The following is a 288358-nucleotide window of genomic DNA, read 5'->3' on the forward strand; positions in this document are numbered from 1 at the left end:
ATTCCCCCTGATTTGGGGTTTGCCGTTCCCAGATAAAGGACTATCACATCAGTGTTGTTGAGGAACTGTTTTGTTGTCAACATGGAGTCGCAGGTGTCACAGTACACTGTGGGGGCCTCACCAGCCCAACGTTTAAGCAGAGAAGCGGTACTGTCGTTTGCCACTGCGTACGGTAGGCAAATGATGGGACCAAGTTCCCAAGTGTCAAGCCATTCCTTATGACATCCTTCACACGACATAGCTGTGTATGCTTCGCAAAGAGTGTTAATACCACATGGGTTTAACCAGCGTAAAATAGCTTCCAAGAATGCTGTCATATGGCTCTGCTGGGTAAAGACACGTTCAGAAATTTCCATCAGAACTTGGTAGATTTCTTCTGGGGAAAAATACGTCCCTGGATGGTACATAGCAGTATTCAAAAGGCTGGCAAATAAAGGAGTTTCTGACAAAGCTGCAAAAAACTCTTCAGGATACTCGGCCACAAATTTTCTGGTGATGGTCAGGTTCATAACGCTTTGGATCATGGCATTCATCCAACCATTTTGAAAGGAGTTTGAAAACTTGCAAATGTACATAGTTGGATCGACATTGCAATTTGTTTGACTTTCTTCTTCCTTGTAGCAACAATCTGCCTCATTCAGCACTTCAGAGTTGCTCATATTTGGTGAGCTGCCCATGTCCATATTTTCAGCTTCAAAAGAGGGAGTCAGTTCGTCCTCCGATATGTCTTGTTGTATTTGAGGGTCTGGATAGGTTAAAGATTTTAGGTCCCTCCTAAATGTTGATGTTGTGGGAAAAGTTGCTGTTTCTCCAGGGTTGCAGTTATCTTGATCTGGGGTAGCTTTGACCGCAACGCTATATTCATCCTCTCCATCTGTTTGTTTCTCGTAGATGTAGATAAACCCGTTACAGCATATATCTTTCACACAGTCTGTATCTGAAAATGTAACTTGTTCATCTTCCGCCCTAAATACCACTTGTCCACACATCAGGTATGTGTAAGCGTGGTACACCTGAGAAGTCAACAATTGGCGGCAAATGACTGAGGACAGATGGTACAACTGGGTTCCACTTTTTCCAGGGATCTCCAGGGTTGGACTAGGAATTACAGGATGTGGTAATTCCCCCTGACTGGTTGACCGTTCCAGATAAAGGACTATCACATCAGTGTTGTTGAGGAACTGTTTTGTTGTCAACACAGAGTCGCAGGTGTCACAGTACACTGTGGGGGCCTCACCAGCCCAACGTTTAAGCAGAGAAGCGGTACTGTCGTTTGCCACTGCGTACGGTAGGCAAATGATGGGACCAAGTTCCCAAGTGTCAAGCCATTCCTTATGACATCCTTCACACGACATAGCTGTGTATGCTTCGCAAAGAGTGTTAATACCACATGGGTTTAACCAGCGTAAAATAGCTTCCAAGAATGCTGTCATATGGCTCTGCTGGGTAAAGACACGTTCAGAAATTTCCATCAGAACTTGGTAGATTTCTTCTGGGGAAAAATACGTCCCTGGATGGTACATAGCAGTATTCAAAAGGCTGGCAAATAAAGGAGTTTCTGACAAAGCTGCAAAAAACTCTTCAGGATACTCGGCCACAAATTTTCTGGTGATGGTCAGGTTCATAACGCTTTGGATCATGGCATTCATCCAACCATTTTGAAAGGAGTTTGAAAACTTGCAAATGTACATAGTTGGATCGACATTGCAATTTGTTTTACTTTCTTCTTCCTTGTAGCAACAATCTGCCTCATTCAGCACTTCAGCGTTGCTCATATTTGGTGAGCTGCCCATGTCCATATTTTCAGCTTCAAAAGAGGGAGTCAGTTCGTCCTCCGATATGTCTTGTTGTATTTGAGGGTCTGGATAGGTTAAAGATTTTAGGTCCCTCCTAAATGTTGATGTTGTGGGAAAAGTTGCTGTTTCTCCAGGGTTGCAGTTATCTTGATCTGGGGTAGCTTTGACCGCAACGCTATATTCATCCTCTCCATCTGTTTGTTTCTCGTAGATGTAGATAAACCCGTTACAGCATATATCTTTCACACAGTCTGTATCTGAAAATGTAACTTGTTCATCTTCTGCCCTAAATACCACTTGTCCACACATCAGGTATGTGTAAGCGTGGTACACCTGAGAAGTCAACAATTGGCGGCAAATGACTGAGGACAGATGGTACAACTGGGTTCCACTTTTTCCAGGGATCTCCAGGGTTGGACTAGGAATTACAGGATGTGGTAATTCCCCCTGACTGGTTGACCGTTCCAGATAAAGGACTATCACATCAGTGTTGTTGAGGAACTGTTTTGTTGTCAACACAGAGTCGCAGGTGTCACAGTACACTGTGGGGGCCTCACCAGCCCAACGTTTAAGCAGAGAAGCGGTACTGTCGTTTGCCACTGCGTACGGTAGGCAAATGATGGGACCAAGTTCCCAAGTGTCAAGCCATTCCTTATGACATCCTTCACACGACATAGCTGTGTATGCTTCGCAAAGAGTGTTAATACCACATGGGTTTAACCAGCGTAAAATAGCTTCCAAGAATGCTGTCATATGGCTCTGCTGGGTAAAGACACGTTCAGAAATTTCCATCAGAACTTGGTAGATTTCTTCTGGGGAAAAATACGTCCCTGGATGGTACATAGCAGTATTCAAAAGGCTGGCAAATAAAGGAGTTTCTGACAAAGCTGCAAAAAACTCTTCAGGATACTCGGCCACAAATTTTCTGGTGATGGTCAGGTTCATAACGCTTTGGATCATGGCATTCATCCAACCATTTTGAAAGGAGTTTGAAAACTTGCAAATGTACATAGTTGGATCGACATTGCAATTTGTTTGACTTTCTTCTTCCTTGTAGCAACAATCTGCCTCATTCAGCACTTCAGAGTTGCTCATATTTGGTGAGCTGCCCATGTCCATATTTTCAGCTTCAAAAGAGGGAGTCAGTTCATCCGCCGATATGTCTTGTTGTATTTGAGGGTCTGGATAGGTTAAAGATTTTAGGTCCCTCCTAAATGTTGATGTTGTGGGAAAAGTTGCTGTTTCTCCAGGGTTGCAGTTATCTTGATCTGGGGTAGCTTTGACCGCAACGCTATATTCATCCTCTCCATCTGTTTGTTTCTCGTAGATGTAGATAAACCCGTTACAGCATATATCTTTCACACAGTCTGTATCTGAAAATGTAACTTGTTCATCTTCCGCCCTAAATACCACTTGTCCACACATCAGGTATGTGTAAGCGTGGTACACCTGAGAAGTCAACAATTGGCGGCAAATGACTGAGGACAGATGGTACAACTGGGTTCCACTTTTTCCAGGGATCTCCAGGGTTGGACTAGGAATTACAGGATGTGGTAATTCCCCCTGACTGGTTGACCGTTCCAGATAAAGGACTATCACATCAGTGTTGTTGAGGAACTGTTTTGTTGTCAACACAGAGTCGCAGGTGTCACAGTACACTGTGGGGGCCTCACCAGCCCAACGTTTAAGCAGAGAAGCGGTACTGTCGTTTGCCACTGCGTACGGTAGGCAAATGATGGGACCAAGTTCCCAAGTGTCAAGCCATTCCTTATGACATCCTTCACACGACATAGCTGTGTATGCTTCGCAAAGAGTGTTAATACCACATGGGTTTAACCAGCGTAAAATAGCTTCCAAGAATGCTGTCATATGGCTCTGCTGGGTAAAGACACGTTCAGAAATTTCCATCAGAACTTGGTAGATTTCTTCTGGGGAAAAATACGTCCCTGGATGGTACATAGCAGTATTCAAAAGGCTGGCAAATAAAGGAGTTTCTGACAAAGCTGCAAAAAACTCTTCAGGATACTCGGCCACAAATTTTCTGGTGATGGTCAGGTTCATAACGCTTTGGATCATGGCATTCATCCAACCATTTTGAAAGGAGTTTGAAAACTTGCAAATGTACATAGTTGGATCGACATTGCAATTTGTTTGACTTTCTTCTTCCTTGTAGCAACAATCTGCCTCATTCAGCACTTCAGAGTTGCTCATATTTGGTGAGCTGCCCATGTCCATATTTTCAGCTTCAAAAGAGGGAGTCAGTTCATCCTCCGATATGTCTTGTTGTATTTGAGGGTCTGGATAGGTTAAAGATTTTAGGTCCCTCCTAAATGTTGATGTTGTGGGAAAAGTTGCTGTTTCTCCAGGGTTGCAGTTATCTTGATCTGGGGTAGCTTTGACCGCAACGCTATATTCATCCTCTCCATCTGTTTGTTTCTCGTAGATGTAGATAAACCCGTTACAGCATATATCTTTCACACAGTCTGTATCTGAAAATGTAACTTGTTCATCTTCCGCCCTAAATACCACTTGTCCACACATCAGGTATGTGTAAGCGTGGTACACCTGAGAAGTCAACAATTGGCGGCAAATGACTGAGGACAGATGGTACAACTGGGTTCCACTTTTTCCAGGGATCTCCAGGGTTGGACTAGGAATTACAGGATGTGGTAATTCCCCCTGACTGGTTGACCGTTCCAGATAAAGGACTATCACATCAGTGTTGTTGAGGAACTGTTTTGTTGTCAACACAGAGTCGCAGGTGTCACAGTACACTGTGGGGGCCTCACCAGCCCAACGTTTAAGCAGAGAAGCGGTACTGTCGTTTGCCACTGCGTACGGTAGGCAAATGATGGGACCAAGTTCCCAAGTGTCAAGCCATTCCTTATGACATCCTTCACACGACATAGCTGTGTATGCTTCGCAAAGAGTGTTAATACCACATGGGTTTAACCAGCGTAAAATAGCTTCCAAGAATGCTGTCATATGGCTCTGCTGGGTAAAGACACGTTCAGAAATTTCCATCAGAACTTGGTAGATTTCTTCTGGGGAAAAATACGTCCCTGGATGGTACATAGCAGTATTCAAAAGGCTGGCAAATAAAGGAGTTTCTGACAAAGCTGCAAAAAACTCTTCAGGATACTCGGCCACAAATTTTCTGGTGATGGTCAGGTTCATAACGCTTTGGATCATGGCATTCATCCAACCATTTTGAAAGGAGTTTGAAAACTTGCAAATGTACATAGTTGGATCGACATTGCAATTTGTTTGACTTTCTTCTTCCTTGTAGCAACAATCTGCCTCATTCAGCACTTCAGCGTTGCTCATATTTGGTGAGCTGCCCATGTCCATATTTTCAGCTTCAAAAGAGGGAGTCAGTTCGTCCTCCGATATGTCTTGTTGTATTTGAGGGTCTGGATAGGTTAAAGATTTTAGGTCCCTCCTAAATGTTGATGTTGTGGGAAAAGTTGCTGTTTCTTCAGGGTTGCAGTTATCTTGATCTGGGGTAGCTTTGACCGCAACGCTATATTCATCCTCTCCATCTGTTTGTTTCTCGTAGATGTAGATAAACCCGTTACAGCATATATCTTTCACACAGTCTGTATCTGAAAATGTAACTTGTTCATCTTCTGCCCTAAATACCACTTGTCCACACATCAGGTATGTGTAAGCGTGGTACACCTGAGAAGTCAACAATTGGCAGCAAATGACTGAGGACAGATGGTACAACTGGGTTCCACTTTTTCCAGGGATCTCCAGGGTTGGACTAGGAATTACAGGATGTGTTAATTCCCCCTGACTGGTTGACCGTTCCAGATAAAGGACTATCACATCAATGTGGTTGAGGAACTGTTTTGTTGTCAACACAGAGTTGCAGGTGTCACAGTACACTGTGGGGGCCTCACCAGCCCAACGTTTAAGCAGAGAAGCGGTACTGTCGTTTGCCACTGCGTACGGTAGGCAAATGATGGGACCAAGTTCCCAAGTGTCAAGCCATTCCTTATGACATCCTTCACACGACATAGCTGTGTATGCTTCGCAAAGAGTGTTAATACCACATGGGTTTAACCAGCGTAAAATAGCTTCCAAGAATGCTGTCATATGGCTCTGCTGGGTAAAGACACGTTCAGAAATTTCCATCAGAACTTGGTAAATTTCTTCTGGCGAAAAATACGTCCCTGGATGGTACATAGCAGTATTTAAAAGGCTGGCAAATAAAGGAGTTTCTGAAAAAGCTCCAAAAAACTCTTCAGGATAATCTGCGGCAAATTTTCTGGTGATGGTAAGGTTCGTAACGCTTTGGATCATGGCATTCATCCAACTATTTTGAAAGGAGTTGGAATACTTACAAATGTACATAGTTGGATCGACATTGCAATTTGTTTGACTTACCTCTTCCTGGTAGCAACAATCTGCCTCCCTTAACACTTCAGAGTTGCTCATATTGACTGTACTTTCCATCCTAATTTCTTCAGCTTCAAAAGTCCTCCAATACTTACTGTGTATTTTCAGGCTTTTGATATGTTAAACCGTTCAGGTCGCCTCCAAGTCTCTTTATTGTGGGCAAATTTCCTTTCTTCAGGGTTATAGACAGGATATTTGAAATTATTGTAAAATTAAATGACAAAGTATTTCCTGTCTGCAACCAGCTGTTAGTTCTCTGCAAGGCTAAGAGTGAATGGAATAGAATTTTCTTTGAGCCTTGCATATCATAGATAGCCACTCCCAGATGATGTCATCTGTGTTCCAGAACACGCCCACATATGATTCTGTGGGCGGTTTCAAATGCTCTTCTTCTATGTCTTACCAAGAATTTCCACCTTACTTTTCATTAGATTTTACATACTAAATGTACACCTTATTACATGTAATATTCAATGTTGTTCTTTAAATTATTTCTACACTAGAACACATTATTAAGAAAGGCTATGAATAAAGTTTAGTCTCTGATTTCCCTTCCCCCTAATGTAGTATCTATTCATACCCAATCTTTCCTCTCATTATTATAGCTACTACCTCACAATAGACATTACCACTAAAGTACTTTTAGATATTGCTTTTATTATTGTCATGTAAATTATAGTTGATATTTGTTTTTGTTCAAATGTTTGATAGGTAAGCATTTTAACTGTTTATTCTTTGTACTTGAAAACCGAAAAATAGAGATTATATTTTACTATTGTAGTTACCCTTCACTGGCTTCCCCTTAAATCCATAATAGAATTTAAAATCGTCCTTCTAATGGATAAAGCCCTATGACCAAGCTCGATCTCAGTGATCTGATCGTTCTCCCAGTTTTCTAACAGAGCACTTTGTCCTCAATCTGCAGGTTTACTAGTGGTTTCTAGAATTTCTAAAAGTAGAATGGGACGAAGATCTTTTAGTTATTAGGCTGTTTTTGAAACCAACTACCAGTTAGAGTCCATGAGGCACACATCCTATCAGTTTTTAAGGCAAGGCTTAACACTTTTCTTTTTGATAAAGCTTATGGTGAGAGTGGCTCAAGTTATCTCTATAGTATTCTGCTATGTGCTTAAGCGCTGTTTATGTTTTACGTGTCCAGCAGGTCCGCACGGCCGCTCCATGACTCCATGTGCGGACAGAAATTCCCTACAGAGCACCTATTAAAATTTGTAACTATGTGGATAAATGTATTTTATATATATAATGTTGTATATATAATGTATAATGTTAATGTTTTTATCTGCCTGTACAGTGTCCTTGGGTGTTGTGATAAGGCGCTTTCAAATAAAAATGTATTATATATATATATATATATATATATATATATATATATATATATATATATATATATATATATATATATATTAGGGGTGGAACGGTTCACAAAATCCACGGTTCGGTTCGATTCACGGTTTCTGGTCATGGTTTTCGGTTGATTCATAACATGTTGATTGTTACACCAAAATTCCATAAAAAAATATGAAATTAATGAAAAAATCCCCCCAAAAATTAAAACCCTGGATCATTTCCGTATGTTTTGCTGCTTTGAATTTAATCATCTGGCGCATGCCCTCTAACCTGACAACAGCCAGATGCATGTCTCGCTGCACTGGCTGTTGTCAGGTTACATGCTCTCTACCATCTCCAAGGAACTCAGAGGGGAGCAGACGAAGCCACAGTGGGGGCTGCAGGCTTTGCTTTGAGCAGCCGGTCTGGAGCGCAGCGGGGGTTGCTGACGGAGTATGAGGGATTTCGGGGTTAGCATGACATGTTGCTGTTAGCATAAACAAAACGTGTTGCACAATGCTTGCACACTGTTGCACTTTTATCCACAACTTTCTTTCCGCTGTCATCGTAGGTCACTCTAAATGCAAAGTGGTCCCATACAGCAGACCTATAAAGTGCTGCTGGCGCGTCTTCCAACTCCAGTTCTTTCCCACTCGCCAGTCCGACACAATTCTCCACAACAACTGATTTTTTTCCCTGCTACACCCGGCTAAGCTGCTTCGCTTCTTCTTCTTCTTGTTTACTACTGGCGGTTGGCTTTGGTCGCAGTACCGTCACCTTCTGCTCTAGAGTGTAATCGCTTCCTCTATGAGAAAAAGGAGCAGCGCATGAACCGAACGAAACACACGCGAACCGAAACGAGACAGTCAAACCGAACGATTCTGACGGTTTTCATAAATCGTCCCATCCCTAATACATATATATATATATATAAATTTATATATATATATACCTATATATATATTTATATATATATATACTTATATATATATACATATACGTATATATATATATATATATATATATATATATATATATATATATATATATATATACTTATATATATATATACGTATACGTATATATATATATATATATATATATATATATATATATATGTATACGTATATGCTGATATGCTGATATTTTCATATGCTGATAACGCGATATCGATCTATTTTACTTTCAAAATCTCGTGAAATTTCATCGTTCTGTTACAAATTCTCGTAATATTTTGCAAATTCTTTGCAAATTTTGTTAGTAAAAGAGATCGATACCGAGTCAAATTATCAACATATAAAAATATGGCAAAATTTCATGAATTTTCGAGGGATTTCATAGCATAACGATGACATATAGCAATATTTCATTAGTAAAAGAGATTGATATGGTGCTTTTAAATGGCAATATATCAGCATGTGAAGATATTGTGATATTTTAATTAGGGATGCACGATATTGGGATTTTGGCCGATATCCGATATGCCGATATTTTAAAACTCATGTAGCCGATAACCGATATCGATACCGATGTTAAAGCTGGACAAAAATAAGTAGTCATTGAAAATAGCAGTTTTGTTATCCATTTCTGACACTTTGAAAAATAATAAACTCAAATATATTTTCATATGCTGATATCAAATTGATTTTTAAAAACGCGGTATCGATCTATTTTACTTTTAAAATCTCATGAAATTTCATCGTTCTGTTACAAACTCTCGTGATATTTTGCAAATTCTTGTAAGATTTTGTTAGTAAAATAGATCGATACCGCGTCAACATATCAACATATAAAAATATGGCAAAATTTCGTGAATTTTCTGGGGATTTCGTAGCATAACGATGACATATAGCAATATTTCATTAGTAAAAGAGATTGATATGGTGTTTTTAAATGGCAATATATCAGCATATGAAGATATTGTGATATTTTAATGTATCAATATTTTTTCCTCGTCTTTAGAAGTTTTTAAGTCTAAAAAAGAAGTTTTTGAGGAAGAAGAACAAGTAGTATTTTTATTATTTTTTTTAGACTTTAGAAACTCAGAAGCTGATCAAATATGCCCTGGCAGTGAGTGAATGGTGAATGGTGTGAAGGACTCCCAGTTCTCCCTCAAGGACTTTTATGGAGAAGAGATGGTTTTAAATATCTTGGTTTGTTTTTAGGCAACGAAAACACTGAAAAAAAGAACTGGGAAAACCTGGAACAAAGAATAGAAAGTAAACTTGAAAAGTGGAGATGGCTACACTCCCACATGTCATACAGGGGAAGGGTTTTAGTTTTAAATAACCTTGTTGCTTCACAGCTGTGGCACAACCTCTCCTGCCTGGATCCACCTTCCAATTTGTTGGCCAACATACAAGCCAAAATGGTCGACTTCTTTTGGAACGGGTTTCATTGGGTGCCACAGTCTGTATTGTTTTTACCCAGAGAAGAGGGGGGACAGGGCCTTGTTCACCTAGCCGGGAGAACGGCAGCTTTTAGATTACGTTTTGTTCAAAAATACCTGGCAGGGCCAATCGACTTAGTGTGGAGGGATGTGGCCAGCTGCGTTTTAAAACGCGTTAATAACCTGGGGCTGGATGCGGCTCTGTTTTTACCAGATTTAAGTCTTTTAAACTTAAGGGGGTTGCCAAAATTTTATCAGGGCGTTTTTAAATCATGTGCCCTGTTCAAACTAAAACCATCCCAAACGATTAACTCTCTGCACTGGCTTCTACAGGAGCCCTTGATCTGTGGGTCGAGGCTGGACGTGTGCGACCGTGCGGGACCAGGGCTGTCGGAGGCGCTGCGCCGATCCAAGATGACAACCTTGAAACAGCTGGTGGAGACCGCAGGACCGTCCCTCTCCAACATCGAGACCATGGGTTCTGTGATGGGGGTACGGTCCGCCAGGCTGGTGCGGCGCTTCCTGGATGTCTTGAGGGGAAAGCTGTCGGCCAAGGAGAGGAGCCTTCTCTCTGACTACTGCGAAGGACTGAGCCAACCAGACCCAACGGACTCCTTTCCTGGCTTGACCCTATACACCGAGCTCCCCAACCAAAGTGGACCTCTGCTCTCCAGCCTGGACCCACAGAAGATGGTTTTATTCAACATGGACCAAAAAACTGTTTATCGAGCCTGCTCAAAAATGATGACTCAAAGACACCTTGAGAACCGCGCAGTCTGCTTATGGATGGATAAAATTGCTGGCAGAGCACCCCAGTGGAGGACTTTATATAAGCCTCCAATTAAAAAAAGAACTGGTGATCTCCAATGGAGGATTCTACATGGCGCCATCGCCACAAACTCGTTTTTATCCGTCATCTATTGGGGTATTTTAAACGAGTGTCCCTTCTGCAGTCTGTCTGAAAATGTTTTTCATGTTTTTATGGACTGCGTCAGACTAAAGACAATTTTTAGCCTTTTAGCAAATGTTTTTAGTCTTTTTAGCTCCGTTTTTACAACTTCTCTATTTATTGGAGGAGTGTGTCAAAACAAGGGCAACAAGACAAAGGCCAGACTTTTGAACTTTTTAATCAGTGAAGCTAAACTGGCTATTTATTTGTCCCGTAGAGACAGACTGCAGGAGAGACCTCACCTTGACGCCGTGGCTCTGTGGAGGTGCAACCTTAAAGCCAGGATCAGGTTGGAGTTTCACTTCCATAGAGCCACACACAGAACACTTGTTTTACTATAATAGTGATTTTAACTGACACTTGTTTTACGTCAATTGTATATATGTTTGAATTGTGTAAATAAAGTGCTGTTAAAAGTCAAATATCGGGTTAAATATCGGTGGGGTGGCCGATGTCCGATATTCATTTTTAAGGCCGATACAGGCCGATACCGATAGGGGGCCGATTATATCGTGCATCCCTAATTTTAATGTATCAATATTTTTTCCCTCGTCTTTAAGTTTTTAAGTCTGTAAGAAAATAAGTTTTTGAGGAAGAAGAAGAAGTATTATTATTTTTTTTAGACTTTAGAAACTCAGAAGCTGATCAAATATCGGGTTAAATATTGGTGGTTTGGCCGATGTCCGATATTCAGTTTTATGGCCGATACAGGCCGATACCGATAGGGGGCCGATTATATCGTGCATCCCTAATATATACGTATACATTAGGGGTGGAACGGTTCACAAAATCAACGGTTCGGTTCGGTTCACGGTTTCTTGGTCACGGTTGTTGGTTCGGTTCGGTTCCGTATATGTTTATTTTTACACCAAATTTTTTTTTTATATATAAAAATTATAAAAATTTATAAAAAATATACAAATTAATGAAATTAATGAAAAAAAAAAATTTATGAAATTAATGAAAAAATAGAAATTTATGAAATTAATGAAAAAATCCCCAAAAAATTAATGAATTGTAATTATTTTTAATGATCCGCGGAAACCATGGATCATTTCCGCATGTTTTGCTGCTTTGAGCCACAATGAGGCTGTAGGCTTTGCTTTGTACAGGCGGTCTGGAGCGCAGGGGGGTGCAGCGGAGCGCTGACTGAGTATGTGGGATTTCGGGGTTAGCATGACATGTTGGTCGTGTTGCTGTTAGCATAAACAAAACGTGTTGCACAATGCTTTCATACTGCTGCACTTTTGTCCACAACTTTCTTTCCGCCGTCATCGTAGGTCACTCTAAATGCAAAGTGCTCCCATACAGCAGACCTATAAAGTGCTGCTGGCGCGTCTTTTTTCTGCTACACCCGGCTACGCTGCTTCGCTTCTTTTTCTTGCTTACTACTGGTGGTTGGCTTTGGTCGCAGTACCGCCACCTTCTGCTCTGGAGTGTACACGCTTCGCCTATGAGAAAAAGGAGCAGTGCATGAACCGAACGCAACACACGTGAACCGAACCTAGACAGTCGAACCGAACGGTTTTATATATATATATATATATATATATATATATATATATATATATATATATATATATATATATATATAGAATGACAAATATCCAAGTTCAGGATCAGGCTGTTATTTCTGCACTAGGCCACAGTCGTTGTCGTCTCTGATGAGGCTGCGGTGTGGTATGTAAATTTCACAATGTGATTGGTAGTGAACCTGGCGATGCAATCGTGTGTCATCAGTGTGAACAGCAAGGGTCTCAGGACTCTGCTGTGAGGGGATCCTTTGCTTAGGCTAATGACATTAGAGGTGTTCTGTCTCACTCAATTTTGAAGCCCATATAAATCCCCTATGCAAGACGCCTTTCTACACCCTCCGAAACATTTCCGATCTCAGTCCCTTTCTCTCCTTCCCAGATGAAGAAAAGCAGGTTCATGCCTGCAGAGGCTTCAGTATATTCAAAACTCTGTAGCTATGATCCTGAGTGCGGTAACATGAGCACATTACCCCCATTATTCATTCATTACACTGCCTCTCCATCTTCACCAGGATTGAGTACAAGGTTTCCCTCCTCACATATCAATGCAGCCATGGACATGCCCTCCCATACCTAAAAGATCTTATCAACCCACTTATTACCACCTGCTCCCTTCGCTCCTCTCATTCAAGCCTCTTCCACATACCCAGAACCAGACTCTGGACAATGGAAAATAGGGCATTTTGTGCTGCTGTCCCACATCTGTTGAATACCCTCCTTGAGGGCACCCCTTTTAAAAAAGGCCTTAAAACATTTCTTTTAAGCAAAGCTTTTGGTCCCCTTTAAATGTTTTTCTCTCTTCTACAAATAGCTTTTTCATGCTTTTCTTTTTTACCTGATTACTTTGAGATCTTTTGATGGAAAGTGCAGTATAAATTAAAAGTATTATTATTATTATTATCTAGGGTGAGATGGCGTTCTGGAACTCTGACTGAACACATAGGGAAATAAAAGTAAGAACCCCGGCAGAAAAAGCACCAGAACTGGGTTGAGGCACGCAGCCTCTGGAGATGAGGAATCACAGCAGGATATTGGAGGAGGACAGCGGCTGATAAAAAAAATCCTCCCAGGTAAAGAGCATCAAGGAATGACGAATTATTAATTAAAGTATTATCAATTAAATTAAAATTATCAATTATTATAAAAAATCTGTATTAACTTCCTATTTTAATGAATTCTTGACACATTTCAAAAATCACTTCATCAGTTATTAATCTATTTTATTAAAGCACTTCTGGACCTCAATAATTACCTAAGATTATCGTATTTAACATAGAAAAATAAACTTGCAGCACACAAACCAAAAAATAAATGCTATATCTTTTGTAGTCCCATGTGATTCATGTCGTCATTATTAAACACCATTATGCCAAAACTCTTCTAAACTTACTTTAAGGTTTTTGTTGTTTTTTTTTCAAAATAACAACCACACAAAAGAAACTACTTTAAAATGGAATTATAACATTTCTGATATAACTTTGGGAGCTTAGCTGCCGCAGGATACTGTAAATAGCTCAATTTGATGACTGGGTTTACTCTTCAAGCCAAGAAAAAGAAGCTCTTGGGAAATAATTTAAGTTCTTTCCAAACTCAGATTATGTTTTTTTTCTGTCTTGGTTTGATTACTTATAGAGTTTAGTGTTCCATTAGGCAGGAGCTCCCGTGCGTTGCTGAGCGCCGTGGACTCCTGACAGGTTGTGTCACTCCTACGCGCGGCAAGCCGCTCAACCAGGCAGTGCAGATGGTGCGTCGCATGCTGTGTCTGCCAGGAGATTTTCTTTCTTTCCCTTTCAGATACTGTAAAATGTCCCAGTCTCTTCTTTACGCTGGAGCGCTCACTTCTCGGGTCTTCAAGAAAAAAGGGAAAATCCTCTTAAACTGTGTGTTACATTTTATATTTTTCAATTACACACAGGGAAGGGGAGGAAAGAGTGACGTTGTGTGGAGATTAACATTACGGCCAAAAATCACTGCAGAACCCAACAGCTGATATGCCTAAGCTGAGAGAAAATGTGCTGTTAACGTATTTACATCCAACTTCCAGAGCAGTTCTGATGATACTCTGTGAAACGATCGACCCATCAGCGCTCCAACATTTAGTAGAGAGACGCAAAGAAAGTCCAGAATCCAATTCATGATGAGTCCACAACAGTGTGAAAACGTTTTAGTCCATATGGAACAAACATTTGCTTGATACAAAAAGCCTATAAGTAGATGTTTTAAAAGCAGATTGATTATTTATAGAAATGCTTGTGTTCTTTGTGAGATAAAGATTTCAGTTTATTAGTTTTACTGCCAGAGAAATAGGAAGCTTGGCTCAGGATAAGACAACAAGCCAGTCTTAGCCTGCAGTCGAAACTCGATCACTTTATGGTCTGAGCTACTTGCTTTTCCTAAAGGAAAACATCTTTTTCCTTTTCTTTTTTTTACCGGGGCGTCACTTGAAAAAGCGGGGGTTTAAACACCCCTCCTTAATTTATCTTTTAATCAAAATATAATACATTTAACAATGACACCTTATCTGGTTCCATTCTTGTTGTTGGAGCTAAAGCATTTTAGAAGAAATCTCAGCAAAACACAAAACAGCTGTTACTCTGATAGATGGCTAACATTTATCTAACTATTTTATTAAATTTTTACTGTTGTTGACTTGAAATTATATAGACCAGTACTTAAGCTTTACAGTAGAGACTGACACGGGAGTGGATTTTCACTCCTTTCCCGTCCCACTCCCACAGAAAAAAATTGTGTCCCGTCCCGATCCCGGGCCAGAGTAGAAATCTAAATCCTGTCCCGTCCCACTCCTGGTGAAATTACTCCCACTCCCATCCCGCTCCCATTCAGAATGACTCCCGCACCACTCCCATGCTCTGTTCGAAAACCTAGGACCCGTCCTTAGAAGGCCAGATTCGAAGTACGATTACGTCATAGTGCGGCGCCGAGGTCTGGTCGGATTCCAAGACTCCTCGTTATGCGGCCTTAAAATGCGTCCTTCTTTTAGCTTGATTTGAAGGACGGGTGTCGATGTATCCTTGCTTTACCCAGGATTCATTGCGAGACCAAGCAAGCCGTGATCAGAGGAAAGATTACTTGGCGCCGACCAGTGGTGAAAATTGGAAGTTCAGTTTAATATAATCCAGTCTGTGAATAGTTCCGTCTGAAATGAATGAAAATAGTGGTTTTAATGGTTATTGAGTCAGATATGTGGCAGTAATGTTTGATTTATCTAAAGGTTTTTATCTGTTACTGTGTAAATGGGTTTGGCTGTAATTTAAGGACAGATTCTAATATATCTGCTGGGTGGGGACTACAGTATAAATCTGATAGGATTCTTATCTTTTTATTGCTGTTTTGCACAATAGGCTTAACTAAGATTTTTTTCTTGTTTAATATTAGAGATTTTGCAGATATGTTTTTAATACATACATCGTTTAGATTTACTTATATCTTTCTACCCCTTTTATAGAATAGAAAATCCCTTTATTGTCCCACAATGGGCAAATTTACAGCAGCAGAAAGATTATTGAAAATGGTCACACAAATGTGGACCTTAGAAAAATGTATAAGAATCACATAATAGGGAAGAGTAAAAAAAAAAATAATACAATTCTGTGAGTGATGGATATTTGAAAATAGCAGCAACATCAGAGATGTGCAGAATGACAGCAGCAGGTTATTTAACTGACTAAGGTTTCTATGATTACATTTGATTTGATTTTTTCCTGCTTCCGGTGGTTGGAACCTTTATTCCACTCTGGATTCTCATCAGTCTTTGTTCACTTTACAATAAAAAAGAAATAAATAAACAAACAGTTTTGGAAACTTCGGTTTTCATTATTTTCCTGCTTTGTGTGTCAACTTTCGCGGTTGCTAAGCAACAGACTTTACGGCGATAAAACCCGCTGAAGGGTAGACCTGGTCGAATTCACAGCCAAAACTCTTCCGTTCTCCTTATTTTCAAGGACTTCAAAGGATCCAGTCTAGGTAGACCGCGTCCTTGGAGGATGCAGCCCAGGTTTTGGAACAGAGCCCCATTCTTGTTGTTTTTGAGCGCGGGTGAAAAACTCAGAGCGGAATCACTGTTGGTTTTTGGGTCGTGTAGTTTTTTGACTCGCATTATAGTGTAGGCTTAAAGGAAAAAAAATACAAAATGGCGGCGCCGCGCCAGTACTGGATTTTTTTCTTTCTATTTTATTTAATTTTTTAGCATCGATCCTAGTTTTTTTTTAGTTATTATCGGTTTGCTCCCGCTCCCGTCTGCTCCCGTTAGTGTTTAATCCTGTACCGTCCCAATCACGTGATCGTTACTAATACTGACTCCCATCCCACGGGAATCCCACGGGAATCCCGTGATCCGTGGGATTCCCGAAAAAATGTCAGTCTCTACTTTACAGGCTATACTTCATACCGAATAAAGGCATATGTTATTCTTTTTGTTATATAGGAAACAATTGAATGTTGAACAAACATGTTAGATAATATTATTAATTTGCTTTAGTTAAGACAGACCAAATTAAGCAGCTGTTGTAATGAAAACACAGATCATCTCAGACCATTGATTCTTTTCTATTAAAAAACCGTTCATGACCATATTTTCTAGCATTCTTTGTCTGTCTGTTCTAGTATTGATTCCTTTATCCTTTCTTAACATACAATCATCATCATGTTTTCATCTCTGTACATTGCATTTCAGAAAGTTTGTAGAGGTTCCATAATCAAAGAGCGAGAGAGTCAGTGGCATCAACCAAAGGCCAAGGAAAAGTCAGACCTTTTAGATGTTTGGAGACATTTTCCCCTAACAAGCTGCTGGCTCTCCTTTCCTTCTTAAAATCATTCAGACTCCATGAACTGTACACATTTTATCCATTACAAACACAAGCTTCAAATTTCATATCTTGTTTGGACTTTTAGCAGCAAACCAACACAAAAAAGGCTAAAAACTGTTTATTTAACCCCTTTTATTTTGATACCTTAATCTAAGTGGTTTGTTGCATATAAATTGTCTTTTTGGAGGCCTTAACATCCTCAAAAACTCACGAAACTTTACAGAAAATTGTTCCCTTGATTAAAATTTACAGGAATTAAAAAAGGATTTGACCAAACAGCTCTATAGTGCTCCCCTGAAATCAGATGCATATAACTATGAGTAGCAAGGATTTGAAATTTGGTACACAGGTAGATGTACTGAAATCATGAGAAAAGACTCTTGGAGGAAGTCAGACACTTGTATCAAAGGTTCATTTTTAGCCGTTTTTTGTTTTTGTACATGCCAATATTTAAATAGATTGCTTCCAGAGAAACTGAGCCATCGGCTTTAAACTTGGTCAGAATGCAGTTAGGCATGTGAGACTAAAAGTGATCAACATTGTGAGTTTTGGAGTTTGGTGAAGGGGAATAACAAGGTCTCAAAGTTTGCATACTTGCAACTGTTAAGTGTTGATCCCCTTCGATTTCCCGACAATACTGTAAAGCAAAATGTTAATATTATAAAAGTCCCACCACTCAGAACTGGAAATCAATATTTTCCCTCGAAAGAGTCCCTCTCTGCCATACTTGACCTCATCAACTTCAAAGTTTGTCAGCATACAGATTGGAGCTAAACAAAGAGTAAGTTTAACACTGATCAGAAGCACTCAATCACAGCTACAATAGTCATTTAGTTCATAGAATGATTCTGCATTAGAAAGATCCAGTCAAAGTCCAGAACTGAATACACCTGAAAGGCCGTAGCAAAATAAAAAAATGTATTTATACTGCACTCTCTACCCAATCAATCTGTGCCTCTGGTCGTCTCTGGATATGGCAATCAACAGTAATACCTTAAACCGTCGAAAAAGCTGTTTGCTTTTTAGAAAACAAAGTGAAAATAATATTTTGAGATTCTTTTGCAAACTATATTCTTTATAACTGTTTATTTTTTTCTTTAATGACACAATGATGCTCTAATTTATGTTGTTCTATCACAGGAAACACCAATTAAATACATTCAAACCACCAGTGGTGGTTATGTGACAAAATGTGAAAAAGTTCAAAGGGTAAAAATCCTAACAAATAAATACCCCCCCAACACCCCCCCCCCCTTCCACTCAGAAAGAAACACACAAAATGTCCAAAGATTAAGACAAATTCTGTAAGTATAAATCTGAATGTCCATAAAAATCAAAATGAAGATAAATGAATAAAGATGCATTATTCAATAAACAGAATTTAATCAAACACTGGTGTTTTAGGGAGAGATCTCCTGTGGTTGAAATCATCTTTTTGTCTCCAAGCTGGTTACAGAAGTCAAAGCAGGAAGTGGATGTCTTTACACGCATGTTAAATCCAGGTTACATTGCACAGTCTGAGTGACGGCTCTTCTGCCAGAGTCCGCACTTGCTATGAGCTTACATGTTCTGATTTTGCCGCCACAGCCGTGTGTCACATCAAAAAGTCGCCTCCCATTCCACAACCAGAATGGAACAAAGATGGGTTACAAAAGCACAGTGTGTTAATGGACATAATAAAGCCAGTAGATCAGGTTGAAGAGGGAAAAGGCTGAGGGGAATATGATCCGGGACCACCTATCGATGGCGTTCACATCGGTGAGGTCCGGGATTTTGATTTTGAGATGTGACGATCGTCTCCTCAGGCGGGTTCTCTTAAGGTGTGCATTCCTGTCCAGGCTGAGTCGGCACGATTCATTTGGCGCGCTCGGCTTCCTGTACTGGACCCCAGAGTTGTCGAACGTCATGGAGGTGGAGTTGTGTGTCTCGCTCAGGGTGGTGGTGATCTCATTAACCCCCACCTCGTTGTGGATCTCCAAGGTTGTCAGCAAAATGTTCCCATGGGAATCGACCTGGGAGGAAACAGACGGCAGCAGAGTTACAAACAGTCACAAAACAGATCAAGGTTGGACTGGATCCATCCCTTACTAATGTCATGGTGACTGCAGCTTTCCACACAGAAATAGATAAAACACAGAAAGCTTGGATGCAAACAGACACAAGCGCAGGTATAAAAACCCACAAATCCATTATTTAAACCGTGTTTAACTGACCTTTTTTCCATTTAAACCACTATAACTTACTCACTCACAATACAAACCTGTTTCATTGTGTTTGATAATAACTTCATACATCAGTACACATGTGGACTAATTTGGTACCCCTGGTAAAAATCTGTTTATCCAGCAAAGAAAACTTATAGTTTTAACAGAATATTGACTTATAAATTTAAGTTTTGAATGTACAGTTTTTCCTATTGGTCAGGTTCTAGTAACTGATTATTAATCCACAACATTCTGTTATCCACGGGGTATAAATATGTGGTGACACAGACACCTAATTTGTTTCCAGCCACTAGACACTAGCCTGAATGACGACCACTACTTATCCTGCAATATTGCACAGTGAGCAGGAAGGAAAGGAAGGAAGCAAACAAAAAAAAGAAAGAAAAAGAAACTCATCAGCTCACTATTGTAAAACTGCAGCAAACTGCAGCACCTTGAGGCCCACAAAGAGTCTCCATAAAAACCATTTATAGAGGCCATGCCAGGCTATTGTAAGGCAATAATGCCAGGAAGATAAAACACAGATTTATAATAATTAAAGAAGGGCGGCAGCTAACAACTATTTTATTAATAAATGAATCTAATCCCTTCTCAATTAATATATTAATCTTACAAGATATATCCCTAATAAATTAGCGTACTTAAAGAAAAAAAGTTGTTTGAAATTAATAAAACAAACATTTATTGTACATTTGAAAATCTTTATAAATGCTTGAACATGAAATAAGTGAATGCTAAGAGCATATTTAAAGACACAGTTTTTTTTTTTATGTTAATTGTAAAGTTAATCATTTGTTGAACAGTTTGGGCTTAGTTACTGCTCGGAAGGGGTTGTTCTTTCAGCAAATTGCACATTTTAGAGTATGAACACTCCAGTTAAAGATTAAACCATTACTAACTTAGTTAGCAATCATTTCAATAATCAATTTATCATGATTAACCTGATAAATTAACCATTACTGGTGGGATAGTAACTTCTAAAGACCTTTCACACAACCTAATTTTAATTCTGTAGAAACGGCAAACTAATGATGCTAACCTTTTGTTTTATGTCATTGGCTTGAATGGAGAAATTGTTTAAAGCCCATAAATAATGGATTCAGACAGTAACACACTTCACACTTCCTCTTTATAATATTGAACACTTTTAGAGAAAAAATATATAGGCATCTATTATGTCTTAGAACTGAGACTTAAAAGCCACAAACAATGAATTTAAGCATAAATGGTAATTTATCATAGAATAACATCAAACAGATAACAGAATAGCTCACGCTGATTAAAACTAATGACCATACTTTCTTGTTGTGACCAATTTGCACATTATATGAATGTTCTGTTTGCTTGGCTGCTCTCTGGAGTAACCAGATAAAACAAGTTCCAGTTTAACGGCCTGGTTGTTTTAAATAATTGTGCTGGCTCAAGTGACAAGAGGACGTTTTTTATAGAGGCAGCCAGGCAGGGAACAATGTGCACTGAGAGATGGCTGAAAGCCACACAGTACCAACAGGAAAATAAATGAGCACAACATCTTCATTTCCAAATAAAGGCAAACTCATTTTTTATAAAGCCCTTGCTTATAAGTAAACACGTATATTAGCTCACCAATGCTGTCTTAATTAAAGGTAAAGTGGACAATCTGCTTTAGGCTTCGGATTCCAGGGGGATCCTCTTACTTATTAGTGTGCTCTTCCTATAGACTTCTAGTTTTTGTGTATCCAGTTAGATTTAGCTTCAGCTAGCTCCAGCTCTTGCTGTACTTGAAAACGTCAGAAAAAGCAGCCTTACACGTTTATGAGAAATAGAGGAAAGCCTTAAGGCTGATTTATACTCAGAAGCCAGGTTATCTCCTTGTGTGTCGCAGTGAATGCAAATGTGCCCCCGCCCCTTCTGCAGACACTCCGCTGTACCTCTCAAAAATTGTAGGTGATCGCAGACAGTGCTGCAGACAGGAGGCATCTGATTGGTCAAATCTACATCCGCTCTACACTATGCGTATTTCCTGTTTGGTACCTTACTGGTTTCTTTTGTTTGTATGACCGCCATTAAGGAACACAACTTGTGAAAATGGACCAGCTAGAAGAGCGAGGTGCGCGAGAACGCAGGGACACTTTTTTTCACCTGGATCCCTGCTCTTTGTTGCCCTCATCTCCCTTCGTTGTCGCACAAACTTTCCCCAGCTTCCTCACCGCCTCGGCCATACCTACAGTAGACCCACAGCTAGTTCGTGATTATCCCTCTTGCGTTGTGGCGTGGAATAACAGAGCACAGACCATGCTTCAAAATTGGGCATAAATCAGAAATATCTGCGACAAGCTCACTGCGACACACTGCTGCGGGAGGATAACCAGCCCTTTAGAAGAAAGAAATATGGACCAGAGTGTATCTAGTAGATCCCTTCAAGATGACATCGGGCAGGTAGGATGGTCTTGCACATGTGCAGTGATGCAAAAAATGACTTGGGGGTTTCTTCCTACATTTTCAGAAATAAATCATCCACTGTACCTATATTACAAAGAAGTAAAAAAAAACTAAACACTGAAAAAAGTCTGAAGATATTTCGCTTCTATCCAGGAGGTTTTTAAATTCAAAATGTCTGGATAAGCGATGAGTTTCGAGCTTTATAGAGTAGCCTAACAAAAGCCTTGTTATGGCTTAGAAAACATAAAAATAAATCATAAGAACAGGTCCACCCCTTAGTAATGTGGAGTCATTGAGATTTTTGTCAGCCTGCAATACCCGATACTGGCCTATGCCTCTGAAAAGGGGGAGTCGTTAGGGTCATTATTGGCCTGGCTGACCAGAGGAGATGTTTTAGTTCCTTGCATAGCGATGAGGATTAAGATCAATCAACTCTATTGCTGCGTACCAGGTTTTAAGAGCTGAAACCACCCCCTTTGTTTAAGGTTGGGTTTTCTCTCTAAATGGCTTCCTTCACACTGCTTTCAAACGTCTTCAAACTTGGAAAACAAAGTCCAGTGGGTTTTTTAAAAACTTTTTTGGACTGACTATGACCGGGATGACTGAGAGTCTTCCCCAGCACACTGTACCTATACTTTCATTTTTCTTTGCTGTTTTTTTTTTATCTCTAATTACACTTCTAGATTAAACACAAAATCTAGTTCTGAAAAGAGCATTAAATTCATTTGTGTTTATCATGTTTAATGTTAGTATATTGATGTGAATAATAAATTATCAAATTTTTGTTGTCAGTTTTTGTTAAAATCTGAACAATTAAAATGTAAAATTAGTTAGAACGTACCACTTGAGAGTAACACTGCTGCAGCCCTCTCTTTTAGAGGGCCTTCATCAGAGTCCGCCCCTGGTTCACTTACACTATAAAATGATACTTTATAGCACTTAACGTTACAAATCATCTCACTTTTCTCTACACCTAATTAACCACTGGAGCTGCAGGTTTTGTGGCAGGAGCTGATTACCTTGGGGGGAAAAAACTAATTTATTTACTATTCATTTATTTTGCAAGCAACCATGGTGTAAGATGGATAATGTCCTTCAAAGTGTCCATTCTTTTCTAATAACTGACACCTCGTCCCTTACATTAATTCATGCTGAATTTTAAATATAAACAACTACTAGTAAAATTGAATGGACACCACAGATGATATGGAGGGATTTGCTTGTGTTGAAGTCATTGTTTAGGACCTTAGAGGCACTCACTGATAACAAAGAACACATTCTACTAATGGTAAGGCAGTGTGGAGAGGAGTATACCTTATGGGAACAATGTGGCTGTTAGGAGCTGCTGTGATTATACTGCATCTCTAAATTAAGTAATGAGGTCAACTTTGCTCTGCAGCTGCAAAGTTTCATTAGTGCCAGATGTTACACAGCTGGCAGGGGCAGATACTCACCTGACGTGAATGACGGCGACTCTGTACCTGATTGGACTGATTAAGAGACGACGAGGTCTTGCAGTTAACTCCTTCCAGGATGGACTGGGGAGAAAAAGACAAATAAAGGGTGTTCTTTTAGCATTTTAACAAAAAATTAGTCAAAATCAAACAACTGATAACAATTATTTCGAAGAGGACACCCATTAGTAGATTCCTACTGGTGTTACTGAAGCCAAAGTCATTTTTATTGATATTTCTTTATCAAATAATGCACTACAGACAGAAAGGAACAGATTAAAACAAATTTGGCAAAACATTTTACAATTAACTACTTTAAAACATCTTAAAAATAAAATATATATATTTAGTTTTGAATTTAATATTGAATCTCTTCAGTCAAAACAGAATTAAAAATATGCATAGAGCACCAAATATACTGTATATCAAGGCTTAAAAAATATTTGGCCGTAAAAACCTAAGAACCACTGTGACTTTAGCCAACCATGAAATGGAAAGTGTTGGACTACCAGTGTCCCTGTGTACAGTAGAAAAGATTTAACACTGGTTTAATACTAGAAGGTGCTAATGAAGTTTATGTTCCAAAATGCCAGCAGTAAGTCGGACTGGTTTCCGGTGAGGGTTGGACTCCGCCAAGGTTGCCCTTTTTCACAGATTCTGTTCTTAACTTTTATGGACAGAATTTCTAGGTGCGGCCAAGGTGTTGAGGGGATCCGTTTTGGTGGCCTTAGTATTGCATCTCTGTTATTCGCAGATGATGTGGTTCTATTGGCTTCATCAGGGCGTGATCTAAAGCTCTCACTGAAGCAGTTCGCAGCCGAGTGTTATGCGGCTGGGATGAGGATCAGTGCCTCCAAATCCGAGACCAAGGTCTTGAGCTGGAAAAGGGTGGAGTGCCTTCTCCGGGTTGGGGAGGATGTAGTGCCCTTAGTGGAGGAGTTTAAGTATCTTGGGGTCTTGTTCACGAATGAGGGGAAGATGGTGCGGGAGATTGATAGGCGGACTGGAGTGGCATCTGCTTTGAGGCGTGCGCTGTACCGATCTGTTGTGGTAAAGAGAGAGCTATGCCAAAAAGCAAAGCTCTCTCTTTACCTGTCGATCTACTTTCCTACTCTCATCTATGGTCATGAGGTTTGGGTCATAACCGAAAGAACGAGATTCTGGATACAAGCGGCTGAAATGAGTTTTCTCCGTAGTGTGTCTGGACTCTCCCTTAGAGACAGGGTGAGGAGCGCAGTCATCCGGGGAGGACTTAGAGTAGAGCCGCTGCTCCTCCACGTCGAGCGGAGCCAGCTGAGGAGGCTCGGACATCTGGTTAGGATGTCTTCTGGCCGTCCCCCTGGTGAGGTGTTCCAGGCACGTTCCTCTGGGAGGAGAACCAGGGAGAGACCCAGCAGCAAAGTAGTGTAATCCACTACATCAAGCCCCCCAAAATAATATGTATTATTTTATTACCATAAACTAACCATAGATTAATACAAGCCTTCTTTGCCATCCCTGACCTTATGTACTCAAAACATAAAATAACTGCCTACATTTCATACAAATAAATATAAATAAATAAAAATAGAAAAAATGATCAAATGTCCTCTATGACATAAGCGAGGCCACCCCTATGACTTTGTACCCCTTTAAAACCTATGTGCAGCTCTTTCCGAACTTTCTTCTGTCTGAAATGGGGAAACGTACATCTTGGTCTGAAACCATGTCACATGTTCTCCTTCCTCTGAACAAGCCTAGATTGCTCCCACAATAGACTACGGTCAGATCAAGCTAACCATATTGTCTTCATTGCAATCCCACCTGCCCTGGAGCCAATGGGAAAAGCTGTCTGTTTTTTTCCACCCTGGTCGACCATTGCAATCTCCTTCAATCAGTCCTTGCCCAGTCGCTGCCGAGTCACTGTTGTGTAACCGCCAAAGGTTGATGGTTTTGGGTTGAAAGAGTTTTGCACTGAATGTGTTTTGCTTTCTCCGGCACTGATTGCTTTGTCTTTTATCTTATCTTTTGTCTGAAGAGTTGGTGTTATATACTCCACGGAGCTGGCACCTAGTCTAAATTTATTGGTGGAGAAGACAAACTAGATTTTAACAGCTGGTCCCGCTGTCCAATCTGACACGTAAGCAGATTCCAGTTAGAACCATTAAACTAATGATTGTTATTTGGTTTGATCCTTGATTCTGGTGACATATTAATTAACTGTAAGTTCCAGTTCTAGTAACTAATATATTCATAATCTGCTGGTCAGATTGCACAAAAACATTGAGCTGCCATAAATCTCTAGTGTTGGTACTGTATTAGATTTTCCTGTTTCTTCTGCTCTTCTTTCCCAGAAATGTATAAAAGGATACTCTAAAGCCTCTTTCCCACTGAAATTACTGGTTTAACGCTGGTTTTTCAAACACGGAATGACCGGCTTAACAATCAGCATTCAGCTCTTTCCGATTGGCTAAAAAAGTTGGGCCTGACCCCCAGCTGGCAGCTGCATGGCCTCTGTCCCCCTACTGCTGTGTGTCTGGTGACGCCATCCGGTTAGCATTGATTATGTCCCCAGTGTGATAAAAATCTGCAAAGTAAACAATGGAGACAAACATGGAAGGAATCCAGGGTGTAGCAAGTTTTCTTTATTATTTTGTTTTTTTGTCCCTCTGAATCTCTCTCACCAGTGCTGAGCCATGTTTATTGGATACAAGCACAGTTGTTTTGGCTTTTTATATCAGACAGGACTGGCGCAGTGTGTTGACGTCTGTACGCTGTGCTTAATGGTGTCATGTGAATTAACGGGTCAACCCAGGTATGATTTTCCAACTGAAAGCCTATCGGAGCTGTTTAAATGCGATTTTTAACCCGATTTTAACCCTCGTCGCTGTCTTAGTCATTTGACCCGGGTCGACACGGGTCAGTGAGGAATTTCCACTGTTACTAAAAGTCGATTGTTCTCTGGGTTTAAACAGGTTTTTCGGACAGAGGGAAAAGGGTATAAATATACCAATAAGAGTGGTATCCACACAGAAGTATTCCAGAAGTTATGTTATTAAATAGGTAAGTAAAATATAGTTATAAAGCACTTTTAACAGATAAAAATCACAATGTGCTTTTCATGAAATAATTATAGGGTTGGAAACGGTAACAATTTTGCAATACAGTATGTCCAGACAGCTGATAGTGAGGGTGAGATAACAGTCCGGGTGTATGTAAAGCATCCATGTATAATTTTGACCGTGAATATTAAAGAAACATCCACAGTGTGGATAATGATAAAACCATATTTAAAAACCTGAAAGAAGGTCATGGCCATAGCCATAACCTTTGTATGTAACTTCTTACCTCAGACCAGAACTGTATGATTTACTTTGCATTTACTATAACACTATTTTTACAGTCTCTGTTGTCACACTGACTCTAGATGATACTGCAGTAAAGATTAAGTGAAAGCCTCAGATAACCTTATTGCCTGAATGCTGACTTGAAAAGATGGAGACTATCTGGCCCTAGTCAGCAGCAGTAAACACCAATCAACAGTGACGACAAAGTTTGAATCAGCAGCTTAAACAATCTGCTACAAAAGCACTGCCACCAGAAAAAACAAACACAGCACAGACTGAAAACCAACCTAAGCATATTCATATTTTTTGTACTATTTGTCTTTTTACATAGTATATAAATAATTGAATGTGACATCTAATAAAACTATAGCTGCTTTAACTTTATCAGCATTGACGATTCTGTTCAAAACAGAACAAAGTACATTCAAATTTCTTGTCGCTATATCAGAGTCCATATTTAGTACAAACATCTATCCATCCTTTTTCTGTCATCCCAAACTATCTGTCTATGGGCGAGAGGTGGGTTACACACTGGACAGGTTGCCAGTCCATCACAGGGCAACACAGAGACAAACAGGACAAACAACCATTGATGCACACACTCACACCTACAGAGAATTTAGAGAAGCCAATTAACCAGCCATGTTTTTGGACTGTGGGAGGAAGCAGGAGTACCTGGAGAGAACCCACACATGCTCAGGGAGAACATGCAAACTCCATGCAGCTAGGACTCGAAACTGGAACCTTTTTGCTGCAGGGAAGCAGTGCTCCCCACTACTCAACAATGACACAAATAGCACAGTGCTGCTATTTTATAGTTTAAGATCAACTTATTGCTTTGTCTACATTATTCCTTCCCTGAGTCTTGCAGCGAAGACTGAAACCAGAGATCAGGCAGATTGGGCGAGGGCCTTCTCCATCCACAGGGCTGCCCTCTCATGCAGGCTAGAGATCACAGACATACCTAAAGATTCCTGACAATTGGAAACCTCTCATCCTCCTCAGGACGGACATGAATAGCGGTAGCAGATTTGACAGGAATAGGGAACGTTGTTTCTAGCAGAAGTATTTTTATGGATGTTCTTTCAATACGTATGATGTGTTTTTACAGTGTTTTTAAAAACCCAACTGAACTAGTAACTAGTAACTCTAATAACTATCGCATGTTGGTGTCCTTGAACCAGATGCTAATAGGTTTTAAATGTTATTTTATAGTTATGTAAAACTTTATTTAAAAAAGGGTTTGATAACGCGTTACAATTTGTGTTTTTTATGTGCTTATTGCTAAATTATGACCAAATTGTCCTTTAAAACTACGGGTCACGCTGTGTCTGTCAACCATTAGCGTCTTTATTTACATTACAGCTCTTTCATTGATTTTCATTGCCCACAACATACTAGGGGATTCATATTTTATGCTGCTAGCATTCTCATGTTTAATTTTAGCTACTATTAATGGTACTATTATGAGGGCATACGTGCCTGGATGGATGGATGGATGGATGGATGGATGGATGGATGGATGGATGGATGGATGGATGGATGGATGGATGGATGGATGGATGGATGGATGGTTGGATGGATGGATGGATAGATGGATGTTTTGAGTATCTGTGCCTTACTTTGTTTTGTTTTTTAAATCAAGTCTTCTGTTTTTATTTTCATTAGAGACATGAATACGGTACCCTAACTGCTTTACTTAGAAATCTGAAACATTATTATTATATAAAATTTTAAACATGACCGGAATTTATCTTGAAAAGAATTGTTTATTAGAAATCTGCATTTGAACAAGAGAAGAAAAACTTGTCCTGGTCTGCACTCATTTTGGGTATTTGCCAAGTTTTAAAGTTTTTTTTGGAGTATGCTTTTCTAAAGAAAGAAACATTCATATCTTTTATTCCTCTAGAGGGGTGAGAAAGTTATTTGTACCTTTGTAAACTTATTTAATGCTAAACAATTCTATTTAAGGCTGAATGTACACATTTCATTGTATTCCTGTAGAAGACACCTGCGATGGACTGGCGACCTGTCCAGTGCGTACCCCGTCTCTCGCCCGTAGACAGCTGGAGATAGGCACCAGCACCCCTCTCGACCTCAATTGGGATTAATCATGTCAGAAAATGGATGGATGGATAGAAGACACTTTTAGTTTTCTCACCCTGACAGCACAGTTGTGAATGCATGTCAATCTATATGATAGTTTTCATGTTATTCTGAGTTCTTATGGAATGTACTTTTTGATTTCCATGTCCTTCTGTGGCTAATGCAGATTTTCAACAAATTCTACCTCCATTTGTTTTTACCTGTGTAAAGTAAGGGGGCCAACAAAAGCATTTAGCCTTGCCTCTATTAAAGTACTATCCTTTTAATATCATTGTAAAAAAAAATTCTGCTTTTACTTACGTACTTTTGTAAACAGTGACTTTTCCTTTTTCCAAAGTAATTTCCTGTTAGGGTACCATTAATTTGAATAATCGTGTTTTTTATTTCTACCTCTCTGGAACATTTCCATTTGTACCTGCTGCTTATTCATAATAACATTTAACTTTAGTTTCACTGGCTTTGTTAAACTTTTTAATCCAAACTGAATTCTTATTGTTGATAAATTCTATTTTTTTTAAATGAGAGTTTTTGTAAACTTATTCCGTTAAATGTGGAAAGTTTGCTGTATGAAAATGGTCACACTCAAATTCACTGCTAAATCTGTAGTCTGAAACAAAATATTGTTTGATTAAATATTTGAAAACATAAATGCATTTAGGTGCACATTAGCAAAGTTGATTTATTTCGTAAGCTGATGGACTACGCTTCTCACCTTGGGTTGGTCGAATGTATTGCGTTCATTATTTGCCTTCAGCGCTTTCATAGCCAGTTTCTTCTGCATCTGCGGACCACGTCCAAAGAAGATGTAGTTGACAAAGGCATACTCCAGCAGAGCCAGGAAAACAAACACGAAGCAGCCCATCAGGTACATGTCGATGGCCTTCACATAAGGGATCTTGGGGAGGGTTTCTCTAAGATGGGTGTTGATGGTTGTCATGGTCAGCACAGTGGTGATCCCTAGAAGAAATCAAAATAACGGTTTAAAGACGATTCGATTAGCAACATGTGATGTTACTGGTCACTGCACCTCCTTCTCTATCTGATACGCACTCAACTTAACAGGCTCAGCTCTGCTTCAAATATACAGAAATGTGAGAGAACCCTAAACGCAGCACATGACTGACATAAAGTTTTCAACTGTAACAAAACCAGTAAAACAGAGAAGAAACATTTTTGTTTTTTGCACCAACATATATTTCTTTTCAACCATAGCTTACACAAAGTGTTTGGTGTTTAGAGCAAGAAGACATTGATTTCTAAACTCAACTACTAAAGTGGATGGTGGTCTAATAGATGACATGTGATGTAAATTGCAGTAGGGGTACGAATAGGCTTCACTGGTCTTTCCCTCAGAGACTCGATGAAGGCCCTATTTTTATGCTATAGAACCTTGTTTTAACACTAAGGCGGGCTTCAGATGTTGGTGTTCTTCTCGCTTTATTTATGTACCAACTGTCTCGGGCTGTAGCCATAGCACTAGCTAGTAAACCTCAGAGAAATAGGCGCAATCCAACATCCGTGGGTCAAACAGCCAAAAATGGAGCATGCCAAAAAGAGTAAACATGGACAATACTAAGAAAATTTCCTTTATAAATCACAGTTATACCTCAAAGTTTGGGTCCAAGGCACCACATGTTCACCCCTCTTTACTCTCACATTCAACCATAAATGGTCCATGCACATCAATGTTATTTAATGGTTACCATGCAAAAAAAAAAAAAAAAAGAGCACTTTACCTGGAGTGCTAGTGTGTGAGGTGAAGTTAGATAAATATGTCTTGTTGCTGCAGTAAATTAAATAAAGTATTTGACTGAACATCCGGGCAGTATTAAGGTTTAAGCTGTAATACCTAAGCTTTATTGATATATTCACAGAAATATTTTATGAAAGGCGGCTTCATGCTTTCATGAAAATTAATTGTTGATTTTGGTTAACTCAAGTTCGAGCTGCTAAGAGCCAATAGGAACCACAGAGATGTTAACAGCTGCAATTAATAAAAAAAACTTTATGTAATTTCTTTGGGTTGAGGTGTATGAATAAATTGTAAATCCTTTCCCTATAAATAAAAATGGCTTCCTTCACCTCTCTGTCAAATAATCTGTCCCCTCTGTCCAACATCAAAATATTTTAGTCTTCAAAGGTAAGTCCTTAGTGCTTAAAGGAATAGTACACCCAAAACATGATTAGCCTTCATTTTCTACTCACCCCCATGCTGAACAACACTCTGGAGTACTTTTTTGATATCTCAAATGCATCTGGAGATCTGGGAGGCTTCTTGCTGTCTGCTGACATTCAAATAATGGAGGTCTATGGTGCCCGAGACAGAAAGGTCCATAAAAGTCCAGCGCATTCAGCTCGGCAAAGAACTCATGCTCTTCCTCAACACTGAAGTCCTCAGACATTTTTCTTTCGTTGTTTCTTTCTTTGCACAGGTAAACAGCACATTTCTTCTTCTACGCTTGCATTATTGTCAGAGCAGATGCTGAATGCGCACTTTCATCTGGTTTGGTCTGCCGGCTTCCGTAGCCTCGTGATCACGCATGTGCGCGCTTTCAGGAAATCCTATACACTACTGTTTATGCTCTAAAAACATTCTAAATGACTTCGTTTCGAGTAAATTCTGGATGCTACCCACTCAGGACACTTGGAATACATTGGACGAGCAGTATGGAGGAATATTGACACGTTTTTTGTGGACTTTTATGGACCTTTCTGTCTCGGGCACCATAGACCTCCATTATTTGAATGTCAGCAGACAACAAGAAGCCTCCCAGATCTCCAGATGCATTTGAGATATAAAAAAAGTACTCCAGAGTTTTGTTCAGCATGGGGGTGAGTAGAAAATGAAGGCTAATCATGTTTTGGGTGTACTATTCCTTTAAGATGAAAGTGTACTGCTGAATCATGCCCAGGGTTACTGGCTCTCCTATGCTGTGCCATGCACAGGAAGGACATCCATTCGCTATATAAATAAACTGAACGGAATTGATGTACGCCAACAGAATTGACAGAATCCTGAGTGAAACTCTGGTTTCCTTCCAATCTAGGCCTGTTTTTTGGTGCCATGACCTGAAGCTGGGAACTTACACACACTTCTTTCTTAATTTGGATCTTTAATAAAATGCGTGCATCATGAAGCCTCATCCATTTTCGTCGGTAACAGACATTTAACTATTTATACTGATAATTCATAAATATATTTAAAATCAAATATGTACCATGGATTGTTTATTTATATTTAATTGTGTGGGTTTTTGAGAACGGCACACCCAGTGGCCCTTTCCTTTTGTCTGCATCGGAGTTATGTGCACTGAACTCCTCCTGTTTAACACTTGTGATAGGCAGGAATGGTGATGAGCAGGGATGGTGTGGGTGCAACGGGTCAGAGCAATGCTCTATGGCGGAGGTCTTCAACAGGGGCTCCGCAACCCCTAGGGGGTCCACAGAGGTACTGCATGGGGGTTGCGAAATTTTTGGTTGATTACACTTTTTTTTATATTCCCCCCTGCAATTTTTTCCACTAATTGAAATGTCTTTAAATCCACATTAACATGAATTCAACAGACTGTAGTAAAGAGATAAATGGAGGCAGAAGATGTCTTTCAGTCATCAATGCACACATTCAGAGACACACAGGAGCTCCTTCAAGCTGGACACTGTTTCATTCACAACACCTGTCCCATCAACCAGGAATCAGAAATACTTTAATAATCCCAGGGTGAAATTACTTTCATTACATTACTCCATATGTAATAGAGTGACTATAGGACCAGTTTGATTAAACACAATTTCAAACAATATATATAATTAGGGGTCCCTGCTCCATCTCACCATCAGTTTGGGAGTCATTGGTCTGGAAAACATTGACCCCTGTTCTATGGAGTTTGATTAGCCATAAATAAGTCATCACCTTGAGTCAGAAACGTTTCATATCTCTGAAAATTCATTCCCTCCAAATTCCCCCATTTTAAAGTTGCCTGCATAGTTAAATCATCCATCACAGACAGGCTGTATTTAAATGTTTAAAGCAATTTATGTGAACTCCTCACACTTTGTAACATTTATGTATTTATCTTTAGTAAAACTAACGCTGCTGATTACTGAAGAGAGAAATGTGATAATAAGGAAACACTTAAAAATTAATTATATATGTTTTAATAGGGCTTTCTGTGGCAGGGAATTAACGATGTATTCTGTATTCAGTTCTCCTCCTTGCTGTATCTCCAGTATCCAATTCTCTCCCAAAAAACATGTATCAGCCACAGATCGTTAGTATGATACAACAAAGACGATGATAAATGCCTTTTGTGGGTTTTGTGCAACTAGGAGAAGACCATTTATCCCAAAGGTTGTCTGTATTGTATATTTCTGAATTCATTTGTAAGATATGGAAAAAATGTCTAACATCCAGCTATCATATGTAGATAATCTACAACAAATTCAAACTTTAAATGTACTTTTTTTAACTCATGAAGTATCATCTTTTTTCCAACCTGGAAAAAAAAAGTTTCCAAATACATCTTTAAAACCCAAACGTTATGTGGCAATAATCCCAACAATGAGAGGATGTAAGCATCTGATGAGAGAAGTATATGAAGCATGAGAGCCACCCTGTGAGATCCCACCAGCAGAAAAAGGAGCAGCAGTAAATCACCATCTAGAAGATACAATTGAAGAACATGAACAAGAGTTTGCTGTTACATATATATATCCAAGTCAGATCTTTCAAACCTATAGCTGCTCGCCTCACCTCCTGAAATACTCAACACTGTTTCATCTCTTTGTATGTGCAGCTGAGATTTAATGATCGCTTGCCATAATGTGCTCTTTCTAACGCGGGGAGCACTTAGAGTGTAGCGAAGCCTGAATGAGTTTCAATTCAATTCAATTCAATTCAGTTTATTTATATAGCGCCAAATTCACAACACATGTCATCTCAAGGCACTTTACAGTTCAACCAGATCAAATTGATACAAAGTTTTCTATCTAAGGAAAACCAGTTGATTGCATTGACTCATTGACTCAAATACAATCCCCCACACTAAGCATGCTTGTAGCGACAGTGGAGAGGAAAAACTCCCTTTTAACAGGAAGAAACCTCCAGCAGAACCAGGCTCAGTGTGAGCGGCCATCTGCCGAGGCCGACTGGGGTTCAAGGAGACAGAAGCAGAGATACAAAAAGCAGCTGTAAAAGGCGGCCCCGTCCAGGAAACACACAGCCAGGCAGACGAGCTCCAAGGCAGCTCCCATGCCAGAGGACGAAGAAAGCACATCCACTCAGTCACGGTCAGAGAAACAGGACCACACTGGAAAACAGGCCGATCTCCAACATCTATAAACAAGGGTGTTGATAGAAGCAGCACAGCTGATGTTTCTTTCCAGGATGACGTCACAGCCAAACAGGAACAGACGAGGCAAAGCTACTCTGAGGAAAAGCAGAGAGAGCAGAAGGTTAGAGATTGAACTAACAGATTCTGCAGAATAGGAGAACAGAGAGAGAATGAAGCAGAATGATGAAATGGGGGTCCCTATGTCCTCCAGAAGTCTAAGCCTATAGCAGCATAACTATAGAGATAGCTCAGGATGTTTCCATTAAGGAAATTAAGTTACGTAGAAGCAGTGTTGTGTTTTTCACCAAGGACAACTGACACTGATTCTAAAATGTTACTTTAAAAGGAAACAGTGAGCTGTAATCTTGACTCTATGACTGGAGGAGTCCAAGCTTTCAGCAAATTTCCACCCACAGTCTGGAACAACCACACGTCATAAAGACTCTGTAAGGAGTTCCCTATCTGCTGGATCCATTCGCTTCAGTCCCATCAGCCAGTGGATAAACATGAGTATGTTATCACACAACGAGAGTGCATCTTTATCCTGCTTGATGGGAACAACTTCTGCCATATTTTTCTATTGAAATGCAGGAAGCATCGAATAAAGTTTTATAGTATAGTTGAACTCGTTAACATTTTTTCCCATTTTATCTACAAATTGATCCAGATTTTGTAGAAAGTAACTGTTTATACTAGTTTGATTTCACAACAAATGTTTGATTGATGAAAAAGCACAATAAAAAAATAAAACTTCCTGTTTGAGCTGATAAAATATTTTGGGTTATTTAATCCTGAAAAGCTGTTAAATATAGGGACAAAAATACAAGTCAGTTAAGAAAACCAAGGTAGTTTTAAGATTTAACTTGATCTTACGTTATTAAAATATAAGACCGTACGTTAGTGTCCACTTCACTTTGGAAGGAATTTTATTCCTTTATTGTTGCAAGAAAATAAGTTTTGTAAATGAAAAAAAAAATCCTTTGAGTTAAAAAGAAACTTTTCTACAGTTTTAGATTTAATTAAAAAAAATTTTTTGATATAGGTTTTCATTTTTTATTTTAATTTTTTCCCTCAAGTTTATTTTTCAATTTTTTTATATAATTTTATGGATCAAATGTTCTATTCTATATGCAGAGATGTGTTTGTATTGGTCTGCATGAACATTAGCAACATTTCTATGCTCGATATGTGTGTCAGGCAGTTACGATTCTAGACCAAATTTACCAGGGGGGCAGGATGGGTCCATTGTTTTTTTAATGGGGGTCATCGAATGCAAGAATGAAACAAAGAACAGGGCAATGCTTTATCGTTTGAAATTCTAAGTGAACTAAAAAACCTTAGATAAAGATGATGAAAAGCATGATAACTTAATTGTCCTCATTGTTAAAATAAAAAAAAACAAAAAAAAAACAAGACTGATCAGAGTAACATCATCTATGGTTTTAGTGCTCGCACATATCCCTGTTTATCTTCTAATTTTCTTTTAGCATTATGTCTTTTTTGCATTTGCACAGTTTTTTCTTTGATTGATTTTTTTATTTTTTGATTGAAACAACTTTTTGGGAATTGAATGATTAAGACACAAATGTCCTACCCATGTATGGCCCAAACACAAAATAGATCCCTTCAACCAAAGAGAACATTTTCAACAATAAACAAAAGTGTTCAAATACAATTTTTTGAGTCTCAAATATTTTATTTGCATTTAAAAACTATTTTCTATGATTGAAAACGTTTATCTTTTCATTGAAGTTACTTTTTTAATTGATTCTGTTGTTTGTTTGTTTGAAGCAACTTCTTTTTTGATTGAATAATAAGGACACAAATGTCCTACCCATTATATAGTCCAATCAAAAAACAATGTTACTTCAATTAAAAAAGTTGCTTTAAACAAAAATGACTGGACTTCTATCAAATAAAACATTTTCAATCAAAAGAAAAGCAGTGTTTTTTTGAGTCTCAAATATATTTTTGCATTCAAATATTTTTTTTCTTTGATTGAAAACTTTTTTTTCATTGAAGTGAAGATTTTTTTAATTGAAAATATATTTTTTGATTAAAGCAACCTTTTTTGATTGAATAATAAAGAAACAAATCTACCTTCACATCTTTTCTGCAGGGGTCAAAACAGGGCCAGTTCTAGACAAGAACCAACAGGGGCCAGCGCCCCTATGGAGCTGCTCCTTGCTTCTGTTTACCCTTGTCTAAAACTGGTCCTGGTGTCGGGAGTTTTTATTGGGCTTGAAGTAAAGAGAATGTGATCTACAAGACACACTTTGAAATAAATACAATTTGTAAGACAAAATCTAACAAGAAATTTGAAGAAAAAAAAATGACAAAATGTTTAAAAACATAAAACTGTTTTTTTTTTAAAATAAAGAATACAATTTTAAAATATTTTTGAAAAAATATATTAAAAAGAAAAAATCAAGTTCTGTCTATGTTGTTTGCAAACTTGTTCTCTTCTTACAACAATAAAGGAAGAAACACACTCCATACTGTACAGTCATATAATAGGCACTATTGCTTTTCATTGGTGTAGCCAATGCATTCCCTATAAAATACTGTTTGTAGTTTCACCTTGAAAAATGTGTAAAAGTCTGAGATGTATAAATGTATCTGAAGCACTGTAGATCTTCAAAGTATAGTGATTTCAGTTTCTGAATACCGGTATCTTTATCAGTTTATTTCTTTCTATAAAAAAAACAAAAAAAAACAAATCAACACTTAGAGCTCAAGAAATATACCTAAAGCAACTCTGGCAGCTGAGGCGTCATAATTGATCCAGAAGGACACCCAGGACAGGATGGTGATCAGGGTGGAGGGCATGTACGTCTGTAGGATGAAGTATCCGATGTTTCGCTTCAGCTTGAAGCTCAGTGACAGCCGAGGGTAGGCACCTGCATGACAGCACAGAAAAGGAATCACGTATTTACTGGTATTTACCTGAGGTGACAGTTTGTTTTTGTTGGAAACAGTGGTATCAAAGTTATAACTAGATTTAAAGAAAATCTCTCAGTCTGTCTACCTGTTTATGATGCATTAATAATGCACAGATAAGTATAACTTCAGAGCTTTCTCTTTCATTTTAACAGGTGAAAAATGTGTGTCTTGTATCTTTCCATTGTAGGATTCATGTGTAGTGAATTTATAACACACATGGGTGTCAATTTATGGATAATCTCTTGTAAGTAATCCAACATTTTGTACATTATTCTAATATACTAAGAAGCATCTGTAACATTGAAGTGCTAAAAAGCCTTTTAAAACATGTAGAGTTATGAATGATAACAGTGTACTGAATTTACCTCTTAAAACCCACCGGGTTTTAAGTTCAAAGCCCCACAGCTCTGGAACTGTTATAGCTAGAGGTCTGAAATTATCTGCATTTGTTGTTTACATGATGTAGAACAAATATAATACAATAAAACCTGCTTTTTTTTCAAGAATGTCTTTATTACTGCTGTTAAACATAAACCTATAATTTCCCGAAATAAAAAAAACAACTTTGAGTCATGTTTGAACTGATGCAGTCTGTGTTCTAGTCACCCAATTTTTCCTAATTTATATATTAGGAAACTAGAGGGTGTTAGCTTTTAAATAATGTATTGCACATGTCATTTGGGCTTACAGTTCTTAAGGTATTTGCTTTTCCATTTGGGTATGCAAAATAGGCAAGGATTACCCAAAATGAGGTGGATGTTAAGAGGCTAATAAAATGTGTCTTTAGGAACTCTGAGTGATTATTTGATTGTTCTCTTTTGAGATTTGGTCTTATTAAGCACTAAACTTATTCTTACTTATTATAATAAAAACAGATAAATACTGGTATAGTACAGGGAGTGTGCTACAATAATATACTATACAAGAATGAGAAGTTATTTTTACGTTCTGCCTCTATGCTGGCTATAAGGTATAAAGCAACATGCAGAGACACAATAGAAAGACCTTGTGAACAATTCTGCCCAACATGGACGCCCCAGCCATGACTTCCTCCCACCCACCTGTGGAGAAGACCACGTTCCTGGAGACAAGCTTGTAGTCGACTATGGAGAACTGAGGGAGCTCGATCCGTGTCACTCCGGTCACAGCCGTGTCTCCTCCTTTCCAGTAGAACTCTATATCATCTGTGGTGTAACCGTCTGTGAGAAAAACAAAGCAGAAGGCCTGATCATACTCAGCAGATATGGGAAGAACAAAACAAATCTACTTCTAAACCATCTGACCCTGAAATTCCCTGATATCATGAAATGTAAATGATTATTGATAGAGTGCAGGCAGAGGGACTCAGGCTCATTTGATCCATAGCTGTCAGTTCTCTTAATGGCAGCTCAGACAGCCAAACATGTCAATGTGACCAGTGAGGACAGACTAACCGCTAACATGCTCTGCTTACAGCTTAAAAACAGTCTGCATGGACAAAGTCAGTTTAACAGGAGAGGCTGCAGCCTGTAATCTCCCCAAGATAAGACAGGTTCATAAATCCAGAGCAATTCAGCTGCCTGTGCAGTTTCTGTCCTCTTGAGACGATGAGTGTAAGAACTTATTTATTAGAGTCCCTGCGCTGTTCATAATTTTAAGTGATGAGAAAGTAAGGCCATCTGCTGTATTCCTTTACTAAGCAAAAGGGCCTGAAACGTACAACTTTCAATTTCCAGAGTGCAGTTCTGTTCATCCAGCGGGTATCTCCTCAGGTCCATCATGCAGGCAGCGGTAGTCGTGATTCTAAATCAAAACACAAAAGCAGGAATGTTATTCTGAAAAAAAACACATAGTATCTATCTATCTATCTATCTATCTATCTATCTATCTATCTATCTATCTATCTATCTATCTATCTATCTATCTATCTATCTATCTATCTATCTATCTATCTATCTATCTATCTATCTATCTATCTATCTATCTATCTATCTATCTATCTATCTATCTATCTATCTATCTATCTATCTATCTATCTATCTATCTATCTATCTATCTATCTATCTATCTATCTATCTATCTATCTATCTATCTTATAGCTGTAGATACTGTGGTTAATTGTAGATAGTATCTAATATAAAATAGTTACCGGTGTACATATATACATTCTTTAAACCTAAAAAAGTAGAATGATACATTATCAATTATACTGAATCAGTTTTCTTTCAAGGGAATACTTTTCTGGGTATTTTTTAGATTTTAAGACATTATCTGTAATTAAAGATACGGTACACAGTGCTCCACCATCAACAATTACAATGAAATGTCTGTGTTACAATTAACCTCATGCTAAGTTTTCCCTTGTAATATTTGTAGAAATATCACATTGAACTCAACTTAAATTGTGTAAATTTAGAGATAAAAAAAAGTATAATAAAAGTGCTTTGCAGAGAGGAACCTATGTTATGAAGTTTAGGTCATTAAAGGACACAAATTATACTTTTAATAACAAGTATGAACTTTAACTTCAGGGATTATCATGACATTTCCCTGCACATATGGAAAGAATACAAATTCTACTCTACCTTTCATAGATGTTCAAACCCTTTGAACATTACATTACATTACAAACACAACCTTTAACTTAACTGAGTTTTTCGTGATGCTGTGTAACAAACCAACACAAACTAGTGCATAATTTTGAAGTGGAATGATGTTGTTTCAATTATTTTTGCAATTGCTGATGAAGGTTCGCAGTCATCCAGGTCATAGTCATTCCGTAAAAATTCAAAAAATATCCACTGGACTTGGTTTTCAAGATTTGAAAACCAAGTCCAGTGGATATTTTTTGAATTTTTACGGAAAAAATATTTTTGCAATTGAAAGTCTGAATAAATTCATGGGTATTTCATTCAGTCCCCTTTACTCTGTTACCTGTAAATAAACATCTCAGTTGGCAGGAAGAGTCTTTATGTGTCAGGATCCCAGTTTTTGTGTTCGTCTGTTTGTCTTGTCTTTTGTGTTTCTCCCTTCCACCACCAGGAGGCGCCTGGCTCCGGTTCGCCTCCTCACACACCTGCAAGCTGTTGCCTTGTCTCCGGACTGCTCTTAAGCTGCTGGTTGCCACTACTTCGACGCCAGAGTGTTTGCCAGTTTGGGGTACTCTAGCCAAGCCTTGTTTATGCTGAGTCTAATCTGAGTTTTTGCATTTCGAGTTTTTGTCCTCTAGCCAAGCAGAGATCACATTGAGTTTTACTGAGCGCTTATTTTCTACCTGAGTCTCAACTTTTTTTGTTCTTTGCCTTTCGGCAGGAAGCCTTCCTGCAAACTGGACCTTTTCGGACCGCCTTTTCCCAAGTGGGATCAACTAAGTCTTACACTGAGCGACGGATTCCAAACAGGAGGTTTGGATCCAGCCACCTTTGAGCACGCTGAGATCACTCTTTGAGTAAGGAAGTCATCTTCACCACGACCCGTTCAAGTACCACAGGAAAACTGAGTTGCAACCAGCGGCTGCATCATTCCACTCCGTCCGCGTTCTGGGTAAACCCTGTTCCGCCCTCCACTGAATCAAACATTCCCTGGAAGACCAACACACAGACTGGAGTCTACGTGTCTCTTCTTCTCTGGAAACATGAGTGGCATCAAATCCTCTCCTTCAAGATTAACAACTCCAGTTTCCCACAGAGCCTGAATCTAACAATCTCTCTTCCCCTCGTCTTCCAGGTTCCGGCTGAGCAGAGTTCGGAGGAACTCTGCACCGAACCCATATACTCTTCAATAAAACCCGTTGAACCTTTATACTGTGTCTCTCTGTTTGGCTTTGCTGCATGTGGGTCCAAGCCTTAGAAAAATGACATTATGTCTGTCCATCACATAAAATCCTAATGAACTTGGTGACTTACAATCTTAGATCTAGCCAAAACAAAAAGTATTTTTAATCTTAATAGATTTATTCATTTAGCTGATTCTGTTAGGTTATTAATCTTCTTTTGAAAAGATTTAACAATATGTGCAACAATATATATGTATATATATATACATATATATATATATATATATATTTTGGACATTATTCATGCAAAATACAACTTTAGTGCAACCGGCACCCATACTAGCCCTAAATACAGCAAATAAAGCAGAAGTATGTAGAATGCTGTTGGATATGGTATGCATCTACCCAGAAAACAGTACCATCATATAGTAAAAAAAAGTTATTATTTAAGCACAGCAGCAAACCTGCTGAAAAACAAAGGAATAAAACATAGGAAGTAGTATAAACCAAGGTTAAATAGTAAATAGTATAATAAAATGATAGGAAAAAAAACTGAGATATCTGGTACAATAAGAGCTTATTAGAAAGATAAAATTCGGATAAATTATTCATTTATTAAAAGCCCACCCTACAATATTATTGATCCAATCGAAAAAAAAGAGCTGTGACCTTTTTCTCTGCATATTAGACACAACATCCACCTTGATTTGTTCCTGTAAATCCTTCATACAGAGAGTAAGATTTAAACACTACAATAAAAGTTACAGAAAAGACATTAAATAGTCATGGTTCTATTAACCTAGATCTTATCTTGGATGAACACATCAGGTCTGATTTAGAGATAAAGGTTTCACCTGAGTCCGTAGAGGACGGTGCCGTCAGGGTGGAGCCGAATCATCCGGTTCTTAACAGTGACCCCGTGCACAAAGGATTTCTTATCATTCAGGAAGTAGGTATCTGGGACCCAGAGCTGGTCTGCTACTCTGTTGTCCAGCGTCAGGTTGAGAGGAATCCCCACATAAGCCAGCCTCTTATCCCTCCAGTACTGCTGGAAATACATGGTCAGCGTGTAGTCCTGTGGAAAATAAATTAGTCCAGTTATATATCTTTAGACAGAGAAGAGCAGAAAGGGATAAAAATACCAGAGTTCAGCTTCAGATGTGAGCTTTTCTGGAGGCCAGTGTGCTGACTGTTATCAGCTTGGAGCTGTGAAAGATTTTCAGTTTTTTTTTTCTAGGGAACAAAAGTTGTATTTATGGCAATAAGGAGCGGCTATACTCCCAGAAATGTTTCACAAACTCAAAATCACACAACAGATCCAATTTACTCCTGGGCTCACATTGATGGCAGGTCTCACACTGAAACTGATTACCAACTTTTTTTTTCTTTTTTTTTACATTGATAGATACGATTCATTATTCCCAGCCATACCTACAGAGGCATAAATCATTTATTCAGCTTTCATTTGCTGTTACCTCCATAAGTTGATCCATCAAACACAAGAGCTTTTTCTGGCTTTTAATGGAGCCCTTTACAAGCTCTCTTGGTTTTGTTCTGCTGACTAATGATCTCTTAAATAAATAAGCAGGTCTCAGGAAATAAATAAAAACATGGAGGTGCTGAAAATGCTTGCTGAAATGACACATTTATAGGATAAAGTGTTTGCAAAATGGCAAAAATCTTACCCTACAGCACAGCAGTATATCAGAACAACAGACACTGGTGTAAAAGTCAGGTTTCCTGATGGATGACTGACAAACTTAGTGCTTGTTTTGAACTAAATGAATTACACTCTGCAATATGAAAATGTAATATGATCCGGATATAGACCTATAAATAATTTAGCCTGTGCACGGCAAATGTCTCTTCCAGTGTGTTGAAAGCTTGTCTCTGTTTACCGAGATTGTGTGGGTCTCATTTGTTTTATTGGGCCTCATAGGAGGCATTTTCATTTGGAAGTGGATCTACTGTATTTTCTAGAAACCTGTTTCACATTGATGGGGCTATTTCATTACTTTTCTCCTCGTTTAGAGGTACTCTCGCCCTCTCGAGATTCTCACAGCTTTTGTATATGGATGCAGTCCTGCATATAGCTGAAATGTGGGTTGATGAATAAGCGTTGCACAACAGCTCTTATGTTAAAGCAAAGAAGTTCGACCAACACACTCCTTCCATGTCTGGGCTGCAGCTATTTTAGTCCATTTGAGATCCTCAGATCCCACTTCAGCAGCTCTCCTAAAATGCCTGGTACACTACCTTAGCTTCTCTTAAACAAAGCCTTAAATATATCTCCTAACTGGTATACTGTACTCCCTCTCAGGTCCCAGTGGAATATATCCCAGGCCTTAGTTAGTCACCACTTAAAAAACCTTTAAGTTGATGCGCAAGGCAAAGAAACTGTAATGTTCTACATCCACAGCACCTCATTTAGAAAAAGTAAGAAAAATATCCACATGCTTATAATGTGGGGCAGTATGATGGTCTATTTCTTTGTGTACTTCCCCTTTGGCCCATAGACTGTTAAAGATTGTATTCAGGTACCGTTTATTATCACCATCCAAAAATCAAATTCATTTAGAACAATTAAGTAGGTGTCTAATCACAGGTCATCCCACTGTGGAAGATGGTGGCAGGATCAACATGACGCTTTTTTAACCATAGTTTATTTAAAGGAAGGGGTTGGAGCTAAATAACAGGAAGAAAACTTGTTAAAAGGTGGAGAATGACCTGAGATTGGAGCATTCTGCAACAACAATAAATGCTGAACCGATAAATATCAGCACTTTATTAGTTACTGTACACCTTGCTATTACAGTTTTGAACCCCCTTTACTCTTCAGAACTGCCTCAATCCTTTGTGGAACAGATTCAGGAAGGTACTGGAAACATTTCACGGTCCATGGTCCATGACATGAGAGCATCACACAGATGCTGCAAATTTGTCAACTGCATATGCATGATGCAAATCTCCCATAATCCACATCCCACAGGTTCTCTATTGGACAGAGATCTGGTTGGACAATTGAGTTCAGTAAACTCAATCTCATGTCTAAGGCAGAGATGGGAAGTAACGAAGTACAAATACTTTATTACTGTACTCAAGTAGATTTTTCTGATATTTTTACTTTACTTTACTACTTATTTTTATGGCGACTTTTTACTTCTACTCCTTACATTTTTACACAAATATCTGTACTTTCTACTCCTTACATTTTAAAAAATTGGCTTGTTACTTTTGTTTTGAATAATTTCAATGGAGTTACTGTTATTATTTTTCACGTCATCAATACCAAATTCAATCTAATTGGATGGGAATCTACGTTGCATTTGACGCACCACTACAAGATGAATCGACAGATTCGGCGGTATTCATTCGCGGCAAATCATTGCAGCTTGGTGGCGGTGGCGTTAGCATAGTAGCATGGACGACGAGATGATTGAAAATGAACACAAAGGAGATCTAGTCCTATTGGCAGACATCCATTTAAAATGTAGGCAACGGCATGAAAAAAGTGGTTTCTACTTTTACTTCTATACTTTAAGTAAATTTACAAGCCTGTACTTTGTTACTTTTACTTGAGTAAAGAAGTTTAATCAGTACTTCCACTTTTACCAGAGTATTTTTTAACACAAGTATCTGTACTTTTACTCAAGTACGGAAAGTGAGTACTTTTGCCATCTCTGGTCTAAGGAACCAGTAGGCGAGGCAAAAAGATATGGTACATTATCCTGCTGGAAGTAGCCATGAGTAGATTGGTACACTGTAGGGATGCACGATATAATCGCCCCCTATCGGTATCGGCCTGTATCGGCCTTAAAACTAAATATCGGACATCGGCCACCCCACCGATATGTAACCCGATATTTGATCAGCTTCTGAATTTCTAAAGTCTAAAAAAAAATAAAAATACTACTTCTTCTTCTTCCTCAAAAAATTCTTTTTTACAGACTTAAAAACTTCTAAAGACAAGGGAAAAAATATTGATACATTAAAATATCACAATATCTTCATATGCTGATATATTGCCATTTAAAAACACCATATCAATCTCTTTTACTAATGAAATATTGCTATATGTCATCGTTATGCTACGAAATCCCCCGAAAATTCACGAAATTTTGCCATATTTTTATATGTTGATATATTGACGAGGTATCGATCTATTTTACTAACAAAATTTCACAAGAATTAGCAAAATATCACGAGAGTTTGTAACAGAACGATGAAATTTCACGAGATTTTGAAAGTAAAATAGATCGATACCGCGTTTTTAAAAATCAATTTGATATCAGCATATGAAAATATATTTGAGTATATTATTTTTCAAAGTGTCGGAAATGGATAACAAAACTGCTATTTTAAATGACTACTTATTTTTGTCCAGCTTTAACATCAGTATCGATATCGGTTATCGGCTACATGAGTTTAAAAATATCAGCATATCGGATATCGGCCAAAATCCCAATATCGTGCATCCCTAGTACACTGTGGTCATAAAGGGATGTACAGGGTCAGTAACAATGCTTAGGTACAGTAGGCTGGGGCATTAATATAATCCTAAATTTGTACTAAGGGGCCCAAAGTATGCCAAGGAAACCACACCATTACACCACCACCATCCTGACCCGTAGATATAAGCCAGGATGCATCCATGCTTTCCTGTTGGTGACGCCAAATTTTGACCATACCACCGACATGTCACAGAGGAAATTAACACTCATCAGAACAGGCAAATTTTTTCTAATCTTCTATTGTCCAATATTGGTGAGCCTGTAGCATCATTTCTTAGCTGACAGGAGTGACACCAGGTGTTGTCTTCTGCTGCTGTAGCCCATCTGCCTCAAGGTTTAATGTGTTGTGGATTCAGCGATGCTCTTTTGCATATCTTTCTTTGCAGTTGCCTTTCTATCAGCTCCAACAAGTCTGGCCAATTTCCTCTGACCTCTGGCATAAACTGGCATTCTCTGAAAACCTAGAGATGGTTATGCATGAAAAACCCAGCAGAAAAACCGTTTCTAAAATATCCCGTCCAGCACCAACATACATGCAATGTCGCTGATTAGAAATTTGTGTAAACCAGCACTTGGATACTTGTACCTTATAAAGTGACTGGTGAGTGTGAGTAATAAAAAGATTTGGAAATATATCTTTACACCTAATTTGCAAAGAAACATGGAAAAATAACAAGTCTCTAGATTAGCAGAGACATAGTGTTTAAGACTGCCTCAACATTTTAAAAGCCTGTGTACACAAGTGTACACCACACCATTTAAGCTTTTACGTGTAATGCGCAAAAATGTTTACATGTTTACTACCACCTTACAATATGCTCCAGTCTGTGTTAGTTTATCACATTTATTAGAATACCAAGACCATTAAAAGTATGTTTTTTTGACAAACTACAGCTGAGTAAACATTAAGGGATTAAGTTTTACTAAACCCTGAACTCCTAAAACATTTGTAAACTTGCATGGGTCCACTGGAGCAGAAATGTGCAGCATATAACATAAACTACATTAATACTAGTAAACCTGTATCTGTTTGAGGGTGCTTCTATTTGTGTTTTAGTGCTTCTACTAGTATATGGAATTACATCCAGCAACCTGTAAGGATTGATCAGTTACAAAGGTTAGTGTTTTTTAAGGGAACACTGTGGATCACAGCGTTTAACAGTGGGAAACCAGACAATGCACAGCCACACAAGTAGGGCAGCTAAAGAGTTAAATTAGGTCTTGTAGTTGGGTCAAAAGAGGCAACAGCCCCACAGTTATTAATATTCTCAGTCACCAAAGATAGAACACCAGTAGCCTCATTTTACAATGTCTTTATTAAATTACCACGTATGATTCTTATTTCTAATAAAAGCATTAGAGCTTTTTAGATGCAAAACTCCAGTAATAAAGGCATCTTAGTTGGTAGAAAATCAGATTTCACTCTGTTATAATTTAATTTCTACTTCACACTCAAACCACATTTGAGAATGAGGACTGAATTTTATTTTATTAAGTGAAATGGGAAATACCCAAGGTAATAACTGTAAAAAACATAAACTAAATATATTATAAAAAATTCGGTGTAACCAGATTTTCAAGCGCCCAGATAGCTGCACCAGCTCTATGTGCAGAAACCGCCCTTGTTAACAGAGTGCCATGTAAATGAGAGAGCCATCCTGCGGATTTCTTCTCCTTCCTTTTTTAATCAATTTTAATGTGTTTAATCAGCAAGCAGATAGTTATTCCATCAAACCTAACATGAGAAAATAATATAACAAATTTAAATCATAAATAATCCCTCAAGATAAAAAAAACTATCCAAACTATTACAGAGTAATTCCTCCTTATTAAATAGGAAATTGATGGAAATAAATAATATTTTTGTGAGACTGTTTGGATTAGAACAGCAATTCCTGATTTCTCATCTCTCAGTTTAGAGCATACGGCGTGTTTTACTAGATGTCGTTGAAGACCACATTAGGGAGGACCCAAACTGATACTGATGTCAAAAATTGGTTCGATATCCTCTATTTGCCCTTATTTTAAATTAATCTACCCCATTAGATAATAATAAAAGGATGAGTTGTTCTCACAGCTGTAGTTGAATCTGGAATGCAACTTTTCTGCTAGTTTTTTAAGCACAAAAAGGAGAGGATAGATAAGGTTACATGTGATGACCAATTACAGTCAAAGATTCACATCAGACACAGGGGAAAAAAGCTAGTTTAAGGGGCCAGACACACCTGCAGGCTCTTTAGCATTTAACTACATCAACACAAGTGAGGCCTGACAATATTGGAAATTTGGTTACCATGTGTGTAAAATTGGACTTAAAAAACACCTTTTGTGAGATTCAATGTCTTCCATGAAAATAGTATTTTTTTTTGCCCTACACAAAAGAATGGGTAATAATTTTAGATACCTTGCAAAAGCATGTAATGTTCTACTGAACCAAACAATTTGATTTTTTTATTTATGAAATTGAATTTGTGTCCATTCCTTTGTTAAATATTTTTCAGTCACTCTTTTATGTTTTTTCAGGATAATATTTATGGTTGGTATAAAAATGGGAAATTGAAAGAAAAAAAAAGAAAAATGAAATTCAGCAAAATATATACTGTAAAAGCAGAATTTGGGAAAAAATAAAAAAGAACAGCCCTAGAAGGCATCCCAGCTAATCCAAGCCTGAAAGCCTCCAAAAACTAAAGAGAGTTCAGTCTGAAGACCCACAATAAAGAAACTAGCTAAAATAAAAGAGACTGAACTCTAAAGAACAAAAGCATTAATCCTAAACTAATCAACAAATGCCAGTAAAGAACAAAAGCATTAATCCTAAACTAATCAACAAATGCCAGTACTGTAAGAAAAATTATTATTTTAAATTCCAGCAAGATGTAAAACATGCCACATTCTTCAGCATCACCTGTATTGGGTAAGCAAACGTTCATAGGATTAAAAATGATGAAACATTTGATAAAAGTTGCTTCAGTTTAGCCTGCCTTGTTATACAGGCCACAGGGGAGACAAAAAAAAAACATTTTTTTTTTTTAATAAGCAACAGACAAAAGAGCCGGTGGGAGGGAGAGACTGTCATCTTCAGCTTGGAGAGTTCACAAACTAAGACTCAGACGTAGTTCCTGTGTGCCAGTCACACAACGTTTATGTCGACTTAACACCATCATATCTGCTGGGAGTACAAGAATAGCACTCAGTGTTCTCACCCTGTGGAAGCACTGTCTATCATCACTTAGATTCAATTTCTTTCTTTTACTCTATATACACACACAAGGTCCAAACTTTGACCTTTTAAAATGAATCTAGATTTTTGATCTGGGTTAAAGCTGGTTTAACCACCATTGAGTTAAAACCCCAGTTTAGCTTAGAAAATTGGCCAGAATGTAGTCCTGCAGTAGAGCGGTCATTGCAAGGTCTTATAGAGCAGATCAAAGAGCGCAGCATGCTCCACGTTACATGGAAGATCAAACAGGTTTTTTGGCATGTGAAAAGATCTATATATAAAGATGTCTATCATCATGGTTACAGTGTGAAGAAATGCTCTACCTTTAATCCAATAATCTGCAAAAGCCACTGGAATGAGCTGGTCATGCTCTCCACTTCAAGAGTGGAGGAAAAACTGCAGCAGCTCATGTGTTTATCATATTAATCAGTTATTGCAGTTTGATTGATAATATCTATTTATCATTGTAAATAAATAAAACAAATATTTGCTAGTGCTCTTTAGAAGATGGTTTTAAAGTAAATTGCAAAATACATAAAGTTGCATCTCTAGTAAACATATTCCTGTGTAATTACTCAATTTACAGACCCTTTCCAAACAATTAAACTGCATAAGTGGCCTGCATAAGATAACGGGAAAAAAACACAGATCTTAAGATAGGATTTTTTTTTTTTTTATAGAAATTTTTTAACTTTTAGGACAATATCGTCTGATAAAGAGTACATTTATATACATCTTTAAGCCAGACTGATTTGACATTTAAATATGACTTCCCTACGACTTTAAATTCCAAAAAAGGCAATTTAATTATTTTTCAAATGAGTAAAGGTAAATTTCCTGCTGCTTACAGGGTTTAGGTTTCTAAAAGATCACATCTTACTGATATGTAACACTGAATACAAGCATCACTCAAGATTTTGGTTATGAAGGACTACACCAAGGTTTCTGTTGAGTAATTCTAAGAGTTCTTCATACATATGAGTGGCTGGAGCCTGCAGCTTTTTACAGCAGTGAGGCTGATTTATTAACCCAGCCCCTCCATAAAAATCCTGAAGAACATCTGTAGTTTTTAAGGGTAACACTTCCTTCAGGCAGAACATTCCTTAATGTTAAAGCGTCAGGATGGATGGGAGTTTTTAGCACATGATGGATTTGTCTTTCAGCTGACTCATGCTGAGGCTGTGCGTAACAACACCTCTGGGAGAACCTGCTATACAGACAGTGGGGTTATCTGCATTGTTGGTAAGATCTGAAATTGTTATATTTTTCCCATGTATCTTCTGATTGTAGGAAGTAAATTAATATTGTAAATTTAGTAGGAAATACAGCAGATTAGAAGTTACTTTTTATAAACAGCCGAGTTTTTATACATAGTATAAATACATAGTGGAGATTGGCCGCATGTTAACATGCCAATGCCAAACATTTTGACATCAGACTGGACTTAATGCTTAGCATTAAAGGTATAGAGGGCGATCTTTAATTTCCGGGTGAATCATCAAAATAAATGGTCCTTCGTAATTGTCAATCATTCTGGTGATATGTTTACATAAGGCCTTCCAATGTGCTCGCCCCGTTTGCTATCTCTTTCTGCACATGCGCACTTTCAGGCGTGTATCTGTGGTGAGCTACGTCTTTAGACAGTCATTGAAGCTCACCTTTTAAAATGGCCGAGGTTCGTAAGACAACAATTGTCTATGAAGTAAATGAGAAGAAAAGAAAGGCCAAAGAAGAGGCAGATATATCCCAGAATGCTTTGCAAGGAGAGCTCTCCATAGGCTATTACTACCCAACAGCGGCAACTAATAACAAAGATGGTGCAGGCACTGAGAGGAGGAGGAGGAGTTACGTGACCAACGGAGCAAAAAGCAGTGATCATCTGTCCGAACGGTCAGTTAACTAAATTTTCTATAAAGGCACTATATAGTCCCTCCTGTATGTGGACACAGTAAGCTTGTATGTGCTATAAGAACACCATATTTTAAACAGGGCGTGCACGAGGAGAAATGGGCTCGTGCACGCTCTTGCACGCACATTTATTTTTTAAGTGGAGAGGGTGGGTCTTTTAAAAAAATCCTCAATATCTATACAGTAATATCTTTAGGTGCTACTGCATGCCTATTAATAAAAAAGACATCAGAAGATGTTTTAATGTGTTTTTAAACCATCATTCACTTTGCTTTAACAGAGAGCTTCATCTGTAGCATAACAAATATATCCAAACAAAACTGATCAGAACATCCTGAAATTAGTTTTCAACTTTAACAGAAAGGATTTAAACCCGCTATAGCATAATCAAAGTATAGACAAAGCTTTAGAGTAAAGCCATAGATGCAGTATGTGCATTGAAATTAGCATCAAGATTCTGAGGTAGTAGTCCTGTCAGTGTCCTGTGCATTTGATAACATATAGCCCATCAAGATAGTGGGGCTATTTTTAGCGGAGTGATGAATCAAACGTGTTGCTGTTTCTATAAGGCCTTGAGGGGAAATGGCTCCATCATCACCAGCATGGCTGCCTCATTTTTAACACATGCTTAAGTGCCACTAGGAGGGCTTATTTTCTAGATGAGTCCATTCCTCAGGCTGAAGGGGAAGATGCACTCGCTGGGTCCCCATCTGTACGCCTAGAGCCATTAACACAGACAGTCTGATCTGATCAGCACAGACGAGACCGGATCCTTTCTACACAGGATGGCCCGACAGACAGCTACAGCCGATATTCTGCTATTATACCATTAAGAGCTCACTTTATTTTTTACATGATAAAAGATGTTCACAGCAAATGAGTCAGTGATTGAAATAAATGTACATTTATGAGTCTTTTTTAAAATATGTCTACGATGTATAAGATGTACAGATGTTATTTATGCAGGATAATCAGTCATTTTGTGTAGGGATAACACTTAATATGGTGTGGAATGAAAGAAAATCAAAAAGCTGTTTCTTTTAATGCTCTAAGGAATTAAATAATACATTTTTCACCTAATTATTTACGAACTATCAATAAGAGTGAGCTGTAGTAGCATTTAGTGTCAGCATCCTACATCCGAGTGCACAGCCCCTTATACCAAGAAAACACAAATTCTGCACTTAAATTTCATTTGAATTAAGAGCTGAGAGCAAACCAAGCTTTTATTTAGAGAATCGTAGTCTTACATGTCATTCCAACTCAAATTACACTGTTGACTAAATTATTTTACAGGTATTAAAATATTTGTGTTAATTTAAAAAGATGTTTTTAGCAATTTTTTCCAACTGTTAAAGCTTTAGAAAGCTGAGTTTGACAAAGATGCGCACACAGATACACACATAAACCCAGCTTGGTCTTTACATATTAAAACCAAATTATACAGTTTGAAATCTTGCTGCTCTATAAACATGATTTAAACTCCTCATTATGGTTGTATGAACGACTGACAGGTTGTAAATTTGATTTGGAGAAGCTTGAAATAATAAAAGGGTTAGGTTTAATGAAAAGGATTCAAAGGTCTTACCATTTTCAACCCTTTCAATGAGATGCAGTTCAGAAGTAACACAACATTTATCCTCCTCAGCCTGCCACTGCTGGTCAGCTGGCTGATAAAAACAACTACAGTTAGCTGAGAAGAAAGACAAAGTTGGCTGCTTGGAAATATTAGCAGTCTTGAAAAGCATAAACGGCAGTGGTGTGGAAACTAAAGTGCATTTATGTGACATATTAACATTTGTTTTATTTCTTTACCTGGTTTTGGTTTAAATGAGGCACCATGTAGGGGAGTGGGAGGAATGATAGAGCTAACTGGTTTTACTGGACTCTTTCTAAGTCTGTGTGCATAGGGATCGTTCTCTGCAGTTAGTGTGGATTATTCTGCAATCGTATGAAGTGAACTTACCTCCATTACTGTAGCAAGCAAAGAGCACATTATGTAAATGGCAATTTGAAAAGAAAAAAAAAAATACTATTCAGAAATTTAAGTTTTAATCAAGATGGTTTTGCAGGTAACTTTACTGTTTTCTTAGATTTTTCTAAAGAAAAAGAATTCCAAATGATACAGTATTTTTGACTTTTTTTACTTAATTTTTCAGATTTTCTTCTTTTACAGAGTTTGTTTCAAATGTAACTTTTTCAAATTTCTCTTTTTCAGATGGAGTTGTACAAATTGCATTCTTTTCAAATTGCCCTCCACAGATCCCATTCTCTTCAACACTTATTCTTGACCAATAAAAATGTTGTTCCTAACATCCATACAGATCAGTAAAAATGTATTCTTGCTCCTCATTCTAGGGAAAGCCCGCCATTAGAAGTGGAGGAGAGTAATCTTTAACATGCAGCTGAAAAGAACAAAATTCATAAAACTCAATCTAAAAAAATTATCATAACTATAAAATCTGTAAAAATAAAGATTTTTTTGAAAAAATAAAATTTGAAAAAACTATACTATCAAAACATAAACAAATGTCTAAATGATAAAAAAAATCTGAGAAAACAGCAAAGTTACTCATTTTTTTTAATATTTCCATTTATTAATTATGTATAATCCTTATCTTTACATTGTTTATATTGGAAGGGTGTAATTTTACTGTTTTACTATTTTTTACTTATTTATTCTGTCTTATGATACCATATTTATTTTGCTCTATTGTACTTAAAATCTTATTTTCTCTCTTCTGTAAACGGTTGCACTGCAACTAAAGAATTTCCCGCAAGGGGTTTTTAAATTAACTCTGATTCTGGTTATGCTTATAACAATAACAGAACAAAATTTACTCTATAAAGATTTTGCAGGGTGTGGCAGGATATCCAGTTGGTACCTGAAATTTGTTGCTAAATTATTCATAAACTTGTTTTTCAAGCTTGTGATTTCAAGCATAAGCAGTATTTCTAACACCTAAGCTGGGTGTTTCTTATGTGTTGCAACAGAATCTATTCTTGAATTTATTAAACATAGTCTGGAAAGGAGAAATCATCAGTTTGGATGATGTCAGGGGTCAGAGAAAAACAGCTAACATGTTTAAAATGAAAGAAAGGCTGCAGTATAAAAAAAACAACAAAAAAACCAACCAAAACCTTATTACAACCGAGGTATGCAGAAAACCCATCTCTGCACACACACCACGCTGACCTTGAAGCAGATGGTCTACAGCAGCAGGTGCCACTCATGTCAGCCAGGGATGACACATTCATCTGTTCTAATGATTATAATGATAACATTTCTAATAGTTAAAGACACTGTTTTAAAAGAAAATCCCCATAAAACTATACATCGTAACCACATTAATATGGATAAAACAAGTACACAGACTCTCTCACATTCAGGTGTTAAATACAGCTGGATTTTGGACTTTTTATTTTTGTGTCAACTGCATATGGAAACAACACAAGTCATCATCTTCCTCCAGCACAATAACAGTTAAGGAAAGGTGCCATATCTTTTTATGGTGGACAAACATCTATTTTGTGGAAAACCTACAATAGAATATCAACAAATAGACAAAACCTGAGAAATAGAGCCTTAAGCACATATAGCAATACTAGTAATGTTTTAATGCTATATATCCTGCATAAAAACATTACTATATTACCAAGATAAACTTTCCAGCAATAATGCAAACTGTAATTTTCCTATTATTCGGCTGCTAAGAGTAGAGCACTGAGGCCATAGTTCCCACAGCCTGAGCAGAACTGGCGTGTAACAGACTGGAAAAGCTTGACTGCATCAACATTCAGATGAAGGCATCAGAATTTTATACTTTATACGACGAGTTTTTTCAGATGCGCCTCCAAACCTGTGGAATGAGCTCCCCCTCCTCTTTAGACAATCCTCTTCATTTTATTTTTAAAACTCGCCTTAAAACTTATAATTATTCTTTGGCTTTTAACACAGCATTATTCTCTCCCTGTGTTTGTAGTCTGTTTAATATTTATTTTATGTGGTTTTATTTGTTTAAATTCATTTATTTTATTCTATTTTTTTAATTTCTTAAAACTTCTGTGTTGTTTTTAAACAACTTTAACTTATCTACAGGTATGTGCAGGACTTTGAGGCGGCTGTGATTGTTTTAAAACGCTCTATAAATAAAGTTGAGTTTAGTTATATCAATGGTCGTGATGTTATGATGCATATTGATTGTTTTATTTACATTAGATAACTTTTAATTACGTTAGATAAATTACAGCCCTTCATGGCTACAAAGGGCTCGGCCTGCCATTTTGGACGCAGGGTATGTTTGGGCTGGCCTAATTCTCTCATAATGTAAAGATAGTTTTTTTTTAAATATATAATATTATTATATATTTTTTTATATTAAATAATTAATACATTTCCAAAATGAAAATATAATCAAAATATTTAAAAATTAATCAACCAGGATTTATTATATGCAACTTGGTCCATTTTTGTTTTAAACTGACTTGTTTTAACCAAAAATGCACCAGATGCACCAAAATCAGAAATGTTGCATGAACCAAGATTAGTTGTTTTATAGTTATTTTCTATCTGCTGAGCCATTTGAAAATCCAGTAAATATGCAGCATTAAATATTAAATACTGCTTCTGTTTAAAAGAAAAATATCGTTTCCTCTGCATTAATAGATTATTTTTGTATAGTTTCAGTTATGGTCTTTACAGTACTAGAACTGGCTCAAAACTTATTGTTTGATTAAATATTTTTCAAGCAAATCAGATGATATGATCACTAGTAGTGTTTTCACCAAATATTTTTTAGTTTAATTTTACTAGATTAATATGTTATAAATCTATTTTTGAAACCACATAATGTGTGCATTTCGATTTTAGATTTATTTATATATTTGACATCAAAAAAGCATTCCTGCAAATGCACCCGAATTAGCCATGAGGATGTTTTTCATCTGTTGTCCCTGGAGAGATCTTAATATTGTCTACCTAAAAACTCAACAGTAAGAATTTCCTAATGTGTTCTCTGGTATACTGCATGTCTAATATAACTAATCATAGGGGGGCCACACCCAGAAAATTTTTTGGACCCAGGGGCTACAGCATGCACATCTTGTCAAGACTACTGCCTGCAGGATAATGCACCATGAATTACAGCCTTCCTAAGAGCAAAAGGTGTTGCTCAATGTGGTACCAGTAACGTGTTTAGAGACTAGTGAGTAAATAAGAATAGAAAACAATATAAAATTAACATATTCTTATATAAGGTCACAATAAGTTTTGTCTAACAGATGGATGGATGGATGGATGGATGGATGGATGGATGGATGGATGGATGGATGGATGGATGGATGGATGGATGGATGGATAGATAGATAGATAGATAGATAGATAGATAGATAGATAGATAGATAGATAGATAGATAGATAGATAGATGGATGGATGGATGGATGGATGGATGGATGGATGGATGGATGGATGGATGGATAAATGGATTGGTGGGTGGATAGATAGATAGATTTTAAACAGAAACTTACCATATTGACCTCTGATACCAGGTCTATACTGGCCACATCGATACTCATGCCAACAGCAACCGGTGCACCTAAAATAAATTGATGCAAAATAAAACATTGGAAATAATTTCAAGATAATCAAAATAAGTGAATTAATAAATATCCAGAGTCCTACCTCCAAAGTCTGGCCGGAGACGAATATCATATCCTTTTAACAGTTTATCCACCGTCTCTTTGACAAATGACATATTACCCGGTTCGTTGACGCTGAAAAACAGAAGGCAAAGAGGAATAAAGTCCGGTTAGCGCCTGGTTGGCCCCCCTCACTGACACACTCACCTCTGGGCGCAGCACAGCACAGCCACAGCCAGCGGCAGCGCAACCAGCAGCCCTGTCCTCTGACTCCTCTGACTCCCCCACATCCCTCTCTCACTATGTCGGAGTAAAGTTCTTTTTTCTAAAGGAGCAAATGAAAGCTCCAGCTACTCAGGGAGGGAGCAGCAGCGGTAACCTGGATGGATGGAGGCGCCCCGCGCCGCAGCGCGCTGGCCGCTGCGCCCTCTCATCCTCCTCTGGGTGGAGGCTGCTTCCAGCTTCCAGCACTTTTAGGACAGAGTTTATCTATTGTTCACTGCTAACAATAAGCTCTAAGTCCGCTAATTAGCGTTGTTCTCTGTAAAAATAATACCAGGAGAGCCGGAAAGGGAATATCAGTCCTGCTAAGAAGACTTTCTGGAGTTGAGTAGATGATGTAGATCTATATTATCAGAACACGTGATTTCTGAACTACATCCGCAGTTTGTTTAAGGTGCGGACAACACAGATCATAATCAGGGGCGGAGCTAGGATTTAAAGGTTGTGGGGGCAGAAGTGGGTCCCCTGATTATGTAAATAATTTTTCAAGAAATAATTATATGCTTTTTTTATTATTATTTTTAGTTTCTGAAAACTTTATTTTTTCAAGTACATTCTGGGCAAAAGGGAATGAGATTTGTGCATGCAATTTGCAGTTTACATACAATGTAAAAAAGTTAAACAAGCAAAAAGTAATACAAATTCAGGCTTTATCTAATATTATATAATAAAATTATATTGTTTTTGTTAGGATATTTATCATTGATGATGTGTTGGTTTATTTCACCTTAATATTAGCTGCCTGTTGCGTGTTAGAACTGATGTTTTTGTTGGGATCCTCAGGCTTGCCCACCAGAGGGCGCCGAGGATCCTCTTCTGCTTTCTTTGTTTTTTCCCTTAGGGCTGAAGTCACTGTCAGGTTCTGGAGATTACCCTCTGCCTCCAGCAGAGTGCGCCGTGGGTCCTCCTGAGCTGAGCCTTCCACACACCTGTGGCGGATCTACTAATCAGGAGGACCACAGTATTTAAGCTGCCTTCAAACCTTGATTCCACGCCGCAGTGTTGATCTTAGTTGGTTAGCTTCCTGAACCTTCTGCTATTGACTGAGTCTTGGTTGTTCCTAGGTCGAGGCCAGATTCTAATATCTCTTTATCTCTGCCTCACAGGAATCCTGTCTCTTCGTGAAAGCTCTGGATGAGCTTAACCTCCTGTCCCTTCGTGAAGTTCTGGTAGAGCTGTCTCCCTGGCAACCTGTCTCTGGTCTGCAGCTCTGGGAGAGCTGCATCACAGGAAACCAGTCTCAAGCCTGAAGCTCTTGGAAAACCTAACCTGCTAAGCTGCCCTGGTGAGCCAACCCAAAGATTCCTACGTGGTTGAAACCTGACGACCCCTATGTGGAGTTTCCCTAGAGGTTCCCATGTGGATTTCCCGTGTCTTCCCTGTTGTTCTCTGAGTTGAGCTGGAAGCTCAGTAGCTTTGCTAAGCTAACAGCTAGAGGCTTAGCCCCTCATGATCTCTGTAAACCAACCATCTCCCTTTCCCTGCTCGGACCCCAGTGAACCAGCCCCCCGGACTGAATCAGTTCCAGTATTCATGTGTTTGTATTCAAAATAAACTCTTTGAACTTTTTACCCAGTTCTCCCGTGTGTGTTCTGCATCTTGGGCTTTACTCAGAGAAAACCCATCATGACAGATTTCCCCAATAGTTTATCTAATTAAGACAGTTCCTCTATCAGAATATACAGTTATAATCTTCATTTTGTATGTAGCAAAGATTTGGGAATGGAATGAGAGTGGCGTCCTTCAAAATGCCTCTTTAACTATCAATCAGGGCCACTGACTGAGAGGTGAGCCCAGAGGTGAGCAGCTTCCTTCTGTACACTCTGAGGAACTTCTCTACAATTTCTATCAGAATCTGTTGTCATGTCACATGGTTATGTAATACATATACATTATGAAGTGTTATTTAAAGAGATGTCCCGACTGATCTCTTTTCAGGAAAAACAACCAGAGAGATAGACTTCAAGGTGTAAACACAGAGAGACAAATCTTTAACACTTCATATCTTCCTCCCCACACCAGTCACATTTCCTGTACTATGCTTTTTTATTTCAAATATTTAATCCGAATCTCTTTATAAATATCTCTTCCTTTTGCTCATTCTTCAAGATGTCCTTTCTTCTGTTGTCTTTTTATAAACCGTACAAAAAACTAAATTAATATTACCTTTGTACCTTTATCTATACTAAGTTGAATTTCTACTTAAGGTGGTTTCATTTTAAGCTTTTAACCTAGCAAAAAACAAGCACATAAAAACAAATAAAAAAACAACAACCTAGAAGCAACTCGAGTGACCCATTGCCTGGGTTGGTAATGAGTTTGCAACATAGAAAAACAGCAGTTGACCTATTGGGACGCTGGCAAAAACCACTCTTGCATTTTTAGTTAAACTGGTCCCTTAAAGGGCCATAGTTAAGTTTTATGTCTGTACCAAAAAGACCAAAACCCAGTTGATTATGATAAAATTAGAGTATACACTCACCGGCCACTTTATTAGGTACCCCATGCTAGTAACGGGTTGGACCCCCTTTTGCCTTCAGAACTGCCTCAATTCTTGGTGGCATAGATTCATCAAGGTGCTGGAAGCATTCCTCAGGGAGTTTGGTCCATATTGACATGATGGCATCACACAGTTGCCGCAGATTTGTCGGCTGCACATCCATGATGCGAATCTCCCGTTCCACCACATCCCAAAGATGCTCTATTGGATTGAGATCTGGTGACTGTGGAGGCCATTTGAGTACAGTGAACTCATTGTCATGTTCAAGAAACCAGTCTGAGATGATTCCAGCTTTATGACATGGCGCATTATCCTGCTGAAAGTAGCCATCAGAAGTTGGGTACATTGTGGTCATAAAGGGATGGACATGGTCAGCAACAATACTCAGGTAGGCTGTGGCGTTGCAACGATGCTCAATTGGTACCAAGGGGCCCAAAGAGTGCCAAGAAAATATTCCCCACACCATGACACCACCACCACCAGCCTGAACCGTTGATACAAGGCAGGATGGATCCATGCTTTCATGTTGTAGACGCCAAATTCTGACCCTACCATCCGAATGTCGCAGCAGAAATCGAGACTCATCAGACCAGGCAACGTTTTTCTTTTATTGTCCAAATTCGATGAGCTTGTGCAAATTGTAGCCTCAGTTTCCTGTTCTTAGCTGAAAGGAGTGGCACCCGGTGTGGTCTTCTGCTGCTGTAGCCCATCTGCCTCAAAGTTCGACATACTTTGCGTTCAGAGATGCTCTTCTGCCCACCTTGGTTGTAACGGGTGGTTATTTGAGTCACTGTTGCCCTTCTATCAGCTCCAACCAGTCTGGCCATTCTCCTCTGACCTCTGGCATCAACAAGGCATTTCCGCCCACAGAACTGCCGCTCACTGGATGTTTTTTCTTTTTCGGACCATTCTCTGTAAACCCTAGAGATGGTTGTGCGTGAAAATCCCAGTAGATCAGCAGTTTCTGAAATACTCAGACCAGCCCTTCTGGCACCAACAATCATGCCACATTCAAAGTCACTCAAATCACCTTTCTTCCCCATACTGATGCTCGGTTTGAACTGCAGGAGATTGTCTTGACCATGTCTACATGCCTAAATGTACTGAGTTGCCGCCATGTGATTGGCTGCTTAGAAATTAAGTGTTAACGAGCAGTTGGACAGGTGTACCTAATAAAGTGGCCGGTGAGTGTATATTTCAAGCATCCTTCAATATAGTGTTTTGATTGTCCTTTTTGAGCCTAAATAGAATCCCAGCAGCCATTAAGTCCTGACCACCTGTACTGTAATGCTTCATTAAAAACCAACACTAACACAAGCAGCACTGGACCTGGACCTACTCAAATGTCTATCAGCTTTGCGGCAACATCAGAATGCCACCTGAGCTTTAACTTGAATTTCCACTTTTTTAATCAAACTGCTTCTTACACCTTTTAACATTTGATCTTGGACCCTTTTTTTTCTGCAACTACACTGGGAGTTCCACTCTTATTTACCCCCTTTACTACAGCTTGTTGACCAATTTAATGCATGTGCAATCTTGTTCACAAGATGCTGTTATGGTAAAATGGACACATAAATAACATATTTACTTGCAAACGGAACAAAAACAAAACTTAAAGATAAAAAAATGATAAATACCACGCCAGTAGGATGCCCTGATTTATCATAAAAACATTGTATGCAGTTTGTAGCACTGTTGCCTTGCACCAAGATGGTTCTGGGTTCGATTTTGGGCAGAGACTTTGTGCATGGAGTTTGCATGTTCTCCCTTTGAATGCTTAGGTTCTCTCCAGGTACTCTGGCTTCCTCTCACAGTCGGAAAACGTGACTGTTAGGTTTATTGCCATCTCTAAATTGTCTGTGAGTGTGTGTGTGCATGGCTGTATGTCTTTGTGTTTCTCTGTGTTGCCCTGCGACAGACTGACAACCAGGCCAGGGTGTACAAAGCCTCTCGCCCATAGACTGTCGGAGATAGGCATCGGCCCCACCGTGACAAACAACCAAAGGTAAGTAAAATTAACATGGTAATTATTAACATGGTTATCAGAATGAAAAACATAGAATCTGATGAAAAGTAAAAAAGGTATCTGTATTAAGAAGATACACATTTAGTTACTGCATTCGGGGGATTTGAACTGAATCTGGTTGATATTTAAGACATTTATTTATCTATGACCTTATAAACATGTATCAGTACACTGTAAAAACGAAAAAGTTAGTTCAACTCAAAATTTCAAGGCAACTGGCTGCACAGAATTTTTGAGTTGAAGGCATCAACTTAATTTTTTAAGTTTTGTAGAACTACACTTATTAAGTTGTGTCAACTAAGTTTTTCAAGTTCTGCCAACTAAGTTTTTTTAATTCAAGTTACTGGAACTTTCAAGTCTGTAAAAACTTATTATTTTAAGTTCAGATTATCTGTACAGCGTTATTTTAAAATCAGATTACCATCTCCTGTAAAAACGGACATTTTTGAGTTTAGTCCCCCCCCATTAAATCATCCACTGACAGTAAACCATCCATCCATTTTCTTACACACTTGTCCCAAGTGGGGCAGGGTACACCCTGGACAGGTCACCAGACACACAGGACTAACAACCATTCATGCACACACTCAACAATTTAGAGAAGCCAATCAACCTAACAGTCATGTTTTTGGACGAGGCCGGAGTACCCAGAGAGAACCCACACATGCTCTGGGAGAACATGCAAACTCCATGCAGAAAGACCCCAGGCCAGGAATCGAACCCAGAACCTTCTTGCTGCAAGGTAGCAGTGCTACCCACTGCGCCACCAAGCAGCCCTGACAGTAATCCAGTTAAATTTTGCATGTTTATTTGAACCACTTTGGCAAAAACAGGTTTACAATTTCACAATGTAAACAAGTAATCTTATGCTTAAAGCAAATCAGGTTTCAGCACATATTTTTTTTACTTTCCAACTCCTTTTAAAACCTTACAGATAATGCAATATTGCCAGAGATGACAGGAAACCAGTGCCTTAGTCTTCTCTTGGACGAGTCCTCAGGGAAAGTTACCGCCAGCAGAGTGACCAGATGGCTGAACCAAACTTTAGAAGGGAGCTCCTGGGAAAATCCATGGAAACCCTGTAGCAGCCGGTTGCCATGACAAATTTGAAATGAGCATGCGCAGATAAGTTGACCTCGCTCGGACTGGGCGTCAACTACAACTTCTAAGTAAACTCAACTTAATTTATTGAATAAGATGAACTTTTCATCAGAAACTTATGAAAGTGAGTTCAACTGGCTCACAAAAGACAGTTCAAGTTCCAACTGGCAATTTTATTGTCAGTGAATGCAAAAATCTTAGTAAGGTGAACAATTTTGAGTTGTCGTTTTTACAGTGTATATGTGCATAATACTTTTCCTGTTGTTTTTCTTTGTGGCCATGTGTAGAAGAAGTTTTAAAAAAAGTATCCCATTGCTTTTAAAAGTGGACTGACTCTGTCTCCCCTCTACCTTTATTCATTTGTAATGGCTTTGCTTGTAACTTGAAATGACATCAAAAATATAAAAAGCTAAAATTTCCTGGATCTAATAGAGTTCAACAGAAACCAGATTTTCAGCCTAGTGGTTCCAGTTTCTTATCAGGGTTTCCTGAGAATGTTTTCAAGCTTTATTGTTGGCCTGATAATGCATTTGTTGTAGAGAAAATGGTTTAACAACATTTGTAGGGAACTGGCAAAGTACTGGACCTTCAAAAAAAAAAAAAGTCTTATTGTAAAATAGATCAATGCCAGTTTTTCTTGACAATTTCAGCAAACATTTGGTGAAAGGCCTCTTATTGTTTTATTCATTTAACCAGCAGGGTTCCTGGGTGTTTTCTTACCTTGTATCGTAAATGGCGTAGAGCTTTTTATTCCCATCAACAGCATTCCTGCGAAAACACAAGAGCAAGCATTATTTTCTGCTCTTGCAGTGCTGAGTTTCATTGCCCTGACTTGTTCCATGTAGCTTTGTTTTAGTGCAAACTGTCAAAGATCACCATGGATTTCCTCGTGTGTTCAAATTCATGCACGCCTTCTGCAATCTCTGTGGTGTGATATTACGACATCCTTACAGTGGACTGGAAGGCATCAGATCCTCATTTTTAGGCAGAAAGCAAAGCAATGGATGGATGCACACAGGGTCTATGTGACATAGTTTTACATCCTGGAATCTACATGTAGACCACTGAAAATAAAAGCAGCAGTTTTCAGCAGGGTGTCCTACTTAGGGGATGCAGAAAACAGGAGTCAGTATTGTCTAGGTTTATAGTCATTAAATATTTCCTTTGCTATTTAAATGCTCGAAATAATTATCATTTTACAATTTAGAATATAAACAGGGTACGTTGTAATTAAAAAGCTTTAATACATTATCATTCTTTTTCATTGACTTACGTCAATAAGAAATAGTTGAAATAATAAAATGCAAATAGTAGTCCCAATGAAATGATAAATGAAATTATTCAAATCTGTTAATGTATTCTGCTTTTTTCTTTTTAGTTGAAATTTATATAATTTTAATGCTAACCTAATTACTAAAAGAAGACATTTCACATTGTTTTTTGCTCTCTGCAGCTGAATGAAGTTGTTTCTAGTTTATACATTGTCAAACAATTCATGAATCTGGAGACCCAATAAAATGTAATGAAAGGACGAATGTTTAAGGTGGGAAACACAGAGATGAAATTTATAAACATACTGCATCAGTAAATAATCTGCATTTACAGATAGCTGATTAAATTTAACTTAAAGACACGTTGTTTTAATAGTCCTCATTAGTATAGTGGAGAGTATCCCCCCCGTCACGCGGGAGACCAAGGTTCGACTCCCTGACGGGGAGCTTAATTACGGGGAATGGTGTTAGGGCATTGTGCTTGGAATCCTGAGGTCCAGAGTTTCAGCCCCACTCCCACAGACTGCAACTCTGGCTCCCTGGGCAAGACCCTTAATCCCACACTGCTCCCTGGGCCCCCCACAATGGCAGCCCACTGCTCCCGTTGGGGATGAGTTACTGCAGAGAGTTTCATTGTTGCTCTGTAGTTGTTACAGCGTAATGACAATAAAAGGCTTAAAAAAAATACATTTCCATATCTTCTTTAAAAAACATTGGTTTTATATTAATCAGTTTTAGTTGCTAGGCATCAATTTCTATCTGCTGTAAATAAATATAATTTTGAGAAAATAGCAGAAATAATCTGTCCTCTAAATTACAAAAACATTGAATTATACCTGACTATTATTAATTATTCCATGTTAAACACTGGACTGCAATGACTATAAAACCTCAATGTGCTCAAGATAAAAAATAAAATTTGTGTTCCATTAAAAAAAAAAAACTACAGGGTTTTGAAACAGCTTTGACGAAGTTCTTTAAGATCCATCAATACCAGACCAAAATTGAGGCTTCACATTCTGGTGCCCATCATTCCTGGCCCCAAAATCATATTTTGCTTCGGGCCCCACTGAGGTCCGATTGTTGCGATGTTAGCGGGAAGGGATTAACTCAATAGCTGCATTGTAGGTTTTTGAAAGCTGAAACCTGAGTCCACCACCTCTGTTTACGGTTGTTTTTTCTTTCTTAACACAGATGGCTTCCTTCACGCCCCTCTCAATCCACCTATTGTCTTTATCCAAAATGTGAACATTCTGGTTCTGAAAATAATGTCTTCCCTTCCCACTATCATCGCAGCCCCAGCCCTCAGCCAGGCCAACAATTCCCTTTAACGACCCCCCTTTCAGACACTAGGGCTGGTTATCCTCCCGTAGCAGTGTGTGGCAGTGAGATTGTTGCAGATATTTTTGATTAATGCTGAATTTTGATGCGTCGTCTGCAGTATGTTATTCCACAACGCAAGAGGGACAATCCGGAACTAGCTGTGGGTCTAGATACGACCGAGGCGGTGAGGAAGTGGAAAAATGCAAGGGGAAATTTTGTGCGACAACAGAGGAACATGAGGATGAAAAGGAGCTGGCATCCAGGTGGCAATAGGGTGCTAGTGTTCTCCCGCACCTCGATCTTCTAGCTGGTCCTTCTTCATGAGTCATTTTCCACAATGGCGGTCATACAAACAAAACAATCTGGTAAGGTACCAAACAGGAAATACTCATGGTGTAGCACGGATATAAATTTGACCAATCAGAGGCCTCCTGTCTGCGGCACTGTCTGCGCTCCCCTACAATTTTGGAGAGGTGCAGCAGAGTGTCTGCAGAAGGGACGGCCTGATTTCTGAGTATAAATCAGCCTTTAGACGGGTAGCGGGCATTGCAGGCTAACAAAAGAAGCCGAACGACCCCCATTCCAAAGGGGTGGACCCTTTCATCAGTTTATATTTGCATGTTTTCAAAACAGAAACAAGGTTCTGATAGGCTACTGTATAAGAGCCTCTATCTCAATGCTATTCCTTGTCATGGTTTTGGTTTTGTTCAGGTTTTATCTCTGAGTTTTTATTGGTCTTATTTCCATTTTGTGTTCTAGTTATTATCTAGTTATCTTGTGTCAGTCTCCTTTTTCCATAGCTGCCTTCTTGCCTCCTCTGTTCACACCTGCTCCCAATCTGCTAATTATTTTGGTCTTTGCTTCTCTCTCCCATATATTCTCCTCCTGTTCAGTCATTTCTTGGCCCCCTTGTTGTGAGTATTCCTAGTTTTCAGTATTTTTGGATTTTGTGGATTTATGTTTTTGTATTTTTTCTTCTGTTACCCTTTTTTGGTTAATTCAATCTTGCAAGAAACCACCTCAGCTCCAGTCACTGCGTTTGGGTCCTGTCAAACCTCCACCCCACCATGACATTCTTGACATTTTGAATTGAAAAAGCTTCCTAGATGGGAAGCGAAACGTATCAAAACTTGGAAACAAAGTCCATTGGACTGTTTTTAATTAACTTTTTTTGGAATGACTATGACCTGGATAACTGAGAATCTTCAAAAGCACAAACTACATAAAATGGAGCCTAGGCGGAAGTTCAACTAAAGAAACTCATTGCCAAATCAGCTTTAAACCACGCCTCCATGAAAGCCAATCGGCATCCAAAGTTCATCTTAAAAGGCCTCCGATATGCACTTGTCTGCTCCTGTGCGCCGGCAGCGGGTGCGCTGTAACTTCATTTAGATGACCCTGTTTCAACTCACCTCCAACCCCTCCTCCACCATCGTAGCTAAAGCTTCACCAGAGTTTCACTCCTCCCGGACTCTTACTGCGTTCCCTGTCTCATATTAATTGGTCTGGCAGAAGACCGCCATGTTGAGCCTGGTTCTGCCAGAGGTTTCTTCCCAACAGGGAGTTTTTCCTCTCCACTGTCGCTTCATGCTTGCTCATCATGGACAGGTACTCTCAACCTGTGTTATCCAACTGGACTTCCATCTTCCAGGTCCCTGAGTGAAGCTCTAGTATCAGCTCACGCAGTCCACTGGATCTACCCATAAAGCTCAGCAGACCGTCTGGCTAACCAGCAGTCTACAGACTGACCAACTTCATCTATCTCCACTCCACCACCAGTTTCAGGTCTGGGGGGGGAAACAGCCCTGTTCTTTACTCCTGTTCATGCTTATCTATCAAAATTTAGCTTTATGTTTCCTGAGGTCTGAGCGCCAAAGACAAAGTAATTGTATCAATAAATTTCTCCTAATTGTCTTTTCTCTTTGTGTGAGTTTTTCAGATTGAAACATTTATTAAAAGAAGGCACACAAAGATGAAGTTACAGGATGCTTGTATCAAAAATTTCAGAAAGACTCTAAATTTGCCTCTTTTCCTCACATTTTCTCTATATCCTCTCTCCATCCCCCCCCCCCCCCTCTCTCTCTCTCTGTCTCTCTCCCTCCCATATTACACATCCTCCTGCTGTTCTGCTCTCTCGCCCAGTTTTGCTCATTACGCAGTGGATCTTACTACGTCCTCTCCTGCTGAACACACACTAGGAATTCACCGTGCTGCACCTTGGAGACCAACTAAAAGAATGGTCAGTCAGCAGAGCTGTAGATGGGGAAGCCCTTAGTCGTTTTTTTTCCCTGCAAGATGCAGCTACAGACCTGGCTGACATTGAAACCAGTCTTCATTTTCAGATGGAGCGGATGAGCGCAGTCTGCGTGTGAGAGAGAAGTTTGATCCTCCGCCGTGGTGAGATCTGGCAAACTGCGGCACAGCAGCAGAGTGGGAGATGTAGTGGGCTGGTGGGCATGGGAGGAAAGGCTGCTGCATTGCTTAGAGATGAGAGCGGATGGGAGGGATCCACGCTATTAGTTGGGATGTCTGCAGCGCAGAGCTCTGAATGTGATGCAGGATTTAGATGTTCAGGGATGAGGGTGTTTGGTTGATTGAAATGATTAGTAGGAACCAACTTCATGAACGTCAGATGGGCAGAACAGATGCTCTGATATAGGCTTAAGGATTTTAGATGATAGATTATTTACTTTATTTTTTTAAATTGGCATGACTCATAAATATCTTAAGAATGTTTATGTGGATTCTGCAGAGGCGGGTTGTGTTTTTGGTCACTGGATATACCTGACCTGGAGATTTTATTGCATGTTTGCTTATTTTGTCCTTTCGTCCTGCACTGAGACAATGCTTAATTTAAAAAGTCTGTTTCCTCATTAAAAAAAACAACAAAACATTACTTTTTTTTGCATAAATTTACACAATACAATCTCAGCTAAGGGATTTTAATATAGAGATGATTCACTCCCTGCAACAGTGCTACAATAAATCCTCTATCTTGTTAGAAGGACTATTTGCCCAGGGTGGCATAAATTGGGGGCAATTAGTATGTAAGTTTAAAAAAAGACTTGTGAGTTTTAATATGCCTACAAATTTGGGCAAACACTGTGGAATAGGTGCTACTCTTGTGTGTGCAGTGTAGAAACAATCAGAGTTGTTGGATTAAGGGTCTTTTTCTCAGTTTTTAAGATGTCTGAAAAATGGAATATATAAGAACTGCTCTATCCTCATCTAAGTTATTATTCTTCCCCAACAGACTTTTAGAAATATAAAAATAGTGTTGTGCCAATGCTAATTTTTGGCTCCAATACCGATACCTGGCTGTGCAGTATTGGCCGATACCGATACCGTCTGTCTGAAATTTACGTGTGTGTGTATATGTGAAGAACTGCATCCTACTTGGATGTAAAATAATTTCCATCATGGCTTTGTCAAGCTGCTGCCTACCTTTGTGAAGAAGAAAAAAGACTAATAAGTGAATCCAGTAGAACTTTTTATTGCCTACCTGGAATGGGAGACAATAGTTGAATAAACCTTTGGCTCTAAAAATGGTATCGGTGCCCTATTTGTTGGTACTCACCGATACAGATACCACCATTTTAGGGCAGTATTGGGATACTGGTATCAGTATCGGTGCTACACTATATAAAACCCAGTTGTGTTTTTCCCTTTATTTGATGGAAACGGGCACAGATTTGTTTTTTTCTGTTTTTTAATAGATTTTTATTTTTTTAATTGCTTTTTCAGGGGAGTGGTCGTGCTATTGATCATATTTTGTATGAAAATAGGAGGAGGTTTGGTACCATTCATGCAGGAACTGCTATCTGTGTGTTTTAGGAATGGGCAATGGGATATGCTACACAATGAAACGTCTATGCCTTTTTCTCTTGCTTGTGAGCATCACCTGCCGGCTGAGGTGAGGAACTGAATGCTGGCATGTTTGCTTAATGCAGAGGCACGGTAACTGCTTAAAGAAAAAAGTTGTCTTTCATCCAGCTTTTCTCAGGAAGTAGCTGGAAGTCCTAGACAGACAGAATTAAACGACAACATCACCATCTTCACCCGCATCCTGGATGGACTGCTCGATGGTTATGACAACAGACTCCGGCCCGGTCTGGGAGGTAAGCCAAGTGGATAAATCTACCTTTAAAACACCAAAGCCTGAGTTATAGTGAAGTTGGGGAATTTAATTTGCTCTCTGTGGCAGAGCTGCACCAGGGTACTGCTTTTTGAGAAAAACACAGACGCTTATCTGATCAGACCCTCTCTTTATGGATTTTGATGTCGTTATAACATTAGCATTAACTGTTATGGCTTCACAAAAGTCTGTTATTGATATTACACTGAACAAAAAATGTGAAGGCAACACTTTTGGTTTTGCTCCCATTTTTTATGAGATGAGCTCAAAGATTTAAAACTTTTTCCACATAAACAATATCACCATTTCCCTTAAATATTATTAAAAAAAACAGACTAAATCTGTGACAGTGAACAGTTCTCCTTTGCTGAGATAATCCATCCCACCTCAAAGGTGTGCCATATGGAGATGCTGATTGGACACCATGATTAGTGCACAGTTGTGCCTTAGACTGTCCACAATAAAAGGCCACTCTGAAAAGTACAGTTTATCATCCTGGATCCTGGATACCTGGATCGCATTTATCAGGTTGTCAATTGTGGCCTGTGAAATGTGGGTCCACTCCACTTCAATGGCTGTGCCAAGTTCATCACCAAGTGGATATTGGCAGGAACTGGTCCACGCTGTTGTAAACGCCAATCCAGAGCATCCCAAACATGCTTAATGGGTAACATTTCCCGTGCGGTGAGTATGTCGGCCATGCAAGAAGTGGGACATTTTCATCTTACAAGAATTGTGTACAGATCCCTGCAACAAGGGGCTGTGCTTTATCCTGCTGCAACATGAGGTGATCTTCTTGGATGTGCGGCACAACAATCGGCCTCAGCATTGCGTCACGATATCTCTGTGCATTCAAAATTCCATCAATACAATGCACCTGTGTTCTTCGTCCATAATAGACGCTTGCCCATACCATAAGCCCACCGCCACCATGGGAGACTCGATCCGAAACATTGACATGAGAAAACCTCTCACCCACACCGACACTAAACATGCTGTCTGCCATCTGCCCTGAGCAGTGTAAACTGGGTTTAATCCATGAAAAGAACACCTCTCCAACGTGGCAGAGCCCAGCGAATGTGAGCATTTGCTCATTTAACTCGGTAACGATGACAAACTGGAGTCAGATCAAGACCCCGATGAGGGCGACGAGCATGCAGATGAGCTTCCCTGTGACGGTTTCTGACAGTTTATGCAGAAATTCTTTGGTTATGTGAACTGATTGTTTCAGCATCTGTCAAGGTGGCTGTTCTCAGATGGTCTTGGAGCCAATCACTGGCCACCCCTGTGGCCACCCCTACTATTTTTTCCTTGTAATACAGACGGTGGCAGCAGTAATACTCTGAAGGGGAATGTTCAAAAATTTTAAACATTTAAACTTTTCATTTATCAACAACTGCTTGACAACAGAAACACTGCAGTCAATTATGCACATCAATATACAAACATTAAAGATGCTAGATACAGAATTCATGCTCTTTTCAGAGCTAAATTTGGAATTATTTGGGGTAAAGATAAAATTACGTGCGTCTGCAAGTCATCTAGGAGTCTTCATTTAAATCATCGATAAATAATTACTTTAATAAGAACTTAAAAATTCATTAAATGTGGATACTAGTAGATTTAAAATAATTCATTTGCAGAATGATTATTGATAAAAATAGGTAATGACAATGTAAAATATGTTCGCCCAAGAGCTCAAACCTGAAAGAATTTTGTCCACTATACCTTTTATTTACACATTATAGATGTTAGCAAAGGCTGAAGGATAGTATAGTTTGTCTTTATTTAGAAAATATGAATGTTGTGCTCATTCCTGTTGGAACAGTGTACAGTAGATTGACCCTGAGGTTCTGGTGCCTTTCGGCCACCCCTCAATATACATTGGTTATTGACTAGGGTTGGGAATTGAAAAGATTTTCACGATTCCGATTCCCTTTTCGATTCTATGAAACGATTCGATTCTTTATTGATTCTTTTTTCGATTCCAATTTGGGGGGAAAAGGAGAACAAACAGTTTGTTCAGCATCAACTTTGTTTACTTAACTATTGCACAATCTTACAAAATCAACAAGATCAAGATGTCCACAGGAAATGTGAAACTGGAGTAACATCTGCTTTTAAATGAAAAATGAATACAAGAACAAACTTAATAACCAACAATGTCTAATAACAAATGATGGGATAATAACCTATTTTTAAATAACAAAAAATACTAATTATAAAACAGTAGTAGGGAAAATTAACAGTTCTTTACAGAAAGATGAGCATATCTGCTTTTCTGGTAGGATACGGGATCTTTCAGCGCGTATGGTGTCTCCAGCCGTGGAGAACACCCTCTCAGATAGGGTGGAGGAAGCCTGCACACAGAGGTAGTTTTCAGCCAGTCCAGATAGCAAGGGCAGCGTATCTTGCTTGTTCCACCACCACAGTGTGGCGCTATCCCTGCAGGGGATGGAGGGCAAGCTTTTATAGAGCTGGATTTCCTGATCTACCCTCTAGGCTAAGGAAAGACGGGGCTTTGATTCACAAAGTGACCGCAGCTCGTTGTCTTCCTCCTCGAATAGTTCTTCCAACTTGCGTAACTTGCGTAACTTACGTAACTTATGTAAAAAACGTGACGTAAGTCGTGCTCCCCAGAGCCGGCGCTCTAGGCTCTGGTGCTGCGGGAATCGAAAAAAGAATCGTTCAGCGAGCTGCCAAACGATGCCATGGAATCGGAAAATACGGAACCGGTTCTGAACAGGAACCGGTTTTCGATTCCCATCCCTATTATTGACTGGCCACCCCATTAGGATTTTCTGGCTACGCCTCTGATTGTGCATTGGCATTGTGCTGTGTTATTAAACTGTCCCTTTCAGAGTGGCGTTTTATTGTGGCCAGTCTAAGGCATACCTGTGCACTAATCATGGTATCCAATCAGCATCTTGATATGGAGGTGGGATGGATTATCTCAGCAAAGGAGAAGTGCTCACTATCACAGATTTAGACTGCTTTATGGACAATATTTGAGGGAAATGGTGATATTGTGTATGTGGAAAAAGTTTTAGATCTTTGATTTGATCTCATAAAAAATGGAAGCAAAACCAAAAGTGTTGTTTTTATATTTTTGTTGAGTGTAATTGATTAACAGTAGGGCTGCTGTGGTACTAATGATGGGTGACATAGAGATAAAAAGGGCCAATTTGACCTTGATAAGATCATTGAATTACATGTTAGAAGAATTAAAGATTCGATTATTCATAAAACTAAGAACAATTTTGGTCTAAAACAAACTATAAACAAAACACATGCACCTTTGTGAGCACAAAGCTAATCATAATTAATAGCCATAATATTTGAATCCCCTCATTTACTGTTAGATTTAAACCTTCAAAAGTCTGCTGAACTTGTGTGTGTATATATATATATATATATATATATATATATATATATATATATATATATATATATATATATATATATATATATAGATAGATAGATAGATAGATAGATAGATAGATGATATATATATATATAGATATATAATTTCAAGGTGTTCTACTGTTTAAACACAATGGACATAAAGTTTTGTTTTAATACAAATTATAAAGAATTACAAGTTTTCCAACGTCAAGAAACCTATAAAATTATTTGTTTAATGTGTCTTTAATTCAGAAGATTTTATTTTAATTATTCAATTACATTTTTATTTAGTACATCATAAAATTTATTTATTTCATGATGTACTAAATGATTTTATGTCACTGCTGAAGAACACAATATACAATACATTTTTACTTTCACACAATCATTGAAGTCAAAGAGGCGGAACTAGTTCGCCGCCATAGAAACCCTGACGTCTGATTGCCGGCATCTCATTAAGCAAGATAAGAAAACTTCGTCTTGGTTTTTATTTCTCTCTGTCAACATGTTTGCCAAAAAAAATTTGTAAATAAATTTTTCATCCTTTGATTCTGCTGAGGTATTTGGCAGCATGACAGACCCTAGAAAGCTCTCTCATTAGTTTATTAGACATATTTCAGACCAAACTGGGGATATATAGACAGGAGTTGCTCACCCAATGTGCTGTGAATAAATGACAACACACATTTTAAAGTTATTTAATTCTTTTCCAGTGATAATACTGACCTTAGAGCACAGCTGCCTGAATTTGGCCCTCTAGTGCTGCTGTTCTGCAGGTTTTTGAGGTTTCTCTGCTTCAGTATTGATAGCTGATTAAGATGCTTTTGCTGAACTGAAATCATCAGAATCAGCGGAGCTGAAGCAGGGAAACCTTTAAAACCTGCAGGACAGCGCTCCTCGAGGGCAGACTCTCTGCAGGCCTGATTTAGGTTTTATTTGTTTTCGGCTGCAGCGTCCTCTAAAGGACCCAGTAAACCTGGGCTGCTAAGATCCCAGTCATCATGTACCTCTGGTCCAGTATAAACAGCTAGCTGCTCATTTCAGCACCAGCTGCAGACAAACACAGACACTACCTGATGCTCCTTATGCTAAACTCAAGACGACTTTGATATCATCACATTGAGATGATAATAGCAAATTGAACCGCATTCCTTCTTAAAAGGTGGAATTTTAGTTTCACAAAGTTTCAGTTTTAAAATGTATCTCCTTCAAACAGTGTTGGCTTGTTTGTCATATTTTTTAAAGACTGAAATTCTGGTGATTGGGTAAGAAGATTCAATTTGTGTGGCGCAATGTTTGACGAGACATTTGGAAGATCAAACATACAGTAACAATGTCTAACTTTCTGTTGTCTAAATGCCAAAATTTGTTTCTCAAATCAGCATTTCAATCATTTCAATTGTCTTTCAATATTATATTGAAAGTAAGGAGTGGGTTTTCTTTCATTACTGTTGCAAGGATGTCACATGGAAATTTGAAAGCAATGCAATCCAATGCAATCCAGAAAGTACAATTTGAAAAACAAATAAAAGGTTTTTTTTGTCTTTGCTGTTTTCACAGATTTTATATTTCCATTTGAAAGTCTATTCTTCCAACAATAATGAAACAAAATTAACTCCATAGAAAATTAAACCAAAATGAATCATCAAGAGAACACTATTATTATTATTATTTTAAACTTACAGTCCCATTCTTAGAGCATTTTTTTCTGATGCATAAAAGGAAACAACTTTAAAAAATAATCCTTAAAATAGATATCCTTGTAGTGGGTGTTTGGCGGGATGTATAGAGAGCATTTTCCAAGGTAGATTCCTGAGGAACGCCACAACTTCCAACAGCTGGAGAGTGAAGTTGCTGCACTGTGAGATTAATTTACATACCCACAGTTTAATCAGCACAACTATACTGTCAAACTTAAGGGACACTGAACATAGCATTACATCAATCTAAGTTTTCTTTAAGAAGCCTTTATTTTAAAATGGAAAGTTGACTCAGCTCCTCAAACTTTCAGACAATGATAAGTTTCTAGTGGATTGCAATAATTGCATCAGAGCTTCATAGTAGAAGCAGTAAATAAAATGATAATTTGTGTTGTTACAATAAAGTTTCATAATTTTCTGTGTTTTCTAACAGAAAAGGTGACGGAGATCAAAACAAACATCTTTGTCACAAGCTTTGGTCCCGTCTCTGACACGGAAATGGTACGTTCTATTTAGGTTTCCACCATAATTACTGTTTGAGAGAATCACTGTTTGAGTGTTGATAAGTAAATCAGGTCTCATATCCACTAAATCACAAGTTAAATTACATTATTTTACACATGAATTTTTTACACAGTTTTCATACAACGGAAGTCTCTTTCTGTAGGAATACACCATCGACGTCTTCTTCCGTCAGAGCTGGAAAGATGAGAGGCTCTGCTTCAAAGGCCCGATGGAGATGCTAGCCCTGAATAACCTGCTGGCCAGCAATATCTGGACGCCCGACACCTTCTTCCTCAACGGGAAAAAGTCCATTGCACACAACATGACCACGCCCAACAAGCTGCTGCGGCTCAAAGACGACGGGACGCTCCTTTACACCATGAGGTGGGCTTTACGCTTTACAACAGTGATTCATTAGAGCTGAGGGAATCTTGTTGTGCAATCCAATTAGCAGCAGAGAGATGACTAAAACCTCCACCTGCTTCTTTGCTGCGTTGAGAGGTTTTTGGAGTACTGCTGCACCGATACGGCCCACACACTCGTTCTCACTGACCTGATAGTGCAACGATGCATCATCGTGTTTGTCCTCGTACTCTTAACAAGAGGTCAGGCAAACTTCACATTTGCTTTGACCCTATTCAAGCTCTGTTTGGAATTACCTTTTAACAACAGCTTTATCATTTGTACCTTTTAATCTTGGTCTTGAAACAGACACAGAATAGATTACAGTTTTTATAAGAGCATATCTTCCCCTTTAACCTTTCACTGTTTCTTACTTTATAGACACAAACATTGATGTATTTGTATTTAGTGTTAATATATCAGGGTTTCTGCAGGTCATTAAACATCACTAAAACTCATTAAATTATTATTCTTTATAATAAGGCCTTAATTGGCATTAAAATTCATTAAATGTGATTATTGTGGCATTTAAAACGCTTTATTTAAAATAAAATAAAATGTCTCTATCAACAATTTCGTCAGATACATTATATCAGATATAAATGGTTCCACGTATTTGCGCAGAACTGCTTCCTGTTGATCAGAAAGCTGTATATTCGGAAAATAAGCTCAAGGCGGAGAAAAAATATATATAACTATATATCTATCTATCTATCTATATTTTTTATATATATATGACTCATGGGTACTTATTGATGGCATTAAAATGATTTCTAAGAGCATTAAAAAGCATTAAATTAGATTTGCTCATCCCTGTATAAACCCTGCATATGAACACAAGATGCCACAGAATTGGAAATTAGATAGCAAGCAAATCATACTTTTCCAAATTCTTTCAAATAACCATCTGAAACTTTGATCGTAGGTTGTTTTCATCCTCTTTTACTTTGACACCAGCAAACAAGTTCAACAAATTGCCTTCAGGCGCTACCTGCTTAGTAAATAGAATCATCCTATAATTGATTATCAATATGGAGTTAAATATGTTCCATTATTTTTGTAAGTCTACAACAGATTTTGTAAGTGGAAGTTTATAGAGTAACTTTGCTGTTTTTTCGGATTTAATTTTCTCAAAATATATTTATAACAATTTAATTTTGGGAACTTTCATCTTTTTCCATTTTGTTTTTACATAATAAAAACTTTTTAATTTTTTTTGTTGAAATTCTCTTTACAGACAGGATTTTACAAATTGCATTCTTTTGAAATTGCTTTTCACAGATCACATTCTCTGCTCTTTTTTTCTGAATTGAAAAGCAACGCCGCATTTCCGTTGGTCTGTATTGATGTTCAAAACAATGATCAGAACAAGCGTTTGTGTTACGCTTAAAGGAAACAGAATGTGATCACTAAAACGCGGTCTGAAAAAGAGAGTAATTCAAAAGAGAAATCTGTAAAAAAAAAAACTAAAAAAAAAACTTTAGTTTGAGAGAATAAAATGTGAAAAAAATGAAATGATACATTTGTAAAGTTAAAAAAGTTCCTCTCAAACCTTTAAAGAAGGAGCATTTTTTCAAATATCCATTTACAATACGTGTTCTATGCCTTCATCAACAATTACTTTAATTATAAAAATGAAGGAATGATGCAAAAAGGTCCAGAAGGATGTTCTCAAAAGGTTTGTGTTTCCCTTGGACAGGATGAGACATAAAGAAGAACAAACGCATTACTTGATGTGAAAACTGCTGGTGGCAGCATCATGATGTGGGACTGCTTGTCCTCATTACTGACCTGGCAGCTGCTCAGAGCTGATGGGAAGATCATGACTCCAAGTATAGAACTTTTTTGAAAAAACCCTTTAATCAGCTGCAAAAGACTTGAAACTGGTGCTGATATTCGCCGTTCAGCAAGACATCTCCACACGTTCATTCAGCGGAAAGAATACTCATGTGTTCAAACGGCAGTCAAAGTCCAGACCCGGACCCTTCTGTGGCAAGTTGAGAATAAAGAGCAGCATTTTCTGTTTTTGATATGCAAATCTAGGAGATAAATCCAATTTTAATTACAAATACAAATGCAAGCCTCACTATTCAGATTTCTTAGACAAATTATGAAAAGGGGGGTATAAATATTTTCATGAACATATCTTCTTTTTTAAATATGAAGGTGTTATACGCAGAATGTCTGGATTTCATTCTGTTCTCTGATTATCTAAGATGCTTCCCGTGTCTTTTGAACATTACAAGTTCAAGTGGAGCCAAGTCTTCCACACTACAGGGTGTTGGGTCATTGTCTTTAATCGAATGCTAGCCTGGCTGCACGTCTAAAACAACGACTGACTCACTTCCTTTAAAATCCGCTTTTGTTTTTCAGTACGTTTGCAAAAGCTGCAACCAAGAACAAATGAGCTTGCAATGGTCCGTTAATGCGTCTGTGTTCCGGGAAGGAGGTTATTACCAGAACATTTTATGCATGCACTCTGCTCTCCTATGCTGTAACCGCTCTACCATGAACATTTCTCTCAAAGGGAACATATAGTTTGGTTTGACGCTGTGAAATGCCTCACTTTACAAGCTACGTGCCTGAGTAAATATACGGGAACGGCTTGTTGTATGATTGTGTTTCCAGTAGTGTGTTCTCTTTTTATTGGTCATGGTTGTTCAGGGACAGAAGAAATAATGAGAGCCACTCACAGTTGCCTCTTTTTTTGTTTCCTGTTTTGCCAATATAGCTCTGGCAATAGATGTCCCAGAGCTAGAACTGCAGCTTTGTTTTCACAAGCAGACCATCCTGACTGCTGCCATAAGGTTCCGCTTGGTACTTATATATAAAAAATTATATATGTATACAATGGTGAAGGGAAGCAAGGGGAGAAAGAAATAAAGGCAGGAAAGAGTGCATGAAAAGAGAGAAAATAAAACAAAACAGCAAAAATAAACACAGAAGATGAAAACAGTAACTCCTAGAAGTCTCCTTCCACACCTGTATGAGATTAGAGGAACAGATGTTTAATTTGCACCTTTACAGAGATATGATAATATTTTTATCCAATTTACTTTGTAAAAAAAACACATAGGAAATTGTGAGTGATATTACTTCAAGGTTTTTCTAACATTCAACTCCACCAGATTAGCAATAAAAGCATGTATGACTCATGCTGATATCAATATCAGACAATAACCATAGCTGCATTATACTGCAGTAGCTATTCAACATTTCCCCTCTTTCCTTGAAGGGTCCTTGGCTGGTCCCCTACAATTCCTTTTTAAACATCAATCTTTGTACTAAAATATTATTGAACAGGTGAGGTGTTCTGTGTTCAGCCAGGCCAATAATTCCCTCTAATGACCCCCTTTCAGAGACATAGACAGGTATCGGGCATTGCAGGCTAATAAAGAAGCCTAACGAACCAAACCGGTTCAATTTGCATGTTTTCTAAGCCAGAACAAAGCTTTGTTTTGTTATATTTAAACCAATGCTTGGTTTAAATATCCTTTAATGCCCTTTATAAAGTCTGTAAACATCTGTCTGTCCATCAGAGCGCAGGTCAACTGGTTTGTTCTGTTAAAACACCGATCACTGGTCACAGAGCTTTAAAAAGCCTGACATGCTCATTCCAATTTTGACTGACAGAGATTATGATTTTTATGTAACTTGTTATAAGATCATAAAACATACCTTCAATATTTCAATCTGATTTTACTGGTAAACATTGACCAGTGTTTGTGAAGCAATTACTGCTCTCAGAAATTAATACAAAGTTTAAAACATGTGATTTTCACATCTTTACAGAAGCAGATTAGATACCTTTCATTGTTCTTGATGCTTGATACTTCATCCATCCTTATTTTTGCTTCATATACTTCTCTCACTGCTTTTGTTGCACTCTTTTTGTGACATTTCTTACTGATGATCCAGTTTTGCATCTTTTAAACAGATCAATTCTCTTTCCAAGAGTCTGTTTCAATAATGATCGATCCACTGACTCACTCTAAGGAAAGACTCGCTGTCTAATCATTCCTTTTATCTAAATGTCATAAAAACAGAAGGAATAAGTTTCAGTTTCTTTAACACATCCAGCATTTGATGTTTAATGTTCATGCATTTTTTTCTCTGATTACTGGAATACACAGAGCATTATGAAGTGATTTGGATTTAAATATTTAAATAAGGAAACTATAGGAAAATGTTTACTATTTACTTATATTGTATAAAAAGACACATAACCTTTTAGTTCTTACTGCCTGACATTAAATCAGACTTATTTTCTTTTCTTCTTGTTTTGAATAAGTAGTGGTTTGTATTCAGGCTGGGTGGATTGTTGAGATTTTAAAATGTTGAATTTTTTTCACATATGTAAGAAAAGAGTTCAGTGGTTTGAAATCCCGGATAATGTCAGCTTTTTTTATTTATAGATCTTTGGGACACAGGAATATTTTAGTGGTAATATGAGGATTACTGGACAAAGAGAAAATGGACAGTATGCATTTTTAACAAAATCACAGCTGCATTTATTCAGGCACTCTTCCGTTTTTGTTGACTCAAATACCTTTAACTTCTTAGTGCTAAATTATTGGAGCACAAAATTGATTTTGAGAAATTAATTAAGCCTTTAACTGCATAGACCGATGTCTTCAATCATAAGAAAAATTGATTGAATAAAAGCTGGTAAGGAAGTTTTACTATCCACAGCTAAAAATCTGTAGCTTAAAAAGTCACTCCTCATGCATTAAAACATATATATATATACTTTAAAAGAAACATACAAAAGAAAACAGTTTTTTCATATTCACCAGGGAAGACTTTCTGAGGAAATTAAAACACAGGAACAAAAGTTTCTTATGACCTATTTTTACAGCTACTCGTGGGTTTCTGAATTAATTTTAAGGTAATTTTAAACCAATGTAGTTTCTGGCAGTAACAGATACCTATAGATATTTTAAATAAACATTTAGTTTAATTCATAGTTAATTAATTCATGGTTTATAACAGTTTGCATTATTTTGGCCTGCATTTGGGTTACAGCACATCAGAAGTCTGCAGCTATTCATGCAGCAGCCAGCAGAGGGCAGCATTATACAAGACTTTAGAGCTCATTAGCTTTCTGTTGCTTCTGCTTAAGCAGGTTTGCTATTTTTACAGAGGTGGCATAATTTTACACCCAAGGAAGCTCCACACTCTCAAAGTTGTTTCATTCTATTATTTCTAGTTGTATAAAAGTCCCACTGGTGGTAATTTGCTGCTACTTTATAGAAGAATAATGGTTATTTCTCTTTTACTTGTTTACTTGTTTTTTTGAAAGTAAAAAAATCACATTTGTCACATTGCTTTGCAGCATCTCACTCTGGGTGTTGGACTTTCTCTTTCAGGCTCACCATCTCCGCAGAATGTCCAATGCAACTGGAGGATTTCCCTATGGATGCCCACGCCTGCCCCCTAAAGTTTGGAAGCTGTGAGTTAACACACCTCCATACACATCTACACAACGAATAACTGCTTTAAATGGTAAGGAAAAAAAACAAAATCAGAGTTAAAACGTGAACAAAAAAGCAGCTGATTTGACATTGCCTCACTTTCAGGCTTTTTATCAGAGTGTTTGACAGCCCTCGTCCCTCAGGTTCTGAGCTATTGTGGTTGTGCAGGAGAGGACCATTTAGACACTGACACACTCCTCCTGATTAAGCCATTAATCATCATGTCAGAGCAACGCTCCATCTTCCTTTACTTTTCAGCCTCAGCCCCTCTAATAGTGCAAAGCTATTCATATTTTTGCATATCTAATCAGAGCTACGAGCCTCAATTCATGAATTTGAAATTGAAGGAAAATCTAAGGTGATTATTTTGTATTGATACAAATCTGAAAATGGTGGAGTGTATGTATGTAATTAGTCACCATCAGACAATTCTAAGAAAAACATCTTTTAGCTGCAATAACAGTACAGATCTTTTAAGAGTGCGATTCGACCAGTTTTACACATCTAGAAAACAGAATCCATGCACATTGATCTTAGTCATCATCAATCAGATTGGATTGAGCAACTTTGGAAATCTTTGCAGCTTTTCAGTCGAATTTAGCCCTAGACTTTGAACCCTTCTAAGCATGAATATGAGTTAATGTGATCTTTTTCATTATGTCTGAAATACATCACTAAGCCTAGATATAAAATTGTTACATTGGCTCCCCATATCTCAGAGAATTAGCTTTAAAATACATGTTGGTCAATCAATCATTGAATGGCTTAGCTCCAAAATACATTACAGACACCTCTCAGGCCTCTCAGGATCGCATCTACTCTGCAGAACCAGAACCAAAAAAGTAAAGAAGAGAAGTTTATTTCTAAGCTGTTTTAAATTCTAAACAATGATGTAATACATCAGACGAATTCACAGCGTGTGTGTAAGTAGCATAGCTTACAGGCATATTTACACCAGAGGCTTTGAAGTACGCTCCACTGAAACGGGTTTTTGAGCAGAGAACTATTCTGGAGCTGGCTCAGAGCTCGTCTGCCTGGCTGTGTGTTTCCTGGACGGGGCCGCCTTTTACAGCTGCTTTTTGTATCTCTGCTTCTGTCTCCTTGAAACACAGTTGTCCTCGGCAGATGGCCGCTCACACTGAGCCTGGTTCTGCTGGAGGTTTCTTCCTGCTAAATGGGAGTTTTTCTTCTCCACTGTCGCTACAAACATGCTTAGTGTGAGGGATTGTATTTGAGTCAATGAGTCGATGCAATCAGCTGGTTTTCCTTAGATAGAAAACTTTGAATCAATTTGACTGTATGATCTGGTTGAACTGTAAATTGTCTTGAGATGACATGAGTTGTGAATTGGTGTTATATAAATAAACTGAACTGAATTAAATTATAGTAATCTATGGGTAAGTTATGAAATAATTTTGATCACTGTAAAGTTTGTGTCTTGACTTTCTGGTTAGAAATTACATGTTTTAGTTTGTCACAACTATAAAGAACTTCTGTAGGAGCTTACAGGAATGAACAGCTTTAAAGGTATAGTGGAGGATGTTCTTTTTCTGGGTGGATCATCAAAATAAGTAGTCCTCCTAATTGTCAATCATTCTGGTGATATGTTTACAGAAGGCTGTCCTACGTGCCCGTTTTCACTTACTGGTAGTGAGTCTGACATAATATAAAAACTGCAAATCTTCTTTTAGAAAGTAAGCTTGTATGAGCGATGCAAACAGCAACTTTTAAGAAAAGCGTGCACAAGGAGAAATGGGCTTATGCACACTCTCACACGCGTTTAATAGACGTTCGCTCTCAGGGGCGGGTACAGGGTTGTGCATGTACATTTTATTTTTTTAAAGTGGAGAGAGAGGGTCTTTACAAATCCTCCACTAAACCTTTAAGTTTTGTATGTTATTTGTCGTAAGGGCACCAAGCAGAAGATGCACCTTGGCTTTCCCTCTGCTGGTTTCTTCCTTGATAAACAGAAGCTTTTATGAGCCTGAATGTAGAACTTACACCTAAAGTAGATGAAGCGCATTCTGTTATATCTATTAACCTGATTAGCAGGCAGGCAAACAGTGAAGCAATAGCTTAACCGCTGACTTTAAGAACAACACAAAACAAAAAGGGGAATAGCAACTTAAACACATGATAACAGGAGTACAGGTAGTAAGGGACAGGTGAGCTAATTTAATTACTGAAAGCTCTGACTGAGGAAAGGACGTTTAAATAGGGGTACACAGCGAAACACACAAGGTAAAACCAATCCCCACTGATAAAAAAGACAAAAATATAACAGATAGCAAATAGCAAGAGAAACCAGCTCAAAAACAAGTGTCAAAAAGGTAAACATACAAAAGTAAATCAAAACTTCCCCAAACCATCACACACAGAGTTTTCATGTGCACTGAAATGTTTATGTTTTATTTCCTGTGAACAGAGCACCTTCCTCTGCATGTTTGGTTTGTCTTTCTGTAAATGTAAACATCATATTTCTTTATTGGCGTGCTTCTGTGTAGTTCTTCCCTTAGCAGGGTGCAGCACTAATATTTGTCCTGTCCAATTATTCTCTTATCCAAGTTGTGGATCTATGAAGCTCCTCCAGAGTCCAGGGACAGTTATATGTATATTTATTCTTTTTTTTATGTTCAGGAATTGGAGTAATGCTTTAAACTCACATTTCTACCCCTGACTTTACTGCTGTGTTCCTTGTTTTGCTGGATCTAAGCTGGGATTAAATAAGACAAGAGTTGGATTCTAGTTTAGTTATTTCTGAAGGCAATTTATCAGACTGCTTTTTATTACATGATATCTGAGTAAATTGTCAATGTAAAAAAGAAAAAAATAGGTTCAAGTGATTTTGCTTGATTTTACTGGATTAAATAAAAAAACAATTCACGAAGAGACCTCCTCATGACCATTAAAAATTAGGTTAAACATGTGGTAGGAGAGCATTTAAAGCACTTTACCTCACTTTGATTCACAAGTCCAAAATAATCTGGGAAGTTCCTGCCCTAGACGCTTAAGATGATCATTTAAGGTGTTCCCTACCTCTGACGTATGGGCGGTGATTCCGGGCCGTAGGAACAGCATCACACCATATTTATCCTCTTCCACGCCTGCTTTGGTCACCTCCACCCACAGCTGACACCAGCAGCGGGGATAATCGGGACAGGAAACCGAAGCTCCTTTTCACACAGGGAATGCTCTGTAAGGCCCCCACCATCACGCCATCTTGTGCTTCTTAACTTTAATCACATAAAGATTTTCTTGGGGCCCTTTAGATTCAGACTACCTGAAATTACTAATAGTTTATCACGAATAATTCTTTCTACTTTATTCCAGTTCTCATCTGCATCTTTTATTTTGTTTCCTGCACATCTGAGAGGTTTATTCTTCTTTAGGATAAAAGAAAATAAAACTAGTAAAGGAGATGAGGGACTCGTTTGTTAGAGAAAGTACAAACTGGCTTTTTGAGTTTACTCAATCTGTGTAAGGGATTGGATTATGAATGGACTGAACTGCACTGTTTGTAATTGGATTTGAATTAAACCTGTTACTGTTTTTTGTATGTGGTCCTAAGAGGACTTTTACTGCAGGCTGGTGCTGCTGCATATATATTGTCATGTGGGGGAGGGGGTTTATATATATATATATATATTTATATTCAGCCTCATTCTGTCTGTTTTGGCTAAATAAAATCCAATTTAACAATTTTGGATGATATTAGTCTTTTTTTCTTGCAGCCAAAGCGTGCATGTTTTGGCTGACTCAACAGTGCTTTTACCAGCCATGCCTTAAGATCGAGTGAAGCCTATCCAAGGGTGCTCCCTACATTTGCTGTCCATCGTTGGTTAGTTTGATTTATTTATAAATTTATTTTGTTAAAATTTAGATCTATTTACTTTATTTATCATTTGGTCATTTTTATCATGGAAATGGAGGAAGAAAGAACACATTAAGCTAGAGGAATCAGCCAAAAAATATCGGCAGTATATATTGGATATCAGTTGGCGTCGACCTTAAAAAATCTGTATGAGTTGAACTTTCCTAAACAGATGAATTATGGGTTATTTGTTCTCAGTAATAATCAAGCTAATCTGCGAAACCTTGAAAGGTTTGCTAACAGCACTGTAAAGACCAAGGAACACATTGGGCAGGTCAGGGCGTCAGCTGAAGGAAAAGCTTATAAAATGTTGTAATGACTCCTAGCCTAGTAAACTAGTCCCACTCACCAGCGGCCAAAATCATTTTTGCCTGTGAGTGGTCTAGCCTCAATCAATGCCCCAGGCCCTAGAACTGGTGGGCCAATCACAATGCAGAGATGTGTTTTGAATTTCTGGATGCAAAGCAGGCGGGGTTTGGAGGGCAAGACGACAAAGCTGTGCAATGCTGGAGAAAGCACAACAAGGAAGATGGCAACAACTATTGAACAGTTCTCGTTTGACTCCGCTTTGGAATTAGTATAGGAAGGATTAGACCTGGGTTTTTTTGAAAAATTCCGTTGAGTAGGAAGAGGCTCTATGCTCTTTCATTTTTAAGAAGGACGTATTCACCGTTTTACCGACAGGCTGTTTGTTTACACTCCCCCACCAGCTTTCTGTCGCGCACATTCAGTTGCGCTCATTGGGCAGAGCATTGGCCAGTAGGCACAGACAGCAGTTTGAAAGACTACAGGTTTTTCTCATCAACAATCTTCCCATGCCGCATTCATCGGGGCCAGACTAAATTACACATTTAATTTCACATTTAGTCTGGTTTATCAGGCTAAATAACTCCTGCAAATCTCATAAAGCACTGTTCAGTCAATCAACTAAGCAAAAAGAGAATTGGCACAAGCCCGATGAGACATGGTTGTCAACCTAAATTGGCAGGTAGAGCGTTAACAGAGATCCAAATGAGAACCTAAGACATATCTTTTCTTTGCTAAAAAAAATAAATAAAAAATAGCAACACATTTGTTCCAAGCTGGCTGAGCTAAAACTCAAAGGACCTGTAGTCACAGAGCAAGGAGGTTGTGGATCAGCGGCCTGGGTGTCGCTGCATGTGGTTTACATGGTCTCTCTATGCACACCTGCCTTCTCTTGTAATATTACAGCTTCTTCCAATAGTCTAGAAAAATCTCTTGTAGCTGGTTAATATTCTCAGTCATTCAGGTCATACTCATTCCAAAAAATAGAAAGTTTAAAACAATCCACTGGACTTTGTTTCAAGTTTGAAGACGTTTCGCTTCCCATCCAGGAAGCTTTTTCAATTCAAAATTTCAGGACTAGCATTGAGTTTTAGGTTTTATACAGTAGCCCATCAAAACCTTGTTTTGTTTTTTTGAAAACATGCAAATTGAAACGAACGAAGGGCTCCACCCCCTTGGGATGGGGGTTGTTTGGCTTCTTTTGTTAGTCTGCAATGCCCCATACCCATCAACATTCTGAACCAGAATGTTCACATATTGGACAAAGAAAATAGGTTGTTTGAGACGGCCGTGAAGGAAGCCATCTATGTTAAGAAAGAAAAGCCAACCTTAAACAGAGAGGGTGGACTCAGGTTCAGCTTTCAAAAACCTACAATGCAGCAATTGAGTTAATGCCTTCCCACTATCATTGCAGAACCTGTACAGGAGAGCGGAGGACTCGCCTATTCAGCCAGGCCAACAATTCACTTTAACGACCCCCCCCCCCCCCCTTTCAGACACTTAGGGGGCATTGCAGACTAACAAAAGAAACCAAACGACCCCCATCCCAAGGGGGTGGACCCCTTCGTCCATTTCAGTGGGCTCATTTTGATGGGCTACTGTATAAAACCTCAAACTCAACACTATTCCTGATATTTTGAATTGAAAAAGCTTCCTGGATGGGAAGCAAAACGTCTTCAAACTTGAAACAAAGTCTAGTAAATTGTTTTTAATTTTCTTTTTTTGGAATCTCTTCTAGTTTGATCGGTGTCTCTAAATTGCCTTTAATTATGAGTGTGTGCATTGTTGTGTCTGTGTGATGGACTGTTAACTGTACAATGTGTGGAAAGGCAACAGTTCAAAAAACTTACCAGGCACTAGAGTTTGCTCCACAGCAATATTTACTACATTAGTGCTTTTGAAACTTTGACTAAGTGTGTGCATGAGTGTGATTCATTAAAATTGGGGATAAACGATTAACAGATTCTTGTTTTATTGATTCTAAAATGCCTTTTAACCCTGCTGCAAATGTATAAAATCTCGCCAGTCTGTGGTTGTCGGCTGTAAAATTTGCTTGGCAGTATATCCTGTTGCCTCAAACTGCATTAACCTCGGCTAATCCTTTGACCTAATGGACAACACTCACCCAGGAGCTCAAGGCTTTTCAAGGCAAAAGTAGACCTGTCCTTTGGTGCTGAGTTAATCACCTTCCATGGACTGAACTCTGCCTCTGTTAGTCTAATTCTCTCTGTGTCCATCAGATGACTTGGTGATCTATAAGGCCCAGTTTCTGCACATATAGTGAGGTTTTCTTTGCAGGCGTAACTTTCTGAAGGATTGCTGTGGACATGTCCCCACCAACAATTTCAATACTTAGACTTTGGCTCTCAACAATATGTGGGACAAATATCTAAATTAGATTTTGCTGCTTTTGAAGGAGGATTATCTATGATGTAGCTGAAAAGGAAAACATCCATCAATCCATCCACATTTCTCCGGATGGATTGAGGGATGGACGAAACCGAAATTGTGTCCAATGATATATTGCTGTTGGGATCGGAATCGGCTGTTATTCATCCTTTTTCTTTTTATTCATTGATGTCTAACTACTTGTAAATATAAATTTCACCGTATTTTGGTTCTGTTGTGTTCTCAACAATAGGAAAGCATTCAATAAATATATGTTTGAGCTAATTTTTGGAAAATACAAAACCCTATTGAAAGCGTCTGTGTCGAGTAAGTGTATGTCCATCAGCCCCCACCCTTAGACTGTTCCCACCAACTTTCGTCACAAAGTTACACCCTTGGTTTACTTCCTTTATCTCCGATCTTACTCTCCTGGTTATCTCTAAGCAATAAGCTAGTTAGTCTCTCTTAGGTGTCTTAAGATTTAAGACATAAAAAACACCAATGCCAAAATATATTGTAGTGTGAAATAAGGAGAATAGCTAAAATCAGGTGGGAAATACTGTTGGCATAACTCCACATGTCTACTATGTATATGAGATGAGAAGAAGGACATTTTCCAATTTTTCAAGACAGCATATATTAACAGTCAAACAGACATTCTTTACTGTTTCCGTAGCTTGAAACTGTGCTGCAATCAGGTCAATATACATAATTTGGTGCGTATTGATGATTTGTTAGAGCTAAAACCCAGCTATATAACTTGAGACGGTTGGATCTCCCGCTAAATTAGTCATGTGATCCACAGCGTTGCTTTATGGCAGTCTGATCTGCCTTAAACATGAGCGCTAGCAAAGCTACAAGTTGTTGTTAGGCAACAAACATAAAACCATTTCCTGATCAGACATGTTTTTTGGTTCTCTGATGTAGGAGTTCATCTAGAGAGGTGAAAGTGGCCTTGAGTTTACGAATAACTCCATGAATTCTCAATCCGGAAATTACATTTATAACAATTCTAGTGTCTAAAAGTTACACATTGTTGTTTTAAAATGTATGTCTAAGATTTATTTCATAAGCAGCATAGTAACAGTGAGAGCATGGGGTGAAAAAGACTCAGTTGTTATTGATCCAGGCTGATTACAAAGGAGCTTCTGCACCTGCCCTTTTATGCTGACGCCACGTTTCAAGTCATTTGTTTTCAATTTCAAGGCATAAAATAAGCAAGCAATTTAATTTGTAAAATGAGACTCACTTCCTTACACTGAGCATGCTCCAAATCTTTGTATGTTGATATCTTTCTGTCTCATGTTTACTGAGGTGTAATGTATCCAGAATTTAACAAAATCTGACTATGGTGTACAGAGATGTCCTAAATATGCCTCCCAACACAGACAGATCCAATGCTCTGTAGGTCTGTATTTATGTTATCTAGTAGCAGGATTTACTATTAGTCGCGTTTCAGTTGGCCACAAGACTATTTATCTATTTTTATTTCTTTAGATTGTATAGTTGAGAAGTTTGTTGGTGGTCCATAAGTGAACCACCGGTAGTGAGAAGAGGGAGCAACAGAGAGCGGCTGGCCGACACCAGAGCTCTAGAATCGGATCGACTGTCAGATATGTGCCGCTAACTCAGTGGAGCTTGAATATCCGGCTTCAAACTAACTTCCCTGCAGCAATTCACCACACATTTCTGAAGCAGACTTGAATTCACCAAGTTCTTTTATGTTGCACATCCCATACTGCTGAGTTCTTTCTATATTGTGGAATTTTGAAAGAACTTCCAGCGCCATTTTAGCCTCCCTATATTCTGCAGGCACCTGTTATGATAGCTCAGTGACAGCACTAAGGGCTATTTCATAACTCAGATATCAAAAACTTTAACATATTTTGATTAAAATTCCAAATGTGTGAAACTTTAAATGATGAATCAGGCAATGCCATTACAGATATCTCAAAAGGCATTTTGACTCTCCAAAATGTGATTGATTGATCTCTTGAATTGTTATTTTAAGTAGTCAAAATATAATTTCAGATATCTTAATGTATCATTTACAATACTTTAAGTTTAAAATGTAGTTTTTCAAAGTTAAATGGATGGTCAGAAAAGCTAATTTTATGATAAACGGCTGCCATAAGCCTGCAAGCCTGCGCTCAGGGCAGCAAATCAGGATTTTACACAATCCTCTCTACACATTTGCAGATCTCACACGACAGAAGAGTAGCAAAAATCATGTGTATAAAGAGAGCCAATCGAGAAACTGCTTGACTTCTAATGATTTGTTTGTATTTCTGGGTATTGAAGCAAAAATACATCAGACTTAAGTGACTCTGTGTGTTTACAGACTGATCTAAACATTTGTAGATCTTAGTACACATTTGCAAATTTTAACACACATTTGTAGATCTGAATACAGATTTGTGGATATTTTACACATTTGTAAATAAATTCCACAAAAGTTATTTTACACATTTGCAGATAGTCGTACAGACGGACAAATCTCACACATTTTCAAACCCCACTGAACATACACAAATCTAGATACAGACACACAACTCTCCACACACATTTGTAAATAATTTTGCAACAATATTGCTCCCATATGTATTTTGCTTCTATTAGAAATGTAAGACAGCTGCCCCTTTACAGTGGCTCTTTCTAACTTTGAACAAATGTTATACAGGAATGAAAAAAAGGAATCTAAATTAAATCAGCGCAGCATTGTTTTAATGTAATTATGTATAAATATAGATATTTTTGCATTTATGGATCATATAGTATATAAAAAACTGAGTCACTGAAATTATTCAGGCCTTTTATATCATTAGGCTGCAAACTGTAGGCTTTACTTTTTTCGGTTGGTTGCCTATTTTCATATACATTTTTAAAAAATTCCTATTCAGAAAGGAATTGTCAAACAGTCCAGTAGTTATAATATAGTTATAATATAATATAGAATTGTGCAATATGTTTGCTGTTATTAATATCAAACAGCAATTATTCATTTGCTAAAATAACTTTGTTTAAATGTATTTATTTTTAATCTTGAAATATACGTAGATGCATTTATAGAAAGTGATAGAATAGAGAGTGTCCACTTTTCCTTTACAAAGAAAACCTGTGTAGACTGCAGTGCGTTTTCTCTTCTCCCACGCCACACAAGCGTGCACATCCCTGGTTTCATTTCTAGTTGTCTGTAAACTTGTGCAAAAATCTCAAACTCCTTGGATTTGGTGTCAAAACTCATTCAGTTTTGAAAAAGGTTATGCAGTAGATGCTATTTTTTTTAGGATTTAAAAGATTTATCAGCAGTGACGATATCAACAAAAATCTTTGCTAAGAAAGTTAGATTGTTGGTTTTCGGGGTTCAGTAGCCATTTTGCACCAGTTGCACTCTAAGAATTCAAACTGTATGGAAGAAAAACAGTCTCATTGAAATCTGCCTTTTTTTGTCCAAAGAATTTTAAACACTGATTTTTTTTTACACATTGAATTCCTTACACTGAATTGTATCTGGTGAAAATTCAGCTGCAAAAAATTCAGCTGCAAAAAAATTTGCCTGCAAATGTGCTGTCCTTTTGGTGAACTCAAGCCAAAGCAATCTACACTTGATGCAGTTGAGCAGCACTAGCCAATTAAATTAGCTTATTTTGTCCAAAACAAATAAAAAGGAAATTTGCCACTGGCCGCTTCTTCTGGATCAAACCAAGAGCCTTGGCAGACAGGGGTGCTGCACTACCTGTGATCGGCTCAGTTATTTCACCCAGTCTGATTAGATTAAAACTCTAATGGCTTTCTATTAGTAGCTACCTGATGTTTTGTAATCATATCTATTTAACAAGAAAAACTCAGAACAAAGCTATGTCCAACTGTTGTGTCACTGCTCGACTACATCAAGTGTCGATTGCTTTGGCTTGAGTTCATCAAAAGGTCAACACATTTGCAGCTGAATTTTTTGCAGGCGAATTTTTCGCAGGGAAATTTTTTACCAGATATAAATTCAATGTAAGAAATTCAATGTAAAAAAATAAATAAATTGTGTAGTAAAAAAAAAAGGCTGATTCCAAAGAGGCTGTTTTTCTTCCATAGAACTGCAGCTTCTGCAGGTACGTTACATTATGATAGCAAACCTAAATTCATTTTTGCTATCTAAAAAAAATATATATATATAGATAAAATTGCATAAATGCCAACAGCTGCGATAAGGTTTCTTGCAGGAAATCAGCACTTAAATCCAGAGGACAGCATCGAGATTTATTTCAAAACGTGCCTAAAGCCACAGCGGATAGTTAATTGTTAAAAAGCTCTAAAATAATTCAACACCAAAGCAATGCATCCACAGCTGGTTATAAAGCTTAGTCCTGTGAGAAGGTTTGGACTCCTTATGATTTATAGCATTAGAGAGCAAGTAGTGAATATAGGATGGACTTTTATAGACTTTTATTTTGAAGTTTTATAAAATAAATTACACTTTTTCTTTCTTTACTGTTTTTGTTTAATTAGAGGTGATGTTTAACCCATTAAAACATTTTTAATAAATTCATTGACTAGATTTACATGTAGACATTTTCCAGTTATATAACTTTAAATATGTAGCCTAATAATTAAAGCCTCCCTGTCAGCAGTTGGCAGTTTTTTTTTTCCTGTTTTAAGGGTAACTTTGGTAAGTAATGCAATTGGACAAGGGATAGCCTTGAAACTTGTTTAAAGTTATTCACTTGAACTTACTTAAAGTTATTTTCCTTAAGAAGTATTCTAATAAATCTAAATAATGATTTGCACAGGAATATAACAACATTATTTATGCCAATGCTGGAATTTTCAGAGGAGTTATGAACATATACAATATATTGTGTCAGTACATGAAACTGAGAGTAAATACTCATGACAGTAGTGCATTTTAAGCTCTACATAATGGCTGAAGGATGGATCAGCACAACATTATCTGCTCAACACAGGATTAAACAGTACAACGCACCTGTAGTATTGGAAAATTGTGAGAAACATACCTCTTACATAATCATCATAGTCACGTAATACCATGTCTATCAAACTTTTTTTTTTTTATGTCAGAGATCCCTTCTAGACAACACGTAGATGTAAGTTAAAAATATATTGAGATTTTGGGGGTTTATTTGCTGCTGGATTTGTATTATGTCTATATTATAAGTAGGCGGTTTTGAAAAGGTCATTGATGATGGGTTTCAGGCTTAAATCAAGATTTATCCACCTCACAGTTTGAAGAAATGACCAACATATCCTGAAGTTCTGGTAACAGTCCACACAACGCAATGACACTGATAGGTATTTTTAAATCAAATAGGCCAAACTTACTCGCTAATTGTATTGCCTGCTTTGACAATCGGGACAACACTTAATGAAGGTTGTAGCATTCAGAAAAAAAAGATTTCTCTAGATAATCCAGTTTTAGGTCTTCTCCTTTACCTTCTTCTCATTAGATAAACCCACAGCTTTCTTTCAGGATTTAGTTTTTCTTACAACGTTGAACAGAGGAGAAGGTTGATATGTATCCCTTGAAACATTCATATAATGTTGCTTAAATGCCTATCCCTAGAGATGTTATGAGATGAGCCGTGGCTTCGAGGCGTGTGTCGAGTAGTGGATGGGGCGTTACCCCGAGGCTTGCTTCATTTGGGGGAGGAGCCAAAATCGATGGCGTCCGAAGCCTTGCTACCCCTCCATACCATGTGAACGCTTCGGGAAGGGGTTCAGTGGAACTTCAGCAGGCATTTAAACAGCCTCAGTATTCAGTCAAGATGTGAGAGTTTGTAGGAGAGTTGAATAGAGTTTGGATATATTCTAAGAATAGATTGTTTGGGAAAACATCCAATCTAGTTGGATAAAACTAGTTTGGTTAGATTAAACAATGTAATGATCAAAATCTGAGCAAGCCACCAGTTAGTGATGTAATCGGTTTTAGGTAGTATTAAGTAGTATCTGAAGAGCTATCACCTTGCTAGTCGTGTCAGCTGAAAGAGATGGACTTCCACTCTTAGGGTTCCTGGTTCAAGACTCATCTCAGACTTTTGAAAGTCACAATGAAATGCAACAAATATTTTGGCTAATGTGACTAATTTGTATTGGTTTGCCCTAATATAAATATAGATTGGGTAAAAACACTGCCAAATTAGATTGGTTGGTTTAACCAAAAGATTGGTTGAACACAACTTCAAACCCGACTAAAACCAAAAACTGTGGAAAAACTTATGTTTGAATAAAATGACTAACACCTTTCCCTTTGCTCATCATTGCCCAATTTGCAGAAGCACTTTCACTGTATGCTTCAGCTTATTTCACTAAAATGGCAGAAACAGTGCACCTTAAATGATTGTTCTCTTTATAAGACATTTTACACAAACGAACTTACAGATTTTGTTATACAGACAATTTCAAAGGAACTTAAATGAAAAAAAAACACAAACAAGAAAAACTATTGCAAACAAAATCACAAGATTATATTACTAACTGTAGTTCATCACTCCACCAGTAGGTGGTGACATTTTTACATGAAGCTTCATGAACTGTGGGGATCATTGAAGCAATTTAGCCATACGGTTCAAACGCCTCATGAGGCTTCATATCACCACCAATACCTATCCCACAAAAAATTTGATGTCCACCCATTCCTGGTGTTTAATTTAACACTTGCTTGTTTTTCTAAGTGTTTTTGATGCCTCAACAATAACAAGTTTAGAACTTTTGGGAGAGAAGCAGATTGGTTTTTTGGACCTAAGGTAAACCTAAGGTGTTTTCCAAAGTTTCTTTTAAACACTTGTTGAATGTCTCAGAGGTTGATAAACTAAGTTTTTTCTTTTGTTCTCTTTGACTCTGAACTCTCTATGCATATGGTTGGTTTCTTAGATGCCTATCCGGTCTCAGAGGTGGTCTACACCTGGACTCAGGGAGCAGCCAAGTCTGTGGTGGTGGCAGAGGAAGGCTCAAGACTCAACCAGTACCATCTGATTGGCCAGACAGCAGGAACAGAGGACATCTACACCAGTCGGGGTAAAGTTGACAGTCAACTTACTTCATCTAGTATAGGAGCCAGAGTATGTGAGCAGAACTCTGACGTGCTCACGATCAATCAATCAAAGTCAGTGGAATAGACTTTATTTCAATTCATGTTTGACTTAAATCCTAGGCCAATGCTTATTCTGCAGTCTGTGCCTATAATCTGTTATAGTCTATGTTTCAACTTTACCACAGAATCGCAGAGACGAGGATTGCATATTGTGTAATAAAAAATGGGATACAATATCATAAAAACATACACCAACTATACTTAACAATACAGAGTGGGTTTACATAAAGTGATTGTCGTGTTAAGAGCCTGTTTTTGAAAATGGGTCGCATACATGCATTATACACTATTATCTCAGTTGCAATGGGATGCGAAGTGACTTATTTTATTGTAGTTCAGTACCATAGATTAATACAGTAATTAAATAGGAAATGCGGGGCAACATGAATGGAACGAGGTGTTACGTTCACAGCTGAGAAATTTAACAGCCAGTTAAATAAGACTAGACATATGTATCGGTCACATCATTAAACACCGTGTGTCCCAGGGACCTGCCATAATTACATGTAGGAAAAATATCACAAAAATGCTTTCTACTAAAAATCTGAACGAGCATGGAGCGATTTCGCCGGAGCAGCAGGAAAATTACGGTGAGCGCAGGGCGGAGTTTGAGCGGAGTGTCCTGGTGCAACTTTGAGCGTCAGAGCGAATGAGTAAAGATCCTCCTGAGCGAAGAGGGGGAATTGTGCGGCGCTTCGTTCACATGCTCCGATAGGGGCCACAGCACATAGAAAGAAATTTGACATACATTCCTAAATTATACCAGCCAAGTAGGCTGGCAGTCTAATGTAAGAATATTTCCATGTTTTACCAGTGCCTGAAGATAAAAATACTGTTTACTTACAGTTACACCAATATTAAACTTTCAAATCCCTGATATCCTATTTATGTCAAATTGGTACCATATTTTATAAGTCAATTCCTAGATTTTGCTTATTTCAAATCAACACCTAGCAATATTTGGTAGAAGCAGTGCAATGGTGAAGGATGGCATTCTGCTCTCTGGAAAAGGCATGACAAGACTTGCCTTGATTGGATGCAAAGCCGAGAGATATCAAGGATATCAGAGACTCTCTTCAGAACTTGGGATTGGAGAAAATAAAAAGGCAAGAAATAGACATGCTTTGTTTCTTTAACGTTTAATCATTAAAATAACAATAAACATTAAATAAGTAAGAGGTTCTGAATTAGCAAAGAGAAAGTTGCAATCTATTTTATACTCATCTCTGTTGCTCAAATAAATGCATTTTACATAAAAATATGGTTTGAATGGAGCAAGAAGCATTCTTATAACAGAGAAATACTCCGCCAAAGCAAGCTTTCCTTACCCTCTAAGCTAACTTGATATTTGCAGGTGTCATTGTAAAAGGTGGGTAGTAACTACTTATATTCATGTAAGAGCATTGCTACTGGTTACTACTAAACAGTAGACATTGTTAAAGTAGTAATTAATAGATGTTGACTGAGGACCTTTATCCTTCCCTGACATACTAAATGATAGCACACAAAATTGTTGGTTCTTGATGTTTAATGAAAGAAAAAGTATCTGTTCTTTGTCTCGTCATCCATTTTTCTCATGCAGCCACATCCAAGAGGGTTTGCTACAGTCCCATGGATCTTACATTTCTGATTGATATCTGCAACTTTAGTCACAGGGACATCAAGCTGCTTGGAGATGGTCTTATAGCCTTTACCTTTGACATGTTGGTCTATAATTTTCTTTATATCTCCTGAGACAGCTCTTTCCTTTGCTTTCTCTGGTCCATGTTGAGTGTGGTACACACCATGGTACCAAATAGCACAGGGACTCCCTGTAGCCCTACATATAGGCCCATTGACTGATTGTTAGACTGTAGACACCTGTAATGCTAAATAGCAAACACCTTGTTTTAACATGTCCCTTTGGTCACATTATTGTTTGTCTTTTCTAGGGGTACCATTGTTTTTGTTAATTTTTGTTGCATAAGTAATGCCAGACTTTGAGTTGTACATTTTAATTGATTTTTTTATTACTACTTTTGTCAGATTTAAGTTATTGCTGTGACCATTGTGGGTTTTTCATCCATTAAAGAATGGGTAACAACTATTTTGTCCATCTGTGTAAGCATTACCTACTGGTAGGACTGTTTTTTTTTTATTTGGACTGCAAATCATTTGATTATCAAGTCATATTTATAAGTGTAATATACTTTATCCTATTTTTAGAGTTAATTATTTTTACTATTTTTATTTCCCCCCCTCTTTTAATAACATCTTAATTTAAGACATCATCTTATCACATGGACATAATTTCACTTGCTATTAATACTTTTCCATCAGATTTTGTGTTTTTTTTTATATTTTTACTGAACAAAAGGTTAATTTTTAAAAGTGTTTCATTTACAGAAACGTATTTCTTAAATGGTTGCAAAAGGCATGTATTTAAATACTCGGAAAATACCAGAATTTGCCCCGAACAATCTTTCTGATCACCTTGTTGTAAAGAGCATTAATCAGAAGTATTTATTACTCTTAGTTTAGTCATTTCTTAGGGAACTACCTTCAACATTTACTAAAGTAAAAAATGTTTTTTTTTTAAATGCTACCCTTACTTAAGTAATGTTATTGGCTGCTCTCCTCAACTCTGGTCACTGCATGAACAAATGTTATGTCAAAGACAATAAAAACAGGTAGCAGAAGGAAAAAAGGAAACCTGGCTTCAAAAAATAGTCAGACTTCCCTAAAACACCATCAAAGGAGACTTTTCAAACAAGAGCTAAGATATTACCCAATTTTAGCCATTACAATCCTCAAATAAAGATGCAACAGTCCTTTACACAAATGTTTTCTTTTATTTATTGATTTTGTTTGTCCAGCTCATTTCAAAAAGCTCATTTGAAATGATTCCCAGTTCACAGATAACGACATTCCAATTGGTAAATAAATGTTTTCATAACCCTTGGATCCAAAAGCAGCACTTTCTGTTTTTTCATAACCTCCAGACCAATCTACTGAGGAGATGTCAGTTTGCTGTGTGCCATATTTACGGCACCTGTGTGTTAAACTATTATTCATCAATTCAATTTAGCTAAATCTGTCATAATGTAATTTCTTTCCACTTGAATGGGTGAGCAATCAGCTGATTCATTTTCTACATAAAAAGCATTGCCTTTAATGGCAGATTTTTTAGAGAGGCACAGCAAATGTGTCTGTGACTCCTGGAGATGATTTTCAAAGGTTTTCTTCAGCAGGCGGCAGTTGGCCAGTCTTTGGGTGACAAACACTGCAAACATGTTCAGTGGAAAATAACTTTAATGTTCACTGACTCGCAAAAATACATTGCTGCAACACTTTGTTTTAAACAAAAGCTAGAGTATTTTATGTCAGGCATCCCCAACCTCGGTCCTCGAGGCCCCCTGTCCTGCAGGTTTTAGAGGTTTCTCTGCTTCAGCACAGCTGATTATAATGATTGCAGTAGACCAAAAGCCTGATAATCAGCTTTCAATTAAAATCAGCAATGCTGGAGCAAGGAAACCTCTAAAACATGCAGGACAGCGGGCCTCGAGGACCGAGGTTGGGGAGGCCATGTTTTATGTGATAGATGGACATAAAGTAGTGCATAATCATGAAGATCATCAGGTTTGATTATTCTTTTCTAGCTCATAAATATACTTTAATCAAACCAATTTCTTTGTTGCTCAGTCTGCATGTTAAAGGTGGTTCTCTCACTTTTCTTGCAGGCTCGAGCAGTGTTGACCTCCTTATATCTTCTCTATATAACTTCCTTATTCCCCCTTTAAAAAAGAAATCCACACAGCACCATGCTTGCACCACCATGTTTCCCTGTGTTTTTTTTTAGCATGATGTGTTCCACCAAAAGATTTTACAACAAGGCCAGAAAGTCTTATTTGATTTATACCTGATTAGATAATATTTAACTCTTCTTCCCCATGGCAGAGTAGAGCTCTTCTTGCCTCACTTCAATTTGATGTAGACAGCCATGTCTTAGTAGATTTTAGCTGTTCTTACTGTATCTGGTCATAGACGAAGTTGTTCAAAGTTTTCTCCCTGACCTGTCTGCTGTATTTCTACGTCTTTCTGATACTGCTTACTGACTAATGTTGTCTAACAAACCTTTAAGGTCTTCACAGAACATTAAAATAGAATCTTAAACCACATTTAATAGAATAAAATACCACAGAACTTTTTGAAATGTAAGTAGGTACATTTTTCTTTTAAATAAGTGCATTTTCTCTTGATTTATAGAGCAAAATAAGAGAATTTGCCAGTAGAATAAGATAATCAATATTTAGAATTAGGAAATATATAACTTGATAGTGTTATTTTAAGTGCATTATATATAATGTTCTTAATTTAATGGATAAAGACTCATTCCATTGGCAAATCAGCTTATTTACATTCTATAATTAAGGGCAAATACATGTATTTTAAGAATGTTTGACTTGCTTGTAGATCACTTTTTTGCAGTACAAGGGTAATTCCTGAAAGATATTGGTTACATTGGATCCGTTTATCAGACCAAAAATAGTTGAATACAGATGGACGACACCCATTTTTCTTTTTTACATTTCTGAAATATTTTTAAAACGCAACATATGTTATTACAAACTATATATTTTACTTTCAACTCATTATTATGAGCTTATTTGGTTAGTCTACTACATGAAATCCCAAATACTGTTTTAATTGGCAACGTAGGAAAATGTGAAAAACTTCAATTCTAATAAACATTTAAAAGTTTTACGGTATTACTGATTTAAAGAGTGTTTTATATCCATGCATGCAACAAACTAAAGAGGATGCGCCATGTTTGGAGAATGGAAAGCCCTATATGTCCCCAAGAGGCTACTGTACTGCTATTTCTTGGCAGGATGGCCTGATGTTATTGATGGGAATACATCTGGGTTTTTACCAGCATATTTTAAAGCGAAATGTTGAGATAAGACATTGGAATAAATCTTTTGAGAAAATAGGTCAAGCAGTAAGACAGTGAGCCTAAGCACACAATTTAATCTGCCAAAGAATGATTAAAGAATACAGTTTATATTCTTACATGGGCAAATCAAGACTTTGACCTTAATCTAATAGAAATTTCCCTTAAGGAGCTAAAGGATAGCATTTTATAGGAGAAAACCCATAAACATCACACAGTTTGGTAATAAATCACAAGCTCAAATCCTTCTAAGATGATTGTTTCTGGTAACGGATTTACTGAGGTGCTACAACTTCAATGAATTCACATCTTTTACATTTAGATACAGATTATACATACTATTAAGGTGCAGTTCAAGGTACATAGTCAAGTTTTATGCCAATATGAAAAATACCAAACCACAGTTGAAAAGAAGGCTATATACTCCAAGCTTCCATCCTTATAGTCTTTTGACTTTCAGAAAGGGTGGATCCTCCTTGATCTACCCTTTTTGAGCCTAAATAGAAAGCCAGTGCACTGACCCCAATGAGTTGACAGATCTATATGTGGCGCCATCTACCTGCAGAACTGCTGAACTACCAGAAGGCTAGATGGTGGCCATTGATGGAGTTACTAAATAACCTGAACTTGCTGACTGTCCTGTAAAACCTTGAGGAAAACAGCTCTGTGGATTGGGTTTAAAAGCATTGCTAACCCCACTAGCACTATTAGCACAGACACATGCTCAATTCAATTCAATTTCAGTTCAATTCAGTTTATTTATATACCGCCAATTCACAACAAATGTCATCTCAGAGAATTTTATTGACACAATTCAACCAGATGATACAGTCAGATTAGTTCAAAGTTTTCTATCTAAGGAAAACCAGCTGATTGCATCAAATCATTGACTCTTCGGTAATCCCTCACATAGATAATGCTTGCAGCGACAGTGGAAAGGAAAACTCCAGGAAGAAACCTCCAGAGGAAACCTAGCTAGGTGTGATCAGCCACCTGCTGATGTCAACTGGAGTTCAAAGAGATAAAAGCAGATTTCCCAGTGCAATTCCATTTTTATCTCTAATGGTGTTAAATACCAACTTGTACAACTACATTGTTAGTTCCACACTCACTTGCCTCCATTGCTTCGGCTTGTAATCCCAATCTCATGATGTTGTTATGATAAATATACACAGAAACATTCTAATTACCTATTAATTGAGCAAAAGCAAAGTTCAAAAGACATAAATAACAAGTACACCGTAAATTGTAAGAAAAATGCTGTATGCAAACAGAGTGAGCTAATGTACTATAAGTTAAACAATGTCAAATAATGTGACTATGTACCTTTAAGTTCCTGGCATCATTCTGGCAGGTTATTCAAGCAGTCTTCTTGGCAGAGAGGCAGAGTGAATTTAAACTGGTTTATTTCCTGGTCCTGTCTCCTTTTCAGCATAGACCAGTAAGGATGAGGTCAATAGAAAAGTTTCTGTTGAATGTGTCTAGGTTCGTGACACCTAGTAGCTGATTTGGGGGAAACTGAAGGGTTTTTTGGTAGTCCATCAGCAGCCCCACAATATAATACTTGCACTATGCTCTCAATCAGGCCTAAACTGCGAGATACTGGAAAACCAATTCCTGTCTACAGTAAAACCAGTTTTAAATCAATCTGAGAGGGTGTAGATTAAGGAAGACAAACCTGGTCAAACATGCCTGAGATTTACTGCTACTTTAAAGCGTTATGGTCAGACGATGAAACAGTTCAGCTTTTTGGCTATTATAACACTGAGAATGCTTGAAGAAGTCTAGATAGACTTTTGAACCTCACGCTAGGATTGTTTTACTGCCAGTGATTCTTGTCCATTGAATAAAGTGAATGATATTAAGAGGAAGGGCCATCCCCACCTTCCGAAATTTAGCTTAGAATTAATCACTGGGTGGTGGAAACCTGGAGACTGGAGAACTTTGATTCAAATAAAGTCTACAATTTCTGTCAGGAAGAGTGATCATTGTCAATGCAAGGCAAGTTAATTCATAAAGAATTTCAATGGCAAGACAATTCAAAGTAATCTGACTCCGCCAGATGGGTTTGCTCCGCATATCCATCTGGAAACCTTCCGTCGAAGTAATTTTGGGAAGGGGCGAAAATACTGGTTAGCTGATTGGCCTATGTTGGTGATAGACGGGCCGAATAAACCAATCAGATCAACGAAGCATATGACGTAACAGAGCGACGACGAAGAGGAGCCAATTGATAGATCAAACTCTTGCCGAAACCAGTCAGTAGAAGAGCAAAAACATCTTTTCCTCTGAGGAAAGCCTCCAGAGCAGTGTTTTGCTCTTCTTTCAGTGAAGAAATACTCTGTAATTCCGATAAAACTTGCTCAATAGCTACGCTAACACTAGTTTCATCGGCTGAAGCCGCCATGTTCCTTAGACTAAACTGTCGAGCTTCTCGTTGCTTCACACCTCAAACCACCTCAAAGCCAACGCTGATTGGACGTTCGTTTGGTGAACGGCTCCAAATTTTCTTTAACGGAAAGTAGCCAGACTGATCTGCGAGTGAAACTTTGAAAGCTCGCGAGATCAGGATCACCAGGCTAAATTCAAAGTGCTTTACAAGAGAAATATAAAGACAAAAGCTGCATTGCAGTAGCATAGAGGCGATTAAAAAAATAAGAGAATAAAAGCGAAATAATTACAACAGGATAATTATTTTAAGAATATAAGAAATAATTTATTTTAAAAAAGGCTTTGAAAAATACAACAATAGTTCAGTTATAGACATACTGTATCCCAGAAGCTTGTTGATGGTTGGAAAATGCATGTATTTAAAAAGATGAAAACTCAAATGTAAGTAGAGGATGTATTGATATATTTGAGGTCGAGGAGATGGGAGATAATCTTTTATGCATTTCAGATTTTGCCAACCTTTAGTTTTTTTTTTTATTGCTACAGTTGTTTTTTTATCATAAAAAAACAAAAAAGCTGCTCCTGTAAAATAATATTGAATAGCCCCCGATTAATAGTACTGGGGGGGAAAAAACGTTGAATTAAAAACAAGTTGATATCTTTTAAAACATTTTTGTATTTTATGTATTATTATTATTATTGCTATTATTTTAAGGATTTAGTTCCTGTAGTTGTTGGACATGCTCCTGTCTAACAGTGTTTTCAGTCCCTTTGAGGAAAAGATTTCGAGGACCTTCGGTCTGCTCTGTCCTGTGTTGCATCAGCAGCCATACAGCAGTTTAAGGTCATTATTTAGCTCTTTGTTATTATGTCCTACTCCATTAAAAATTTTGAGTTTCTGGTTTGGAAAAATATTAAGGAAAAACAAATCATGTTGGATATGGACAATAAATGATTGTCCAGGATTTGAGAGCGCCTCCCACTCACAGCCAGCTGTCTCTGGATTTGTCGGAAAGAGAGGTGGCAGACGCAGAGGGGGCTGAGGGGAGGGGATGGGTGGGGGGGGCAGAAATCACTTATCTGTGGTCTTAGCCATTGGGTATGTAGGGTTAATCCGTATGCAGGCCCATCAGTTGTGCTTTTACCAAGTGACGTCACAGCGCAGGGATTGGCTGCTGAGGAAGCAACAAGTCAGGCAGGGAAGGGGACGGCGGGGGGAGTTTGGATGGGACAGGGGGGTTAGACTGTATGGGGCAGCATCTGCTTAATTCTCTTACGTAAAGAATAATACTTTTCAGTTTTTGGTTGTAATAAAGGCGGGGGACTTCCTGTAGATGTAAACAGATATAGTTAGAAAGCTATATTCGGAATCCTGTAGAGGGGGGGGATGTTTACACCAAAGGATGTATAAAAAAAAAAAAAAAAGGATTTGTTTATGACCACACACAGCAAATCCGACACAAATCTGAGCATGCTCAGTTGAGAGGGAGACCCAGAAACAGAGGAAGTTCTGATGAGTGAGCGCTTGGCTCGCAGTTCTGCGTGTGAACATTTGCACAGACAGCAAAGGCCATCTAAAAATGGAAGGTAAGTCAGCCAGAGCCAGCATGATCTTAATTAGTGGAGCTAATCTGAGGTTCAAAACCGCTTTAAGGGGCCAAGAATAGCTTAGCAATGTGCTCAGTGGAAGTGACCCCTGATCTCACAGCTTTAGCCACACAGTAAATATGGATCCATGAACAGAGGTTGTTATAGGAGCACTTTGCATTTTCAATTGTTAATGCATTATAGTGATTCCAGATTTTTTTTTACACAGCTCAGCAGATGGTGTGGATATTCACTCACCAGTTGACCAGCATGGCTGCGTTGTTCTCCGCTATAAAGGGTAGTTCCCCACTGACGCTCCAAAAGCCAAACAGTAAAATCCACCAAAACCGCATTTTTGTTTTTAAACCTGGGAGATTTCATCCACTGTCAGTCCCAGAAGGTGGTCAGATCAGAGGAGAGACTCCCCCGCTGTGCCCCCACAGAGCAGGGCTGTAGGCCAACTGTCCACAGAGCAAAGGCAACACAGGTTCGCCTTTCACTGAAGACATGATGCCGCTTGTTGCATCGCCGGCACAATCCAAACTTTGCTCCTGCCCACTTCTTTCAGATCCCCTCTGCTTCAGGCATTTGTGCACCTGCTTGCAATCAGTGCCGAAGCCAGGTCCAATTCAGCATTCTCACTCAGGCGAGGCAAGGATAAACGTCCCCAATCAAGAGTGGCCTGGCCTGACAGAATGGGATGGACTGTTACACACACACACCCCTCCCCACACGCACACACTGTTTGCACATAGAAAGAGAGACAGAGAGGCAGTGAGCGAGATATACAGGATGCAGATTGTGACAAGGGATTAGTCAGACAGAAAAATCCGATTTTGACAGGAGAAAGCAGCAGTCATCTGTGGATTTTCTATAGTTTATCAGACTTCGCAGCCCAAAAGGATTTTAAAAACTAGAAAATCTTTCAAATGCAATCTTCGGTTGATTAACAGGATACAAAGATTTTCCCAACAACCTGCTTGATTTTTTCTCAAAGTTAATACCGGTTATTCAGTGGGGAACTCCGGTCGGTGTCAGAAAAAAAAAAAACCCATGCAGCAGGGTTGTCAAGATACAAATATTTCAAACTCAATATCGATCATAAATATTCAATACTTGATACAGTAGCATGGGAATAAAAATGCAAAATAATTACAGTTATAGAAATATATTTATTAACATGAAAAACTCACGTTTTTAGTTTCAACATGGAAAATGCTTTCTCAAGAGAATCAAAGATTATTTTAATTAAATAAGTTTACAAATACATGCAAAATCAATAACCCACATAAATCAAAGTTTCAAACTGTATTTTTAGGTTGTTTGAGGCATTATTGTTTTAGTATGAAAATAATCTATAAATCTAAAATTAACAATGATAAAGAAAGGAAACAACATAATACTTTTCCGACTATCAATTTGTTTGATAACCTATCAGTGCAATGCACATTTTACATTAAACTTCTCACGTCTTCACAACACTAAGGTGAAGTTAGAAATATGTTTTAAAAAACATGAAGAGACTTATAAACGTGTATTTAATAATTATGTGTTTATCAATTCAATTCAGTTTATTTATATAGCGCCATGTCATCTCAAGGTACTTTACAATTCACCAGATCGACTCATTGACTGGAAGGCAATCCCTCACACCAAGCATGCTTGTAGTGACAGTGGAGAGGAAAAATTCCCTTTTAACAGGAAGAAACCTCCAGCAGAACCAGGCTCAGTGTGAGCGGCCATCTGCCGAGGCCGACTGGGGTTCAAGGAGACAGAAGTAGAGATACAGAAGAAGCAGAGATGCAAAAGGTAAATGTCAACTTGCTCCACAGGCGGCCCCGTCCAGGAAACACACAGCCAGGCAGACTAGCTCCAGGCCAGATCTCTTGCCAGAGGATAAAAAGAGCACATCCAGCCAGTCACAGTCAGAGAAACAGGACTACACTGAAAAACAGGCAGATCTCGACCATCTATAAACAATGTTGTTGATGGCAGCAGCACAGATGATATTTCTCTCCAGGATCGAGTCACAGCCAAACAGGAACAAACCAGATTAAGCTACTATGAGCAAAAGCAGAGAGTGCTTAGCTTCTATTCTCTGGAAGGCAAAGCACAGTGCCTGGAGGACGGCTGGGAGGCCAGCGACAAAGAAGAGTCTGTGGAGGATGGTGTCTCAGCAGCAGGGATCCTCAGAGGAGGCAGTGCAGCTTCAGATCAACGAAAATGAGCTGTTGTAGACTCACCAAGAGGCACAACAGATGGTAAAAGAAGCTCATGGAGCAGCCTTGAAGGTTAGGAGTAACATTGAGGGTCCTTGAAGACGTGGAACGACCACGGAGGGGCTCAAAGAGCTTTATTTCAAGGAATAGTTCATCAGCTGGCTTAGGATTCCCTGGATGACACAGAGTGGGCTCAGGGGTCCCTGGAGGAAACACCCAGGGGATCTAACTCGGGAGAGGGATCTGACCCTGGAGAGGGATCTGACCCAGGAGAGGGATCTGACTCTGGAGAGGGATCTGACCCTGGAGAGGGATCTGACTCTGGAGAGGGATCTGACCCAGGAGAGGGATCTGACCCAGGAGAGGGATCTGACCCAGGAGAGGGATCTGACTCTGGAGAGGGATCTGACCCTGGAGAGGGATCTGACTCTGGAGAGGGATCTGACTCTGGAGAGGGATCTGATCCCAGGAGAGGGAACACTCTGGCGATCTGACATTGGAGAGGGATCTGACCCTGGAGAGGGATCTGACCCTGGAGAGGGATCTGACTCTGGAGAGGGATCTGACCCTGGAAAGGGATCTGACTCTGGAGAGGGATCTGACTCTGGAGAGGGATCTGACCCCAGGAGAGGGATCTGACTCTGGAGAGGGGTCTGATCCCAGGAGAGGGAACACTCTGGCGATCTGACTCTGGAGAGGGATCTGACCCTGGAGAGGGATCTGACTCTGGAGAGGGGTCTGATCCCAGGAGAGGGAACACTCTGGCGATCTGACTCTGGAGAGGGATCTGACCCTGGAGAGGGATCTGACTCTGGAGAGAGGGGTCTGATCCCAGGAGAGGGAACACTCTGGCGATCTGACTCTGGAGAGGGATCTGACCCTGGAGAGGGATGTGACTATGGAGAGGGATCTGACTCTGGAAAGGGATCTGACCCTGGAGAGGGATCTGACTCTGGAGAGGGATCTGACCCAGGAGAGGGATCTGACCCAGGATAGGGTTCTGACTCTGGAGAGGGATCTGACTCTGGAGAGGGATCTGACCCAGGAGAGGGATCCGACCCAGGAGAGGGATCTGACTCTGGAGAGGGATCTGACCCAGGAGAGGTATCTGACTCTGGAGAGGGGTCTGATCCCAGGAGAGGGAACACTCTGGCGATCTGACATTAAAGAGGGATCTGACCCAGGAGAGGGATCTGACTCTGGAGAGGGATCTGACCCTGGAGAGGGATCTGACTCTGGAGAGGGATCTGACCCAGGAGAGGGATCTGACCCAGGAGAGGGATCTGACCCAGGAGAGGGATCTGACTCTGGAGAGGGATCTGACCCTGGAGAGGGATCTGACTCTGGAGAGGGATCTGACTCTGGAGAGGGATCTGACTCTGGAGAGGGGTCTGATCCCAGGAGAGGGAACACTCTGGCGATCTGACATTGGAGAGGGATCTGACCCTGGAGAGGGATCTGACCCTGGCCTGGAGAGGGATCTGACTCTGGAGAGGGATCTGACCCTGGAAAGGGATCTGACTCTGGAGAGGGATCTGACCCCAGGAGAGGGAACACTCTGGCGATCTGACTCTGGAGAGGGATCCGACCCTGGAGAGGGATCTGACTCTGGAGAGGGATCTGACTCTGGAGAGGGATCTGACCCCAGGAGAGGGATCTGACTCTGGAGAGGGGTCTGATCCCAGGAGAGGGAACACTCTGGCGATCTGACTCTGGAGAGGGATCTGACCCTGGAGAGGGATCTGACTCTGGAGAGGGGTCTGATCCCAGGAGAGGGAACACTCTGGCGATCTGAATCTGGAGAGGGATCTGACCCTGGAGAGGGATCTGACTCTGGAGAGGGGTCTGATCCCAGGAGAGGGAACACTCTGGCGATCTGACTCTGGAGAGGGATCTGACCCTGGAGAGGGATGTGACTATGGAGAGGGATCTGACTCTGGAAAGGGATCTGGCCCTGGAGAGGGATCTGACTCTGGAGAGGGATCTGACCCAGGAGAGGGATCTGACCCAGGATAGGGTTCTGACTCTGGAGAGGGATCTGACTCTGGAGAGGGATCTGACCCCGGAGAGGGATCCGACCCAGGAGAGGGATCTGACTCTGGAGAGGGATCTGACCCAGGAGAGGGATCTGACTCTGGAGAGGGGTCTGATCCCAGGAGAGGGAACACTCTGGCGATCTGACATTAAAGAGGGATCTGACCCTGGAGAGGGATCTGACTCTGGAGAGGGATCTGACTCTGGAGAGGGATCTGACCCTGGAGAGGGATCTGACTCTGGAGAGGGATCTGACCCAGGAGAGGGATCTGACCCAGGAGAGGGTTCTGACTCTGGAGAGGGATCTGACTCTGGAGAGGGATCTGACCCAGGAGAGGGATCCGACCCAGGAGAGGGATCTGACTCTGGAGAGGGGTCTGATCCCAGGAGAGGGAACACTCTGGCGATCTGACTCTGGAGAGGGATCTGACTCTGGAGAGGGATCTGACCCTGGAGAGGGATGTGACTCTGGAGAGGGATCTGACTCTGGAGAGGGATCTGACCCTGGAGAGGGATCTGACTCTGGAGAGGGATCTGACCCAGGAGAGGGATCTGACCCAGGAGAGGGTTCTGACTCTGGAGAGGGATCTGACTCTGGAGAGGGATCTGACCCAGGAGAGGGATCCGACCCAGGAGAGGGATCTGACTCTGGAGAGGGATCTGACCCAGGAGAGGGATCTGACTCTGGAGAGGGGTCTGATCCCAGGAGAGGGAACACTCTGGCGATCTGACATTAAAGAGGGATCTGACCCTGGAGAGGTATCTGACTCTGGAGAGGGATCTGACTCTGGAGAGGGATCTGACCCTGGAGAGGGATCTGACTCTGGAGAGGGATCTGACTCTGGAGAGGGATCTGACCCAGGAGAGGGATCTGACCCAGGAGAGGGATCTGACTCTGGAGAGGGGTCTGATCCCAGAAGAGGGAACACTCTGGCGATCTGACATTAAAGAGGGATCTGACCCTGGAGAGGGATCTGACTCTGGAGAGGGGTCTGATCCCAGGAGAGGGAACACTCTGGCGATCTGACTCTGGAGAGGGATCTGACCCTGGAGAGGGATCTGACTCTGGAGAGGGGTCTGATCCCAGGAGAGGGAACACTCTGGCGATCTGACTCTGGAGAGGGATCTGACCCTGGAGAGGGATGTGACTCTGGAGAGGGATCTGACTCTGGAGAGGGATCTGACCCTGGAGAGGGATCTGACTCTGGAGAGGGATCTGACCCAGGAGAGGGATCTGACCCAGGAGAGGGTTCTGACTCTGGAGAGGGATCTGACTCTGGAGAGGGATCTGACCCAGGAGAGGGATCCGACCCAGGAGAGGGATCTGACTCTGGAGAGGGATCTGACCCAGGAGAGGGATCTGACCCAGGAGAGGGATCTGACTCTGGAGAGGGGTCTGATCCCAGGAGAGGGAACACTCTGGCGATCTGACATTAAAGAGGGATCTGACTCTGGAGAGGGATCTGACTCTGGAGAGGGATCTGACTCTGGAGAGGGATCTGACCCAGGAGAGGGATCTGACCCAGGAGAGGGATCTGACTCTGGAGAGGGGTCTGATCCCAGGAGAGGGAACACTCTGGCGATCTGACATTAAAGAGGGATCTGACCCTGGAGAGGGATCTGACTCTGGAGAGGGATCTGACTCTGGAGAGGGATCTGACCCTGGAGAGGGATCTGACTCTGGAGAGGGATCTGACTCTGGAGAGGGATCTGACCCAGGAGAGGGATCTGACCCAGGAGAGGGATCTGACTCTGGAGAGGGGTCTGATCCCAGGAGAGGGAACACTCTGACGATCTGACATTAAAGAGGGATCTGACCCTGGAGAGGGATCTGACTCTGGATAGGGGTCTGATCCCAGGAGAGGGTAGACTCTGGCGATCTGACTCTGGAGAGGGATCTGACCCTGGAGAGGGATCTGACTCTGGAGAGGGGTCTGATCCCAGGAGAGGGAACACTCTGGCGATCTGACTCTGGAGAGGGATCTGACCCTGGAGAGGGATGTGACTCTGGAGAGGGATCTGACTCTGGAGAGGGATCTGACCCTGGAGAGGGATATGACTCTGGAGAGGGATCTGACCCTGGAGAGGGATCTGACTCTGGAGAGGGATCTGACCCAGGAGAGGGATCCGACCCAGGAGAGGGATCTGACTCTGGAGAGGGATCTGACCCAGGAGAGGGATCTGACCCAGGAGAGGGATCTGACTCTGGAGAGGGGTCTGATCCCAGGAGAGGGAACACTCTGGCGATCTGACATTAAAGAGGGATCTGACCCTGGAGAGGGATCTGACTCTGGAGAGGGATCTGACTCTGGAGAGGGATCTGACCCTGGAGAGGGATCTTACCCTGGAGAGGGATCTGACTCTGGAGAGGGATCTGACTCTGGAGAGGGATCTGACCCAGGAGAGGGATCTGACTCTGGAGAGGGGTCTGATCCCAGGAGAGGCAACACTCTGGCGATCTGACATTGGAGAGGGATCTGACCCTGGAGAGGAAAAACTATGGGGATCTGACCCTGGAGAGGGGTCTGACTCTGGAGAGGGATCTGACCCAGGAGAGGGATCTGACTCTGGAGAGGGATCTGACCCAGGAGAGGGATCTGACTCTGGAGAGGGATCTGACCCAGGAGAGGGGTCTGACCCAGGAGAGGGATCTGACCCTGGAGAGGGATCTGACTCTGGAGAGGGAACACCCTGGAGAGGGATCTTACTCTGGAGAGGGTCTGACTCTGGAGAGGGAACACCCTGGAGAGGGATCTGACCCAGGAGAGGGATCTGACCCTGGAGAGGGATCTGACTCTGGAGAGGGATCTGACTCTGGAGAGGGAACACCCTGGAGAGGGATCTTACTCTGGAGAGGGAACACCCTGGAGAGGGAACACCCAGGAGAGGGGTCTGACCCAGGAGAGGGATCTGACCCTGGAGAGGGATCTGACTCTGGAGAGGGAACACCCTGGAGAGGGATCTGACTCTGGAGAGGGTCTGACTCTGGAGAGGGAACACCCTGGAGAGGGATCTGACCCAGGAGAGGGATCTGACCCAGGAGAGGGGTCTGACCCAGGAGAGGGATCTGACTCTGGAGAGGGATCTGACCCAGGAGAGGGATCTGACCCTGGAGAGGGATCTGACTGTGGAGAGGGATCTGACCCTGGAGAGGTATCTGACCCTGGTGAGGGAACACTCAGGAAATCTGACCCTAGTGAGAGGGAACACATATTTTAGTTTTCTTGTGCTTGGGGCAAGCTGTTGGTCCTGAAGATAATGACTGCCACCAAAGGGAAAACTAAATATATAAGAATTCAAATAAAACCAGAAAACAACACAACCTGGAAATGAAACCATGAAAACTCAAAAAGAAAGGTTTAACAGAACCAAAAATTAAGATACCATGACAACAGCTAAATTTATAAAATTTTACTGAGACTAAAATTCTGAGTTGCTCTTTCAGTGGCTTCATCTGGTCGAGAAACATGGTAAAACAGAAAAGGCTTGTTTTAAAGTTGTTGCTTATCATTTCATTGTTAGCTTTGCATTTCTAATTACAGGATGTTTTTTGATTTACTTAGCCGAGAATAGATTTTAATTGAAGTGTGCAAGCTTAGAAACTGTTTATTGTATTATTGCCATTTTAACTAACTATGAGAGCCTCAGAAAAATATCACTGCATTGGAAAATGTGATGTAATACAGTCCAGTGTTGTCCATTTAACAATGAGGTCATGCATTTTAAAGCAACGCTATGCAAAATGTGCTTTTAGGGGAGCTAGACTTTTGAATTACAGCTTTAGCCCCCTGAAGACCACAGGAACACTGTACTGTCACAAAATGATCAGATTCCATATTTATATAGCAGACCACTTTGGACCTGCAGATGAGAAGCTATGGAGTTGCTTATATATTTAAGGCCACATCCACTCCTCTAGATTAAATCCTGCATCTGAAAACCCAAAATATGCCTTATTGGGTATGAATAATCTATGCCTTTTTGGCAGTCAACAAATTTTAGCTTCCTCAGCTCTCGTTTTTAAGGCGAGCTCAGGTAAATCTACGCTCTTGATCACATGACTCATTCAGTGAAAGATCCTCCTGTCATTGTACAGAGGTACATTTTTGAGAAGGGCAACCCCCATGGGGCATAAATAATAACTAATCAAGTGCTGAATAAATTTACATGGTGATGCTTTATAAAAAATGCCTGAAGTAAGTTGTTTTAGAATAAAAAGACTGTGAGGACTGCTAAGATATTTTTGTTGTTGTTGCTTTTATAATTGTTGCAGTAATAATAACATATCTTGATGAAATTGAAGCTAATATTAACCATACCTAATGAGAATGAAGAAATTATATTAAAAAAAAAGAAAGCATAGGCAGCTAAAGAACATCAATTTGTAAAAAAAAAGAAAAAAAAATTATAATATTAATCTTAATCATGTTTAATTTCACTTGAAGTTACTAAAAGTGTTTTTAGCTGAGGAATGAAATCTGCCAATTTTTTCAAAATCCCTTTTTAATCTTGGAATCATTTGAATGAAAAAGCAGCTATAGTGACAAGAGGGCACACAGTGTGACGCAGTCTCACCACCACGGTTTTATTGTCTGTATGACCCAGAAAGAGAAAGTCTGATGAGCAGGCCAGATGAAGGGAGAGTGGTTTCATGTGATGGAAAAAACTATATATACTTATTTATACATATAAGATGCTTTAATTATATAATTTTTTTATAAAAATATTTTCCTTTCTTAATTATTTGATTCATATTTTTATTGTATTTGTAGTTAGTAATTAATACATAGAATTATTTAGTTGCATGGATTTAGGTTTATTTGAGTATTGGATATTTAAATCCTATATTAAATAAATACATAGCTATGAAATTGGTTTATTTTACTGTAAATTTATTTAATTAGTTGGACATTCTTATTTTTGTATTTTATTTAGTATTGGCTCTCCATTTATCTCATGGAATGCTGAAAAGCTTCCCCCGACCCAACAATGGAAATCTTTGCTCTTAAGTGTATTTTATTGTGCTTTATCTTGTCTAGACTGTTTAGTTTGTAATTGATAACAATAATACTAATGTTTTTAATTGGTGGAATTTCACTTTTTTTTTTGCAGATAAAAAGCTAATTTAATTGTTTCCAACTGCTCACAGTCTTTATGTGCAGTCTCAGTTCTTATGGTTTATATTCAGTTTATTGTTTTCCACCGACAGCATCAGCTTGCACATTGAAAACTGAAAATGGATCTTTCTGTTGTCTCTAGGTCAGTACACGGTGATGATGGCTCACTTTTACCTGAAAAGGAAGATAGGTTATTTCGTCATCCAGACCTACATGCCATGCTTCATGACTGTGATCCTGTCACAGGTTTCCTTTTGGCTGAACCGTGAGTCTGTCCCAGCAAGAACCGTCTTTGGTGAGTCTGGAAGATCCAGGTGCATCAAGCAATGAAAAGATTCGAGCATTTTAACCGAAGCAGAACCTGTAGGAATATTCTTACAGAGAGATGTTTAATCATGTGATTAGTTGCTGAATATTTCTCAGTTTTGTTTTGTTTTTCCTCCTGCATGCTGCTGCATGATCTGTTTATAATACTCTGCTACACGACCCGCTTTTTTCCATGACTTAATCTGCTGTAATAAAAACAGAATTGCAAGTCTGATGACAAAGATTGACCCAGTTTCTTCTCACTGCCAGGTGTGACCACAGTGCTCACCATGACCACTCTCAGCATCAGTGCTCGAAACTCCCTACCCAAAGTGGCGTATGCCACTGCCATGGACTGGTTCATTGCAGTGTGCTATGCCTTTGTCTTCTCAGCGCTCATTGAATTTGCCACAGTGAATTATTTCACCAAAAGGAGTTGGGCCTGGGATGGGAAAAAAGCAATGGAGGCTCAACATCCCAAGGTATGCAGCCTGTATGTCGCATTGATATGTGGAGATTCCTGAAGCTGTTGCATAGTTTATTGAGAAGTTGCTGAGCTATTGGAAATGAAGCAGCATCATCATTTATTAGACTAGCTAAGATTTATTATTGTGGATTTCAGTGTCTCTGCAAAATTGTTTAAGAAAACTAATTAAATTCAATTCAGTTTATTTCTATAGCACCAATTCATAACATGTTATCTCAAGGCACTTTACAGTTCACCAGATCATACAATCACATTTGATTGCATTGACTCATTGACCCGAAGGCAATCCTTCACACTAAGCATGCTTGTAGCGACAGTGGAGAGAAAGAAAAGAACCAGGCTTAGTGTGAGCGGCCATCTGCTGAGGCCGACTGGAGTTCAAGGAGACAGAAGCAGAGATACAAATGGCAACTGTAAAATGCGGCCCCATCCAGGAAACACACAGCCAGGCAGACGAGCTCCGAGCCAGCTCCCATGTCAGAGAATGAAGAGAGCACATCCAGCCAGTCACAGTCAGAGACACAGGACTACACTGGAAAACAGGCTGATCTTGATCATCGATAAATAAAGGTGTTGATGGAAGCAGGACAGCATATATTTCTCTCCAGGTTGGAATCACAGCCAAACAGGAACAGACAAGGCAAAGCTACTATGAGAAAAAGCAGAGAGAGCAGAATGTTAGAGATTGAACTAACAGATTCTGCAGAGTGGGAGAATAGAGATAGAATGAAGCAAATTGATGAAAAAGGGGTCCCTATGTCCTCCGGAAGTCTAAGCCTATAGCAGTAACTCAGCCCCTTTTAAGGGTTTAACTATTAGATTTCATTATACTTGGTCCTGCAAAGGTTTTTTATACCAGGTGAACCTCTCCAAAGTTGATAGCATTGCAGTCACAATCGTTCAATATCTTTGTTTTCTTTTGTAAAGAAATACAATGTTGTGCATAATCGTTATTGCAAAAAAAAAAGGAAACAACAGTTTACTGTAATTCTTTATTTTAGGTGACATCATTTTGTTTCCCTTTTATTACCTTAGATTGTGTAACCAGTATTTGTGTTATGAAATGATCAGCAGTTTTCATTTTTTAAAATCTGTTTTTGTTTCTTCCACTGCAGAAGAGAGACCCATTAGCTCTATCAAAGAAGCCCAACAACACCTGCTCAGCCGGTGTAAATTATACAACCAACCTCACCAAGGATGCATCCATCTCCACCATTTCAAACAGCACAACTATTCAGCTCAAACCGTCCGAAAGCAAGGCCCCAGACCCCAAAAAGACTTACAACAGCGTGAGCAAGATCGACAAGATGTCCAGGATTGTGTTCCCTGTGCTTTTTGGGACCTTCAACCTGGTGTACTGGGCTACGTATCTCAACAGGGAACAAATGATAAAAGAAGCCGAGTGAGTTCTAAGCTGGGGGCCGCAGACAAAACGAACTTAATGAAAAATGTTAATGCCAAGCACTTTGTCCTTGTATCATAGTTGTGTTCTTTTAAGATATTAACAAATTATTGCATGTGTGTTGCTTCTGGTAAGTGCTGCCATGTTTGCCTTGAGTTAGTCCATCTATGATTACAAACCTAAAATATTAACTTATTACTACTCACTCAGAATTTTTTTTCTATTTTAGCATTTGGCATTTTCTATACTCTCATTTAGTTTTTAGTTGGAAATGGAAGTGCTAGGCCAAATGCTATGCAAAGAAAAATTTGTACTGTATCATTGAAAATCGCCTTTTATCTTTTTAAGTCTGTAAATATTACACATGAGGTCCACGAATGTGAAATTGGACCAAATGTAACTTTGCTTTCTTGTTAAAAGCAGATAAATAGCCATGCTAATTGTGTTGCCTTCAGAGTACGATAACTCATTATGAATGCACTGAACTCTGCACTCCTGCAACACCATCTTTCTGAAGGTCATGTTCAGAAAGTTAACTTAGTGGACTCTATTTGTTCAATTTTGCTACTTTTCAATTGATGGTAGCTTGATATTTATTAAGTTTTGTTGAAATGAAAGATCAAAGAGGGAAGCATTTAAAGCTTAAGTTATGTTATTTAAAAAAAGAGGTTAAAAAAGTGTATATAAGTAAGTATGGGTGTAGTTTAAGACTCTGCTTAAAAGCACCACTATGCTGGTGAAGTTAGCTTATATTCTTGCAATGCTTCTAGATAAGCAGTGTTTTTTGCTAGTTTAGTGCTTAAATGAAAATGAGCCTGTAGTTTAAGCCTTATTAAAAAAAATGATTGTAGAATCATTTATTGTTTTCATAATATAATTTTTTTATTTTGAGCTTTTATAAAAGTTATCATTCTTGTTGATTAGCCTAGTGAAAGATTTCTGTTTAGGTGTGAAAATAAAAACGGCATCTAGGACTAGGCTTGGTTAACTGGGAGATTAAAAAAATCAATGACAAATCGATTTACGTTAACAATTTTCAAATAACTATCTATCAATAAAGATGCTACTATACTTTATTTAGCTTAGCTTAACGTTTCTTAGCCTAAAGACTGGGGAAAACAAATAGCCTGCTGTTACTTTCTAGTACTTGTTCATTTTGTTATGTTTTTTATTGAAGATTTTAGGTATCATTCTATTAATCTGTGTTAAATTTAAACATGTGTTCGTGTCTTAAAGGAAAATTCCGGTTTTTAACACTTTTTTGCCCATTTCCTGTAGTGTCCAGGATGAAATCGACAATTGGTCCTGTCTCTGCTTTTTGGCTCATGCAGAATCCCCCCCTGGCTGCTTCAGAATGGCTTCCATAGTGCATGTCCGATAATGTCCTTAAAACAACCTTAAACGTTCTTTTTTTTAAATATGCTACTCACCGGGTCGTCAGCGCTGTTCAATGACGTTCCAAAAAAAGTTTCGTGAAGAAAAACCGTTCCTGTCTTGTTTTATTTAGCATTTTGTAAATCCCAGAACTATTTTTTCCGATACATCACAACCGCTTATAAACTTCCGCTTCCCGTTCGAATCTGAAGCGTTGCACACTCCAGACCACTAGTTGGCGACGGTATCCTCTACCGTCAAACTCAAAGTCCAATATGTCCTCCTCAAGAATCCACCTTTCGTATTCCATTTTCAGAGTTTTTTAAAGTGTTTAACAGAGACGTTAGCACCTCGACGTCGGAGTACACAGAGTGAAGCGAAAAGACTACAACTAAGCGTAAACAGGCCCCATTTCCGTTTCCGGTGGCGGAGGGATATTGACTATTCCAACAGAACTCAATGGGATTTACAAAATGCTAAATAAAACACTACAGGAACGTTTTTTTCTTTACGAAACTTTTTTTGGAACGTCATTGAACAGCGCTGACGACCCGGTGAGTAGCATATTTAAAAAAAAGAACGTTTAAGGTTGTTTTAAGGACATTATCGGACATGCACTATGGAAGCCATTCTGAAGCAGCCAGGGGGGGATTCTGCATGAGCCAAATAGCAGAGACAGGACCAATTGTCAAAATTTTGGTGTCGATCATTCCATTTCATCCTGGACACTACAGAAAATGGGCTAAAAGTGTTAAAAACCGGAATTTTCCTTTAAGGGAAGGCTGTTGACAAAGCTAAAGAGAAGGTTACGTAACGTTTGTGAGGTCTGGTACTGATGCAGGTCATTGTGGCCTGGCTTGAAGGCTTGGCACATTTCAAAGGCCAGTTTAGTTCCTCCACAGCAGGCATGCCCAGAATCGGTCCTCAAGGGCCGCTGTCCTGTTGAGGTTGTCGTTCTTCAGCAAACCTGAATCTGATGATTGCAGTTCAGCAAAAGCCTGTTAATCAACCATCAGTGAAAATCAGCTGTTCTGGAGCAGGGAAAGCTCTCAAATCTGCCGGACAGCGGCCCTTAAGGACCGAGTTTGGGCATACCTGCTCTACAGAACAATCTATCATACAGTGCTTTTGGACCTTCCTTCTCGGACAGGTCGTTTGTCAAGTTGCAAACATGTTCCCACATGGTTGGCATTGTAATATTGCCAACATGTATCCCTTCGTTCCACCATTTAGAGCAGGGGTCACCAATCTTTTTAAGGCTGAGGGCTACTTCATGGCTACCGAGTAATAGGAAGGGCTACCAATACTGACCTATGAACTGGAGGGATCAGTGTTCACCTACAGTAAATTTCATCCATAAAAACTCATTTTTATTCTTATTTTATTCTTTTATTCATTTGATGAAATAGTTAACATGATGAAATAATGAATAAATGATTAAAAAGAAGAGCAACAGAATAAAAAAAATTAAACTTACCCCACTGAGTGAGTTCTTCTGTTTTCAGAAGACGAAGAGGGCACATCATGTGGTCATTGAGGGTCCCTTGGTGCCCGCAGGCACCACGTTGGTGACCCCTAAATTTAGAGTGTCTTTCACTGGAACTAAGGAGCCACTAAAAAACAACTTCACACTGTCATTTTACCCCCAGAAAACGTTACACCTTCCACAAAGACGCTTTGCAAGGATAGCTCACCTGGCAACCAGCAATCCCAGTGTTCTCATCAAACTGCTAGACAGAGAAGCATTAGTATTTTCAAGTCTCCACTGCTCTAGTGTTTATTAATGGCAAGCTTTACACCACTACAACCATCCTTTTGCTTTGCTCTTGGTGGTGTGGGCTATGGATGCAGCTAGCTAACCATGGAAATCCTTCCCATGAAACTGTCTACTTACTTCAGTCATAATGAGAACCATGGGATGTTTGGATGTCTGTAGCAATTGAAAGCTGACAACCTCTGCAGATCCAATCCAAGGCCCCCCGATCTGTGACTTTGCAGGGCATACATGTGTGGTTCAGTTGCTGTTGGTCCAATTCATTACTGTTGTTAGGAATTGCTTCCATTTAATTAATGATAAAGTGATAATGAATTATTATTATACTAAAGATAACTGCTTATATATACATCCTGTCATAGTGCATCATGGAATTTAGAGAGCTCCTGCGAGAGATTTATTCCTGCCAAAATGTTTGTGCAAGTTTACTACATGCCTAGTTATTGTTATACTTCATAGAAGTGGTTATAGAGCTGCTTATGTTGTATGATTTCAAAGGTAAATGGGATTTCTCAGTGTTTCTGGAAATGTACAATTTAAATCTAAATGCAATGAAAAAACCTAAGGGTTTGAGGTTTGGTTATTTTGTGTATTTTTAGATATTGGAAAGCATCCAAGCTTTTTTGTTTGTTTTTGAGAGTTTTTGTATTCTAAATTAAGCTCATTTATTCCATATCAGCTACAAAAATATGAGAGGCCATGATGTTTCTATTCCATCTACTTAAAAAAAGACTATGCTTATATAATGTACCTATATATGTTTTTTTTTCTTTAAGAAAGTGAAATCACTTTAATAGCATAATGGAATGTAACTGTCTTTTTACCAGAATATCAAAAGATACAAGCAACATTTTCATCTGAATTTGCTTTAACATCTGAATCATGTGTCTTAATGCCTGCTTTTGAACAGTTTTGTTAACTGTATTGTGTTATTACAATGTAGTCAAATATAAATTATGTACATGCTTTAAAAGCAAATACCTGAAGCAATAAATAATGCTCATGTGAACGACAATTTGTTCATTTCTCATATGTTAACATATAACCTGTATTTTAGCTTTTCATCTATTTGGCAGTTGACTATTTTGAAAAGTGCATTGCTTTAATTTATTTCATCTATTATTTTCAATAGTGTTGAAATGATGCAAATATCGAGGCCTGTGCATATGTAAAAAAAACATACTCTTTGTTCGATACCTGATTCTAATAAAGCTTCACTTGCACCATCTTTCTGCTTTTAGTGGTCAGTTATAATAACCTACTTAAATATGATTATGCAGTTCACATCATGTTTAAATGAAGGCTGCTAAACAATATTTCATTATTTTCTGATCATTCCATGCTATAAGAAAGTGTTATATACAATGCACACATTAAAACCAGATATATAAACTTTATAAGACCTAGTAGTCACCATAAATAAAACACACTAACAAAACAAAAACATTCTGCATTTTTGTCGCCAAAATGTGACACCTTGGTGTATAGAAGATAGATTCAACCCCAGCAAACTGAAAAGTGTTTGCAAAGCTGATACCAGGTGCAAATCTATTTGTGTTTGTTAAATGAGGTGAACAGCTGCCGCAATTTTTTTTGTACCCATTTTTTTCTTCATGTGAATGCCGTCCATATGCTTAAAGGGGTCATAGAATGATTCTATAGGGTATTTGGTGCTGGTACTTAAGGTGTCTGAAGAGGGTGTGTAACATTAGTTGGGCTGAAAATGGCATATTTGCTGTTCTATGAGCCCTAATGGAAGCCTGGTTAAAAGCCCTAGAATTAAACGACAGGTTTTCTTCCTTTTATGGTATGCTCATGAATATTTAGATGAACTGTGTGCTGATTGGTTGGTTTACAACGAGCGAAGCTGCTGAGCAAAGACGCATCATAGCAACAAGCACTCACTCACTGAAACATCAAGCATATCAAGATTGTTGATATGCTAGGGTGACCAGACGTCCTCTTTTTCCTGGACATGTCCTACTTTTCATACTGTACCTAAAAAAATGTCCGGGGGGAATTTCGATTTTGGTCGACTACAGTGAAGCACGTAGTCAAAACACACCAGGCATTCGAACTAAGCCGTCAGCTCTGGGGCTGGTCCTGGAGCCCCGGGGCAGGGAGGCAGCGGGGGACAGAGCGCTCAAACCCGACCCGGTGATGGTAGCCTGGAAAAAGGCTACCCGCTGCTTCCCCCTGCCTTCCTTACCGGTCCCAGCCCCCCGCCTCCGGCTGAGGACGGGCGGCTCATGGCTCTCTGCTGAGGTTCGGTCCAGTCAGCGGCCCAGCAGACGACACTCCCCCCATCCCCACCCCCTCCCTTGGGCCAGTGAACCATTGGGCTGGTCTGTATGTAAATTTGGTGGCGTAACAAAAATACAGGCCAGAACCAAACAAGTTTACGTCAACTATGTGCTTCGTTTGGATTCGCCCATTTTATGGTGGAAGTTTAGAATGTGAGATTTGCAGAGAAGGGAGGCATTGATTGGGTTTGAACTTCTCTGTATGTCCATTTCACCCACTGAACCATCATTATACATCTATGGCAATGTAAACTCGGTTTTGTATTCTATGACCCCTTTAAGATCAAACCGTGCTAATTTATGTTTATGAATTTAAAATGCAGTTGCACCCCTAAAGCTAAGACCTGAAAAAAAATTGCAAGTGCAGTTTTTGTACCTTTATTTAGCCCCTTTGCAAGTCAACTGCAAACTTGCATGCATTGATTTCTGAAGTTTTGACAGGGGCAGATCTAGGCGATTTTCTTGGCCAGTCTTTGGCCATCCCTAACCAGGTTATTCCGTTTTAATGTTGACATGATTCACCACCAGTGGAACAAGCAGTTCCCCTCTAAACCGCACACACCCATGTAAAAATATTCCATTTGTTTGTTTATTGTACTTTTAAAAGTTATGGTTTACAACAGATAAACACCAAACCCAATGTCTTAGAAAATTACAATATTAAGAGACATTTTTTTTAGGTATATCCAATGTCAAATAAATCACGCAATACAATATGATAGCTAACAAAATCATGATAAAGATTACTGACTTAATAAACATTTACATAATTACCGCCCCAATAATTCCATATAAGGCTGTGACACCCCAAGCTTCTTCAGACACAGAAATGGCTTCGAAGATGAAGAAGAGAGGCTATAAGAGTTCAAAGGTCAAAATTATGCTGCCTGAGAGCTGAGCAGAAGAATTAAGAAACAAACTGTGGGAAATAGATTACAAGAGCTGGAAATGGCCTGGTTGAACTGTTACAGAGGTAAATATAAAAAATAATTTGATATTAAAACAATCAACAAAAACAACAAATGAAAACAGCATCCATCGGATACCAGCATGCCAGCTGCAGGTGCACTGACCAATAGTATTCTTATCAGTGAATAAAAATGTAGTTTATAATTGCAGAGTTGCCAAACATCTAATGATTTAGGCACAAATGTTACCTGATATCAAGCCACTGAACCAGAATCAGTTTTGAATAATATCTGTGTGTGAGTGTGGACATTAAGATCTAAAGAGAAGCATCTTCTCGTGTTCAGACCCTGTAATTCAGTGAAACTGTGGATTCAGAGTAAAAAAAAAAGAAGCACGCCCAGGAGAAGGCCAGTGGCTGGAAGTTGGAGGGATTTCGCTGGGAGTCGTAGGGGAGTAGGCCGCCATTGGGCTGGCGAAGGGTCATTTTGAATTGCTACTACTGTATGTTTCAAAAGTCTGACATGCTTCCCCATAAGATTTGGACAATCGTCCGTTGAGACATCAGCCAGTCTGTCCCATTTCAGTCCCAGTGTGTCAAAGCATGCATGTACCTCCAAGTTATCATTCCTTTTATTGACTGCATCACTGCCACCTCTCCCGTTATCTTGAAGTCAGACTTTAAGTATAAATTAGTATTAATTATTTTTCCAGAGTTTTTACTAACTATATTGTTTTTCCACATACTCTTTAGTTATCTGTGGACTTTTTATAACTATAGGGCTATTTGTAGTTAAATTACTTTGTACCTCTGCTCTTCATAAGCATTTTTCAGTCCCTTTGACATCTAATTTTTTTTAACTCTAACCTAGATCTATCCACTCTTGCATTTCTTTTGCATTCAGAACAAACTCCTTCTGCTAGACACCAGATATATTTCCTCATGTTAGTAAAACTGACTGATGGTTGGTCCTCCAGGTTGAAATGTTTATATAAAAAATTATTTCATTCATTACTAAACTTTCAAAAGTTAATCTGACTTCTTTCGTTTCTTTTTGAATTATACAGTCTGCTTTAATGAGTGGCTTTTCAGACATGTTAGTCCAAATCTCATTTTACTGTTAAGACTGACATTCTGATACCAGTTTTAGCTAGCCTCTTCAGTAGGTGTTTTTGCTTGTAATCAAGGGTTGAAAGCACCTTTTGCCTTAAAACACCTTTTGATCTTCTTCAAATAGACAAATATCTTCCAGCATCTGGATATTGCAGCCAGCGGTTGGAGGTCAGCAATTATCATCCCAATTTTTAACTATTGTTGATTAATTTTTTCATGGATTTGAGGCATTCATTTCAAGTGCATCAATAGGTGGACCTAAATTAAGCCTATATTGCTATAAAGTGTTATTCTCAAGGCACAGAAACTCAGGTAAGCTTCTGAACATGAAGAAAGTTATATCAAATGCTTGTTGTTCTGGCATTTTGCAAAAAAAGAAAAAGTTGCTGGTCCTAAGCAAGTTAGACAAAATAAGTTTAGGCTCGTTCAGTATTAGACATTGGGGAAAAAAGGTGACGCATTCAATGTCATAGGAAATATTAGTACATGCAGTAATTTCATACTCTAAGGCCTTTAAGGATCAACATGACAAATCAGAAACACAATCCTGCTTGATCTAACAACAGTCTGCTCATTTGCCCTTAAATACACTAATACACAACTGGCGCATGCAGCCTCTGTATTTGTTTGACAGCTAAATCCAACTTGGGGGTCTCTGCTGCAGCAACATCTGGCACACATCTGCTTGTCAAGGATTTAGCTCCATTTAAGTTGCTTTTTCCATTCAGTGGAGTCAACATGAAATGAAGGTGCCTCTGATGGCACCAAATCACATCAATCACAGATCCTAGAATGGGAGGGGAAATGGGCTGTGTGTAAGGTAGGCATATTAGAAGACAGAGATGCAGTTTGATTAATGCTTGCAGCAAATTAGTGCAGCTGAATGTCGTAGCCAAGGACATTCGAACATAAACTGGATGTTTTTTCCCCGGATATAGATGCATCATTCATGGGCAATTTTAAAAGCCATCATGAATGGTTAAGTTGTTGATTGCGCAGAAGGCCAAATATATGACAAAGAGAGGAGGTAATAACTGCTTGGACATGTGTCAGTAGTAAGGTTGGTTATATGCATGGACAAAAAAAGACAGATCTTTCTTACTATATGTCCCATCCATGCTGTGCGCTTGGCAAGTGATCCTTGATCTGCTGTCAGCAGCTTAGTCTAGAACCAGCCTGTCAACCACAGTCAGCTTTCTGTATGATAGAGGATCAACAAAGTGATAAAAGTGGAAAGGGGAAAAAAACAACAAAAAACCTAAATATAGGTATACATAATTTTTCTATCAACAAAGTAGATATTGCTATAGGGATAATGTAAAATTTAATAATGGTGTAAAATAATGGAACAACTTCAGTTTTTAATTAAAGCAAACCAAACCATGAGGAAAAGGCTTATACTGGTTTTCCTAAAAAAGATATGGAAAGAAAGAAGGGCAGTGGACATTAACAGGGGATCTTAGTCATAGGAGATGGCTGTATAGATTTTTTTGCAAAGGTTGTGGTCTTTTGTGCTATGGGCAATAACTTTATGAATAAGCATAGTTACATTAAAAATTAGCAATAGTTACATTAAAAAAATATGTACCGGTATATATAAATATATAATCATATGTGGAAGCACTGTATATACTGTTCATGTCCCATGCACCTATTTCTTCACTTGGCACATTGTTCCTCTCCTTTGACTATTTGAGCTGATGTAACGAGTAAATTTCTCCACTGTGACATCAATAAAGTCAGTCAGTCTATCATTTATCCCAAACTACTGTCTATAGCAGGGGTCTTCAACGTTTTCCAGGCCAAGGACCCCCAAACTGATTGCGAGATGGAGCGGGGACCCCCTAATTATATATATTGTATGAAATTGTGTTCTATCAAACTGGTCCTATAGTCACTCTATTACATATGGAGTCAGGTAACGAAAATAATTTCTCCCTGGGATTATTAAAGTATTTCTGATTCTGATTCCTGGTTGATGGGACAGGTGTTGTGAATGAAACGGTGCCCAGGTTTGAAAGAGCTCCTGTGTGTCGCTGAATGTGTGCATTGATGACTGAAAGAAATCTTCTGCTTTCATTTATCTGTTTACTACAGTCTGTTGAATTCATGTTAATGTGGATTTAAAGACATTTTAATTAGTGCAAAAAATTGCAGGAGGGAATATAAAAAAAAGTAATCAACCAAGACTTTCGCGACCCCCATGCAGTACCTCCGCGGACCCCCTAGGGGTCGCGGACCCCCTGTTGAAGACCTCTGGTCTATAGGTTTGCTGCTATTAGTTTAGGCTGCAGGAGGACATTGGGGCTACTTTTCATTCCATTTCATTCTATCTCCATTCTTCCATTGTGCAGTATTTATTAGTTCGACCCACAACTTTATGTTATCTCTTCTGTTATGTTGTGATAGTAGATGAATCTGGTAGTTCCTGGTTGAATGTGACACTATCCTGAATTAAAATATAAGCTCTGCCTCTGCTATTAACACCTTTGTTTTGGTTGTTGGAGTTGAACTTATTTTTCAGTGTAGTCCTATTTCTTTTCCAGTGACCAACTGTATGTGCTCTCTTTCAACCTGTAACATGGGAACTGGCTCGGAGCTCTTCTTCCTGACTATGTCTTTCCTTTAGAGGGCCACCTGTAAAGCTAGTTAAAAGTTACCTTTTGAATATAGCTACTGTTTGTATGTCTGCTTCGATCTCCTTGAACTCCAGTCGGCCTCAGCAGAAGGCCGCTCACACTGAGCCTGGTTCTGCTACAGGCTTCTTGATGTTAAAAGAGAGTTTTCCTCTCCACTGTTGCTACATGCATGTTCGGTGGGATGTTTGGTGTGATTTTTTTTACTTGCCTGTTGCTACAGCTATGTCTTGCAAGTCAATGACCTGATGTATACAACTGGCTTTGCTTGATAGAAGCTTTTAACCAATCTGATAGTATTGTCTCAGTAAGTGCTTTAAGTTGACAGGCTTTTGAGTTGGTGCTTAAACACCACAGTGACAGATTTTTCATCCCAGTGTTTTTCTCACTGCTGCTTACCTTTATCAAGGCTGCACTTTAATCTAGAGAGCTGTACTAAACAAAATTTCTTTTTGTATACACTTGTGTACAAAATGACAAAATAAAATCTGTCTATAAATTAATTGAATTGTTAAGGACTATATGAAGGGGAAGATATAATCACTAAGTCATACAAGTAATGTTAAATATGATGGGAATTATATATCTACAAATCATTAGTTATACACCACATTTGTATTTCTGAATTGGAATTTTACTGGATTGTCTGAAATAAAGTTTTTTTATTTATTCATTTTTTCAGTGTGTTGCTTTTAGAGTGAGCCTGAAGTTGAAGCACTTCCCAATCACAACAGTACAGATACGCATGACATAGGAATTGACAACATTCCTATTGAGAAAATTAACCACAATACTTAACATGAGCAGAGCTGAAAACATTAGTCCAGTCAGCTTTCAGTTCGGTTGATAAATAGAGTCAGAGGTGGAGAATTCAATTTATTTAGATTGGATTTTAGGATAACGATAAAGATCATGGGAAAAGCAAGATGAAAGATTACATTTCTGAACAGACAAATAGCAGATATAATAGGAAGGGACGGTAAAATGAAAATCAATGGAAAAGATATGGAATTAGATCATTGAAAAAGACAAAAGTAGAACAGTTAATGATGCCTCGTATTACGTAGAAACACGATGTCTTAAGACAATTGCACAGTTGCGTCCACTTTGCCTAACTGTGAGCAAATTATCACAAAGTTTTGCAAGTTGTTTTATTTAAAAAAATATATCCCTGTCCTAGAATGTGATTAGTTCAAAAGACTGAAATATGAGTAAGTCAATTTTTCTAGAAATGAAAGTATTGTCCTTGTCTTGAGCAGGTAAGTAGGAGAATTAGCTAATGGATTAATTACTTGCCTTTAAAAAAAGAAAAAACAACCTGATTATCTAGTTTTAAGCGCAGAACTTGTAATGAACATATTTTGAGGGAAAAACATTTTACTGGCAGATAATCATATTACCTGCTTAAATAAAATGAAAGCCCATTATTTAGGACATTTCTACTTAGTTTTTGATCAGGTATTGCATCATACTGCATTATTGTGGCAATGCTATGTTCAAGGTTAAGTGCAGTGTTGGTTTTTCGGCAGAAAATGTCATTTAGGATTTTGTCTGAACAGAGCTTCTTTTTCCACATGCATGTGTCTCATTTAATAGTTTTCGTTGAATTTAAACCAAACCATGACCTCAAATAAATCTTTTTTTCTTCTTCTTTGTACCACTTTTACATAAGCTGATGAGTGCACAACTTGGCTGCTCTGTCAACAGACCCGCTCCTGAGTGATGCCAATGGCCTCTTTGCTGAATGCTCTCCTTGCAGGATCTTTTTTTTTTTAGTTGGAAGACATCACTTTGCTGGTTCTCAGCTGTATTATATGCTTTTAATATAATTATGAATTGATCAGTGTTCCATAAAATATCAAAGGCTTGTATTAATTGTTTTGCATAAGGCATCTTTAACCTTGTGTAAAGAATAATTGAAATGCCGAGTGTTTAGATGCACATGCTACGTAAGCTTAAAGGCAGCTAATATCACAAACTTATAACTTAATTAAGCTGATATTTATTCTGAGTGCGACCTATTAAATACATTTGTAAATTCACTCCTGGCCTATTGGGTTTTGTTTTATGTTTTGAATTATGCAAATTCTAGACAATAAGTGGGTGATCATGTGACTAAGTGGTAAAGTGAAAGGCTGGTTTCCTTCCATACTCTCCCATTCCTCTTATTGTACTTATTGTAGCTCATCTAACAGGGAGGTTAATTCCCAAAACAAACCCTATGTGCAAAGATCAGGTGTGAAATAGCAAAGTCGTATTATTGTTGTATTACATGCCCACCATGAATTATCTTATAAATCATACAAATAAGCATAAAAAAGTTACATTTATATTAGATTTTTATTATTTACAGTTACAAGAGCAAGTGTTTATATATTTTTTTGTAATTTAGGTGTGGGACAGAGTCCATGGTAAAAGAATAGATTGTTATGAATGTGCGGTTCTCTTTCTAACCACTAGAGGGTGACACTACTTAGGTAAAACAGAGTAGACATTCAGACGCTGTCAGAGTATTGCAGGGTCTGAATAAGCACAAGTTTGCAATGCAGCTGAGATGCTGGAGGTGATGTACCCCCTCTCTTCTCACTGAAATCATCTTAATGATCCACATATACTAATTGTAAGAGATTTTTTTATTATCATAGGAACTTACTTTACATACCATAACTGTTGCCTGACTGTTGCCACTTTTATTTAAGTAGTGGAAACAAAATCCTGCTGCATCATAAATAGACTGAGTTCAGATCAGGACAAATTTACAATATATTACAATTTTTCACTCAATCTGCACTTGGAATAGTGCAGATTGGAATAATAATGTGCAAATGTGTAGGACAGGAAACCCAGAATGTGCTATGTCAAAATGAAGCACAGCCATGTTAGAATCATGCTGTGAGGATGGTGTTTGTTTGGTAGGACAGGGAGGAATTTGATGGGAAAGGGAAGCTGTCAGAAACTTCAAAAGCTCTGAGACTACAGCTGTCATAACCCTGGCTGATGTGTTTGAATGTGAGCGTTGTTTTTCTCCTTGATGGAACTGTGCTGAGTGGCAATGCCGGCGGGACTCACAGCTGTTAGGAGATTTTCTTCCTGATCACCTTTGACTGGGTGCTGCAGGATGTAGGGGTTTGTCCTGTAACCAACCAAAAATCCCTGCTTTTAATTTTTGTGTCCTTAAGCCAGAAATGTTACCCACCTGTTCTGTTGTTGGTGGTTGAGAAGGCCTGGTGGTTAAAAAGGCCTGCTGACACAGATTGTATGTCTTGTTTCTGTCATTCTGCTTCAGGGCAGTTTAGGCAAATATGTTGCCACTATCAGCAACTGAACGTAGGCATTTTTCTCTCAAAATGGAAGACAGAGAAAATAATGTTGACAATTATGAAGGGGAAATTCTCCTAAGAGGTCACTAAGTGGCTGTTAATAAAGCAGTATTAATTTGGCCCTAGAACTACTGTTTCGTGGTCCTACCTCCAGGACAGAAACCAACCAGCAGTCTCCAGTGGTTAGTCTCGTGCCAGTCAGAAGTAGCCTTCCTCTGCTTTCAGTGTTTTTTCCCCCCCAGCGGAATCACCCGATTTTCCACCTTGCTCCTTTAACCCTCAACAGTTAGCCTCCATAGCTAGCCTTGCTCAGCTATAGTCTCTCACAGTCCTGGCGATGTTTCAAAGGCGTCCTTCTCCAATCTGCCACTGTGCTCCTCTGCTCTCCTGTTCAGCTGCCCTATCTCCCCACTCTGACACACTGTCTGTCCTCCAAGCTTCCACTGTGGTTCCTTAGCTCCAGAAGGAAGCTCCATGACCGGTCCGCCTTGTCCCGGCTGTGGTGCTCTGTTTCCCACTGTTCTCATAGTGATTCCCCACTGCTACTGTCTGAGCTCAGAATGCCATCTCTTCTTTGCCGTTGTCTGCACCCGTGGTTTGGGCACTCTGACCAAAACAAACATAGACCTAGAAAAGGAAAGAGATGCATATTAGAGAAGAAACACATTAAGATTGAAACCACTGACACTTAAAAGTGATGGTCCGATCACCTAAAATTCATCTGATTTCCATCTACAATTATGGGCTAGGGTAAGCAAAATTGTGTGCCATTTTGTTGATTAATTTTTATTTCTGTGCTTCATTTTCTGAGATCCACTCGTCTCATCTATACTGAAAACCGCTTTTTCAAACTGGCTTAAATGATTCCTCCATCATCCTTGGAATATGCTACAAGTCATTAACGTTCCTCCAAAAACAATTTATTCACCATCTCCCTCCCATTGCTACCGTTCTCTTTCCAGACTCCACCAAAGTGTGCCCTAGCTTTCAGTAGCACCTTTCAGTACTATTTATTTTCCATAAAGACATTTTTACCTAAAAATTTCTGATTCTGTGTATGCATGTAGGTAGAATATTATTGGAGAAAGAATTAAGGCTTCAGAAGGAAAAATATATGCGTACCTTTCAGGTGCATTACCACCACAATCTGGTAAGGAATCTAACAGCTTTGTCTTGGGTTATAAAGTTGTACTATTTATGTGAGACTCATACTTGTAAATAAGGAATTTATACTCATACTTTTTTACAAGGTTGCTACTTTGTAAACAGTTTATACATTCTAAGCTTTTATTCTAACAGATGAATCATTAGATGATACATTTATGCAGGGTGTTACAACAAGGAACAACTATAAAAAAATACATTTTTTATAGTTATATTTACACATTTAGACAACTATACATACGCTTTAAGGCCTTGTGATACTGTAGCTAGGTTGAGGCCACATCCAATTAAGAATCGAGGGTAAGACTAAAAACTGATCACAGCTTCTGGTTGTAATCTCATCAAATATAAAAAACTGAAATTTAGAAATGCTTTTGCAAACCAATGAGATCAGACTCAGACTTTTATTGTCATTTTGTATACCCAGAATGTATACAAAATGAAATTTGGTTTTGTACAGGTTACAGAACATTTCCATTCCATAAGGTGCAGCAGTGATTAAATGTTAACAGTGTGGGAGATAAAAACATGGTGCAAAAATGCATTAATATCGAAGTTCAGAGCATTATATATACACTCACCGGCCACTTTATTAGGTACCCCATGCTAGTAACGGGTTGGACCCCCTTGTGCCTTCAGAACTGCCTCAATTCTTGTTGGCATAGATTCAACAAGGTGCTGGAAGCATTCCTCAGGGAGTTTGGTCCATATTGACATGATGGCATCACACAGTTGCCACAGATTTGTCGGCTGCACATCCATGATGCGAATCTCCCGTTCCACCACATCCCAAAGATGCTCTATTGGATTGAGATCTGGTGACTGTGGAGGCCATCTGAGTACAGTGAACTCATTGTCATGTTCAAGAAACCAGTCTGAGATGATTCCAGCTTTATGACATGGCGCATTATCCTGCTGAAAGTAGCCATCAGAAGTTGGGTACATTTTGGTCATAAAGGGATGGACATGGTCAGCAACAATACTCAGGTAGGCTGTGGCGTTGCAACGATGCTCAATTGGTACCAAGGGGCCCAAAGAGTGCCAAGAAAATATTCCCCACACCATGACACCACCACCACCAGCCTGAACCGTTGATACAAGGCAGGATGGATCCATGCTTTCATGTTGTAGACGCTAAATTCTGACCCTACCATCCGAATGTCGCAGCAGAAATCGAGACTCATCAGACCAGGCAACGTTTTTCTAATCTCCTATTGTCCAATTTCGATGAGCTTGTGCAAATTGTAGCCTCAGTTTCCTGTTCTTAGCTTAAAGGAGTGGCACCCGGTGTGGTCTTCTGCTGCTGTAGCCCATCTGCCTCAAAGTTCGACGTACTGTGCGTTCAGAGATGCTCTTCTGCCCACCTTGGTTGTAACAGGTGGTTATTTGAGTCACTGTTGCCCTTCTATCAGCTCGAACCAGTCTGGCCATTCTCCTCTGACCTCTGGCATCAACAAGGCATTTCCACCCACAGAACTGCCGCTCACTGGATGTTTTTTCTTTTTGGGACCATTCTCTGTAAACCCTAGAGATGGTTGTGCATGAAAATCCCAGTAGATCAGCAGTTTCTGAAATACTCAGACCAGCCCTTCTGGCACCAACAATCATGCCACGTTCAAAGTCACTCAAATCACCTTTCTTCCCCATACTGATGCTCGGTTTGAACTGCAGGAGATTGTCTTGACCATGTCTACATGCCTAAATGTACTGAGTTGCCGCCATGTAATTGGCTGCTTAGAAATTAAGTGTTAACGAGCAGGTGGACAGGTGTACCTAATAAAGTGGCCAGTGAGTGTATATGTGGTGCAGATTTGATGTTTTCAGTGTGATGCAGAGTCTGTAACATAATTTAAATCTGAAAAACTCACACGGAAAGAAAGACAGAAGAATTTTAATGATACAATTACTTTAGTTTTTGGTGCTCAGACCTCAGCAGGAACCATTGAATTTTATTTAATAAGCATAAACAGGAGTAAATAATAGGGCTGTTTGTCCCCCAGGCCTGAAACTGGTGATGGAGTGGAGATGGATGATGGTGGTCAGTCTGTAGACTGATGGTTAGCGAGACGATATGCTGAGCTTTATGGGGAGATCCAGTGGACTGCGTGAGCTGATACTAGAGCTTCACTCAGGGACCTGAAAGTCCAGTTTGGATAACACAGGTGGAGAGAACCTGTCCATGATGAGCAAGCATGAAGCAACAGTGGAGAGAAAAACTCCCCATTGGGAAGAAACCTCTGGCAGAACCAAGCTGATCGTGGTGGTCTTCAGCTGGACAGGTTGAAATGAGACAAGGAACACAGAAAAGAGTCTGGGAGGAATGAAACTCTGATGAAGCTTTAGCTACGATGGTGGAGATGGGGATGGAGTTGCATCACAACAGGGTCAGCTAAATGAAGTCCGATATAGCGCGACCATTGCCTGCGCTTTGGGTAGCAGATGGAGTTGGGGATCGGAGACCTTTTAAGATTTACTCTAGATGCTTTTGTGTAGATGTGGTTCAAAGTTGATTAGCTAGTGTCAGAGGCAGAGGAAAGCGAGTAATCAGTTTATTCAGTTGAACTCTTGTCTAGGCTCCAATCTGAGTTTTTTCAACAGCTCAGCTGTGATTCAGATGAGATGTGATTTTTCTGTAAGTGATGTTCAAGAATGACTAAAAACTTGTTCTGCTTTAGGCCCGAAAAGTATACAAAGTTAGACTCTACAACTTTTTTGACAATTAGTTGTACTATTCTTTGTTTAGCAGAAAAAAGGTGAAAACTGGATGGAAACATATTTTTGTCAGAAACAAGCACAGTTAAGCAATGTGGGATTTTCCTTCCATTTCACAGTTATCGTTTTTGTAGATCTTTCACATAAATCCAATTAAAACATTTTTTAATCATTCGAAATGAATCAGCAACATTTTCCTGTTGCAGACATGAACATGGATATTGGAATGTTCTAACTTATTTAACATCTTAATTCTTCATATCTTTACTTAAACAACAAAAAACGTGTGGTTAATTATGCTCATGAAGATTCTTTAGGCCTAAAGATATGCTTTAGATATGCTTTAGGCCCGAAAAGTATACAAAGTTAGACTCTACAACTTTTTTGACAATTAGTTGTACTATTCTTTGTTTAGCAGAAAAAAGGGAACTGGATGGAAACATATTTTTGTCAGAAACAAGCACAGTTAAGCAATGTGGGATTTTCCTTCCATTTCACAGTTATCGTTTTTGTAGATCTTTCACATAAATCCAATTAAAACATTTTTTAATCATTCGAAATGAATCAGCAACATTTTCCTGTTGCAGACATGAACATGGATATTGGAATGTTCTAACTTATTTAACATCTTAATTCTTCATATCTTTACTTAAACAACAAAAAACGTGTGGTTAATTATGCTCATGAAGATTCTTTAGGCCTAAAGATATGCTTTAGATATGCTTTAGGCCCGAAAAGTATACAAAGTTAGACTCTACAACTTTTTTGACAATTAGTTGTACTATTCTTTGTTTAGCAGAAAAAAGGGAACTGGATGGAAACATATTTTTGTCAGAAACAAGCACAGTTAAGCAATGTGGGATTTTCCTTCCATTTCACAGTTATCATTTTTGTAGATCTTTCACATAAATCCAATTAAAACATTTTTTAATCATTCGAAATGAATCAGCAACATTTTCCTGTTGCAGACATGAACATGGATATTGGAATGTTCTAACTTATTTAACATCTTAATTCTTCATATCTTTACTTAAACAACAAAAAACGTGTGGTTAATTATGCTCATGAAGATTCTAACATTAAAGATGATAAATACAGAGCGCATGCTCTTTTCACAACTACATATTGTCTCATGGCATGAAGAGAAAATTATGTCTGTCCAAGTGACCTCTGAGTCTTCGCTGAAATTAGAGATAAATAACTACTTTAATAATAATAATAATCCATGCTGATGAAGGTTCTCAGTCATCCAGGTCATAGTCATTCCGTAAAAATTCAAAAATATCCACTGGACTTGGTTTTCAAGATTTGAAGACGTTTCGCCACCTCTCCAGGAAGCTTTCTCAATTCAAATGTCTGGATCCGCCGTGAGTTTGAATCTTATATGGACAAGGCCTTGTATTGCTTGGAAACATGCAATGGAAACCGATGAATGGGTCGTTTAGTTCCATCGTTGGCCTGTAATATCTGAACCTGTCTATGATTCTAGGGGTCGGTCGTTAAAGGGGGGGATTGCCATTAAGGGGGGGATTGTCTCCTGTAATACCTGAAACCTGTCTATGATTGTTAAGGGTTGGTCGTTAAGGAGGTATTGTTCACCGGCTGGAGCGGGTAGGTCCCTCGTTCCTCTGTGATGGGGTGGGAGGTTTAGTAATATATCTGGAAGGGATCATGTCTATGATTGAATTGTATGTTTTTGGAAGTTGGAATCTGAGTCCACCACCTTTGTTTAAAGTTGGTTTTTCTCTCTTAAAATAGATGGCTTCCCATAATAATCCATTTAATGTAGATATAAGTACATCATGTAAATACTAATTTTATGCAGAATGATTATTGATAAAAGTATGTTAGTAATGACAATAAATAAAATGTTCACACCAGAACTCAAATCTGAAAGAATTTTGTCCACTACACCTTTAATTTAGACAGCATGGATTTAAAAATATATGAGTCTATTTGTTAGTAAAGGCTGTAGGAAATTATAGTTAGTCTTTATTTAGAAAATATAGTTGTGGTTAATTTTCCTGCTGGAACAATGTAAATTGACCCTAAGGTTCTGGCACCTATCCCCTCAGTGAACAAAGGTTATTGCCTGGCCACCCTTTTTAAAATGTTCTGGCTACGCCTCTGAACAAAAAGTATTTTTCTTCAGGTGTTGCGACTTAATTACAGAGTTTTTTCTTTTTTTCTTTTTCTGATGATTAATTTTCGGCTCGCAGATAACGCAGCCTGGGATGCGCACCTGCGTAATGCGCGCAGCTGCCTCCGCTGTGGATGGATGGAGGGACACTGCAGTTCTTAACGGTCCAAAAAACAAAATCTACCAACTATAGGTCATTAGGAACCGACCCCAAAATAGAGATACAGATTATTTTCATTCGCACCGACTGACATATCAGCTGGATTAGAAACTATGAAGCACCCCTCCTGCTCCTCCTCCTCCTCAGCGCCTCCGTGACCGCGCTCAGATCCTGTTGTTCTCCGGGAAACATGACGCAGAGTTTCATGGCTTATCTGGGACTTCTGTCGCTCCTTTTTACCTGGTAAGCGACGCGCCTTAAACTTTTATACCAACCAGAAAAGAAAAATCCCTTCATCATATTTACTGGAATCTTCTTTCAAACTTTAGATCTAAGTTCCTCTAAAATGACATCATAGAAATGCCCATCGCGCAGCTTGGTGATGTGTTTGTCTCTTTTCAGCCTTTCTTGCTCCTTGACGATGCAGTATGAGGAAGACTACGAAGATGTGACTGTGAAGCAAATGCTTGCTCCTAAATCCCAAGAAACGGACGCCACGGAAATACTCAACAATTTACTAAAGGAGTATGATAAGAAACTGAGACCGGATATTGGAGGTGAGGCTCTCTTCTGTAAGATGTTTCTGCCAAAAAAAGGCGCATCTAAATAGATTAGAATATCCTCTGAAATTATTACAGTTCTGTTCTTGAATAACAGAAGCTCATATGTTATGAATCCAATAGAAAAAGGAATATTAAATCTTATAGTATTACCAAAATGCAGGAAATGCAAAGAACTTTAAGATATTAAAATTTTTAAATGTGTTTTATGTCCTAAAAATATTTTTTCATGACTAAAGCATGGATACCTGCCTAGCTCACAGTCATTGGCAGCATATCACTGGAAAGTTTAGTGAAAGGAAAAAGTACGGTTAAAAATTGTCCAAGCAACATGCAGATGTAAGGAGAATGTGTAGCAAGGCATTTAAGTGCTGTATGTGGGACATGGAAAATGCTCCTACTGTTCATTTTTTGGTCTAAAGATAAAAGAGAAAATTTAGTCCAGAAAATCAGTTAAAGATAGAAAGTTCAGAGGGTGATCATTTGTGGTATTACAATCAATGGCGCAACGACACAAGCAACATTATCTGGGTGGGCCCCATATGAAGTACAACATGTGATAAAGGTTCCGTATATGGCGACAGTTCGTATCCTGAACCTTCTAAGAAGATACAAATATGGATTACCCATAATTCCAAGTCATATTGTAAAAAATAAAATACTCAAATACATTGTTCTTTTAAGACCTTTATTGCGGTTTGAAACATATTATATGAGAGTATTTTTTACCAACCGTCTAATAAACTATACACAGTTAGTAATTAAAAGTACCACTGTCTACTTTGCTATTGGTGTCGTGTGTAAACGGCTCACCACATGTTAAAATCTGCCATGTGTTGCGGTATAAATATGGTCCTATGCGGTCAGTTACTTCAGTATCAGGTGGGTTTAAGAGGAAATTTTTGCACCATTACTTCTGCAAATAGACGTCCTAGTCTTCAATTGCGTAGGAGTCCACCAGGTGTCAGTGATGGGGCCCCTAAGAGGTCGTGGGCCCCTAAGCAACTGCTGTCTCTGCTTACCGATATTTACGCCATTGGTTACAATATATACTGTATCATCAGCTGAGGTTGGTTCACTTAAGCGTCTTGCTGCTTTAAGGAAGTGCCAATCTCTTTTTCCCAGCATGACTTGGCGCAAGCCATCCTGTTATCAGTGTCAGTACATGCTTTAATGCCCATGCTTTCCTTGACCAGCAAACCAAATCGTCTGACCTTAACCAAAGTTATATCAGGAGGAATATTAGAGACACTAAGACCAAGCTACTCACATGAGCTGAAAGTCACTATTAAAGCTACATATTTCATACACTGTAAACACCTCAGGATGCAGATCTTTCTCCATGCATCAAGGCAATGATGCTGCAAACTAGTATTGATTAGGGCTGGGCGATAATTCATTAACGATATATATCGATCGATAGACGTGTGGTGCAACAGAAAAAAAGAGAGTCGATAAAAGTTCGATAAAAAAGAAACACAGTTTTCCTTCCTTCTCATTGTAGCCTAGCATGTAGGTTTATGCTAGTCGCTACTTCCTCCCAACCAATCACAATCGCGGACCCAGGCATGCCGTCACCAAGCGTCTCAAGAAACCAACCCTCTCAAACCACAACACAGAGCACATGATGATGTCGCAGCAAGGAGAGGCGGAGGAAATTGTTCCAAAGAAGGGTTTTTGTAGTTCGGCAGTCTGGCAGTATTTCGGTCATGGCAAGTCGGACAAAAAACAAACCACAGTCATCTGTAAAATGTGTCGAGAACCAGTGAAAACGAAGTCTGATAACACAACCACAACCAATTCTTTTTTTTTTTGTTTTTTATCATCTCAGCCGCTCACGAAAAAAAAAAAAAAAAAAAAAAAAAAAAAAAAAAAAAAAAATATATATATATATATATATATATATATATATATATATATATATATATATATATATATATATATATATATATATATATATATATATATTCAGTTCTGGGCAGTTTCCCACATAGTTCTAACATTTGAGAGAAAAATGCTGAGGGGCCAGCAACTTCAAAGTAATAACTCAGGTTAGAAGAATGGGGGCGGCGGGGGGATTTATTTATTTGTTATATTTATTTTGGTCACTTTTCTGGTCACTTTAGTATATTCTTTGTCAGTATTTAATAACATAACTCAGGTCTCTTAAGTTATTTTTCTTCAAAACAATTCTGTTATGGTTAAAAAACTTGGTTAAATAAAGATTTAATTGGAAGTCTGTGTTTGTGTTCTTTATTAAAATTAAATCATTTAGCAATATTATAAAAAGTCCAGGCAGAGCTGCACATAAAATATGGTTTCAAATCTTTTCAATAATTATCGATATCGATCAATATGCATTTTTTTTTATCGATAAGATTTTTTTCTATATCGCCCAGCCCTAGTATTGATTGCATGTATTGTTGAGTGCATGGACTAGCTTTTTCAGAAAACCGACATTAACGTGTTTAAAGTTTAGTTCATCTAATTTCATAATTGGATTTGTGGAAAACTGAATTTTTGTTTTTCAACTGTTGCGGTTAATCAAACACTTTAAATATATCAAGAGAACTTACACTAGAGTGATTTAAATCACTTTTCTTCTTGCTGATGTTGTGATTTTAATTAAGCTGCTCTTGTAACTGTGAACATAAAGTTGCCATTGTTTGCTCTGCCATATGAAGACCTGACCTTGTCCAACCTGAGGAAATCTATTGGCTGTTTTGTCTTATAACAAATGTGTCTTTAGATGGTTTGTCTTTTTTTAATAGCTTGAACAGCTGCATGTTCTAAGAGTGACATACTCATACAAATGTTGAATTTCTGAACCATAATTTGTAGAACACTAGATCCAGATTGAATCATTGTCTTCAACAAAGAATCCACAGTCAAACATACACTTCAAATACTGCAAAATGCAATTAAGACTTGAAGAAAACAAAAGTATGCCAAGCAATCTGGCCCATTAGATTAGGTAGATTAGCTCAGTATGTGTTTTTATTGAAGACCTGCAGTTAGTGACCTAGAGGCTGTAGTCTATGTATCAGGCACGGGTTGGTTTGCGATTCTTAATATGTTTTTTAACCTTCACCAATGATACAAAGATTTCACTGTATTTACATACTTATTTTCAAGAAAGCTTTAAACAAAATAATAAATTTTTCATTGAAAGGGGCTACATTATGATATAACACTATTCTCTAATCATTCTCTAATCAAAATCATGCTAAAAGCAATATTTTGCTTGATTCATGCATCGCTGAGTAATCCTCATAAATTCTGCCTGCTGAGCAGCAGCTTGTTCCTGTGTTGGAAAAATAAGTAGCCAAGACAAGTATATGTAGAGCTTAAGTTACCCTACTCCTCATGGAAGCCCTCACCTTGACAGTGCCATCCCTCCCCAGGAAATAACACGCCTACTTTCGCTGTGAAGCGAGCGATGTTGTAGAGCAGAAAGTGAAAATCTTTGCTCAGAATGAACAAAGTGGCTGTTTTAGCAGTTAACCTGCACATTGACTGTATCTGTTCTTTCTTTAGCTAGTTTAATACATTTGGGAAATTATTTTTTTTTGACTAAAGAAGAACCTGATCCAACACGAGGCATGATGCTAAGCAGCTGCTCTAGAGTGTGTTTTACATTAATGTCTGGGGCGAATGTTTGTAAAGTTAAGCTGTCAAAAATTATGAGCAATATTTATGACTATTTAGTGTGTTTTAGGAGAAAAATAAGGGATTTATTTTTTCCATGTCATTTTTTCACTATGTCATTGATTCATTTATAAAAATCAAATTTTGTTAAATAAAAAATTTATTTTGGAGCTAAATATTTAGTTTTAAAATTAAATATTTAGTTTATTAAATAAATATTTAGCTTCAAACTAAATATTTACTTTTTAAATACACATTTAGCTCAAAACTAAATATTTTGTTTGTTAAATAAATATTTAACTCCAAACTACATATTCATTTGCAAACTAAATATTTAGTTTGTTATATAAATATTTAGCTTAAAACTAAATACTTAGTTTGAAAATTAAATTTTTACTTTTTAAATACATATTTAGCTCCAAACTAAATATTTAGTTTGGAGCTAAATATTTATTTAACAAAGTAAGATTTTTATAAATGACTGAATGACATAGTAAAAAAAAAAATTACTGTCAAAAAATAACTCCCTTATTTTTTTCCTAAAACGCACAAAATAACCATAAAGATTGCTCCTCATTTTTGAGTGCGTAACTTCACAAACGGCTCGTATAAAATAATAGAATTCGATATATATTTTTCTTGTTCTGTTACACATTGTTACACTGTCATTATAATTGGAAATTTGAAGGTTTATATCGTAAAACATATCCATCAAAGCTATAATTTCTCAGCGTTAAATATTTAAATGAAGCACACCCTTTTCTGAAAAAAACATTCTTTGTTTCATCGTTAAACTTTTGTCAGCTAGCTCAGGCAATGATGCTGTGAATTCCAGCTCTCTTATTGGTGAACATGTTCAGAAGAAGAGTTGTTAGAAACCAAATGTGTAACTTTGCCTGCAGGCTGAATTATCACGGTATTCACAAACACAGGAGAATCCATCTTGTACCTCTCCTGCTTCAACTGTTCGAGAACCCCAAACAGATCAGCCAATCATGTCGCAGTATTATGGTTTAAGGCGGGACATGTTGCTGTGATCATATCTGTAAAAATCTACAATTTAATTTTTAAAAGAGTAAAAGCAAGAACATAAGGCATAAGTTGTTGTTGTTTCTTATAGTTGTTTCTATTGCCTTTTTTACCCTGATTTGCTAAAACCAAACCTTGGTAGGCGGGGACTATGTGTTCACCCAATCAGCACGGAAGGTTCTGCTGAATGTCTCTCCTTCCCCTGAACAGATTTGATGGGAGCAACCTCACATAATAATCTGTGGAACTAAACCTTAGTGCTCTTATCCTTGGACCGAGAAACTAAACCAAGATCAGATAAGAGAAAACAGAGAAACTGTTGGAGGAATCTGAAACCATTTCTATACCAAACAGAGACTCTAAACAAATGTGCAAAAAACAATGGATCAGAAATATTGGGGTGGATGAAGATAGAGTAGAGCATTGGGACTGGAGTCGGATGTTTTTTGATACATGGATAACAGAATGCAGGGTCAGACGGAGGCTACTAAAGTGGTCGGAGTAAAGACGCTTGTAGTGCACATCAGGAACAGACTCCAGCATCAGAGCTATTAAACTGTAGGGGGTTGTTGACCTCTTGGCTGAAAAAATAATTTAGTCTAAATTTAGAGCTGGTAGATTTTGTTCTCACTTTTAGACCATTTTCTACAAGCAGGAGTGTAGCGGATGATAGTCAAACCAGTTTTATATTAAAAATCTGGTTAAGGAGAAACATTATATCTACCATTAACAAAACCCAAACTGAAAAAAATTAATGGTACCGCATTTGGCTTTTACTTAATCATATTTAGTTACTTTAATACAATTGATTTATGTCCCACCTTGCTAACATGAAACAATTGTGTTAAAGGAACGAAATCTGATGTCAACAACTGGACGTTATGGGCGATTTTCTCATCATGGAATATTTTTATTACGAATATGCTGGATTACTTTTAATCTGTGGACCCTTAATGACGAATGGAGTATAAATAATTGAACATTGTATTTATAAAATGAATTGTGGATGCCTTCAAACGTATGTAGTTGTGGCTGCTTTGTAGTGTTTACATTTTGACATGCTGCTTAATTTGTATTAATTGTGCCTTGGTGCTCGCTGTGTCCATGAAATGAACTTGGTGGTTGAATTGTGGAGAATCTAAGCTTTCCAATGATGTCTAACATGTCTATAGTGGAAAAATGAATGTTATGCTTACCCCTCTTAACATCCAACCGACTCAGTGGTTTTAAAGAGGTTAAATACCAAAATGTTTGCAAAATTTTTTTAGTGCAAGTTTGATGTATTTTCTAATAATCTTGTAATTTGAGCTCAGAGGGATTACCTACTTGAAATAATTTTTATTTTATTTTTTAGATTCTTAGAAAAAAGTCAGAAGAGGTGGGCCAAAACAACCTGCATGAAAATCAAAAAGTAACACCTTAGCCAATATAAACAACGCCTGGTACTAATGACTATGCCTGTTATTTATAACCATGTTTTTTATGTATTTAAAGCTCATTAACTGTTGCACATTTCAGGTGTCTTATTTATAATTTTATGTTTGATCTAGTTTTACTTGTTTAATTTTTGTTCATATTTATAAGGTGACATTAAGTGCCTTGATAGATGACTCTTAATTATTATTAATACCATTACGAGGAAAGCAGCTGATTGACAGGTTTCATCTTAAACATTGGAAATAAAAGTCACCTTATGGCTGTGCATTTCTTGCAGTGCATGAAGCCAGGAGTTGCTGATTTCTTCTTATTGGTGGAAACATATTTGCAAGGTTCTTTATTAAAGATATTCTAGGATAACTGAATCGATCCCCAGAAATTTTGTATCAATATTTGTAACATCATTCTAGAAAGTATTTAATTTTGTGCAAAGCAGGAATAAGCCTTGTTGGAGTTCAGACAATAAACATCAGGTTTATGTTTAGCATTTTGTTGTTTTCTTTACAGGGTATACATTTGATGGAAAGGTTGTACACAGCAAGGGTCTGGATTAGTTACAGTTACACTTTTACAGTAGCTGAGCTGTGCATGAACTGCCCCTTATAAGTTTATCAACATCTTTCCTGACTTGATAGATCCCTGATTTTTTTGAATTGCAGTTAATCTGTTTACCTTGGCACGGCAATAAACCTTTTATTAAAATTTTATTTAGGTTGTCCCAGGGTAATTCCCTAAAAAAATTAAATATTGAGTACAAATAGGACAAAAAAAAACTTCCTTAGGTTGTCAGAAGATGTTAGGGATCTTGTACAGTGCACATCTGAACATATGAACTCCTTTCTGATGCCCAAACCCAGAATCTTGTCAACTAGATCTATCATTGCTTCTTTACAATAGTTAGGGGTTCATCCTTTTGGGAAAACTCACCTGGGTTGCAATCTCCTGGGTATTTCTATACCTTTAAAAATAAATATGATATTTCAATTAAAAACATTACGGTCGATACAGTAAATAGCTAAGCCAAAGCAGTGCAAGACACAACACTGGTATATGTTCTCCTTGCTAGTTTGTGATTGTCCCTCTTGCATTCAATTCAGTTCAGTTTATTTCTATAGCCCCAATTCACAACACATGTCAATCAAAAATATCTGCGTCATACCTGCGAAAAGCTAACTCTAATACACTGCTGGGAGAGTATAAGCAAGTCCTCAAAATGCCGTCATAATTAGGGCTTCACACTGCAACATGAAGTGACCCAATTCCAATTTTTTGCCCATGTGCGACCTGAATCTGATCTTTTCCTAACAGTCTGAACAACACAGATGTGATTTTTTCCAATGCAACGCAGGTCACTTGGCTATGTGGTTCTGAATCCAATAAGAATCTGATCTTTTCAAATGCGATGGCCAGGTCGCATTCATCCGACCTGTACGCAATTAATAGCCGACATAGGTCACTATTCTGTATCTTGCTACAGAGAAGCAGCAAGAAAAAGCATCACAGACGATAATGCAGTGAGTAGTACTTGTGTTAAACCATCTTAAAGAGATAAAGTTTTTAAGGTTGGGAAAGATTGCTAGATGTGCTCCAGCGCTACCATCCATGTTTACTTCCCTTAAACACGCTTGCTTGTGATGTCATTGCGTCCTCTATTGCGCATGCGGAACAGTTGGGTTGTATGAATGCAGTTCACACAAGAGATCACATACAAGTCGCATATATTTGGAAATGTAAAGGGTAACGCAAAAAAAAATCTGATTTCACACAAAAAATCGGAGCATTAAGGCCTGCAGTGTGAATGTAGCCCAAGAAAGAAACAGAAACCCGAATTAGCTTAAAACAAGTATGAAGGTTTAAGTAAATAAAGACCAGTAAACCAATAAAGCTGTACCTCATTGGCAGCATAAACTCCAGAGGAATAAAGATTATTTATACAGCTTGTTCTCACACAAAACTTTGTTTTCTGGCAAAACTTCTGATAAAACAGACTCTAATTGCTCTCTAATCATGTCAGTCAATCTTTCCCATGGGAAACAACGTGACATGTGAAACAAAATATAGATTCCTTCTTACATTTTAATGTGCTTTTTCACCAAACCACGTGAAACTTAACAACATGAATTTACTAAGAGTTATTCACATATACTATTATGTATGAATTTTCACTTTCAACTAAATATTAAAATAATTCAATGAGTTGACCCACATGGCAGCTAAACTACTGATTTAAACTCCTCTATTTGTCTAGTCTGCTAACTGCTGATTTTTTCTTTTTAGATGATTGACGTTTTGAATCACTGAACTTAAAAAAAAAGAAAAAGAAAAGAAAGTTTAACAACACTGAGCTGAATAACCTGTAACTGATCTAGATGCAGGATGTTGCTGACGTGCAGATGACCTTTCACACTCAGCTGTGGAAATCTCTCTCAGGTCAGTCCTCAGAATAATGAATCCCTTCACGTTCCCTAAGTGTCATTTTTTCAGTGTCACTGTCTTTCTTGTGTCACTTTGACTCCAATAAGTAACCCCTATCCTAAGTCCTCAGACTTGGCAGAGCACAGCTGGTGTCTCCTTTGTGTTCACTCACGTCTGCTGCTTTCATCTGCCTCAGTGCTTCAAGTCCTCTGCTGTCTATCCTCACACAGAAACCTGCCTGAAGGCAAAGAGTTGGTTTTTCAGATTTGTATCTGGACTTTTACTACTCTCTCATGCCCTGTTCTATGGAGTTATTTGGAGTTTCTATTAAATTAATAAAACAAATTATCTGAAATATATTGGAGAGAAAAAAAAAACATTCACACTGATAGCAAAAACCGATGTTATTTGACACAGAAGAAAATGTTTGATTGAAAATATATTTTGTAATTTCATAAATAAATGATAAATTGACATTTGGAAAATGATTTCCAAGGGAAAAAAAGTATATTTTTAATTCAATTCAATTCAATTCAGTTTATTTATATAGCGCCAAATTCACAACACATGTCATCTCAAGGCACTTTACAGTTCAACCAGATCATACAGTCAAATTGATACAAAGTTTTCTATCTAAGGAAAACCAGTTGATTGCATTGACTCATTGACTCAAATACAATCCCCCACACTAAGCATGCTTGTAGCGACAGTGGAGAGGAAAAACTCCCTTTTAACAGGAAGAAACCTCCAGCAGAACCAGGCTCAGTGTGAGCGGCCATCTGCCGAGGCCGACTGGGGTTCAAGGAGACAGAAGCAGAGATACAAAAAGCAGCTGTAAAAGGCGGCCCCGTCCAGGAAACACACAGCCAGGCAGACGAGCTCCAAGGCAGCTCCCATGCCAGAGGACGAAGAGAGCACATCCACTCAGTCACGTTCAGAGAAACAGGACCACACTGGAAAACAGGCCGATCTCCAACATCTATTAACAAGGGTGTTGATAGAAGCAGCACAGCTGATGTTTTTTTCCAGGATGACGTCACAGCCAAACAGGAACAGACGAGGCAAAGCTACTCTGAGGAAAAGCAGAGAGAGCAGAAGGTTAGAGATTGAACTAACAGATTCTGTAGAATAGGAGAACAGAGAGAGAATGAAGCAGAATGATGAAATGGGGGTCCCTATGTCCTCCAAAAGTCTAAGCCTATAGCAGCATAACTATAGAGATAGCTCAGGATAACCTGAGCCACCCTAACTATAAGCTTTATCAAAAATGAAAGTTTTAAGCCTAGCCTTAAAAGTAGACAGGGTGTCTGCCTCACGGACTAAAACTGGTAGTTGGTTCCACAGGAGAGGAGCCTGATAACTAAAAGATCTGCCTCCCATTCTACTTTTAGAAATTCTAGGAACCACTAGTAAACCTGCAGATTGAGAGCGAAGTGCTCTGTTAGGAACATAAGGAACAATCAGATCTCTGATATAAGTTTTACTCACAAGTACTGTTATGCAATAAAAGTGAAAATGTTCTCCCAGCTGACCCTTTTCTCTAAAAATATAGGGCAAACTGATTTCATCATGCAAAAAAATTGTTTTTGCTGAGTGTTTTTCTGTGCTGTTGTAGGGGCATGGGGACACTTAAAGGACGACTCACCCCTTAATCACCTTTTTTTGCTGATAATTGCTACTCTATGCACTATTTGCACCACTCGCACTACTGTTTACATATTTAAATATTTAAATATTTATTTTTATATCTTAGGTTTTTATTTTTATTTTATGCTATGGTTCATTATATATTTTTTTATATTTTATTATGCATCGTGGGGTTGAGAGGACTGAAATTTCATCTGTGTTGTATGTTTACCATGTAGCACATTTGACAATAAAGTTGAGTTGATAAACTGCATAAATAGATGTCTTATAGTTCTATCTACATGTTCTTAGCATTTCTTTTGACCGTTTACTGCAAATCTGAAGAAATGCTTTTTTGTCCAAAACTATCCATTTGGTGTCCTCCTTGGTAAAAAGGGCTCCATCCAGGAAAGCCATGGTTTGCTTATAGGGACTTTAAAAAAGGATTTTCGTAAAATTTGGAAGAAAATCTATTTTTTTCATTTTAAAGCAAAAACGCAAGTTTGAGTCCAAATGATAAAATGAGTTACGTGTATCATGTGTATGGCTATTTGTCACATAATTCTACTAAATTGTCCAGGGTGTATCCTGTCTCTACCTCTTGCCTAATAATTGGTGGAACTCCTGTCGGAGAAAAAGGGTAAAGAAAATAAGTGGTGCTGTTTAAAGCCTGGGGAGGTTTTTTTTATAGCTGCACATACTAATGATATGCTGTTCAGCAAGTGTTATCCACTCATAAAGCTACTATATTTGTCTGGAAGAAAAAGACGTAGCCATTTCCCTGAGCTACTTTAGGGAGCGCCAGATTCTCTGATACATACACACAAAGTCAGTAACAATTTATGGGTCTCCAGTGCATCACAGATTTGTATTCCTTGCGGATTGCCAATTCAAAGTGGCCAAAATTAACTTGTGTGGGTGACTTCAAAGAACTAATGAGATACACAGCGTGGGCAATTAGCCTTTGTTTTTTAATTCCCCTGACCATAGGTCAAAGATAAGTAAATCACAGAGCCATTTGTTGTTATGTGGGCCTTTTGACGACAGCGGGGCAAGCTAAAGTCCTTTAAATTTGTCCTTTCTGCTTCGATGAATGTGACTTTAAATTCACAGTGAAACTATGAGGGTGTTTTGTCCATGTTGGTTGAACATAAATCTATTCTGCTCCGGGGGAAATATTATTAAATCCAACATTAACTGAACATGTTTAGGCTGTATCTTACCAGGTCTACTGTACCTGTAGTGGTAGATACATGTTGTATTTAAGTGTCCATGGAAGTTACTTTTGTGTTTTTAACCTACTTTTATGTTCAATTAAATGATTTAATTACAAAACAATAACTGAAATAAACTACTTGGCATGAAGATCAATATTAAACATCTAAAAATAGTAGAATCTTTTATTGAAGCAAAATATTTTTATGTTGAAGATTTGTGAAAATCTAAAATAGTTCATTCAAGTTTATTTTTCTTATACAGAAGACAACATATTTAGAGAGAAATTACAGCTCTTAGAAACATTCTTTTTTGATCAACTATGGAACAATTCCTATAAAGGTACTGTAACAGAAGCATTTTATTTTTTTATTTTACAGCTAAATTGTGTAATACTGTATTACAAGGATTTACTGACAGAAGTATAATTTATATCTTACACTTGTATGTTATTTATGATCATCTATGAACTGAATAACTCAATCCTTATGTCTGGGTTGCTTTACACATTGCAATAGGAGTATAGGAGCGGATTGTGTATTTATGGAGGTAAAGACTTTCGCATTATGGCAGCACAGATCTGATAAACTACTAACTGTAGAGATCACCATTAAGCATGAATATGACTGTGGCTAGTCAGGGCTATATAAAAATAATATCCTACACAGACTAATGAAATACTGTTTATAGAATTAATTATTTATGTAAACAAACCTCATCATCACTTGACAAGAAAGATAATGCAGACATTGTAGAGGCCATTTTTCTGGTTTGTTGCCATTAGTTTGTCCTCTTATTGTTGTGAGTATTCCTGTTTTTTAGCATTTATTAATTTTTGTGCATTTATGTTTTGGATTTTTGCTTCTGTTGAACTTTTGGTTAATTAAACCTTCGAGTAACAACCTTAAGCTTTTGTCTCTGCATTTGGGTCCTGCAAAACCTCCACCCCCATTGTGACACATATACACTACTAAAAGGCTTTCATACATACTACTGAAACATTTCTGAATAATATCTGCAACAATAGTCGCGGGAACATCAAGTTGCTTGGAGGTGCTCTTATAACCTTTACCTTAAAGGGGACATAGAATGCAAAACCGAGTTTACGTTATCATAAATGAATAGCAATAGTTCAGTCGGTGAAATGGACATACAATGTATGTTCAAACCCCATCGATACCTTCATCTAAATATTCATCAGCATACCATAAAAGAAAGAAAACCTCTCGTTTCATTCTGGGGTTCTTAACCAGGCTGGAATTAGGGCTCATAGAACAGCAAATATGCCATTTTCAGCCCAACCGATGTTACACACCCTATTTAGAGACCTTAAGGACCAGCACCAGGTACCCTAAAGCAGGCATCCCCAACCTCGGTCCTCGAGGCCCGCTGTCCTGTAGGTTTTAGAGGTTTCCTTGCTCCAGCACAGCTGATTTTAATTGAAAGCTGATTAACAGGCTTTTGGTCTACTGCAATCATTATAATCAGCTGTGCTAAAGCAGGGAATCCTCTAAAACCTGCAGGACAGGGGGCCTCGAGGACCGAGGTTTGGGATGCCTGCCCTAAAGAATCATTCTATGACCCCTTTAAACATGCTTGTATATAATTGTCTTTATAAAACACATTCTTAAATGTAATTGGCTGAGCCGCATTCCATCGCTGTTATAAAATACAGTGTAACCTATACATAGATCCGGTAAGACCGCAGCACAAAATATCCCTGCGCTAATGTCAACACACATAGCGCCACCAAGAGCATCCCCAGAAATTGCACCCGGGCAAAAACATCAAAACACCACTTTCCAAAGATGCTCTTTTCAACACAAAAATCTGTATCTGCTGAACACCAATTCAAGCATCAAATTCAAGCATCAAATTCATACTTTTCTTTGTTGAGCATCGACACTGTATTATAGTATAAAATTAGGAGATTAGATCTGTTCAGTTCAGTTTATTTATATAGTGCCAATTCATAACACATTACATATGAAGGCACTTTACAGAGATATTTCAACCAGATCATACAATGAAATTGGTTCAAAGTTTTCTGTCCAAGAAAAACCAGTTGATTGTATCACCTCACTGACTCGAAGGCAATTCCTCACACCAAACATGCTTATAGTGACAGTAAAGAGGAAAAACTCCCTTTTAACAGGAAGAAACCTCCAGCAGAACCAGACTCAGTGTGAACGGCCATCTGCCGAGGCCGACTGCGGTTCAAGGAGACAGAAGCAGACATGGAGAAAACAGCAGAGATACAAAGGGATTGTCAACCAGCTCCACAGGCATCCTGGAAACACCAGGGGACGAAGAGAGCACATCCAGCCAGTCACAGTCAAAGAAACAGGACTACACTGAAAAACAGCCTGAACTCAAACATCTACAGACAAATGTGTTGATGGAAGCAGCACAGCTGATATTTCTCTCCTGGACGGTGTCACAGCCAAACAGGAACAGACCAGATGAAGTGACTATGAGAAAAAGCAGAGAGAGCATAAAATTAGAGATTGAACTAACAGATTCTGCAGAGTGGGAGAATAGAGATAGAATGAAGCAGAATGATGAAAAGGGGGTCCCTATGTCCTCCAGAAATCTAAGCCTATAGCAGCATAACTATAGAGATAGCTCGAGATAACCTGAGCCATTGTTACTATAAGCGTTATCAAAAAGGAAAGTTTTAAGCCTAGTCTTAAAGTAGACAGGGTGTCTGCCTCACGGACTAAAACTGGTAGTTGGTTCCACAGGAGAGGAGCCTGATAACTAAAAGATCTGCCTCCCATTCTACTTTTAGAAATTCTAGGAACCACTAGTAAACCTGCAGATTGAGAGTGAAGTGCTCTGTTAGGAACATAAGGAACAATCATATCTTTGATATAAAATGGAGCTTGGCCATTTAAGGCTTTATATGTGAGAAGGATGATAAAGGATATATGTATCAAGTATGGTAGGATTGATCTTTCATAATTAACAGTGGATTTGCTACTATTTATTTGACTTAAATGTGGGGAAAAGTGTTTTGTAGAAGCGTCTTGTTTAGCTTTGTTTAGTGACTCTGTGTAAAATACGTAAACATCTTAACAGCTACTTTGAACAAAAAAAAATGAAATTTTACAATTACCAAGTGTAATTTTGGCTCTATAGTGTGTAATGCTGTGACTTGACCTGCTAAAATCTGAGAACATGGTAATAACACGACACTCAAATTCAAATTACATAGAGAAAGAAAACCATACAGAACAAGTCTGTGGTGTTTTTTGTTCAGTCTGTTACCTAGTAACTAAGCCAAGTTCTGTCAGCATCTGTCAGTAAAATAATAATGATTGATTGATTTTTCTGTTCTGCTCATTATGTAATTGTTCAGAAGCTTCTAGAGTGGGAAACAGACATGGTTTGTTATACTTGCGTTAAGATTGCTTAAAGTCTCAGCTTAATATGCATCGCTTCGAGCTACAACTTGGATAATTCTGAAAATAAACCTATTAGTGCATTCATTTATCCTACTCATTATTGAAGCTCTTATCGTTACATTTGCTTAGACCTTGTACTGAAGTAATAACTTATACATAAGTATTTTTTCTCTTTATGTAGTTAAAGAAATACAGTTTCAAATTGCTAAATATAAAACTACCTGAATATTAACTCTCCTTTGTTGGAGTCTTGTATTTATTTCCGTTAGGTCATTAAAGCTACAGTGTGTAATAATTACAGGGACATACAGTCAGAAATGTAATATATTATACATAACTATGTTATTTATCATCATCTACGAGCTCAGCCTCTTAACCTTAATATTTGCGTTGCCTTAGAATTCGTTATTTATAATTACATAGGAGCGGGTCTTGCAGCCATGGAGGCAGACATCTTTGCGCTACGGCAGCGCAGAGCCAACAAACTAGTGATTGCGAGATCGCCAAAATGTCACACAACGATGTAGAAAAAATAACGGGTATATTTATTATCTTAAGTCTACATGAAATCTATACCCTACACAGACTAAATACTATCTGTAAAATTATCTATGTAAACAAACCTCATCACTTGAGAAGGTAGGTGATGCGGACGTGTTGGAAGACATTTTGTCCCGTAACGCTCGCCGTGCTGTTGGGGGGGAGAAACGGTGGGGGGTAGATATTCGTGTTGCTGCAGTCTGCAGTCTGACCACTAGATGTCGCTAAAAGTTACACACTGTAGCTTTAAAGAGTCTTCCTTAAGTGGCTTTGATGTCTACTTACTGAGTAACAGATGATCAATCTTGATGCATTTCGCCTGAGGTTAGGGATCTGTTCAGCTTTTTGAATATTTCAGAGTCCCTTGGCATTCCATTTACTAGTGGGTTTGGACTGGGACAGCAGAAGCTGAAGTCTTCCTGCCATCAGTCATTGTGTTGCTGCTCCCATGGTCACCAAGAATAGGTTGCATCTCTCCCTCATGAAGCCATGTCATGCAAGCTTAGTATGTGATGAATGAGTTCACTGAAATGTGCAGGAATGGAGACATATTTGTACAATCGTGTAGAAAAGTTTTAAAAAGGAAAACCAAGAAGAGAATAGACTTCAGTGATATTTGTAAAAACAAAGACGGTTAATCGGCAAGTAAACCAGCTCCTTTAATACAAGGGGCGTTCAATAAGTAATGCCCCTGACCCACTTTCAGATATTTGATCGAGCTAATATTTTGCATGTCACGTTATTTAAATCTCTATAGATTAAGTAGCAAATTACAGCTCTGAACTGTTTGTGGTTTCTGACTTACAGGTGTTTGAACTTAGTAAAGTCTGAAATGGAGCCTGTTGAGTGTCGAGCAAGGATCCGGTTTTTCTATTGAAAAGGATTCACACCACGGAGAGTTTTGATGAAATTAAAGAAACTTATGGTGATGATACCCATTACATAACCTTGCAAAATGTTTTACAAGGTTATATTATGGGACATTATCACTATAAGTTACTTTCATTTAATCAAAAGTCTCCCGTTTTGTACGTCCTTTTAAATGCAAAAACTCAGACTTGACTCAGTTTTAACACCAGTAAATCAGAAACCACAATTAGTTGAGAGCTGTAATTTGCTATTTAATCAATAGAGATTTAAAATACTTCACATGCAAAATTTCAGTTTAATCAAACATCTGGAAGTGGGCCAGGGGCATTACTCATAAATACTCCATCATTTCCTGTAAAATTTAAATAGAAAGGTAAGAAAAAATGTAGAGTTCCCTTGCATATATATGTCATTTAAAACATCGAGCCATTAAAAATATATAATTAAGTAAATAAATAAATAAGCAAATAGATAAATAATCGACTTCACTCTAAGAGTTTTTTTTTCTTTCTTTTGTCACCAGAATTACTTTCAAATGCTTAACATCTGCTATGGTTGCTCTGCACCGGTACCTTGTGTTTCCACTGCTGCAGAAGGACGGTCCTTGGATACCAGTTAGAAATCAAACTATTCTGAGCACCAAAATGAGTTTGATTTTAGAACAACTCTCTGAAACAAATGGATCCACAAGGTCTTGCTCCCATAAAGAGCTAATGAACTCCTCTTTGGTTGCTTTTCTTCTTTAAGGAAAAGGCATTTAGAAAATGGCTTAAAAAAGCACATAAATATTAATAACATGTACATAACCTGAGCATGTTTGGCAGCTATTGTAAAGGTTCATTTACACTGGTAGAACCTTAACATGACCAATACCTATACTGTGTATTGTAGTGGCCCAGTGCCTAGTTTCTACTGCTGTACTTTAACCAAATTAATGTTGGTTTAACATGAATTAATTTCTTTTACCTTCTATTAATTTATTTAAGAATTTTTAAGAAGTTTAATTTTGGATATTTGGATGCAGCTTGGAAACAGAGCAGTAATTAAACCTTTTTTTAGTCCCTTCCTCTGATCAGATAAGGAATTTTATTTAAAGCTACAGTTCAGATGGAGCATTAGGGCATCTGTTCATCAGGATACTGTTATAGGTATTTGAATTCTAGTTCTATCCTTGATTAAGCAGCAGAACTGCTTTAGCAGAAGTAGCCCTTAGTCATTGGTATTTGTTTAAATATCCAATGTTCATTTTGATTTAAACACATCTGGCATCTGTGAATCTTCTTTATTCCATCCTTTTCCCCCGTCATTTATAGGATAATAAAGTCACACCCATTAACTTCCAGGTCCTTTTATTGAAAATCAAAGAGGAGTAATCTTCTTCACTGTGGAGCTGTTTCAGGGGAGAACTCAATGGCGATAGTTTGACCCACTCAGAACGACATAAAACTTGAAGGTAAAAGGGATTGATCAGTTTAACTATTCTATTCTAATCTAATCTATTCAAGTGTATCTGAATTAGATGCTTTTGTAAGGCTGGGAACCTTCCCCTGGTGGAAGCCATCACATAAATTTCTTTTGGGTTGGTTATAGATGTTGAATTGTTTCTGTCTCAGTCTCACCAGGTAAAGCTAGTCAAATAATGTTGTGTGACAAGGGTGTAATTAATTATACTTTGCTAAAAAAAGACCAGAATGCAGCTGTTTGGTCTCATGACCGTGTTTATCATTAATAGCGTCTGTGCCAAACAGAGATGTGCAGCTGAAGATTGTTTCCTCCTGGCTTATAGCTGTCCATTCATCAGAGAACCAGACTCTGGTATCAGGCTGAAGAGAGTTTAGGTAATGTGTCACTGTCAGCATCCAACACAATGATTCATTAATCTTACAGGAAGTTTGGTTCTGGGATCCATCTTCTCATCCCTAGATGCTTTCACCAACTGCTGGCTTGCAGCAGCAAGATAGAATACATATTACTGTGATATTTTTCCCAGGTTACAACATTGAGGAATCATAAGATAATACATTAGCTTACATGAATGTTAGAAAATTGTATAAAAAAATTATCTGCTTTCAGGTGTATGTTTTGCCTACCATCTCTAAGGGAAATGCCCTGCAGTGTTAGAGAGAGATGAAATTTTAAAAAATTTAATTTGATGATTACCTTACTTTGTCATTGTACTGTCCATCACAATAAAATGTGTCTTCTACATTTAACCTCTCCCTTAGGGAGCAATGATTATCTTACTATGCTTGGAGGATATTGCGAGATTAAGGTTCTCGCTAGGGAGCCCAGATTGACAGTCCTGATATTTCACCTCTTCTGTATAGACTTCTGTTACCTGCTGGAGACATATTGCGTCAGAATAATGACAAAAGTGAACCACGAGTATTTATTATGCGACACTGACGCATTTGGGTCATCTGTTTCCATTTACCACCAACATATACAATGCTAAACGGGCGTATTTTACACAACACACGCACATTGAACCGTCCCGTATAATTCAGTGACCACAAGCGTAGCTGAGCTGCGTGAAAATACACTGAATGGTTAGTGCTTCGCCAGTGCAGGTTTTTGTTGTTAAAATGATCCTTTATGCGACTTTTGTTTAAGAGTAATTAAAGGTTATTTTTTGACCATCCAAATTTAAACCATTGCCGCATTAAGCTCTGCACTGAAACAAAGCCTTTCTAGTTTTCTAGTATTTGTTAGTGCAGATTTGATCATCTGTGCTGCTTTTCTGGTTTTAAGATTTAATAATTTTTTACTTCTGCCAAAGACCACCATCCAGAGGATAGTGCTGCACTCATTTCCGAATAAAAAAGTATTGAACAACATTATATTTAGAGGTGAGTATTGGCATGAGTGTTGCAATTCGATACATGTTGCGATACTTGGGTCACGATACGATATTATCGCCATATTGCAGTATCACTATATATTGCCATATTTTCCCCAGCTATCAAATCAAATGATGAGATAAAACAGCAAGTGCTGTATATTTTCATCAGAAAATATTGATTAGGTATTATTATCCATGTTGTTTGGGGTTTTCTTCCACTGTGACTGCCTCAAATACAGATTTGGTGCTGCACGCACAGTTAAAGGGCTCCACAGCACTTTCTGCCAGAGTGGTGGTGCAGAGATAGCCCATTTTCCCATCAATGTTTTATGTAACCATTTTTTTTTTTTTGAAAATCGAAACTAAGAATTGAAAGATCGATATTATATTGGGCAGCCGAATATCACGATATATCGCCAAAACAATTATTTCCCACACCCCTAATTATATTGCATTACTGTGCTGGCAATGGATATAACAGGGGGTATATTTATCTTATTTAGTGGGTGGAATGATTGTTTCACAATATTTAATAGTTCTTTAGCCTTTTATTTGGATATGCTATTACCCCTGGCGACCCTGTTGCATTTCCTATCAAAATGTAAAAAAGGACAATTAAAGTCGTAGGGAAGTCATATTTAAATGTCAAATCCTTCTGGCTTAAACATGTATATAAATGTACTCTCTATCAGACTATATCGTCCCAAAATGTAGAAAATTTCTGTAAAAAAAAAAAAATCCTGTCTTAAAATCTGTTAATTTTTTTGCCTTTATCTTATGCAGCCCAGTTAGTTATACGTCAGCCTGAACACCTAAATTCGGCCCATCATAAATCAACGGTCGTCTGTCAATCACATTTTTTTGGTCATAGCATCTTGATTCCTATGATGTAGCTAATGTACGAAACGGTTGAAATAAGAATCTTCGCAGAGTAGTGATAACTGTTACAGGTATAGTTGGAGAGCGAATTGTTGGCCGTTTCTCAGTTCACAAGAACGTGAGTACAGACTTGTGTTCTCGCCAATTATGGTCTTGAGAAGAATACAGGAAAGTGTGGACTATGGGAGTAAGGGAGAACACAGCATAAATATAGGTCACTTGGAACAGAAGCGTACTTGTGATGTCACCACACACACGGCTCCTCCGGAGCTGCATTTCACCTCCTTTTATTAATAGTCTCCAGATAATAATAAATTCTAACTTTTTTCATTTTTTGAGGGAATAATAATTAACACAGTCAGATAAAAGAGAGAGATCAAATGAACATTTTGCCAAATAATACAATTCTGCCCTCTTTATAAATGAACAATCAAATTCACAGAATTCACTCGTGTTAAGTCGTGCACCATTTGGGAGAATTTGGAAATGCAACATTTGGAACAGCCGTTTTCCTACGACTTTAAGGCTAAAAAGAACAATTATCTGGACAGACTCTTGGTGTATAACCTTGTTTATATACACGTAAAAATATATATATATTATATAAACGTAAAAAAATATATATGCTTTTGAAAACTTAATCATTTTGATTTAAAGGTGGTAGCCACGACTGTTTAATTCAGCTGTTTTGTTCTTCCAAAGAACTTTCCTTCTTTAGAAAATGCTAAAGCACAATGAATGACCTAAAGACCAAGAACACAACAGGGTCATCAGGGAGAAGTTTGTAAGGAGGTTTAAAGCAGAATTAGGGTATAAAAACAAGATCCCAAGCTTTGAATGTGTTACAAAGTTGTGCTTGACATATCATCTTAAAATGTGAATGAAAACAATATATATATCAAATACCTTAGCATATTCCTAGTTTATCTATAAAGCAGGTACAATTAATTCATTCTGAATTTTTGTTTGATACATGGGCAATACATACATCATAGTACAATATCTGAATTTATTTTTACAATCTAGAAGCTTTTTTCACTTCTCACTACAAATGAAAATCAAGAGCTGTTGCAGTGGTGAAACAGGATGCGGGAAAATGATGTCAACAATGACTCGGCTTGTTTTTTTAAAATTACTTATTTAGGACTGATCTATGTTGACTTGTTGTTCATGACGACCCAGAAGTGTCAGTGTATTTTGCTTGTTAAATTAAGAGGTTGAATCATTTAAAGGCCTATGAAAAAGAACACAGATATTGATGATATTTTTATTTGTCATTAAACCATTCAATAGGATGCCTCAGCAGACTGTCTGCATATAGATAGTTTTCTTTCTTGGCGGGAAAATTAGGTCAGGAGAGGAGGGGAAAGACTGAGAAGAGATGCAGCGTGTTGTGGACCAGCTATCAGGGTTGATTGTCTCCAATTAATTGCTTGTCTTGGTGGCTGCTCTCTAGGTCAAAATGCACCCTTTTGCTGCAGCAGACTTTATTACCTGACAGCATACACACAATGAGTTCCCTTCCAACAGTGTGTTTCAGGTAACTGTTGTTTAGCACAGCACAGTTGCACGTTCAGTCGTGATTTAGAAATTATCATAAAACACCAGAGAATGGTCCTAATATTGGATCTTAAATGCAAGTGTTCTGATTTTATGGTCGATCTACGCTCACCAGTTGGCGAGCAGTTATACATGTCAAATAACTAAACGGCACCCTCTGCAGTGACTCACCAGAAGTGTGCTTTATTGTCCCATCTGTTAGAATGAAGAGTGAACACTGCTGCACAGACTAGCAGGTGGAGAAATCCTCCCTTAGCCTCTTAATTGGTCCACACAGAAAGACTTTAAAAACATTTAGTGCAAAATGATTGCTGGTCCTTTTTTGGCTTTGAAGATGGAAATATGTGTGAGATTTTCAAATTTAACAAGAGAGTGTGTGCTCTTATAAGGACTCACAAATCTAAAGAGGGGGTGAAAAAAACTTGCTGTTAAAATGGTGGAAACATTGGACTTTTGAGTTATGAGACAGAAGTTGAATTACCTTTAAGTAACAGTCCGTGTTGTTTATTTTCAGAAGTCCTGACACTTGCGTAACAAAGCGAATTTGCTCGATAAAAGGCTTTGTAAAGAGGGTATCTAAATGGGTTGATTGACTTTATTAAATCTGGTATCATATATGTAGACAGATTACATTACCTAAATGCAAACTTGTGTTTTTGTTTGACCTTTAGCTTTGATTCTTTGTGTGTGGATGAGTGTCAGCATGAATGGGTGTTGGGGGCCATGTATTTGAACCTTGTGGGGAAATTTTCCAAGGACTATGCTAATTTTGGGGACTTCTAGGTACTTGTGGGGACCAACCACTGGTACTCATGAGAAGTTCTCTTCTTTGAATGGGAGTTCGGTTTAGGACTAAGATGTGTATTGTGTTTAGGGTATGGTTAGGGTATGGGTCAGGGTTAGGCCATTCAAACTAATGCAATGTGTATAGAAGTCAGTGGAAAGTCCCCACACGGATGAAATGTGTATGCGTTTCAGTTCTGGAAAGAGTTTATAGCTTTTTTGACTCTGACAGGCTGAGGAACCTTGATGTGGGCGAGTGTTCAGCATGTCTTGAACACTGAGAAAAGAAACAATGGCGCGACATACTGAAAAAATTAAAGCAACCTCACTGATGTCGAAGGCTATATTTTCTGTGATTTGCTCATACTGTGCAGAAACAAAGAAACTATCCAAGTTAGAAGCACATCTAATCTAAAGAAGCTCCTCACATTGTCTCACCATCAGCAACACTAGTTTTGAATTTGCAGAATTTCCATTAAGTAAGAAATACAATGAAAATTGCATGTAAAAATTTCTGTTCATGTGATAACTCTAACAAAAACATGGTATCGATTGATTTAAACACATGATATCATATATCCAGATTTCAGTCATGGTTCTAGTAGCCATCGTCCTGCTTCAAGTCTTCATCATTTTACTAGGCAGTAAGGTCCAGTTAAATTTGGAAAAACCTCCCCATCGAATCGTAAAATGTTAAAAAAATGTATTTTCCATTTTTTTCTAAATTGCGGAGTTTACATTTAGTGAATCTATTTTCAGAATTACAATTTGTGCCATTTGATGGTTAATGGAAACACACCTAGTTATTGACCCTTGCCGACTTTGTTTAACATCACATTTCTTTTGAAGTTTCTCAAAGTTGCATTGAATTCAATTGCATACGGCGTTGCTGTTTTTTTGCCTGAAATATTGTGACCCATGTTTAAATCAATTGCAGAGTATATTTTATTTTTATTAAATTGCTTAAAAAGAACAATTCATTCAGTTGAATCCTCACCACTTGCAAAGATATCAATTTCAAAAACAAGAATTTTCTTTATTGTTCTTATATTATAAAAAAAAACATATTCAAGAAAAGGCACGTTTATTTGTATAGCACAGTTCAGTACATAACATTCAAAGTACTTTACATGAATCAGATAATAAAATAGAAGAAGAATAAAAGCAGAATAAAAGGAAATAAAAATGAAAAAACTTGCTAAAACAAATAAAACAATTGTTGAGCACAGGAACTAAATGCTGTCTCAAATGCTGAATCACATAAAAATTATACAATGTTTTCAGATAAGAGGTAATATAAATTAATCGATAAATTATTTAACTCATTAATTAATATAATGCATATTTTGTAACTGATCTTCCAGTTGCATTTCAAGTTTGGATAACAGGACATGTTTTTCCAAATGTATCAATAGTTTACATCAGTGGCTCCCAAACTTCTTTGCACCACAGACCAGTTCAGTGTCAGACAACATTTAACTGACCCATCTGTGAGTGTAGTACTTTCTGTTCACTATGGTAACATTAAACATGCCTTTAAAATAAACGACCACAAAAAGTAAGAAACAGCCTGATAACTACTCCCAACAGCAGTGAATTAGTGAGAAACCTAAGCTTGGTTTGCTGCAACGAGATGTTGAGAGTTTATAGCAGGAGCAATCATCTGACCTATGTAAGTTGTTTTGTCCAACATACATCAGAAGTTAGTCATATACGGATGTAATGGAGTGAATCCAGTCATTTTTCAAAGTAAAACACCATTTAGACTTTGAAAAATTTAGATTTTGACTTTGAGAAATGAATCTGTTGGAAATTATGAGAGTTTTTGATTCTTTTTGTTTGACCCGGTACCAAATGACTTGGACTGGTACCCGGCAGGGGGTTGGGGATTGCTGGTTTAGATGATAAATAGTAATTTAAAAGTTACTTTGACGACTAATTAATGACTTTGATTGAGTTCCGAGTCACTAGAGCAGTTACATCTTTGGAGAAGTATCTATGACTAGTTACTTTTATAAATTGACGTTCTGCCAAAAACACTTCACACGAGTTCTGAAGTGGGCTGTGTTGCCATCTTCACTTGGGCAACGCAACTCACATCCCTAAGCAAATGCCCCCATGCTGATTGGCATCCTGTTTGTCCCGACACTTACATCCGATCACAGCAAAGATCTTATTAAAGGATCCCCTAGAATTCCCCCGTGGTGAAAAAGAGGAGCTCCCAAAACCTCTCAGGAAGAGGATGCCATGATTAATCAGTGCCAGTTAGTCTCCCAAGACCAGTGACCCATAGCCCACTAGAACATTCACTCGTTCTAAGGCTATGACTTCTACTAAATAAATAAATAAAGACGAAATTTAACTAGCTCAAGTTCACATTTCACTTTTTCAAAAAATAACTAAGTTCAGACCTACAAAGAATCTACTTCAAATTCATTTGGTAAATTAAGCCACAATCCTACACACTAGAACCTTATATTCCACCCTTTAAATGTGTGATCATTATATATAAAAAGAAATGAAAAATAATCAATTCTGTCAATGTATACTGTATGTGCAGTGGATACCTTTACACAGAACTTCAGAAACATATGGGTACATTCAGGTTCTGCTGAAAAGATCTGTATCAAAAATTATTTCTTACATTCCTCATTCAGTAGCAGATATTTCCCAAGATACTTTGGATGCTTTAACTTGAAGTGGCTGTGGCTGACGTACGGATTTGTTTCTTAAGTCCCGGTGGGCACAGTTTGTACAAAAACGTGAATTTCTTTTCTGCTTTCTCTTCCTTTATTAGTTCATAAAACTCTGCCAAGCGATCTTTAAAACTGGCATCAGAAATACCAGTAGATGGGTCTGAATCAGGCTGACTACCGTAGTACTAGCAGTAGACATGCTGGTCTGTAATGCTGTTTGCCGTAATAACTGCTGTAAAACCTGAAGTTATGCAATGAAAAGTTTGGCTCATTATGCTCTCATTCCCGTTCATTACGTTACTAACGCCGTTACCTTTTTTTAGTAACGAGTAATCTAACTAATTACTTTGACTGTACAGTAACTATAACGCAGTTACCATTGCCGACACCCCGTTACTGCGCGTTACTCAGGTCGCACAATAAACCTTTTTTTTATGATAGGACTCGTGTGAGCCTTGTCATGAGAGAGGGGAGGATGAGATTGGCTGTTACGGGTTTTAACGTATAGCACACACAGAGAGATGGAGAGTGAGGATGGCTCCAGCAGCAAAAGAGCGTTTCCAGATGGAAATGCCGGTGTTACATTGAGCTGCGTTTCCCCATCAGATACGGTTTCCCCGGCATCTCCGCACAGCGCAGGAGGCATAATTCACCGCGTAAGCAACAGGAAACGTGCATGCTCGCTAACGGCGCGTTACAGCCACCCTCTGCTCATGCCACTGGGAAACTACGGAGAGCATGAACGATCAAATGATATATGGAGAAAGGGAGAAATCGGGATGGATGGATGGATGGATGGATGGATGGATGGATGGATGGATGGATGGATGGATGGATGGATGGATGGATGGATGGATGGATGGATGGATGGATGGATGGATGGATGGATGGATAGATAGATAGATAGATGTTGCAGTATCTATAACAACCCAAACACACAGGATTTCAGAATTAGACATCCCCAGTTATTAATTTCATACACTCACCAGATCTGAACGCCCTGTTAAAAAACTTCACTTACCTAGAGGCAGAGATGGCAAAAGTACTCACTTTCCATACTTGAGTAAAAGTACAGATACTTGTGTTAAAAAATACTCTTGTAAAAGTGGAAGTACTGATTAAACTTCTTTACTCAAGTAAAAGTAACAAAGTACAGGCTTGTAAATTTACTTAAAGTATAAAAGTAAAAGTAGAAACCACTTTTTTCATGCCGTTGCCTACATTTTAAATGGATGTCTGCCAGTAGGACTAGATCTCCGTTGTGTTCATTTTCAATCATATCGTCGTCCATGCTACTATGCTAACGCCACCGCCACCAAGCTGCAATGATTTGCCGCCAATGAATACCGCCGAATCTGTCGATTCATCTTGTAGTGGTGCGTCAAATGCAACGTAGATTCCCATCCAATTAGATTGAATTTGGTATTGATGACGTGAAAAATAATAACGGTAACTCCATTGAAATGATTCAAAACTAAAGTAACGAGCCAATTTTTTAAAATGTAAGGAGTAGAAAGTACAGATATTTGTGTAAAAATGTAAGGAGTAGAAGTAATGAGTCGCCGTAAAAATAAGTAGTAAAGTAAAGTAAAAATATTAGAAAAATCTACTTGAGTACAGTAACGAAGTATTTGTACTTCCTTACTTCCCATCTCTGCCTAGAGGTAATGCAGCCTGATGATATTGACACCGCATCAGATACCTAAACCCCATGTTAAGCAGGGGTAACGCTATCTGACGGGGTTTAGAGGCCCATCAGATCGCGTTCCCCCCTGATGTAATTTACGTTGAGTTGCAATTAATTCAAAACTCTCTGCAGGTACTTGTCATCCACTCTATTCAGCTGGCTTTTGAAACACACGGCGAGAAGGTGGGGGCTGGATGGTAAGGGTGAGAAACGCAAAAGTAACGCAATTGTTACTTTTACTAGTAACTAGTTACTTTTATTGTGGAGTAACTCAGTTACTAACTCAGTTACTTTTTGGAAGAAGTAACTAGTAACTATAACTAATTACTTTTTCAAAGTAACGTGCCCAACACTGCCTATAAATATGTACGTATTCAGCGAACGGCATTCATTGAACGTGTTAATGCACAACATTGCAGGCCCCACACCCACAGTCCAGGTATGTAGTACCTGGAATGCATCCACCAACCTGGACACAGATAGCTCCCCCTCCAGGAGCAAATGCAGACCCCTGGTTGTCCAGGAATCCAGGTCCAAACTCGCCAAAACCAGCAAGGAGCAGCATTAGGCTAAGACTGTGGGCCTTTATTGAGAAAAAAAGAGTACTTTTTTTTTTGCAAGCAATTAACTCTCAAATCTCATGTCAAACACCAACTAGTCTTTTGTCAGATTTGCTGCATCCGTGCATTTTTTAAACTCACTTCTTACTTTCTTAGTAAGTATCAGATTAAAGGTTGATAAACTATGTTATGGCTTTTGTAGTAGTTCAAGCGACCACGAAAAATCTAAAAGACAACAATGCTTTGCAACAGCATACATACAAACTGAACAAGTTGTAACAATATTTTGAGGGGTAGAATTTTTTTTGACAAACCAACACTCAGAAGGTAACAATAATTAAAGCTGCAGTCTGTTACATTGAGAAGAGAGCAGACTTCGACTGAAAATTTGAAGAAAAACAGGTTTCACGCCACTCCCCCACCCTCTCTGCTTCACTCATGCCCCACCTCCAAGCTCCACCCCTCTCACAGCATCTGCGCGGCTACCGCATGCGACCAGAAGCGTCCAAGCAGCGTACACGACATGGAGTGTGAACCGGTAAGAGCGATAACACTCACCTCCAAGCAGCTAGATATAAGATGCTGGTTATACCGAAGTTTGCCGTGTAAGCAGTTGTCGGCAGGGGCAGTAAGGGCAGTTTCTCTTTCGCTGGTGGCTGTCGCTCCGCCATGACTTCCACGAGCGTCCTCCTGACTGCGGCAGCTGGGCGGCAGCGGCAGGTTCAACGGTGAGAGGGAGGGGGCGGGATTCAGCGTGTGTGAGCTGTGATTGACACTCCATCAGACGCTCCTCTGGCTGTGATTGGTTGTTTTGTCTCGTCCCGAATTATTCTTTCCAGATTGCAATACAGGCAGTAGGCGGGACCAGTTGAAACAGTTTTTTTCACAGGTTACATATCACATGTACTGCTGTCTGGGCATAGGGACAGTTTTAGCCAATATGACAAAAAAGTGATTTTTTAAAACTTACAGACTTCAGCTTTAAGTAGAAAAAAAGTAATATGTTTTTTTTTTTAATCTTTCACAAGCATTTCCTATCTAAACTCTAGCTCTATGTTTACGGCCTTTGTCCTGCTAGAAGATAAACCTTGCCATATAATCACAAAAAGCAACTTCTTCCATGAGGTTGCTAATATGCTTTTTACATGATGTCCTTCTTCCCCCACCACAAAGTGTTTGTATATTTTTGTAGTTCGTATTTAGTTCCAGATTTAGTTTATTCCATTTAGATCTATATTTTCTAATGGGTGCACACTTTAGTTAATATGGCTGAATGGTTTTACTTGATATTTTCTTTGAGGTTCTACAAATGTGGATCAGCTGGAGGTGGAAGTCAGGAACAAACCACTGTCCCAAAGAACTGAAGGGGGGATTTTGTTTAAGTTTAAATTTTGTCACCTTAATATTCACTTATTATTTGTGCTAAGTTAAAGAGTTGTTTTATTTGTTTAATATGTTTTAGTTTTGTTTTTTTGATTTATTGCTTTTCTCTTATATTGTACCTCCCTCATGTGGCAAGGTTAGGTTATTCCACCCCTATTTAAGCAGCCTCTGTTCTTTTTCAGTAGGTCAGTTTTTGGTTTGAGTTACTGTTCAGTTGACCTCAGTTGAGTTGGGCCCAAATCCATGTTATTTATTATTTAAGCTATTTTGTACTGCCTTTAAACCTTTGTTCATTATTTCTGACATCATTAAATGAAAGTCTTTTTCAATTTTTGAAAACCTTTTGTCCTTATTCAAGTTTGGTCCCTCACATATGGCTTAAGGCAAAATGAAAACTGTACTTCTTATTACTTTCTTTAAACAATGGGTTTGCCCTTACCACTGTTCCACATAGGGAGAAATTGGAGTCCACTACCAATATTTTCATCCTCCATTTTATTTTCCTGCTGTAGTGTAGGAGATATGGATGGCTCATCCCATCAGCTACTGTCCCAGAGTTCACTGGCAGGATCTATCTGCCTCTTCATGCTTTTTTTTCTTTGTCCTCAAGACCTTATCAGACACCTCTCCTTATAATCTTTAACAATCACTGTTGCCTACTTGCCATTCAGCTGACCTCCAGCTATGGTTACTTGGTGTTCTAAGCTTCGACATGGGTAATTCCCGTCCCTATGGCACCTTCTTAAACTTAGTGCTCTGTTAAGTCAACCTCCAGGTTGCTAATCTGAACTGAGTTTCCTCTTAGTTTTAGTAATTTTTCTCACCTGATTTTAAATGTATGTCAATAAAATCAGAGGATTGCGTTTTTCTTAATGGCGGGTATACTGTAGATCCACGTCCAGCCAGAAAAAGGCAAACTCTTGATTTTTAATCACCTTAGGATCTTCAGCTTATTCCTCCCTCCCCATGTTTTATGTGTCCTTCGTTATTGACCTTATCTATACATTTTTTTAATGCACCTGATGTTTATAGCCAGGGATCCTGATGTAAAAAGTGAGCCTGTCATGATGGGTTTAAGGTTCTTAGCCCACATGCAGAACACAACGGAGGCTGGGTAAAAGTTTAACAGAGTTTATTGAAAGTTTCAACAACACAAGATAATGTACAGGTTCTGGAACTGGTCCGGGCTGGTTCACTGAAGTCTGCAGAGATGATAGTTTGATTAGTTGAGCAGGCAGATGAGTTATGAGTTCTTGATTATTCAGATTCTACCTTGACTGAGTCCGGGCTTCTCTTTGAGAGAGAGGGAACCGTTGGGTCCAGAGACTGTTGGTTAAGCAGAGAATACGACCAGCTGCAGCGTGTAACTTCTGACTTTGAATGGCAGACCTTGATCAGAGTTTCCAGCTCTTCACCAAGAGCAGCAGGGGAATCCACATAGGAATCTTCAGGTTTGGCTCACCGGGGCAGATTGGCAGGTTAAGCTCACCCAGAGCTTCAGGCTAGAGACAGGTTTCCTGTGAGGCAAAAACAGAGGAGAGTTAGAATCTGATCTCTCAACAGAGACAACTAGATTCTTCAGTTTCAGAGGCTCAGGTTGCTAACCAAACTAAGGTCAACACTGCGGCGTCGAAGGAAGGTCTGGCAGCTGGTTATAAAGGAGAGGTCTCCTGATGAGTAGATGCGTCTCAGGTGTGCTGGAAAGCTCCAGATCCCAACAGAGCCTCCTTAAAATGTCTCTAATTTTATTCCTGATGTGTTAATTATTTGTGTTCTCTAACAAACCACAAACTTTCTCTCCAGCTACAACATAGTACACAATTGTTGACTAAATTGATTAAAGTTTGATCTCCACCAATGCCTATTTTTGGTGTATGGCTCCCTAAAACACCCTTGATTGACATGTAAGTGAACTAAGATGTAGCTTTGATCGCCACAAAAAAAAGAGAGAAACTGACAAAGGAAGGCAAATGAAAGTACAAGGACTGAGAGTCAAGTCTTAATGGAATAAGGTCTAAAAGTGTGTCTCTGGGCTCGGTTCACTGCAGAATAATTGATGCATAATTGTCTTTTTCAAGAGAACACTGGTGGAGGTGTTTCATCACAGCGGTTTGTGATGAAGACTAATGTGGGATCATTACGTCCTGAGGGCCTCTTCACTCAGCAGCTACTTTCTCTTCAGAGGATTCTTAACCGCAAAGTGTCTTTAATCCAAGACTTATTTTCACTTTTTTTTTTTTTTAAAGCATCAATGTGAAAGACTGACAAAAAGTAAGATATTTGACTTGCTGAATTTTTATTTATTTTTTCTTTAGTCAAACCAACTGTCATAGATGTGGACATATTCGTGAACAGCATCGGACCAGTGTCTTCAATCAAAATGGTGAGTAAGACTTCTCTTTGAGGCCCGTGGGTTCCTGACAGGGTTACGGTCGCTTTTTCAAGGGTTTTATTGAAGAATGGGTCCCTCTGCTTTTATACCTATTTTTTTGTTATGTATTTAGAGTGATACACTTTTGCTGCTATATACAGTGCCTTGTGAAAGTATTTGGCACCACTGAACTTTTCAACCTTTTGCCACATTTTAGGTTTCAAATATAAAGATATAGAATTGTAATTTATGTGAAGAATCATCAAGTTGGATATTTTAAGCTTTTTTTAACAAATAAAGCCCCTTTACTTTCAGTGCAGCAAACTCCTTTCAGAAGTTCATTGAGGATCTCTGAATGATCAAATGTTGACCTAAACGATTGATGATGATAAATAGGATCAACCTGTGTGTAATCAAGTCACGGTATAAATGCACCTAGACTGTGATGGTCTCAGGGGTCTGTTTAAAGCTCAGAGAGCATCATGAAGAACAAGGAACACACCAGACAGGTTGAGGATATTGTTTTTAAAGCTAGATTTGGATACAGCAATATTTCCCAAGCTGTTAACATCCCAAGGAGTTTTGTGCAAGCTGTAATTTTGAAATGGAAGGAGCATCAGAGCACTGCAAATCTACGAAGACCCGGCCATCCCTCTAAACTTTCAGCTCAAACAAAGAGAAGGCTGATCAGAGATGCAGCCCAGAGGCCCAAGATCACAGGACGAACTGCAGAGATCTACAGTGGAGGAGGGAGACTCTATCCAAAGAACAAAAGTCATATACTGCAAAAATCTAGCCTTTATAGAAGAAAGCCATTTCTTAAAGATATCCACAAAAAGTCTTGTTTAAAGTTTTCCATAAGCCACCTGAGAGAAATGGAAAACATCTGGAAGAAGGTGCTCTGCTCAGAGGAAGCCAAAATCGAACTTAGGAAACAATGTAAAATTTTATTTTTGCCGTAAAAGCAACACAGCTCATCACCCTGAAAACACCATCCCCACTATCAAACATGGTGGTTGCAGCATCATGGTTTGGGCCTGTTTTTCTTCTGCATGAACAGGGAAGAGGGTTAAGATTGATGCGAAGATGGATGGAACCAAATACAGGAGCATTCTGGAAGAAAACCTGTTGGAGTCTGAAAAAGACCTGAGACTGGGAGAGAAATTTATCATCTAACATTACAATGATCCAAAACATGAAGCAAAAGCTACAATAGAATGGTTCAGAACTAAAGATATCCAGGTGTTAGAATGGGCAAGACCTGAATATAATTGAGAATGTATAACGGCATGGAATATTTTCACCTATGAATCCTATTATATGGCTGATAATCTGTTCAGCATTAGAATTGATTAACAGTTTGGTTAGTTAATCTAGATCTGATGCAATAATACCAAAGGGCCTTTAACTTATTCTATATAGAGGGGGAACCCTTTTATTGGAGTCCTATTTTAATCTCCATTGTTGCAGATGAATAGACTTACATAATATAAGTTGTCATTCTTGTATTGTTTTAAACTCTAATGCACTGTATAATTGTGGGTTTCAGGATTTTATGGTTCAACAGATGGTGATTTTATCCTTACTGCACAGATCCACTAGAACTCACAAGTTTCACGTTCAAAGTGCTTTCAATATGAGATGAAGGTTTATATTTGAGGAAATTTTAAAAACTATTACCCTTTATAGGGCATTCAGTGAAAGTCTATCTAAATTTCAAGCAAAGAGTACAGTGCAAAAAAAACTGAAATCTAAGTAAGTCTGTTTTTCTTAAAATAAGTGATTTTTTTTCTTGAACTGAGCAGGGAAGTGAGATACTTTGCAAATGGAATAAGACAATGTACATTTAAATTAAAGAAAAAAAATGCAGTCTCCTCTCCTATTTGAAGTGCATAATATCAAATAATCTGATTTTAAGGATAAAAATGCTCCTTCAACTGGGAGATTTTCTTATTTACCTACTCAAATTAAGGGTAAATACACTTATTTTGAGACATTTTCACAAATGTATAGATCATTTTTGTAGTGTAGTGTAGTGTTTGTAGTGTGTTATTGGAATCTAGGACAAAGCCTTAGTACCTTTGTAACATAAAAAAAAATGCATATTTTGATGGCATAAATTAATGTCAATGTAATAACAAGAAACGCCAACTTGCCCGTATAAATTAAGAAAAATAACAAACGTGCTTCTATAAGAAATTCATGAAAAACACTCTGAGAGTGAAATAAATGGCACTCCATTTCTAAGGGGTATGCAAGTGATCAAAAATGGTAACTTACCTATAAAGGGTTAATAAAATGAGAACTTCCATTCATAATAAATTACTCTCATTTTCATTTTACCAAAAAACTGTAATGAAACTTTTTATGTTTGCCTTTAGATTAAAATAAGGTATAATGGAGTTGTTTAGTAATATTTTTAAATCTTATATTCCAATGTATGCAGTGGCTTGTTTCCTGTCCTTCTTGCTGACACAACCTAACACTCTTCTATAATGTGGCTATTTCCAAGATGTTTTTAAAATGGCTTAGTAGGTTGTTTGCTTGTTCTGATGAGCAGATAAATTGCCTGTCAGGACGAGGCAAGATCTTTAAATAAAACAAGCTATTCATGTCATGTTTATGGTGTTATAACAAAACTGAAGGAGAGACTTATTTAAAACAAAAAACATACACAAAAACAACATAATTAAAGCTCTAAAACTTTATAACTAAAAAGGAAGAAACTTGTTTTATCAATATTTATTTTAAAAAAAAGTTAGTTTTTTTGTTGTCACTTGACAGTCACAAGCTTAAATATATTCTAGATAGATGGTATGGTGACCAACACAAAGTCTTGTATAGTTTCAAATGAAATTCTGAAAGCTCAACAATAGTTTTCTTCCTGCTTCTTTCATGAAGGCCAGGGATGTGGAGTGGGTGACTAATAGTTATTTTGCTGATGGATTTTCCCACCTGAGCTTTGGATCTCTGCTGCTTTCAGCTGTTTCTCTGATTAATGCTTTTCCTGCCAAGAAAATCAGTCTTAGTGGACGGTCACATGTTGGTAGCTGTGTCTTTCCATTTTCAGGTGATGGATTGAACAGCCTTCTGTGAGATGTGGGAAAAGCTTGACATTTTATTTTAAAACCTAACCCTGCTTTGAACCTCTCCAAAACTGGCCCTGACCTGTCTGATGTGCTCCTTGCTCTTTGTGTTCTTTCTCTGATGTTCTCTGACAAGCCAACAACAACAATAGCTGTAGTGAAAGCATCACGGGTGGATTATATTTACTAATCAGGTGACTTCTAAACAGGATTGGATGCAATAACTGTTCAGCAGCATTAGAGAAAATAAAAGATGACTAAATATAAATTGTCATTAAATGTTCCATATCTTCTCCCATTAAACGTTAAAACTGCAAAAAAATTTATAGCACGAAACAATTGTTTATCACTCTTGTTCAATTACATAAAAACTCACTGTAATTATACCTAACTGATAACCATAAATTATCTTGGAAAATAGAGTATTTATTTTTATTTTTTTACTCTTTATCTAGTGCTTTTCAAATACCAGGTAACCACCTGGATTAATTTACTACATAGGACTGTTTCTATAACAGGAAGATGAGCAGATCTGCAGGGTTTAGGGGGAGGGAGACATTTGTGCATTAAAACCTTTTTGCCTGTTTTATTTCCAATGAATTCAGTTTATTTCTATAGCACCGATTCACAACACGTCATCTCAAGGCACTTTACAGTTCACCAGATCATACAGTCAAATTGATTCATAGTTTTCTATCTAAGGAAAACCAGTTGATTGCATCGACTCATTGACTCGAACGCAATCCCTCATACTAAGCATGCTTGTAGCAACAGTGGAGAGGAAAAACTCCCTTTTAACAGGAAGAAACCTCCAGCAGACCCAGAAGTTTCTAACCAACCTTATAAAATCAGATGTTTAAACAGTTTTTCTTATATTTCTGACCAAAGGTTTTAGATTCCAAAGTTATCAGTGGAAGCCTCACATGAAGCCATTTCAACCCTGACAGACTTGCACAAAGAAAAAAAACAACCAAAATGGAATATCATAGGGAGGCAAGCAGGATGAAGAAAGATGAGGGTTGCAGTTTGCTGGAAAGAGACAACATCAATGGCTTTGGAAGTTTAAAACGCAGAGCCTTGAATGATAATTGGTGAGGGCATAAAACTGTGCCGGTAGGCTGGAAGGACACAAGCGGAGGCGATTGGTAGAAAAGTTAGTGTCATCCACTTGAATTTTTTCCTAGGCTTCATTTATAATTGGTATAGTAGTAGAATGCAGCGACAGCGTATTTCAGTTAACATGAAATGCATTAAATGCTACAATGATAGCTGCCATGTGAAGCTGCCATGCTAACACTCATTCTGCCTAGTCTCCAATTACAAACTAATAGTAGGTTATTAGAAGAACTAGAGCTGTATAGTCATGGGTATTTCAGTACCAAGGGCAGGTGAACAGCAGAGATGAAGATAAATTCAACTATTACCAAATTTACAGCTAGTTTTTAATGTAAATATTTGTTTGTTTTGTGATTATGATCCACAGTGTTAGACAGGAGTGTCTCTTTCCTCTCTTAGTCACTAATAACTTTTTATCCAAAAATGATTTTGGGACGTGTTTGGAGCCTCAGCAAACTTTAATGAGGTGGAGCAGGTCCCACCATGTGAATCATAAAGTCCCCCCCCCCCCTCCTTTCATTATAACCTTTTTGGCTCAAGGAGAGACTTTGATTCAGCGAAGGAGCATGACAAGAACTCCCAAAGGACAGCACATATACAGTCTGTACTTTACCCCTACTTTTTCTGCATAATCAGTGTGACAGCTCACTGCAGAGCAGGAGATGTATGCCTTGCCCCACTTACAGTACAAGAATCTGGTTCAGAGAAAACAGCATGTGAATACTTTAAATGTTATATACACCTTGATCAAATTAATTATGATAGCTTTTTTTTTTTTTTTTTTTTAAATTTGTCTGAATGTTACATTCTAAGTGGGCTAGTTTTTTCAGTCAAACTGAAAAGAATGAGTTGGACTAAGAGTGGAGGACTCAAAAAAGAGGTCATAGTGCTTCAGGTTCTCAGGATTGCAGAACCATAGGAAGAAATATATAAGAATAGATCAAGATAAACTAGCAGAAACTATCCTCTTTCTTGGATAATTTGGTTCAGTGAACCTGCAATGCAACACACCTTTACACAGCTGGTCGTATTATGTCTTATTATGAACATTATATTTACCAGAATGTCTTCACTATTCATATAATCCAGTGGATAAAAGAAACAATTGCTTTATTTCTTTATAAACCTTAAATGTTTTTAAACATAATGTTATTTTAACAGATAACCTTTATTCAAACCGGATAACCTAATTTATCTTTGGATTTCTCAAACCAGATGATCTTCTTTCTTAAAAAAACAAAACAAAAACAAATAAAAAAACTTGCTTCTTAAATAATTGATTAACTATGACTGAAAGTAAGTTTAATTTTACATGCAACATTCAATCCTGATCAGAATCATCATTATTGGCCAAATTTGAGTGAAAAACTATAAGTTCCAGGTTTAGTTCCCCTAAAAGCATCTGCATATATTGGCTTATTATCACAAAAATAAACAGCCTCACTCCATGTCCATTTATCTCCACGATATTAAATCTGACATCAGAGAATCATAAATATGTCTGATGAAGTGTCACTTATTTTTGAGCTTCTCTAAAGGAGCATTAGGACCAAACCTGGTGTCTGTGGTGATTTTGATAAGAAATTGGCTAGTTTGCAAAGGTATGCGCTCTCTGAGTGTTTTACTAGTTTTCTCTACTATATATTCAACTCTGACTGAGAAAGCTTCAGCTGCACTTCCTTAACCTACGTGGCTACCAGAACCAGTCCAGTGATTTCACAGAAAAGTTACGATTTTTGATCTTCAGCGATCTCCGTTCTTTTCTTACAAACGTGGTTTGCGTAGAAATTTTATGTAAATTCATTTTCCTCACTGCATTGTGTCTAAATTCACCTTAGTGGTTAATGTGGGAGTCGGGCAAGATGGATTCTTGTATGTTTGTTAAAAGACAAATACTGAGACAATTTGGCTTGCAGGAAAGGTAAGCACCTCTGAACTGTCAAAACTTTGACTCAAAAGCTTTTGGACTAAAGTGAAACGCAGTGAGAACCATTACCTATTAATGGAGAAAATATGAAAGAGTGGGTAACCTTACCGGGGATGCAGAGTGACAGAAACTATTCGAAGAATGCATCCAATACCTATCCAAGAGATCACAAAGAACTGAGAGTAATGCTTTAAACACTGCAGGCTTAATTGTCCTCTGATGAAATGAGAATTCAGCCACAATATTTTAGAAATGACAAAGAGACTAGACAACACTGGCAACTGTTATTATATATTAACAAAAGGATCAAAGCACAAGGACAGTTTAATAGAAAAGTTATAAAGAAAAGGAAGATCAAAAGGGAGTTTGTGGAATGGTGGAAAGCTGTGCAATGAGCCTGATGGTAGAAGCAAACACTGGCAGAGTAAATGCAATGGTGTACAAAACCACATGAAGGTGATTTGAAACAGTGCATGAAGATAAGAAAAAAAAATTGCTAATGAGATAAAAACAAAAAACTGTGCTACTAATTACATCTTTAAACACTCATATATAGCCTGGTGCAGTCAACAAAGAGGATGAAATCTGCAACATTTTCCGAGTGAAGGAACGCTCCAGCTCAGGGACAGCATGGTGAGAGTTTTGGGGTTTTTTTTTTGGTTTCATGGTTTTTTCGACAGAAGGCCAACAGGAAAGGGGGTATGAGAGAGGGGGAGAGACATGCGGTATAGGACCACAGGTCGGATTCAAACCCGGGTCTGCCGTGTCGAGGACTAAGGCCTTCACACATGGGTTGTGCGCGCTAACCACTGTGCCACCAGCACGCCCGGCATGGTGAATGTTAAACGGCATGTACTTACATAGTGCTTGTACAAGTCAGGAGACTTGACCAAAGCACTTTACGCTATATTCAGTCATTCACCCATTCAAACACACGCTCACACTCTGATGGTGGCAAACTGCATTATAGCTACAGCTGCCCTGGCGCTCACTGACAGAATCGAGCCCGCGGTACACTGGCCCCACCGGACCCTCTGACCAGTAGCAGTAGGAAATGCGGGTTAGCTATGTGTCTTGCCCATGTGGTGGGAGACATTGTCCAACACTGATGTTTTCCCTCATACCTCTTGGACTGCATTCAGGGAACATCTTAGGATATAGTTCATTCTTTTCAGTTGCAGATAAGATGCTGCTTCAACAGATCACACCGTAGAACATGACTGATGTCATGACAGAGTAAATACAGGTTTTCAGTCACACTGCACTCCAAAAGATTTGTTTCCTCTGCAGATCAATTTCAATCAGTTTATTTATATAGCGCCAATTCACAACACACGTCATCTCAATGCACTTTACTATTCAACCAGATCATACAGTCAAATTGATTCAAAGTTTTCTATCTAAGGAAAACCAGTTGATTGCATCGACTTATTGACTCAAAGCCAATCCCTCACACTACTGTAAGCATGCTTGTAGCGACAGTGGAGAGGGAAAAAAAATCCCTTTTAACATGAAGAAACCTCCAGCAGAACCAGGTTCAGTGTGAGCGGCCATCTGCCAAAGCCGACTGGGGTTCCAGAAGACAGAAGCAGAGATACAAGAGGCAACTATAAAAGGTGGCCCCATCCAGGAAACACACAGCCAGGCAGACGAGCTGGAGTCTGATCTGAAATTTAATATATAGAGCATCATCGAACATCATGCATTCTACAATTAACTTCCATTTCTTCAAGGCTAATCTTTTTTTTCCCCCTTTCTGTTTACTGTTATGTCCTTTAAACCATGGGATTGCCTTGCATATAAATGTTGCAAATTGAATAAATAAATCCTCTTCTTATCAAGTGTGACTTCTCTTTCATTTAGAGTCAGTTTGGTTTGGGTAGTTTTCTTCCATCTTTAATCCTAACTTGATTGACATTTTTGTTTTGCACTCATTCAGTGAAACGTTTTTACTGAGCTTTAACTTAGACAACCGTAATGTATTAATGTGCTTACATGTGTTGTATTCTTTTTAAAATCAGTTAACAAGAGCATCGACAGAGAATGCTTCTAATTGTTCTTAGAAGTCATGAGTTTCGCAGTCACAGCACAACAGTGTCCCCCAGTTAGAGAGCTTCCCCCAGATTGTTGCACATTTTCAATCAGCCATCAGCCAGCCCAGTGGATTTTTCTTTCATCCTCAGCTCAATATAAGCGAGGGATAAACTGTTGCAGAATAATTCCTGTTGCATCAAAGTTGACATAATGCTATGAGCAGATTTTCACTCATGATTGATATTAACCATCTGTCCACAGGAATTGAAATGTAATGGGAGATATATGTTCCATCAGTCTAAATCCTTTAACTTACTCTGCTTAGTAGAGAGAGATTGACAAGAAGAAATTATGGACCGAAACATTTTATCTAAGCTATATTATTTTTATAAGCTGAGTCAATACAAATTTGATGGAAAGTTATGGCAGAGAGATATTTGGGTTGTATTTGATCATACAAAGAATCCACATGTTGGGTTAATCTACCACACCCAGAACCAGAATCAAACATAGAAAAGCAGCAATATATGCTCCACTTATCTGGCCCAAACTTCCAGAAGACTGTAAAGGTTCTGAAAGCTTGAGTTAGAACCCCATGTTTTTAGAGCTGCCCTTGACTGTGGAAAGTAAACCATCCATCCATCCATCCATCCATGCATTTTCTTACACGCTTGTCCCGAGTGGGGTTGCGAGGGGTGCTAGTGCCTATCTCCAGCAGTCAATGAGCGAGAGGCGGGGTACACCCTGGACAGGTCGCCAGTCCATCGCAGGGAAGTTAAACCACAAACACAAAAATAAATCTGGGGCACTGATTAGGAATACTTTATATATATATATATATATATATATATATATATATATATATATATATATATATATATATATATATATATATATATATATATAATATATATATATATAGAAAAAAATAGATGCATAAGTAGCTCCTCTAATGACTTTTTTTCAGGAGAAATGCTAGCTAGTATTACGGTTTTTAAATCTTGAGGATTTACAAAGAGCATACAGTAGCAGTTGAGAGAGAAAGATTAATGGTCAATTTTCTTATTTAGCTAATGTCAAAAAGACTGAACAATGAATTAACAAATTTAGCATTCGCTCTGAAGGGAAATCTGATCACAACACGTTGTGGTTATGAAATCTAATTAACCTCTTAATATCCACCTCATTTTGGAAAATTCTCACCTACTTGCATACCCAAATAACTTAGGAACTGTAAGCCCAAATTACATGTGTGATACATTATTTGAAAGCTAACACCTTCTAGTTTCTGAGCATATACATGAAAGATGAATGAGTAAAACACGCAAGCTGCATCAAGCCCAAGCTGCATCAGTTCAAACAAGACTCCAAGTTGTTGTTTTTTTTTTTATACGTTTTTTTTTTTTTTTTTTAACAGCAGTCATAAAGACATGCTTGCTTGCTGTGGCTCCTTTGTCAGGGTACATTTTGACATGCTAACATGTCTATATTGGTAAACATTTTACCAGTGTAATTTTTATGCATTCTGAGTTGTTATTTGTAAACGCTTTAAAACTATGGGTTTTGAGAGGTTAAAAATGTGTGGGGCTACTCGGACAGCTCACAACCCTTTGCAACTGTGTTAGCGTAGCTCCAGCCAAAGTAGACCTGTTCTATCTACAGGAAGACAGACACAGTGATTGACACATCTGCTTTCGTGAAAACACATTGTAAACTCAATCGCATGATAAACCAGCTGGAACCAAGTGCACATATAACAAGCATGGCATACACACAAGCAATAAAACATTTTTATAAACAGCATATTTAACCAAATACAGAAGCTCAGGAGAACAGAAAACTCATAACATAATAGAACGATTCTCTTCCAGCTTCAATAAAACAAACATGAAACAATAAGAATGCTTATGAGGTACAATCTGGGATACAAAAACCTTATCTCGCACTCATCTGTATGAAACTAAAAAACAATCTGGGCAAACTTCACAACAAGCTCACTGAGAATCACGTTGGTTGAGGACCCAAATGCAGAGACCAGGAGGCAGAGGTGAATCTTGTAGATTTAATAAAAAAAAAACAGAGGCAGACAACCAAAAATCCAAAATACTAAGACCCAAAAATCCAGAAAGCATCAGGGGAAAACTCATGAAGGAAGCCAGAGATGAGGGAACAACAAAACAGCAACAAGGAACCAGCACTGAGTGACTGCAGAGGTGGAGCATATAAAGGAAACGAAACAAAGGATGAACTACTGATCTGAATATGGAGCAGGTGTGATTGGAACTAACTAGAAGGAAGCCAAGGGGAAAGGAAACAAGCATAAGGAGGCAACAGAGAGTAACTAAACTCAGGTGAAATATAATGGAAAATAAACCAAAGATCAACAAAACAGAACAACTGATAACTGAAAAGTAAAAACTCAGAGTCCCCAAAGGGGAGAACCATGACAGTTTACATCAAGGTTTATAAAAAAAAAAAAGTAATATAATTTATATGTATTATTGTATTTTCAGGGCACGGTGTGCAGGTTGGTCAGGAAGTGGGGCGCAGCATTCGTAGCTTGACTGACAGCTGACGCTATTTGATAATGACTGAGGCTCTGCTTCCCATATATTAAAGAATGGCTCCAGTTGAATAATTTTTTTAAATGTTCATAATCTGACCGAGAAAAGTCAGGGACATTGTTTTAGTTCAAGAACACTGGGACAGCAGTGAATGTGGCACAGTCCCTCACAAATGGGAAAATCTGGTGCCCCTATACTCAGTGGAAACCTCTTGGAAATGGAAAAAATTAATTATTTCATTGATGCTTGAGTTGAAACTCAAGCAGTATAACACAGCCTTTACTGATAAAAAACCTATTTTTATTCATTTGGCTTCAAGAGGTCTTGGACTTTGTTCAGCTTTCTGTGTTATATGGAGCCTTTTTGAAAATTATGATACTCAGATGGTAAAATGCAACGTTCCTTTGAGAGCAAGTGCCTTTTTTTCTATGTTGGAAGAAACTAACCAATGTTTACTAATTATAATCTGCAGATGCATTATTTCTATTATATTAATCACTATACTTGAGTTTGAAAGGCTTAAGAAAAGCAAACTGACCTTTACAAGCATTTTGGCATTTGATTTGTTGTCTGCTCTCTTTACAGAATACTGTATATAAAGCTACATTCAATTTACAACAATGGCCTACAAAAATCGATTGAAAATGTGTCGTCAATGTGATAAACATTTGGAAAGGTTTTAAATTATCTACTGTGCCATTACCGTGTTTTTTTTCAATAAAATATTTTGTTTGTTTATGCTTTTCTGTCTAGCTACAGTGTCTCATATCATTGAATATTTTATTGTCATATAGAAGCTGAATAAATACAAAAAGTCGTTTTTTAAGTGATGATTTCATTTAATTGAAGAAAATTGCTATCCAAAACAATTTGGCCCTGTGTGAAAATGTAACTGCCCTCAAAACCTAATAACCCTTGATAACAACTGCCATTAAGCATTTGCAGTAACTGACAATGAGGTCTTTTGTTTTTGTACTTTATTGCAGTGGAGCTTTGGCCCACATAATTGAAGAATTTATTATTTTAATCATATTAGAATTTTAAAGCATCAGTCAAGAATCTTTCAGTCAAGTTTATACTTTAATAAGCCTTTATTTAGTTATCCATCAGAAGGGGACGTGGTGCTGTGTTTAGATCATTGTATTGCCTTGAAATCCACAGCACCTAATGAACAATCTCGTTCAGTAATAGAGCAACCAAAATAACTGGTTCTGAATTTACCAGGTCCTGAAACAGCAAAGCAGACCCAGGTGGTCTTTTTCTTAAGCAGATCATTGAGGATTTTTTCAAAATTAGAATTAACTTTTTTTATCAATTTGGTATGTACAATGCTGTTAACTTCTGTTTTCCATCGGTGAAATCTTAAGAAATAGTCTCAACACAAACCCAGGTTAAAAGTAAAGCAAATAAAAATGGTTTGTGATCAGAAACAAAGACCCTTTAGACTAAAAAAATAAATAGATATCCAAAGCCTCAAAAAATACACACCTTTTGTCAGGAAAAAACTGTTCGAACATTTTGTAGCAAAAGGTATTGATTACACTTCCTTCGATCACAGAAAACAGACAACAGAAAGCACTGTTTGAACAACCCAGCTTTTTAAGCTGTGGGCTAAATCATTTCTAATTTAAGGGTGAAGACAAAATTCATATTTTGTACTTGAGAAGCTGTTAACAAAGAGAAACCTCAAGATGTTAGGTTGTGAGGGGGTAGAGGATCCAAATGCAGAGATGGAAGCTGAGTCGGTTTAATGTGTGTCAAAAGGGCAACAGAAGCAAAAGTCTACAAACAAAATCCAGAAACCCAAAATCCAGGAGGCATCAGGGAAAACACACATGAGGACTAAAGAAATGACTAGTAACCAGCAATGAGAAACTGTACTTTTGTGAAGTTTAATGGCGGTTGGCAAACAATTTGGACTGGGCCAATAAGCTGACAAGGAACAGCTGTGGATGAAAGCATCTAGAACGGAGCTACAGGAAGGAAAATGACAAAAGTGGGCAACAGAGGGTAAACAAGAAAAACATAAGAACTCAAATACAACCAAAAACAACTAGAATAAAGCAAAATGGGAATGAAACCGATGAAAACTTAAACAGAACCAAAACCATGACACAAGGAAATAAAACAAAACCCAAAACATTAAACTCTAACAAAATAAAGCTCAACAATAATCTAAATCCAATCAAAACTCTAAACTTTCCTCATGAGGCTGATTAAACACGGCAGCTCCTTATCAGCGCTGCTCATGGGCGCGCCTCAATGACAAACCTTGACCAGGTGACCTCAAAGAAAACAAGAGAGTGATGAGAACAACAAAAATAAACCTCACACTTACACTAAAAACTAGTTCCTAAAGGTTTATACCTTCCCCAAATACTCCAATTTTGAAAGACACACACTAGATTAAGCGCCTGTTAATGAGTTGCCTAAACGCCATTGGAGCCTAAGCGGAAGTTCAACTGAATAAACTGATTACTCGCCTTCATCTGCCTCCGACTCCAGCTAATCAGCTTTGAACCACACCTCCATGAAAGCCCAATCAGCATCCAGAGTTCATCTTAGACAGGCCTCTTCTCTTGCTGTTTTTAAGTCCCTTCTTAAGACTCATCTTTTTTCCTTGGCTTTTGGCACAATTTGAGAGGTTTTACTTTGTTTTATTCTCTTTGTATACTAATTTTTATTTTAACACTCGTTTTTTTTCCTATTTTATAATTTTATTGTATTTTATGATTGTGTACAGCACTGTGGTCCTGTCCGGTGCATAAAGTGCTTCATAAATAAAGCTGTTATGGTATGGTATTGTATCTTAAATGGTCTCCAATCACACTCCTGGTTGGAAGAAAACTATTAATTTTTCATGCTAAATTAATACTCTGTAATGCTAATGGCAAAATTTCAATAAATATGCATTTAGTTTGAAGGCTTAAAAAAGCATGTCATTGGACCTTAAAATTAAAGGTTTAGATAATGTTTTGGGATATAACTGCAGGTAGGGTTGAGCCTAGATGAACCTATGTACGGAGAGGCAGACTCCATACATGCGTCAAACCTGTAGCACAGAACCACTGTTTCAAGGCTTGCTTCAAAAAGAAAATTACGCTACCATTGACACCCGAAGACATAACTGATTTGCTTCCTGAACGAATCCCCTGACTAGTTCTGGTGAGGGTTCCTCGACCCATTTTCAGCCGCTGCCTTTTTTACACAGGCACACCCAATGTAGGGCACATTTTCCCAAAATTCTCGTCAGTAACACAAAACACTTTCATCAACCTTTATTAACAAATACAGCGTTATATACTCTGTGTATGCCAGCATTTTTTAAAAAAAAAAACAACCTTGGTATAAAATGGGACTGATAAATGCAAAATTGAGGTCTTATGTAAGACCTGTCAGACCTAATGCACAAAAGAAAAACCTAACATTACTGTTTTTACTGGTCATAGGGTTCTGGATATTTTTTTCCCCTTAACTCAAAACAATTAAAGGTCATAACCTGCACTCTTGGCTCTGTGAATATACTGTAGACTTTATTGTGAGTGGTGAGACATTTAAATGATTGTGCAGATTGAGCATAAGGTCAAAACATTTCAGGCAGTGGCAGAAATTATAATTTTTATTAAACTGTATATCCTCCTGTGACAGGCTGGCAAAAACAACCCAAAGAGCATAACTGTTGCTAAGGCTACAATATGTTAGGCTTTTTCTGCCATTGTCAATTATTTCCCTATTAAGTCCCATAAGTAAATTATTACTCACACAGATTTAAACTCTGATACATACATATTTATGAAAATAGAGCAGGGGAATGAACATTTTACCATAAACCCATGTTATCAAAGGTGGTTCAAGAAAGTATTGAGTCCAGAGGCTGAATACAAATTCATTGCACTTTTCATATTCACTTGCTTGTAGGCGGAGGTGGTGTAGAGTGGATAAAGTATTTTATCATACTTCTACTCAAGTTAAAGCTGAAAGCCATCTATGAAACTATTCAATGAATTGGGTAAAATTACTACTAAAAAAAGTAACTACTCTATGTACTAATCATGATCATAACAAATTTAATATTGTAAAAACTCTGTTAATTTGCAAAAATTCTAAAGTTATATGCAAATGAATGAGATACAAACAAGATATATCATATACATCAATTAAAAGTTTCATGTGGAAGAAACACTTTAAATGTATAATACTCATGTTTTTTATTATAAAACGTCTTAAATCAATAATTACAGTATTATAGTTATAAAGGTTAGAATACTGGGAGTTACTTCCAATAAGAAGATATAACATATTGTTTACTATATGCACACTTTATCTCCAATTGACAAGGAATAATCAGCAGACATAAACTAACTTTAAATCAATAAAGCTTGATAACAAAATGGGAATCTCAACCAATTGTAAACTGTCGGAAAATTTCATAATATTATCAAATTACTCAAGTGAAATGAACAGAGGAACTACTTTTCTTTCCTCCTAAGTTCATACCTTGAAAGCATTTTCTTAGTCATTTTCTGTGTTGCTTAATCATTACAATTTATTAAATACTTCAAGAGTTTGTTATAAGAACTTTGAAAACTTCAAGAGTCATGAATACCCGTGCAAGGCATTGGGTAGTGTCAATCATCAATCAACTGATGTAATTATCTTGGGGGTTTTACAGTCTTCTAGGCTAAGAGGCAAATCTGCACAAATGACTCATTGTGACATGTTTTTTCACATTTAGCTTTCATCATGAGGGGGTAAAAAAGGGTAAAAAAGCCTCAGTCCTAAATATACTGCAGTTGGCATACAATGAACTGAATGATGTGCATGACAGAAAGAACATCTAATAATGAAAATGATAAATAATTCTAGCAATGGATGACAGATTGAATACATTTCTCAAAGATGTATGATTTCAGCTGAAATGCTGGCTTGCATTCTTTATTTCTACAACAAAATGTATTTTCTGAATTTTTCAAATAACCTTCTCCCTATTCTTTTTTCAGGAGTACCAAATTGACATCATTTTCGCCCAGACATGGACAGACAGCCGCCTCAGATATAACAGCACAATGAAAATACTGACCTTAAACAGCAACATGGTTGGACTTATCTGGCTGCCGGACACCATCTTTAGAAATTCCAAGACTGCAGATTCTCATTGGATTACTATGCCTAACCAGCTGCTCAGGATATGGAACGATGGGAAAATACTCTACACCTTAAGGTAATCACAGTAATATGATAGAGAGATTTGTTGTTGGCAAATAGATGTTAAATAATTGCTGATTTTAGTCATTGTGCAGTTTAAGAGATACTTTTTGGCTTTATAAAGCTTTTCATAACAGGTAAATTATTGATTGGATAGATGGAAGCTTGACTCACATTTTCTATGTGAGGTTCTCAAAGTGAATTGCAGCATTTGAGATGTCATTGTCAAATATCATCAGGATTTAAGTCAAGGCTTTTGACAAGCTGCAAATGGGCTGGTATTGCTGAGGGGAAATATCCCATCTGGTTGTTTTCATCATGTTTAATATTGGTGAGGAATGATTTGATGCTTAACACTTAACTTCTAAGTTGATTATGAGGCCGGTTTATACTCCAGGCATGACAGCTTCATCATTTGTTATTGAAACATTTCTTTTTTTTTTATGTCTATTGATAGCCTTACCAGAGTTAATCTTGACCATCCATAAGAAGCTGATTGTTATTTATTTAACTTGCTTTACCAAGTCATTTGAGTCCAATATTGTGCTACATTTTAAAATGAAAAATTTTACAAATGAGGCCCCCAGAGAATATGTTAGGTGTATGTAAAGGAAAATTCTTCTCAGATAAGGCAAAAATCTTCTCATTCAGACCTTCGAGATGAGTTGTTTTGGCTCTCCACGCACCCATCCTCCTGAAGGCTGAGCCCCCACAACCTACAACCAACAACCACTCAGCTTGTAAGAGCGGGTAATGAGATAAATGCCCAAGCTTTACAGATGGGTTGCTACAGACTGGGCTGACAAACCCCTATCACCATGAAAGCAACTTCAAGTCAGACTTTTACCACAACATTAGGATAGAGGTTTGACGTGAGACCCTTCACCTTCTCATTTGGACCTCTTCAGATGTTTTATTCTATTGTTGCCCATAATCCATTATGTTAATGGAATGGGTAGCATCCTGTATGAAAAGGTAAATTAATGGTGTGGTTCTTTTGGTTCAGCCAGCTTTTCTCACGTAGCAGTTCTGCTGTCCAACTTCTGTTTTCTATTTACTGCAGTAGCAGCAATTCAAAATAGCCCTTTCCAGTCAAACGCCAGTTGAATGGCAGCCTACTTTCCTGCAACTCCTGGCAAAATCCCATCCAACTTCCAGCCACCGGAGTGACCCTCTCGTTTTCCTTGACGTGCATATTTTTTTTTACTCTGACTCCAACCTTTCACTAAATTACAAGGTCTGACCACAAGAAGGCGCTTCTCTTTAGATCTTAATGTCCACAAATCATGACAGAGAGAATCTTTTGGTAAAAAGACTGATGTTTAAAAAGGGAATTATAGGGGACCAAAATGGTAGCAAAATAGTTTAAAATGATTAAAGACCAGGTGAAGATAACAATCCAGTAAATTGTAAATTGCAGATTCCTGATTTTGGTACTGCCTAAATGGAGTAATTTTCACTACAAATGTGTTGGCTTTAGATGCAGTGCAGTGCTTTAGGACGTCAATGTCCCAGAAATAATTTAAAAATGTTTTATTATAAGTCATAAAACACAGCATACTGTAGCTCTCAATAAACAAAATCATGAACTCCACTGATTATTTAGTTCTTTTAAAATAGAATGTGCTAGTATCAGTGTTTTATCTTTCATAAGTTATTTATTTACAGTTTAGCACTTTTTTCCCATTAAACAAAACACGCGCAGATTACCTTGCATGTCTCTAAAACACTCTGATACTCTAGATTTCATGATGGATTCTTTGGTGGTACAGTAAGCTGGCCAGTTCCCTCATGACACTTCCACCTAATACTTTCCAGATTGTTATGGTGTTATTTTCCAGAAATGTTTTATTTTCTTAACGTCAAATATTCCTAGGTTCTGCAAACCTAATGGTTCAAATTTAACAAAGCCGTCCAAAGAAAAGCATTCAAAACATTTTTGAAAAGAAGACTTTCAAGTTTGTTGTAGTTTACATTTTCTAAATTTTGGACATACGAAACAATTCAGATGTACAAAACTTTACAGAAATACTTTACCCTTCATACATGCAATTTTTTGCCATCCTTTGTCTGTTCCTTAATACATCTGAAAAACAGTATAAATACCCAGAATAAACTGACTGCAAAAGTGCTGTAAGGCCACTATATAGAGAGGTTATCAACACAACTGGGGGATATTTTTTACAACTAAAACAACGCAACAAAGAAACTGTCTGAAAATAAAAAGTCTGTCAGCTCGTAGCTGTTTTGTTCGACAACATCTGTGTCTAATCCAAGCAGTACTGTCTATCTAGCGCACTGAGCTAAATTGCAGCTCATTGTTGATCACTGTATGACAAATCATTATTATGACATTAATATGCCCCCAATATGTAAAGTTCAATGCATTTTTAAAACAATTCAGTGTCAGGACCTCAGAATCACATCAGGACAATTTCCTAACTTGCTTTATTAACAACAATACAGCCAGCGGCTGGTCGTGAGAACGGGGGATAACCGGATTCTCTGCAGAAATAGAAAACTTAGGTGAGTGACTAGAATGTCGGGCTAAACACGACAAGAAACAAAAAGTCACTGACCTCATTAACAGTTCAGTCCGATCCCAGAGGAAGGAGAGGAATCCGGGAGCGAGATTGTTCACCGCTTGCATTGTAGCCACTTCCAGAGCTCAGGGTGATGACGAGCTGTTGCCGGCCGACTTTGTCCGTCAGGGAATTTCCAGTGCCGAAGTCTAATCTGAACCAGACCAGACCAGAAGATCAGAGAGCCGAAGAGGTACCAAAAGAGAATCCAAGCTGAGGTCAGTAACACAGTCCAAGTTCGATCAGCTGACCAGCAGAATCCAGGAAATCAGTCCAAATACATAACAGACAAAGCAGACAGGTGCAAGGCAAAAACTCAAATATCCAAAGACAGAAAACAGTACAGAATCAGAATCACAGAACACTTACTTGAATGCTAGAGTTACTCTCACAAAACAGCTTGAACTGTAATCTGGCGCCATTGGTAGGCAGACAAACAGCATGAATAGCACCAGGAACCAGGTGAAAACGATAAGCGTTGATGAGTCACCGGGCCAATCAGACAGGTAAACAGGGGTATAGGAAACTGCCAAGCATCATGCCAATACCACGACATTCAGGGTGTGGCAAAAGTAAAAGAAAATTAAACAAAATACTTAAATCTGCTGGCTCCTTCCAGCCAAGAGCTATAGCAATCACTGTGGCAGTTCACAGCCAAATGCAAAGGAATTAAGATCAACTCCTCAAATTCAGACTCCGCACTTCTCAATTGGGAATTTTGACCTTTTGAGGGTGGAGGAGAATTCATTCTTCAGCTGATTTGATAACAGAGATAATACAAGAGAGATGGTAGGTCTATAAATATGTATAGGTCTATATATTCTGTAGGTCTTTAAATTCCTTAAGATCAAATAAAGTTTTTTAAGTAAAGGATTAATTACAGCTACCTTAAAAGCTTGAGGTACGCATCCCTGTAACGGGGATAGATTAATCATATTTAAAATGGAGTAGGAAATCAGAGGGAATACTTCTTTAAATAACTTGGTTGTAATTGGGTCTAACATACAAGTTGAAGCCCACCGTAGATGACGACAATAATTAACTCTGAAAGCTCAACTGGATGAAACCAGTCCAAGCACAGTTCGGGTTCTATAGTTACCTCAGATGCTGCCTTCCAGAGATGAACAAATCATATTAAGAAGGGTGTCATTTATCTTATATTTAAGGGAATCGATCTTATTCATAAAGTAAAATTATTACAGCTAAGACCAGGGGGAAGGGACAGGTTAGCAGAGGTATAGTTCTGTGTGAGTTTGGCAGTTGTATTTGAATTATTCTAAGATCTACTTGGTAGCAGAGGGAGAACATTATGCTGTACTGGCACACCTACAGTATCAATAGTTTGCAGATGATTTGGGAATAGACAACCTGCAAAGGAAAAGGGAAATTTGTCTGATTTATTGGCAAAATAGATTCAGCATAATTTCAGAACTACCGGGGCAAAATTTGGACTCAGGGTGGAAGCCTTGCATATTAGTAATTTATGCATTTTTTCTATTCTTTTAACTGAAAACAGAATAAATAGATTGATTTGGCATAATTTTTTTAAAATCACAACAAAACATCAGATCAATACCTTACTTCAAAGCTCTTCTTGTGATTAAAACTCCTCAGAGAGGCTTTCATTTTTGGTCCATCAACTAATCAATAATGAGTGTTCCCAGCTTTCCCAGCTTTGGTCTGCACATGAAACAGAGATAAGGATGTAAAAAGCAACAACAACAAAAAACTGTTTGGAAATTTTCTACATACTCATGGTTCGCACACCTGTGAAAATAACCTTGTGCACTTGCTGTTTCCAAAATAGTTTTGACAACAATTGGTTTTGAACAAATGAAGAAGCACAATGAGTGCTGTTAGAGAATTTGATATTGTTGGATTTGTAGCAAAGAAATGTAAGGGTAAGGCAGTTTTGGTTCTATAACATTTAAGTAACAAGAACGTGCAGTGCATGCTGGTTTCAATTAACAGCCAGGGAGTTTTTTTTGTTTTGTTTTTTTACATAAGTAGAGCATAAGAACTATAGGGGCTGGTGATATAGTTAGAAAATCATGAAAAAGTTTCAGCATTTCCTTTAAAAAAGTTAAACTTGTGTATTACATTCATTTATTACACACAGGCTAATATATTTCAAATCTTTTATTCTTTTAATGTTGAGCATTAAAACTGCTAATCAAGAAAAAGCATATTTTCATATTGTAGAAGATAGAATATTTTTAAAAAGTCTGAAACTGAAACATCCTTGAAGACACTTCAGCACTGGGCTTACTTTTAATTTCCCATTGGTTCAAAAATGAGCACTTGAGATTTGTGCTGAATTGTGGGATCTTGATAATTTATTTTAAAGAATAACTACAACCCAATTACCCAGTCTGCCCAATCTGTAAGCTATACCTTTGAAGTCTCCTGGTTAGGCCAGGAAATGACCATATTTTATCCCTTTTTCTCACTATCCTCCCATATTAGTAGACTCTTTTAAATATCTGGAAGTATTGTAGTAAAATTACATATATAGATAGATAGATAGATAGATAGATAGATAGATAGATAGATAGATAGATAGATAGATAGATAGATAGATAGATAGATAGATAGATAGATAGATAATTTTTCACAGTCCCAATGTCAATCTACATACCGTATTTTCACGACCATAAGGCGCACCGTACTAAAAGGCGCACTCTCAGTTATGTGTCCCATTTCTGTATTTAACACACACATAAGGCGCACCGGACTATAGGGCGCGTTTTTTATATACAGGTACATGTCCGACTACCTTTAAATAGCTCTACTGCGTATTTAAAAATACAGCGGGGGCAAAACTGAGTATGACTGTGCTTTATTCATGTATTTATTACAAAGTATTAATCAGACCTGGGAGCTGGCCGTGAGACAGACACATGTTGATGACACAGCGCTGTGATCACTCCTAAATTAACTTAAAATCCTGAAACCTGCCGACGGAATATGTTCGCTTTTATTACCGGTATCCTGGTGCCTGCAGTTTAAATTATTTAGATGAAAAACACCTGCCAGCCACCGCGGTGAACCCGGAGGCTGCCCAGCCTAGAGGCTGCTGATGAAGGGATTTCTACTGATTATTTAGATTTAGATTATTTAGATGAAAAAACACCTGCCAGCCACCGCGGTATACGCGGAGGAGACCCGGCCCAGAGGCTGCTGTTGAATTAAGTTTTCAGGTAGAAAAATAGAGCGGGAGCAAAACTGAGTATGTTTGTGCTTTATTCATGTATTTATTACAAAGTATTAATCGAACCCATCAAAGTCCTCATCCTTGTTTCTGAATTAAACAGCTGCGCTAAATCAGACATGCCAATTTCCCATTCTTCGCTGTCAGAGTCACTTTCCGTGCAGCGCGGCTCCTCAGAAATAATGCCGGCTTTTGCGAAAGCTTGAACAACAGAGCCAGCAGACACGTTAGTCCCAGCATCAACAATCCATCCGCTAAAGGTGGCGTAACTTGCCCGGCGCTGCCTTCCACTTATCGTGAAACTGTGGTCTCCGTCTGTCATCCATCGCTCCCACGCCGCTCGCAGCCTTATTTTGAACGGCCGCTTAACACCGATGTCGAGCGGTGGAAGTTCCTTTGTCAGATCCCCGAGATAACGGCGAGCACAGCGTTTATTTTTTTTCACCATGTTTTTCACATCAGCTGTGAGATGGGCACGCATGGAGTCACATATTAAAAGCGATGGTGATGCGTGGAAAAAAACAACCTGGTCTCCTCACATACACCTCCCTCAGCCACGCTTTCATCATCTCCTCATCCATCCAGCCCTTTCATTTGCTTTAAAATCATATGTCATCAGAGCGCTGTGTCTGTCTCGCTGTCAGCTCCCAGATCAGCTTCTCTGATTCGTTGATGCGGCGCTTCCAGCAGCAAAACTTCAATTTTTTCCATCTCGAGCAGCAGCAGCGCGTTGGCGGCGCGCTCCCGACGCACTGCGCCTGCTGCTCAAAACGCGCTGCGGGACCTTTTGCTGCGTCTATACGCTCGTCAACCGTTGACTTTGCATGTAAACTCGCTGCTTCTGCTGCACCTGCTGCGCTGCGGGACCTTTTGCTGCGTCTATACGCTCGTCAACCGTTGACTTTGCATGTAAACTCGCTGCTTCTGCTGCACCTGCTGCGTCCGGTTCACAGCGAGCACAGCATTAATTTGTTTCACCATGTTTTTCACATCAGCTGTGAGATGGGCACGCATGGAGTCAGATTAACAGCGATGGTGATGAGTGGAAAAAAAAAACACCTGGTCTCCTTACATTCAGCCACTCTTTCATCATCTCCTCAATGAGGTGGTCTCAAAAGTCGCAGTTGCAACACACATAGGGCGCACCGCACATTTTGAGGGGAAAAAAAAGACATTTATGTGCGCCTTATAGTCGTGAAAATACGGTAATAACATCAATTTATCTATACACAATGTTAGGTGGCAGGGTTTGGTTATTTGCCACAGGGGCTAAGCTAATGTGCCATCTTTTCTTTTGTATTTTATGAGTTCCTACTATTGTGGTGGGATGATGGTGCCTGCCTGGCATGTTTGGGGCTCTCCTGCTTAGAGGTGAGTGGTCCTGCTGCCAGGAAATTTGAGCAGGCAATGGGCCACTATGGGGGTCTTGTCCTTCATTTAGTCTTCACACTTGGAGGTGAAGGCACAGTGGTGCTTGAAGTGTTTGGTTCCCCACATATCACCCTTTACCGCTATAGTTTCTCTCAGCTTCTCCGAAAATTGACCTCTCTGTGGTGCATATGGCTGCTCTTTAGGGGTGCTTTATGTCTCTCTGCCAGGGGGCAACTGCAACCTTTATGGAGCCTGATCCACCGCTTACTTGCAGCTCTTGGTTGCTGAGTGTTTCAGGCTTTCTATTTCTCACGTTACACTCAAAGTTATTTAACTTTGGTGACAGGTGACAAAATCTAATAATTAATACAGTTAGTTGATGCCCATGTAAACATTCCTCTTGTGTGCATGAGAAGAGAATCAAGGCTTTTAAATTGGGTGTTTCAGAAATCAAAAATATATAAGAAAGCAGTCCAAAAGGTCTTGAGTTTTACCACGCTGCAATTAAGTCTACTCCAAACATTATTTATTCCACCTTTTTGCATATCAGTAAATAAAAAAAAATAATAAAAAAACAACCTTGTAATAAACCGAGTTACAGATTTCTGTGTTTTTCTTTTTTCAGGTTGACTATAAATGCTGAGTGCCAGTTGCAACTACACAACTTCCCAATGGATGAACACTCGTGCCCGCTCATCTTCTCCAGCTGTGAGTATTCAGCTAATACCTTTTCAACATTTTTTTTACAGCTGCAAGGTTACTGCACTGTTGTACTATAGCTTTATAAAGGCATTGAAACAGGCAGTGTTGGGCACGCTGCTTAGAGCTGTGGTTAGTGAAGCTATAAGTTATTCTACATTAAATGAAGCTTCACTACAGTGAAGCTACCCACAAGAAAAATGTAGCGAGCCAAGCTACAATAACATGACAAAATTAACTTAACTACATCAAAGCTTCTTTTAACATCCAACTTACTTCTTTCTAAGTCATTGATATGTGGTGATTAAATAAACTATGAAAAACAGATCAGTTCAGTTAAATTATTTATTAAACTCAAAAAAACTAATACATTCAAATATAACTTTACAATTCAGGTATAAATGAACACTTCATTCTGAGATATTTGGATAATCACCACATCTTACAACCACAACAGTGTTGTGTTGTAAGATGTGTCTCAGACTAATATAGCAGCTGTCAGTAAATTAGTCAAATTAGTTATTGTAGATCAGTCATTACTATTAATTCAATCTTCAACTGACCTCATTGCTTTTTGTTTTGATTTATTTAAAGTCGCTAAAGTAACCAGTTTATTTCTATTTATTTGGATTATACAGAGTCTCTATGGAGCTGTATCAGTAGAATATTTCTTGCCCTATTTTTATTACTACCTTCTACACAAATATTATTTGTCTATGTAAATTGACCACAGTTTTTTATTGTATAGAAAAAAAACCCTGAACAAACTAATGCTGTTCTGTTTTTCCTGCATACTCACTCACTCATGTTTTTGGAGGTTTGCTGGCTGAGTTGTGATGACTAGCTTAGCTCAGCTTGTGTTAACTTTGGCAAATGCCTGAATGCAGCTGCGTGTGTTCTTAAATTTCTGTTGGACGTCTTGGACCTGAGGACGGTTGTGCCTCTGCCTTCTGCCCCTCCTGTCCTAATTTATTTAATTGATCTGACCCAAAATGCAGAGAACCACTCAGAGAGCAAGGCAAAGGTTTAACAGGTTTATTGTGGTAAGGGTAGAGGGGGTTGGATCTGGAACTCAGAGAGCTGGGAACTAGAAAGTCTGGAGAGGATATCACACGGAGACCATGGGAATCTTGGATGCCATAAGGATAATGCTGGTGAGGGACTCACGTTTGGGGGGGGGTTCTTCTCTCTCTTCGAATTCAGTTAGTGTGGGTTGATCTTGTGAAGAGGGGACTCGTTGGAGAGTGGACAGGTAGACACACTTAGGATCCAGAGGAGCAATGGAGCGGACTGTCACTTGAATTTCCGTAAGAACTTGAACGGCACATGTGGAGGTTTTTCCCCTGCTCAGTGTGAACACAGATAATCCTTCCAGGGGGGAGAGGGCCAAACATCCAGTATGCAGGAAGACTTCCTGCCGAAAGGCAAAGACAGAAACAACATTAGACTCAGTGAAACAAAACGCAGATTAGACTCAGCTAAACTCTGCTCGGCTAGAGTACCCAAAACTGGCAAACACTCGAGGTAGTGACAGTCCACTGCTTAAGTACTCCTCCAGATAATGATCCAATGAGACGCAGGTGTGCAGGGAGGACCAACAAGGACAGGGCGCCACCTGGTGGTGGAGGGAGAGACAAACAACAAAACAACAGACCACACAAACTGGATTCCTGACACCTCCATTGTTTCCAGCTGATCTAGTACCTAAACCAGCCGCATTAGATCACCCTCCTGGGCATCTTTTTGCACATAGTCTAGAGCGGAAAAACCAGGATCATAGGTACAGAAAGTTAAAAGGCTGGTATATTCCTGGGATGTCTGCATCAAGAATATACACAGGACATATGTGTTTAAGGTCTAGAAATGCCTGGAGACATGAAGCTCCTGTGGACCCTACCCTGATATTTGGCCAACAAAAGTAGTTTCACTACTTAAAAGCTATTTGATTTAGAAAACAACAATGTTATGACCAAATGAGAAATCTAGTTAAGGTAGTAATGGCCCTACATGTAATTGCGCTATGTGTAACGGCGTTACTGCCCAACACTGACAACAAGGACACACATCTGTGGCCAGACTGCCAAAGGTAGCAATCTAGATATTCTTGATATACTTTGGTATTCATTTTACCATTCCAATTTTTAAAATGAGTTTTATTGTATAATCAAAGGATTTAACAAAAGTAGAAAGTTTCATGTCTACAAATACTGAATCAGTTTTATGGAATTATGGAGTCTCTTCACAAGCAGATGCTTTCCCCACCTGGAAAAAAAGGATTGATGACTGTGCTGCCAGGCACCATGGGGATTTCTATACAATGCTCAGAGACTGCTGTTCATTTGTCAGAAGCTGCATTGAAGCTGTTTCATTTGGTTGGTAGACTTTGTGAATGAAGATAGAACATCTATTTATCTAGAGAGGTAAGGAAATGTATGGTTACGTAACACAGTTGGTGGAATAATAATGCAATAAATAGCTGTAATGTTAACAAAAGAAAATTAATAAAACTGTCAGATTTTGGGTTTGACTTTTGAAGAAAATAGACAACCCTTGTTTTTTTTAGACTATTTAATTATTTCAACAAAGAAAATAATCTAAACAAGCAGCAGTTTTATACAAGAAATTTCAGCTTTCTGGCAATCTTCCTTTTCTCAATATTTTATGATTTAAATTCCAGAATAACAACACTTTTATTATTTTTAGGGAAAGGCCTTGATTTCCTTAATTGTATGAGATCATTGACCTCTGCAAAGGTCTGAAAATCATCCTGTCAATGCTCCAAACATTGATCTACATTTAAAAGTGGTTTTTCAGAATTTTTAATGTACCACTGGTGCTGATTAATGTCTTTCAGTAAGCTAAGATCGAAATACTGGAGGTATCTTGGGATCTTATGACAGCTGATAGTGTCAGTTATAAAAAAAAATAAAAAATCAGGCAGAAAACTGCAATCAGTGCTCACCTTATGAGTACTTGTTGATGCAACTTTGCTGGTGCTCTTATTTGCCCAGAAGAAGTCAGATTGTAGCGTGCATCTGCAAAAACACAATTTTGTTTGCAGCATGGTGTGGAACTTAGTGATTTTTGAATCAGAAAGTCAAGGTTTATTTTCAGTAGGTCTGTTTCAAGTCACCCCACATCAAAGCAATCAGTTCTAGGATTGGACACAGACCCGAATTTTCCATCTACAGTAGTATTTTTTCTCCAGCTCTTAGTGGATTTATGTTTTGAACCACTATCATGTTGCAGGGATGAAATTTCAGCTTTCAGTGATTATAAGTATGTTTTTTTGGGGGGGTTTTTTCACTTAATTTTTATTTGAATTTTTGCAACATACACAGACATATACATCCAAGCTCACATTCAGGCTGCTGCTCTATACGGTATACTTAAAAAAGAACAAAACTTTGAAAGTATATACAACGAGTTAAGCTTACAAGTAGAGTAAGTCACATGGTTAAACATTAGAAACTTACAAACATAAATGTAGTTAGTAATTAAATAAGCAGCACCAATGGAAATAACAAAATTAAATCGAAAATAATAAGTAAAGATAAAAAAGTATAATAGAAATAGAATAAAATGAAGAAAAATAAATATATATATATATGAATAAATAATAACTTTGGTTTTAAATGTTATATAACCAGTATTTTTCAAAAGGTTTGAAATTGGTAAAATATCTGAATTCAAGTAAGTCAGAAAAACTTGTATGAAGTGTTCTATAGTTTTAAAACCTTGTTTATTGGGATGTTTCTGTCATTTTTTTTGTCCGTCTCAGAATCTTTCTGTAAAGCAGGCATCCCCAAACTCTGTCCTCGAGGGCCGCTGTCCTGGAGGTTTTAGAGGTTTCTCTGCTTTAGCACAGCTGATTATGATGATTGCAGTAGAGTAAAAGCCTGTTAATCAACTATCAATTAAAATCAGCTGTGCTGGAGCAGAGAAACATCTAAAACCTGCAGGACAGCGGCCCTCGAGGACTGAGTTTGGGGATGCCTGCTGTAAAGTATTGAGTTAGTTATTTTCTGCTCTGTTGCTTAAAAGGAACTTTTTGAAGGCTATCAGTTCATCAACAGCTCCTGCAACAATGCTGCTTTAAGTAATGAAAAAGCAGGTTGAAAATCTTGAGGTGTGGATAATGTAACATCTTCTGTGGCACTATAGTAACATCAAAGTCATTCAGTGAGCTTGCACCCTGTGTACCCTATTAGAGCTTAAAACCTGCTTGCTGGACAGCCTTGTCTGAGGAACCATCCTGCTGTGATCCATTATACACATTTCCTTACCAAAGAACAGTCCACGGGTTTCCATGGTAATGTCTCTATTGGAGAAAGTCTGATTTTATTCATTGTCAGAGCCATCATAACTATCGGGTTCTAGGAACAATTAAACACCAAGCCGAGGTAACAGAAATAGAGGTTAATCTTTTTTAAAGTTTGGTTTGTTAAACTAACTATATTTTGAAAATTGCTTTCATTTGTGATTTATAAACTACAGTGGGATTGAACCTCAACTTATTCTTTAATAACAAAGGTTTAACATGCCATGCATGTGTGGTTTTGACCGTCATCTTGGGGATGGAACTTGTTTTGAGAGGGTTTTGACTCTTTTTAGATCAGTAGACATCAGTAGCTTTGTTTCATGAATTCTTGTCGATCAGTTCATGATTTGAGGTTGTTCAGCCTGTTTCTTGCTGTCAGATTTTATTTCAGTAATATTTAATTTAATTGGTGGTTTAGTTGTTGAAATGACCATAATTCCAGTTAATTTTACGAGTAACTGGGTCATCGGCAATGGATGAACACTCATGCCCGCTCATCTTCTCCAGCTGTGAGTATTCAGCTAATACTTTTTCAACATTTTTTTACAGCTGCAGTTACTGCACTGTTGTACTATGGCTTTATAAAGGCATTGAAACAGGCAGTGTTGGGCACGATGCTTAAAGCTGTGGTTAGTGAAGCTACAAGTTATTCTACATTAAATGAAGCTTCACTACAGTGAAGCAGAAATCATAAGGTCGGGAGAAAATCAAACATTTTTGGTTTTCAGTCGGCTGTCGTGGGCAAATCACTCAGTGGGCAAAGAAGGATTCTTCTCCTTCTCAGATGAAAACACAAAAGCATGGCGGGGTGCGAGAGAAATTGAGTTCTTTCTGTTAAATTGAGAGACCGTAGTAGCCACGTTTGCTGCCAAGGCAGCGCGTTTCACTCTAGTGAGCTTCATTTTCCTCTTTTACTCATTTGGCTTTCGGACAGACAAGTCCAAGTAGCGCCATCTCACTGAGGAGTCTGACGTGGTTTTAGACGTACAGTCTGAGCAGGTAGATCGCATCAGAGCATCGGGTCGCACAGTGTGAGAACATACATTGGGAGCTGTGTACTCACACTGTACGAGGGTTTTGTCGTACAGTGTGAGCTGTAGCTGCTTGCAACGCTTGAAAAAATCGCACAGTGTATGCCCGGCTTTAGTTGCTTAGGATCTGTGTTAGTTATCGGCATGAGAGGATCATTACGAATGCTGTACTAATCCTGGTTGAATTTTTCTTTAAAAAATGAAAATGAAACAAAACAAAACAACCTTGCAATAATTTTTCATTTAAGAATCACAGTAGGACCCAGTTATTAAGTAGAATAGGACACAAATCTGATAGAGAAAATACAAGAAAAAATAAGCTTAAATAACCTGATAGTATGACAGTAAAAGCAATTTTGAAATAAACTTCAGCATTCAGGTAGCTTTTCACATCTCAACTTTGTTAGATTGTCCCACTTATTTTAGCAAAGGTTCAGATTGTGAGAACATTGCAGTGCTGTTCAGTTGACTCCACAGTTTTTTGGTCAGATTACTTTCTGGACTTATTTCTTGGCCATCCTTAAAGTTTATTTTTCAACTAGCAAAGCTGTTTTTGTTGGTTTAGTTGGACTTTTTCAGAATGATAGATGAACACATGACTAAACTCAGCTCATAATTTTAAAGACCACGTTTTACCGTAGATTTTTGCCTGAAAGTTACAAGTTTCATTGGACCATTAATATTCTGTCACTGACAGTTATGGGTATACCAAGTTGATGGTTTCCATGAACAAAGAAAAGCCTTTAACCTAGCAACCCTACTTCTTAATGCAGATATATGAAGAATACAGCAGATAGTGAACACATAGTGGACACATGTAAAACAAAACCAGCATTTACCAGAAATGCCTGATCATCCCTCAGGGATGCTCTTAAAACTTTTGCAACTTGTCTGAGCAGTTTCTATCATATTTTGTAGAATTATTTTGGATCTAGATAATGTCCCCGTTGTCATATTATCTTTATTGGGCTTTGGTATAACATTTGACTTATTCTTTTAAGATGTGAGCTCATATTGAACCTCTGTAACCTCTCCATAAGCAGTCATGTGGACTAAAGGGTGAACTTTGTCAGATTATTCAGATGAATATAACTAATGAAAGTTGAGCAATGCTTAAATCTTAAAGTATTCATGTGCAATTTTATGCAACCAGGTCGTTGGACCTACTGTATTCATATTTCTTCATCCTAAAATTTACTTTTTGTGTTATTGTGTATGCATGTATGTGCATGCATACACCCTGGATGTGCATTACTACTGAAAAGGGTTTGTAGATAATTTATCCGACAGTTGATTTAAACAGGGGGTCAACACACCTTTGAGTACTAGAGTACCATTTGGTCTTTGCTCCATGTTTGACCTAGTTTAAGAAACAATACTGTAACAGTATGCCAAATCTATTTTAAGGGATTTATATTCAATAAGAAAAAGCAAATGTAAAGTTTGGTCTACCTTTTACTGTACCCTCTAGAAGGCTGTGTAGTCTCAAACTATGTTGTGGATCTTTGCATAAATTGATCAATATGCAAATGAGCTGCTCAATGTTTAAGCACAGAATGTAGAAATTAGCTAATTTTTCATCCTCATTTTTCATAACTATCTACGTATTGTGTTTGATTAAATGAAATGGATAGTATTAACTGTGAATTGATTATCTTCTTCATGAATTATGATAGATAAGGGTAATGTTTTTTCTAAGTATTCATGTTGCTGTAAATTGAAACGTGATTCTAATACATTACTTTCCAGCAGGATCATAATTAAGTTACTGTTTCTACTAGAGAATAATGTTCCTGCTGAAGGCAGGAGAAGTGTTTGGCAAGCAAGCGGGGAAATCATTAACCCGTCATTAACCTGACAGGATCAATTTTAAAAACACTCACAGGCTCAGTTTGCGTTGTATGGAGGTAAGGCCCAACATCAAGACTGATTCGCTGTGTTATTGAGCCAAAGCTTTCATTTAATCTACTTTTCCTCTCCCTCGCTCTTCATTCCAGGCTGGTTTTTCATTGGGCATCCTCCAGCTCAAGACAAATGTAGCTCTGAGTGGCCCTGGTTCTCTCTGCATGGAGTATCAGTCATTAAGATGTGCCATGTAGTGCCAAAGGTCACAAACACACATGCTCTCGTTTATTTCCAGACGGATACTCACAAGATGAAATGATTTACAAGTGGAGGAAGAACTCTGTGGAGGCGGCTGACCAGAAATCCTGGCGTCTGTACCAGTTTGATTTCACGGGCCTGAGAAACACCACAGACATAATAAAGACGACAGCAGGTAAAGTCGGACAGTTCCTCACCTACAACCTTAAAAGGCTTTTCTAATCAATGTTGACATGCATAAGATTGTATCTGCTAACTGCCAGTTCTTCATTTTACTTCATTGGAATGAACAGATCCTTTGAAGTTTAAAGAATTATTAGTATGCTGTATAAATCTATGTAAACTAACCTCTAAACCAAAAACATGAAGTTTAAAATTTTGTAGAAGAAATATCAGACCAAATGAGGCACCAGGATCACTTAAATAGAGGAATTCAATGCTATTAAATTCAGTTTATTTATATAGCGCCAATTCACAACACATGTCATCTCAAGGCACTTTCCAGTTCACCAGCTCATACAGTCAAATTGATTCAAAGTTTTCTATCTAAGGAAAACCAGTTGATTGCATTGACTCATTGATTTGAATGCAATCCCTCACACTAAGCATGCTTGTAGCGACAGTGGAGAGGAAAAACTCCCTTTTAACAGGAAGAAACCTCCAGCAGAACCAGGCTCAGTTTGACCAGCCATCTGCCGAGGCCGACTGGGGTTCAAGGAGACAGAAACAGAGACACAAAAAGCAACTTTAAAAGGAGGCCCTGTTCAGGAAACACACAGCCATGCAGATGAGCTAGGAGCCTGCTCCCATGTCAGAGGATGAACAGAGCACATCCAGCCAGTCACGGTCAGAGAAACAGGACCACACTGGAAAACAGGCATCTATAAACAAGGGTGTTGATGGAAGCAGCACAGCTGATATTTCTCTCCAGGATGGCATCACAGCCAAACAGGAACAGACGAGGCAAAGCTACTCTCGAGGAAAAGCAGAGAGAGCAGAAGGTTAGAGATTTAACTAACAGATTCTGCAGAATAGGAGAATAGAGAGAGAATGAAGCAGAATGATGAAATGGGGGTCCCTATGTCCTCCAGAAGTCTAAGCCTATAGCAGCATAACTATAGAGATAGCTCAGGATAACCTGAGCCACTCTAACTATAAGCTTTATCAAAAAGGAAAGTTTTAAGCCTAGCCTTAAAAGTAGACAGGGTGTCTGCCTCACAGACTAAAACTGGTAGTTGGTTCCACAGGAGAGGAGCCTGATAACTAAAAGATCTGCCTCCCATTCTACTTTTAGAAATTCTAGGAACCACTAGTAAACCTGCAGATTTAGAGCGAAGTGCTCTGTTAGGAATATAAGGAACAATCAGATCTCTGATATAAGATGGAGCTTGGCCATTTAAAGGTACACTATGCAACCGGTGTTGATTTTCCAGCGAGGCTCCCCCCAGAGGGCGAAAGTAAAAGTGCACTGTCGTAAATATGCACAGCTGTTCTCCTGGTTTCTCCGTCAAGCCAGGCGCGGTTGTTTTGAGCTTAGCAGACAGGCGAACGCAACGAATGACTAATGCTACGTTTACACCGAACGCAGCTGGCGCGACAGAAGCAGCGATTTTACATGCAAAGTCAATGGTTGACGCGCGTCAAGGCGCAGCAAAAGGTCCCGCGGCGCGTTTTGAGCAGCAGGCGCAGCGCGTCTGAGCAGCTGAAGCAGCGCGTCGGGCGCGTTTAATCATCTGACGCAGGGAGAGAGACACAGCGCTGATGATCAGAGCGCTATGATCACTCCTCTTAAACAGTTTATTGACGCCTAAATTAACTTAAAATGCAGAAATCTGCCGGCAGAATATGTTGGCTTTTATTATCCTGCTGCCTGCAGTTTGAATTATTTAGATGAAAAACACCTACCAGCTGCCGCGGTGAACCGCGAGGAGGCGACCCGGCCAGAGGCTGCTGATGAAGGGTTTCCTACTGTCGGCACACCGCTGGTATGTGGGGGTCTGAGCGGCTCCGACAGAAAAAATATTGAAGGCAGGATGATAATCTGAATGAACTGACTGCACTGATTACGTTTTCAGGTGTATTTTCTCACTTAAACACATATTAAAACTACTTTATTCCCACTGATCACAGCAAATATAGCTGCAAGGCAGAGAAAGGATAGTGAAGCTCCGCCCAACGTGCGTCAGACACACTTTTGCACCGCGCAGCCAGAGCAGCAAAGCTGCTTCAGCCGCGCGTCAGAACTAACTGGTACAAGCAGCAAAAATGAAGCAGCAGACGCGATTTTGCTGCGTCCGATGTGAACGTAGCATAACTGCACAAAGATCGCCACTCTGCTAGCAACAAGCATGCTTTTAACTGGGGGGTGTAACAGTTCTCGCCGTAAAGCAAGACTGACTCTCGCGAGACTTCTGAGCCTGTGGGTGCGGGTCGGTGCTCCTGCAATAGGGGGTTTTCATGTGACGTCGCGCTCACGTGACTACTCAGCGCGTCCGCCATATTGGGTGGCAGCCTTAGGCAGTATTGACAGTGAAAAATGGTGAAATCGTGTGTAATTGTTGGTTGCACGGCCCGTGGAGGTGGAGATCAACGCTCTTTCTATCGCATACCAGCCGTAATCGTGAATCAATGTGAAAAAACAAAACAGCTATCTGAACAACGCCGTCACCTATGGCTGACACGGATATCCAGGTCCGATTTGGACGGTGTTAAGCTGGAACACGCCAGAGTCTGCAGTGCTCACTTTGTCACAGGTAATTAACTGTCAAGCATTTAAAACATGTAAGAATATATTAATAATAGGGCTTGGGCGTCATGACGTATTACTTTCCGTGGCCGCAATGTTGACCGTCTCCGCCGCCGCTACTCAGACTACTGCCTATGACCACCGCGTACTGGACTCCCTCTCTCTGCCGTGTTTTAATTTGATTAATTTCACCTTAACTTGATTTCAACCAGCGGGAAAAGGCTCAAATATGTGAGAAACCCGGAGGGTTTAGGGAGGTTTGGCAGTTAACGTTACTAACCAAACCTTTGAAACACATAGCAGCTAGTTAAAAGTACATTACATGCCTGAGTGGTTGTTAGCACTAACGGTTAGCACTGTTTGCTGGCTTTATGAGCTGCAGCTCCTGAACCCATCCATTCGTAAACTGCACATGAGACTCCAAGGACTTGTAGCTTTGGAACTGTTCGCGCACCGCCGGCCGTTAGCCACCTAGCATAGCGAGCCCTGCGTCGGATTGTTTACATTTTTACCATCTTATTAAAACTCACCCGTCCACGTATGATGGCGATTTCCTTCATGTACATCACTTCTACATCTCGTACCCAACCAGATGTGAACTGGTTTCCTCCAGAGTGTGCAGAGGGTTTTCACTGAACACCGGGTAATGAACTATGTTACCGTGCTCTACATTTGGCCAATCATCTGGATTAGTGCTAAACAAGGCACCGTGGAGGGCATAGGGGTCCATATGGTCGATCACGGAACATTTCCTCAGATATGTTCCATGATCTGGTGGCTCTAGCGTGCTGGCGTACTTATCCATTCGCGACATGACTTCTTCGTACATACATCAACTAGTGATGCAACCTGGACACATCATCAGTGATATTACCTGGTATCATAGAGTGTTTCGGGTCTTTCAAACATCATACACTCTCCTCCAGGCGACCCAGCCAGGGTTGATCAGACCCCAGCTTGTGTCCAGGTAGCGCTACCCTACCCACGGATCTCCTCTCCTGATCCACAACCACCGCGAGGCAACCTCTGCTGCCTCTGTGGCCTCCTTGATGGCCCTTCGCTTGCTGGCCCCTGTGATGCCCAGCATGCTGTACACCCTGCAGAGGGACTGGCCAGCAAACCCTCTGCATCCCACCTCAATAGGCTCGCACCTTGCTCGCCACCCATTGAGCCGACACTGCTCCACCAGATCGCTGTACTTAGCCCTCTTTCTCTCGTTCGCCTCCTCGATGCGGTCTTCCCAAGGGACCGTGAGCTTCAGAAGCACAACCTGCTTCGATGTTGCTGAGGTCAGCACCACGTCTGGCCTTAGTGATGTTATGGCCACATTTTCTGGGAACTTCAGTTGTTTCCCCAAGTCTGCCATCAGCTCCCAATCCTGTGCCATTGCGAGCAGGCCAGAGGAAGAGACCCTGGCAACAGCTGGTGGTCCTTCTCCAGCTCTGATGAAGGAGATAGCCTTCTTCGCTGGGCGGAGGCGCTTGCAGTGGGCTATTCCACTGCAGATGGAGTTCGCTATGGCCTTCAAGACCTGGTCATGACGCCAGCGATAGCGCCCCTCACTCAGGCTCCTCGGACAGCAGCTCAAGATGTGCTCCAGGGTCCCTCTCTTCTGGCACAGGGCACATGCTGGTGACTCCACCTTCCCCCAACAGAACAGGTTAGACGGGCTTGGCAATACGTCATATACAGCCTGGATCAGGAATTTTATGCGCTGGGGCTCGGCTTTCCACAGCTCAGTCCACGTGACTTTGCGCTCTGCTGCTTGCTCCCATCGCGTCCAGGCTCCCTGCTGCCGCATTCCAAGCACCCTGCCGGACCGCTCTTCTTCCACTGCTGCCCGCACTTCTTCCTGGAGCAGCATTCTCCTCCTCTTCTCCTTTGCCTTCCCGCAGCAAGGTGTTGTGCTGCTACCAAGGCCTGCTCTTCCCCGAGCCACTGTCCCCACCAAAGTCCTGTGCCGCAGCCGTGACTCCGCCACTTCCACAGCCTCTGCCGCCCTCCACTTCCGCCCCGTCCGGACCTCGATACCAGCCTGAGAGACTTTTGGGTCACATGACTCTCTGTATTGCAGCACCTCCCTAGTTCGGCTCACCTTGAATTCCTCATTCAGGCTGCTGAAGGGGAGCTTCAGCATGTTGTTCTTTCCGTATAGGGCGATGCTGCTCAGGCTCCGTGGTACACCCAGCCACTTCCGCAGGAACCTGCTGACTCTCCTTTCAAAGCCCTCAACTGTGGAGATTGGGACCTCAATCACCAGGAGGGGCCAGAGAATCCTTGGAAGGATGCCATGTTGGTACACCCAGGCCTTGAACTTGCCAGGTAGACCTGATTTGTCCACAGTAGCTAGCCAAGCCTCCAGATCTTGACTGGTCGCGTTGATGGCTGCTGTGTCTCTCAGGCTGCAGTTGAAAACTTTCCCCAGGCTCTTCACCGGCTTCTCGGTGATGGATGGTATCTGGGTGCCGCCAAGTGTAAAGATGAATTTGTTGATGACTTTTCCTCTCTTTAGCACAAGGGATCTCGATTTAGCGGGCTTAAAGGTCATGCGGGCCCAGGTGGTCAGTTCTTCCAGCCCCTTCAAGATCCACCTGCTCCCTGGGACATTTGACGTTGTCACGGTCAGGTCGTCCATGAAGGCCCTGATGGGCGGCTGCCTGACACCAGACTTGGTTAGGGGCCCTCTGCACTGAACCTCGGTGGACTTCGCCAGCATGTTCATAGCAAGTGCGAAGAGGATCACTGAAATGGTACATCCGGTGATGATTCCCTTCTCCAGCTTGTGCCAGTCCGATGTTATGGATCCTGCTGCAACCCTCAGACTGAACCTGTTGTAATAGTCCAGAATGAGGTCTCTGAACTTAGCTGGGACATGGTGGCGGCACAGTGTCCGCTCGACGAGCTTATGAGGTATGGATCCATATGCGTTCGCAAGGTCCAGCCACAGCACGACTAAGTCTCCCTTGCTCTCTCTGGCTTCCCTGATCAGCTGAGTGACCACACCATTGTGCTCCAGACACCCTGGTATCTTTGGGATCCCTCCCTTCTGGACCGAGGTGTCAATGTAGGAGTTCCTGAGGAGGTAGTCAGTTAGACGCCTTGCCACAATGCTGAAGAATAATTTCCCTTCGACACTGAGCAGGAAGATGGTTCTAAACTGATCGATGTTTGTAGACCCTTCCTCCTTCGGAATCCATACACCTTCTGCAAATCGCCACTGCTCGGCAACCTTTCCCCTCCTCCAGATTACCTTCAAAATCCTCCAGAGCCTGTGGAGTAATTTTGGGCAGTTCTTGTACACCTTGTAAGGTACCCCACTAGGTCCGGGGGCTGAGCTTGATCTTGCCTTTTTGACTACCTCCTGGATTTCCTTCCAGCTGGGCTCCCTCCCATTGAAGTCCACTGTTGGTGCTGGTGGGTCAATCAGGGACTGGCAGTCTCCCAGGTCTTGCTCCCTGGATGCATCTCCATAGGTTGCAGCCAGGTGATGGTCGACCTCTGCTTTGGAACAGGTAAGTTGACCACTGCGTTTCTGCCCCAGCAGCTGCTTCGTAAACCCAAACGGGTTTGCTAGAAAGGCAGTGCGCTTCCTGGCTCTTTCCTTCCTTCTTCTCCTATGCCACTCAGCCCTCCTCAAAGTCAGGAGCTTCTTTCGAAGTATGTTGCGCAGCTCTGAGAGCGGTCCCCTCTCCTCCTCTCTTGCCTGCTTAAACTGCCGCCTCAGGACCCTCAGCTCCTTCCTGAGCTGGTGGATCTTGTGTGCTCGATTGCTCATGGTGTAGGGCAATCTCCCTGATTTCTTCTCCTCCAGGCCAAATCTCTCAGCTCCCATGCTGATGATGATGGTGGTCATGGTCTGGAGACGCCGATCGACTTCCCCCTTGGCTGTTGCTTCTAAGATGGAGTCGGTGTCCTCATCAAACTGGCGCCACTCGTACTCCCTATCAGCTCTGGGCCATCTAACCCGACGATGTTCTGGTGGTCTGTGTGGGTTTGGGGCTTGTACCACTTGGAGGTTCTGGGCACTATGGTTTGGCTCCAGGCCTAGCTCCTCCTGCGTCTCACCAGGGGGGATCCCTGCGCGCTGTGACACTTGCTCCGTCCGCACACATCTCATCTTGGTCTGGTGGATCTTCAGACCACGTGGGTTTTTGATATATTTAATATACGATAATATGCCACCCAAGATGGCGGACCGGGAGCTGGCCAGTGACGTCACTGAAAACCCCCTATTGCAAGTGCAGTATTTCCCACACAGACCACCAGGGCGGCCGAGAATACCTTTGTTCAACCTGAAATGACTCATTTAATCATCCAAAACGTTATGGAACACATTAATTAACTGAAAAATGTTGCATAGTGTGCCTTTAAGGCTTTATATGTGTGAAGGAGGATTTTAAATTCTATTCTGGATTTAACAGGAAGCCAATGAAGAGAAGCCAGGATAGGAGAGATATGATCTCTCTTTTTAATTTTCATCAGAACTCTGGCTGCAGCATTTTGGATCAGCTGAATGCTTTTAACTACATTTTGTGGACTTCCTGATAGTAAAGAATTACAATAGTCCAGCCTTGAAGTAACAAATTCATAGACTAGTTTCTCAGCATCACCCCTGGACAGGAGATTTCTAATTTTTGCAATATTCCGCTGATGAAATGAGGAAATTCTAGAAACCTCTTTGATATGGGATTTAAATGATAGGTCCTGATCAAAAACAACACCAAGATTTTTTACTTTATTATCTGAAATCAGTTTAATCCTATTCAAATGAAATGACTGGCTAATCAGCTTATTTTTCAAAGACTCTGGTCCAAAGACTATAACTTCTGTTTTGTCTGCATTCAGAAGGAGAAAGTTAATAGTCATCCAGGTTTATATGTCTTCAAGACATGCCTGTATTCTATGTAATAGGTTAGCTTCATCTGGATTTATAGGCAGATATAGCTGGGTATCATCAGAATAACAGTGGAAATTAATCCCATGCTGTCTAATAATTCTACCGATTGGGAGCATGTATAAAGTAAAGAGAATTGGTCCTAGCACTGATCCCTGTGGTACTCCACAGGTGACCCTTGAGCGTGTGGAAGATTTGTCATTAATGTGAACAAACTGAAATCAATCAGATAGATAAGATTTAAACCAGTCTAGAGCTGTTCCTTTAATTCCTACCAAATATTCAAGTCTTTCTCAAACAATATTATGATGAAGTCCCTGCTGAAAAAGAAAAATAGATTTTACTGTCCTCAGCATTTGAATACCATCAGAGATAAAGGGTTACAGCTTGTTTATAATTGCATTATTTATTATTTTGGCATTGTAGCTATTTTAGCAGTTATCTTAATGTTTTCTCCAAACATTTTCATTTTGTCTCTCTGCTGTCACCTTTGCCTCCTCATAATTGTCCAAGGCCAGTCCAATTTATTGCCTGAATGAATGTTTTCTGTCTCTCCTATAATTCAATACAGCCAATTATGCAACACGAGGAATATCCCATCTGGCTGTTTTGTAGAGTGAATATATCCTGACAGTAAAAGTAACCAAACCCACCATAAATATTCACCAGAGTACAGAGCACAACTTCAAAGAATTGATTAACAAAAGCTTTTTGGTTTTCATTGTGTCACCGTGGGGGGTGCGGTTGCTTGAGGACCCAAATGCAGAGGTGAGTGAAGCAGAGATGAGTTCTTATAGGTTTAATGAAAAACTGAGGCAAACACCCAGAAATACAGAGAATAACAAACAGCAAACATCATGGAAAAATCCACGTGGAGAGCCAAAGCAGCTAAGGAACCAGCACTGAAGAACTGCTAGGTAGAGTTTATATGGAAGACGGAACAATGACTCGGTTAATCAGGTATGGAGCAGGTGTGGATTGAAGTGACTAGAAGGTAGCTAGGGGAAAAGAGACAGTCACAAGGGGGCAAAAGATAGTAACTAAAGGGTGCTTAAATATAATACAAAATGGAAACCAAACCAAAAATCAACAAACCAGAATTACTAAGATATTGAAAACTGAAAACTAAAAACTCCCAAAAGGGGAGAACGATAACACAATGACATCCATGGATTCTAGTGATCCTTTTTTTGTTTTCAGCCTGTATAGTATTTGCCTGACCTGATTGGTTATTTTAACCAAACATAAATAGTGAAAAATAATCACTAGTTATGTTTTAAAGGTGGTCCCATTGGCAATATACACTATTCAACCAAAAAAAATAATAAAATTATTGGTTGAAAAGAGTAAGTTATCTTTAGATTAAACCCATACACTCATCTATGCTTCTTCACTCTACAAAGCGTTTTCTTTACAAATTTAGAACCATTGAAACCAAAATAAACTTCAAAATATATTTCCAGCAAGGATTACTAGGATGATGTGAAATAAGAGAAGCTACACATTTTTTTGCTTTTAATTGTTTTTAAAATTCAATATTAGATTTGTAATTTGCTAGTTTTGATAAGATTTTGTCTTCATTTCTTTTTAAACAACAGGTGACTACGTAGTGATGACTGTGTATTTTGACTTGAGCAGAAGAATGGGCTACTTTACCATCCAGACTTACATTCCCTGTATACTCACCGTGGTTCTCTCCTGGGTGTCCTTCTGGATAAAAAAGGACGCCACTCCAGCCAGAACAGCTTTAGGTATTTTGAAATTTTCCAAATTATAAAATTGGATGCAATCATCCCCTCATGTCAAATACTAATTTGTTTTCACTGAATTTTCTGTCCGTGTCCCATTAAACTGCAAAGACATTTGGCATGTGTGTCATTCATTGTCTGTCATGTTGTGCTTTTTCTTGTGCATGCTCTCTCTGTTGTTGTGCAGAACAATTGGCATTCATGCAGGTAAAGGATTTTGCTTTTTCTTTGTTTTTAATGTAGCCTTTTGTTTGAATGGCTGATTTTGGTTCCTACATTCTTACGAAACAGTTATTGAAGTGAACGGCAAACTGTTCCATCACTCAGTGCCAATATCTTTGTTGTTTTGTGCCTTGATGCTGTGGTGTCTGTGGTCATTCATACATGCAGGTGCAGCAAAAACTGGGAAACACCTGCAAAGCCCTTGGTGCTTCCCTGGGATGTAAAAGACAAATTAGCATCCAGGTGCTACTAATCAAATGAATTCTATTAAACAATAAATGAAATTGTTGCCAAACTCTATTCCAGCAGGAATTTCTGCAGCTTAGTAACATGTTTCCAATAAGTGTGCAAAGATGTCAGGAGAAAAAATAGTAATGAACTTGGTCCTTTTCAAACTATTAAGTCTTTCACTCTACACAGAGAGAAAATAAGTGGAAAATATTTAAGATAGCTAGCAATCCTTTTACTCATATTCTCCTCAAGACGACTCTGTAAGGCTTAGAAGTTGCAAATGAAAGAACTCCATCTCCGATGTTACAGGAATCACTTTGCATTATGTTTAACCTCCAGCCTTTACCAAAGACTCATATCTTATTGTTTGTTTAAAAGAATTACCCGGAGAACATTTTTTTCTTTCTGAAACAGAAATCACAGCACAATTAAGATGCATTTACATGAACTACACAGCTGAAAAAAAAATAATTAGAGCAGATGAGACCCCTGAAGATATTTTACAACACTTTTCAAGGCAAACATTTCATAATTCTATTAAATTCAGTTCACAACTGTTGAGAACAGTGGTGGAGAACTGATTATGTGGATCTGCTTTGCAGCAACGAGACCTTTCAGATTTTGAGTCAAACCCCAGTGAATATCAAATGTTCTAAAGTCAGAGGTGAGTCCATAATTCCAATGACTAAAACTCAATTTGCACTGAGTAATTGGACTGTGATCCATAACAATGCGGCTAAATTTAAGCAAAAATCCCTGGAAAACAAAGAAGTTGCTTTGATGATCCACTTCTGTGATCTAATTTATTAAGCTTGTGTAACCTCAATGGCACCTTAAATGCGCATAAGTGACTCTCCTTACAAAGGTTGTAATCTATCAAAAACAAACTGATCGTGAAAATGTGTAGTCTCTTACACCAACTCTGATTGAAGCACAAGCAGTAGCCAGAATTTGAGGACAAGGAAAGTTGGTGACACTGATGAGGTGAGGTGAGAAACTGAAGCCAGTTTGCATGATAATTCGTTTAAGATATTTAAATTCAATTCATGCATAATGTTAATCATAAATACACTTTTTCAGGTTCAAAGCTGTATTATGATATATGCTTGTACTGCTGGGTACTTTATGACCACCTGTCAAAACAAGAAAATAAGAAAAAACAACAAAAACAAGAAAATAAGATTCATCAACCAGCTGAATCAATTCCAAATCAAAGTTTGAACAAGGTTTATACGTTTTCTCACCATTTTTCTCTCCAATGGTCAAAGGCTTGTGAAGCAATCGCACTGATTTGTTTAAACATCTAAGTATTGTTGTGAACTCCACATGATGGAGACATTAACTAGAGATTTAGAAGGAAATACATTTTCAGAGACCCCTCCTTGAACCACCACCTTACCTGTTGGATGGGTTTCAGTGCCTGGATGATGACAGAAGCTGTGTTGTTGAGGGCATGAACGGGTCTCCCAAGGCAAGCAGACTCTGGGCAACAGGTCAGACACAGAACAATTCAAAGATCCCTCATGATGACCAAAAAAAGAAAAAGAAAAACAAATGAGAGACATGTGATGTCACTAAGTAAAGCAGAGCAGAGACTACACCTTGGAGCCAGGCCTGAGGTCGGGATTCATTGGCAAGCAACCAGTGGCCGGATTCTTTCTGGCGGGACCTGGCAGGACTCAGTCTGAAGGATTGACGGTAGGCCATTCCCGAGTGCGCCCACCAGCTGCATGAGAGACCAGTGCAAAGAGAATTGGGTGACAGTCAAAGGAGGAGGCCTCAGTGACCCTATCCACGTACACTTAATGTTGCTCTGGGGACGTGGAATGTCTCCTCGCTGGGGGGCTCTGCTGTCCCATTTTAGAGTTTAAAGCAGTGGATGAGAGGGTCGCATCCCTTCGCCTTTGAGCAGGGAGTAGGTCTCTGACTGTTGTTTCAGCCTATGGGCTAAATTACACTATGGAGTACCAGGCAACAAGCAGGTACCACAAGGCAAAATGTGCCGCAGCCCAGGCGAATGCAGAGGCAAAAACTGGTCTTTGGAGGAGTTTAGAGAGGCCATGCAGAAAGACTGTAATTTTTTGTCAAACTGTGCAGCACCTCTGAAGAGGGAAGCAGTGGTTTGCTAATGTTGTTTTCAGTTGGGGTGGGGAGCTGCTGACCCTGAAAGAGCACTTTTTTTGAAGTTGGAAGGAGCACTTTGATGATCTCCTCAATCCAACTGACACACCTAATGTGTTGGAAGGAAAGGCAAGGTGCTTGGTGCCAGTTTTATTCATCACTCAGGCTGAAGTCACCGAGGTTGTCAAAAGACTCCACAGTGGCAAGGCTTTGGAGGTGGGTGAGTTCTGCCCTGAGTACCTCAAAGCTCTGGATGTTGTTGGCCTGTCGTGGCTGACAACTCTTCAGCATCGTGTGGAGTTCGGGGACAGTGCCCCTGAATTGGCACACTGGGGTGGTGGTTCCCCTGCACAAGAAGGGTGTGTTACAACTATAGAGGAATCACACTTCTCAGCCTCCGTGGGAAGGCCTATGCAAGGTTGATTGTCGACTGACTGTCGAACCTCGGCTTCAGGAGGAGTAGTTTGGTTTTCTTACTGGACGTGATAAAGTTGCCCAGCTCTACAGCCTCTGCAGGGTGCTCGAGGGCTAATGGGCGTTTGCCCAAATGGTTCACATGTGTTTTGTGGACCTGAAGAAGACATTTGACTAGTTCCATCATGATGCCCTAAGGGGGGCAGTTCAGCAGTACGAAGTCGGGGGCCCTTTAGTAGGGGGGATCCGATGTTTTATACAGGCAAATTGCAAACATTAAGTCAGGCCTGTTCCCAGTGAATGTTGACAGGGCTTCCCTCTGTCACTAGTACTGTTCATAACCTTGTTGGACAGAATTTCAAGGACCAGGGAGGGCCTAGTTTGTTGTTTGATAAATCAGAATTTTCTTTTGTGTACACAGTTTTCAGCTTTTGAGCACATGCAATCTTTTCTAATAGATCCCACTCAATCCTTGATAAATGAGACCCATGATCTTTAACTGGTTGAAATGCTGCCTTTAGGTTTAAAATGACTACACCTAGATGAAAACTTTAAAACCTTTTAGAACTAAAAAAAGAGGGGCAAAGCTTCTTTGTAATTAAATTTAAATCAAACAAATTAATTTGTCCTTACTGTTTACTCCATCATTTCAAATACTAAAGTATTTTGGGATAAAGTTAAATTGAACTAAAGCCATAGGGCAGTCAAACAGACTTCTATAACACACCATTATTTAGAGCTTGAGTTCCTCAATTCCAGTCCTCTTGGTTAGGGGTCCTGCACTTTTAACATGTGTTATTTAAAGTTAAAAACAACCCACTGGACTCTTTTTTTCCAAGTTTGAAGAAAGCCCAACAAAGCCTTGTTTTTCACTAGAAAACATGCAAATGGAAATGGATGAAGGGTCCCACCCCTTTGGAATGGGGGTCGTTTGACTTTTTTTGTTAGCCCACAAATGCCCCATACATGTCTATGTCTCTGCAAAAAGTCCAGTGGATTGCTTTTAACATTTGGAATGACTATGACCTGGATGACTGAGAAACGTCACCAGCGTATGTAATTAACCTATTTGATTTGGGCTTGTAAAGACAGAGACACATCTAAAAGGTGCAGGGCACCAAATCCTAAGGACTGGAATAAGGAATCCCGTTGTAGTGGATAACAACAGATTTCTCACATTTCTGGGGACTGGTTTCAGGTTGGGTTATGACCACTACAGCTGACTCTTAATGCTACTGAATTACTCATTTAATGCTGTATTTAGTTTTTATCAGGACTGTCATGAAAATCATTTAAACTTATTTATTCTCCAGTTACATGTGCACAAAAAACAAACATTTATTTAATCTGCTTTAAACAATGTGAATCTATTGCAATGACATAAGGATGCAGGAAGAAGACAATAAATGATTACAAGCTGAATGTAAAGACATGAGCCAATTTAAAGGATAACTAAAAACATGACTCTGCCACGGGGCATTTTTTTTAAATAAAATGTCACCAAAATGGGTACTGCAAAAGAGATAAAGCAAGAGAAAAGTGTCTGACTGACACACATTTTATGGGTGGAACCTTTCATTTTGACTCAGAAGTCAGAATAACGGGTACAGCTGCGTTTATATTATTACTGATCTTGAAGGTGGTCCTATTGGCAATATACAAACAATTGAGAATACAAGCAGGAAACTGGGAAGATTGACTCCAACTTTCTAGTTCCAAGGTAAATTTAATTTCTATTGTTACACAAGGCTGTACCATTTTAACTTCTCTAGTATCCTCCCTTCAACCAATAGAGGGCAGCACTATGACATGTCCAAATTTGCATATTACCGGGCGTGGCAGTGGTGCAGAGGTGCAGGGATTAAGCGCACAACCCATGTTTAGAGGCTTTGGTCCAAGACCTGATGCAGGTTCGAGTACCGGGGTGTTAACCTTAGACTGATCTCATTTTCTTTCTGCATAATCTCAAAAATATTAAAGAAAAGGCCAGTAAAGTTTAAAAAAACTTTTGCACATTAACAATACAAAAAGGATCCTCAAGGCCCAATTTATAAAGTTTATTTGCAAAAGAAATGTATTGATTTAGGGTTTAGTTATTGTTTAGGTCTTTGTGATTATAAAGGTAAAATATGTTGAATTGATGTACGCAATAAGAGAGTTTACAAAAGTTCAACCGTAGCAGCATTTTATTTACACTCCAAGAAGTAATAGTGAAGAAAACATTCCTTTTAAGCAATAACCTAGTCTAAGACGTCTGTTAGAATAGATGTTTCTGAGATGCTCATCTGCTACTCACACTATGGCAAAACCTTGAAATGTGTGCCACAGCCCCAGAAAGGAGATGAGGGTAATCACAGTGGCAGCCAAAGGATAAAGGAGAAGTGTGAGAAGCCAGTCTAAAATAGATGAGGCCAGCAGGTTACCCTGGGAACGTCAATGAAACAGTAACAGATGTTTCATTTTGTCTTCTTCTTCCTTCTGGTCAGTGTTACAATTCATTCATAAAAAGTGGCCCAGAAGCTTAATATTGTTCTGATAGAGTGCATTGGGTTTAAAAGATAGATGATGTATAATATTTATTGTTTACTTAACCTTAGCTTTTGTTATGACTAAATTATTTTCATTTTTAAAAAAGACCAATGTGATGAATGACACACAATAACAAAAAATGCAGGCTATGCCCACAAAATATGCTTTTAGCATAAGTGTCACGCGGTTGTCTAAAATGTTGGCAGACATTACATAATTAATAAATATACTTTTTGTGTTTTGATTTTTAAAAACTATATCACAACCAACTATACGCAAAACCTCTAAAATAAATAGACTACATTTTTTATTAACCAGTTCTTCCATAATAAATTCTGCAACTCTTTATAAAATGTTTCCTGCCTTTTGAGGCTGAAAAATTGTTCATAATGTCTGCAGAAATTAATATGGTCAACTACTAATCTAAATAGTCTTTGTTATGTCACAGACAATCTTAAACAGTTCTTTATAATTTTGAGCTTCTAAATGCACCTCTCAGCAGATTCAGCAGTGACTGCAGTGCAGGCTTTCTATATGGCTATCCAAATATGTTAAAGGTTTTCCATCTGTGGACCACTGTGCTCTGTTCTCCAAAGACGAAAGGGCTCGGTCATCTGTTTCAATTTGCATGTTTTCAAAACAAAAACAAGGCTTTGATGGGCTACTGTATAAAACCTCGAACGCAACGCTATTCTTGACATTTTGAACTGAAAAAGCTTCCTGGATGGGAAGCAAAACGTCTTGCACTTGGAAACAAAGTCCAGTGGATTGTTTTTTAACTTTTTTTGGAATGACTATAACCTGGATGACAGAGAATCTTCACCAGCATCTTCTCCAAAGATAGGTTTGTCAGGGAGAAGTTTATGCTGATCTTTTCTCATCTCTGCATCAAGCTACTGTAACCCTAAGACCAGTTAAACTTTTTTGTTGTTTTCATATATAATTAATAATTCCTAAATGATCAAATTTATTTTATTGTTTAAAGTAAAAATAATGACATTATATATTTTGTTATCATAAAAAAAATATTCATGCAATAAAAACAAATCCATATCTTTTACTTGCTCTTGGAGGCCCCCCAGTTGCCCTGTAGCCCTAAGCAGGTGCTTGGCCTTCCTGTGGCTTTGGCCAACCCCTGCCAACTGGCCAACTTCACATAATCGTGCCTTCCACACATACATATTAATGACTTTATCACAGCTGGCAGGCATCTAACAGCCAGCATGTTTGAGATGACTGAAATAGTGATTTAAAAAGTATATTAGAGAGAAACCAGGGGAAGGATTAAAAAGCCCCCTTTTGACAAATGTATTTTCCTTGGTTCTCTGAAATTACATTTGCTCCCCCAATTTTAGCAAATGGCACCTGCAAACTCTTATCAACCAAAAAAAGTGTACTTTTAAAAAATGCTGCTTTATAAGCGATTGTAAAGGCTTTATTTGACATTATTAAAAGCAACTACTTTTTTTACTCTTTTCTGTTAAATTATTTTTAATTCAAATATGTCATTTGATTTTTTGTCCCTTTTTTTCAGGAATAACCACAGTCCTTACTATGACCACACTTAGTAGTGTGGCCAGGACATCCTTACCCAGAGTGTCTTATGTCACCGCCATGGACCTTTTTGTCACCGTTTGCTTCCTCTTTGTCTTCGCTGCCTTGATGGAGTATGCAACGTTGAACTACTACTCCTACAGCATTCAACGACCCAGCTGCATGGAAGCTAAACAGCTGGTATGTTTGCTCTGACCGTTTTCATTCATATACAGTGGTGCCTTCACTTCAGGGTTGTTGTTTTTTTCTTTTCTTTGCTTTGTGACTCATTTTTCCCTTACAGTATGTCAAATCAATTTTCCCTATATTGAAATACCCTTGATGTGTTGCGGAGTACTAGCAAGAAAAATTTACTAACTCAAAAACTACAGCATATACTGCATTGGTTTTCTAAAGTAGAATGTGCAGCATTTACCTTAGAGATCAGACGACTTGATCAGATGACAGAGGTGCATTAGAAAGGCTGCACTGCATTAATGGATCTCACTCACAGACGGCCGCCCATTTTCCTCTCTTTCATCAGTTTGGTTTTCAGGTTATCTTTAGTCTCTCTTTTTTCCATTTTCCTGATGTTTACATTCTTTAAGTTGTTGTGGGAGTTCATTTGATTTCTTTTTATTTCAGTTCTGTTCTTCATACATTAAGCATCATTTTCTGTTTTATTTCTTCATAATGGTTTCTTTGCATCTCTGATCAGCTCCATTCATGTGAAATAGTTTTCTTTTCCTCAGTCTCCCTGTGGTCCTTCTGCTCCAGCTGCTTCACATTATCTCCTGATTAACTCACCTGCATTAATTGCCATTGCTGCGCTCGTATTGCTTTTCCAAGTTGACAGCATACATACCTCAGTGGAGTTTTTCAACAATGTTGTTTGATTAAATGCATAGCCTCTGCTCTTTCTCAGCACTGGCCTTCGTACTATCTTTTTTTACACTCGTGGTTTGAAAAGAGAAGTTTTGGAAAATTAATCAAAGCACCATATCGTGCACAATACTGAAGTTTTTACTGCAATCTAAAAGCTTAGGGTAAAATATATAGAGAGACAGAATGCAGGGTGGATGTAATCCTCAATATAATAAAAAATGGTTTAGTTCAATTTAATATGTATAAAATGTGCTATAATAGGTGAGATTACTGCCTCAACTGAGTAATTATCCTCAAAGCCCAAAAGTAAATAAAAAAAGGTAAATATACCCTTTAGATTCTGATCCTACACCCAAAGGCAAAATCTACACTGCAAAAAATAAAATATATGTATGTCATTTTTTCTTAGAATTGCTGTATTTTCCCCCTGATTTGAGTAAGTTAATTTGTCAGTGGAGTAAGATGATTTATCTTTAAAAAGTGAAAAAAATAAAACTATTATTCTATTTCAAGCGCTCAATATCAAAATACTCACTTCACTCCCAAATCATCTAATTTACCTGTTCAAATTAAAAGCAAAAAACGTTATTTAGTACATGTTTACCTATTTCTAGCTCAGTTTTTTCAGTGTGCTTCTAAAATGATTCCACCAGGAAGATGGCATCCTTCTCTGTCAGCATAGTTTGTCCACATTTTACTGCATTTATGTTATTTAAATTCAGCCAAACAACTTGGCATTGTAAAAGGCCACAAGTCATGAAAAAATACTGTTAGCTGAAAGCCAGGAAAAAAAAAACAAAAAAAAACAGACCTCTTACACTGCTGGTTATATCTCCTTAACGTATCACAGTTTTATCTGGGTCTCCCCAAAAGCACATTTATTAAAGCAAACTGTATTGGGATTAATTTATTGTAAAAGCTAATATTTCTGTCAGATACTGTAAAAATTAAAATCACTTAATCCAGCGTATATTAATTTAGACTAAGGTCTTATTTCATCACAAAGGGGAGAATGAATCTATATGACCAAAAGGAGCAAGACGCGTACATTTCATTGTCACATTTACCTATGTGGTCACACACTTCTACTGTAATATATTATCCTTTCATCTACTGAGACAACCCCATTTAAACAGCAATAAACCCTGCCCACCTTAGGAGACAGGGAGTCTACATCGTACCATGTCATACCATTAGTGCATGTGGGAATTTATCATCTTGTCAGTGTCAATCCCTTCAGTAAATCCCAAATTGTAAAAACACATCCTCTGGGGATCTCTCCAGACGTAAACATTAAATTTTGTGCTGCACCAGCAAAAAATGTCTTTTAGGCTGCAGTATTCTTAACTTTCAGCTAATGTAAAATGGAACTAAAAGTTAAAACTTTAAAAATGCGCAATAGTCTTTCACTTAACTGCAAAAAAAGGGTTTGTATACACATTTTTTTCCCAAATAAATTCATGCAAAAATGATCTTAAGCTTGTCTAAAAGTGACTTCTTATTAGGAATACAGGGCTACAGATTTAGACTATCTTGTAAAATAATTACTGTCCATTTTTCTGACAATCCTCTTTGTGTTGTTTTAGTAAAATGGCATTTTACCAGCGGCAAAGCTCTCACTTTTATTTCTTATATCTGTTATTTCTCAGAACTTCTCTATCCTGGACGTGAGACCTCCTCCTCACACCGTCATCGCTTTGAACAACTCGATGTACTGGCAGGAGTATGAGGACCCCTGTAACTATGAGTGTCTGGACGGGAAGGACTGCCAGAGTTTCTTTTGCTGCTTCGAAGAATGTAAAGAAGGCACATGGAGAAAAGGAAGAGTCCACATAGATCTACTTGAACTAGATGCATACTCACGTGTTTTCTTCCCCACTTCCTTCCTGCTGTTCAACATTGTATACTGGGTAGGCTATCTCTACCTTTAGTACAGTATGTACAGCAGATTTGGAATCAAAAGTCAGAAAGTTGGCATAGTCTTGATGTAAGGTACAGTAACAGCAAATAAGCTCGTCCCCATGGTAGCTGAACATCAAGCAGGCAGAGATAACTGCTGTGGCGAGTTTAGGCGTGACAATACACAGCAGAGTTTTTCTTTTGTCCGCGGTACTCAGCTGTGTAAACTCAGAAAGGACTGTGAGGACAAACAAGCAGTGTGCCGCGCACTGGGACTCCAGACTGCTCAGGCAGTAAGACGGCTTATGTTGTAGGAGAACTGTTATCCAGCCATCAGTCAAATCTAACTGATGAAAATCCAAGGACATTCAAACAATTCCTAGTGCCTTCATTAGGAGGGGTAGATACTATCCGTAACAATAATCAGGGAATCTCATTTATAGATTAGAACAGAAGAGCCTGGCTTTGACTGATTATTATTTAGAGCATAGAGCTACATCTAGATAGTGTCCACAGGTCGGGATAAACAACCTTTTTGTTTGCATACCTCCATCATTACCTTCAGCTTTTGTTAGGCTGTTACAAACAAACAATTGTTTTAAAATCAGTTATTCCGTTTAAAGTCCTTGTATTGAGATTGTTGAAAAAATGTTGAAGCAACCAGTTTTTTCCAGCTGTGTGAAGCATAGAATAAAACGGCAATCCCCCTCCTCCATCTATTTCTACACACTGCATTGAAACAAGGTTTCTACAGTTGTTTTTCCTGCTTAGACTTAGATATAAGTTGTATGCATAGCGTATACAAAACGGAATTTCGTTTTTGTACAGCTTTCATGATATTTCTATTTCTTAAAGTGCAGCAGTTATCAAATGTAAACAGTGGTGGAGAAAAAAAAAAACATCTGAATCTCCAAGATAATGGTAACTAATGGCCAAGACTAACAGATTTTTACCTTTAATTCCATCTCAGTACTAATTTTAGAAAATGGTTTATGTGTAAAACCAATCGCTCTCCATGAGAAACAGCTACTGCCAATCAGAACATAATTAGATTCTTCCAAATTTGCTCCCTGCTGAAACTCTGTCAAGAAAATCGCTAGAATATTTTTTTGGATCTTATGTTGTTGTTCACTATTTCACTCTTTCATTCCCGCCTTGTGTCTCCTGATGCCAGATCAGGACTTGTCCACTGGTGGTTCCTGCACGTTTCTCACATTCCCCACTTTCCAGGACTGAAAATGTAATGTTTCTAGGACTTTTAAGCCATTTCTTAAAGCATATAATTTTAATGTATTAATGAATTGTAGAGTCTGGTAATGGATGGATGCCATACTTTTTAGAAACTGCTTAGAAACCCTGCATCTACAGTATAGAACCCCTCATCAAAATATTCACCCTTTAAGCTGCTAAATCATCCTGAGTATGTTTTTAATGCATTAAGTAAATTTTCTAAATGGTTTTCTATAGCTTGTGCTCATATGGTGAGTATTTCTGTAGTTTGATGTTACGTTAATTTCTTATCTCTCTTTGGTAAGATAGTTTGGCAGAAAACAGCAGTCTTGTATATATGCCTAGACTGGAAATAGTTTTCTGACATAGATTGTTCCTGTTAGTTTGACTCATTGGCAGACAAAGAAACTTTATTTTGGTAACTGAGAACTGCTTATAAAGAAAATACTCCAAAAGTGTTGCAGCATGTAAGTGCAGCAAAGCAGCAGTGTTATTGCAGCAGCAAACCATATTATTATGTTCTGCAAGAAATAAACAGGATAATGGCCTCTTCACTTCCGAAACTAAACTAAACTGAAATTATTTATCCAAAATAATTTACTAGAGTTTTTCATTTCTCTACACTACAAGGCCTGATCTTCAAAGATTCAAAATAATGGGTGCCATTTTTTTTTTTTTTTTGTATGTGCAATAAGTGAGCGTGTTTCGAGTGGTTTACAAAGATTGCTGCACAAATATTAAGACACTTTGTTTGACTCTGGCAGTTCTACAGGCAGTTTAATATAGAGGATCTAGAGAAAATGATGAATAAAAATCATTTAATTCAAATTTAAAGTATAATTTATCTTTAATAATTACATTTAAAATGTGCAATTAGAAAATCCTTTTCAAATTGTATTCCACATTGCATGATTTAAACGTAAAACTGGAAATTGCTTTCTTTATCAGGGACTCTTTAGGTTCTCTAGAAAAAAAGTCACCAGAAAGAAATATGAAGATCTAAGGCAAGTGGCGTTAATAATACATGATAACATTACTAAATAAAAGAATTGGTGCCTTATGCATTGATATCCTTCATTATTTTTTGAGGGAGAATAAAATCTCTGTTGTGACGATTCACACTTTCAAAATACTTTGCCATATATTCTTCAGTAATATTATCTTACCAATGTTATTTCTGATGGTCTAAGTAGATTACATGCACGTAGAATGTCTCTCCATCCTCTGCCTCCTTTGTGACAATAATGACCACAGATATTTTTGTGCAATCTGATGCACAAAAATATCATATAAATGTTGACATTTGCATATCCTCCACCTGTAAATTTGTGCAATTTATTAATCAGAATATGATATATATATATATATATATATATATATATATATATATATATATATATATATATATATATATATATATATATATATATATATATATATATATATATATATATATATATATATATATATATAACTCTTTGAAGATCTGCTGTGTTAACAGAAAAACCTCTGCATCTGTTTTAAGACCCTCAAACCTTCTGAAGTTCAGGCCCTCAGTCTATAGTTTTTGGTAGTTATAACAAGATAACAACCCAGTGGGCATTTGTCTTATAGTTAACTAGTAAACCAAAAGCAAACTTGTCTGCAGGATAGATTTCCTATCCAACAATTTTTTCCAGCGTTTTTTTTTTTTTTACAGCAAACAACTTGTAGCTCATAAAACAAAAACATACCTAAATAGGCTTTCATACACATAAGTGAATAACTGTGTTAATCGATTTACCATCTTATATTAATTCTTTGTAAATGTGCCCATTCAAATATATTAAGACTACTCATCTGTGTTTGGGTCTTAATTTGTTTGCATGCAGACACCGGAGCGTTATCCTGACAATGTTTTGGCACATTTAGAGAGAGAATGATTGTTTTAATATGGACTGGTTGTTTAGTAATTAGATTTTCTTGTTTTCTCATTTGACCTTGATAGCATTAGAATCACACATTTAGCTGAGGAGAACATCTGATTTACCTCCAGAAATAACCTGTAAGGCTACAGCCTGTTTTAAACAAAAAGGTGCCTTTTGCTACAGGCAGTAAGCTTTACACCTTTGCTTCTCATTTTTTTTTTCTCTCAGTTATTTCACAAAGTGCAATTTCTTTTTTTAAAACATCTTAAAATCCTAACTAACAGGTTTTGATCTTTGAAAAAAGAGCAGCGTGGTAGTTGTAGGTAAATTTGATCAAATTTAAAGATAAAGCTTCATTTTATCCAATGTGGATTATTTTAAATTTATTTCAGAGGTATTATTATGTATGTTATATAAAAGGTCTGATCACATTATAACATGAAGCATTAGAGGGTTAACTGCGTGGTCACTGTTTTAGGCAGGAAGAAAATGCTGTGCACTGGTAGAGCAGGTCTGAAGGACTACATTTTGTGCCTGCTGATCAACAGCAGACTAATACATGTAATGACAGTGTGATTGCTCATTCAGTCTGACAGCAGCACTTATGACTGTTTTGTTCTTTTTGTTTTGCATTCACTTATACTGATTAATAGATTGCATAACTCGTCATATTAGACATTTCTGATGCCGTAATTTGAATTCAAGACTCTGCTGTTTCTTTGGTTCTTCTTTATTCATCAAACTCAGTTTGATATTCGCCCAGATGTTCGTTTCAAAAGTTGCTCAAAGGACAATAATCAGTTTAATAAATCGTCCTTTTATATTAATTTGTCATGTAAAGAATGATGAAAAATGTCCCAAGTGAGCTTAAAACATGTTGCACCCGCAGTAGATAACTTCTAGAAATTAAAACAGCTCATCTGTGATCAGCACAGTGGTTCATTTTAACACTTTTATTATTATTTAAAACTGACTGACGGATCATGAACACAAAAAGCATGATTATTCAGATTGGAGATGGTGATAATATTGTGAAATGTGAGGAAAACAGGAACATCTACTGAAGTTTCTCAGTGGAATATCAAATTAGGGCAGGGGAAACCCATGGAATAGTTGACTTTGACTGTTTTTTTAAGTTTACAGTATTAGAGTATTAGTTACCTGTCAGAGTAATGTGAAATAATGCTTAACAGGTTTCATTCTTAGTGTTTGACACAGGAAGGTCAATCATGGTACACTAGAAACTGCCTCTATTTCCTTTGTAACCCAGCAAGTGTTGCACCAATCCACATTTTTTACTTCTGATCCGCGAATTGCATAACAGCTCAGTGTGTCCAAGATGTAAAACATTGATCATATATACAGTATTACTCTATCAATCGACTCAATGAACGACATGAACCAGCGTGTGAGTTAACGTTATAACTACTTTGGAGACTAAGGCTCCAGGTCGGAGCTTTTACTGCGAGCGCCAGCCAGCTGAATACAGAGGGTTATAAAGTTATTCTCACCCCACAGTGCAGCACGATGTGATCAAACATTTGCATCTAAAGTTGTTTCTTTCTCCCACCTTTTTTTGTATTCCTGTACTCTGTGATGATCACAGACCTAAAAGATTTTCTGGCCATTCCAATACTGCCTCCATTCTTCATCAATAGCAAATAAAACCCAGTAAACAAATACCTCCTAATCACATATTTTATCCTGCCCAGTTCTTCCTTAATCACAGAGATGCTAATTCATATTGGTTTAATATTTCCATACATTTCCCATTTAATGGGAAACTATTACTTTACAAATTACTGATGTGGCACATTCACACAGGATTTAAAATACTATCTCCATGAATACTACAAATGTGCTCCCTGAAATAAACTATCCCATATCAATAGAGCTATTGTTTAACATTTAAAGATATATATATAAAGAAAAAAACTTCTGAATCTGAATCTTTGCTGAGATAAATGGCTTTGTCATGTTTTATGCTTTTAGGTAAGCAATTCACACATTTGGTCATTAAACCTGAAAGTATAATTCAAGAAATTGCTTATTAAGTCCTTAGAGTATATATATATATATATATATATATATATATATATATATATATATATATATATATATATATATATATATATATATATATATATATATATATATATATATTTTTTTTTTAAGTATTATTTGCTGATTTTAAAAATGTAATTGAAAAGGTTAACCAAAAGGAGAAGCAGCAGAGAAATCAGAGCTCTAAACGGAGATCTAAAGTTGGGTTCTATGGCTGAATCGGAAGCAGTGAGAACAGAATATGAGGGAGAATAAATACTTAATATTTTATACTTATGATATATGACACTATTACAAGATGTATTTAAATATAACAGATATAAATTTTTGCTATTTTCATGATTCTCTTGTAGTGTATCTTAAAAAAATAAAGATATTTAAATTAAAAACTAAAGTATGACTTAATTAAAATGTTGGATTTTGACAGTGTTGTGTTATTCAGTATGTAATTGGAACAAACTAAATTTCCGCTGGTAACCCCTGCTTTTGATAAATAATCTCATTGCAAACTCAATTGCATCTCAATAAGACACCAAACAAATGAGTATTATTTTCTGATAAATATTGCTAAACATTTGGACGGCAACAGAGGGATTGGGGCTGGGATTTGATCCAAGCTCAGTATTTGCATGTTTATAGCTCCAGGCTGAGCCTGCAGACCGGCTCCAGGCACCGTGTCATCTGTGCCGTGGATGAGTGGGACTTATCGGGGGCATCTATGACACTGAGCTAGTGACAAACCATAGAATCATTCTGCTCTTGCTAATGTTCTCTGTCAACATCTTGAAAACTAATGTTGCGTGGTTTTGTGATTTAAAGCGTTTTGTTTCTTAAGCAGGCAGATCTTCAGCGCATCGGAGCAGTTTGTGCAAACTTTAGTTCAAACGCCGCTCCAAGTTTAAGCCACATTCAGTAAATGTTGTTGGAATAAATAAGCCAAAGACTGTTCAGTTCACTCTGCCATACTAAAACCTTGTTCTCTGTTGTACAGTAACATGAGGTGCCACTGGAATGAAACCTTACAGTAACAATACAAATATCTGATAATCTTGAAGCTCTTTGGTGCCATTTTTATTATCCATGTAACGCTGAAAATTCGTGCCAATAATTCTCTATGTGCTACGAGAGGCTTCTGCAATGTGTTTGGAGTTGATTTCAACACCTGTGTCTTATTTTTTGTTTTATATGTATTCTCTTCTAGTTAATGTCTTATAAAACTCATTGTAACTTTATCCTGCTTTAATCTGCTAATATCTGTGGCACCAGTGTAACATGCAGTGCAGTAGAACTGCCATATCCAGTGGTACAAGTTTAATTCTGAGTGTATTTTTTATATCTTTTTCTTTTTTATTTAGGCTCACCTTGTCTATTCCTAGTGTTTTCCATTGTTTTCCTTCTTCTGCTATTTTTTATGATCAGGATGTGCATAACTGATTATAAAAAAATAAAATAAAGTTTTCTTAGAAACACAGAGGTGTTGTTTCCAGTTAAATGAATATTTCATCAGCTTTTGACCCCGAAAAAAAACAGTGCAACCGACATGTGACCCCCTAGAAATACCTTAAATGACTATACCCTATTGTTATTTATTTATTTATAAACAGTATTGTTTTTAATAATACATTTACTCCCTCAATACACATAATGGATCAATTCAATTCAATTGAGGGTTAGGGTTTGGTTAGGGTTAGGTTTATGTGGTTATTAGTTAGGGGTAGGTTAAGGGTCTGGGTTAGGCCATATAAAATGAAGGCAAGTCAATGAAATGTCCCCATATGTAGCGGTGTGTGTGTGGCCCTGCAATGGACTGGTGACCTGTTCAGGATGTACCCTGCCCTTTGCCCACAGAATGCTGGACACAGGAACCGGCCACACTGCAACCCTGATGGATTACACACCAGAAGATGGATGGATGGGTTTCAATAAGATGTTTTTTAGGATAATTGGCATCAAAAAAGGTTTCCTCTCTGACTTTATATTTAAGTTGGCTAAAAGTTAAAAAAAAAATACACTTTATTAGGTACACCTGTCCAACTGCTCGTTAACACTTAATTTCTAAGCAGCCAATCACATGGCGGCAACTCGGTGCATTTAGGCATGTAGACATGGTCAAGACAATCTCCTGCAGTTCAAACCAAGCATCAGTATGGAGAGGAAAGGCGATTTGAGTGACTTTGAACGTGGCATGATTGTTGGTGCCAGAAGGGCTGGTCTGAGTATTTCAGAAACTGCTGATCTACTGGGATTTTCACGCACAACCATCTCTAGGGTTTACAGAGAATGGTCCGAAAAAGAAAAAACATCCAGTGAGCGGCAGTTCTGTGGGCGGAAATGTCTTGTTGATGCCAGAGGTCAGAGGAGAATGGCCAGACTGGTTGGAGCTGATAGAAGGGCAACAGTGACTCAAATAACCACCCGTTACAACCAAGGTGGGCAGAAGAGCATCTCTGAACGCACAGTACGTCGAACTTTGAGGCAGATGGGCTACAGCAGCAGAAGACCACACCGGGTGCCACTCCTTTCAGCTAAGAACAGGAAACTGAGGCTACAATTTGCACAAGCTCATGGAAATTGGACAATAGAAGATTGGAAAAACGTTGCCTGGTCTGATGAGTCGATTTCTGCTGCGACATTTGGATGGTAGGGTCAGAACTTGGCGTCTACAACATGAAAGCATGGATCCATCCTGCCTTGTATCAACGGTTCAGGCTGGTGGTGGTGGTGGTGTCATGGTGTGGGGAATATTTTCTTGGCTCTCTTTGGGCCCCTTGGTACCAATTGAGCATCGTTGCAACGCCACAGCCTACCTGAGTATTGTTGCTGACCATGTCCATCCCTTTATGACCAAAATGTACCCAACTTCTGATGGCTACTTTCAGCAGGATAATGCGCCATGTCATAAAGCTGGAATCATCTCAGACTGGTTTCTTGAACATGACAATGAGTTCACTCAGTTTTTTACTTCCTTATATGTTAGTCTGACTTCCTTCACTGTACTCAAATGGCCTCCACAGTCACCAGATCTCAATCCAATAGAGCATCTTTGGGATGTGGTGGAACGGGAGATTTGCACCATGGATGTGCAGCCGACAAATCTGCGGCAACTGTGTGATGCCATCATGTCAATATGGACCAAACTCCCTAAATAATGCTTCCAGCACCTTGTTGAATCTATGCTGCGAAGAATTGAGGCAGTTCTGAAGGCAAAAGGGGGTCCAACCCGTTACTAGCATGGGGTACCTAATAAAGTGGCCGGTGAGTGTATAATGGATGGCTAAACTAAAATATTTTTAAAACCTTGATATGCATATTATTTTTAAGATTAATATTGTGTGGAAGTGAAAAAAAGATGCAAAACACTGCCCATCTGTTTCTGTCTTCATCTTTATTAGAAGCGATTTGATCTGCTATGGAGCTCAGAAGTATGAGTGGATCAAATGATAAACTATAGCGATCTGGAAGTCAGACTAACATATAAGGAAGTAAAAAACTGGTTAAATCTGCTTCCTTGTGTATAAACACATCATCATATTTTCAATACATTTTCTCTACAAACGGTACATTGATAGAGAGAATTCACAGACAAGATATTTATTTTGCTTGAAGTACTGCATGATATTTGTCCTCCAGAGACCTGCTGACTCAGAGTGCAAACCGGAAGAGGCAATAGTTGGTTTTTCCTCAGCTCTGCGGCCAGCTTCCTGAAAACATCAGAAGAGCGGAAAATCTTGACTTCCTTAAATCAAGACTTTTTATTGGGTTTTCTTTTTAATTGTTAAAATCAGCTAAAGCAAGTGGATGCTGTTGTGAGGATCTCTTTCCAACTAGCTCACTGCCATCATGCCTGCTGTTTACACTAGAGGCAGGAGGAGCTATTACTGATGATCCATTCATTAAACATCACTTCAGATGTTGTAACCTGTCATATTATGTCTCCCAAGTGTTTACACCATGTATCAAAGTAAAAATAATGCAATGATTTTTATTTTCCAACTCTGCTATTCTGCAAAACAATCCTGAAAAGTGTGAAAGAAAACATTTATTAAAGGTATTTTATTGTCTTAAATTGAAACAAAGTGATGCCGGGTCTCCTTTTAAATTTAATTTCCAATACCAGAAATCCAATAAGGCTTTTCAACACAACAGAGCAGTAACATGACTGAGTGTCCCTTAGAAACACCTATATAAATCTTTTTACTATTTTTCCAGTAGGTCAAAATGTGAGTACCAGCTTTGTACTCTTGTAGCCTCACCAATAGTGAAAGCTTAACATGGCTATAGGTCAGAAATAAAAGCATAACTGTATTCAACAGGAGAACACCATACAGGAGGAGACAGAAGCAGCTTAATGTGATCACACATCTCAAATCCACCACTTCTAACCCAAGCTAATCATTCAAAGTGGTTCCCTTTGCCTCTCGACAGGATATCGTCATCTTAAACTAAATGGAGAGTTCCTGTAAATGGGTGTTTATCACAGAGTGCATTAATGAAATAAACCATTCAGTCAAAGATGGTAAAAGCTAAATCGACCAGTACACTAGAGCCACATTTATCCAGTGGCACTGACAAACAATTCCATGGAGACCAAACTGCAAAGTGGCTTTGCCCAGAAGAAAATAAAAACTTTTCTGACAATTGGAGGATACATTTAAAAGTGGAGGAAAAAGTTGTATTAAAGCATTACATGTGTATTTAGCTGACATTCTCAGCTTTCAGTGAGTTTTTTATGCATAACAGCCTAGGGGTTGGTGAAGAAATTATTTTTACACCTAAACCTGTATACGGTAACTTAATTTGGATTAAAAGCTTGACTTTATATCTGATCAGACAGCTTACGGAAAGATTTTAGAGTTAAAACTTGAATGATCAATTAATCTGTCAATCATTTTTTTTCTGATTAATAATTGGATAGCAAAAGGTTCCATAAAAAATATTTTTTTACAGGAATAAACTAGGTGAAACTAAAACTTATCTTATTGAAACGATGAAACAGTAATATTTTTCTTAGATGTTAAATATTTGTATTATTTTTACTATTTTGGTATCATTACTACTCTAAATGAGTTGCTCTGTCAGATAAAGACATGTTTTACATTCTCTATTCTCTAGTTAGTAATCAATTACTACATTAGTTGATGATGATTTTAATAATGAATTAATCCGATTAATTGTTTCAGCCCTAGCTAATATTATTGTATTTCTGTTCCAAATCTACCCAAAGCAGCAGATTAAATACATTAACTTTACTGGATGACCATGGACCACAAATAGGAGCAAAAAGACTGTTGTGGAAAGTTGAACCCTGCTTGACTCGTGACTCCCCTCACTCACACCCTGTCTGTTTCATCGAGCACACAATGCTAAGATAAGAAATCCAATTAAGCCGATGCAGCGCAGTCTTATTTCCCATCAACCTCATACATTCTTATAAACAATAAAGCATAAAGAGTTTAATAAATTTCTGTCGCAGATATGCAAATGTTCTCTTATTGGGGAATGAAACAGTACAAAGAAAGTAAGTTTTGATCAGCAGTGATCACAACTGGGGTCCGACTATAAAGAGGCCCTGCAAGAATCAACTGTGAAACCTCTTGTCTGCTGGTTTTAAATGAAAACAATGGGCCTTTGAGGAATGCTGCATGAACGGGAAGTGCTCTGACAGATAATTATTACAAACAACTTCTGTAAGTTTCTTAGTAGGAGAGTAGAGCACCAGTTAGTAAGAAAGAGAGGTATTCCTCAGGTGATGTACTAGAGGAAGTTCTCTGAAAGTTGGCCTGAAGGACTGCTGCGTTCAAACTCCATATCAATTTCCACTGTGCCAAATCATTGCATCCTGTGGATCTCTGAAGATCCTTAACCAATCCTGCGGACGGGGGTCTGTAACCCCATGGTGTACAAAACAGATTAGCACCTTATCTTCGTATCTGAGGAAACCTTGATTAATGAAGGGAAGCTTAAGGACGGCCTTTTTTTTGTTTGAGGAGACTAAAGAAACTAAAAATCTGTTAAGATTCCTGTTATTATATGTATTTTTTTATTTGTTTATTTGTGTAAAACAGAAAAAAAATGACATCCTAAAAAAGAAGCCTAAACGGCTCATATGGTGCCTTGTAAATGTGTTATACACTTCTAACTGTTATAATTTATTTTTACATTGCAAATCCAAATGTTTCATTCAGAATCTATGTGAAACACCAACACAAAGTAGATAATATATGATTATTTCCTTTTTTCAAGAGTACTGAGAAATGGAAGATCTTCTATTGTTTTTTCCCTTAAGCCGGGCATACACTGTGCGATTTTTTTTCAGTCGTTGCACGTAGCTACAGCTCACACTGTACGACAAATCCGCAGGGTTTCATCGTACAGTGTGAGTTCACAGCTCACGATGTTTGTTCTAACACTGTGCGACCCGACGCTCTGATGTGACCTACCTGCTCACACTGTATGTCTAAAAACCACATTGGACTCAGTTCTGTAGTGAGATGGCGCTACTTGGACTAGTCTATCCAGAAGCCAAATGAGTAGAAGAGGAATAACGAAGCTCCCTGGAGTGAAACGCGCTGCCTTGGGAATTTGTGCAATTTTGTGCTGAAAGCACTAAAAAGAAAAGGCGACAACGTATTTGGACAAAGACATGAATGAGCAAATGTGGCTACTACGGTCTGTCAATTGTACAGAAATAACTCCATTTCACTCGCACCCCCACCATGCTTCAGTGTTTTCATCTGAGAGGAAGAAGAAGAAGAAGAAGAAACCTTGTTTGTGCATGCCCACTGAGCAATTGCTCACGACAGCTAACTGAAATCGGGAATATATTAAGCTCAGATGGGAAGAATTTCGCCTTTTTTAAAATTCTTTTAAGTCTCACCACAGGTTCAATGAATGTGATGCTGCTGTAAAACCTCTCTAAGCAGATGTTGTCATTATTCTGCCCTTTCTGGACTTTTTGGTGCTTAGTTTTACTCTCCCTTGTGATTTCAATTACGTATCTCTTTTCATTATTTCTGGAATTATTTATTCTTTGGTCTAAGTTTAGTTATAGTTACTCTTTCTCTTATATTCTTATCTTTATGTTATGTTTTCCATTGCTTCAGTTATCTCCAGTCCCTTCTCTTATCCTCTAGTTTCCCCCTTGGCGATTCCTTACTTTTTAGTCATTAGTTTTATTGCGATTTAGCCTCTTTTAAGTTCTTTTCTAGTTACAGTTAAACCCTGGTTTGCCTGGTTACTCTTGGTTGTCCCCTAGCGTCCGTTTCCTTAACTCATTACTCCACCTCTGCCTCCCTAATATACTCCTCCTCTGCAGATTCTCTTCATTTCCTCATGTTTGTTTCTTTCGAGCGTCTTCAAGCTTTGGTTCCTGAGTTCCCTTCCTGTTATTTCTGGATTTATGTTTTTCTACCATCTTCCTCACCTTTAAAACTGCAAGAAACATCTCTGCCTTCCTACTCTGCTTTTGGGTTCTGTACAAATATCCACTAACACTGACAGAGGTGTCAAGTAACTAAGTATAAATGCTTAGTGACTCCTTATGTAGCTTTTTGCTCTATCTCTACTTTACTTGAGTATTTTTATGAGGACTCTGTACTTTTCCTCATTACATTTGAACATAATAAACTTCTCCTCTATTTTGTGTACTTGTCTCTTTTATGTTAATTTGGTCTATTCATTTATTGTTGTTTGTCAAATTGTCTGTCTGAAAAATTGTCTGAAATATTCATTCATTCATTCAGTCATTCATTCACTCCTTACCTTCTCCAAACTGCCTTGGTATTTCTGTGCATTCTATTGATAACATGAAGTATCAACTGGAACAAAACAGGGAAAATTCAGAGTACAAAGAGAATCCATGGATATTTGATGTACTTATTGTTTATTTTTTAAAACAATAATATAATAATATATATTTTATAATATATAATAAAATATATTATTTTAAGTTTTATTCTAATTTTAATGCTATTTGCAGCCTTAATGCTGTGAAAACCAGAGCTCTAAAAAAAGTGATTTCAGCTGCTAATGCAGAACTATTGTTCAATTCAAGCATTATTATCCAGTCTGAAATTTTAACTTTGAACAAAACTAGTAATTTATTTTTCTCTAATTTTTGCTCTCCAATAACACAGTGAGCTTAACAGAAACATTTAACCGCTTCTCTGAATTGTTTATTAAGAATCGTCTTTAAAAAAGTTATTTCCTATTATTCAAGGCAAAAAGTAACTTTTAGCTTTTGTGCTTAAGTACAATAAAGATTTTTTTATTTTATTTAACTTTAGTAAAGAGGTCTAAGTGGCACTCTAACTTTAACCAGTCTTTTTAAAACAGATACTTCTAGTTAAATGATTAAGCTACTAAAAACCTGTACCATTCAGAATCTTACATCAACAAGACTTTGTAATCTCTGCACTTATTGGCCAGTCATCTAAACAAAGTAATGTTTTAGATCTAATGGTGCAAAAGAAATGTTCATATGACTTGAACTTATACAGAACATATAAATGCTACTTGTCTCTAGCTTACAGTGGGAGTACATGAGTAATAGACAGAGACATGCTGTGTTTGTGCACAATGGTAGAGCTGCTAATACAGACACTGGTTGTCAGGAAACTGTGTTTGTTTGGAGGACCCAAATGCAGAGGCCAGTAGGCAGAGGTGAATTAAAGTGGGTTTATTAAGGTTCACAGGAACTGAGGCAGGAATCAAAATCCAACAAAAAATAACTCACGAACCAGAACGTAGGAGACATCAGGGGAAAACCGAAATCTAGGAACCAGGAAGAGACGAGGAAGGCAGAAAGACGATAGATGAGATGTAAGACGAGGATCCAGCAAACAGGAACTGAAGAGGAAGGGCTTTTAAAGGGGACAGAGACAGGGAGAGGGCTAATGAGGAAATTGAAAACAGGTGAGGGCTGAACAGAGAACAGAGCAAGAGAAAGAGGACGCAAGAGGGCAGCAGAGGACAACAAATGGAAAACCTGGAAGACAGGAACTAAGAAGAAAAAAACAACAAAATAATAATCAAATAACTAGGATAAAGCAACATGGTGAAAAGAAAACTAAACACTAGAAATCAAGGAGCAAAAGAAAAACATAACAGAAAGAGAAACCTAACACTGGCATTAAACAGAATTTAATCAAACAGTGGCACCTTACTCCACACATTTCCTATGTCCTAACACTGAATGGGACTAACTTTATGTGCAAATTCTTGCATCTTGTGTTTTACACAATTTCTTGTCGCAAATAACAAACAAATCTGACAAGTTTGCCCACCTTGATCTTTGCAATTTGTCAAGAGTTAATTTGGGCTTCTGGGCTGCATCTCTGATAAATGCTCTCCTTGCCCATCCTGTCACTTTAGCTTGATGACCATACCATGAATAATCCCTAAAATCTTTGGCATCAAGAATATGGATTTTTTTTTTAAATCCTTACTACTCCGATGCGTTGTTTTTTTTCTCTCTAACAAAGTTTTTAAGTATTTACAGAGCATCTCCACTGAAACAAAGAGGTGGACTTTATGTGCCAGTCAGATTACTTCTTTGGAGACTGTGAACAATCAGCCTTTTTAACAATGTTTTGGACAACTGCAGAGTCAGCAGTCTTCCCCATGATCGTGTATCCTGCAGAACTAGACTGAAGGACCATTTAAAGGCCGATGCTGATTGTAGCACCAGGTTTCTTCAATTTTTTTTCCCGATATTATTTTCTGATATAATGAATTTAGGATTCATTAGTTGCCTCATCAAAATTAAAAACAAACACTTGAAATGTATCTGTGTGTAATGAATGCAAATAATAATAAATTTTCACTTTTTGAATGGGGTTATGTAAATAAATAGTATTCCATAATACTCTTAACAGTATGAAAAGCACCTGTATAGTGAGCAAAGTTTCAAAAAATGAAAGTGCCAGAAGAAGTGGAGTTAATCAGCTGGAAATAATTACAACATATCTCGTTTTAAAACTTGCCAGCTGTGCCGCGTATGAGTACATGATTAAAAAAAATGAAGGTCTGAATGGAATGTTATGATCTGGCATATTCATCAGACAAAAAATGGATTAAAAGATTTAATTAAACTTTGGCTGCCATGTGTTTGCAACGTTCCTACGAGCAGGTCTGAAGAAAGGGAAGTGGACGGGAGAGACAGAGGAAATGAAAAGTGCAGCAGACAGATGGAACAAAATCTTGACGGGGTAAAAAGAGTGGAAGATTGGGCAGATAAGACAGTAAGTTAATACATTTTATCACTTTTCTGAATTAACCATTATTCCTAAAAACTAAACACTCTGGGATGTGTTTTGACAATTTGAATAAGAGACTATTTTAACTGAAATCTTATTTACAGCATACCTTTTACAAAATGTAAAGTATGCAGTATATACAGTATATAGAAATATTTAAAATGTTCCTGTACCAGCTGTTGGCATCCTTAAGCTTAATAGCAGCAGGGTAAATCACAGTGGAGCTTGTTCAGCAGCGCATGCTTTGTCACTGAGAGTTATGCTTTCTAAGAATAGCTTGAAGTGCTCTAATATCTGGACTGGAGAGTAGAGTCATTTATTTTTCTCATTTGCAGCCTCTCGGTAGGCTAACTGCTTTGTTCTGTTTCCCACAGCTGTAATGTATCCCACCTTAATGATAACTTTTTTGTTCCAAACGCTGCTTCATGGGACACAGAATAGTTTTACTGCAACAATTGACAGAGGTGTTTTAAAGGCAGACATGTTGGGTGAGATTTTTTTAGAAGAACCTTCAAAGTGAATCCTCCGAACCTCCTTTACTCCTTGTCTTAATTGCGGAGGCCAGAACATTTTTAATCCGTACTTAATGAATAGGAGTTATTGGGAATCCAATGAATTTTCCACTGAATCAGTTTCATTAAAAACTTCATAATGTAGTGTCGTCCAGTAAGCATAATTCAATATTCTGAGCACACAGGTTTATAATTTAGGTGTGTTTTTTTTTTTGTAGGTAGTTTCAATTCAACAAACACACTTCACAGTGTACATGTCCTGAGCTGTTTTTGTCACGGTTCTCCCTTTTTGGACTCTGAGTTTTTACTTTTATCAGTTGTTCTGTTTTGTTGATCTTTGGTTCACTGCGAAAATTATCTAGAAATTAGTAAAAACTTCTTAAATTAAGTGTATTTACCCTTAATTTGAGTAGGTAAATGTGATGATTTGCCAATGGAATGAGTATTTTTACTCTTAAAACAGGAAATTTAGATAAAATGCTCTTGAAATAAGACAATGCAGTTGCGTTTTCGTATTTTAAATGTAAATTGTCTTGTTCCATTGGCAAAATGTCTCTTTTGCCTTCTCAATTCAAGAACAAATGCACTTATTTTAAGAAAAAATCACTTATCTACGGTAGATTTTGATTTTTTCCAGTGTTTATTTTCCATCATATTCCAGCAGTTTTTATTTACTCTCTGTTGCCCCCTTGTTTCCTTTCCCCCTGGCTTCCTTCTAGTTGGTTCCACTCACACCTGCTCCTTATTCAGCTGATTAGTCCATCCTTTGTTCTGTTCCCCATATATACACCACCTCTGCAGTCACAAAGTGCTGGTTTGCTGTTGTTTCGTTGCTTCCTCGTCTCTGAGTTTTTCCGGATGTTTTCTGGTCTTTTGGTTCTTGTATTTTGGATTTTCCCTCAGTTCTGTCATTAAATCTACAAGATTCAGCTCTGCCTCCTGATCTCTACATTTGGGTCCTCAAAAACCTTCACCCAACCTTCACAGTTTAGACTCTGTTAGTGCCGTTTTTTTTTTTTTTCCGTTTTTTTTTCTTTTGCCAGACTCATAAACTACAAAAACAAATGAGAAAATAAGTAAAAAATTACTTCACTTAAGTGTATTTTCCCCTAATTTGAGTAGGTTAATAAGATGATATACCAAATGAATGAGTTTCTACTCATAATTAGATAATATGCACTTGAAATAAGACAATGCAATTGTTTTCTCTTATTTTAAATGAAAATTACCCTGCTCCATTGGCATAGTGTCTCACAAACCTCAATTCAAGAAAAAATTCACTTATTTTAAGGAAAAATAATTTATTTAGATTCACATTTTTTGCAGTGCAGTTCCTTGTGTTTTTCTCATTATCCGCAGCAGTGATCTGCTCTACTGATGTTGTCATTCCATTCTTTTGTTCCTAAACAACAACACTTTCATGACAATGTTTTTGTTTTACATTATTTTAGCTCTAATACCCCAGTATTACAATCACATGTCTAAAACAAAATGAATGAATGTTCATCTGTGAAAGCTTCCTATTTACTGAATGTCTTCATTTTGTGTTATCCGGCCATTTATTCTCTATAGCAGCATATCTGCGCCAGATATGGGGCATTTGAAAGAGACCAAATAACCCATTAAAATGGTCAAATAACAGTCCAGCCGCGCAAACAAAGACTAAATAAACTACATGCAGACAGACTCCTGCAGATGTGACACCAGGAACTTCTGCTGCAAGGCGGCAGTACTACCTGCTAACATACTGTGCAAAAATGCAATGTGTATTGCATTGTCATTAAGTAGATCTTTAATAGAAGTAATTTGCATTGTAAGAATGCTTTAGATATTGGATAAAAATCCAGTATTAATCTGGGTTTTGGTCAGATTGAAGTTGTCATGGATACACATTTGAGGGTGTGTCAAGAGAAAATTACATATCTTTGGCCTTTACTTTGGATAATCTGTTTCTTAAAATAAAACAATATATTTTTTTTATTTCAGAAGCCTAAATATGGAAAGTACTTTTTTGAATCTATCTATTTATATGGGGAAAGATTGCCTCGTAAAGAAATTAATGTTCTTGGTTTGTTTTTGTTTTTTTGGGGTTTTTTTAACGTTTTTTTCACAAAAATCAAATCAGGTTCCCATGGCCTCTTTGAGTAAAATAGCCACAACATCAATTCATTCAATTCAATTTATATTGAGCCAAAACACAACACATGTCATCTCAAGGCAGTTTATAGAGACAATTCAACCAGATCATACAGTCAGATTGGTTAGTCTTATATATCTAAAGAAAACAAACTGATTACATCGACTCATTGACTCTAAAGTAGTCCCTCACACACGAGCAGGCTTGTAGCAACAGGGGAGAGGAAACCTCCCCTTTAACAGAAAAAACCCTTCAGCATAATCAGGCTCAATGTGAGCGCCCTCAAGGAGATAGAAGCAGACATACAGAAAGAAGCAGAGGTACACAAGCCAACTGTGAACCAGCTCCACAGGCAGCCCTCGTCCAGAAAACACACATCCAGGCAGCCGAGCTGTGAGCCAGCTTCCTTGTCAGAGGATGAAAAGGAGCACATCCAGCCAGTCACAGTCAGAGAAACAGGACTACACTGAAACGCAGGCCCTATGTCCTCCAGCAGTCCAAGCCTATTGAAGCATAACTATAGAGATAGCTCAGGATAACCTGAGCCCCTTTAACTATAAGCTTTATCAGGTAGGAAAGTTTTAAGCCTACCCTTAAAAGTACTGTAGACAGGGTGTCTGCTTCACAGACTAAACTGGTAGTTGGTTTCACAGGAGATGAGCCTGATAACTAAAAGATCTGCCTCCCATTCTACTTTTAGAAATTCTAGGAACCACTTGTAAACCTTTCTCTGATCTAAGATGGAGCTTGGCCATTTAAAGCTTTATATGTGAGAAGGATTTTAAATTATATTATTGATTTAACAGGAAGCCAATGAAGAGAATCTAGGATAGGAGAGATATGATCTCTCTTTTTAATTTTCATCAGAACTCTGGCTGCAGCATTTTGGATCAGCTGAAAGGCTTTTAACTAAAGTTTTTGAACTTCCTGATAGTAAAGATTTATAATAGTCCATCCTTGAAGTAACAAATGCGTAAACTAGTTTCTCAGCATCACCGCTGAAAAGGATGTTTACATTTTTTTACAATTTTGCGCAGATGAAAGAAGGAAATTGTAGAAACCTCTTTGATATGGGATTTAAATGACAGTTCCTGATTAAAAAATATCACAACAATTTCTTTTTTTATCATCTGAATTTATTTTAACCTCATCCAAATGAAATGACTGACTAATCAGGTTCTTTTTCAAAGACTCTGGTCCAAAGACTATAGCTTCTGTTTTGTCCGCATTCAGGAGCATAAAGTTAAGTCATTTAGGTTTTCATGTCTTTAAGACATAAAACCTGGATGACTCTAAACTGTTATGCTGATTATCCTCAGGAAACTAGCCCCAACTAACCCACATATTCATTCTTTATGCACCAATATGCACTTCTGGTTGCAGGACACTAAGATTGCTTCATTAGTGTCATGGATCCAAACAAAAACCTTTTAGTCAAGGTCCCAGTAGGGTTTAACAAAGCGCTAATGTTTATAATTTTGATGGGAGGAAAAGAAAAAAAGACTTACCTGCATTCGATTAGAATATATAAATGCTTCCAAGGTGGAGCTGGAGAGATCCTTGCTACATGACCTTGCTTTAATAATAAATAAAGGTCCCTAGTGTCACAAAGATAAACATAACAAAAAAAAGCTGCTGAGATTTGATGATTTTGGTTTATCGTTCCTAAGGATAGCTAAGGATAATTTTTTTTGTACCTCCCTTTTAATACCCTTCTCTCTGAGTGGGAGTTAGATGAAATGTTCAGCTTTTTGTCATGTAAGTAGGGAAGTCATAGATTAATCATAAGTAGTTACTAAACTGACAAAATAATTTTTCAGTTTTAAAGAGATTTTTATGACTTTCAATAGTTGTGCTTCAAATAATTGAATTTATATGCATGTGAAGTAATGTTTTATTGAAATAAATATGCAAAAACCAACCATCCCAACATGTCTGAGTTGAATATGTGATGTGAGAGATGCTTCCTGAGTTTCACCAGCCAGCAGAGTGCATACTTGTGGAAATGCCGGCATCAGTTGAGTCAGGTATAGACCTAACATCCTGTTTGTGCTGCAGCATCGTTATCAACATTTACATCGTCATAGTTGTTAACAGCCAAAAGATCATTACGTTTGCACCTTAATCTGATGACATTCAACATGTCTGCATGTTGTTTACCAAAACATTAGTCTTGCCTGCTTTGTTTAATTAATAACCACTAATTTAATTAGGCCACCATAATGCAAGCGGCTTATTTAGTTTAGAGAAAAAACAGCCGAGCCAACAAGCTGGCGTTGTATTGTTAGAGATTTGCAAAGAGTTGTGTTCATGTGCAACACTTGGCAAAAGCAACCATTTTGTTTTTGGAGAAAAGTTTCTGGCCATATTCTATATTCTGTCTTCTATAATCTACTCTTAAGGATTTCATGCAAATATGTTAAAACTGTAATAAAAACCTTGATGATGAAGCATTTTCATGTTTCAGTTTTTTATTGAATGTTTGATTGCAGCAGTTGCCTTCAAATGGTTATAAGATTTAGTGGGCAAAAACTTTTTAAAATAAGGTTAGGCAGGTGTACGTGGCTTACTAAATATTGTTTACTAAGTTTATTTTTGGCTTGTAAAACAAAAATAAACAAACCAAACCCAGCTTGTCAGTCAAGGAAATGCTATAATTATTGCCATTCCGTAAAAATTCAAAAAATATCCACTGGACTTGGTTTTCAAATCTTGAAAACCAAGTCCAGTGGATATTTTTTGAATTTTTACGGAATGACTATGACCTGGATGACTGAGAACCTTCATCAGCATATAATTATTGCCATACTGTTTTAAAGGAATAGTACACCCAAAACATGATTAGCCTTCATTTTCTACTCACCCCCATGCTGAACAACACTCTGGAGTACTTTTTTGATATCTTAAATGCATCTGGAGATCTGGGAGGCTTCTTGCTGTCTGCTGACATTCAAATAATGGAGGTCTATGGTGCCCGAGTCAGAAAGGTCCATAAAAGTCCACAAAAACGTGTCAATATTCCTCCATACTGCTCGTCCAATGTATTCCAAGTGTCCTGAGTGGGTAGCATCCAGAATTTACTCGAAACGAAGTCATTTAGAATGTTTTTAGAGCATAAACAGTAGTGTATAGGATTTCCTGAAAGCGCGCACATGCGCGCTCACGACGCTACGGAAGCCGGCAGACCAAACCAGATGAAAGTGCGCATTCAGCGTCTGCTCTGCCAATAATGCAAGCGTAGAAGAAGAAATGTGCTGTTTACCTGTGCAAAGAAAGAAACAACAAAAGAAAAATGTCTGAGGATTTCAGTGTTGAGGAAGAGCATGAGTTCTTTGCCGAGCTGAATGCGCACTTTCATCTGGTTTGGTCTGCCGGCTTCCGTAGCTTCGTGAACGCGCATGTGCGCGCTTTCAGGAAATCCTATACACTACTGTTTATGCTCTAAAAACATTCTAAATGACTTTGTTTCGCGTAAATTCTGGATGCTACCCACTCAGGACACTTGGAATACATTGGACAAGCAGTATGGAGGAATATTGACACGTTTTTGTGGACTTTTATGGACCTTTCTGTCTCGGGCACAATAGACCTCCATTATTTGAATGTCAGCAGACAGCAAGAAGCCTCCCAGATCTCCAGATGCATTTGAGATATCAAAAAAGTACTCCAGAGTGTTGTTCAGCATGGGGGTGAGTAGAAAATGAAGGCTAATCATGTTTTGGGTGTACTATTCCTTTAATCAGTGATTTGCAAAATAAGTAGGATGTTTTGGATTTTTCTATTTTCTGTTGGAAAAACAGCTTTTTGGCAGAAAATTCCCTACATTTGGAAATATGGTTTATTTTCTTTAAAAAATGACCACAGTTAAAAGTTACATGTATCAGGGTTTGAGCTGCAGAATTCAACATGTGTCCTGCAGCCTGCATCTGTTTTGGATGTTTTTGCTTGCCACTCTATGCTCTGCTTCTAGTAATTAGAAGAGCAGAGACCAAACCTAATCATCCTCATTCCTCCCAGCTGTAATCCTTGCATATTAGTGTTTTCTTCTCACATTCATTCTCCTCCAGATTGTATTTTTACCTGCATGAGTCCACTACCTGCCTTTCCTGTGTTCACATGAAAGGCACAAACAGTTTTTATTGGCTTCTGAATCTGGTCATGACTTCTCTGCCTGCCATCATTCAGTTTAACCTAATACCAGGTTCACCTCATATTTTCAGAAAAAGCTGTAAGATCAGATAGAATGCTAGTTATTTGGGAGTCCTGAGCGCAAATACCATGTGGTCCCCCATTCACATTAAAATGAACAATAATAGATAATAGTAATTTTTGTCTGTTAATTTCTCTGTAATTTCTCTGAAATTTCTTCTAAATATTATTCTTTAAGAAACAGCTGCAGTAAATAAAAGGAGGGATTAAAATCTAATTAAAACTAATTTATTATCAACAATGATGCATATACTTCCCCAGATGATGACTGTGTTGAAGCAAATTTAAAAAAAACAACAGAATGGTACAGATTAATGTTGAAAACAATTTGTTTTCCCCATGTGACAATTCTTTTGCATACATACAGTAGATCTGTATGATAAAAGATTACCTTTGCTTTGTTCATTTAAAATTAATTTGAAAACTGACGTATTTTTTCCACTTAAAGCACTGCTACACCCCAGTTACTCATCTCTGCTGCTCAATCCATATATATGTGTTCTCTGGAACTTGTATATAGCTGGTTATTTAAGTGTATAGTCAAAGTGCAAAAGTTACTGCCATGAATTATCTTTAAAGCAAAGAAAATAATTTAACAAACACTAACCTTTTTGTGCAAAGGTTATATTGCAATACCTAATATTGCTATAAATAGTTATACATTTCCCCAAAACCTTGGATGCTTTAGGATTGCAATGTTTAGAACTTCAAGTGTTTATGTAAGGAGTAAGCCTGAATAAAGTAAGTAAGACTGAATAAAATTAATGAAATAGAATTTGCAACTCTCGTTATATAACACAATTCATGTAAAATCGGTTTGCTCAGTTGTCAAATTAATAAGAAACTGAGGTTTTCCTCTTTTCAGGGCAAAATGCCTCCCAGGAAATAAAGCCTCATTGGAACATGAAATTCCTTCAGGAGCCACCAGACATTGATCTGTTATCCACAAGTATGGCTCACTAACAGGACCTAACAACACCTTTTAACGCCCAAAAAATTAGTTTAAGAACAAGAATGGGACAGCTTTCCTATAAGCAGTCTAAAGCTGCTGGTCTATATATACCTATTATTAGTTTTGACCCACTTTAATTAGGGTATGAATGTACAGAGAAAAAAAAAAGTCTAAAGTTGCAACCATGGCAACGATTCTTGTGTTTATCTGGTATCTATTTTGTTACTATTTTAGTTTATTTACACTGGTTAATAAATAATAAATTCAGAGTTTTAGGGATTTAAGGTAATTCCAGTCTGGTCATTCTATTACAACATCTAAGGAATAAAACAAAACAAAAGAAAATAAAATTGCTCAAAAAACGTATGGAAATCCAAAATAAATGCCCCAAGTATTATTAGACAAAGCCAGCAGCAGTTTCAATCATAGCATGCAATCAGGGAATTTAATATTCCTGTGCAAATATTTCCCTAATAAGTTCTTCAAGCCATGTAAGAAAAGATGTCTCTTCCTGAGGATAAAGGAGGCTATGATTTGTTCAGATGCAATTTAGTTGGTAGAATTCCATAAATAATGCATTTGTGCCCACAAAACAGTGGAATGGCAATAACCACAAGTCTGTAATCTGATTTAAGTTTGAAAAGCAAATATAGTTTTGAGTCAGGAAAACCACAAAATCGTGTAATTCTAATAAATCACAATCCACCGTTTCCTAACATGAAAAATCCTTAGAGAATGCCCAGATAAAAGCCTAAAGGTGCGAACATATAGATTAGATGGTGACCTGACATGTTTTTTGAAGCAAGCTTTTTTTTTTAACAGATCAAGTTTCTTTTGGACAAAAACAGAAATTTCTATATGAAATGTACCAAATAAATATGCAGTAATTTTTGGTCAACATCGAAAGATTGGAGCGAGCACTTTAATATTCACAATGATCATGCTATGCAAAAAAAAGTGCATAAAATATGTTGCAGTCAGGGAAACCGAGTTCTGCTCAGTTCTGGCTGTTGAAATTAGACAACGGGCTTTAAAGAAATAAACACCCCAAAGCTGAGGGACGAGGACAAGCTTTTGGGATAGACAGGCAGATACGTTTTTATGAATAAAATGAACAATTAATCTCCCTAAATTTTCCCCTGCATCTCTCCAATGGCAGTTTGTTGTTGGAGTGATCTATTGACCCATTTTTCTTTTTACTTACTGCAGTTACCAGTCCAAATGAACATGATATCTTGTATGAAGGGTTTCTCTTTCCTTTCATCCATGTGGTGAAAACTTGAAGTGAGGGGGGGTAGTTACTTGTTTTGGGGGGAAACTATTTTAGAGACACTTTTAAGTGCTGAAGGGCAGGAAATTACAACTTTTAAGTTCTTAAATTAACTACTATTTACAATAATAAATATGAGAATCTTTGTAAAGTTGTTAGAAAACAGTGCAGGTTTAAAAATGGGTAAAACATGGTAACAAAGGTGCTCACAAATAGTGCAAACATTTACCTGAATTACAACTTTTTCAAATTTTTACAACAGCCAATTATTTGTCATTTTGGTCACAGTCAGGCCAGTGTTGAAACACAGAGCTTTTAAAACCTTCAATAGGGAGTTAGTTTTTTTTGTTTTGTTTCATATACAGACTTAATGAAAATGTACCGTTTCTTCAGACATTTCTTCAGGCTAGTCATGAGAGGTTTTTCTGTTTGTTTTAACCAAGAGTGTTTATTTTATGGTGAGAAGAATAGGAAATACAGTCGTGCTGTAAAAAGAAATGTATCGATGTAAGAAAAAACATCAAACAACAAATTCATTTGTAATGAACTTTTGCTATGACCAGATTGACGTTCATTTTAAGTCAAGAAGCATGTTTATGATTTATGTGTTGTGAATAAAATACCATTGATTAAAATACAATCCAGAGATATAAAAAAGTTTATTGCTCATGTTTCTCCGTCTCTGAAATATTTATTTGGTGAAAACAGAGGAAATTCATGTTGTTGTGCCGTACAATGAACACAGGAAACAACAACTAACACTTTAAAGGACGGTGACAGCCCTGTGTGATACTACATGGTCATTAATGATTATACAGTATTTAAAATGACTGACTAGACTTAACCAGAGAATTATCAGTTAGAAAAGTCTGTAAAATTCAGTACAGATTTCCTAAATTACTGGTTAAAAAAACCCTGGGATCCAACAGTGGAATACAGACATAAACTGGTATAAAATCCCTTTCACTGGGTAATTATGTTAGAGCTGAACATGTTTAGGTTGGTGTATAATAATTAATCCACAGTCTCTAATTGTAATCTTTAATGAAAGGATTGTAATAAATGGCTGAAGTGATAATTTGATGTGTTTTGTAAACAGGCGTCTCAGATTTCAGAACAGTTGTTGCTCCCTCTGAGGCCATAGCACCATGTAAACAGCGATGAAGAGAAGCCACATATTTAAAGCCAAGAATCATGCACTCGAGTCAGCCTTTGTTCAGAACACATGTAAATATGTCCCTGATGGTCCACACATCCCACTTTCCCACGCTTTAAAAAAACAAGGCTGAATTGCCTCATGTTCTGCTCGTAATCTGATTGGTCAGTCAGCTTACATGTCACATTTACAGTGAGCTGCAACTCATAGAGGAGTGGTCACATACACGTACAGACACATGCATAACAACACACTGTGTTTCTTTGGCTGGTGGTCTCTACATGTTCCATCCCAGTCCGATGTGGGTGGCCAGGAGGTAGCACATGGCGATCATGCATGTCATCACCATCATCGGGAACCCCAGCCTGTGAGAGGCAACAGGAAGTACAACGGTCACTCAAAACTCCTTCAAAAATGCCAAATGTAACAGATTTTATGAATAAAGAGGCAGATCCAGGTTAAGCCCACAGTAGAATCTAACGAAGATATAGGTCAGGCAAAAACATCAGAACGGGAGCAGGCAGGGTCAAAGGTCCAAAAGGAAAAAGGGTCAGGATCAGGGAATCAGAACACTATTAGAAATTCTAGAAAGCTCTCACACCAAAGGCTAAAAAATAATCTGGCACTGATGGCTGGGACTAGGCATCTTAAAATGAGGCAGGAGCAGGTGGATCAGATGAGCAGTGATGAGAAACCAGACTGAGTGAGACAGGTGAATGAAATGAGCAATTAAGCCAGCCATCAGCGCTAACACCATGATAAAATGTTCTTATCTTTTTCTTTCAACTTTATATTCAAAATATTGCTTGTCCTTACAGACGTTTTGGTCAGTTTCATCTGGAGCTGTACCAAGGTGGATAAAAATCCAGACGTGGCCCTGCTGGGCCAACAGGTTGAATACCTGTGGTCTTACTCAGTGGTTTTTAGTCCTGGTACTCAAGGCCCTCTGCCCTTCTTATTTTTGATTTCTTCATGCTCCTACTTGATGAGCAGGTTTGAAAACAATTGTTTTAATTTCATTACACTTAAACATGACTATCATCTTAGCTTAGCTTGAGTGATTCATTTGAGCCAAACCAATAGACTGTTTCTCTTCTATTTGAGGACGTCCTCTCCGTTCAGCAAACACCATTACAGAGAAAAGACCCAGAGCATAGAGAACACACTGTCAGGACTCTTGTCTTTGTGTTTGTGTTTCTGTGTTTGTCTCCCTTCATCCAACAGGAGGCGCCTGGTTCTGGTCCGCCTCCTCACACACCTGTTGATGGTTTCCTCGTTAAACGGAGCACGCTTAAGCTGCTGACTGCCAGAGTGTTTGCCAGTTTAGGGTACTCTAGCCAAGCTGAGTTTTGCTGAGTTTTTGTCAACCTGAGTTTAACTTTGTTTTTGTCTTTGCCTCTCGGCAGGAAGTCATTCTGCAAACTGGATTTCTCGGACCTTCTCTCCCTGGAAGGATCAACTGAGCTTCAAACTGAGCTGGGGTTCAAACAAGAGGTTTGGATCCACTTTCCCCAAGAGATCGTTTGAGCTTCACACTGAGAAAGGGATTATTCTCCACTACGACCCGTTCAAGTACCACAGGAAATCTGAGTGGCAGTCAGTTTCTCCGTTCACCAACTAACAATTGCATTCTGGGTAAACCCTGTTCTGCCCTCCACCGAATCAGACAAACACTGGAACTACAGCACACAGACAGGAGTCAAGGATTCAACAACTTCTCTGGAAACGTGAGTCAGCAACCAACTCCTCTTCTACAAGTTCACGAGTCAAATTCCCCACCGAGCCTGAACTAACCGCTGTGTCTCCCCCTCACACTTCAGTGTTCAGAGCAACACTTCTCCCTCTGTTTTACCTCTTCAATAAAGCCTATTAAACCTTTTCCCTGGTCTCCCTGTTCGGTTTTCTGCATTTGGGTCTGAACTTTGAAAAATCACGACACACACATTATTTACACTTTATTAAAACATTCGAAATTACAAAATAAAAAGGATTGGATTTAATGTGGTGAGGTGAAATCAGTGGATGAGACTGAATTGATTTGTTGAGTGCTGTCTTTGAACTGGACCTTCCATCAAATGGCTGACATCAACTAAACTTTACCTTAGCTGCTCAGTTTATGCTGCTCTTCACATACAGGTGCTGGTCATAAAATTAGAATATCATGAAAAAGTAGATTGATTTCAGTAATTCCATTTAAAAAGTGAAACTTGTATATTATATTCATACATTACATACAAACTCATATATTTCAGATGTTTATTTTGTTTAATTTTGATGATTACAAATGACAACAAATGAAAATCTCAAATTCATCATATCAGAAAATTAGAATATTACTGAAGACCAATAAAAACAAAGGATTTATAGAAATGTTGGCCAACTGAAAAGTATGAACATGAAAAGTATGAGCATGTACAGCACTCAGTATTTAGTTGGGCCTCCTTTGGCCTGTATTACTGCAGCAATGCGGCGTGGCATGGAGTCGATCAGTCTGTGGCACTGCTCAGGTGTTATGATAGCCCAGGTTGCTCTAATAGTGGCTTTTAGCTCTTTTGAATTGTTGGGTCTGGTGTATTGCATCTTCTTCTTCACAATACCCCATAGATTTTCTATGGGGTTAAGGTCAGGAGAGTTTGCTGGCCAATTAAGAACAGGGATACCATGGTCCTTCAACCAGGTACTGGTAGCTTTGGCACTGTGTGCAGGTGCCAAGTCCTGTTGGAAAATGAAATCTGCATCTCCAAAAAGTTGGTCAGCTGCAGGAAGCATGAAGTGCTCTAAAACTTCCTGGTATGTGGCTGCGTTGACCCTGGACCTCAGAAAACACAATGGACCAACACCAGCAGATGACATGGCACCCCAAACCATCACTGACTGTGGAAACTTTACACTGGACTTCAAGCAACGTGGATGAAGTGCCTCTCTTCTTTTCCTCCAGACTCTGTGACCTTGATTTCCAAAGGAAATGCAAAATTTACTTTCATCAGAGAACATGACTTTGGACCACTCACCAGCAGTCCAGTCCTGTTTCTCTTTAGCCCAGGCAAGACGCTTCTGACGCTGTCTGTGGTTCAAGAGTGGCTTGACACAAGGAATGCGACAGCAGAAACCCATGTCTTTCATACGTCTGTGTGTGGTGGTTCTTGAAGCACTCACTCCAGCTGCAGTCCACTCTTTGTGAATCTCCCCCACATTTTTGAATGGGTTTTGTTTCACAATCCTCTCCAGGGTGCGGTTATCTCTCTTGCTTGTACACTTTTTTCGACCACATCTTTTCCTTCCCTTCGCTTCTCTATTAATGTGCTTGGACACTGAGCTCTGTGAACAGCCAGCCTCTTTAGCGATGACCTTTTGTGTCTTGCCCTCCTTGTGCAAGGTGTCGATGGTCGTCTTTTGGACAACTGTCAAGTCAGCAGTCTTCCCCATGATTGTGTAGCCTATAGAACTAGACTGAAAGACCATTTAAAGGCTTTTGCAGGTGGTTTGAGTTAATTAGCTGATTAGAGTGTGGCACCAGGGGCCATCAATTTTGAACCTTTTCACAATATTCTAATTTTCTGATATGATGAATTTGAGATTTTCATTTGTTGTCATTTGTAATCATCAAAATTAAACAAAATAAACATCTGAAATATATGAGTTTGTATGTAATGTATGAATATAATATACAAGTTTCACTTTTTAAATGGAATTACTGAAATCAATCTACTTTTTCATGATATTCTAATTTTATGACCAGCACCTGTAAAGGTTGATTTTTTATTTTATCATCTTAGGCTCAAACCTGGCTATGAGCCATTTTCTATCAATTTAAACATGTCATGCACAAGCAGATGACTGCTGTCGTTTATCTCTAAAAGTATTCACACCTTCACAGTACAAAACAAAATATTTTTACTTTTCAGATGAGGCCAAATAACTGTTAACTGTTTCTCTCAATACATAAATAATCTAATTTAGAAATTAGGATTATGATTCACTATTACTTATTTTACAAACAGTTTTCACTGCAAAGGGAGGCTTTAAGAGGACCTTGTCTTGATGGCAGAATTATCAGAGTAGCCATCAAAGTTCTCATCAATGTAAAACTGGTTAATTAAAGGCAAAGAGTGATTAAAAATATTAATCTGAGTGCCAAATTGTGTCACATTGCATCTCAGGTTCAGTCTTGTTTAAATATAAATAATGTTCCAATTAATAAACTTAATTACTTTTTTTTAACCTATTTCACCTTCTACATCTATAGAACGTCAGCGTGGAGAAAGTAGTAACCAACAGCACGTCGCATTGAAATGTGGGACACTTAGCTGTTAAGCTAATGGGAAGATTGGAACAGCATCTTGTTAAACACAGACATAGAAAAATATATTTCATTAAAAACTCTCAAGCAAGAAAAACTAATGTTTATGGTGATATTGCATAACATTTTCCAAAGCTAATCCGATTTTGTATGCACTAATGATCAGAGGCCCTTTTTATTCCTGAATTAGCACCCTTAATTTAAAATGTACCCTCCTAAGACTGCAGCGCTACAGATGGTTTCTCATTTGGATGTGTACCATGTCCTAGATGAACACATGGCTGCTCTCAGGGCCAGGAATCTGGTTGCCTCTAGTCTATGACACAGATCAGTATTGGAGGACAAAAAAAAAACAAAAAGCTAACTTACACAAACATATCGTTTAACTGACTGTAGAATAAGGCAATAATGTTACAGTAATGCTGCACCCTTCTATGCTTGGGACAAAAGGCATCTGTTCACAAATCTTTTTTTTTTTTTCCCTGACTTTCTCTACCAGGTGAGTCGCATTGGAAAGATCTCCTGAATGGCAGGAAGAATCTTCATTCTTTAACTCCTGCTCAACGTAAGTGGGTCTGCTGGCTATATAACCAGATTCTGCAAGACAGACTTTCTGAGTTCATAGGGATGACTTTGAGATAGCAGAGTCTGGAACCAGGGAGCACCCGAAAAGACAAAGGCCTTCCATCTAGGTCTGAACACAGACCGATCCAACACAGCCTGGGCTAAACTTTCCTGGACTTTTGAAAGGCCTCAACTTTACCAAACAGCCATTAATAGAGGTTGCAGGTCTGGCAAAGTAAGGGAGGGAAATCTCAGCAAAGCACTCAGGGTTTTTTGTATATTTAATCATTTGATATTTTTTAGCTAACAGTGACAACATGTTTTTGGCTGCTGTTTCTAAGGTCAAAACAAACTTTATTTTTGTGGTTAAACACCAATATAGAATTAACATTTATGTATGGAAAATTAATAAATAGTTGGCCAATCAGCATCGGCAAATTAATGGCTTTGGGGCTCCTGGAATTTTCGCCCCTGCTACAGTGATATAGGTGATGTAGCCAGTAGTCAGTCAGGCAGTGAGGTAGAGATTATGGCGACGACGACAGTTGAACTTGAAGAGCAGCTGAAAGAGCCCTGCTTTTCAGCTGTGCAAACCACTTTGCTAATTGAATAATGAAAAAAAAATAGTTTCTTGCATCATTTTACATTGAATAAAGAAGGCTTCTTTCTCCCTAGGTAATAACTAACAATTTTTGGTACAAAAATGAGAAACTGAAAAAGATAACAAGCCTGTCAGGCTGATGGTAGTTTCAAGAGTCATTTTAAAATGCCTCAGTCAGGTTCTTTATATCATCTTCTCCAAAAAAGGAATTTTTTTAGAGCCCTTTTAAAAATGTCTTAAGAAGGAAAGGTGGCCTTGTCGTTGAAGAGCAGACCGAACTCAGACTGTCACCTTCGGACCCAGAGCAAGAATCTTAACCCCAGAGTTCTCCCCGCATGCTACTCAGTTTGGAAGCTCACTGCTCCCTATGGGATGGATCAAAAACTGTTCCTGCAGTCTTTATAAGATCAAATAATTTGAAATAACTTAAAGAAACCTCAGATATAAGTTATTACCTATCTAATATTATAGTAATCAATCAATCTACTGATTATTTTTCAGAGTAATCTAATATGTTTTTGTGTTTTAATTTCTGACAGGGTTTCTCGTTTTTTTTCTTTCTCTTTTTTGCTTTTTGTTGTTTTATTTTCTTTTTGCTTTTTCAATGTGATTTGCACATCAGGAACTTATTGGTCTGGTTTATTTTAATTGTCAGCTGGCTATTTATTTTTCGCATGAAAAGGAAAGAAGGTAAATAATAATTACTTTTGAGCTTTTCATTTCAGAGAAACGTTAATAAAGAACCTTTAAAATTAAGTGATTGGGTTAAAAATATTAAAATATATAAAACATTTTATATAAAACATTTCCAAAGAAACAAGATTTGTGAATATAGGTATAATGTGATTGCATATTATATTGCAAAATACTGAAAATAACATATGTAATTATTTATATTTTTTTTTCTGAAGGAAATATTTTTTATTAAATCAAATAAATGTGTTTATCAATCTTTTTATTTAACCAGAAAAAAATCCCATTGAGATTAAAAACCTCTTTTTCAAGGGAGTCCTGGCCAAGAGGAAGCAAAGTTACATAAGAAACAGATACATTAATTTAAATGTGAGGTACATAAAAAAAAAACCATATCAAGTAAAACTATTACAGATCACCGAGGCTGCTTCAAATTCTTTCACTTTCAAGTTAAAAGCATTTAAAGATAAAAAAAAAAAACTCCAGTTTTTTTGTAAAAAAATTCCATGCACAAGGGGCTGCGTAGCTAAAGGCTTTTTTCCTTAGTTCTGTGCGTGTTAAAGGAACAATGAGCAACAGCTGATCGTTGGATCTGAGGGCATAAGAAGCCATGCTTTTTTGTAAGTAAGGTACAAATGTAAGAGGGCAGTAATCCAAGAAGGGCCTTGTAAATAAAAGTGTACCAATGACACCAGTGTTGTGCCTGAACGCGTTCATTGAACGAAAGTTCATGAACTCGTTCATATTTTGGGCGAACGTGAACTGAACGTACTGCATTACTGCCTGATAAACGTTATTGTGAACTCGTTCATTCTGGTGTCAGTGAACGGCACGCTCTCTCAGTTCAACTCCGTTCAATAGATTGCCAGATTTCTATAGAGTCCTCCAGGCGAAACCCCGGCTAAATCACACCGTAAACAGGCCTTAATATGTAGCGGGAAAAACACCCAATCTGGCAACAACAGCTACCAGTGTTGTAGCCTACAGCCGCGTGCGTCATCAAAACAAAATGCAGCGTGGAAGCCACAGCAGCATGGAGGCGACCGTGGATGCGAAAAAGCAGCAGTATGATCACTTAAAACAGTTTTATGACCAGGTGGTCGGTGAGGATTAGGGCAACAATCTTACATTGCTCTGCAAACTTTGCCCGCCGGCTTTCAGTAAAAACATCCGCACTTCAGTAACCTTAAATTCCTACCTCAGCCTGGTCCCTCAGTTTCTGTTAGTAAAATGTTCTTGAGGGTTTTACTATTCATGTAACTTGTTTGTTAAACCTGACTGGTATAATTTACCAGGATTCCTTTTTAGCATGTACTGAAATGGAATTTCAAATTGAAAAAAAATATTAAAATTAAAAAAACATTTGCACCCTAAAGACTACTTTCCTGTTTTTCTTTTAATAATTCCTCATAAAAAAGACCATTCAAGCAGTACATTTTTCCTGATGTTTTTGAGAATATACTGTAGGGGTGAAAGCTGCAGCTGCTACTAGTGTGAAGTGAATGGACAGCAACAAAGCGTTAAAGCAACAATGGGGAAATGCTGTCCCCTCAATGCTAATGTAAACCCTGGTTGGATAAGGATTCAAAACTGGATATGAAGATGAAATCTGACGCACAGTTTCAGTGTTACAACTGATAAAATAATTGCTGTCTGTGGTTCTACAGTAGGCTATGGAGTAATTGAGCAATATATGAAAAAAAAAAAAAGAACTGAAATAGTTCATTTTTTGGAACTGTGAACTTAGTTCAAAATTTTGAATTATGAACTATGAACTGAACTAGTTCATTTTAAAATGTGTGAACTGAACTTTGAACTACTTCACGTAGAAAGAGAACTTTCCCAACACTGAATGACACTGCCTTCTCGAAGAGAGGGAAGGCCATCCCACCTGAGGGTACAGGTCACAGTGATGCGTCATGTGTCATCTTGCAGTCTGGTTTGATGCAAATACATTATCACTTAATACAGATAAAACAAATGCATGGTATTTGAAAACAAAACGAAAATAATGCTGACATAAATCTAAAGAGTTGTGATGTTGAAATTGAAAAAAGTTTGGGGAAAAAATTGGGAGAACATTTTTTTGGGAGTAGCTACTGATCATAAACAATGCTGGAAAGAGAATATGGAATAATTTAAAGGAAAAATTAAAAGTCAATAACAACTTCATATAAAACAACAAACAAACTACATTAGAAAGTATTGTGTTGCAACAAAAAAAGGAATACGTATTATAAAAAGCTGGATTTTTTTTACCCTACTCACCCACTATTTATAAATTCAACTATAATAACATTCAAAGATCTTATATACGTATTATAATATAATGCAATTAATGTAGGAAGCAAAACATAGATAACTACAGGATTTTATCCAGAAGCATTTATATTTGTAGAGTTTTGCATTAGTTACTGCTGTAAGCAGGTTATTCTTTCAGCAAATGCCATGTTTTTAAATCTGTGTGGCACAATTCATCATTTTTGGGACTACTGTTTGTAAGCAACACACCTTGTGTGAAGATACAGCAGTGTTGCTATAATACATTAAATATTTAGCTGAGTAGATTTATAGATGTATGCAACATTACACACTTCTGAAGGAAAGTCTGTTTTTTTTTTTATTGATCTGTAGCATACTGTATTTCTTGCTGTACAACTTGTTACTTATTTCTATCAGGGCCATATATATATTTTCATCACAGAAGCAATGGGAAATAAAGCTTCACAAGGTCAAAGCTCACTTGTGGAGCCAGTGTCCAGTTAAGATGGATGGAGGAAGAAATGTAAGCTGGTATTACTCTCAGACACACAGAGGTCACCTCTCCACAGAGGATCCTTTTCTGCTGAGCAATAGCCGTTTCCTCATCACAGGCACAGCATGACGGGACAGAGGGCAGATTTACAAAAATAAAAACGCTGCAGCACAGAGGAACACAGTTCACCTTGTCTATAAATTCTCCTTTCTGCCGTGTGCGCTCATACAGTATTCAGACTTAATTACATTTGATGGGATCTCTTTGAAAGTACTGATGCAATCTGAAAACCTCTCTTTAGATAAACCCAAAGGAGGCGCTGCTTACATAGTGGAGGTGGTATAACAGAGAGAGAAAAATCAGAGCCTACTGCTCCCCAAAGGTAACAGCTCACATGTTCTGTTAAAGAGCTGCTTTAGATGGTAAAAAAACAAAATACAATATGACGAAATATGACCTTAGATGAGACTACAAAATATTGCTGAATACTTATAAAAAGATTAGAGAGCATTTCAGATACTCTGATAACTGCATTGTTATACTTAGTAAGATGTTGGCTCATAGCATCCCGTAGAGATAAAAAAGACTCTCAGACGAGCCACTTTGTGGGGCTACATCTTATATGAGTTTTAAATAATAGTATTCTTATATTTCATTTGAAGTAATAAACATATTGAAATGGGAAACTACAACTAAACAACTCCAATGAACACTGCCTTGCACACGATGTGTGCTTATTGTTCAGTTCATCTGACTTTCTCATAGTTCTGTGGTATTGCCAGCAGATGGCACCACATCTGTTTATGTCATCTCATTGCCCTCGGTGCTGAAATTCTATTTAGGCTAAAAAAGAACGACCAAAATTATTAGGAGGGAAGCTTGGTGTATGTCACATTATTTAAGCAAGATAAATGGCTTTTTGGTCATTTTTGTATGCGTGGGCATATAATGTGATTTGGTACTTGGTAATAAAAGGGTGTAATTTGTAAGTTAACCTAAAAAAAATACTGTATTTTCTAATCTCCCCTGATATTGTATGAATTCAGTATCCTGAGATGGACATGTTGATACACCTCAATCAATCACAAACTGTGTTAAGTTGTTAACAATCTATGTCGTTGTCTTAGATTTTGGTAAGACAAAGTATTTAAAGAGATTTTTGAACTGAAAAGCTGGGGATCACACACTTAACAACTGGACCTTTAGGATTTTCTGGCCCTCTAAACACAACTAAAGACACAAAACTTTCGTAGAAATTCCTCCAACTGTGACGATATGAAGAATCAGTCATAAGTGATTATGTGAATACTATTATCTGTATCCACATGATATTTTGGAACATTTGTTAAGGGTTGGGTAGCCTGGGTTCCATTCCGAACTTAGTCCCGCCCATAACGTTTGAGGTCGGGAAGTTTGGTCTGGCATTGCTCAATAGTAGTGCGAGTATGCTCGCACAATATGTGGCGGGCCAATCAAATTGTCAGGGCGGGCTTTATACGATGATGGACAGATGATCAACAGTAACATAATCAACCACGTCACCAAAGCGCGCATGGGTGACAACAACAATGGCTGCCGCTGGAGAGTTGAGGTGAGTAGATTCTGCTATTAGGTCTGTTCTAGAAGATATCGACAGCAAATTAATTTTAAAAGAGGAACAGAGAAATGCGATCAAGGCTCATCTTCTTATTCTAGGCGTGCAACTGCACGCTTTGATTTTTGTTGACAACAACTATGCGTCGCTTAACATACGTCACGCACTCCGTTGCTCTTATTGGTTGTAGGTCTATCCAATTGAGTGCAGAGGCATTTTTTTCCTGGTTCGTTCGAAACACGCCCCATAATCACAGCTCTATGGAGCAGTATCAGACTCATATTCTGACTAGAATTGAGTAGGACTACGTCAGGCTAAGGGTTGATGGGTTTTGTTTTTAAGAGATTATTAATATTGGCTGTAAGTTAAAAATGTCATTATTTCCATTTATACGGACAAGAATTTCTTGTTGGGCTCAATTGGGAAATTAAAGATAAAGAATGTATTATTAATAGGTTTGTTTCATGTAAAATAATATTTGTCCCTATCAGTCCCATTACCTTTTTGTGTAATATGTTAATCTATTAGTATATTGCTTTAAGTCTATTTGATATTAGTCTTACATTAGTTCATGTTAATAAGGTTGAATAGTCTGTTTTATTTTAAAGAAACTCATCTCACAGCCAGGGCTGGATTGGCCATTAAGCATATACGGCATTTGTCGACTTCCATTTTTAGGCCGATCCAAGGTTGTCACACTGTTATAAAAAAAAATGTCTTATCCTTATCTATCTAATAAATCAATGCATATTCAATAATTGGTTAATTATTATTATATATTTTCCATTTTGCTCTTTAAAATGCCAGACTTTTCCAACAATTTTATTTGTGTTTGATAAGACAGTCTTTATATAACCATTGAGATTATAATATCAGTTATTTAATATTTAAGTAATCTTAATCAAACAGTGTCTTATGAACTTCTTTCATTATATATTTATTTTGGAAACCACTCAACAAGCACATATGTCCTCCGGTATGATGCATGTTTTCCTATAAAATATAACCAATCATGGTGGGCTGCCACAACAAAAAATGCCCAGTCCAGTCCAGTTATCTTATTTCATAACCTGGCTTTTGGTTATTTAGTTATTTGGGTTTTCTGTTCAACCCATCATCATGAAAAGAGTACAACATAACTACAAATGTGCTGCGAACAATCGAGACTCGGGCGAGGGAATCTGCACTTCAGCAATAAAAGTGTAGCCAGATGATAGCCAACGTTAAAAAAAAGGCCTTAAGAAGCTGCGTTTGCTCTAATCAGGGATTATAGTCAAAAAAAAAAAAAGCAAAAATATGAAAAAAGTTTTTTAAATAAACAGTAGGGGGGCTTGGTTGTTTCAATATTTCAGTTTGAATTATCTGTTTTTTGGTACAGTTGATTCACATTGTTTGCAGTTTGTACTCCAACAACAGACAGACATCAGTGTGTTTATACACCCTTCAGACGCCCCAGCTCCAGCTTCCCCAGACAAACAAAATAAAAAGCAACTTCTTTGACACAGGGTTAAAGGTCAAGCTGTTAAAGGAGAGATGCTTACTTGAAAAACTCCACAAAGGAAAAGCCATATCCATGTTGCTCTGCGATGCCTGCACACACAACATTGGCTGACGCCCCAATCAATGTGCCATTTCCTAAAAAGTAATCAGAAAAAAAGGTTAAGCTGGTAGCACCATAAATACACAACATATTTTTTTTTTATATGTGGGTTTGTTTACAAGCTTAATTCTCTCCTGCAAATACTTATAATACATAAAAAACGCCAGAAAAGGTTTTTAAAAAAGCCAAAGCATTTTAGTTTTTCCTATTCAAAGGTTAAAGGAAGGAAGCAGGAAGAGCGTTTTTAATGTTGCAATTATTAAACAAAATGGAAAATTATTTTTCTAAGAGCTTTCTTTTTAAATGTCATTCGGTAAAGACAGGTGCTGGCAATGCATCATCTTTTTATTGTTTGATCTATTTTTGAAGTCTTTTGGAAATGGATTAAGATTATGAAAGCATTTTTCAGTTCATAAACAACACAATATGGGATGCATCTTATAAATATCCCTTATTTGGAAAAGACATCAAATAAGCAGACATGTTCATTCCTCTGCCCTCCTCCAAGTCTCATTTTGGACTTTTCCTCCAGGTTTGTTGTAGTGATGCAGAACTTTAACTAAAATAAACTGATTCACAGCCTCAGAGCATAATGCCGCCACCACCATACTTGGACAGTTTTTTGTTGTTATTTTTTAAGCCTCACATTGGTTCATCCAAACACACTTCAAGCCTTCGCCTGGTATTCCAGAAGCCAATTGGTTTGTGTATGTGAGCAGCAGCAAATTTGACTTATCATGTAGGTTTTGATGGAATCAATGGGCTTCATGCAAGAACTTTTTATGAACAAATTAGTTTCTAAATCGTTGGAGGAAAAAAATTTGCCTTCACCATTTTCTAATCTTGTCTCAGGTATAAACACATTTTCCGAGTTCTTCATACTGACGTAAGTTTTGCACAATCAGTCAGCTGTTATTCAAATCTAGTTTTTTACTAAATGACTACATTTGTTTTACATGGAAACAAATGTCCATTTGATTAGGCTACATCATGATATATTATGCAACTCTGCAATTATAAACTACATTTTTATTTGCTGATGACAGAACTATTGGTCACTACACCTGCATATTTCTTTTCATTTATAAATAAAACATCTACATCAGTTAAGATATTTTTAATTAAAAAATGCATAATTCTATCAATAAATTAAGTATTTTTGTTACTGTATTTATATATCAGTCATACTGCATACAAAAAAAAACTAAATTACTTATTTCATGGGGCCCCCACACTTGCACTTGGCCCTAAGGCAGGGGTGCTCAAGTCTAGTCTTCAAGAGCTACCACCTGTAACTTCTCCAACACACCTGAATCTAAAGGCTCACTCCCCTCATTTAGCCCAGCAGAGGCGTAGTAACGAGCCACTCATTTGATGCAGGTGTGTTAAAAATGGGGTGCATCAAAAAGTTGCAGGATAGAAGCTCTTGAGGACTGGACTTTAACACCCCTGCCCTAAGGCATAACTTTTACGTGAGCCTTGGACTGGGCTAGATGCAATGGAAACATGCTATACTGATTATGGATTTCGGAAGCTGAGGCAGAGGCAATTTTTGCAAAACTACAGATTTATTTTACGTCCGTAGACGGAGAGAAAAGCTCTAACTGGGGCAAGCCCAGCACACACATCTATACCCCAATGGAACCACCCCATCCCCTGCATAAAGAACTTTCTCTCATTCGAAAATTTGGAGCAAAAACAACTTCAGTTCAACAAGGACATTTCCTGTTACAGTAGGTTAACCCTGCAATGCCAAATGAATTTGATACATACGGTTTCTGAAATGTTTTGCGTCTGACACCTTTTGCATAATTTAATAGTAAAAACTTTGCTCAAAATCTTATTGTACACAATCAGATATACCTGATAACAGCCAGTACACAAAAAATACACAAAAAATAATCCTGACTTATCGCATAGTAATAAATTATTAATATCAAAAATATTTTGTTAAAAGGCCAAATAAGGACTTAAGTAATTTTCTGTTTTGTTTTATTCTTGGATCGGGCTTTAAAGGGTTAATATATCTTTTATTGGCCAGATGGAGCTTCTCAAAACAGCAGTCATCCTGTTCATGCCACAAAGGAGGCTTAAGCACCATAGAGGGCATTTTATCTATATTTCACTCTTGTCTAGAGTAAGAAGGCAACTACTTTCTGTCATCCTTACCTTAAACATTACAGCATAGAGACTAGTACAGGATTTCTCTTAACTCACTCCTATTAGGCCAAGAAAAGGCACATTCTAAATATTTAATCTCACAAATAGGCAGAGGAAAAACATGCTTTCACACTGATACACCTCTAAGAAGGGTAATGTAAAAAAAAAAAAAAAAAGATTTTGTCAGTGAGCATGATTATCACATATACTACCTTTTTCTGACAATGAGCATATGGATGGAGGGTTTTAGTGCTGGGGACTCAATAGTCGCTTGTGTGGGCGGGGAACCTGACAACAATTCAATAAAAATCTGTCAAACTGCAGTTGATTAAACAGAAACACTGACAGCTCCTTCTGTCTGTGTCCTTCCCGCCCTAACAAAGCAACACTGCGATGAAGTGCTGAACGCTGCATCTAGCAGAGCCTGAAGAAGCTTCACTTTCAGGACCTTGAGCCCGCCTGCTCTTTGGAAAATGACAAAAAATAGAACCGAATCCAGCCTTCCCAGGGGAGAGACACAGCTGCTGAAACCGTGGCTGTTCCCTAAAGCGCAAGATGCCACAAGCCATCCTTATAAATCTACACCTTCGAGGAAGGGCTTTAACTGTAAAGTCCCTTGCTCTGTGTTGATGGCTGTTATAGTATTTCACCCCAAAACAAATACGCCCTATTTCCATTAAAGGCCTAAAAACTCACCACCAAGGCAGGCCCCCATGGCAAGAGCATAGATGAGAGGTTTTACAGGCAGGTTCACATCTGCATCCTGACTCAGGTTGATGAGAACTGGAATCTGGGAAGAAAAAAGGTACATTTAAAATCCCTAAAATACACATGGATCTTAACAAAGCTGTTGTGTCTCTATGATCTGAAAGAAGGCTACATTTTATGCATTTTATTTACTCTGGGATGATTAAACGGCAACAGAGTACATCTGTAAGTACATCAAAGTAAATCAGTTGTCTGAACCTTTAGAGAGTGAATAAGATAATTAATTACTGTTACAGAGATAACCTTGCTTTCCTTTCACTAAAATCTTAAAACCAAGATGAGACATTTTGCTGTGCCTCTTGACCTCTTGCCATCAGTGTTTTCTGGTTAAGAAATTAAATCAAGGCCTTTAAAAATCTTTCTTCTCCATTAAAATAAATATGGCTTTGTGTACTTAGCATCAACAATGTTTCTCTGATTAATTTCATTATAGAGCTTGGAGCATTCAGATAAAGGTGTCTTGGATTTAAGTTGACCTCAGCTTTAATTTGGTAACATTGCACAAATGTTTTATTAAGACGGTACTATTTTATAAAAAATAAAAATGACAAATAATTTTGTCTAAAATAGTTGGTCAGAAAAGCGAAGCAGGCTTTACAGAAAGGCACAGTGTTCACATAAAATGCTTCAGAACTTTCTTATTAGATGTTGCCAGTATCCTTGGAAATATTCTTCCAACAATACCTAATGGACCTTTGAATTTTCTCTCTGAAAAAGACACAGAAGCTGTTTCCTAGGTAATATGAGAAAAAAGGTGGGATAGGTCCCTTGTGAATTACTTTAAGTGATGCAAGTTTTTAAAAAAAGTAGACAAAAACACTCCAAGGTTAAACTATCTTATAACATTTAATAACCTTTGAAATTTCATGTATTTCTTTGCCCAAAACGTTCCTATTTCTAAGTCAAATAATATCAAACTAGGTTTCCCATTTAACAGACTTGCTCTTTTTCTTCAGTAGAGACATTACTTTGACTAGGCCTACCATGGTGGCAGTGAAGGGGATGTTGTCGATGAGAGAGGAGGCCAGAGCCGAGACCCACATCACAAGGACAATGGCCAAGGCCAAGCGCTGGTCCTCCGGTACCGCCTGGGTGCAAAGACATTCATAGCAGTGGATAAGCAGTACTAATCTCTGCATCGGTCAAACTGTGACCTTGATAAAACACACCAAATGTGAATAATCTCTGAAGTGGAGTTTGATTACAGTGCCACGGTACACGGTTTGGCTTTTGTCAGGAGAGCTCTGCATGTAATCTGATTCAATTTAATGCTGAGAGCCTGAAACACTGTAATATTACACAACCGTCTAATATTGCAGTGAAAAAGGTAGAGAAGCTACAGAAGTTCAGGAACAGAAAAACAGATGAATCTACATCCATCAGCGAGGAAACTGCTATGTTTATGACTGCTCTAAAGAGCAGCAGAGCAAGAATTATCCACAGAGAGAGAAAACCCAGAACATTGAGGATGAGGAAACTTGGCACCCAGTTTCTCTTTAAACAAAAAAAAGTTATTTCTGAGAACAATAGATAGTTATGCAGTTATCTAAAAACATCTTGATTTATACAAAAACCTCTGGGAATATTCTGTGAAGAAAGTTATTCTTCAATTACATCTTACATTAAAAGCAACATAGCATTTTAAACATGGTGGTGGTAGTGTCATGGTTTGGGGTTGTTTTGGTGCATTAGGACTCGGGCTGACTTGCTAAATTGATGGAACCATGAATTCAGCTTTTCAGTGGAAAAATCTTGAAGGAGAATATCCGGCCATCTCGTCCCGACCATAACCTCTAGCACTGCTGGGATATGACACAAGGGCCGTGACCCAAAGCACGACAACAACTAAACTATAAATGATTCATGAAAGTACAAAACAGGCATTAATCTAAGTAAGAAGCCACGGAGTGGACTGAAACAGGCTAGCTTTACATAAACACTCGCAAATGTGGCTGAATTGGAACTCTTTGCAATGTTGATAATGCTAGCAAACAACGGCCCCACTAAACATAAGAAGTCTGATGGACGTGTATATGTTGGATCTGTCGATCGATGACTTATTATGTCTACATGTCATACGCATGAGGTCGATGTTTAAAGGCTGGATTTGCCATTTTTTGGACATTAAGAAAACATTCAATACAGGTGCAGATTATTCATTTTATTTTGTTAATATACCAACTTATCAAAGACACGTCTATACAACGTCTTTTCTAGGTTGCATTTTCAGGCCTAATGGTGCAGTGAAGGGCCGGATGCCGTCTTTATCCCAACATCTACCATGAGTCTCATTCAGACCTCCAAAAGAACTAAACCAAGAACAAATCCAAATCTGATCACTGCCCAAAGACACGTTATATGACATCTTTTCTTTGCGCCTTTGCACATTTAGTTTTGGTCCCCTGAAAGCTCAAATAGAAACAGCAGAGCTAGCATTTTTTTCAACATCTACCAGACATCTAATTTTGAAAAGTTTTCTCTCTGCTTGTCCTTCCTGACTCAACCAGGATTCAAACTCTGGTCACCTGCTTTGTAGTTTTAACCGATCTAAAGTAACTATCTAAGACCCAATGCATCAATTATGCACAGCTTAGAAGCAGCACTAAACTTTCCAAACTGTGTAGAAATCTGACGTAAAAAACGACATCTACAGTGATCAGGTTTGCTCTACTTCTGCACTAAATTTAGAAGTCCTTTGGAGGTTGAAGTTAGACATGAAGAGGTAATTGGGGAAAAAAGACGAGGTCTGGTGTTTCATTCTGTACTTTGAGGAGAACAAAATTAGATGTGCAAAAGCAACCTAGAAAAGACGTCATAGTGGGCAATTACTTATTCCACCAAGAGGCACATTGATTTGGATATTTTCTCTGAATAAAATGTATTACAATCTATTAAATCATCTGATAAATGTGTGACATGAAAGCAGGTGGGCAAACACTTTTTTTAACAGCACTGAATGTAAAATTGAATGATAGAGTGATTTTTGATTATTTCTTAATGTTTGCTATATCCTTCCTTTGTTGCATTAGTAGCTATTCAGCTTTAATGTTTCAGTATAAAATTCTCATCTTTTCTCTTCATCCTCTACCCCTCAACCAGTAAAGGAAACCATATCTTCCATTTCCCCTACCTGTGTCAAGACAAAAAGGTCGTGCAGCTCTACCCAGCATCATGTCCATCATTTGGGAAACCCAGCAAGTTAGGGATCCACAATAACCCACCACCTGTCATGTGTGATTATTGGACTCAGACAGGACTGGTGTCTAAACATAAGCTGACGTACCTATTACTGGTTCAATTCTCAGCCAAGACACAACTCGCTCACACCATGCCCAGGGGAAAAAATATGGGTGAGAATTACCAGAGACCTCAGCAACCACCGGCAGGAATAAGACGTAAACAAAATAATTGAATTCAAAGCTGCGCAAAGCCAGAGGATCAATATGCATAAAACGCAATATCAAGTCACCTGTGCCCAATTATCAGTTATGCCAGCCGAGCAGATACCTGAGCGATGATGGCTGAGGCTGCGAATCAAAGAAAGGACTCACTTTTATCAGCAGCGCTGTCTGCTCTCCAATATAGTCGATAAGCTGCAGCTGGGCTAAAGCCTGAAAAATGAAAAGGAGATCAATAATCAGGAGAAAAAAATTCAGGAGAAAATTACTTAGAGGTGGGAGGAAAGAGAAGAAAAGCAATTTGGCTTCTATTTAGCAGTCATTTAGCACACAGAGATAAATGCATTCCTGTTATCATACCTGACACTGAGAATTCTATATATATAGCCACATGCGGGTAGGTAGTCCTTATGGGATTTGCTTGTCTAACACTATACAGACCTCAATGATTCCAACAAACAGTTTCAGCCACATTTGTGCCCAAGAGTCAAAAGACAGAGACAACACAGATCTCACTGTGGAGACAAAGCAGTCCTTTTTTCAATCCTTTTGCTGCATGGCTCATAGGTGAAGAAATAGGTAATTACTTTTCACAATGTGAGCTTGCTGCCAAACTGGATTTAGGTCACACCCAAGTATGCTGTCAATACAGCTCAGCTTTCTTTTAAAAGTGTTTCTTTTATTATCTTGTGAAGCCGTTTTCCAAAGGAGACTGTCACACCTTAACAGGGTGCACTGTTCAGTATTGGTCTAAAGTCCCATCTTTGTCTTTTGTAATTATTTTGGACAAGATGGAAACTTGCTTCCAAATGTATGTTGCAAAAATAAGGGCTGCGTGCCAAGTACCTCCATCAATACAAAGAGGCCAGCGAAGAACAGCAGAGTGGCCCACTCCACCCGGTGAAGGATAATCTCAAAGTCCTGGATGTCAGCTAGAACCAAAAGCCAAAGGGCCCCCAGGATCGCGATCCAACCTAAAAGAAGAGAGAAAAGTAAATGACCTAAATATAGTCTTCAAAGCCAGGCAAAATATGAGTCCAAGACGTATTGTAAAAGCTTGTATGATGAGAGGAGAATTACATAAGTTACTGCTTGTTATGCTACATAAAATACTTTCTTCATGTCATAAAAAGCAACTTAAAAAAGCCAACTTGTTCAAAACTAAAGCGCGTGAGCTGGCACTGGTAGAGAGTGTTTTTAAGTCTGCATGTATTTTGGCATGTGCATCCACACGGAGAAAATTAGATTAAACAGGTAAGCAGCAGTAAATGGCTTGGCTGACACCTTTGGGAAATGCTTTCACAACTGAAGGGATTTTGAGAGGAGGACAAAATAAGAAGGTGTCAGAGAGAGGATTTGCCACATTCACTTCACTATAAAGAACTTTTAAAAAAAAAATCTCTGTGGTACTTTGAAGCATTTAAACAAAAACTAGACCTGCTAAACAATTCATTGAAGTTAGGACCAGAGTTCAGCATCACCATGGATAACACACATTTCTCTTTCCCCTGAATGTGTTGAAAACATTAACCTTGCGGTCAAAATCATCTGATAGTAAATAGATAAACCTATTTTGAGGACCACAGTTCTTCTGAAACACCAGTGCTTATTTCGTCTCCAATTAACTCTTAACAGCAGCTAAAATACCCACTCAGTAACTAGCACTAGCCTTGCCCAGCTCATGGGCAATTCAAGACCAGTTCTACAGGTACTGTTGTTTCAATTCAATTCAGTTTATTTCTATAGCACCATCTCAAGGCACTTTACAGTTCACCAGATCATACAATCAAATTGATTCAAAGTTTTCTATCTAAAGAAAACCAGTTGATTACATCGACTCATTGTCTCGAAGGCAATCCCTCACACTAAGCATGCTTGTAGCGACAGTGGAGAGGAAAAACTCCCTTTTAACAGGAAGGAACCTCCAGCAGAAACAGGCTCAGTGTGAGCGGCCATTTGCCGAGGCCGACTGGGGTTCAAGGAGACAGAAGCAGATATACATGTTATGACCCCTGTACCTAAGACTTAATAATAAATAATATTACTATGATGATTATTCACTGGCACAGACACCATCACTGATTGGTCATTTGCACCTATCTCTTTTTAACGTTAAAGTTTTGATTTTCACTATGGTTTTACCACTTTTACTCAAGTTCTAAATGTTAAATAATTCAATTTTATCTTTTAAAACAATTTGAAAATATGTGCTATTCCTGAATCATATACAAAAATTGAAATAGTAATCCCAAGAATAACTTTATTTTAACTTTTATTTTTATTATAAAGACTATAGACCATAGAAACAAGCCTTATATCTCAAAAATATTAAAGCAATGTCCTTTTAGTTTTTACAATTGTTGTAATGTATCTCATAGTCTATAATTATTATTTAACAAAGTTACATATATAAAGATTTACTAACTTTGCCCTTTAAGACATTTTGTACCCAATAGGCCACATTGCTATTTTATTTAAATATTGAAAAGCATGCATTCATCAACAAATTTGAGTGTATATTAATGTATATTTGTATATTTATTTTAATTTTGTAAAAGTTTATTTTATTTTATTTTTTTTCATCTTTTTTTTAAAACTCTTCTTATCATCTTGGAGCAGGCGGTTTGCCAAAACCACCACGGACTCAGAACATAAATTATTAGATATACAGTAGCTGCATTTCAATCTGCAAGACTCACACAGAGAAAGGATGCTATTAGACAAGTTTTATTAAAACGAATGAAATAAGTTCGTTGGCGCTCCGGCCCCGGCAGAAGACTTTGATGCTGGGAATCGACATTTGCTTGGATGATAACCTACAGTAGGAAAAGGATTAGAGTAGTCTTCCCCCGGAGCCCAGACACTGGTGGGGGAATAAACCAGAGGGTGAATGGGACTGAGAATAGTCTGAGCATGAGGGAGGAGGGGGGTGAAAGTTTGCGTACATGGAGAAGCTAGGCCAGGAGCTCAATGAAGGGGATCTTGAAATACGATTGGCTTTGGAGGTGCGGTCCCGACGTTGATTGGCTAAAGCTTGAGCGACGGACATCACAGGTGGTCCAGGTGAAGCTGATAAGACTCTTCCACACTGAATTTTCGCTTAAGCTTCATTTAATGGGTGTATGTATCATACATATTCAATTTATAGGTAAGGATAAAGGCAATCTGTGTTTACCAGACCAATTTGTGAAAGAAGGGAGGGAATTATGTTGCATCTACATATGAAAAGTTTACAAACATAAACAGCCAACAGCTGTGATGTAAATAACAACTGAATGCCAACATGACAATGAGTTTGAGTCCCAAGTGTCAGCATCAATCTCCATAATGTTTTAAATCAAAATCTTCATGGTGAATCAGGATTGACTAATCCAGTATTTTATGAGAAAAAGTGATATTTACAGCAGTCAGGATATTGACTATAAGACAATCCTTAATTTAAAAATCTTGAACTGTATCTACTATCTATAATTGATACCGTATCAACATCTCCTATACTATTCCATGAACCAACATGGGAGAACAGACTTCAAATTCCAGTAGAAATAGGTGTGAAAACAGTCTAAACACTGAATATGTAATTTGTCTATTAGATGAGATGGTGACATCTGGTGTAAGTGGTGCTCAGAGCAATAACTTTTAATGGAAAGAAAATAAAAGACATTTTTGAAATTTAAATCATTATATATTCCCTGAAGACAGAGCAGATTTAAACATATTAACTTAATTTAAAGCAAAGTCACTGTTTTAAGGCTTGATAAGGTCAATTTTCTAAAACTTTTTTCATTTTCTTATAACTCTTATTACTACATGATTTGTTGCAATCATGATGGCAGCAATGTAATCATGCAATCACAGTGGTTTCATGGTAACTCCAGCAGTAACTCTCTTTAGAGAGAAGGAATCAAATCACTTGGCTATTATTAAAACAGCAATTAAATCCTAACATGTGAAGTTAATTAAATTTTAATGAGGCTTTATTCTGAAAGAGCGTGTGAAAGAACAGAGCAGGTTTGGAGCTGCAGTCAACCCTGACTCTGACCTGCACGCTTTTATGAGCGATGTGTTTAAACAGGCCCCATTCCCCTTCCAGCGCAACAGAGAACATGCAGCAGTGGGGTCCCTCCCATTTGATAAATGTCACAGAGAGGTAACCCAAACGGTGGCTTTAATTAACTCAGCACGGCTGCTCTTGGGGTGACATCATGAGGAGGCGCATCAAGACAGACATATGAACTAATGAGATGCAGTTTAGTTTGTCTGACGTCTGCACGCCAGAGACGCCACAGTTTCAAACAGACAACATATAATCCTCATCCTGCACCACATGTAAATGACAGAAACAATCTGTCAGTTCTGGAGAGAACAGAGATCATTTTGGTGCTGGATGGTGTTTGCTGACACCTATAAAATGTTCCTGAACTCAGATTTAATTGTAAAGATAAGGCAGCATCTTAAAAACTACACCTGTCAACCACCTTTTTAAGGTGTGGTTGAAAAATAACTGAGTGTTTCTACAATTTACAGACCTATATTATAAAATCTAAGACAATAACAGACAGTTAGGGAAGGCTAACAATTTAACATCAGACAGGGAGGGGGATAAGGAGCTGATAAAGAAGACATCACCTGTTTAAAGGAATAGTACACCCAAAACATGATTAGCCTTCATTTTCTACTCACCCCAAGGGCGTAGCTTTGATTTCAACTTTGGTAGGGACACTATTGGTTTTCATTTTCATTGGTCTGATGTCATTGGTCCTATGCAAAAAAAATGCATGTTTCACCTTGTTTAATTTAGTAAAAAAATCTTCTTTAAGGAACCTTTGTCTATCTGATTATTAATCGATTAATCAAAAAAATAATCAACGGATTAATCAATTTGCAAAATAATCATTAGTTGCAGCCCTAATTTTATGGTAACATTCCAAACACATTTCTTTCATAATACAGCACTGAAGGGCAGCTGCTTCACCCCGAGTAGGGTGGCCATTTCTATAGCACCAAAAAGGAGGACATTGTGCGGCATATCAATAAATTACTAAGGTGTACATAAGAATCGGGTAAAGTCACATTTATAGCACAATTCTTAGTAGTTTAAAGAGGATGCTTGTGTAGCTGAATAGAACAAAATATTAAAGAAATGTAAAAAAGAATTGGTTCCCAGCATTTGTATTTATTTAATACATTGTGGTGTTTAAAAAGTGACAATTTTTTTAACACAATTAATTTGCGCAGAACTGCTGCAATTGATCATAAAGCAGTTGTATAGGACGATGCAAACTGCAAAAAGTGGCTGGAAAAGAGGAATTCATGACATGGCTGCAGCCTGTCGAGAGTAAAGATGATTTCACCATGTTCTCTATCTATCCATATCTATCTATATATCTATCTATCCATATCTATCTATCTATCTATCCATATCTATCTATCTATCTATCTATCCATATATATATATATATATATATATATATATATATATATATATATATATATATATATATATATATATATATATATATATATATATATATATATATATATATATATAAAAACTTGAGTCATGGAACTGTGCTTACAGCTCCTTATTTCATGTAAACTAATAACTTGTGTACATGATACTTGTTGATGGCATTAAAATTATTTCTAATAGCATTAAAAGAGCATTAAATTAGAGCTCCTCATTCCTGTATAAAACCTGTGAACGCTTAATTGAATCTGACATATTAAAAAAATCCCCATCATCATCCAGCAGATGTTCAGTTTCTGCCCAAATATTTTCTGTTGCCGATTTTTGTAACAGGGATAACTAGGATCATACATAGTTTGTATGAACTCTGTTTATTCTCTGCTTCCAAACTCATCATCTCTTCATCCATTCCTGCAATAAGAATTTTCTTTTAAAGTTGTGAGATTCACTCTAGAATCTCACAACTTCTTCCTGGTCTGTTGAAGCACCAATAGTCTGCATCCAATTATTTAATTAATTGCTCTTAGTTTTTGGGAATATATACAAACTATGCTCTAATTTCTAGATACCGATCTGTTTTTACTATAATTTAATTTGACAAACCGGGTCTTCTCTACATTCTTTTTTCTGTTTGGTGCGATTGCAATAGTGGGTCTTGATCTGGACGGACCGGAGGGGAGCAAAAAATAGCTCAGCTCCGTATTTTGACGGTGAAGGACGGAGAAGACGTACGTGGGCGGTGACGAGCGGAGGATGTGGAACAGCTCTCATTGATTTACATGACAGACAAGTACTCCGTACGTGAGCGGGGCGGAGCGCTGACGGAGTATGTGGAATCTGGGGGTAAAGGAGGACAAATACACGTCCGGCTGGGTGCAGCGCCGGACGCCGGACAGTGCAATGAAAATCCGGACTGTCCGCCCTAAAGCCGGACATCTGGCCACCCTAACCCCGAGGCTGCCCTGCAGAATTATATCTGTGTTTCCTACAATCATATAATGTTTCTATTATACAAGTGGGTTTTTAATTGTAAAGGTTTAAATGTAACAAAACCTTTCATCATCCTATATTGCTTATTGTCTGGCTGTTTAAATAGCTCCTTATGTCTATTTTCTTTTTTAGTGGCATCATCTACAAACACAACACTAAGAATGAGCCTAAGTTAATTCAAATATAAAATCACTTTTAACAATTATAAAAGACAATATAGCACTATCCTATCTGTAATGTAATAATATCCAAAATAAACAGCCAGATTCAAGCATTATTTACCAGACACTAATGTGTGCACTAATTTACTTATGGACCGTGTGGAAATCTAGAAAAAGAGAATCAATGTAAGTAGTTCCTCTGTTTGTCTTTATCCTATTTCTAGAAGTAGAAGTTACCGGTAATTAAATAGCACTATTTAAATGTGAAAAACAAAAAATAGAAGATCTTTAGCATCCTTCTCATGTTGTTATGTTCTACAAAAGAAATAACACCTGTTATTTATACCTGAACTGCCATCAAAAATGAAAACATTAATAGAAAGGAAATATTGATAAAAGGGAATCAGAAATGTTGATAGTTTACAGTCTTTGTTCATTTTACCAGCAGTTTTCTGAACCCCTGTCTGACTCAGAATATTTAGTTTTATAAAGAAATCCTAACGTTGGTTACTTTCATTTCTAAAGTTCATCAAATCCAAACCCTCTCCTGCTTCTTTGCAGAACTACAATCAGCAGCTTTCACCTGTTCTAGCGTAGATTACATTTAGTTTTTAAATTGGGACTAGTTTCGTAGCCTAATATTAATTTTGGTAACCGCCGTATTCTAGCGTCATTTTTTTTTATTATTATTATTTTGCGCTCCAAGCGCGCGCGCACACATAGAGACTAGAAAACAAGCAATCAGATAGAGAGAAGGAGGAACTTAAGGTGGAACAATCAGAGTGGAGTTAAACATTGCAGCACAGTTGATGCGATGCTATGTAAAATGTACAGGAAAGACCAGGCAGCTGCAGCTACCAGGCGGAGGAGCTGCAAGAGAAAAATGTTTGCATGTTGTTCACATGCAATTTTTGGTAGGGACAATTAGGTCGGTCCACAATTTTGGTAGGGACATGTCCCTATGGTCCCTATGCAAACCTACGCCCATAACTCACCCCCATGCTGAACAACACCCTGGAGTACTTTTTTGATATCTCAAATGCATCTGGAGATCTGGGAGGCTTCTTGCTGTCTGCTGACATTCAAATAATGGAGGTGCCCAGCGCCCGAGGCAGAAAGGTCCATAAAAGTCCACAAAAAACGTTTCAATATTCCTCCATACTGCTCGTCCAATGTATTTCAAGTTTCCTGAGTGGCTAGCATCCAGAATTTACTCGAAACGAAGTCATTTAGAATGTTTTTAGAGCATAAACAGTAGTGTATAGGATTTCCTGAAAGCGCGCACCTGCGCGATCCCGACGCTACGGAAGCCGGCAGACCAAACCAGCGCATTCAGCTCGGCAAAGAACTCATGCTCTTCCTCAACACTGAAGTCCTCAGACATTTTTCTTTCGTTGTTTCTTTCTTTGCACAGGTAAACGGCACATTTCTTCTTCTACGCTTGCATTATTGGAAGAGCAGACGCTGAATGCGCACTTTCATCTGGTTTGGTCTGCCGGCTTCCGTAGCCTCGTGAACGCGCATGTGCGCGCTTTCAGGAAATCCTATACACTACTGTTTATGCTCTAAAAACATTCTAAATGACTTCCTTTCGAGTAAATTCTGGATGCTACCCACTCAGGACACTTGGAATACATTGGACGACCAGTATGGAGGAATATTGACACGTTTTTTGTGGACTTTTATGGACCTTTCTGTCTCGGTCACCATAGACCTCCATTATTTGAATGTCAGCAGACAGCAAGAAGCCTCCCAGATCTCCAGATGCATTTGAGATATCAAAAAAGTACTCCAGAGTGTTGTTCAGCATGGGGGTGAGTAGAAAATGAAGGCTAATCATGTTTTGGGTGTACTATTCCTTTAATGTTGCTTTCATGTGGTATCTTAAATATAGTAAACACCAAACACCAAAATCAAAATTGCATACGAAATTTGGAATTTCCACTGGAAAGCTGGAAAACTTTTAGGATATCAGGTTGTCTAGATGAGGCAAACTTTGACCTTTTAACGAATTCTGCAAAACAATTCTGTATGTTCAGCACTGTGTTGTTAGATGTTCCCTCCTGTTATGTTTGTAGCCTACACAATTCACAAAGAATAATTTTTTTTAAATATCGGCATTTTAACTTTTGGCATTTTAAAATGACAAAATGACCCCAAAAAAAATGATTTTGTCAGATACTCTCTAGCAGTCAGTTGAGGATAGCAGCCAGTAATGCACTGTGCGAACCATTTCCCCGATTTTCTTGTTTGATCTATACTGTATGCCAATGATCAGGTCAGGATAATTTGTGGATCCACCATGTTTGTCTTACGCACTGGTAATTTCCCCTTTACAAGTTGAAAAGATCCTCTTTACCCTACAACATGAAGGCAGCATTGGACCGGAGGGAACCAGAGTTTTTTATTTCAATTTTCACCTGAAACTGTGAAACAAAATAAATCATCAATAGGTCCACAGTAATCAGAAGGTGCAATCTTTTGTTATTAGTACCCCTACCCCACGCAGCACTTCTGCAACCACAATAAAGCTCCCAACACTCACAATGAAGACCTCTATTTAAAAGGATATGATTCCTGCTGAAGTGTTCAGTATTATATTCTAAATATATCTTAATATAGATTTATTTTAATTAGCAGATCAGCAATACATTGTTCAAAATTGAAATAGACTGTACAATACATGGAGCCTGGGCAGAAGTTTAACTGAATAAACTGATTGTTGGGATCCTCAGGCTTGCCCACCAGTGGGCGCCGAGGATCCTCTTCTGTTCTGTGTTTATTTTCCCTTAGGGCTGGAGTTACTGCTGGGATCTGGAGATTACTCTGTCTCCAGCAGAGTGCGCCGTGGGTCTCCTAGGGCTGGAATCTTCCTGCACACCTGTTGCTAATCCTTTCATCAGGAGACCTCTCCTTTATAAGCTCCTGCCAGACCTTGCTTCCACGCCGCAGTGTTGATCTTAGTTGGTTAGCTTCCAGAGCCTCTGTTATAGATTGAACCTTGGTTGTCTCTAGTGTGAGATTCAGATTCTAATCCCTCCTTTGTCTGTGCCTCACAGGAATCCTGTCTCTGGTCTGAAGCTCAGGAAGAGCTGCCCCTCGGGACCCTGTCTCTGGTCTTAAGCTCTGGGAGAGCTGCATCACAGGACACCTGTCTCTAGCCTGAAGCTCTTGGTGAGCTAAACCTGCTAATCTGCCCTGGTGAGCCAACCCAAAGATTCCTACGTGGATGTAACCTGATGACTTCTATGTGGAGTTTCCCTAGAGGTTCCTATGTGGAATCGGCCTGAAGAATCCTATGTGGATGCTCCCCTGTTGTTCCCTGCTAAGAGCTGGAAGCTCAGCCTGAAGAATCCTTCGTGTTTATTCCCTATTGTTCTCTGCAGTGAGCTCCCCTGTTGTTCCCTGCTAAGAGCTGGAAGCTCAGCCTGAAGTATCCTTCGTGTTTACTCCCTGTTGTTCTCTGCAGTGAGCTGGAAACTCAGATCACGGCCAGCCATGCTAAGCATGAAGCTAGATGCTTAGCTTTTCATGAACTCTGCTAACCTACATCTCCCGTCTCTGTACAGTTCTCCAGTGAACCTGCTCCCCTGCCTGAATCAGTTCCCGTATCTTATTCATGTTTGTGCTTCAATAAACTCTTTTGGACTTTTACCCAGTTTCCCGTGTGTGTGTTCTGCATTTTGGGCTTAACTCTCTAGTACCCATCATGACACTGATTACTCGCCTTCATCCGCCTACGACACAGCCAATCAGCTTTAAACCACGCCTCCACGAAAGCAAACCAGCATCCAAAGTTCATCTTAAAAGGGCCTCCGGTCCGCAACTCCTCTGCTACCTACTGTGCAGGTTGTGGTTGCGCTGTGTGACTTCATTCAGATGACCCCGTTTCAACTCACCTCCAGTCCCTCCTCCAACATTGTAGCTAAAATCTCAGAGTGTCATTCCTCCCAGACTCTTACTGCATTCCGTGTCTCATCTCAACCGGTCCAGCAGAAGACCACCATGTTGAGCCTGGTTCTGCCAGAGGTTTCTTCCCAACGGAGAATTTTTCCTCTCTACTGTCACTTCATGCTTGCTCATCATTGACAGGTTCTCTCAACCTGTGTTATCCAAGCTGGACTTCCATCTTCCAGGTCCCTGAGTGAAGCTCTACTATCAGCTCATGCAGTCCACTGGATGTCCCCAAAAAGCTCAGCAGACAGTCTCACTAACCAGCAGTCTACAGACTGACCAACTTCATCTATCTCCACTCCACCACCAGTTTCAGGTCTGGGGGGGAAACAGCCCTGTTATTTACTCCTGTTCATGCATATCAATCAAAATTCAGCACTGTTTCCTGCAGAGTTCTGAGCGCCAAAGACAAAGTAATTGTATCAATAAATTTCTTCTAATTGTCTTCTCTCTGTGTGAGTTTTTCAGATTAAAATATATATATACACTTACCGGCCACTTTATTAGGTATAACTGTCCAACTGCTCTATAACACTTAATTTCTAAGCAGCCAATCACATGGCGGCAACTCAGTGCATTTAGGCATTTAGACATGGTCAAGACAATCTCCTGCAGTTCAAACCGAGCATCAGTATGGGGAAGAAAGGTGATTTGAGTGACTTTGAACGTGGCATGATTGTTGGTGCCAGAAGGGCTGGTCTGAGTATTTCAGAAACTGCTGATCTACTGGGATTTTCACGCACAATCATCTCTAGGGTTTACAGAGAATGGTCCGAAAAAGAAAAAACATCCAGTGAGCGGCAGTTATGTGGGCGGAAATGCCTTGTTGATGCCAGAGGTCAGAGGAGAATGGCCAGACTGGTTGGAGCTGATAGAAGGGCAACAGTGACTCAAATAACCACCCGTTACAACCAAGGTGGGCAGAAGAGCATCTCTGAACGCACAGTACGTCGAACTTTGAGGCAGATGGGCTACAGCAGCAGAAGACCACACCGGGTGCCACTCCTTTCAGCTAAGAACAGGAAACTGAGGCTACAATTTGCACAAGCTCATCTAAATTGGACAATAGAAGATTGGAAAAACGTTGCCTGGTCTGATGAGTCTCGATTTCTGCTGCAACATTCGGATGGTAGGGTCAGAATTTGGCGTCTACAACATGAAAGCATGGATCCATCCTGCCTTGTATCAACGGTTCAGGCTGGTGGTGGTGGTGTCATGGTGTGGGGAATATTTTCTTGGCACTCTTTGGGCCCCTTGGTACCAATTGAGCATCGTTGCAACGCGACAGCCTACCTGAGTATTGTTGCTGACCATGTCCATCCCTTTATGACCACAATGTACCCAACTTCTGATGGCTACTTTCAGCAGGATAATGCGCCATGTCATAAAGCTGGAATCATCTCAGACTGGTTTCTTGAACATGACAATGAGTTCACTGTACTCAAATGGCCTCCACAGTCACCAGACCTCAATCCAATAGAGCATCTTTGGGATATGGTGGAACGGGAGATTCGCATCATGGATGTGCAGCCGACAAATCTGCGGCAACTGTGTGATGCCATCATGTCAATATGGACCAAACTCCCTGAGGAATGCTTCCAGCACCTTGTTGAATCTATGCCACCAAGAATTGAGGCAGTTCTGAAGGCAAAAGGGGGTCCAACCCGTTACTAGCATGGGGTACCTAATAAAGTGGCCGGTGAGTGTATATATTTTATTGACACAGTTTGAAAAAAAGAGAATAGACTGTGGAATATAGATACAGTGTCAGTCATTCTTGACAAACACTTAAATATGACGAAATACAGTTTTAGACAAGTACGTTAAAGCTGCTGTTTTCTATCTCACCGTATGTTACTTTATCAAAGACTCCACATGGTTTGCACAGCAGATATCTATATTTTCATAGATATTTATATCCGCAGTATATTTTACTTCTTTTAAGGCCTCCTTTTAACCTGCCTATTTTTATATAGATAAGGCTGCCTGCAGATGGAGGCAGTCCCACAGTTTATTTCTACGTTTTCCTTTAATAAACACTTAGTAGCTTAGTAGTTTTGCTTCACAAATGTTTTTTATTTTATTTAATGAAGACGGATTCTTTCAGAAATTATCACCAAAATTGATGTTTAAGAAGTTGCCAGTATATGCAAAAGCACATGAGAATGCATAGCACTTACCGAGTTCCAGATGAATGCTGGGAACAAAGGAGTTGAGAAAAAACATGAAGATCACCACACAGAGGACCGAGGCACACTTCACCAACAGAACCTTGTCTGTTATTCTGTGCTGTGGAATAAAAAAAAACACACAAAAAAACTAAAAAGCTGATTTTTATCACATGTCTGAAGGTATTTGTCTCTTTGAACTTTGAAAGACTCATTACTCAGATAGCATCACCGCAAGGCTGCTTCTGGGAGACAGAAATATTTCTGAGGGGAGAAATCCAAAGTTACCTTCTTCTGCAGCTCCTGAATGTTTTGTTCCCAGTTTTTATCCTCCTGAGAAATTTGTCTGTCAAAACACAACAGTTAAATGACATTTTTTATTCATCTAAAAAAAAAAACATTTTATAATTGAATAACTAAACACTCTACTGCCTATACATACGGTGTAGTATATGTTTTACCACCATGTGTATTTTATAGATGCATAAAGCTTTACAGTAAACTTGTATTGCTTTTAGAAATGTAAGTGGAAAAGAAATCTGTGGTAAGTGATAAAAGCAATCTTAAGAGTGACAGAGAGGAGCAGTGTGGGCTTTTCCTGTAACCTTTGGAAGGTTTTCATCATCTTGCGGAGCAGACTCTCTAAGTTGAGCACTTTTTGCATCAGAAGGCATTTTACAGCTGTCTCCTCTCGGCTCGCCGGGTTAATACGCTGAGCAGTTTGCCTCCAAACCAGGATCTCATGCTTCAGTTCTGGATTTAAAAAGACAAAAAAAAAAAATTTTTTAGGGGATTTTAAACCCACCAAAACAAAACAATAATAATAACACCACCTCATATGTGGACTCCAAAGTGCCATAAATCAATTAACAATTCATCAAAGACCAAATAACAGAGCAAAAATAAATAACAAGGTAAAATGTAAGAAACTTAAATAGATAACAATTACCCCTAAAGACATTTATTAAGGGTGCCTAGTCCTGTTGCATAACATTTCCAATACTTATACACCAGTAACTCACTCCATTACAATTTCTTCCTGTTATATTATTAGTTATTTTCCTTTTATATTAATTGTTTTTGCTCAGTTTGTTAGCAAATAAAGCCCTTTGTGTGTATTTATAATACCAAAGTAGAGACAATACTGCGGGGTACACAGTTGCTAAGCTAATTAGCACCTCCCAGCAAAGTGTGAAAATAATTAAGAAAAGTCCAAGAGCCAAAGTAAAGAAAAGCAAAAACATATTCGATTCCAAGAGAGATAACAAGCTGAGAAAAATATAGTATGAAAGCTTATGTAACTTAAAGCATCAGCTAAAGAAACCATGCATTAAAATGCAGGTGGAAGATGGAAGTACTGATTGATGCTGATACTTCTGTGTCTCATCTATCAAGGGGTTGATAGGTTATCCTTTATTTTCGTCTTTACCAAAGGCTCGTTGTGTTGTTTTTGTAATAAAAAATGTTGAATGTTGCAGCAGCCTCTTGGTAGTACAGTAGAGATATGCAGGGAGCACTTTAATTGAGGGTTTGATTTAAAAGGGAAATGAACTTTTGTTCGTTTGGTCTATTTAAGTACTTCTTTGAAGAAGGATAAAAGGTATTTTAATAAAAAAAAAAAAAAAACTTTTTCAATTTACTTAATCTTTCAAGTTCACAGAAGGCTGACCAATCTTTTATCAGATTGACCAATCAGATGATGGAACCATCGTAGAATTTGTTTAGATTATGTCAAAGCTGCACATGGAGCAAACCATAAAATAAAAAAATCTTGAATCGGGGCGCAGTGGTTAGTGCAAACGACCCATGTCTGGAGTCCTTAGTCCTTGATGCGGCCGACCTGGGTTCGAATCTGACCTGTGGTCCTTTGCTGTATGTCTTAGCCCCTCTCCTGTCAAAAGACAGCCACTAGTGCTGTAAAAACTAAAATTGAATCAGTGAGATATGATTTTACACATGATGACTGTGGATTATTGAGCAGAAAAATATAAAAATATTTTTTGATTTATACTGATATATTAAATTCATTATAAATACATTCCTTTTTTAATTTAATATTTATTTAAATTAAATCCTTTCAAAATGATTTAGTGAATACAGATTACACATGTGAACATTTTATCTTTGTAATATCTTGTTCTTTTTTGCCCTCCATAGAGAAGTGCCAAATCCATGACTATTAGTGACATATTGCAGTACATTTATAAGGTGATACGCCCAAAAGCTAAAACCGAATAAGAAGACATTGGGTTTGTTTGCCTTCAATATTCTACACGGCCCCCAATAGAGAAACTAATGCAGCCAGACGATGGGCATATTGACCAGCCCAGGGACAGGCCATGCTGAAACGGAGATAGAGCCCTAGGGTGTTGGACTCCTAAGTGAATATCAGTAGGAGCTATCCTTTTTTAGAAGGTTGCTAGGTGACGTAACCAGGAACTAAGTGGAGGAGTATCAAACATTCCTGTAAGCAAATCTGCACAATTATCAGGAGTGGCAGGGGGCAGGAGCTGATTTACCCACATGCTGTACGTCAGGCTGGAGGGAGAGTGGGAAAGTCCATAGGGTGGGATTTAAATGTGGGCCGTTGAGCCTGCATGGAGCGCTCCCCTCATGATTGGCAACAGCTTCCTTCAGCCTGTTTGGCGCTTAGTGTGGCAGCAAAGCTCCCCACAGTCAGTCTGCTTTCCACTTTAATGAGAGCGCTGAGGTGACCACAGGGAAGCACGGTGGTCTTTGTTATAATGATCCCCTGGTGGGATTCTCTCAAAACAGGGAAGAATTGTTAAAGAAAAATCTCCCAAAAATGTCTGTTCTATAAGGGTCTGCATTCTGTAGGTCCACAGGGCCCTGAGCGAAGAAGGGTTACCACAAAAGAAAATATAGATTCTTAGATGGTAGCAAACCAAATATATACTCTGCTCCTAATTCCTTTTAAATGAGCTTCTTGTGACTCTGGACACAAAGTCTTCAGGGATCGACAAAGGCGCCTTTCTACTGGATAATTAAAAGGATACATAAAACAACTATAGTGTAGCTTATTAGAGAAGTTGTTAAGACAACAGCCCAGTAAGAGAAGAAAGTTATGTGCTGATCTCAGGCTCAGTTTGGAATAGGGACTCTTTTACGACTGCCAACCAGCCAGAGTGAACAGCTGAACATCAGAGTTAAAGGCTTTCCTGACTCCAGCCATGTGGTGATTTGGACTCTGGTTTGTGTTTCCAGGCTCTACTGAGGGAGGTGAGCTGAGGAAAGATAAAAATTGTGTTTAAGGACATTTCTTGATGCTGTGGTTGGATTTTTCTTTATGTGGATATTTAGATGAAGTGGTTTAATGGTTAATGGCTTTGACTGTAAAGCATGGGACTCTAAATTGATTCCAGGTTGCATCAGGAAGTGTATCAGGTGCATAAACTGCCAAAATTGAGAGCAAGTTGTAAGGGGGCCCCATAAAAACAGCCAAAAGGAAACCATTTAAAAATCCTACACAAAACCATGATGCTTGCAAAAGTACTGTGATCAGATTTTTGTTGAGACTGAGTTTAATACTGTTAACTGTTAACTTTCCTGTTCAGACAGTCCTATCCCATCTAGTTCCTACGCATCACTTCAATATTGTTCTCTTCCTTTTCTTCCTTTGGTTTTATTTTACTTTCTGCTGTTTTGTTTTCTGTGGCATCTTATGCTTGTACTTTTTAGCTCCCTGTTTTTAATGTTTTTATCTGCCTGTACAGTGTCCTTGGGTGTTGTGATAAGGCGCTTTCAAATAAAATGTATTATTATTATTATTATTATTTAATAGACCAGCACAGAATCCTATAATTGTGAAAAGGACTGAGAAAATATGAAGTTTGAACTGCAGTTGGAAATAGAAATTGCCATGTTTTGCCCTTCTCTCTAATCCCGTTTGCTGTCTGCCTTCTTTAAAAAAAAAAAGAAAAATTAAGGCCAATAGAACGTCAAAAATTAATCTTAAGAAAGCGAAAAGAGGCACTGTCTGCCACCCGCCATATGCTCTGCCTAGATTATACCAAAACTGAACCATTCGGATGCAAAACAAGCAATATTTGGTGGACAAACAAAACATGGTGGTGAAAGCAGCATCCTCTGGTAATGTTTAGAATTTATAGAAAGATAGATAAAGCTCCAAGGGGAGGCAGCTACATTAAGATAGGAGGGAAAGAGACAATGGGTTGAGATTTGCATTCATTTCACTCCATGACAGTTCATTGGCTTTGTTATTACACTTAATGTGAAATATTTGGTTTGGGTCTCTCTGCTTTAATCAAATTAGAGTTTTGCCATCAACATTTTTGATACGTTTATCTTTTGTGAGAGAGATGGAGAGTAGATGAAGGGATGACAGACGTGGTCTGGAGATGTACAGTGCAGGTGTGTCTCAGTATTGCAAGTAGATTTAGTAGAATGTTTCACTGATTGATGTTTAATTCATATTAAGCATTTACATCAAACGTTGCACCTTTTGCCTCCATCAGTTGTTTTCATTTACTGTCTTTGGATCAAATGATTTTTCTTTTTATATTGCTTTTATTCTATTATTATTACTTCTGTAACAGTGCAAACACACCATTTACAGCTCTTGTAATTTATTTCAGACTGCTTGGCTCTTTACTGGTCCTTTAATCCGGCCGCACAGCTCTCAGTCAGCTGCAGGTGCATGGGAATTCGTAGTCCCACTGTATGTGATATTATTGGGGCCGGGCGGTAATTATGCAGATATACACTTCTTAGGAACGGGCTCTCACTTATGCACAAGTGGACTGCATCAGGTTTAAAGGGATAATTTACTGAAGTTATGAACGTTTGTTGACTCTGACGTGTTGCATTTATAAAAGGTCACGAGAGGAGGAAAGGTGAGAAAAATTACAACAAGAATACGAAACTGTTGTTGCATGAGGCTCAACATGCCAACAGGAGAATATGATCCTAAATCTAAATCCACGGTTTTAAAAGAATGGGTTATATGGTATTTTCTAAAATAAACTGATGTGTTAGAGTAGGCCAGTCAAAACAACAGGATTAATGGCAAGAAATGTAAAGCTAGTAAGGACAAAACCTGAGTAACCTACAATTAATCTAACTGCAACAAAGAGGGGTAAACAAAACAGAAATGCACAACATAATATTTTTTGAAAAGAAAAAACGTACCCCTTTGCTTTTACTAAGATGATATGCACTTATCTGTGTTTCACATTAAATCCTATTAGGATACATTAAATGAATCTTATTAAGATACATTTAAGATGCATTAAAATATAAGATATATATTAAGATATAAGATACATTAAAGGGGTCATAGAATGCAAAACCGAGTTTACATTGTCATAGATGAATAACTACACTCACCTGCCACTTTATTAGGTACACCTGTCCAACTGCTCGTTAACACTTAATTTCTAAGCAGCCAATCACATGACGGCAACTCAGTGCATTTAGGCATGTAGACATGGTCAAGACAATCTCCTGCAGTTCAAACCGAGCATCAGTATGGGGAAGAAAGGTGATTTGAGTGACATTGAACGTGGCATGATTGTTGGTGCCAGAAGGGCTGGTCTGAGTATTTCAGAAACTGCTGATCTACTGGGATTTTCACGCACAACCATCTCTAGGGTTTACAGAGAATGGTCCGAAAAAGAAAAAACATCCAGTGAGCGGCAGTTCTGTGGGCGGAAATGCCTTGTTGATGCCAGAGGTCAGAGGAGAATGGCCAGACTGGTTCCAGCTGATAGAAGGGCAACAGTGACTCAAATAACCACCCGTTACAACCAAGGTGGGCAGAAGAGCATTCTGAACGCACAGTACGTCGAACTTTGAGGCAGATGAGCTACAGCAGCAGAAGACCACACCGGGTGCCACTCCTTTCAGCTAAGAACAGGAAACTGAGGCTACAATTTGTACAAGCTCATGGAAATTGGACAATAGAAGATTGGAAAAACGTTGCCTGGTCTGATGAGTCTCGATTTCTGCTGCGACATTCGGATGGTAGGGTCAGAATTTGGCGTCTACAACATGAAAGCATGGGTCCATCCTGCCTTGTATCAACGGTTCAGGCTGGTGGTGGTGGTGTCATGGTGTGGGGAATATTTTCTTGGCACTCTTTGGGCCCCTTGGTACCAATTGAGCATCGGTGCAACGCCACAGCCTACCTGAGTATTGTTGCTGACCATGTCCATCCCTTTATGACCACAATGTACCCAACTTCTGATGGCTACTTTCAGCAGGATAATGCGCCATGTCATAAAGCTGGAATCATCTCAGACTGGTTTCTTGAACATTACAATGAGTTCACTGTACTTAAATGGCCTCCACAGTCACCAGATCTCAATCCAATAGAGCATCTTTGGGATGTGGTGGAACGGGAGATTCGCATCATGGATGCGCAGCCGACAAATCTGCGGCAACTGTGTGATGCCATCATGTCAATATGGACCAAACTCCCTGAGGAATGCTTCCAGCACCTTGTTGAATCTATGCCACCAAGAATTGAGGCAGTTCTGAAGGCAAAAGGGGGTCCAACCCGTTACTAGCATGGTGTGCCTAATAAAGTGGCCGGTGAGTGTATAGTTCAGTGAATGAAATGGACGTACAGAGAAGTTCAAACCCCATCAATACCTCCTTTCTCTGCAAATCTCACAATTCTAAACTTCCATCATAAAACAGGCAAATTCAAACGAAGCTCCGAGTTGACGTCAATTCGGGGATGTTGCCTTATTTGGTTCTGGCCTGTTCTTTTTTAATGCTCCAAAATTGACATACAGACCAGCTTACTGGTTCACGGCCCAAGAACATGAATAGTGGTTGGTGTAAGACACCAGTTTAGCTGTTTAGCCTACAGTTGGGTTTACTTCTGCAAGAATTAAAAAGCAGGCAGTTTCTCTATTGAAAATGAGCCAGAACCACGGGAGGAAATGCAGTGTTTCAAGCTGCACGGGAAAAGGGGAAAATTTTCAGTCTTCCCAAGGATCCAAAGACTCACAGGCATTGATTATATTTGTGTGTGTACATTTGCTCTAAGCATTCGAAGACAGCTTTCAAAATCTTGGACAGTTCAAAGTGGGCTGGGCCTGGACCACACCGGGCATTCAAAACCGAGCCGTCAGCTCCAGGGCTGGTCCGGAACCCCGGCGGAAGGGGCAGGGAGCCAGCCAGGGAAAAAAACGACCGAACCAGACCCGGTGATGGTATGTTTACCGTCACTGGGTCAGGTGACAGTATGCAGTTCTGCTGCACTGTAGTCGACCAAAATGCCGGACGATTTTGAAATCCCCCCCCGTACATTTTTTTAGGTATGAAAAGTAGGATGTGTCCGGGAAAAAGAGGACGTCTGGTCACCCTATCATATCAACAATCTTGATGTTTCAGTGAGTGAGTGCTTGTTGCTATGATGCGTCTTTGCTCAGCAGCTTCGCTCATTGTAAACTAACCAATCAGCGCACAGCTCATCTAAATATTAATGAGCATACCATAAAAGAAAACCTGTCGTTTCATTTTAGGGCTTTTACCCAGGATGCATTAGGGCTTATAGAACAGCAAATATGCCATTTTCAGCCCAACCAGTGTTTTACCAGTGTTGCCTTGTCTGTCTGTATATACTTAATGTATATATATATAATTTTTTTATATATATATTTTTAAATATTTTTTATACTTTGTATTCTTCTTTTTTCCTACTGTACTGTGATGCAACGCTGCAATTTCCCCACTGTGGGACAAATAAAGGATTATCTTATCTTATCTTATCTTACACACCCTATTCAGAGACCTTAAAGGAAACGGAAATGGGGCCTGTTTACACAGTTGTAGTCTTTTCGCTTCACTCTGTGTACTCCGACGTCGAGGTGCTAACGTCTCTGTTAAACACTTTAAAAAACTCTGAAAATGGAATACGAAAGGTGGATTCTTGATTCTCGACGTCGGAGTACACAGAGTGAAGCGAAAAGACTACAACTGTGTAAACAGGCCCCATTTCCGTTTCCGGTGGCAGGGGAATATTGACTATTCCAACAGAACTCAATGGGATTTACAAAATGCTAAATAAAACACTACAGGAACGTTTTTTCTTTACGAAACTTTTTTTGCAAAGTCATTGAACAGCGCTGACGACCCGGTGAGTAGCATATTTTAAAAAAAGAACGTTTAAGGTTGTTTTAAGGACATTATCGGACATGCACTATGGAAGCCATTCTGAAGCAGCCAGGGGTGGATTCTAAATGAGCCAAAAAGCAGAGACAGGACCAATTGTCAAAATTTTGGTGTCGATCATTCGATTTCATCCTGGACACTACAGAAAATGGGCTAAAAGTGTTAAAAACCGGAATTCTCTTTTAAGGACCAGCACCAAATACCCTATAGAATCATTCTATGACCCCTTTAAGATCTATCTTATAATGTATCTTATTAAATCCTATTAAGACACAAAATGTCAAAAAGTTTAAGAAATATTTATTTAAAAAGAATTTTAAATGTTCTTTTAATACTGTATCTCCAACTTAAACTTAACTTATCTGCTGTCTATTGTTAAAAAAATACACTGAAAAATAATGTAACTTCTTTTGGCATTTACTGAATCATATTTAGTTAGTTTAAGACACTTGTTTTATGTCCTACCCTGCTAACATGAAACAATTGTGTTAAAGTAACTAAATATGATTAGGTAAAAGCTAAAACCGGTTGCATAATGCTCCTCAATTACCTATTTTTTCCTGTTATAACAGCTTTGAATGCAGATTGTATGAAATGTTGAAGTTAGACAGTTGTGATCATTGTGGAGAGATAATGTCATTTGTGTTCCTTTGAGGTTTGCATCATGTAAGGTGTTACTCTAATTTGTTAATGTTCTCATATTTCATCCAAATATCCTAATTACATTTTTTATTCTAAATTAATGACTCACCAACAATTTCAATGGACTCCTTGTTGTATAGTTTTTTGTTCCAGTAGAGCATCCTCAGGAAAGGGAAGGAGGTGAGAAGGACGAGGCATATTCCAAGAAACATGTAGCCTGTGAAGCTGGCAAAATCAATCCCCTGCAACAAAATAAGCAAGAAAAAACTGTAAGATATATGCAAATCTACATATTTGTGTTCTGATGTCACACACAGAATTCTGGCATCAATTTCTGTAAAATAAAATTGTTGTTTTTGCAAACAAATGTTTGGAATAAAGTTTTCTCCAGTGGATGAAAGGTTTAAATTTAAATTTAATTACTTCCAAACAAGTTTAGCTCATCACCACAGATGAATCTGCTCATTTTGAGAAGAATACACATTCATCCCACAACACTTTTTAGATGTTTTTTTGTTATTACTTTCTTTATATAGTTAAAGTGCCTTGCCAAAGTTTTCCTTCCTCTAAATTACTTCGATATTTTGGCACATTACAACCACAAGCTTTAAGGATTCTTTTACAGGATTTCACCTAATGGATCTAAACAAAGTGCTTTAGTTGTGATGTGGAAGAGATATGATAAATGGTTTACTAATTCTAAAAAGAGCATCAATCAGTTTTTGTGAGAGAATGCTTTGTCTCCATCATCTCTGCACATCTGACAGAATTTTCTGACCTTTCTCTTTTGCAAAAAGATTTCGACTTGAGTAAGGCTACATGGAGAATGTCTGCGCCTCTCAGGTAGTGTTGGCTTCAGTTCTCATTAGATTTCTCTCTGGACTTTGACTGGGCAGTTTTACCACAGCATATTTTGACCCAAACCCTATATAATACACTGCTGGTAATTAGCAAGACACGCTCAATAATGGAGTTGTTCTGCAGATGGGAACCACAGACCACTTCTCAGTACCTATGTTTCTAGCTGATGTTTTGGTGACTTTTAATGTTGGTGGCGCTTTAACACTCTTGTTAGCATGAGAGGGACTCTACAACCCATGCAAGATGCTCATCCAGGATACCACATCAATGCAAGCTCTGGCAAGAAGTCATCGTAGTGACAGGCCAGTACACCAGGATATTTGGCAGAGGCAGTGTGAGGGTAACAACCTAGCAGTGGACCTCCTTCCTCTGCCTTAGCACAAGGAAGAACAGAAGAAGCACTGCCAGAGCCCTGCTAAATGTCCTCCAGCAGGCCAGAAATTTGCATGTGTCTGCACAAACAGTTAGAACTCCATGTGGAGGGTATGAGGGCCCAATGTCCACAGATGGCAGATGTGCTCACAGCCCAACACCATGCAGGATGCTTGGTATTTGCCAGAGAACACCAGGATTGGCAAATTCACCACTACCACCATGTGCTCTTAATGCACATGTGAAAGCTGTAACAGAGTCTGGAGAAACCGTGGAGAGCAATCTGTTGCCTGCAACATCCTTCAGCATTTGGCAGTAGATCAGTAATGGTGTGGGGTGGTATTTCTTTGGATAGCCACACAGCCCCGATGTGCTCGCCAGAGGTAACATTAGGTACCGAGATGAGATCCTCAGACCCTTTGCGAGACCATATGCTGGTGCTGTTGGCTCTGGGTTCCTCCTAATTCAGGACCTCATGAGGTTGGAGTGTGCCAGCACTTCCTGCAAGATGAAGGCATTGAAGCTGTGACTGGCCCGCCTGTTTCCTAAACCTGAATCTGATTGAGCACACCTGGATCATCATGTCTAGATCCATCCACCAACATCACATTGCACCACATCCACCACCTCATCAGGAGCATGACCAGGTGTTGTATAGAGGTAATACAGGCACATGGAGGCCACACCAATACTTTGACTATGCCTCATTCTGACTTGTTAAAGTTGAATCAGCCTATAGCGTTTTTCCAGTTTAATTTTGTGTGTGATTCCAAATCCAGACTTCTATTAGTTAATCAATTTGATTCCCATTGACGATTTTGTGGGATTTTGTTGTCAGCCCATTCAACTTTGTACAGAACAAAATATTCAATGAGAGTATTTAATTCATTCAGATCCAGGATGTGATTATTCCCTTTATTTTTTTTTAACAGTGTATATCTGTTTCTATTTTTATTTTAACAATCATAGAGGAAGATCAGCAAAGCATTTCTTACACCACTGTCATGTGATATTGTGGGGATGGTGTGTTGCACTTTTAGTTTTCATTCACACAGTATTCTTATTCATAGTGTAAATGAATGATTAGATAAATGCCCAATTATATTAAAATATGTTTTGCAACCTAAAGCTGATTCAAAACTTCCCCATGATGTTATTCCTAAACAGCCTGCTGTCTTCTTCAGGCTGCAATAAATATTCAATCATAAAACTGGTTAATAGCGACACCTACAGGATGTAGAGATAAAGAGAAAATGGAAGCAAGCAAAAATCAAATAAAACAATACTGGACGACCCTCCAGCCTTTTTACATGAAAACCATGATAATCCAATACAGAGGCATATGTTCAGATGACAGGCTTTCTCACTATCTCACTTTATTGCTTCATTCGTCACAAACGCCACTTTTGTGTTTGTTGAGAACTTGAATCTAAGGAAATGTAAGGGAAGAGCTTTGGTTAGAAATGTTTGTGTTAGATGCTGGTGAAGATTCTCTGTCATCCAGTTCATGGTCAAGCCAAATAAACTTTAAAAAACAAAACCATTGGACTTTTCTTTTTTCAAGTTTGAAGACGTATCACTTCCGGTTCAGAGAGCTTTCTCAATTCAAGTTGTCTGCAGTAGTGTGGAGCTCCAAGATTTATAAAATTGCCTTTTGTTTATTTTGTTTTAGATGTAGCAAGGACTTTGCAATGAGACCATGTATCCATCAGTCTTTGCATGTTTCCCCACAAACTTGAAAGTGCACCAGCAAACCCACGTACTCTGTGGATCATGAATGCAGTTGGGACAAGAGAAGCTTATCTGAGGCCAGACGTGTATGAATGAGCGTTTTTCAGCCTCGCTCCCCACCGTGCTTTCACACGGGAAAGAAAAAGCTGACAGCAGGATGCGAAAGCGTGCTGGAAGCTGCAGCGCACCAGAGCAAACCTCATACTGCCGCACACGCAAGGGCTAAAATGTCACATGCTCTGAACAGATGCCAAGTCAAACAGCTGGGAAAATGTCATGTCTTCCAGAGCTGTGGTGCTATGGACCTCTGAGTATAAAAAGAGTGATAGTTATATAAAGAGCCAACAGGTCTGTGGCATTTTCCAACAGTGACAAACTGCTGATTAACTCTGTGTGACAATCTGATCTGGCTCATAAAAAAAAAAAAAGTTTTCTAAACTCACAAAGTTACTTCAAAAACTTTCAGTCAAAATTTGCACTCAGCGCATCAAATAAACAAATTACCCTCTGATTTAAATTCAATTTAAGCACCTAGCTGCATCTGAAATGACACTGACTCCTTTAATCAGAGACAAGCCCTAAAGATGTTCCACTTATGCGCCACTCGAGTCTCAGTAACCAAAGCTACAGAGATGGAGTTTGTCAAAAAAAACAATTTTAAGGTGGTACCTTGCATCTTTGTCAGCAAAAGAATTTAAACACCTTGACCTTTATTTTTTATGTTGTAACTACAAATTTCCATTTCTTTTTACTATGTAATTCGTGTGTCATGGTATACAGCAACGCAAAGTAGAGATTAAAATGCACTCTCTTTACTCAATAGGTGACTTCTTAGGACAATTGGATTTTATTTCGGGGTATCGAAATTCAGAGGGTTCATTAAAAATGCATTCCACAGTTTTAGTATTTGTTTCCCTTGGTTTGAAAACTTTTTGTCTCAGTTCACAGTCATAGCATCCTTTGTGCTGGTTTATGTCAAAGGATTCCACAATCCCACATTAGATATTAAAGTTAGGGGTTGTGATGTTGCAGAATGTGGAAAAGTTAATGTTTCTTTATTGAAAATGAATAAATTTACCCCAAATATCTACCTCACAAAACAGCTTCTACATTCATGAGAGAAAATTTCACTTTGTTTCATAGAATGAATGTTTTCATTTCTGTGTTTTATTGTGGCTGCAGCACAGGAATAAACACATACTACTGCCACAACATCTTCATACATCAGTTGGAAAACTGTGTGAATAACGGTCACCACTGACAGTCAGCCAAATGCACAGAAAGAGCTTTCTGGACAATAATCAGACACAAATTACTCTCAACAGAAATAAAGATCCAGTTTTAGGATTTGAAAACATTAAAATTAAGGACATAAATAACTTTACATATGTTTGTTTGCCAGGGACTATATTTCTCGTCTATTCCCTCGGAGCAGCTGGCCCAAGTGGCTGGGGAGAGGGACGTCTGGGCCTCCATACTGAAGCTGTAACACTCCCGACCGGATGGATGGATGGATGGATGGATGGATGGATGGATGGATGGATGGATGGATGGATGGATGGATGGATGGATGGATGGATGGATGGATGGATGGATGGATGGATGGATGGATGGATGGATGGATGGATGGATGGATGGATGGATGGATGGAAATGGTAGTTTGGTACCAGCTTACAATATGGCTTCACTTATTGATGGCTTATAAACAGTTTATAAAAATATATTCATTTATAGGTAAACATTTTATGACTCATTCATAAGTGTTTATTTCAATGTTTGCAAATGTTTACTATGCTTTTAATGCAGTAAGTCAGTCTCAAATTTTAATATAAGTAAAGCTTCTGTAGATTGAATATATATATATATATATATATATATATAACTTAGACTCGTTATTTGGCAGGAATTATTGTTTTGTCTCATGCTCATCCGTAATTGATGTATAATAAACACTTGTGAATGAGTTATAATGGGTTTACATATTAATCCATAACACATGTATAAACTATTTAATAGACAGCAATTATGGGAGTGTGGTCAGAAAATTTAGATTTCTCTTATTTCATATCTTGATTTATGGTATTCACTGAAAAAAGGTTTTCACTTAGTTTGTTTTACCTGCAAGGCCACACAATCCCTGAGTGAAAATCTTAAAATAACCCACCATAGGAAAAGAAATAGGTTAGAAAATAGAGCAACTAAAACAAGCTTTTTTCAGAAATTTTTTCCACAACAGTTTAAACATATTAAGCCATTCCTGCCAAGAAAAGCAATCAAATCTCAAGCCTGATATTCTTATAAGTACAATGTTCAACATAAAACGATAACAGTTTTATTGATCATCTAATTGAAGTTAAAGCTTTAATCATTTTTTAAACCAGGAACAAAATGGTTAATATGCTTCTTGAAAAGGGAAAAAATAATATTAGAACATTACTGCCTATCAGTGTGTAAAAACGTTTTACTGCAACTGCATATCGAATTTGTGATTATAAAGTTTGTTATTTTTAATTGGCTGCCAACAGAACTATAATTGGGAGTGGTGGTCTAGTGGTTAGGGCATAGAGCTTGGAATACTGAGGTTCTGAGTTCAAGCCCCACATCCACAGACTGCCACTCTGGGTCCCTGAGCATAAACCCCACACTGCTCCCCAGCACTGTACAATGGCAGCCCACTGCATCCCGAGGGGAAGGGTAAATGCAGAGAGTTCATTTCATTGCTCTGTACTTATGACAGTTTAATGACAATAAAAGCTAGGGAAATAAATAATAATAACAATGCTAGGAGGTGGAAGTAAGTCTTGTGTTCTGTAGGTTTGGTTTTAAATCATGATTGTTTTTAATGTATGGGTCTTAAAGGAATATCTGTGTTGAGTTGATGTGGGTTTTAGTTTGTCATCTGTTTAGTTTCATACTACATGCATGTGTTACTATACATTGCAAACCTCACTTCCTCTTCAATGCTTATTCAGTTTAGCTTTCTGCCTTCCAATCTGATTGGCACATCTGTCTGCTCATCTTTATGAAGACTGTGCTTTAGTTTGGCTCAACCCACCTGTGCCTTGACCAGCCTTCAGAATGACAAGGACTAATTTACTGCTTTATGGATAGGTCATTCTTTAACCCTAAACCATCTGCACAGATAAATAAGCAATTTCCATTTAACCATCACACTCACATAACGCACAATGTAAGTGCTCTTAGGATGTTCAGTTTATGTGTCAGATTAAACTGAGCTGAGCTGTTTGGGCGCTTCACTGTGTGTTTAAGCTTAGAGAGCTGTGAAAGTGCCTACTTCTCTGCGCAGGCCCTGGTTTGATACTATAATCACATTGGGTGGATCTCCGACAGCTGTGGCGGCCCCTCCGATGTTGGTGAAGATTACTTCTGCAATCAGGACATGTCTGGGGTCTAGATTAAGCACCTCACACAACCTGCAAAATCACACAGAGGCAGAATAGACCTTGATTACATTACATAGGCTAAGGGACAGGAATACAGGGATTTAAAAAGGACATTTGAAGATGAAAGCATAACTCCTAAATATCCACACTATTGCAAAGCTGATAACAAGCTAGGACATGGATATTTGTGCTGAATTGTAGATTGAGCTCAGTTGACCATCCTAAGAATCAGGGCAGCCAGCATGTATTCAAAACAAACCAGTTCAAACATGAGGGAGGATCCTTTTTACTTGTTTCTATGCTCTACCTTATGGTGACAGGGGTGAAAAGCATCATAGTAGTGACGTTATCCAGGAAAGCAGATAGGATTGCAGCAATCAGACAC

The 288358-nt window shown here is 38.4% G+C and overlaps 4 protein-coding genes and 1 long non-coding RNA gene across 8 annotated transcripts in view; 3 read left to right on the forward strand and 2 right to left on the reverse strand.

The window, feature by feature from the left end:
• Positions 1-18609: 18609 nt before the first annotated feature.
• On the reverse strand, positions 18610-103136 carry gabrb3 (gamma-aminobutyric acid type A receptor subunit beta3). Of its 2 annotated transcripts, XM_038269230.1 has the most exons (11): positions 103042-103136; positions 62715-62762; positions 56126-56217; positions 55972-56039; positions 41660-41880; positions 38751-38833; positions 38113-38250; positions 36856-37008; positions 29491-29735; positions 23347-23430; positions 18610-19258 (listed from the first exon to the last, which is right to left on the reverse strand). In XM_038269230.1, the coding sequence occupies exons 1-11, from the start codon at positions 103134-103136 to the stop codon at positions 18911-18913; spliced, it is 1575 nt and encodes a 524-aa protein (XP_038125158.1). In that variant the 3' UTR covers positions 18610-18910. The 2 variants fall into 2 exon arrangements, with proteins under 2 accessions (XP_038125158.1, XP_038125159.1); XM_038269231.1 differs by lacking the exons at positions 62715-62762; positions 103042-103136 and adding an exon at positions 56290-56675 and having other exon boundaries at positions 18911-19258.
• Positions 25947-28730, forward strand: LOC119772693. The gene is made up of 3 exons (XR_005279292.1): positions 25947-26140; positions 26301-26388; positions 28677-28730. It is a non-coding gene; the product is annotated as an uncharacterized LOC119772693 (long non-coding RNA).
• Positions 66691-115576, forward strand: gabra5 (gamma-aminobutyric acid type A receptor subunit alpha5). Of its 3 annotated transcripts, XM_038269233.1 has the most exons (11): positions 66723-66827; positions 66931-66985; positions 68423-68501; positions 68582-68706; positions 74262-74329; positions 74496-74716; positions 80104-80186; positions 93653-93796; positions 112296-112448; positions 112730-112941; positions 114062-115576. In XM_038269233.1, exons 3-11 carry the CDS (start codon positions 68425-68427, stop codon positions 114350-114352), a joined length of 1374 nt encoding a protein of 457 aa, XP_038125161.1. In that variant the 5' UTR covers positions 66723-66827; positions 66931-66985; positions 68423-68424; the 3' UTR covers positions 114353-115576. The 3 variants fall into 3 exon arrangements, with proteins under 3 accessions (XP_038125162.1, XP_038125160.1, XP_038125161.1); XM_038269234.1 differs by lacking the exon at positions 66931-66985 and having other exon boundaries at positions 66691-66827; XM_038269232.1 differs by having other exon boundaries at positions 66722-66985.
• Positions 115577-134129: 18553 nt separating this feature from the next.
• LOC119772690 (gamma-aminobutyric acid receptor subunit gamma-3) lies at positions 134130-216829 on the forward strand. The gene is made up of 9 exons (XM_038269229.1): positions 134130-134194; positions 134354-134508; positions 165404-165471; positions 181187-181407; positions 189181-189263; positions 196747-196884; positions 205948-206100; positions 213149-213348; positions 215682-216829. The coding sequence occupies exons 1-9, from the start codon at positions 134142-134144 to the stop codon at positions 215961-215963; spliced, it is 1353 nt and encodes a 450-aa protein (XP_038125157.1). The 5' UTR covers positions 134130-134141; the 3' UTR covers positions 215964-216829.
• Positions 216830-241097: 24268 nt separating this feature from the next.
• oca2 (oculocutaneous albinism II) overlaps positions 241098-288358 on the reverse strand; it is a 70000-nt gene continuing 22739 nt past the window's right edge. The window contains exons 11-22 of the mRNA XM_038269236.1: positions 288281-288358; positions 287865-288003; positions 281715-281847; positions 273406-273553; positions 273089-273146; positions 272813-272921; positions 260904-261031; positions 260211-260270; positions 257643-257747; positions 256588-256681; positions 253673-253766; positions 241098-241989 (exon numbers count right to left, since the gene is read on the reverse strand). The exon at positions 288281-288358 is cut by the window's right edge and continues 47 nt beyond it. Coding sequence (XP_038125164.1) covers positions 241902-241989; positions 253673-253766; positions 256588-256681; positions 257643-257747; positions 260211-260270; positions 260904-261031; positions 272813-272921; positions 273089-273146; positions 273406-273553; positions 281715-281847; positions 287865-288003; positions 288281-288358 — 1234 coding nt within the window. The 3' untranslated portion in view covers positions 241098-241901. The remainder of the gene's footprint in view (positions 241990-253672; positions 253767-256587; positions 256682-257642; positions 257748-260210; positions 260271-260903; positions 261032-272812; positions 272922-273088; positions 273147-273405; positions 273554-281714; positions 281848-287864; positions 288004-288280) is intronic.

This window comes from Cyprinodon tularosa, unplaced genomic scaffold (assembly GCF_016077235.1).
Source record: "Cyprinodon tularosa strain WSP-4 unplaced genomic scaffold, ASM1607723v1 ctg725, whole genome shotgun sequence".
Taxonomy (NCBI): domain Eukaryota; kingdom Metazoa; phylum Chordata; class Actinopteri; order Cyprinodontiformes; family Cyprinodontidae; genus Cyprinodon; species Cyprinodon tularosa.

Bases quoted from the DNA above. Each gene is read 5' to 3' on its own strand.
- gabra5 (XM_038269234.1), top strand. From the start codon at position 68,425: ATGGGCAATGGGATATGCTACACAATGAAACGTCTATGCCTTTTTCTC. The intron at 68,502-68,581 runs GTGAGGAACTGA...TCTTTCATCCAG, and splicing joins AGCATCACCTGCCGGCTGAG to CTTTTCTCAGGAAGTAGCTG. The intron at 74,717-80,103 runs GTGGGCTTTACG...TTTCTCTTTCAG, and splicing joins ACGCTCCTTTACACCATGAG to GCTCACCATCTCCGCAGAAT.
- gabrb3 (XM_038269230.1), bottom strand. From the start codon at position 103,136: ATGCGGTTTTGGTGGATTTTACTGTTTGGCTTTTGGAGCGTCAGTGGG. The intron at 62,763-103,041 runs GTGAGTGAATAT...GTGTTTTCGCAG, and splicing joins GCAGCCATGCTGGTCAACTG to GAATGCTGTTGATGGGAATA. The intron at 41,881-55,971 runs GTAAGTTTCTGT...TATTTTCCACAG, and splicing joins TGGTATCAGAGGTCAATATG to GACTACACGCTGACCATGTA.
- LOC119772690 (XM_038269229.1), top strand. From the start codon at position 134,142: ATGACGCAGAGTTTCATGGCTTATCTGGGACTTCTGTCGCTCCTTTTT. The intron at 134,195-134,353 runs GTAAGCGACGCG...GTCTCTTTTCAG, and splicing joins CTGTCGCTCCTTTTTACCTG to CCTTTCTTGCTCCTTGACGA. The intron at 189,264-196,746 runs GTGAGTATTCAG...GTTTATTTCCAG, and splicing joins CCCGCTCATCTTCTCCAGCT to ACGGATACTCACAAGATGAA.